The 288,358-nt window shown below is 37.3% G+C and overlaps 4 protein-coding genes across 8 annotated transcripts in view; 3 read left to right on the top strand and 1 right to left on the bottom strand.

The window, feature by feature from the left end:
* RNF180 (ring finger protein 180) overlaps positions 1–83,368 on the top strand; it is an 86,057-nt gene extending 2,689 nt beyond the window's left edge. For 2 of the 3 annotated variants that reach the window (XM_030968971.1, XM_030968972.1), the window contains exons 2-7: positions 2,557–2,695; positions 4,832–4,927; positions 15,112–16,053; positions 59,854–60,079; positions 64,708–64,833; positions 80,952–83,368. In XM_030968971.1, coding sequence (XP_030824831.1) covers positions 2,594–2,695; positions 4,832–4,927; positions 15,112–16,053; positions 59,854–60,079; positions 64,708–64,833; positions 80,952–81,154 — 1,695 coding nt within the window. In that variant the 5' untranslated portion in view covers positions 2,557–2,593 and the 3' untranslated portion in view covers positions 81,155–83,368. The remainder of the gene's footprint in view (positions 1–2,556; positions 2,696–4,831; positions 4,928–15,111; positions 16,054–59,853; positions 60,080–64,707; positions 64,834–80,951) is intronic. The other variant, XM_030968973.1, reaches the window with a different exon arrangement.
* Positions 83,369–112,976: 29,608 nt separating this feature from the next.
* On the top strand, positions 112,977–149,225 carry RGS7BP (regulator of G protein signaling 7 binding protein). Of its 2 annotated transcripts, XM_030969177.1 has the most exons (7): positions 112,977–113,662; positions 116,363–116,529; positions 135,702–135,832; positions 143,374–143,521; positions 144,255–144,285; positions 144,779–144,849; positions 146,351–146,867. In XM_030969177.1, the coding sequence occupies exons 1-6, from the start codon at positions 113,504–113,506 to the stop codon at positions 144,809–144,811; spliced, it is 669 nt and encodes a 222-aa protein (XP_030825037.1). In that variant the 5' UTR covers positions 112,977–113,503; the 3' UTR covers positions 144,812–144,849; positions 146,351–146,867. The 2 variants fall into 2 exon arrangements, with proteins under 2 accessions (XP_030825037.1, XP_030825036.1); XM_030969176.1 differs by lacking the exon at positions 144,255–144,285 and having other exon boundaries at positions 146,351–149,225.
* A 4,374-nt stretch (positions 149,226–153,599) lies between these two features.
* SREK1IP1 (SREK1 interacting protein 1) lies at positions 153,600–163,234 on the bottom strand. The gene is made up of 5 exons (XM_030969412.1): positions 163,157–163,234; positions 160,667–160,714; positions 159,111–159,251; positions 156,826–156,904; positions 153,600–154,510 (listed from the first exon to the last, which is right to left on the bottom strand). The coding sequence occupies exons 1-5, from the start codon at positions 163,167–163,169 to the stop codon at positions 154,321–154,323; spliced, it is 471 nt and encodes a 156-aa protein (XP_030825272.1). The 5' UTR covers positions 163,170–163,234; the 3' UTR covers positions 153,600–154,320.
* A 106-nt stretch (positions 163,235–163,340) lies between these two features.
* Positions 163,341–263,628, top strand: CWC27 (CWC27 spliceosome associated cyclophilin). 2 transcript variants are annotated; one of them, XM_030969527.1, is made up of 14 exons: positions 163,341–163,617; positions 164,299–164,395; positions 165,926–166,038; positions 167,262–167,405; positions 168,135–168,233; positions 168,393–168,496; positions 169,469–169,538; positions 171,949–172,028; positions 174,302–174,335; positions 178,176–178,351; positions 229,532–229,629; positions 238,844–238,953; positions 241,740–241,843; positions 244,326–246,629. In XM_030969527.1, coding segments are annotated over exons 1-14 (1,272 nt in total). In that variant the 5' UTR covers positions 163,341–163,575; the 3' UTR covers positions 244,327–246,629. The 2 variants fall into 2 exon arrangements, with proteins under 2 accessions (XP_030825387.1, XP_030825386.1); XM_030969526.1 differs by lacking the exon at positions 244,326–246,629 and adding an exon at positions 258,954–263,628 and having other exon boundaries at positions 163,343–163,617.
* The last annotated feature ends 24,730 nt before the right edge of the window (positions 263,629–288,358 follow it).

Genomic DNA, 288,358 nt, shown 5'->3' with positions numbered 1-288,358 from the left:
TATTTTATATACCTACTTACTTTTTAAATACTCCTAGGCCAGAAGAACACTTCAGCCTGCTGTACTGTAATATTTAAAAAAGTATCCACTTGACTTAGATTTTTTCCATATAGTTCACTATCAGCACTCTTGGTTAGACAAAACAACAAAATACAACCATGCTATGTGTGTCATTACACACATACTATGCACTCCATTTCTCTTATGTAAGTGTAATTTTAAATAAAAGGTATATGCTGAACTAAGAAGAACCTCTCAAAGTGTGTAACTAACTAAACAAAATAAATAATTAAAAGATGTTTTATTTTGCAGTAAAGCTTGGAAGATGTTATAGAGATGAGGAGGATGTTTACATCAGTCCAAATGCCAGTGAGATCCTTAGAGAGCCTTTGTTTGCGTGACTTGAACCGTGGCTTTTAAATAGAGAAGGTGCATTTATTCATCAGTCATTTATCTGATTGTTGAGAGGCAAAAACCCCAAGTGGCAAAAACTCCAAGTGGTTTTTGCCCTGCTCCGGTCAGCTGCTTCATTTGAAGTTCAAAAGCAGTTCAAAAGATAGCAAGACATCCTCTTCTCTAAGGGGAATAGAATGTATATAGAGACTTAAATATATCATTTGGATAAAAAAAATACAGCATAAAAAGTGATGCAAGGTATGTATCACCTCATATTAAGAAGGTATTTGAGTAGATAAGGATATGGCTGTACCTAAAAAGAATGTCTGAGCTAGCTGTATGCAAAATACCTTTCAGTCAATCCTGGTTGATCTTACATTTGATCCTCACACTGTAAAATCAAATTCATTCTAGAAGTGTGTTGTGAATTTGTGAAGAATAAATTCATTAGAACAGCTTTAAAGTGTTTGAATGATATAAAGGAGTTCATAACTGATAATCATTCTCTTGATACCCTGTGGTGCCTAGTGTTATAACAGCCAAGGGATACAAATTACTTCTAAAAATTTTAAGAGAATGAAAATAATTCATAGACCGGTTTATTATTTTATATGTTACATTCTGAAATGTGTCTGATACAGAAAGTAGCAACACTGACAAAGGTAGGTTAGTAAAAGCTAAGTTTTAGTTAAGTAAAAAGTTGAAGTTCTGCTTAAGTCAAAGTGTTTGAATCATTCCATTTTTGTCAGGAACAAGACAGGTTACTAGTATAAGTTTTTAGCTTTTATGTAATTGTCACTTGCATGATTATTTGCTTATCTGTCCTAAGATTTGTTAATGGACCCTAAATAAAAATTCATTTTAACTGTGATATTGCAAGAAAATATTTAATGTTTACCTTAATTTCACTTCTTAAGCTGAGAGTGGATCCATCTGATTGTTAGAAACTGCACATATACTCAGTCTACTATATGTATACATGTTTCTGCTTGCCCTTGTCAGACCATATTTCAGACCTTTAGTTTTGTAGAAAAGTAAAAAATGTGATGAATGAAGACCTCAGATGTAAATAAAAGATAATAAGTAACCTCTCTGTGTGTTTCATTGTCTTTAATTAAATCAGAAAACAAGGCAGAAAAAGGAAAGGTAGAAATAGGGAAAATGCAAAAGTCTGTATGTTTCAATAAGGCAAACTGCTCTTCAGACAGCCTTTTGTGGAGACCTCAAAGTTTCCTTAGTTAGTGAAAACTAAAAAAAATTAAATGTTAAAATAGGTCAAAAATTAGATGTTTAGACTCTGAAACTTTTTACACTGATCTTTAGTTTTATAGTCCAGCATGCCCATCAGTGAGTGCTGTGCACTTCAGCACTTGGAGTAGGCCTAACTCTACTATAGGGCTTGAGTTGCTATGTAGATGAAAAAGATTTTCTTATTTTTTTCCATGTAGCTAGCACAAGGGGGTAAAAACATAAGTACTTTGAAAGAAAAGTTGGAGGGTCTTTGGAGAAAACATGACAAAAAGGGAAGACTTTGGATGAAGCTAGAGAAGACCAGAGAGACAATCAGGATGCAGCAAGACCCAAAAAGAGAAAAATAGAATCTTGGTCTTGTCCTTCTGGTGTCTTAATGTAGTCCTTGAAAAATGGTTGCACCAGTAGTGCTTATCCTTGCACACAGAATAATTTAAGGGAGCACGCCTCCAGGGGCATGTTGAGAAAGGAATCAGTCATCTATAGTTTTATGTTGGCATTCATTATTGTTATCTGGCATTATATGTATGTGTGTTTATTTCTTGCTTAGGGTAGCAATGACTTATTGCTGTGGACATATTCCATAAAAACTGGAGTTCTCTTATCTTTTGTCCAAATATTGGACGAGCTTTTTGTTTGGTTGATTGGTCAGTTTTGTTTTATTTTATTTTGGTTTTAATTGTCTTTTGTTGTTGCTATTTAGTTCTTTTTGCAACCTGGAAATAAAACCAGCTGTTTCACGTTACTATTAAAAACATCTAGATGGCATGCTATATAAGATCAGAGTATGTTTGTAAGTAAAGTATTAGTCTCCACTACAGTGGTGAGAGTATTTATGGACTTCAAGGTCTCAAGAGAAAACTGGTGTTTCGACAGGTGACCAAATTGTATGTTTTCTGGTCTTTACAGGTCAGCATACAGAGCTGCAAAATCCCAAGTTGACATAATGAACAACCAAGAGGCTGGTGTTCTGTGTTGCTGGAGATGTAGAAAATATGTAGCAAATTCTGTTTTTCTTGCAAAATGTAGTGGGGAAAAAACATCCAAAGTAAGTATAGCTTCTTCTGAGGGAGTTTGTAAGTTCTTCTGGTGCCATTTATTTTACATGAAGGAGAAGTATTAGACTTAGCCTCACTTTGTACTTAATCTCTTGTATGTAGTAAAGTAGAGAGTTCTGTAGAGAGTAGTGGAGGAAGTAATTTTAGTGAATCCAAGTAGGCAGTGATCACCTTCATGTTCTGCCACATGCAGGCTGGTGCTCATGAACACTTGGCTACTAGCCTGTATAGAGCACTACCATTTCTAATATAAAAATGGGGCTTGGTTTTGATGGTTTTAAAGCAGTCTTTTTTTTTTGTTTGTTTTAATATCTCTTAATGGACAACTCTTTGTGTATAAGGTGTATTTTGAAGACTGGTTCTAATTTCCACTGTGGTAGTTAACTGTGTGTAAAATATCCCTACATCAGAAAATTTTGCTCTTCATTTTTTAAATATGGGCCATAGTCTGTGCACAAAAATAGCTCAGAAGATTAGTCTGCCCTGAGCAGGGTTATACCCTGCTCAGTAATTCATATTATTTTTATTAAAATAAACAGAAGGATAATTAAAACAAAACCATGATAAAGTATTTCCTACTGTTTTATAATGGTAGCTACTAATCATAAAGAGCTAGGGTCTTTCCAAATGTGCCAAAAAGGCTTACAACCTCTTGAATCAAAGTTAAAAAGCAAATAGAAGAGAAGGTGGTGATGTTTTTTATTAATGTGTTAGTAATGCAATAACATTCTTTTGCACACTAGAGAGGGGTACAGCCAATAGATGTAGCAACAAAGTTAGTTTTTAAGATCATGATAGTATTATCAATAAACCCCATTCTAATCACTCTGCTTACAGAGCTTGAAGTTTTAGAATAATTTTCTCACTTAATATTTGATGGTTCTCTTGTGCGTGGTTTGAAGTGATTTTTTTGGGGGGGATGTGGAAATTCCATCTCCTTCTATGGAAAAAAAATGTACTGAAAATAAAAAGATACCTTTGTCCAAGCTCCCTGTGGTGGAGCTTTTAGTTGTGAGTGGAGATTCACCCATCATTGCACATGCCTGAGGTAGTTTCTTCTCCATTTATGTAGATAACAAATAAAAAAGTGTAATTTAACTCTGTATCTAAAGAGGTTGGGAGAGAAAGACAGTACTAGGATGAGAAGAATAGTGTTTTCAGCATGTTTTCACAGACGATTTTGAGACCTTCACACAAAGACATAACTGAATAACGAATGAAAAAAAATGTGGAGCAAATTTTAAAACAAATGTTGAAGTTTAAGAACGCAGTCTAAGCATAGTCTAATAATTAAATGCATATTGAAGTGCAGGTGATTTTCACAGATAGAATAAAAAGCCAGCATAGACATGATAAATGGATCTGTCTTCTGTCAGTACTTGGAAATTTTTTTAAAGCTTCCATCTTCTGTCTGTAGCCCCACTTCTAATTTTCAGCAGAATTAAATTTTTACTTCAATGACTGTAATAACATGGGCGTTGACAACTTTCCTTATTCATAAATTTTAACAGCAGATTTTAGGACTTTCTCACCAGAGTTTCCTTATAATTTTAGCCATCCCTGTAACACTTATTTAGTAAGGCAATTGTTTTTATTTTAGTATCAATTAGTGAAATGCTACAGGTTTTTAGATTTCTTTTCACTTGATCACATTATTGCTGTAAAAACTCTAAAGTTGATAAGATTACCTGGTTACTCTGTTAGTTATTCTAAAAAGAATAAGAAAATTAATTATACTCATTGCATTTGTGCATTGCTGATCACAGTCTTTATGTAAATTATAGCTTATATTTTTCTGTCTTTTCTGAAAAATGCCAGCTCACAGTGGTTCTAAAATCAATTTCCAGATATTCTTGGAAGGCCTGCAACTGCATACTTTCTGTTCTTTCAAACAAAACAAAACCACCTCCAGACGCCTACATTTCCACAGGAGTTTGCCCAATATTCTTAGATTCAGGAATAGAGAATTACTGATAATATCTGATTTTTAGCTTAAAGAAGCATATCATATTTGAGATTTATTATTTGTTAATGTTTACTGGTTTTGGGGAGCTGTCTTCTGGCTATATTCAAAGAAAAAAAGCTTACATAAATTTTGAGTAACAATGCAATTTTTATATTAACAGATATCACAACCTTCAGCTGCTGCTCAGAATTCTTGCAATGTATGGCATGTGAGCTTAGAAGCCATTCCAGAGTGGGTGAAATGTGTCATTGAAAAGGTAGATTTTTTTTTTCTTCATTACTCAGCATGTAAAATAATTAAGGGGAACAAATTTCAAGGACACTATTCTGGCAAGGTCCATGTATGTTACAGAGACCTTATAACTGAGAGAATTCTTCCCAGGAACTTCTATCGTTACCATTTACCATTACCGCTTTTTTCCTCTCTTAAATGTTGTTCAATTTTGTTTTGCTTTTTAATATATGCAGAAGTGCTACAAGTGATAAGTTATGTTTCCTACTCTTTAACAGATGAATGTGTTTACGGCTGTCCAAATAATTGCCATGGGCATCTCTGCGTGTTTGTCAATGCTTAATATTATATTTATTACCTGGGCTTTGGGGTTTTCTTTGTTTTTAGCATCATATCTTGCAGTACTGACATATAGGCTGACAGTGACAACAGGATGCATGTTTCCCCATAAAAGTGGACTCCAGATTTGTTAAGAGATCAGTTTTTGGAAATGATGTGTTTTATACTTAAGTCTTTTATACTTAATGTGCTCTTATGTCATATGAATATAAAGTAGATACTTTTCTGCAAATTCAAAGGTCTGATGACAAGCCAGTGTCACTGCTTTTGAGTATTAACTGCCCATTTGTAAATTACAAACCATCTCATAAATTTCCTGTTGCACTGACTGCTTCAGTTGGTATTTTCTCTAAGTTTTTGTAGATCTAGAAGTTAATGTTGTGGCACAGATACCAATAAGCAGAAGCAGTGGAGTTTTTGCCTCATTGATTTTTTTTTAGTGAATCTTTGATTTTGATAAGTAAATTTTATTTGCATTCCTTAGACTTCTCCTCAGACTTCAGTGTAAAATTTTGCTGTATTTTAAGTAATTTCTGCTCTAAGCAAACCTATACTGAAAATAATGCACAAAGAGAAAAAAAATTGTTAGGAGTGTAGAACTAAGCATACAGAAATTTAGAAAAACTTCATCTTCCTTCTTTGTATTGCTCTATGTGGGATTTTTCTGTTAAACATTAATTTAACTTTTTTAAATTAATGATCTCTTCTACTTCAATGAATTAAACTGAATAGTTATGTTCAGAAACGCTAATCTTGGAGGTGTGTTTGAAAATTACAGTTCATGAGCTGAGTTATAGTATGAGTCACTTTACAATATCGCCTAACCATGAATCTTTGATAAGAAGGCAGGGTTTTTTGAGGTTTTTTTGCCTCTTAAATTATTTCAGTATAATTGAATTCAATATTGATAGTATTGATTCTTTTCAATTTAGCTTTTAAATTATTATTTTGCACCTTTAGCTTTTGCATTTGAAAACCTGGAGGGTCAAACTGGGGTCCGAGGAAATACAAAACCCATTGAATGCTTGATGCATTTGCTTAAGGCTGCAGAGGAGCAATTGTCCTCTGGTGGAAAAAGCAGACAATGCAATTCTCTGTGTACACCTTTGACAACTTTGTGTTCGTTGTGTCACTTAATATCCTTGGAACTCTTTCCTCATTCACTTTGTCTCCTCTGGCAAGATCCTATGTTTTTATGGGTAAGTGCGGGGGGGTGCAGGGTGTTAAACAATTCTGACTTACCTACAGATCCTCCTGAGCTCTGAATAATTTTGTGATCATGTGTTATTTTCTCCTGTATGACTCCTGAATCAAAGGCTAAATCATTTTGCATAAGCACAAAGTCTATTTGCAGGCTGTAAAAACCCACTGCTTCCCAGGCAGTTCTTTTTTGCCATCTGTCCCTGTTCTTAACCAGTCTTCTTGGATTTCATGTACATATTAGTATAGTTAATCTTCAATAATTATAAATATGTAGCTAGTGCTGCTAGTGACATTTATTGACCTGGATTTTCTGTTACCCATCACTTATCGCTTGCTTCAGTTTCTTTTTCTAACCATTTCCATTTTTTCCTCTGTATGCTGTCCATCACTAAATCTGTGTACCCTCAGCTCCGTTTCAGATCTTGCTGATTTTCCCCCTACCACCTCCTCCACTAGTAGGCTGTTACTTCTTTTACTGAGTCAGTGCTTCCACACTCCATTGCCAAACTCATGCTAAATCAGTCCCAGGCTCCTTGGTACTACACCTCATCTCCCAGTCTCTGTGCACGTGGGGCGTGGAGGTGTCCTTTTTCCTCCTGTGTCTTGCGTGTCCACTTTTTCCAGGCTTCTGGCCTTCTTAATTTTTGTGAATCACTCCACCTCTCCTTTTGAAGATTGGATGCTATTCCATCCCAGAGAGACCCAGTAAAGTCACGAGAAAGTGCTTTTCTCTTAATTTTAGTGTCTAGCTGTGGCGAAAATATATCGGCGGGAGAAATGCGGCATTCGATACGAACTATCAGCAAGACTCGAACTTTATTGATAGGCATACATATTTATATTGGTGTTAATGAAGCTAATGCATATTGCAAAGGCGAGCTCACAATTGGTTAGTTGCTTATCAGTCAACTACGCCTACTTCTGCATTCTTATGGCTATTCTATTGAAACTTTTCTTCATATTCTGGCTCAAGCCTCTCTCCCACATCCTAATGTTGCACCAAGGGCACAGTGTCCTTTGCTTTATATGGACACTGACTGCTGACTCTTATACTTGTCTATCTCTTGCTTATTCATTGGTATCCTGTCGACATGGCCTTTCTCAGCTAACCAACTGTCCACAAAATCCTCTACAGTTCCCCCGTTTTTCTGTTGAACAAGCATGGTCTGATTAAATGCAGCAGATACCATTTTTTGCACCATGTTCTGTAAGCATATGCAAAAACACGGCAAAATTACATGATTAACAAAGCTACAATGCCTACTGTAATGCCAACCTTAACAACAGAACGTAACCATGATCCTAGGCCTAAAGATTTGAGCCATCCATCAATACCGAGGCCTGATTCCACTTGTAAATTTCCAGCTAACCGTCACAGCTCAGAGAGCTGAGAGTGGACAGACTGTGCATGGTCAGAAAGGTTCATACAGCACATACCCTCAAATTCTTCACAGCCATGGCCTTGTGCTAGTAAAAGAAAATCAATTGCAGCTCTTTTCTGAAGTGTTGCATGATGAATAGAATCGACATCAAGCAAAAGGCTAGAAATTGCCAAAGAGGTGGCATTTGTTTGCTTAGCAAGCCAGCATCCCAATTTGTTTAGGGTGGCATGAGCACCTGCAGCTGCCACTCCTGGAGTCAAAAAAGATGCTGCAACTATAGCCTCTGGGGACCAAAACCTCACATCATCTTTGCAATCAGCAGTAAATGCATGAGTCATTCTTTTACTTCAATGACGGCGGTGGCTCATATTTAGTATCATGGACATATTGGGTGTGAGTAGAGACAGCCGTCCAATTGTACATGGCCCCCCACGCAGCATCGATGGGACACCGGCCCAAGCACGGTCCCCACAAATTAAAAAGTAACCTACTGGCAATTGAACAGGGTCATTTGATGAGATTGACACTGTCTTTGTAGTATAATTGCACCAGGCTGTTGCATTACGGTAAATAGCCATGCTAGAAGTTACAGTAGTAGAATGATTCTTGGCTGGAAGCTGGCTTCTATGATTAAAATTAAGACATGCATCTGCCATCACTGAACCTAACAGCTCTAATTCTTGGGGTTCCTGCGGTGCTAAGGGAAAGTAGGAAACCCATTGATCCCAGCTGTCTACACTTGCTTTAGCATTGTTGGTCTTGCAGGTGGGTACATTTGAAGGACATGGCCAGGGATCTGCTGGTAGCCCAACCAAACAGGTTGTAAATGGGTTACCGGGAGAAGATAATGACAGGCAAATAGCCTCCTGGTTAGTTAAGTTTGCCAGGGTGACCCAAATATTAGTTTTGGGCTGAGGTGGGAGCCATGCTTGATGGGCTTTCACTCCTCCGGCAGCATCTGCACTGTCCATGGAGAGAATGAAAATTAGTAAAACAGCAGCATAAGTCTGGCACATCACCTTGACTTTTCCAGACGCTGCTCTGAACCACTCAGACATGTTTCTAAGGATATTTTTTCTTTCCTTTCCTCTTATTCCTCCTTGGCCTGCCCAGATTTAATCTCTTTAGGTCCCTTATACAGTCTTGCAATGCCTGGTTTGGATCTTGATCTCTTAAAATTGGACCTATTAGAGTTGTCTGCGATAGAGGAAAATTTGGACCACACTTAGACTGTAAAATACACGACCGAGATTGCCCTAAAATGTATTCAATTAAGTGCTGGAATTCCCACCTATACCATGCAAGAATTTTCTGTTCTGGTGATTCATACAACTGTAACCCTTGGCAACCGGGTAACCCTGTAAAGGTTTGAAGATCTCTTTGCCAGGAGTTAATCTGCCAATAAAATCTACAACTCTGGCACCACGATTCAGGTATATGAGACTGGTGTACCCATTTAGTTTGTTGACAACCCCCGCAAAAAAGCAATATCCATGCAGCACAGTGTCTATGTTGACATTTGATACAAGCTAAATTCTTAAGCCCTCTAAATTCATATGCAGAAAGCACCGAACGCAAGCTTAATATACCATTGAAAGATCTGCACTGATCAACTGCTCGATCAATGGCATAACTACATTGTCCTTTCAATTTAAGTAATATTGGTCGAAGGATGATCAACAGCTTCGTCTCCACTCGCCGACGGTCTTCCTCGCTCAGCCGACGAGGGTCCTGTTCCATTTAACACAGCTGCTCGGGTCCACTTAGCAGGTACCCGCAAGGATCCTGTAGGGGTAGAAACACAAAGATATCCGCGGCCCCAGTATAACACTTAGCAGGGCCTTGCCATTGTCCTGTTTTGGGATCTCTGTATCTTACCCATACGTCTTGTTTCACACAATCTTTTTCCTGTACATAGTGTCGAATTACAGCAGGAACTTTACTTTCCCCAAATACACACAAATGATTTAAAACAAACAGACATCTTAACAATCTTTCTTGTGGCTTCTGATATGGATAACAGAAAAAAGGATGCTTTCTCAGCTTAATTGTCCTCTGTAGCTGTATAAACAGCTCATGCAACCTCCTATTTTGAACCTCTTTTATAGAGGCATCTTCTATTCGTTCACACACTCCTGCAACATACAAAGAATCTGTCACTATGTTAAGAGGCCTAGAAAAATGCATCATGGCCCAAACAACAGCCAACAATTCCATAGTTTGTAAAGTATCCAACTCCGAAGCCTGGAGAATCTGATGATGCCATTGTCCCTTTTCCTGCCAAGTTACAGCAGCAGTTCTGGATTTCCTTCCTGCATCCGTATAGGCTGTTATAGCATCCGACAGGGGTTTCTGTGATCTTTTTGGGCATTGAATCCAACCCCACTGCCCTATCCAGTTTAATGGTATATTGGGAATATCATCAGTGGCAATCACACTTCCGGCTCCCAACAATGCCTCTTGTAATTCCATACTGTTTATCAGGTACCAGGTCAATGTATCTTTCTTCATTGGTATCCGTATCTGATCAGGTTCCTTTCCCGTAACCTGTACCATCCGTTCACGACCCTTCTTAATCAAATCAGCCAAAATTTTGATTTTTTGAAGAAGGGTTTTATGCTGTTGAAGTGGAGGAGATATCCATTCCAAGGCCCACACCTCCCCCGTTTTTCTGTTTTGCTGAGTAAGTGCACCCAATAAAAATTTAGTTCCACACCAAACTGTTAGCTGTATAGGGAGGTTAAGTGGTAAGGTAAAGGCAAATCTCCAAGTATCTTGAGGATGAAGAGCAATAGTAAAAAAACAGTCCTTAATGTCTATAATCAATAATGGCCAGTCTTTTGGCAACATAGCTGGGTTAGGTAAGCCTGGTTGTAAGGCTCCCATAGGTTCCATTTGTTCATTTACAGCCCATAAATCATGTAACAAACGATATTTCCCGGACTTCTTTTTAATAACAAAGATAGGAATATTCCAGGGACTAATAGAAAGCTGTAGATGTCCTTGTTTATACTGTTCTTGCACCAATAAATGTGCTTGCTCCAGACTTTCCCTTTTCAAAGGCCATTGTTTAACCCATACCGGTGTACTAGTTGTCCAGGTTAATGGGATTGGGAAAGTCCAAGCAATGGCCATTAACCCAAAGGGTGCTCATTTGTCAACACCACACCCATTTGAGCTAAAATGTCCCAACCAATAAGGCACTGCACAGTAGGGGGTAAAGGTACAATTGAAAAAACAGTCCATAAAGTTTTTCCATCAATAGTTACAGACAACATAGGTGACTTTCTTGCAAGTGTTAATCCTCCAACCCCGGTAACTGTCGCTGTGGTTGACTGTAATGGCCAGTTACGGGGCCAATAATCTGGACTAATAATGCTGGAATCTGCACCAGTGTCCAGTAATCCTTCCAAGGTTTGCTTTCCACCCTGGTAGTCTATTATTACAGTGCGCTTTGGCCAATCATTCAAATTCATTGTTAATAAAGCAAGTCTTCCAGTGGAACCAAAACCCCGTTCCCCCCTCGACTGTGATTGACAACGAGGTAATGATTTAGTCATTTGCTCCAATGGAACCAATTGTGCTATCCTTTGTCCTTTCTCGATTTGTACTGGTGGAAAAGGAGTATATACCATAACACAAACTTCCCCTGTAAAATCAGCGTCTGTTACTCCAGGTAAAACAAATAATCCCAGCATGGTAGCCGATGACCGTCCCAAAAGCAAAGCTCCCATAGGTTGTCCATCAATGATGATTGGCCCCTTTATTCCAGTTGGAACCTTTTCTGGCTGGGTGGTCATCAATGTCACAGCTACTGATGATGCCACGTCCATCCCGAGGCTCCCGGCGGTGGCTGGTTGAAAAGAGGCTGTGGCTGGTTGAAGAGACGTAGTGGCTGGTTGAAGGGAGGCTGGGCTGAGGCGTTGACAGCAGCTACTTGTGTCTGGGCACGGCGGCTGCCTGTTTTTGTAATCCTATTCCGAATTCCTTTATAGCCTCTACTAACATCGCTTGATTTCCTATGGGCATATTTGCCAATCGTTCTAATGCTTCCTCTATAGACCAATTAGCTCCAAAGGTATTTAATACATTCCTTGTAGCCTGATTACAATTTTGGAGTGCGCACTGTTTTAACAAAGCCCCCTTCATGTAATCAGGAACTCCTGCCCTTTCGATAGCAGCGGCTGCCTTATCTATAAAAGATCCAAATGACTCATCCCTTCCTTGTTTTATTCCCATGTAAGAAGGAATTCCTCCTGGCTCTTTGATCCTGTCTATAGCCAATCACACCAGGCGCATAGCCTCTCGACACTTATCGGGACCAATTAGCGCCTGCGCTTCTGTGTGAAGAAAAGGCCCTGTACCCATTAACTAGTCTAGGGTAATTCCGTGTAATGGGTCACCTGGCTGCCTCACCACCCCTACGCATTCCTGACAGAGCGCTTGCCAGTGTGCATTAAACAAAAGCTGCTGATGTTGAGTAAAGATAAGCTTCACTATTCCTCGACAATCAGCCGGCAGTAACACCTGAGTCCCCCAGATATAATCAAGCATTTGCTTCGTAGGCTCACTGGTCACTCCAAACTGACTAACTGTAGACCGTAACTGCGACAACAACTTCCAGTCTAGAGCAGTAATTGTTGCTTGCAAACCACCCCCTGCCAGCGGCGTATATATAACCGGACAGGCAACATCCATAGCAGCTGTTATAGCTTCTCTATCCCCCGAGTCCATGATTTCTTTTGCTACCGCTGCCCACGCCTCCCTTCTCTCCCTTGCAATGGCCCCCGCTAGGTCATTCCCTGCCCTAGAGGTCGGTTCATTAGGAGGAGGGGGAGAGTTTGGCCATGGCACAGGCGGTGCAGACGGTGCTGTTACAGCACCCGCGGGGGGGGAGCTGCTGCTTGAAGGAGGAGCCGCTGTTGGTGGTAAAATGACTGTAGATGTGGCAGGGGGCAGCGGGAAATCAGACCTATCCCCATAACCTTTATTCTTATCCTGTGCCATACTAGCTTGCTGTGCAGCCTTCTTTTCTGCCTGATACTGTAACAACTCATTATGCACAACTCGCCATAACTTTCCCATCTTTTTTGCTAATTTATCACCATCTAAAGCTGCATCCCACAATACATCCCCAAATTTACGCCACTCTATTAATTCATGCACTGTATGAGGATTTTGAAAAAATCCCTGTGCACACCCATACTCTAACAATGAAGGAAGCTCTTTCTGCAAATCTATGCCCTTAACCTGACGCTTTTTTAAAAAGCAAGTAAATAAATCATATGCTGCTTGCCTTTCTATTTCCATTTTTGATAAAGTCAGCGCGCTGTTGCAGCTTCACAAGGTCTCGGCAGCACGTATCGGCCAGGCTCTCCGGTGAGGTCACCCAGGGCACGGCACCTGTCGCTTTTTCAGCGGTGCTTATTTGCCGTCCTCGCTGCAAAGGACCCGAACTCCTACACCGATCCACCGTGGTTGCCGTTACAGGGATCACGGTCGGGGTCAACCATTTGTGGAGAAAACATATCGGCGGGAGAAATGCGGCATTCGATACGAACTATCAGCAAGACTCGAACTTTATTGATAGGCATACATATTTATATTGGTGTTAATGAAGCTAATGCATATTGCAAAGGCGAGCTCACAATTGGTTAGTTACTTATCAGTCAACTACGCCTACTTCTGCATTCTTACGGCTATTCTATTGAAACTTTTCTTCATATTCTGGCTCAAGCCTCTCTCCCACATCCTAATGTTGCACCAAGGGCACAGTGTCCTTTGCTTTATATGGACACTGACTGCTGACTCTTATACTTGTCTATCTCTTGCTTATTCATTGGTATCATGTCGACATGGCCTTTCTCAGCTAACCACCTGTCCACAAAATCCTCTACATCTAGCCCCTGCCATCTGGGAAATGGACTGTGGGGGACTTAAGAGTAAATCTCTGAAGAAGCTTAATTCTTCTTTGGGAATGGCCAGTGTACACATTGGTCAGTCTTATTAAACTGAGAGTGATTGTGCATGTTTACAAAATTCTCAAGAATTTGAAAGCCTGTGATTATATGTAAACTATTCTTTTTTCCCAAGTTAAAAAAACTCTCTGGATTTACATAGATTCTCATAGGTGCAATGAAAGACACATCTTTGATATTTTGTGTAATTTTAAGGTTTTAACCCACAAGGCAGGAATAAGTTTCGCAAGTAAGTGTTTTCAGAACTTTTAGCATTGTGTGTGAAAAATAGCTTTTTCCACACAAGTTGCTGGAGTTTTTTTCTGAAACTGCTAAATTGGTCTTTCTGACATTTTCTGTACCTTTCAGTAGGACAAGCAGCAGTTATGGATATAGCTATCCAAATCACCTTGAAGGACATTTGCAAGTGAAAGCAATGATTAAACTAGAAATGTTGTGCACCTTCTGTTCATAGTTCTTTAGACACTCAAGTGAGTTAAGTGTGACTGGAGTTGATAATGTTGTTTCTCATCTGGGCTTTGATCCTACAAACACTTGCATAACTTTAGCCCTCAACAGTACTGCTGACAAATGAATATAATTGCTGAAAATACTAATAGTTGTCTAAATATATAGGAGGACTAATAGCTGTATTAATATGTAGGCATTTATAGATCTTTGGTATGTGTTTTCTTTTGAAAAAGTGCCTTCAGGATTGAAAAGAATTCATAGAATTATAAATAATGAAAATAACTGTCTCCTTATATATAGAGTATTAAGGATTTGTCATGGTTTCTGCACAGAGATTATGTTGTAATGCTACATACTCCAAAATACAAATACCATTTTAAGCTTTTGTGGGGTAATCAAAGTGAAAAGCTATATTTTTTCGTAAGAAATCTTCTTCCACCTCACTTAGTATGCAAGAAGTGCATCAGCACTCAGAACACTCAGCTGAGAAGCTGTGCTTGCCAATGCCAGATTAATTTAGGAAATTGATTTCACTACTTTAAAGATCTAATGTTTTCATTAGTATTGCAGCACTATTCTGTCTGTGGAGAAATTTTAAACATATTTCAAAGCTCGTACATTTTACAATGTGTGTTTTAGTTTTCTTAGAATTTGTTATCCCTGCAGCAAGCCAAGCTTTGACCAGAACATTATTTATGGTGAATTTGCTTTCTGCTGTGAAGTGTCTTTTATTCTATTTGAAAAGCAAGAAGAAAATCCTTTTACTAAAGGAGAAAATAACTTCAGTAATTATGTCTTGCTCCTTTATTTTCAGTGAACATGTTGTGTGTTTTATTTTTTTCTCTTTTTGTCAATAGGCACAGTGGACAATTGGAAAACTGCACTGTCCATTCTGTGAGGCCTGCTTAGGGGGCTTTAACTTTGTTTGCAACAAAGAATGTTCCTGTGGACAGTTAGTAAATATACATTTCTTCAAAACTTGGACTGAGGATCAGCCACCTTTGTCTGTTAAATTGTCAAAATCATCACAGAAACATTTGCTTCTCAAAATTCAGTCTGGTTTTAACAAGGATACCTGCCATGAAATGGTAACTGCAACTTTGGAAATCATAAATCAAGGGCTTTCGTACACAGCTGGAAGTAATAATGGTGCTGGAAGATTAACAGAAGCACTTTGTCTAGAAGTAAGAGCTCCCAGATATGAGATAGAAAGTAAAAAACTTCCCTTAAAGACATTAAATCAAAAAAGAAATCTCCCTTCTTCCTATCCTATAAAAGATGCATGCACTGTAAAACCTTTTCACAGATCATGCAGCTTGGATTTAAATTTCAGAGAAAGACTTGTTTTTTCACCTGTGTTATATGAAACTTGCGGCATGGGAACGCTTTATCATGGCCAAAGTCAAAATTCACCTGCTTATGTACAAGGGAGCTTGCAATTAGAGGCCAGTAGAAAAGATGGTAGTTCTTTTCGGGATCTGTATAGTTCCAGGGCTGAGATACTACAAAACCAATTCCAAGTTACTTCTGTTACCACATTACTACACAGAGAGACTGAAAGTGAGTGTGATTTTGAAGTTACTGGACAATCTTCTGGGAGTGTCACTGCTGATGGGTCACCATTTGTGATGAATCTTTCTTCACCTACAAGGGCTGTAGAACACAAACAATACATCACACCTGGTGGTCTTGTGCAGCCTAAGAGTATCTCCTTCAACCAAAAGCTGAGTAAGAGAGAAAGAAACAAATCAAAAAGCCTGAGGAGAAAAAGAAGGCGAGAACAATGTCTGCTGAAGCAAGTAAGTGTTTAAAATTAATTATGCTACTTTTTTGGTATAGTTTGACTTGCTTTTAGAAATAGTTCAGATTTTTTTTATGTTGTCCTTTAATACTGGCTTAATGTGGAACTGTCTACAGTTCCTACCTGACCTGAAGTCAGGTATCAGGCAAGCAAAGATGTATGAACCCTTCCTACATGTAGTTTTTTTCTAATTCCATCATATCAGGTTTTCTTTCTGGGCAAAATCAAAACATGATGGATTTTCACCGGCCTTCTTATTGTTTTGTAATGTAATATTAATTTCAAGTGGGAAAAAACACAGTGAAATTTAATCTGTGGGATTAAAGAAAAACTAAAAATTTGAATCTTCTAAATGAGGAATCCTACCATGTCAGAATTTTCTAACTTTAAATTAATGGTGTTTTGAGTTAACTTTATAGTTAAGAATGTTTTAAATGCCTTTATTATTTCTTGTAAGATGTTGTTATTATTATATTATAAGAAAATATTTTTCTATGAGTAAAGAGTTCATTACTGTTATTTAAAATATTAGTCCTTAATAGGTAGATATTTTATCTGCAAATCTTACACAAACTGTTACATATTCTTATCAATTGTACAGTAATGGTTTCCTTCTTTAAGGCATGTAAAGCAGAACAGAATTAAAGACGATAGGCAGTCACAATTTTTGGTGGAAGGCTGGGAAGGAAAGCCAGTCATGAAATGACTAAAACAGTTTTGGTTTGCTCTCAAATTTAGTAGAATGACTAATGATAAATATGCTTTTAAAATAAAATTTCTCATCATAAATTTCCTGAAAAAAAAACAAAACTGTGTGGTAAGCAAGAGCAACCTTACTAACTAATCAGAGAAGTAGTATCTACTCAAGCAATTATTCCTCCTTTGGGTAGATTTGTCATTGTGAATTCAAGATTAAAGAGGGTGTCTCTCTCAATTAGATGTGAGAACCAGCTTGAAACTGTAATGGGTCTGGGAAATATTATGAGTCTTTTCAGTATGGTGTGCATATATTCTTTCTTCTTTAAGAAGGCTTTTTGTTTTGCTTTAAGACTTAAACTGCTATTGAGACCTTTTGAAAACTTGTTCTTGTAAAATACTTCTATAAAGCTGAGAATGTGGATGTCTTAATGTTGAATACTTGTTTTCTGATAAGCTTATAAAGATTCTTAGCTGTCCAGATCGTTAAAATGGCTTTAAAAATTCCAGATCTCGTTGTTTTGGTAAGTGAAATGATGATGCACAAGTACGATGTGTATTTTTCAATTTTATCATGTCACCTACAGTGTTTCCAGGCACTTTAATCTTTGCGGCTGCGCGGGCATCTGACCCCGGCTAGCGGCCACAAGTGTCCCGCAGCACACAGCCTGGTGGGGCCAGCCCCTTGCCTTCGATAGCACTAGCTCCGGAGAGACGGCTGGGGAAGTGGCTGGCTGCCAGGGACCTTCCCTGCGTCCAGGCAGGGAAAGGCGTCCCTGAGAGGGCTGAGAAAGGAGAGGCGCAGGGCAGCAACTAAGTAGCGAGGCAAAGAAACGGGAAGCAAGGCAGAAGCTCGCAGCAGGAACCGGGTTTATTTAGGGAAAGGGAACGACAGGTCGGGTAGGGAGTGCGAGCAACTGCCCCCCGCCCGCCCCTCGGAGGGGGCAGATAAAGGAACTCCGAGGGGAGGGGGAAGGTATAAACAACCAATGAGAACATAAGTACAACTGATAGACATGGCACGGCAGCAAATAGGAACATAACAAAGGAGTGGCTTCCCACCCTGCGCCAATCACCCTCAGCCCCTGATGGAAGATTCTAGGGACAGGGAGTGGGGAGAGGGTGATGGACAGGGGGGTCGCCGGGGCAACTGAGGAGGGGACAACTGATGGACAAAAGAATTGTTACAAAAAGGCGGGAGTAACCAAGGTGATAAGGTGAGTGGCAGTTGGCCCGCAGGGGGAAGAAGGGGGGAGGGAGGGGGAGCCTTGAATAAAAATCGCCATCTTAGGCGAATGATAAAACCTATAAAACTCAGTATAACTTTTACAGAACTGAACTAAACATTTACGAAAACTTCTTAAAACAAACTGCGCGCACCGCGACATCTCCCCCTTTTTTAAACTAAACGAAAAGAAAAAGAAACATGGGGGGGATGTGCGAACTTTAATTGCAAAAACAGTCTTTAAAGTCTATTCAATGTTTGCAGCTTCAGAGTCTTCATAATCGTCGGACTCTGCTTCGGCGGCAACAGTCTCTAGAGCAGGTGGTGGAGCTGGGCTTGGTGGTGGAGGCTGTGGCAGAGGGGCCATCTCCTCATACGCTGGCGGAGGTGGTAGATGGGAAAGAGGAGAGGCCAGGACCGCATTAACTTGTGGGTGATCAGTCAGTCTCTGCAATATGTTTTTCAGGCACCTCCAAATGACAGCTGCACTGATGAACACAATAATAAATATAACTAAAACATACAACAAGTCTTTAATAATGGAAATGGCCCAGCTGGACAGTCCGGACCCTGAAAAAAGCTGGTACAGCCAGTCCTGTGGCTCCTCTTTAATTCTTGAAACGTGGTCTTTCATTTCGTTGATTTTGGCCTGCGCATCCTGGGCCCTAGACTGCAGGTCGAAGCAGCAGAGGCCCCTGAACTCCCTGCACGAATGATGGTGCAGCAAAAGCAGGTAGTCCAGGGCCGCCCGATTTTGGAGGGTGGCCTGCCTGGTTATCTGCTCGTCTCGTAAGAGGTCACTTAGTGCGGCTGAGGTCAAATTGGCTTGTTTGGCCGCCCAACACTCTAGCTCGCCTAATTCACCCAGGGCCTTCGCGGCCGCAACCCAGGGCAACAACACGGACATTGCGATCCTTTTGGTTTTGGGCCAATGGGTAATTTCGGGATCGCAAGTCGAATCGAATGATTTTGCCTGTCTCTTTCGCCGAATCTCACCCTCTGTGGAGTTGTTTGTCTGCCAATTCAAAATTTCGGTGGTGTTGGGGGAAAACAAGGTCAGCCGCCCGAGGGTGCATGGGCCTCCGACGAGGCGAGCGGGGATGCCTTCCCAGGCTCGGTTGCCGCAGATTAGGAAAAATCCTTTGGGGAGGGCTCGAGGCATGCCATCTGTTGTGGAAAAGTGCCGAAAGGTGGAAAGAGCTCGGCACCACTTTTTAGCTGTGAATTCTTCTTTGTTTTGCTTCATATAGACTATATTTGGCCAATTTTCCGGGACTTGGGTGGGGGTGAACTGAAAACAAAAAGAGGCTTTTGCGGCTCCAAGCAAAGTAAATTTGAGGGGCTCATGGTCTAAAAATGGTAGTGAATGGAAAGGGGGGTTTTTCCAAATGCCTCCTGATATAGCAGCCGGGTTTAAAAAGAAGGGAAGGGCTTCAGGGAGGAGAGGGATCCCCACCAGGCAGGTCCCAAGCGGGTTGTCTGCTGCTCCGGTGTCTAGACAAATATCATCGCGGCCCAGGGATTGCGCCAGCAGCTTCCAGATGTTATGCGGAGGCTGCTGAATCGGCCACGGAGCCACAGTGGTCACCAAGATGGTCAGGGTGATGCTGGCCAGGGTCCGGGTGAAGGCGGGCATGGTTGCGCGGGTCTAAAAGCAAAACAAAACAAAGCGGATTAAAATCTAGGGCTTAGAGTGAGGGAGAGGTTTCGGAGGTGAGCGAGTAGAAGAAATCTGAAAGGAAAGTTGCTGGGTCAGGGCCAGGGAGGAAGGTCTCTGATTGGGAGGCTTCAGAAGGTGATGGCGGTCTGCAGAGCCTCCGCCTCCGCCGCCAGCTCGCCACTGCCACTTGTGGGACTGGACTTGGTGTCTTTTTTGCACGGGGGACATACGGGCGAACCCAGCGGGAAGGGACCCACTTGGGGCCTGAGGGGGGGGACACGCAAGCGTATCCCCGCCCCCAGGTCACAAGCTGAAATGGTCCCTCCTGGCGCCAGGTCTCCGGGTCCCTCACCAGAACAGGGGGCTTCTCCTTTAGCCGCAGGTCACCATGTCCCCCGAAATGCCGTACTATGGCCGGATTCAAATTGTCAAATGAACAATTGAGAAAATTTAACGTGTACAGCGCCCGAGATAGCTGGATCTGAGGGGACTCCATCTTCATCGCCGGTGTTAAGTGGCTTAGAACTCTTTTGAGGCTCTGATGGGTCCTCTCGATCACGGCTTGACCTGTGGGGAATAGGGGATGCCTGTTCGATGCTCTATTCCCCATCGCTGCAGGAAAACTCTAAGCTCGCTGGAGACATACGCGGGCCCATTATCAGTCTTGAGCCTCTTTGGGATGCCCAACACGGAGAAAGCCTGGATGAGATGTTTCTGGACATCCGAAGCTTTCTCCCCTGTGTGGGCAGAGGCGAAGACGGCGCTGGAAAAGGTGTCTACAGACACGTGAACATACTTGAGGCGGCCACCAAAGTTGTGGAACTTTGGTGACATCAGTCTGCCACACCTCGCAGCTTGAAAGTCCCCTGGGATTGGCGCCAGCAGGCAGCGATGGTGGCTGGCTCTGCTGACACTGGGGGCATGTTGCCACAATGGCCTTGGCCTGGTCACGCGTAAGGTCGAACTGGCGGACCAGACCAGGCGCATTTTGATGGAAGAGCTGGTGGCTTAACTTGGCTTGCTGGAACACGTCCGGGAGCGGGGCCATCTTGACCACTGCGGCCATGGCCCACTCGGGCTCAATCTCGGCAGGGGCCGCAAGGGCATCAGCTCTGCGGTTGCCCTCCGCGATGAACCCGGGCAGATCTGTGTGAGACCTGGTATGCATAACGTAGTACATCTGCTCTCTGTGGGAGATGAGATCAATGAGTTTTGAGAGCAGATTGTACAGGGCCGGATTTGGAACATCCTGCAGAACAGCTTGCTCAGCTCGGGCAACAACACCAGCTACGTAAGCCGAATCAGTGACCAAATTGAAGGGCCGGTCCTGGAATTTCTCGAATGCTCTGACGACAGCATCCAACTCAGCGACTTGAGGGGAACCCTCAACATAGTTAACATCCATCTCCCAACGCTGAGTCTGAGGATCTTTCCAAGTCATTACTGACTTGTGGGATCCTCCGGATGCGTCTGTAAAAACAGTCAGAGCATCGAGAGGAGCACGGCTCAAAATCTTTTTTGTGGAAAATTTGAAATGCAGATGGCTGTTGAACAGCGGGTGGGATGGCCGCCCAACATCAATCTGCCCGGTGTAGTTGGCGAGCGCAAATTGAAGAACCTCGCTTTCTGACAGGAGTTCATTTAACATTTTGGTTTTAAATTTGCCCGATTTAAGATCTAATGGAACGTGTATGCATCCAGAGTCTACACCTGCCAGCTCCCTGATCCGAAGGCGAGCCTTCCGGATCAGTTCTGCCACCAGCTCGTGTGGCTGGGTGATTCTCTTGGACCGGTGGCAGCTGAGGAACACCCACTCTATGATTAAGAGGGGGTCACTCGCGCCGGGGTCCTTGCCCTTTTCCTTGATGTTCTTCCGGGACAGGTCCCATTGATATATGAGACCGTGGAGGTGTGGCAGTCAGCCTAATATGATGAATTTGAAGGGCAGGCCCGGGATGTAGCGATGGGCCTGCCTTGCCTCAAGTAGCTCACCGATCTTTTCCAGCGATGCCTCGGCCTCTGGGGTGAGATCCCTAGGCGAACAGAGGCGCCTCTCCCCCCTTCCAATAATTTGAAGAGGGGGCCAGGTCCTCGGTGGTAATACCCAGCCAGGGTCTCACCCAGTTCAACGCCCCACACAGTTGATGGGCGTCCACCAGAGTGCTCACTTTTGGGTTGATCGCCAATTTTTGAGGAACAATGGTCCTCTTGCTGATTTCAAGGCCCAGGTATTTCCAGGGTGGCATCCGCTGAATCGTCTCGCTTTGGAGTTCGAACCCTGCAGCGACAAGACAATCCGTCACACAGGTGAGCACGTGGACCAACAGGCTGTCATCGCGGGCACAGATCAGCACGTCATCCATATAGTGATGGATGACGGCCTCACTGTATCGCTCGTGGATGGGAGCGAGCAGGGCAGCAACGTACCACTGGCAAATAATGGGGCTGCACTTCATTCCTTGTGGCAAAACCCGCCAGTGGTAGCATTTACCGGGAGCTTCACAGTTCAAAGCTGGCACCGTGAATGGAAACCGCAGGGCGTCATCCAGGTGTAGCGGAATTTGGAAAAAACAATCTTTCAAATCAATAATAGCCAAATTCCAATTTTGGGGGAGCATCGATGGGGAGGGCATCCCTGGTTGGAGGACACCCGTATCTTCGATGATTTCGTTAATTTTGAGGAGGTCGTGAAGAAGCCGCCACTTGCCAGATGCCTTGCGAATGACAAACACTGGGGAGTTCCATGCGGACATGGTCTCCACCAGGTTGCCTTTGCGGACTTGCTCCTCCACGAGCTCTGTGAACGCTTTCAATTTTTGTTTGTTCAGCGGCCACTGCTTCGTCGGATTTCCAATTGAGTTTCCAGGTGGCGCGCTCCTCAGCGACCGCTGCCCGAAAAACCGGGAGGGGGGCCGGAAGGTCAATTTTGGCTCCCCATTGTTCAAGGGTGTCTCTCCCCCAGAGAGGCTCTGAGTAGTTCAAAACAAACGGGCGAACATGCGCCAATTGCCCGTCTGGCCCCGTAATTTGAACGATGCTCTTGGATTGTTTTGCCAATTGAGACCCGCCTACACCTGTGATGCAGCCTCCCACGTTCTGCAGCTCCCAGTGTGACGGCCATTCCCGAGCGGGAATGATCGTCACGTCTGCACCTGTGTCTAACATCCCCCGGATGGAAATGGTGTCCCTCCCCTTGCTCATTTGACATTCGAGGCGGGGCTTCGAAGACCCCAGCCTCTGTGCCCAGGCCACGTGTGGGGTGTTATTGAGCTCCGCTTCCCTTTCTAGATGTTTCTTGGGAAGGGAGCTGCGTTGACCTGGGCAGTCAGGATCCCAGTCCCCTGTGAGGATGTCATCAATCTCTCGGACTGGGATCGCTTGGGCAATGATGGTTCCCTCGGGGAGGAACAATGGGGGACGGAGACACGACACAGTGAGAGTGAATCTGTACCTTTCAGAGGACACCAGAGCTGGGTATACTTGCAGATCTCGTGGTGTGTGCTTGGTGTCCCCCACGATGACAAACCGGTGGTCGAAACGGCTCCAGCTACCTGGGTGTTCGGGAGATACGGTGAGGAACCGAAAATCGGTGTTGGGCAGCCGGAGAGCCCTCGTCGTCACCAACCTGAAAGGTGAAGAGGTGGAAAAAGTGGTTAGTGACGGTTCTGCCGAGGGAACTGGGTCTTTGATATGATCCGTACAGAAAAGACATGAGACTTCGCAAAGGGAAGTCTCTGCTTCATTTAAGTCCAGTCCAGTGAGAGAGTCACATCGCACAAGTGGCAGTTCGCTCCACCCAGATGTTAAAGGCGGAGCAGGCGGCGGGCTTTCCCTTGCTCCTCTCCCCCTGCACTCTTTAGATGTGATTTGCCCGCCTGTACTTATGTCATGGCGCAGGGGGGCACTGCGCTCACTTATAGGTTTTTTTGCGTGGTGGTGGCTCCCCCTGGGGCTCCCCCTTTTTGCTGTTTCACCTCCATTCCTCTGAATTTATAGAATTGTTGCCGAAGGGGGCAGTCGGGCATCCAATGTCCTTGCTGGGCACACAGATGGCACGGCGTGTCCCGGGCAGGGGCTGACTTTGGTCCTCCGGCGGCGGCGACGTCGACTTCTTCCGGAAGGTCTGCGGCGGCGACTCGGCGTGATGGTGGTATTTTTGAGCCGCCGGCCCGCTGTGGGGTGGGAACCTTGCGGGCGCAGACCTCCAGAAGATCGCGCAGTGTCGGACGGGGACGCAGGGGCAGGCTCTGAATCGCCACCTTGCATGCTGGTGTGCAGTTCGGGGCGGCGATCAACCTGACCATCTGCGATTTGAACTCCTCGTCCCCGTCTTCATGCTGCACGGCCGCCTCGACACGGAGGACGAAATCGTCGAAGCTTTCATCAGCTCCCTGCCGGATGTCAGTCGCTGGGACTGCCAGTGTGCCTGAAATGATCTTGTAGAACTCCTCTGCAGCCGCCATGGCACTCAGGCCAAGGGCGTCTGCAGGGATGAGTTCCGCCGCTGTCTGCCCTTTGGCCCACTCCCCAATGCCACATAGATGTTCCATGGAGATCTCGTCTCCATTGCCATCCACGGCCAGGTTGGGATCCGCCCTGAGGCTGGGGAGAAGGTCTTCAACGGCCCTCTCCCAGCCAGCCTCCCATCTAGAGAACTGTGACTTTTTTAATAAACATTTGAAAATTTGTCGAATATCTATAGGTGCCAATTCTGTCTCTAGAAGGGAGGCTTCGAGTTGGCCCCGAAAGTATTCACTTTCGGCGCCAAACTCTTTCTGGGCTTTGCACAGATCCCTGATCACTGACCGTGGAATGGGCACCCACTGTACGTCCACACACCCCCGCCCTCGGGGTATTGCACCGGGGCCGCCGTGATGGTATTGGGCTGCTCGAGCCCCGGCATAAACACACTCACCCCCTCTGCTCCCGATTCCCCGGAACAAGATGGCAACCCGTGGGAACCGGAAGAGAGGGCGTGGGAACCGGAACTCGAGGGGAGGAGCTGGGAGGCACCGTGGGGAAAAAGGGGCGGGGTCCGATGGTGTGGGAACACCCGCCCAGGGGGAGGAGACGAGAGGTGTGGCATTGGGAGTGGGCGTTGCCCGGGGAGGGACTGGAGGAGGAGCGGTGGGAGGAGCAGTGGGTGGAGCGCAGGGTGGGACTGGGTGGTGGTACGGAGGAGGAGCGTCGGGAGAAGTGGCAGCTGGTGGCAGGAAGGGGTTGGGCTCGGGAAGGGAAGGAAAGGGTTAGAAGGGGGGGCGAAGAAGGGGTTTTGAGGAGGAGGGGGGGAAAGAAATGGGTTCTGGGGAAGAGAAAGGGGCTCCTGCCACGAGGTTCGAGGGTCCCCGCCATCTTGGGCTCCATGGGAGCCATCTTGTGAGGGGACCCTGAACCTAACTTTTGCATTCAACTTTGGGGACTTTAACACACGGAATCTGGGGGAGCGGGAAGAGGGGGGTGCGGGAGAGTCGGGAGGCGACAGGGCCCTTTGTCGCGCCCCACGGGGGGATTGGGGGTCCTGAGGAGGGCCCGGGCGATGACTTGGCTCCGGCTCCTTGTGGGCGAGTGATGCCCGCCTCAGGATCCCGGGTCTTTGAGGGGCAGCAGGAGAGGGATGAGGGTTAGGAGCAGGGGTAGGGACCGAACTGGGGACTGAACTCAAAACACAACTAGAACGATTCAACTGCCCGGAGTCCCTCTGTGAGGCTCCGGGAGTTCGGGGGCGTCCTCGCAGCTCTTTTGCTTGTTTAATTTTCACAGCTTTGATCAGCTGTGTCACCCAATGTAGGTGACGTGCCAATTTTAATCTTTTAGTTACATCGATACCCTCAGCCCTGGCCAGATCAGATAATTTACGGGCCATGCCTTCCCAAAAACAGAGGTCGCGGCAGTGGTCTGGGGTAAAATCACGGAACTGCGAGCAGACCCACCGAACTAGGCTTCGGATCTCCCGCTCTTTAACCGGGAGATCTGCACCAACTAATAATGAACTTGAAACAAGAACAGCTTCGCGTTGAGCTGCTGACAGGCGAGCACCCATGCCTGATGATGTTAAAGTGCAGCTCAGAAATCACACACCCGGGAAAGCAACTAAAACGGATAGATTGAACGCGAAAACGAAACAAACACAGTGGGAGGGGGGGTAAACGCGACAACGCTAACTAAAAACGAACAAAGGCAGGCGGGGAGAAGGATTAGGGAATCCCCGGGGGGACCCTCTATCGCCCGGACGAGGGGTCGCCCCGACGTCGCAGGGGGAACCGACGCCGGACGAAGGGTTCACCACCCCTGCTCCCGGGCCCAGGAACCCAGGGGTGGGACCAATAAAAGATAGGGGGAGAGAGAAGGGGGAAACACTCTTCACTCACCAAAACCGGGGGGGGGTAAGGGTCCGGGTGTGATGCCTCGCTATCGACCTGGCTCTGGGTGCCGAGCTGTCAGCAGGTCGGGATCCCCGGGAGCGCTACCCCAAGTGCCCTGGGGTCTGCTCCCACCGGGGTGCTGCCGCGCCCAGTGACGACGAGGTCGTCGCTCCGCGGGTCCGACGTAGTCCGAAAACAGGCAGGCGTCGCCTCACGTTGGGCGCCAGCAGCTGCGGCTGCGCGGGCGTCTGACCCCGGCTAGCGGCCACAAGTGTCCCGCAGCACACAGCCTGGTGGGGCCAGCCCCTTGCCTTCGACAGCACTAGCTCCGGAGAGACGGCTGGGGAAGTGGCTGGCTGCCAGGGACCTTCCCTGCGTCCAGGCAGGGAAAGGCATCCCTGAGAGGGCTGAGAAAGGAGAGGCACAGGGCAGCAACTAAGTAGCGAGGCAAAGAAACAGGAAGCAAGGCAGAAGCTCGCAGCAGGAACCGGGTTTATTTAGGGAAAGGGAACGACAGGTCGGGTAGGGAGTGCGAGCAACTGCCCCCCGCCCGCCCCTCGGAGGGGGCAGATAAAGGAACTCCGAGGGGAGGGGGAAGGCACAGACAACCAATGAGAACATGAGTACAAATAATAGACATGACACGGCAGCAAATGAGAACATAACAAAGGAGTGACTTCCCACCCTGCACCAATCACCCTCAGCCCCTGATGGAAGATTCTAGGGACAGGGAGTGGGGAGAGGGTGATGGACAGGGGGGTCGCCGGGGCAACTGAGGAGGGGACAACTGATGGACAAAAGAATTGTTACAAAAAGGCGGGAGTAACCAAGGTGATAAGGTGAGTGGCAGTTGGCCCGCAGGGGGAAGAAAGGGGGAGGGAGGGGGAGCCCTGAATAAAAATCGCCATCTTAGGCGAATGATAAAACCTATAAAACTCAGTATAACTTTTACAGAACTGAACTAAACATTTACGAAAACTTCTTAAAACAAACCGCGCGCACCGCGACAAATCCTTAGATGTTACTTTCAAGAATAAGACATTGTAGATATTTTCTGAATTTTTGATACTTAAGGAAGAAAGATACCTTCAGAATTTTTCTTGTTAATACATGCTTAACCTATTCCAACATTATTTTAGTTACATTTGTTAAGATCTGATTATTGGAGGGATGCGTCTAGCCAAATTAAGATGCAAACGAGACCATATGCTGAAGGCAATAGTATGAACTTCATCTAACAGTAAATGGGAGGTAGAAAGAGATAGAAAGAAATAGAAGAAGAGAGGAGGGGAGTGAAAAAGAGTGAGAGACAGATAAGTAAAAAGGTTATCACCAACCGTGGTTCCAGACATCATCCCAATGGTCCTCTTCTGGTCTTCTCAGTAGTGGCAGTCCAAGGTCACTCAAAATTTCTCCCCATGTGTACATTTTAGCAAACAAAGGAATCAATGCTCACTGCATACACAGTTCTGCCATTCTCTTGGTTAAATGATCTGCTTGTTTCTAATGCTGATTAGTCCCATGCTCAGTTTTCCTCTTCTTTTGAGTCAGTGGGCCATGGCCTCTTCCTTCTGACCTGAACCCAGTCAGAGCTGACTGTCAGCACAGTTGCTGAGCTGACTTTTCTTACACCGCCCTGTGGCTCAAACACTGGGTTCTAGGGACTTTTCCTCAGTTCATGGGTTGTCCATGGGGGTGATAGAGATAGGGAGCCCTACGAGAAAATACAGAAACAGCAGAAGCAATAACACAAGTAATCATACCATGTTCAATAGCTGTGCCAATCATTAAAAATACAAATCCAATTCCACTTATCAACCCAATCCTGATTAGGCACTGCCCCTACCAGTGATACACAAGGATCTGATTGTTGTTTAATTGGTAGTGGATGTGATGGATTCTGCAATACTGTGTCTGTTGGATGTAGGCCAACATTAGCTGTAGAATTACACAGGGTGTCTTGATTTTTAAATCTCATAGGCCAGTATCTCCAACAGATACATACATTATGTATTAAGATGGGTCAGTTGGCCTACTCTGAAGTAGATTTTCAGGTCACTTAGTACAGCTGATTACACAAGTGCACACTGGGAATAAGTGTGAATGGATTTTTTGGCAAGGTGTGCTTACATACTTCAAAATTTTTTAAATAAACACTTCGAAGTGTTCTCTTTCAACAATATCCGCATGTAGTTGAAAGAATTTTTTAGGTAATGTTCCTGTCCAGCTGAGTAATTCTATAAACCATGGAAAATTAACTTCTAGATTAGAACTTTCAGATTTAGTTATATTATGCTAGGTTGCTTTTTAATGGGGGGGGGGGGGTGATTTTTGTTTGTTTGCTTGCTTGTTTGTTTGTTGTTTCAGGGAGCTTGGTTGCTTGGTTACTTGGGGTTTTTTTGGTTTGTTGGTTTTTGTTTGGTTAGGGTTTTTTGGGGTTTTTGTTTTCTTTAATTTTTTTTCAGAGTGCAAATGGCCCTCGTTGCTGCCAGAGTAAATTGCACCCACAACTGAGAAGCGCATGTGGTGCAGAATGTACTAGAGTAACTATATTGATTAGCATAAATAAAATAAATTAGGTAAAGTTAAAATACTCTGTTAGGACAAACAATAAAAAGTCAGTGTACATCAGACATGTTTAACAGGGAATATAAGTACCATGATTGATAACATATTTGGTTCCAAAACTGGTCACAAGTAAAGTTGCTTAAGATCTGGTAAACAGCCTTTTTGTATTTTACCCATGCCCCTTTTTTGGTCCATGGCTGTCTGTCCTTCTGGTCTAGAAAGGTAATGTTCTATTTCCCATGGAACATTTTCTTTTGTTTTGTTAGGATTATTCAGCTCACTCATCAATATTTCTGAAAAATGTAGCCAAATCATCCTAAATCTAAAGCCTTCTGAGACAGAACTGGTTAATGCATATTTGTATGATTCCAAAAATTCATAAATTCTTCTGCCAACTCCCAGGCTAAATTTGATTTAGACAAAATTATACATTTATGAGACAAAAGTAAAAGCTCTTCCCACACCATTTTTTCCAGTAAAAGACAAAATAAACTTGGCAAAAAATCAAACTAACAACACATAAAATGGTTTGACTAATATATGGTCTCCCAACAAGTTCACTCACAATGAAAACACAAACAAATCACAAACATTAATAAGCTGATACTACAAGCAATTATGGTGGCAATTAAAAGTTTCATCAGTTTCGTGCAGCTTGGTGTCACATGTTGGCAGGTTTCTATAACAAGAAAAGTGAAAATTCAGACTACTACAGACAGATTATTGGGAGGATGAAAAATCCATCCAGTGTTGATTCAGAGGTCCTGTGTCTACCAGGGAATAAAGGCCCTAAAGGAAAAGTCATTATTGTATCTTCTTAGCTGACTTCTGCAAACTTTCTCATGTAAATCCACTGATTCACCCACTCTGAGCTGGTTCTTTTGATCTTCAGTTTGGGCAGGGAATGCTAGCACTCCTAGAAAAAGAAAGCAACACAAACTTCCTGGCAGATTACCCCTTAGAGTTTCTTAGAGTTTTAACTTCTATTTCATGAAGTATTTGGTGCACTCCTCTTGTGGTTCCCTCATCTTTTCATGGGGCATTCCTCCAATTTATTTCACATCTGGAGGAAATAAGACTGCTTGTAAAAATTTGAGAAGTGTCGAATTTGTGAATTAGGGAATGCTTTAATGGCTTAGCCCAGATTTCTTTTAGGATTAAGTTTAGCAGACTTCATTTTCTCATCCAGGAGCCATGAATTAACCTTATCAGTTTGGCAGATAACACTGGCTCTGTTTACTCCAGTGATTTTACCTCTTTGCCATCCTGAAAGTATACCCAGATTTTCAGTATCCCAATGAATTAATATTAATAGATTTCAGTCTTGCCTGATGTATGTCCAGGCTTTGATATCTTAGTAGATAATAAGGCATCATTTCAGTAGCTGTTTGCTGATCCTGGCAGTCATTTGTGGTTTCAATTTTAATTAAGCATCAACATGCTACTGCCTTGTCATCAGACGTCAGTGTTAACGTTAATGTTACATTTTGCTCTTTAGCAGAACAGCAGACCCATGCACTGTCTCCCAACTTCTCCACTGAACAAAATAATGTCGAGTTACAAGATCATGTTTTAGAGATGTTAGAGGTTCTACATCCTGCAGTTATTCCCCTAAGATTCTCCCTCTTTCTCATTCATATTCCAAAGTTCTGCCTGAAGCATTTGGGCATCATCATACTTGACAGCTAGCAATTTCTCTACTTGCATTCCTTTTTCATTTTCCTTATTTAACTGGAATTACTAGTCTTTCACCAAATCTCATAAGGATACCATTATTTCATCTTCATATTTTTGAATACCCAATAGCTCATTATGAGGAACCAATAACTTAATTTTCTTGCGTAAACCCCCCTGTCATGTAGGAGGGAAACTAACAAATTTTTCAAGGAAGGATAAAAAAGTACTTTTTTTGCACTGACAACCCTGGACAGCCATTTTTTCAAAAGTTCCCACAGGAGAAAACATACAGCCTTCCTCAGAGGAAAGCTGTGGCAAAGTTTCCAAGTGTTCGCAGGGAAGGAACCACACAACCCCCCCCTAGAGGGAACTGAACTATTGTCAAAGGCAATTCAGATCAGAGAACAGTATCCTGCTAACTATGACAAAATAATATTAAGACACCATTATGTGAGAAAAGCCTCTGCCCAAACTGAGGTGCAAATGAGACCATATGCTGAAGGCAATAGTATGAACTTCATCTAACAGTAAATGGGAGGTAGAAAGAGATAGAAAAAAATAGAAGAAGAGAGGAGAGGAGTGAAAAAGAGTGAGAGAGACAGATAAGTAAAAAGGTTACCACCAGCCGTGGTTCCAGACATCATCCCAATGGTCCTCTTCGAAAGAGATAGAAAGAAATAGAAGAAGAGAGGAGGGGAGTGAAAAAGAGTGAGAGACAGATAAGTAAAAAGGTTATCACCAACTGTGGTTCCAGACATCATCCCAATGGTCCTCTTCTGGTCTTCTCAGTAGTGGCAGTCCAAGGTCACTCAAAATTTCTCCCCATGTGTACATTTTAGCAAACAAAGGAATCAATGCTCACTGCATACACAGTTCTGCCATTCTCTTGGTTAAATGATCTGCTTGTTTCTAATGCTGATTGGTCCCATGCTCAGTTTTCCTCTTCTTTTGAGTCAGTGGGCCATGGCCTCTTCCTTCTGACCTGAACCCAGTCAGAGCTGACTGTCAGCACAGTTGCTGAGCTGACTTTCCTTGTGGATGCTTTGTGTTCATTATCAGTGCTCCCCCTGCTTATCTCTTCCTAGTCTGAGATAATTGGACACTATTACCACCTTTATCTTATCTCTAGTTCCTGTCATGTGACTTAACTTACTGTCCAAATTTCCAGGAAGTCACAAAGGCATGTCTAACAGTGGCAGGGAGGGTGGCAGGGGGACAGGGTGGTAACCAATGAAGAGTTGCCTTGTGGTGTTGGTTTGCCAGAATGAGCAAAGTCCTTTGGTGATCTTAACAGTATTTGAGGCAATTTTGATCTTTAAGTCTCTTACAATATTACATAGAAAATCATATACAGTTTATAAATGTTAGTTCTCATCAGTAAGCATAGTTTATAACATACAAAAATTTCAAAATTAGTATGTAAACTAAGTGATTGCTTTCAAGTAGTAGCTTTCAGAAGAAGATACTTTGGTTTGGGTTGATTATTTTATCCTTGGTGAGAGGTTGCAATCATGGCATGGAATATTTAAATGGGTCTACTTCTTAGACTGTGTCAAGCTGCACATGTGGCTAGTGCAGCTATGTTTCCTAGTGCTGAGGTATCTTCCCGGGAGAATGTTATTCTAGAAAGTCACATCTTCTGTACAGCCTGACATGTTGTAATGGTCCTCTGCCATGCACTCCATTTCATGGCCGCTTGCCTCTCATGTCAATCTGCTATGCTTTTTTTTTTTTTTTTTGGTGTTCTAGCAATCCTTGTAAAAATGTGGATTTTGTCACTCTGGTACTTCCAATAGAAAGCTGATCTGTGGTACTTTGTAACCATGATTTCTAACACACCCTGTGTGTTTAAGCAATCAGTAAAACTTCACGAAGAAAAAAACCATAAACCTCTGGCTGGATGGAGTGAAAAAGTTTTAATAAATGGCAGCGAGAAGTATGTAATTTAAGTACTCTTTTAAGAATTACTTTAATGCAGCCAAACCCTGATGTGAGGTAAGTATTTTCAAAGATGTCACAAAAGCACTGAGCATATCACTTTTATCTTTAATTTTCTGGAGAGCAGTCTAAGATAACAAACCTGTTCAGACTTTGGAATTTCTTTGTAAATGCAAGGGCTGCTTTATTTTGTAATAAGATAACTATCTGTCAAAGGTTTTCTTCTGTCTTGCAGAAAAGCAAAGTGCAGCCATAAACATTGTGTGGCAGCAGAATGTGCTCTGTTATTAAATTGAACACAGGAGCGATTCTGTTAGCTCCTGACCTGCACTTCCTCCAGAGGCTTGCAGTAATGCAGGTTCTGAGGTGTAGCAGGACTGAACTAGCTAGCTAACAGTAGAGGGACCCAAGCTTCCTCTCTCTGTTCTGCAAACGATGGCTCTTCATGCCTGTGCCGGGGATGCTTGCATTTCTAGTGTGTGTGTGCACATTTGTGTTCATGGGGGATTTTTAGGCTTCTGTTAAGATATGATTATGTGGTTAGCACGTGTTAATTATGTAAATTGTTATGGTATGATAATAGCTGCTTAAGTCTAGGAGTTGCCGATATTAGTAGTGATTCTTGTTATGGTTGCTGCAGCTAAGCAGATGAAGTACTTTTATGAATTCCATTTTGTGTGTATCTTATATGTTTACATTGTTTGCTAATGAGGAAGCTTGTATTAGTTTCTGGAAGATCTCAGAAAAATATGATTTGTGATTTCTCCAGATACATTGCATTTTTTCTCACAATTGTTTTACATAGAGGAAGGCTCTTAATCAGCTTCAAAACTGCAGTATCCTCTTGGAAGGGTTCCTGATTTGTAGGGAAAAATACTGGCAGTCTTGCTTCATTTCTTAATGACACTTCACTGGTTCTTTTGTATCTTTTTGAAAACATTGGTGTTTTATCTGACAAAGATGGCTAGCGGTCAGTTTCCAAAAAGTCAGTTTGCTTTTCATGCTCCCAGTGATAATCTAAACTCTGGACAAATAGGTGGGTGAGATAGAGTATTGTTTATCCACGTTCTCAGGTGTTGTTATCTTGCCCCACCGCCTTGAGTTTTCAAGTTCATACTGATACCTTCTATCATTTGAGAGTCTTGTAGTGAAAGCGCTAGACTTTCAAGGTTTAGCTTGTGACCAAAGGTATCTTCATCTATGTAAGTCTCTTGTTAATGAGCACAATAGTTTACAATTCTTTTTCTTGCACAGTCATGTTTTTATTGCAATTGTAAATCCTTCATGTGTCTAGTTATGCATTTATGTACTTGGATTTCGTTCACTCTTTCTGTGATGATGCTCATAACAAGATTTATTCTCACACTGCATATGGATCTCTCAGCTGGCTGCTCGGGGGCTAAAAACATACATGGAACAACTGCTGTTAGTTGTTGTATCATAGAAAGATAAGAAAAGTAAAACAAATTAACTGCAGACATCTGGTCAATTAGAGAAATTGCTGTCACAGCTAAACAAAGTAAAGCTAAGCAGCAGGCTAAGGGGAGTCAGCCACGGCAAGTGTGGGTAGCCTCAGCCCTGATGCCTTTCAAGGTCAGTGCTGAGCTAGTGATTGTTTTTACAGCAGCAGTACTGTGTTACAGGGCTATATGGCTACATGAAGTAGTGTCTTTTTTAACTTCCTGAATAGAGGGAATAAATTTCAGGCGTGGGTTGCTGCTGAGCCAAAGTTCCTCTTTGTTTTTGCTCTGGTTGTAACTATTGTTGCTGCATGACCTTAGTTATTAGCACATTCATTCTGTCACTGATTAGAACTGGATCATGAAGAAGGTATTAGAAATGATGGATCCGTGCCCAAATGCATGACATACCTTTGTAAAAGTGCAGTTGTGGTGTCTGTGGAAGTTGTATCTGAGTAAAAGAGCATGTAACAGCTACTGTTTTCTGAGGTGCACCTGAATCTCCTGTCTCAAGCATTTAAATGTCAACATTTTAGAGTTTTAATTACTTTTAGCTGCAGTCTTTTTATGCCATTATTTGTGGTTACAGCTTTTAAGGGTATTTTCTGACCTGACTTCTACTCTTTGACATGTCTTCTACACAGCTTGGTGTTAATAATAGCAAGTAGAATAGATAGTTTTGTGAATTTGCAGGAGGAACCTTTGCTTGCATTTCGTTATGAGTTGTGTTGTAAGCAACACTTGTGTTGGAAACAAGAGAAAATTGCTCAGGATGCTACTGGATAGAAACAATATATCAAGATTGTCTGTATGTATTTTAATATATTTTATTATCATCCTGAAGCTAGATTATTTAGACTAGAATATAGTGTAGCTGCACTGTCATAGTAGCTCTAATGAAGGCCAAAATGGCTGGCTGTGCTGTGAATTTATTCCTTAATTTAAATGAAATACAGGTTATTAAGCTGCTTGTCTATAAAACGCTTTTAGGATATATAGAATGATCACAGCAGAGTGGAATTCAAGAAGCTGTTATGCATTATGTGCCCATAGCGCAAAAGACAGAGGGAATCATCTGCTACTTGCTGTGCCAGACCAGCACTAGTGTTCAGAATGCTAAGATACAATAGTGTTCACTGACATATTTGTGCTTCTCTTGCGTCCTTAGTAATCTGTAGTTTTTCTGAAGAGGGACACAAAAAGTCTGCAAATGCAGCCACCTCTGCCTTAAGTAATAATGTATTTATAGTGCTACAACCCGAAGAGTCAATGCCTGGTAATGTCCATTCCACAAATAAGATCCTAATCCATCCTCCCAGGCACTGTATCTTGCTGAATGAAAACAACAAAAGAAACAGCCCATTGAAATTAATTACATATTTTATTGCTGTCTGTAAAAAAAAAAAAATAAAATAAAAAAACCCCCACAAAAACAAAACAAAAAAAAACCAAAACCAAACAAACAAAAAAAAAAAGAACCAAAAAACCACCAGTGTGTTTTTTCAATAGATGATCACAGAATCTTTGCTGCTGTTCCAAGACTCTATTGATTGCTATTCCAAGAAAATACTGATGATCAGCCTAGAACCATAGAAGTACTGTACGCTTTTTTCTTTTATGAACTGTAAGGTCTAGAAACTATTATTTAGTTTCTCTAGAAGCTTACAGGCAGCTTAGATCATAAGAATTTATGAAATTTACAGTCTCTCAGCTGAGAAGACAATGACCTGCTCAAGAGGTAGGTTGCAGTATTGTGCAGTTAGGTGAATCCCATAATTTCAGCAGGGATTCTTATTACATAGATAGAGTGAAGAGCACACTAAAATACAGTTACATAAGATGCTTTGTGGCAGATGAAAATCAAAGTTCAACAATGCTAGGAGCAATAATACAAGACTGCTTTCATATTACAATTTTTACTGTGTATAACCAGAAGAACAACATCAAATACACAATAAGAAAATAATTTTACAAAAACAAACCCCAAATTTTGTGCTCCTAGTTCTTCCTTTCTATGAATTGTTACTGACTCATTCTCAGTGACTAAGAGTTTGAGTAGGTTTTGTATTTCTGATTAGTTTTCAGGGTATTAAACTCTCTGAATACATACAACTGAAGTAAATTAAAGGTGGCTTGTATGGAAATTCGAGTGCAGGACTTGGTTCTCCAATTATTTAAAAAAAATTTTTTTAAAGAAAAAAATTCTTAACATCTGGGAAAATTAAAACTCTCTACTATTTCACAGAATCAGAATTATAGGATGGTTTGGATCAGAAGGGATCTTAAAGATAATCTCATTTTCACCCCTCTGCTCCTCTGTCTTCCTTCCAGTAGACCATGTTGCTCAAATCACATCCAGCCTGGCCCTGAACGCTTCTGGGGATAAGGAAACCACAGCTATTTCTTCATGCTTTATAGCAGTCAATGTGTCTATGAATGTTATTAATCCACAACCTCTCATTAACTTTAATGGTATTCCACTCCAAAGCATTTTTTTTCATCATCATCTCTTATGGGAGAAAATAGTGCTATCCAAAAATATTTTTTTTCTTTACATTTCTTTCATTATGCAGGCAATCACTGAGTAAAAGTCATTGTACACATCCAAAAGACATCATGCTAATAGAACAGATCAGATTTCATACAAACTGTTTCTCCAGTTGATAAGCAATCAGTGATTGTAGTAGGAAATGGCAAAGTTAAAGTAACAAATTGAAAGTAATTTTTATATATAGTACTGCAAAATACTGAAGAGGTATTATATGGTAACAGCATTTCAGAATTAAGGAAATAATTCAGAAGTAAGGAAAGTTAGCACCTATTTTTACAGCTAAAGAAGCTGGCAGTCTTTTGTGCATGAGAATGTCTTTGTAACATCCAAAAAACAAGTTTGTACCAAAAATTTAGATAAAACAAAATTTTCCTATGTTATGATGTAACACCCTTATGTCTGTAAAGCTGTGATGTCATTTTCTAAAGCTAGCTGTTGCCAAGATTTTGTTTGAAACACTGCTTTTTCTGATATCACATGATCATCTAATGCTTTATATCAACACCTAAATTATAATGATTTGTGATTCGCTAATGTTTTATATCAACACCTAAATTATAATGATTCCACATCAGAAGGGGATGATTTCCTTTATAGATGATTTAGCTAAACATGCGTCACATTTACTACAATTTAGAATTATGGGGGATAGAATGTGGGGGGGTTGTTTCTCTTTTAATTTGCATTCAAGAGTATATGTGCTTTATGTGAGAATGCTAGAAATTTCTCACTTCCCCTTATTAGTATTTGTAATCAAGTTTCTATTTTACCCTTCATTTGAGCATTAGGAGATAGGATGTATTGTTTCTAAAGGGTAGAGATTGGAGTATGAGCAAGAAGACATTTACACATATTGAAAATGAGGAAAGCAAATGTCCTGATTCATTAAAGATCTTCCCTTTTTGAAAATGCTACCAGTCTGAAGAAACTTATTCGTTGGATGAGGCTTTCTCCCTATAGTCTTTATACAAACAATCTTAAACTTTGACAAAAAGTTAATCAAATCTAAATATTTGTAGGTCAAAAAGTTGAAGATGTCTTATTTTCATATCCTGTATATCTCATTTTCTTCTGTCTAGAGTGTGAGGAGAGATTGCACTACTTAGACTAATCAATCTTGTATGATTAGTAGAACTATGTACAATCAAATAAATATTTGACATCATGAACACTCAACTAAATAAATAATTTGATGCTTCTCTCTAATGTAATGGCATTATTTCTTTCATTTGTATTTTGTTCAGTAGCTTTTAAAAGCTATTTTGAGTTTTGCTTTGGATTTAGACTTTTTGCTAAAGTGAACTGCTAATACAGATTCTGAAGCAAATTGAAAATAATTAGCTAGCAGCTTGGGAACTAAAATGGGATTTTACCTAAGGGAAACTGAGAGGAAGCAAATGATGAAGAGAGATGATTCTCACTTTCTTCCATAAATGCAAAAATTTTAAATGATATTTTGGTAAAAGATGTATAGAAATTGGTGAAATGACTAACAAAAAAAAAACTTAACAAACAAAAACAAACACACACACACACAAAATGTGTAAGAAACAAGAATTTTGGGTACTTTTTAAAAAGTAAAATTAGAAAATCAAAAGTAGATGTAATGTAGAATATCTCAGTTTCCATTTTCAGATTAAAATTAGTATGTGTCAGGAAGAGGAGAGCTAGAATTATAGTGCAACTCTGAAATGCTCTTTACTAGAAAATAAACCTCCATCTGTCTGCTTATCCCACTGTTTTTCTTGTCATACTAGTTTTCAAGCCAAGCAATTTACAGATTAAGAAAATAAGTAATGGAAATTATTTAATTAATAAGAAACAGAGGAAATAACATTCATTAAAACATCAAAAAGGTCAGACATGGTGAAGGAACTAAAATACATTAAATAGTGAGAGAAACCAGGCAATGTGGAGTGTTACATTGAGTAGGCTCCCTGGTTTGGAAAGAATAAGATGACTGTGGAGCATTCTGACTCTACTCCAATTGGATGTAGCAAAATGTTTGTTAAAAAAACAACAAACATATATGGATAGCATGAAACATTACACTTTAGATTCTTGGAAGAAGGTAAAAACTGTGTGCCAGTCATTTTTCTGGAAAAAAAATAAAAACTGTGGGCTGATCATTTGTATGGAAAAAATTTTACAATCTTCCTTTTTGTGTGTTTCCTCGATGTTTTCTGACCTCTTTTTTCATTCTAGCTACAATTTATCATTTGGTAAGTTTTATTCAGATAACTGCTAATATTTAGGAAATTAGATATACATGGGAGACTAATTGCTAATTGCTCTATGTAAAATGCTGCACAGGAGCTTTGTAATAGGGAAAGATATAAGTCATAAGGCAAGAATCTGTAGACATCAAGCCCCACTGCAGCAGACCAGTCAGCACTGGCACATCCAGAAGGAATATGTCCTCCTGCACAGGACCTGCTGTTCTTCAGTTAGATTAATTTTCTTTTATTCCTCTACTCTGATGCATATCAAATATGTGGTTTAGAGAACTTCTTGTTTGTTTTATTGACAGTATTGGAAAATAGGATTCTAGAATAGCAAAGAGAAAAAGACAGCATTGCATGTGGGCAATTGCGTATGGTTTTTATAATTTGCATTTTTCCAGAAAAACCCATGAAGTGGGTTTGGTGCTCCATATCACTTTCTACAGGACAGACAAGGCTGTAGAAAAATAACGTGGAGAGATTGTTTAAAGAGCAGACATGGACACACCTGGTAGTTCCTCTTGGCTGCATAACGACATGGCTTGTATTATTGAGTAGTCCTTCTTTTGAGGTGGGTCCAAAATCCAGACTGAATTGATTATGTCAATTATGGTAAAGAGAAGTACTGTTTTTGGTGTATTAGCAAACTGAATTTTGGGTTTATGCATTAGAAAAACTGAACAGAAAGAATTCTGATAGATAATCAATTATCTTCATCAGGGAACCGCCAAACTGAAAGGCAGAACACCATTCTTGCAGTTGCTGTGACAATATGCTGCTCTTTCCATCTGCAACACAGCACAACAGACTGATCTGGTTTCTAAAAGCTGTTTTATGAGGATATAAATAATGTATTAGAATTACTACTAGATTAATCTTTCTGGATTGAAATCTGTTAATCTATAGAATCCACATTTAGAACGGTATTAACCACCGTGGGGATGTGTGTGTTTTTGGATTCCTTTTGTTCTAAAAGTAACCCAGTTCCCTTTACCTTAAGTATAAATGTAACATTGATTAGTGCATGGAAACTGTTTTAATACAAATGTGTGCTCAGTACTGAATTTTTGGGATAAACATAGAAAGCACACAATATGTGACCCAACACAGTGGGGACAGAATGTTTTGAGGATGTCGTTGGCTTAACTTGAGCCACTATTAGTATAATATAATCTTACTTTATAATGGAAAGATGCAGTGGAATGCAGTTGCTCAGCCATAGTGCTAAGATGTGCTCCCAGTTGTTCTCTGCATTTTCTCTAGATTGAATTTATGTAAAACCTGTTAGAGGCAGCAGCAGTGAACATCTTATTGTCTCTAGCAGAACATTATATGATTCTCTGTTTCTCTTTATCTATACCACTATTTCATCAGTTACATCTACAGAAATACATTGTTCCCTTGCTTCTCATGTCAATTCTTGACAGATTTCATTTGGCATTTTGAATCTCAGTACATCCAGTGATCTGATTAAATGAGATTCACAGTATCTGTTTATCTGTCCTAAGTTTCTCTACCTAATATTCTACCTGTGTTCTTGGCAGCAGTTTGCCTTTCTTGTCCTTCCATATGCTGGACATGACGCCATATCAAAAGACTTCAGACCATTGCAGCTTTTTTGAATTTGCATGTGTTTTCTCAGCACTTTATCTTCAATTTCTTATTTGAACTTTAAAATACCTTCGGGTATTTTTCCACTTCTCTTCCATCAATCTTTTGTCATTTTTCAAATATGGCTGTGCATGTGCTGTGGGAGCAGACTTGCTGTACTTCTGTATGCAGTGTGCTTTTTATCATCATTTATTGTACGTAGCATTCAATTGTTCAAGTAATTCTTCAGGAAGAACAGACAGAAAATGGGATTTTGCGCATAGTGGAAGAAAACAATTCTTATACCTCAAAATGGATACCATAAGAAACTTTCTCAGTATTTTCCAACCATATACATGATGTATGGAATGTGAACTGTTGTATTTTAGTGCCATGTATAGAAACTCTGCAGCAAAACCCCTCAGCTAGTGAATTATGACCCAAACGTCACTCACATCATTGTCTGCACTCCTTTGTGTCCCATTCTAGTTTGCCAGCAGTCCTTTTTCTATGGAGAGGGAGCTGGCACAGAGAGAGCTGATTGGAAGTTCATTGACAAACTGCACCTCTAGAATCCAAGAGTGAGACTACTTAGCCTAAGAAATAAATTCAGGGTTTTTTTCTTTTGCTGTCTCCTGTCTCTTTCTTTAGCTCTCCTGCTATGATGCATGGGACTGCAGCTGAAGGTGGCGGAACAACAAAAGGTAGTGGAGCTTGAGTGCAAATGCATGTACCTTCCCTGCTTCTACTGTGCTTTGTTGTGAAGCTAGACTATAAAAAAATAAAAGGGGAATGGAGTGAAACAGAGCAAACTTACTGGGGGCTATGACTACTTACACCAGTGAAATCTAAGTAGAAAACAGGGTGGTGCCCATCAGTTTGCGCTTATGTTGAAGCTAGAGAAATAGACCAGGAACCTGTGGGTATATGTGGAACACAGGATGGAGAGTGTCTTTTATTCATTTAGCTCTGTCTTTTTACTTTTAAGAAAGAAGTTGAGACATATTAGTAAAAACCAAAGTAAAGCTATGCCATAGTTTGCGCAAGAACTTGACCTGTTTTTTCGTCTGATCTAGGGAATTTTTCTAAGGACACAACCCCTCTAATTTAGTGTAGAGTGTTTATGTTTATAAAATTTTTGTGGTTAGTGTCAAATTATTCCAGAACAAAACGGTGCTTTGTTTAAATTTTGTTTCACCAAAAATCTGTGCTAAAGTACAAACTTCTTATCAATGCCGGTAGCTCATCTTTCCTGATTTGGAGCCTGTTAGTGTGAGATGCATCTTTCATGACACATTGTCGTAGAAGCTCACTAAGAGTTCAAGGTCCCTGCTACTTTACAGAATAGTCCTTTTGACAACTTGCTAAGCAAGCTAGATTTTTGGCACAAGCAAGAATAAAAGTTATGATATTGTATTGTGCTGCATCATGTTCCCTTCTATGGGGCTCCTACTAGTGATTTTTTTAGACTGTCGGAACAACATGAGGCTGTCAGAATGGTGGATGGGCACAGGGTGTTTGTGACTGAACCAGAAATTTCCAGGAATTATGTTTTGTTTTTGTCAAGCATGAACATCAATGAAAGGTATATGACTCACCGTCCTGCTGATACACTATTGCAATTTAGTTTTATGAATTATATTCTGGGAAACTTGCACAGTTCTTTGGTCAAAATACCGACACAATCAGAGCCACATGGCAGAGCCAAAACATGCCAGTATCTGATGGCTTTTTTAGTTTAAATGATAGTGTGAGTAGGCAGCGTAGGTGGTGGTTTCAAGTTAAAGTGGATGAAAAGGAACCCACGTACAATTCCAGCCAGAACTGGCTGCTTCTCTTGTCTCATCTGACCCATGTTGTTCGGGTTCAGAGAGGAAAAACCTAAAATTAAGTATTTCTCCATTGCTTCTTCTGCCACATCAGATCCTGTTGGGTTTACTAGTTTGCTGTAGCCAGCATATTACTATAGTTGGAATGGTGTGATTGGAGGTAAACAAATGTTAGCTGGTAGATCAGCTAAGCTAGAACATGAAAATATGCTTATACTTTTGATTTTTTGCTGCTAATTTGTTCCATAGTCTACCAATCTTGATAGGAAATGTTCTTGTGTTAAAGTCTTGGTTGTTTAGAGTCATACTATTTCCTATCAGCTAATCGTCTTCACTTGCTGGATGTTTCTTATGATGGCTATAAAAATGTAATTATTCTCAGTGGAAGTGTATGAGACATTATCCAGAACTGTTTTGCTGTGAACAGAATTAAGGGCTAGAGTATTGTTATTGTGTATTGAAACATTTATAATGTGAATATGAAAGTGATCCAGCTTCTGTCTCTCTAAATTGTGAAAGTGAACTTTTGTATCTGCTTTTGAGATTTTCTAGCCTCACATATTTAATGTATTTAACAATCTATGCCTAAATCATATGGCATATACGGTGATACATTGCTTTGCTGTATGGTCAGGAAGTTTTTATTTTGCCTCTGTAGCGTTTCTATACTGCTATAGAAATGATAGGGATTACTGGGTGGGGATAGTGTTGAGAACGACTACTTTTTCTGCAACAGAGTCTAAAATATTATTTCAAAATTTAAAAACTATGAAAGTAAATTTCCTCCTATGTTATGTAAGAAATCTCATAATACCTGGGAGGTGGGGAGGAGGGATGGGGGGAGAGCTGGGATAGGGAGAACCAGTCTTGTGGAAAACTGTGTTGTTTCCAATTCAATTAAGATCAGTTTAAGCACCTGCGCACTACCATTTATGAAGGGAATTTATAAAAGATATTAATACAAGTATTTATTTTTTCATTTATGAAAGGACACATCTGAACCCCAAGTTCCAGCTGTCTGTTCCACTTCTGTAATGAAAAGTATTTAACAGTTAACACTTTAGGGAGCACTTCTTAGGCACTAAGAACAGCCTGCTCATCTAGTCATGCAATTGCCCTCTTTCCACAAGGAACTGAGGTTATTTTTGGGTTAAAAAATGGGTATGGTAACACAGCAAAAGTACAATACAAACTATGTATCTGGTGAATCCAGTGTTTCCTAAGATACTAAAATAGTTAGAGGGCATAAATTTTAATTTATACTTAATGATGCAAGAGCAATGAAAAGGAGCATCCTATGTAGCAGTTGTGCCTGGGTGACCTTCATGTTGGGTAACCAAAGTCTGAACTCTTAAGACTGAACTTAGCCCGCAGTTTATGCTAGGAAAGACAGTTTTTCACTCTTGTTTTTGGCTCCTTGCTTTGTACTAAATTTGGTTTGAGTGGACATGATTGTACATCATAAGCATATTAACTATAGAACTATAGAATTAACTACTCTCTGCAAGCATTTTTAAAACTGAATTGAAATTACAGAACTGACTGTATTTTTAACATTTGATAGCAGAAAAATTGCCCAGGCATTTTTCAGAAAACTTCAAGGCTTGAAGAGTCAGTCGCATTTTACTTTTATCGCTGTAGAAAATTTTTAGTGTCATGTCAGAATTTTGGAAAATTAAAAATATTCTCTGAAAAAGAGAGTGTTCTGGAAATCATAGAATCAGAATGGTTTGGTTTAGAAAAGACCTTAAAAGCCATCTGTTTCCCCTGCCATTGGCAGGGCACTTTCCGTTAGACCAGGTTGCTCAGAACCCTATCCAACTTGGCCTTGAACACTTCCAGGGATGGGACAGCTACAGCTTTTCTGGGCAACCTGTGCCAGTGCCTCACTTCCCCGCAGTAAACAATTTCTGCCAAATAGCTGATTTAAATCGACCCTCTTGTGTTTTATAGCCATTCCTCCTCATCCTGTCACAGTAAGCTCTTGTAAAAAGTCCCTCCCCATCTTTCTTGTAGGTCCCTTCAGGTCCTGGAAGGTGCTATGAGGTCTTCCTGGAGCCTTCTCTTCTCCAGGCTGAACAACTCCAGCTGTCTGAGACTCTCCTCAAAGGAGAGGTGCTCCAGCCGTCTGATCAACTTAGTGGCTCTGCTCTGAAGACCGCTAGTTAGTTCAGTGAGATTACAGCTGGAGAAGGTTTTTAGAGACTGGTGTGAGAGCAATGACATGCTATGGTGAGGCTGGAAGACCAGGGTATACCAAGTCAAATTTTAGTTTGAACTGATGCAAAACTAAGCATGTCACATTTTCCAGGCAGTATTTTCTTTGTGACTGCTGAGTACAGTGTAGGTACTTCATCAGAGCACTTGGAATACTTGGGGTATTTCAAGAGACAAAAATGATGAAAAACCCAAACATTGAATGATCATCTTACCCAGTTGAGAGAATTTTCTTTTGTATATATGTATGTATAGAGATATATGCCTGGTGCAGACCACAAAATCATCTCCAGTCTTGGAGATCATAATTTCATGTAGTATTTTTCTCCGATGCAGGAATGATACTACATTGATTTTGGTAATGTGGAGTAGTCTGAATTATTAATTTAGTTTCATTTTACAGGTAAAATAGTTTTTAATTGATTATGCTATAAACTACAATATATGCTTTCACTGAGCTGTTATCTGTATTTGAAAGTTTTAAATGAATATCTAATTTTGATATCATAAATCAGGATGCTCAAAACCAGTATAATCAAAACCTAAAAATAAATATTATCAGAAGTGTTTAAAAGGCTCTTATTCAGGCAATAGATTTTAAGTTCCAAGAGATTCATTGTTTGCTGAGTTACTGCTGTAAATATCTTTGGAATAAGTAATTTTATTTAAAGCTTTAATTGGCAAATAACCTTTGTCAATTGAGTAAAACAAATTCACACTTAACTGTCTAGGAGCACAGACAGTAGCTTCATATAAGGATAGTTTCTGATGGTAATGTACATTTGTTTTGCTGTACTGAAAACTGAAGTTAAAACAGCTGTACTCAAACTTGGAGAGCCTGTGTTCTGTGAGGAGTTTTCCTGGATTTTTATGCCTTGTAAAAATTGTTGTAATTTTTAACTGAAATGAGTCATAGTTCTTCTAAGAATCTTGTTAACCTTTGAATTCTTGAAAGAATTGCAGCTCTAGAACAAGGAACTATATCAGATAGCCATATGATGATTTTTACTATGTGTACAGCTGCACATTTTATAAAATAATATTTGAGAGTATTTTTTCCATGATAAAGTAACTTTCTCCATTACAAAATATTTTTCCATTATAGAGTAACTTCATTTGATACAAGTGGAGAGCTAAATTATGGTATTAGTTCTATAAATGAGTGTAAAGTGAAAAATGGGATGCCAGCATCTGTTTGATGTTAGTGTGTATACATTTTAAACTTCTGCGAGATTGTACTTTTGAAATACAGACCTAGAAAACTTTATCATTTAGATTGTCAGATTTTGTGCTTTTGTTGTAAACACAGAAAATTAAATGCTCTTCCTGGGAAAAATGAGAACAAAGTAATAATCTTTGTCAAGGGTGATGTCTGTGGTCCTTTCTTTTCAGAGTGTCATTGCTACCAAGGCAGTGATGTATTGTTTGCACTATTTGATTTAAATTTTTGCTTGTAGCACATTCAGGCACTCAGAAAGTCACCAGTCATTGGAAATCTACAACACCCAGAGACAAGGCAGGCATCATATTTTGGCATTAATTTATCAGATTCTGTGTTGATGTGTTATTTTTGCAATCTCAGGAGTATCTTAGTGAATAGATTTGGTGCCAGGAGGAACACAGGTTGATCTAGTGAAAGCAAGTATGTAATGCAGACCTAAGGACAAGTTCATAATCTCCTTTCCAATTTTATCTGTCATTGATTTCCTTCCTCTTAGTTTGAGGGGGCTTATGATAATGAGTTTTATAAAAATCACAGAAGTAAGATTTCACTGGGTTTTATTACATTATGGAATTGGTTTGGGCTTTTGACAAGATCTTTTTACATAATGTTTTAAAGCACTTAATATGAATTGGTCTCTACTAGCATTAAAAAATAACTGTTAAAACTCAAAGTTTACATACAGTAAACTAAGGAGCAACGAGAATGAACTGTGATTGAAGGCTGAAGAACTATTAAAAACTTGTGTACATCATTTAACCTAGTATTAGAATGGTTTCTTATTTTTATTGTGCAATTATTGTCGATCATTATGGAACAAGTGACTAGTTTGTTTGTTTTGTTTTGCTTGTTTGTTCTTTTGGGAGATTTTTGTTTGTTTGCTTTTTAATAAAATTATTTATGTATGTCTCTTTTTTCCTGTCAAGATACAGTCTTTGGAAGAATAATTAAACCCTCATATCTCTTCAGTTCCTTCAGGGCTGCGATATGCTGACCCCAACCAGCAGCCTAACACCCACCCAGCCAGCCCCTTGCTCACTCACCTCTCTTGCAAAGGCAAATAGGGGGTCCATTCTTGTGGGGGCACATGGAAGGAAGGTGAGAATGCTCACAGATCGAGATAGTGACAATTTAACAGGCAAGGTAAAAGCTCTGCGTGCAAGCAGAGCAAAAAGAGGAGTTTATTCACTCCTTTCTATCAGCAGTTAGATGTCCGGCTGCTTCCTAGGACTCAGGGATTCAGCACATGTAATGGTTGCTTGCACAGAGAAATACAACTGCAAACATTCACCCCTTCCTCCTCATCTCCCTGAACATGACACTCAGTGGTATGGGTCGCCTGTCTTGACTCTGTCAACTCCCAACCTCAAGCCGTCTCAGCCTGTTTGAAACGGGAAAGGAAGCATTCCAAGGAATGAAGCAATAGCCAAAACACAGGTGTGCTATCAGCACTATTTTGGCCACAAATACAAAGCACAGACAGATATGTATGCCATATATCTTTATACTATGTATGGGGAATTTTTTTTATTTCTGCATTTGGTTCGTTTTTTGGCACACCTTCCAGCTTTTCTCTGCATTTTCTTCCCAGCAGTCCCTCCAGTTCCTGAGTCTGTTTCATACACCATGTATCCACTAAGCGATCATGGTTAAATTACTAAAGTTGACATTGATGGACTTCAGAACTAAGACTGCACTCAGGCTTAAGCAGGACAGAGCTCGCATCACTGAGTTTTTCTTTCAGGTTGTCTCCGTGAGTTAAATTTTATTACTTTTGAAGGTTTATCTGAGTACTAAAACTTCTTTTTAGCAACAGAATGTTAGGTGCTAGAACATTTGAATTTGTCATGCACTCTAAGAATTTGTGCTGGTTGTACCCTTCACAAAGGCTTTATGTTACATCTTCTGCTTAAAGGCTTTAGCTTGTGTCCTTTAAGATCCAAAATTAAGTGCTACCCTTGCGTGGACTGCACTGTGAAAGTCATAAAATGAAAAGTTTGTAGATGAACAAGTTTAATTCTTTGTAAGATTGGCAGTGTAAAAGTGAGCTTTGTTGCTCCAATCATGCCCTGCTTTTGCCTGGAGAACTGACATAAATAATACATCTAAAAATGCTCACAGTTTGTCAGCTACAAACTTACATTAAGGAGGTGACCAACCCAGCACAATCAAATTAAAGAGCATTGGTTTGCTTTGTGTGCTTCACTGTATTGGGTCTTTTGTCTTTGCCTATTACGTTTCCTCGTTAGAAAATACTTTCTCTGTCCTGCTGAACTAGGACATAGCATGCTGCCCACATTAAGGAGATGAAAATTATTAGCTAACATCAGAAAGTTTCTAAGACCTTACTAGAGAGTCCTAGAAATTTGAGGAGGGCTGTTGGGTGAGGTCTGTCCTCTACCTCTGTCTGCTAGGATTATTTTTATAGTAACTCCATTTTTCCCCTCACTGTTATACTAGATGCAAAGTATGTAATGTCTTTGGTTAATGTCACTATGGATAATTAAAAATGAAACAATCTTTACTTAATATGTTAATGGTAGTGGCCATCTCTTGGATTTTTCAGAAAAGGGATAGATATTCTAATATCAAACTATAGTACAGTACTTTGCCACAAAAATAAATTACAGTTTATTTTACACCATGTAGAACAATAAGTCTGAAATAACCTTTCCTGGTATTTTTTTTCTTTTATATATTTTGAACTGTTCTTCACATGAAAACATTTTAAGTTGTGTGTTCTAGTTTCTTTGTGTTTCTACAAATTTCCAAACTCTTTTAGATCTTCTTGATATCAGTCTTGCAAGTATTTTTAGGATGTCAGCAGTGAAATTTTTGAGATGCCTTGTATTTTGATGATTAATAATTTTGCATGTTGGCTATCATAGCCAGATGCAAGTATTCATTATGTCATATATCTAAGTTGGGTCAAATATGTGAAGTATTGGGGCAGTGCATTCACTTTAGTAAATCCATGTATTTTGAGAATTTTAATGAATGTAGATAGGAATTTGTTGCATGAGTAATTAAGCTTTTTAGATAAGGTTTACCAGTGCTAAGCTAAATACAAAACACTTCATTTTAGACATGAGAATATGACCATGCTTATGATGATGATTATGAAAATGATTATGCTTATGGGGTTTTTTTCTGGTCTACTTTTTAAAAAGTTTTAACCCTCAAACAAGAATTTTGCCTTCATCTAAAGCAAATCATATTTTGTGGTAATGTTGTTGAAAGGCAAGTGGCAGCTACTTAGATTCAGTTTTCTGTTGGTGTGTTGCAACAACATTTGTAGTTGTATCCTAATTTTTGTAATGCAGGCAAAGAAATGTGAAATAGTAGATGTTCAGTTTGATTTTTCTGTTTCAGCAGCCTGCAATTCCAAAGAAAAGCTTTACAGACTCCAATTTTTATTCTGGGAGGGTGGATTTTCCTAATCAGTTTCTGAAAGACTTTGTGGGATTCTTCATTAGAAGAAAAATCTGCACTTGTAAACTGTTGCAAAGGGAAAAGATTGAAATCTTCAGAGGTCATTATTCAGACCCCTCAAGGCTTTTGTAGGAAGGCTCATGAGAAAGGATGGCACCCTAGAATTTAAAATGGCCTCACTGTCTTTGTAAATAACATCTGGGAAAAATGAAATAGGGTGCAATATCTTGCTTATAAAACAGAGAAAATTTATGCTTTGCATAAAATAGGGTGACAGTGGTTCAATAGCTGTTCAGGGAATGTAGTTTGCTCTTCATGAGATGAAGTGTTTATAGACATGTATATGAAATTACTAATAATTACAGAAAGATGCATGCATACAAAACTGTTCGCTTGTACTATGAAATAAAAAGTTAGCAATAATTTCTGCTCTGTTTATCAGACAGAAAAGATAACATCAGCTTAATTTAAGTATCTGGAAAGTGAATTTTATTCAGGTACCAGAATACTGACAGCTGACCCCTTTGAATCCATTAATGTTTAGCACTTTCAGATTGTGGCATCTAACAGTTACATTTGAGGGAAATAAGCTTTTGCTCAATTTGGATGACTTTGAATATGACCAAATAAAATACCAAGAAAAGAATGTATTGCTTATTGCTGACTGCTGCCGATACAGAACCACAGTTTACAATAATATTTCTGACAAAGTATCATAAAGATTAAGAGTTGAGGAGACAAGGATTAATCAAACTGAACATCTAGATATTATTTGTCAGAAAAAAACAATATATACAACATTTGGGCTGCACTTTATTACTGCAAGTCCACCTGGATTATTTTCTTCCATAGCTCAGGATAAAATTTCAGTGTCAGTCTCCAAGGTTTGCTTGAAAAGAAGAAACAAAAGGGACTTTTTTTTTTCCATTGCTGCATGAGAACATCTGAAACACTTTTGTATTTTGGTTGTTTATTGTTTTAATTTAGCATTGCAATGTCTACTACAGGAGGATTACAAACGGTAAGTTTTACTGAGTCAGATAATTATGTTATGAAAATGGAGATAAAGGTCTTGTTGTTGATGGCTCTTAATCTTAAATAATTTTTTACTTTTAAAAATGTTTTTTACAACTTTGAGAAAATCTCCAGAAAGGCAGTACAGCTTCTGTAAGAACTCAAACAGATTTTTACTTTTTTTAAGTTTGTAGTAATGGAAAATCTAATGTAATTTTTTTTTTTTTTTTCTAAGTAGAAACAGATACTTGTATATTTTGGGGATTTGTTTGTTTGCATTTTAAGGGAAAACTGTATATTAATTTTTCCAAGTCATATTGAACTGCATAAGAAGTGAATTAAATTATTTGATTCTGATGAATCTAGGATTATTCCATAGTCATCTCAGTAGGTATTAAAAAAAGCAACAGTGATGCAATCTGATAACCTTTACCTAAGTTTCTCATATATATTATTTTTTTAAACCCTTTATCTTAATTTTCCTTCAGAACAGTTGAATGCTGTACTCTAAACACTGTTTAGTGATGAATTCTATTTAAGTAATCAATATTTAAATTGATTTTTAAAAACTTAGCCAACACACTTTAAATAGGTGGCCCGATTGTTCTAAGGAAGATGATCACCCAGTTGCTCCAGCCAGATAAGGAAACTCTTTGAAAACTGGGACAGTCCTCTAATTGTCTAAATATAGCTTTAGGTTCCTAATTTTAGGGCAACTTATTTTAAAGCAGTTCATGTCACTGAGTGAATCTTCCTTTTAATGTGATACCTCACAAACTGTATACCTCAGTTGTGGAAACAGAGGGTGCTTGCAGATTCATAACTCTTAATTTTGGGGTGAATGGTGAGCTCAATCTAAGGCACACAATGGTCACCCACCCCAGAAAGAAGGATGTCACCTTCCACAGGTGTCCAAAAGAAGGCTCAGAGTTGATTGTACCATAATGCACATCCTGGTGAATAAAAATAAAAGAGTTAATTTATCTGGGTTAAATACCTCCTTTGGTCATAGTTGTTACGAATCCTAGCTAAAATCTCTTATATCTGATGAATAAAAGGGAAGAATTTTGTGACTTCTATCCCAGTCTTTTGGACTTTTTCCAGCCTGTGTTTGAAACATGTTATTATTGTATTAATAAAATTTGAGTGATCATGTAACCACCACAGCTGATGACTGAAAGGATGGTAATGGCTACATAATAATACTGAGGAATTTCTTTAAAAATCATTTGAAGACATTTTTGAAAAAACTTGTTCTGAGAGTTCAGTTCAGCAAACTCATCTTTCTGCTCAAAATGGTAAGAAGTCTTCTGCAACTAGCAGCCAAAAACTGTGTAACTCCCATTATGTTGATCTTTTGCTAATTGCTGGCAGACAAATCTTTGTACTTGCTGTAGACTTTATGAGTACAAAGAACCTTACCTTGGAGCAGGCAAATGCCAGGAGCAGTAAGACTGGTAAGAAATTAAAAATCTGTACATTTATCTTACTGTTTTGGAAAGCAGTATTCCACAAATGGAGTGACATTGAGTTATAAACAATTTATAAACACTGTTTAGAACAGGAGCAAACCTCCAAATCTGACCAACACGTTTCCATATTGCCTTCTCCACTTTCTGATGTATAGTGCTGGGGGAGAGACCTTTGTAAATTATAAGAGTTGGTATTCTTCACTAAGTGTCTGTTGTATGCTGTTACCTCAGATCATGTCGTGCATTGCTGTAATTTGCCTTAAATCTATACTGAATGACCAGAAACATTTCAAATGCATTCCTTCCTGTACTATACTTATGCAAAGCTGCCAAAATGTAGCAGCACTGTTCAAGATATACTTTTACAGACATTTTGTTATGAGCATTTTCCCTAAAAGTAACAGTGTATACTTTCACACAAATCCTAGAGAAAGAATTAAAAAATAAGCACTTGTCTGTTATTTCAGTGCTGTAAATGTTTTTGATAAAATTAAAAAAAAAGAAAGCAAAATATGGTTTTGCAGGTAAAAAATTAAACTAAAGCCAAAATATTTTCTGATTCTTCATCTCAGTTGTATGTTAACTGACAGGACTATATCTTTTTACCAGGAACCAGAACAACTGCATGTTTGTACTAGAGAGGAGTTGCACTCACTGTACTAGAGAGGTGGACTTCAGGCGTAGATAGCAACTGTTTTGCTCTAACTAACAAAAAACAATAATTTGTTTACTTCTTTGGGACTCTAATTTGACCTTCCAGCTCCAATATGTTTCTAAAACATATAACAACATCTGTAAAAAAAGAAAAGAAGTTGTTAAAAAAAGTTTTCTCTACAATTCACGCCAGAAGGGCCAACAGATCCTTTTATCTATCATTGAGGCATCATGTCAAGGTTCTGTGAGACTCACTGAAGTTTCTGCAGGTCTCCGGGAATGAATTTTCCTTCTCTTTGTTTGAAATAGTGGTTACAATAAAGATTAATAGTTGTTAATATTTGCTTTATTCTTAGATCTAGTGACAGTTATAGCTGTGTCTGGATGTTTATTTCTGGTGGAAGGCTTCATTTGTTACTTAACTATAAAACTGACATCATCTTCTTACATGCCTATATAAACTATGTATGTGTTTTATGAAATGCAAAATAAAAACAAAGATAAGCTTGTAACTTGGCACTAATTTCTTATATACTAGTTAAGGGTGATTATAAATATTAAAGTGTTTGTATGATTGTGGTACAAGAATTTTTGAGTAATATTTATTCCAGTGGCCCATCTCTCAATTATTATTTATAATTGAATTATTTTAATAGGAATAAAGCCTTATTATAAGCCTATAAATTAGTTTCAGGGATCTTCAAGATATTTTCATAAAAGCTGTGTTTAGAGATGTTCCTTAAATACAATTCTTCATAGAGAAATTTCCAAAAGGGTAATAATATGTAGAGCTGCCAGTTTAGATGTGTATTTCAAAAGCCTAAAGGCTGTTATTCCATAGAAGGAACTGCAGAGATTAATCAAATTGCGTAACAAAAAAGTGCTTTAAAATTTTCAAATCTGTCATAATAAGAAACTGAAGTATATTATATAAGATGCTTGGAAAGAAAGGGGACAAGTGCATAATACTTATGTACAGTGTCTGGCACAGGATATGGCCTGTTTCAACTTGATTAAAACAATGTGAATCAGCAATAAATTAAAATAGTCATTATTCTTTTTTTGATGAGGTATGGACACAAATGAAAAGTTACTAGATCATTTTCTTCCGCTTTATTTGTGTTTTTCTGAGGTCTTTTCCCCATTCTTCAACAAAATAAGCCTTTGTCTCCTGACAAAGTTAAAATATTTCATTGAGACAGATTGGTTAACTTGCTATGTCTCAGGCATTCTATAATTCTTTCCTTTTTTAAAGTACTCTAGTATATGTGTCCTCTCAGTAGTTTCCTTAGAAGCCTTAGTCTACAATGCACTTAATCACTCAAGATCATAGCATGTTTTGCATTGGAATCTATTTCCAACCCTTTTCCATGGACAGAGATGCCACTCACTAGATTGGATCACTCAGTACTTCATCTAACCTGTACTTGTTCTGGATGAACAACTCCAGTGCCTGAGGTAACTTCTAAATGAGGCTGAATAAAAAAACAAACAAAAAAACCCAAACAACCTCTCCCCCAAAAAAAAAAAACCTACAACAAAAATACAACCAAAATAAAACGTAAGTAAAAAAAATACCACTGTTAGCTTCTTAGCTCTAGAAAGAAATTTCTCTAGAAAAATAATGAACAAAATATCTCTCAATTGTTTCCCCTAGAGTAATTTATCAATCCCAAATGCAGCAGAGAGAGTCTGCATGAGCCAGCAGTGCAGTGCCCAAGACTATCCTGAGTGCATTAGGGAAAACATTGCCTTCCAGGTCGTGGAAGGTGATCCAGCCCCTTTACTCAGTCCTGGTGAGGCCTCACCTGGAGTGCTGTGTCCAGTTCTGGGCTCCTCAGGACAACAGAGACATGGGACTCCTGGAGTGGGTCCAGTAGAGGGTTACAAAGATGATTAAAGAGCTGGAGCATCTCTCTTACACGGAAGGGCTGGGGAACTGGTCCTGTTCAACCTCAAAGAGATGATTGAAAGGGAGTCTTACCAATGTACACAGGTGTCTGACAGGAGGGTGTCAATGGGATGGATCCAGGCTCTTCTCAGAAGTGCTGAGTAATGGGACAAGAGCTATGGCCAGGAACCGATGCACAAGAAGTTCCACCTGAACATGAGGAAGAGCTTCTTCACTGTGCAGGGGAGCAAGCACTGGAGCAGGTTGTCTGGAGAGGTTGTGAGTCTCCTTCACTGGAGACACCCAAGAACTGTCTGGACACAATTCTACTCCCTGCTAGAGCTGGTTGAAATGAACCACAGTGGTCCTTCCCAACCTGACTCATCCTGTGGTTCTATGATTCTGAATGGAGAACATGGCAATAGGTGGCTCCTCAGAGCTGCTTGGGCAGCTCCACTCTGCTTTGAAGTTTTTGGCTTGCCTTTGAGCTTTTCTGAATTGTTGCATGGTGAGAAATTTAAAGTGCGGGGAATTTAGACTCAGTTATTGATTTGTAAAGATGTTTAAGCCATGGGCATTGATCTCTCTACCCTATTATGATTTTTATGTTTCAAGATTAGTTCTGCCAAACACCGGAAAATATGTCCTTTTGTATTCATTATACCAGTCAACTGAAACAATGTTCAAAGGCATACTAACCCTGGCATACCTTATGGCCTGATTTGGAAGAACTTCTGATAGTATAGCTAGCAACATTTTTGAGTAGGATTTTTCTGCATTTTAATATTGGATTTATTTTTTTTCTGAGTTTACTTTTGAAATGCCATTAGAAGTCACTAATTTATTCTACAGAAATAAGTCTAGTTAAATTCCATTTGAAGCAAAAGAACACTTAAAAATTTTCTCATAATAACGACAGTCATTTCAGTCCCTGTACTCAATATACCTGTCAATTTTAAGACATTTTCAGGAAGCAATGTACCTGATGTAATAAGTCTTGTGCCAGTTCTGTTTGCAATTGTCTAATAGGTTCTAAAGCTATTGTGGGACAATGTAAAGCTACTGATATTTTTGTCTAGCAACAACCAAGACACATTTATTTCTCTTTGTTCTGTTTTTGTGTAAAACAGTATCAATATTCATTCTTTCCCACTTTTTCGGACCTGAGGTGTATGATTCCAATTCTGCATTCTAATTGAAGAGTTAAAGTCTGGTTTAGAGCTGAAAATCATTGTAGAGGCAGTTTTCTTTGCAAGATAATAATGTGAAATATATAACTGATTTTCCCTCAGTCATCATTCCTTTCAGCTGTGGACATTTTTGAGCTAACAACGCATTCTGAGTAGGTAATTTTAAAATGAATAGTTTTGCAGGTTGGTTTCTTTTTTCATAATGGGGCAACCTTGTCAAATGACATATGTGCCTTATTTGGTTTTGCCACTGTTTTGATCATACTTCCAGGTTTTACTCTGAACTTCCTTTTACTGATAGCATTCATACAAAATCTTTTCTTGTGTGTGTGACCGCTTGGTCTAGGTTCTTTCCTATGATTACAGGTAAACCATACATTAGATATTGTGTTGCATTAGATATCCAGTGATGCTTGTATTCTTTCTGAATGTGAAACTGAATCAACTACTTCCCTAGAGTCCAGTAGCAGAGACTTCTCACAAGCTCCAATATCCATATTTCATAGCTTCATACTCCTTCTCAACCACTGCTGTATTAGATTCCTTGTTCCTTAACATGCTTTATAGGCTTCTCAAGCAGAAGTTGATTCCTCTCTTTTCTTGTGTTAATATCTTTCAGATGTCCCACTATAGATGTCCCCCTATATAGGGGGTACTGTCAAAGCCATATTAGCAGTTCCCAATCAGTGTGGGAAGATGAAAGGCTCTTACCTTTCCTTCATTTCTTAGGAATAATAGTTTTGCTTTCAAGCCTTTTCTGTTATTATTTGACAATCTTTCACTGTCCTTGATGTTTATATGTACTTTCTCAATTTTGTTCATACTATAATCTTGTAAGAAAACCAACCTGGTTTATGCTTGTTAAGTTTTCATACACTAAGGCCCTGGCTCTAGTAATATATATAGGCACCACTTAACTGCAAACCAAAAAAATAATGACTTTTTAAATTTTTGTGCATTAGCTTCTTGCATAAGGAAGTTGCTCTGGTTTTAGCTCTGCAGTACTGAATAATGCCATGTGCCTACGTAGATCTTTCAAAAAGGGGCACAAAACTGTAGAAAAGACCTCTCTTCCACTAAGAAAATTAGTCCTAATTAGATCTTGTTTGCACATTAGAATAATTTTGATCTTTCTAGTTGCAGTTGGTTCTGAGATACCTCTGTCCATGCATCTTACCATGATTACAAACCTGTCTCAGAACCAACTGTTACCTGCGAGTCCTCAGCAGTTTTGCTTCTAGCTGTTTTAGTTACTTAATTGCCATTTGAAAGACATTTATCTTGAAGTCAGCTCCTCTGGACACAAGGTATATTTCTTTCCAAACACTTCTCATCAAAACCAGTTAGCAAAAGCTTTCTGTTCCCTGTATATTGTTTTTTGTGCTAGATTTTAATTATGTTTTTGACATTACATAAGATCATAGAGTCACTTAGGTTGGAAAAGACCTTTAAGATCAAGTTCAAACACTGAATTCAGCCCTGCCAAGCCCATGTGGCAGCGTTGGAGGGGATTTTCACAATGTATTAGTGTTTCCTGATTTCTGCTGAAGTCATCAGTCATGTAATTACCTGAAATTACTTTCCTCACTTTCTCTGCGAAGTTATTTGCCACTTTTTTCCCAAAGAAATGGTATTATGAAGTTTCCTTCATTCTAAAATTACTTAGCTGTAATCAATTCTGTTACCCTTTGCCATTCTGTTCTGGTGTGGGTTTTCTGTGTAGTAAGTGTAGAGACAGTCTGAGTTAAACAGTTTTACTGATAGTTGTAATACTCTAGTATTTAGTGTTGCCCTAAGAACCTTTCCTACATCATGGAGCTGGAAGTAATGGTCCCAAGCTGTTCCTGTCTGTGACTAGCTTCTGTGGCTGTTAGTGCAGCCAGACTTACGCTTCCTGCCTATCAGTACCCTAATTGCCCCTGTTGTAAATTTCAGAGTTTTCTGCAGCCCTGTCAAGTGGAGAAAATCAAACTAGAGCAGTAAGTTCTAAGGTAAGAGAAACACAGTTACTAACATTCATGGTTGTACAAGAGGTTGGACACAGTGCAATGCGTTTTTGGCACAGGAGCTCAGAATTTACAAGCACTCTTGCCGCGTAATATCCTAGAATGTGCAATGCAAAGGCTAAGGTAGAATGACAGGACAAGTGTTTGTCCAGAACTGAAAAATCCTGGCTAAATCTTCCTGTATTTTTAATGTGATCCACAGTATTGGATTGCATACTGTTAAGGATTTACTCACTATTTTGCAGAATTCAGTAACTCCCATAGAGACAGATACTCTTTGGGAGTAATGAGAAACACGGCAACCCAAACCATAAGTATAAGCCATAAATGTAATCTTCTCTGAGGCATCTCTAGAATCCCGTATCTACATAACCAAGTATTAACAATTGCCATTAACTTTTGGTACCAGTGTCAGGCAGTAGTGGTCTGTCATGGCCTATGAGTGTCAAAAGTAATGCATAATGTGTTGGATTGACCCTGGCTGTATTCCAGGCAGCCACCAAAGCTTCTCTATCACTTCCCACCACAGCTGCACAGGGGAGGCAAGGATTGGGAGTTTAGAGTAAGGAGGATGAGAGAAGAGTTTTGACATCAGCAGTGTCTTGATATGCTCCTATCTTGGTTTTTCGTGGTGGATCTCTTGGATATTGGAGTATATTGGGTTCTGTGATCTCTGAAAGAGAAAACCAGAAACTGAAAGAAAGAAGATGGATAGAAGAGACAGAGCATAGTAAATTTCTCCTGAGTGTCTCCCATAATGATTAAAAGATTGGTTGCTTCTTTAAGCCAATATCCTCATTCCAATCAGGATAGGGTAAATTTTTGCAGTAGTCAGGAGGGGGCATGGCTAAGCTCTTCAAGAATTATTCTATTCTACCTTGTGTCTTTGCTGGGGTCAGGGAAAGAGAGTCTCTTCCAAAGAGAAGGGCTTCCTTCCAGTTGAGTAAGTGAGGTGCAGGTTCTGAGCTGGAGGGAGTGTTGGATAACATTGGTTCCAAGCTGGAGGGAGCAGTCAGGTGGTGCTGGTTCTGAGCCAGAGGGAGCGGTGGGGTATTTATGTCAGGGTTTTCCACAGTGAACAATAGCCGTGTTTTTCCTTATACTCTCTGCCTTTAGTATTGTTTCTGTTACTGTTCATATTCTTATCTCACTGCCATTCCCAGTTTTTGTTCTTATCTCAGTCAGTGATCTTCACCTTTTGTGCCTCCCATTTTCCTCTCCAACCCTCCACAGAGGGGAGGGGTAGCAAGTTGAGTGGCACAGGGTTTGGAGAATCTCAGTGGGAGCACTAAATTGAAGAGTACCATTCCTAAATCATGACAGCCAAAAACCCAGGGTGCCATTAATACCAGATCTTCAGATTACTTGGAAAGGTTTAGTCATCTAACAGGAGCAAAGCCGGAACATGGCAATGCACACCAGCTGTTACATTCATATGGGATGAGCACCATTTGGGAAGCCCAGCTAAGTCTTCCTGCAAATATAGCAGTGCAAGGAAATTTGGAGCACATGTGCTGACAAAACCAAGCAGTTACTAAAGATGATAGGAGTTCCTGGACTTTCTACTCTAATGTTTATATTGTGCTTTGTAGTAATAAAGTTGTGGTTTGTTTTGAACTCATTCTTGCTGGAGCATGGCCTTCGCAAATTAATTTTCAAAGGCAGAACAATTCACAGCTTATTTTTAGAGATTTTTATTTTGATTTGCCTTTCTTGGCAAAGTAAAGGTATTTTCACACCTGAAGGATGGGACGCCATCCAGAGAAGCATGCACAAACTCAAAAAGTGTGTGTACAGGAATCTCTTGAGGGTTTAGTAAGACCAAGTGAAATGAGCAAGTCCTGATATCAGTACAAGCTGAGGCATGAAGGAATCAAGAGCAGCCCTGCCCAGAAGGATTTGGGGGTGCTGGTGGGTGAGAGGCTGGATATGCCCCAGCCATGGGCTCTCCCAGCCCAGAGAGCCACACGTGCCCTGGGCTGCATCCAGAGCAGTGTGGGCAGCAGGGCCAGGGAGGGGATTCTGCCCCTCTGCTCTGCTCTGCTGAGAGCCCACCTGCAGTGCTGCATCAGCTCTGGGCTCCCAGCACAGGAAGGATGTGGAACTGTTTGAGGAAGGTTCCATTGAGACCGCCAAAATAATTAGAGGAATGGAGTACCTCTCTTATAGCGAAAGACTGTGTATTTGGTTTGTTCAAAGTTTGTTTTTGTTTGTTGAGTATTTGGTTGGAAAAGAGAAGGCTTAAGGGTGACATAATTGTGGCCATTCAGTGCCTGAAGGGAGCGTACAAGAAGGATGGAGAGAGATTATTTACAAGGACATGTAGTGATAGAACAAGGACGCATTACTTCAGTCTGCAATAGGGTAAGTTTAGATTTGATATTAAGTAAAAAATTTTTTATTGTGAGGGTGGTGGGGCATTGGAACAGTTTGACCAGAGAAGTTATGGATGTGCCATTATTGGAAATGTTCAAGGCCAGGTTGGATGGAACTTTGATCAGCCTGGTCTCGAGAAAGGTGTCCTGCACATGTCAGGAGGGTAGGAACTAGATGATCTTTAAGGTCCCATTCAAGCCACACCATTCTATGTTTCTCCCTTTTTATAATGCAGATACATATAAACTGTAAAAATTAATTTTAAAAGAAGAAATCTGATCATAATACAGTCTGGCTTAGCCTTTTTGGTTTTGTTACTTTCTTCTTTTACTGCCTTGTGATTTTTTGTCTTTCCCAGAGGACTTTTTCTGACATTCCTGTTTTATGTTTCATCATCTTTTTAAAAGTAACCTGTATTAAATTTAGGAATATCACATATCTGTACTGTCTTCTTAACCATTACTGAAAATAATCTTCCGGACAATTGGTTTATCAAAAATAGTTATGAACTGAATGTGAAAATTTGTTCTCTTTTTCTTCTTGCAGCCTGCAAATGATAATCTGCATACAGATGATGAGCATGAACTCAGAGGAGATAAAGAAAGCTATCTCTGTGCTGTGTGCCTGGATGTTTATTTCAACCCTTACATGTGCTATCCATGCCACCATATCTTTTGTGAACCTTGCTTAAGGATGCTTGCCAAAGACAATCCAGCCAGCACTCCATGTCCACTGTGTCGCACTACAATTGCCAGAGTCTTTTTCCAAACAGGTATAGAAATGAAGGTTTTTGCACTTTTTATTTTTTCCAAATAAAAAATATTTGTACTTTTCCTTACGGTATGCATTCAGAGCAAATTTTGGTAATGTTAATCCACTGTGAGATTTTATTTCCATTTAACTCCTAAGAACATTCCATGCAGCTTCTCTTCAATGTCAAGAATCTATTCAGGACATGTACTTTTAAACTTTTTGTTTTAGAAATGAGATTTTGATTGCTTTCTTTTCTGGTAGATTTCTTTTGTTTCTTCTTCCTGAATAATAACAAGCTCCAAACATAATAAACATTTCTCAAACTATCCTACTGGAAAAGTATTTTCAAAATTGCTCACTTCATGACACACACAAAAAACTGCTCTTTTCACTTATGACATTAAATTTGGAGACAAGTAAAAATAAAGGCTGGGAGAACCCTTGATCATCTTCTTAAATTCTCCTGTCCTAGCCTCTTATACCCTCATCTCTAGTGTTCCTTACTCTTAACAGTAGGAAAATATGGTGGGTAGGGTGCTTGGTGTCAGATTGGGTATAGAAATAGAAGAGGGTAAGTAGTTCTGCAGATAGAATATTTGGAACAGCGTGAGTCAGTCTTTTATGTCCAAAGCTTATATGGTAGATTCAAGTGCCATTGATAAAATTGCACCATGTATCTGGAGTTAGGTCATTTACAGCACTTAAAACTGTGCATAGACAGTTCACAAAGTAATGGAAATGACTCAGCCATGCAGGAGTGTTTGTTTCATTTTAGATGCTACAGAGATCTTACAGATATCCTCTTTAAGCTGTTGTGAGTGCTGTGATGATGACAGGTTAGGGATGCAGACTGAAGTATGGTTTCACATCGATCAGCAGAGCTGCCCACCTTCTGGTTCTGGTTGTCCACAGACTGCTTTTGTACAGGCCTAACTTCGTATGATTTGATGCCAGGGCAGGTTAAGGAACTGACTGGGATAAAGAAGAACTTATTTGGGTGGGAAGGAAGCATTTTTCAGGTGAACCTATTGCCCCAAGATGATTCACTGAGCAGCTGCTGGTTGCCAGGGATAGAGACTGGCTATCCCTGCACTGATGCACTGCAGCAGAGAAAATGGGCGGAAAGCTGCAGCCTGAGCGCTCTCAACCCCTTGCCTGTCTGCTGTATAGAGATTTCAAGCTGTTCTCATTTCATTTCCCTAATGTTTGATGCTCCCTTCAATTTGATGTACAGATGAAGTGTGTTTCACTGATAGATAGTTAGGTTTTTCTAGAGCTATTTAAATTTTAAAAAACCAATTTAGCAGAGTTGCTGCAGAAAATTACCCCTGGGAGAGCACGAAAGGAGAATAAAGATGCTTTCTAAAATGTATTTGCAAAACTTTTCAACATGTTACAGTTTTCTAAGTGAAATATTACTAGAATTATTTATAGCCTTTGAGTACCTAACATACAATGTGTAAAAATGCCTGGTGGGAGGGAATGAAGAAGAAGGAGCCAGATTCTTCTGAGTGGTGCTCACTGTCAGTACAAGAGGCATTCGGCATGAATTCAAACACATGAGATCCCATCTGAACACAAGAAAGAGCTTTTTTATGTGTGAGGACATCAAGCAGTCTGATCAGAGAGGCTGTGGAACTCCCATCAAAACCCAGCTGGTTCTGGGCCCCTGTGCAGCTGACCCTGCCTGAACAGGTTGGACTAGCTGTTCTCAAGACATCCCATTCAACTTTACCCACTCTTAAAATATTAAATAGGTATGTAGCTCTTTTGAGGAAAAGGATTTATGTGCCTAAGGTGGACATAAGGTGTCATAGATTTGTAAATAGAGTCTACTATAAATAGTGGAACATAACAGTATATATGTTTTGTATTAATTACTTCACATGAGAGAAATCTGCAGCTATTTGTATATTGCCATTCAGTATATAGCAATATGTGCTTGACTTAGCAATATATTTAAAAATAGGTACAGTAATTTAGCTTTGTTTTATTATATATACTAAGGAAAAATATTTTGAAATTTTCCAGTGCACAGCATACTGAACAACTTTTTAATTAACTAAGGGGTATTGATGATGATATTGTATCCTCAGAGAAATTAGTAAAATCAGCACATTAAGAAGATGAATGGTGCCAGAGCAATGTAAAGCATAGTAATTTATTTTTATTCCACTCAGAAGAGTTATTAAGCATTTAAAAACTTATGCTGAAGTCGCTGCTACTATAGGTTTGTGCAGGCAGCAAAAGAAAGTTGCTTGTAGTCTTTACATACTTCTCTAATGCTGCAGCTGGGATGTCTTATTTCCCTCATTAATTTTCTTTGGATGCACTCTGCAGCTTTCCTTTTGTATGAGTACATATATTTTACACAGATATGTCAAAAAGAAATACATTTAAGGATATACTCAGAAGTTCACTTTTTAGTTTGTACAGTTTTGCAGACTGAACATAACTGCAACAGAAGGATGCATATAATGTGTCAAAAGAAAAGGGCTAAGAGGTCAATTATCCATCAGTTATGGAGAAAATCAGTGTTTAACTGGGATCTGCAAAGCCATATTTGACTCACAAAGGTAATTCCTCTGGCCAGTTGCCTTGGTCAGCTGAGCCTTTTTTACAGGATCCCTTAAGCATGAGTTCCAGATAGGTTGCTCTGATGGTGCTTACTATGTCCTCACATCTTTCTTAAAGGCTTTCTTAGAAACCCTTCTCCCATCAGGATAAACTCGCATCTGATCAGACAACAGCGTGCCCAGGATACACCTAAGAAAACAGCTCTTGAGCTGATTTGACCAAGTAACTTTCTAAGTTAGCAAGTATCTTTTAAATGCTTCACTTACAGGGGCAGAGTGATCTTCTGCACTTCCATTCATAAAAATTTGTGTTGTTTGCAAGAAGGGCCAGATCTGACACATGTGCAATAAATCCATCACTTTGGAGAAATGCAGATTGAGGGTAGTGGTTGTGCAATGGAGGTCCAAGCACGTGGCCGGGAAAGAGGGTCATGTACCTACAGAGGGACAGGTGACCTGGCCAGCCTGAGGGGATCGTTCATTGAAAGCCCAGCCAAGCAGGCTTCTAGAAGCCAGTAAGACTTGTCACTGCTGTCTTTTCTGAAAACAGGAATTAGATGCCTCACCAGAGGTTTCAGTATTTAGATTTGAATAAAATTGAAAGACTGTGTTGATTGCTGTGGTCTGTAGCAGGAAAATAAATTGTTCTCTGTGCTGTGAGAAGCAAGCAGAGTCTCATCAGAAGCCTGAGTCTGAATAGTACTTAATCCAAATATGTTTAGTAGCATATAAAGCTCTTCTATAAAAATTTAAAAAACACTAGTGAAAAATACACAGTTTGTTCATTTCACATTTTGGAGAGAAAAGGCCCTTTTTCCTTCAGCGACGCAAGTTTATATGTGCAGTAGCTCTATTTTCACATAACAAGATGGAGGATTTGAAGATTCTGTGCTCTTCATGTATTGTGTAGCTTCATTCCACCTGCATTGTGACATGGTGAAATAAAGGATAATTTTTAGAATCAAACTAGCATGGAGTTTTTACTTCAAATCTGTTAATGTCTTCATCTTACACAGAAGAAGCTACTGGAAGAAAAGGCATTTTTCTTATTTTTGGAGCCTGCTCACAAAAAGCTTAACTTTCTTAAATTTGCCAGAGAAAAAGATTTTATCCTTTCATAAAATATTTATTATTGGAAAAGCATGTTCCATTACATTGGACCACATGAAGTAATAAAAAAAGCCTTCTCAAAAATACTGTGAATGTCTTTTCTTACTTTGAAGGTACAGAAAGAATTATGATACCAGCTACTAGTAATATTTATCTGGAGCCATCTTGGTTTGGAGACACAAATTGATGAGCAGGGGGTTGAAGTTTTTCCTGTTAACTACTAGCTTAACAACCCTGTTTGTTATCAGTAGATCAATTCTATGGTAGGAAAATACTGTTGTTTTTAGTTTTCCATTGCATTGCTATGAATATCTTAGTTTGGCAGTTTTAAGTTGCAATCATGTAGATATTTCCCCAAATTAGGCCCTCAGAAGATGTTGATTTCTTGAGATTAGTACCTAATGCCAACTCCTGCAGTGTGTAATGAATCATCCTACAAATGTTTTCTTAAAAGCTTATAAAATAATTAATTAACAGGATTAATTAATTAACAGGATTAACTTTCTGTTAATCCAAAGTATTTTTTAAAATCTCAAAAAAATTTCAGGCTCTTCCCCTTCCTTTGTGTTACTGACTATTACTGAATGGTGATGCTAAACAAAAAGCTGAGAATTAATACCACAGTCATTTTTATGGATATAATTTTTATTAAGAGAGATCATCATAGTTTTGTAAGTTAAATAGTTTGATTTCTTAAATGCATAATTTTGCCAGAAATTATCATAATGACATCATCTTTTCTAATTTTTTTTCCAAAGAAACAGAATGTTTACAGCTTCCTCTTGCTATGTATGGAAATGTAAATGTGATTTTAAAAAATAGGTGTTATAATCAGAAGAAGAATTACACAGTAGATATGGCATTTTTATTTTGTATAAATTTATGCAAATGATTATGCTCATTATTATTATACTTTATTTAAGGCATTGATGTATGTATTCTTTCCCCTTAATTATTGTAGATCTGAATAACTCTACCAGATCTTTTTTCCCTATGGAATATTTGAATCTAAAAGAAAATTTTCAAAAATCCAGTTCTGCTAAATGGCCTCTACCAAGCTGCAAGAAAGCATTCAGAGTTTTTGAAGGTAAGATTTTTAATTTTTGCCTAAATGTCATTCAATCTCAAGTGTAATATTTGAAAGTAAGACTCTGATTAATACATGCCATCGGCAAACAGACGGATGATTCTTAAAGTAGAGATGAGTTTAATTCTCATGGGTGATTCATACACAGTGCTCTGAATCTAAAGATAAACTGCAAACTGTAAAAAGACAATTGTGCGTGTACCTTTTCATTTATTTTTGAATCTTTAATTCTGTGCACATTATCAGGATAATTTTATGTAGCTTCCTTCTTAGAAAAATGTCTGTCTGCATAGTGGAATAAAGAAAATTAGGAGAAAAGTTGCTAGTTCTGAGTGTGGTAAATAAAGACCTCTCAAAAAAAATCAGAAGAATCAGCCTTTTATAAAATAAGTCAAATAAAAATTTTGAATTATATATATTATTCCATATATAATTAATACAAGATAGAGTAAAGGGTATGGGTGTTTTCATTTCATTTTCTCTTTATTGTACGAAGAAAACTTAGGCCTCTTGTTGCTACTTTAACACTAAACATTTTCAGGATTAACTTATCATGAACTGAACAAATTTAAGTTAGACCACCTAAATGATGGATTCACTGTTTACCCATATTTGCCTGCTTTCAGTCTAATGGCCTTTCTTCACCAGGCCTCATGTAAATTTACTTGTAGTTACTTGTATATACTTTTCATAGTGCTGAGTCTAGCTAGCAGATATACTTTTCCTGTTTGTAAGAGCAGATGGCTTCTAAAAGTATGTGGAAAAAATAAAACAGGACTTGGATTTTATATTCCTTTTATAAGTCTACCCAGGCCTTTGTAAAGGTGAAATTTGAAAAATTCTGGAACTCCACTTATAAAAGCATGTCAAGTAATGTCACAATTTGATACTGATAACATCAAGAAATGTTCCTGGCTATCAAAAATAGCAGACTTGAGAAATTTGAGGACTCGTAATTATCTTTAGTATTACTCAGAGAAGAAACTATTGGCAGGACAAATGAGGATGACTATTTACTTTCTCTAACAGGAGTTAATACGGTATGAGTGTTAATGCTGGGCTTATTGGTTTATTTTAATATAAATTATGCATGTGACATAGTTCCTTTATGTTTTGTAGTCTTATACAAATTATGCCTTTCATAAATATCTTTCATAATGCTAAGCATTGTACAAAGCATAAATAAGTAGAAATAAAAGAAAGATCTGAAGACATCATAAAGTTTCAGTATTGTGCTGCCTGAAAATTTGCCAAAGGTAATTTTGAATGCTGGAATTATGTGTCTCCAAAGTATATCCTAAAAGTCCCACACTAAATGGGAACATGGTTAAATCTAGTTAATGAGACACACAAACCACAAACCTGTCTGAAACTTTGTCTTTGCATTTCTCAATAAGAGGATTGCTGCCATGTCTCTCTTCTGACTTTTTATTTCAATAAAAACTACTACAGGTTTGTGTGCTTTCAAAATGCAAATATATAGTATTTTCTTCCTGGACTGTTTATTTGGGCTTATATCTAAATTGTTTTTGGCAACACCTAAAGTTCTATATTTGGTTTCCATAATTGGTTTTGTTCACTGGCTCAGGACACTGCTTGAACTTAACAGGCATAAAATGCTGAGAATAGTGGCAGCAAAAGTCTTCTGACACCATATTAGATTCCATTGCAAAGGGAAACCCTGATACCACTGAGATCTGAAGGGATAAAGAGGGTACTTAGATTAATTTTCTTTTAATTAAGAACCTAATAGCCTAATAAGATGTCATAATTTCAGAAGTCAAATATAAAGAATGGGAAGAGGAATAGGGTGGGTACATGAGTAGAGTGACTGGAGTGAAAAGGGATGTCATTACAGTTCTTAGAAAGCAATGAAATCTTACAAATTTGAACATGAAAATAACCACCTCTATATAGGAGTGCACTGTCAAATACTGCAGTACAATACTGCATTGGCAAAGAAGAAATTCTGTAGCCGTGTTAGAAATGCATATGCTCTTTCACCTTCATATCCAGCAGGTCCAGTGTTCCTGGAGTATCTGGAAGCTCTTTTCATATTATTCCAGCTTTCATTGTGACGAAACCTCTTCCACAATATCATTTTAATACCACAGATGTAAAAATAGTAAACCTTAACCAGTAAATCACTCATTAGGCATGCTAGATAAAATCAGACCTCAGAACTAGATTGGGACATGAGGAGACAAAAATTGCTGTTATGAAGTTTAGATTATGTACAAAATTTATCAGGTTAACTAATTCTGACTTAATGAACATTGCAGGACTGCTAGATAAAATCAAGCATTTCTTCTTTTTCCTTACTTTTTTTCCTGAACTGATTCACTTAGCGAAATATATTTGGTAATCTACATGTGAGTCGTCTTTCATATGAGATTTTCCATGGGGAATGTAGAATTATCTTTAATAATACAAACAACCATAACTTTTCAGTTCTTATACAAAAAGAAAGAAACCTCAGTGCTGCAGCACTTTTGGGCTTCACACTGATGAAAATTGCTCCAGATTAGTTTGCCCTTGTATTGCACTGTATTTTTTTGCCAGTAAAATAATCAACAGAATTCCCACTTGTTTCATAAACATTGCTTATGGTATTGCTGTCTATATGGTGTTTGGTCAAGGATAACTTAATGATGAAATGGAAATGCCGTTCACGAAGGAAAGCAATTCTTCTTCTCCCATTCAGGTTTTTAATACATGGAAAAGTTAACAAACTAATTTTAAATATTTCCCTAAAATATCTTCTGTTTCATATGAGATAAACAAAGATATTATATTAGTTATTCTTTTGAGTATTGACTACTTTAAAAAATTGTAATTTCACAATAGAAATAACATCTCAGTTAATCATTTTCTTAAATAGATTTTTTAACAGATAAATAGTGTAGTTTGAACAGAAAAGTTAAATAGCAAACACACTCAATTGGATCTTATTATCATATATCGTAATTGAATAACTTAAATGTGGCCTTTGTATGCCATTAAAATGGAATTGCATTCTGTAAGAGCTGTACAGTCACAGGAAGTTCACCAACTAGGGGTAGGTCCCCAACAGTAATTTGATACAGAAATGTGAGCTAAAATAAGAGATTAGAATAATTTAAATTGCAAATATGATATTTAATTTGACAGTGACTTTGGTGCAATCAAGTGCAGAAATTAAAAATGACTGAGACATTTAGTACACTGTGCCTAAAAGTGTTATTTCTAAAGCTTTTTGCATAAATCTGAGATAGAAATACATTGCAGAGATAAAAGATAAAGTAGTCAGGATAATGATGATTGCATTGTAGATAGACGCTGGCTGCCTCCATGTAGAGTAAGGTTGTAGAAATGGCTCAAGAAAAGTAGAAGTAGATGCTCAGAACAGCAGAAAGGGATTATGGAACCTCTGAGTTACAGCCTTTGGTTACTATTTGGAATCATAATTATTCCTAGGCTAATAGGAATCCCCTCCATCTGTTAATGTTGCTGATGTTTTTATTTAAAACTTGGCAATTAAATTGAAAGTCTAGTTAAATATAGAATGTTTGTTTCTATCTTTTCAAACGTTTAATCGAGAAAACATTCCTCCAGTGTTGTATACGATGAAATCTGTGCGGATTCTTTCCTGATCTCATCTCTTTAGGTACTTAATAAAAATATTGACTTCTGCATCAGGATTGCAATAGAGTGTTTTCCAAGCCTACTAAAACCTGGTGGAAGTTACCACCACTTCAGTAGGTGACATCTGCTATGACCTTTTATGTAATCATTCTCTAGAGAAAATGGTGAACCATTTCCTTTAGAGAAAGCTTTTAATAATGCAAATTGGTACATTTCTTTGTATCTCTGTCTTTAAAATAGGAGTACAATACTAAACTTTGCTTTCTTGATTCAGGATTCTTATTATTGTAATTTCAGTTTGATAGGCAACAAAGGCAGGATGTTGGAAACAAAAAATGTACAAGTTTTAAGTTAATACTTCCTTGTTTAAAATAACTAAATAAAGTGATACTGGTTTTCAAGTTCAGATAACTGTGATCTACTGAGAAGAAACAAGACAGGTGTTACTGAAAACAGAAGGTGCAGCATTTAATTTTAGCTATAAAGACTAATGCTGGCAGAAGGCTCCCAGAATAATTCTTATTTTGGACTATTTTTCTCAAGTTCTTCTATTCCATCCCATCTGGGTGACCCAGAGCAGATGACTCAGGAACTCATCCAGATGGGTTTTGAATGTCTTTGGAGAGGGAGGCTATACAACCTCCCTGGGCAGCCTGTTCCAGTATTGTGCCACCTTCAACACAAAGTTCTTCCTCATGTTGAGCTGGAACTTCTTGTGTTTTAGTTCATGGCCATTGCTCTTTTCCCAGTCTCTGGAAACCACTGAACAGTCTGGCATCATCCTCTTGATGATGCCACCCACTTTTGGGATATTTATATAAGTTATTGATCTTCCCTCTCAGTCTTCTCTCTAGACTAAATGGGCCCAGCTCTCTCAGCCTCTCTTCACAAGATTCTTCAGTAGAGCTTGTCAAATCACAAAAAGTTATTTTGCACACATCTATTTGTCACAAAATGCATTTGCGATCCGCAGTCTTCACATAAAGTTAATTTTCTGCCTAAAAAAGACACACTTCACTGGAAAGTGTTGTCTCAGTATCTGTTAGGCTTATAATACACTAATACAGAAAAGACAGAATCCAAACCTGCAGGTTGAGTGTCTTAGGTCAGCTCCACCGATGGCCACTCTGTCATTTTACTGATTTGTCAGCACTTGGGCCCTTACTCTTGCACCCATTTTCCTTGTCCACAAGTTCTGTCAGCTCCTGCTGGTAAAAAATGCAAGACTGATTTCTTGATTCCAGAGTCCTCCTTGGGTCCCATGGAGCGGCTATGCTCTAAATAGCCTTTATGCTTCTCCTTCTCATCTTGCCAAGTAGAAGTCAGTCTGAAAGGAAAAGAAAATGGAAGGGAAGGTTTAAAATAAAAAGGTCATTGCTACAGAGAAATCTTAAGCTTCAGCTTCAGGGCTGCCACTTCCTTCCCTGTTACTTTGCCAAGTGTTAGAACTAAACATTGTGTATCAATGGCCTTGTTTATCTTTTAAGCTGTTTTGCAGAGGCTGTTCTTTAGGGACTCCTTCAGAGCCACATTCCATTGAAAAGGATGTTCCAGTCCTAAAGACTGCCTCCAGGACTAGCCTGTGTAGGAGAGTAATTTACTACTCAGAAATTATGGTTGCTGATTTGTCTCTATTGGTTCATCAATGCCCTGGAGGGAATCAAATTCTATCTAATTTGTATGTGTCATCAGGATTGCTTGTTTCCATTTAACCATGATACTATAAGACTGGTGTACCAGGAATATTGGTAGCTGTAATTATACAACACCAAGGGTTGTGCTAGAATGGCCATGGCAAAAAAGTATGCTGTAGCCTTTCCCCATTTGACATGTCCCTGAATGGATGTTAGATTGGCTGCTTAGGCAGCCAAGTGTTCATGCTGGTCAGTGAGACAAACTAAGAACATCTTGGACCTCCTATGGAGCCATGGCCCACAGCTGTACCAGAGACACCCAAATTAACTTGTAGGGGAGTTAGAGGTATCAGGGTTTTGACTCTACAGCTTGCAATTCCTAAAAACTTTTAAGATCCTTTTCTAAAGATGCTTGATAAAATATAGCTGTGCTCAGGATAACAGGGAAAGTCCTTGAAGCATTAATAGCCAGTTAAAAGATGCCAAACAAAGAATACAAATATATGATTAATTTTTCTCACTGAAGAGATATCATATGGGTCCTGTATGGGTCTAAATTACAGTTTGTATTATCCAGCATATTTTTACAAGATATGAAGATGTAAGATTTTTTTACAGTATGAAATATTTGAGATAATAAAAATTAAAACCAAGTGCAATCAGTGGCAGGAGATTGTCTCGGAATCTAGTGTTCTTCAGCAATGTTTTCATTGTTTTCTTTTCCTCACAAAACAAGGTAGTTAGCAGGAAGGGTACAGAAAAGACAAAAGAGAAAGTCAGTTTTAAATTGTTTCCTGATGAGGATTATGTAAATAGACTAGAATACTTCACACAAAGAAGTAGATTACTAAAAGAGGGGGGATGATTTTGGTAATTAAGATCACGAAAGGCATGACAGAAGTCTATGTGTGCTGCTGTTATTCACTGTCTGATAATAAAAGAAACAGAACTCTGCAAAAGAACTAAAAGACATTAAATAAAATTATAATTACCCCAAAGCATGGGTTCAAATAATGACAGATTCTTGTTCCTGTTAAACTCAAAGATACCACATTTGTCTGCAGTGATCATGGAAATGCAAGTGCCTGGGACTGAGAGGGAAAAGTGTTACAATATGCTTGCCTTGTTTTTACTTTTTTTCAATCCTGACCAATTCCTCATAGTCTGACTTGTCCAGGAAAGAATGATAGGGTAGGAAGACCCTTAGACTACTCAGCATGCCTGTTTTATAAGATGTTCTGCAGTTTGATAAAATAGTGTCTTTCATTATGATTTTATTTCAGCCATCATAAAAGGGTTCTATTTTGTTTATTTATTAAATAAGATCACATAAATATTTACTATTTGCTCTCTAGAGACAACTGAAAACAATACATAATCTTAGTAACCACATTGGGTAAACTTTGAATGATTAATTTTTTTAAGTGGTGGTCTTTCATTACAGAATTTGTTTAGAGCATAAAATATGTCTTGATTTTAATACTTATGTTTTGTGTAAAGTTCTGCTGTGATTAATTCAGGTTCAGATTGGTCTCTGTGAACAAGTGAAAGCAAAGATGCCCTTTTCCTTCACCAATGACGGGAAATAGCAAGTATTTTTTATGTGTTTTAGTGGAAGTGGAGAATAATCCTTGCCAACTATGCCAAGAAGAATAGGGAATAGGGAAAAATGGTTATATTATATTCTTAATTAGCTGTTACTGTTAGCTATAGCTGTTAACTATTATGTTTAATAAATTTTATGTTGTGCGTTCTTCCCCAGCGCTGAAATGCACTGCCTAGAGAGCAGAGTGTACTCAGAGTTACAGCTTAACTGATGTAAATACATCTTAACTTAAAAGTTAAGTTTGCCTGGTGTTCAGTCCATTTATTTGATACCTCACAGAAACTCTGTTTGCTATGAAAATATTAATTTTTTGTTGATAATAGATGGTAGATGTATCAGTTGGCTCCATCGCTGTCAATGAGTGGATAGGGAAGAAAGAAGGACAACCACATATAGTGTTTTTCCTGCCTAATATGCTGTGATTACTTCATACACCTGTACCAGTAGCAGATAACTCTGTACCCATTCCAAAGCTGGACATAAGCACAAATGCACTTTGATCCTGGAACATTTATTGGATAGAAACCTGACAAGATTTTTGGAAGAATGTGATGCTTGCACAGCATAATTGTAAAAAGCTAGGCAACATTTTTTAGGCATACAGAGTTGTGGAGACCCTTTAAAGTGAAAACAAAAGCTGACATTTTGATTTGATGAAGGACAAAAGAAGAACCATGAAAGCACTCAAGGTGTTGAGTGAGAATAATAGGCATGAAATGGTGATAACATTTTAATTAGTCCAGAGCCAGACTAGCCATACCTTCTTAAAGAAGCCAGAGATCTGCAAACAACAGAGGAAATTCAGGAGCTTTGGTGAATATACTTACTGAGTAGATAAAGCTGAATGTTTGAAATTGCATCAGAAAAAATCAGAGATAAAAAACATTACACAACTGAACAAGGATTAAAGGAAGGAATTTTTAACAGTTCATTCATAAGCATTTTCTTTTTATTTCAAATAACTTCTTTCTGGTTAACTTTTTAATAAACCTGCTTTGTGAAAATTTATTTTTAATTTTATGTTGAACAACTATGAAGGCTCTTCAGACAGCTTATTCTGTGAAGTCGTGGCTAACTTCCTAAAAACTGGTTAAGTACTGTCAGCATCAGAAAACTTTCAGTTCAGAAAAACTGTGCCAGCTTTCTAAAGATACAATCTTGTACTTTGGATTTTTCATTATCTGGAGGAACATATCTTTTATTTGCTCAGATGGGAAATAGAAATTTCGAACATTGACATTAGCTAAAGCTGAACATGCCTTTTTTAAAGACAGATGCACGGGTCCAGGAAAGGTCATTCACCAGTTTCTCCAGAGAAATTACGGGACTTGTGTTGCCAGATTTGCAAATGAGCTGAATTTTTTGTGTAAATGCACAGAGCCATGTCTTACAGAGGGGTGTGGTGAGGCACGCCTGTTATGGATGTTCCCTCTGATCTCTGGCAGCATACTGCCCCTGTCTTAGGAGAAGTAGGGACGATTCATTAATTTATTTTAAAGAAAGTATTTGCATTACTGTTATCTACTGTTATCACTAACACTGCCTTCAGCACTGAAAGGGTTTTAACAGTTGTTACAAAACTCTGCAAAGTTTTTTGTTAAATCATCATTAGTATTAAATATTGTGTTTTGAAGAATACAGCAATCATGCAGGTTACAAAATAAGAATCTAGAGAGAATTAAGCATCATGCCAAGTAGCCTTCACATCAAAGACAAGAAACAATATGACATATTTTTAATGCTATTCTATACTTATTCAGTCATCTCTTATTATATAATAAGTCTACCTATCAATATCAATAGTGTTTGCCTCTATATATTGTGTGGTAGCAGTCTGTACAAACAGAGCCTAAAGGGATGTAAGTACTTAGTGAGGGGAGAATGAAGCTAGAGGTAGCCAATGCCATTACAGCAACATGACGCAAGCAGGGGAAGGCTTTTGTGATGATAACTTATCAAGAGTTGCTGGCAGCTGAAATACAGTGTTTGGTCATCTGGGAAGATGACAAATACAACATGATGTACAGAAACATTCAGTAGTAAAATGTAGGAACAGCAGGAGAGAGATGAGTGATGTTGATGATGAGTAAGAGATTAGATAGAATGGAAGAGAAGCAGAAAGTAGATTAAAAATCAGATGAAAACTCATTGATTTAGAATATTCAGAATACTTTTAAAAATTATTTTTTCATATAGATTATTGATGTATATACCACAGAAGCAGAAGCAACCTCAAGTTGCTGTTTGAAATTCCCTGTTTTTTATTGTCTGCATTGTCATAGTAAAGAGAGAAATTGTCCACAAGTTAAATTCACTGTTAAAATACAATTTATTTACAAGCAAATGTGAACAAAAGTCATTACAACTCCCCCTCCTGAAGGCAAATGTATGAAAATTGCCATAACTGTAATTCGTATGTCATCAATATACATGTACAAGTCTCATCTTTAAAATCAAAGTAAGACATTTTATGGTCTAGAATGTATGCAACCTATGCATTTAGATCTGTATGACATACATGAGACCATGCAGCTTCATTCCTTGATATCAGTCCCCGGCTGTTACTTAATATTCTGACTGTTTGGTACTTTTTGTGTTATGATTTGCGGGAAGAAAGAAAAAACAAACAGGTAATTCACCTTGTTACTTAAAAAAAAAATATCTGCTTGCTGACTATCTTCCAAAATTCCTTCAAGTCTTCCAAAGTCAAGTGACTTTTACACTGAGATATGTGAATTAATTACTCCCATTTTAGTATGTATCCTAGCAGTTGAGCTAGCCAAGTGGCTTCTATTTGTGAGTATTGATAATTATAGAATAATCACAGGTTATTATGTTTTCTGTGATAATAATCACAGGCTGAGCATGTTTTCTAAGGTCATTATGCCCTCCTACAGTCCTCTCGTTTCTTGATTCTGTTATTTTAGGGAAAATAAACAGCCCAAGACAGATGTTATGAGTTCTATTTTTTCTTTGAATTTCTGAGAGGGACTGGGCACAGTAGCTATTGAATAATTCTCATAAAATTGGTAAATATATTTCTTATTTAATAAATTAGTGAGATACTTAGTTAAGCAGAATAACCAATGTAAAATGTGCATGCGTGCATTTAATGTGGCTTTATGGCTTTTGGCATTAATTTTCAAACTTACTCATTTTCTTTTCTCACAATCTGCTTATTTTTCACAATATAGAAGCTAACTTCATGGGTTCATAGTTTAATTTGTAAAAGCTGAATTATTTATCTATAAAACAGCAAGAAGTAACTGTCTTCAGACTTTTTATTTCTTTATTTGCTTAGTATTCTGAACATCATTGTTAACTGGTAAAGTGGAGCTATGTTTTTTTCTTAGAATTCAAACTAATAGTAGGAATGTGCTAAAAACTTCACTTATAAATAAGTCTCACTGAAATCTGACGAGCTGTATTTGAATGCAAGAAGATCTTATATTTATTTCCACTCTAGAGTAAAACCATCAAATTTGTCAAGTGAAAATAATTGTAATTGTGATGGAATGCAATTTACAGTATTTCACAGAGGAAAAAGTCCAAATGACTAGTTGTCACTCTGTCCTAAAGGCCTGAGAGATGTTATTTTAAGGATTGACCATAAATGATCCAAAGAAATGCTAAATTCAAGTATGGCTTTTATGTATTGATTTGTAATTAATAACCTTAAATTACGGGTTTATTTTGTTTACACACCTCTGAAGAAAAACTCTGAGATTAGCTACCAAAAAATGTATTTATAATTTTGAAAATAATATGGGAAGTTAGAGCTCTGTGAAGTAAATATTTTTAAGAACTGTTATTGCCATTGGAACATCTATTAATTGTTTTGGTTGGGGTTTTTTATCCTATTTTGTATATTTCTGGTTCATTTTGTTATATTCTCTTCTCAGATCCACAAAGGGTTTATAAAGTTTTAAGAGAGGGGATATTATTCTGAAATGTAAATCCCAATAGTTTTGGTAATACCAGACAGCAAGAAGCATTATTTGGCTGGTGCTTGATTCTGTAGGACTGAAGTTTTTACAAGCCTTTTGTTTTGACAAATGATAGGTACATCACTGACACTTCCATATTTTGGGATTTCTGCATAGTTTTGTCTGTAGCATGTTGTTCTTATTTTAATGTTAAATGCCTTACGAAAGTCACAAGGCAGATATCTAGCTGTAACAGTGGTTCCCAGCTCTGCCTTATAGAGTGTCCCTTATGGAATCAAGTCTTGTGTCCCATATGAAAGGCATAGCATTTTCAGATTTTCATAGTAACTGATTGCTTATCTAGACTCTTTCAAATATGGGTCTTTGACACCTTAAAAACGCAGTTTCTGTGTGTTCCTCACTAAATTGCCTGCATGCAACTGATGTATTCATGTGCAGAGGCTGTCTGTATCATATGCACAGTGAGTTCAATAAATCACATTTTAAGCATGCACAAATTACTGCTTAAATACATTTTACCTCTCTGAAACTGCAATAGAATTTAACACTTAAACCAAAAGCCCAGCAAAAGTCTATAATTGGTAAGACAGACAACGTAGTGAAAGTAAAAATGGTTTCAGGAAAGGAAAGTACATTTTTACACCTTAAGTACATTTTACATCCAGGTTTTCTAGAGCCCAACATCTGTCAGAAAGTAGGACATGTATTTTGGGAATGGAAAAGGAGAGATGTTTAAGCTATCATGTAAGTTTAGTCATGGGTATAAGGTGCTGGCAGCCAGCAAGAGACTACAGATAATATCAGAAGGGCAAGAGGAGTGAAATGTGCAAGGAGAGCAGATAGAAAGTGAGCGGAAGGTAAGAGCAGGATAGTGAGGGAGGTTTGGAAAGATGATTTTGCTGTGGAAAAGGCCTTGGAAGATGATAGCAGAAGTTTTAACATAGGTAAGCTGAAGGTTCTGGTATGCATCCTGGAGAAAGAAAAGTTTGTCATTTGATATATCTCTCTCTAGATAAAAAGACTTCTGAGACAACAGGTGTGTGTGGACCTGAAATACTGAGGCAAGAGGATGGTGAGGTTCAAGCTTTTCATGCAGAAGTGGATCTCTGGATCTGAGAAGAATGGTGGTTTCATTGAATGGCCTTAGTTTGGGGAAGGAACTGGATATTTTGGGAACTTAAGTTTCAGTGGAGAGCTTGAGACTGAAAGCTTGGGGCATGAGATGAGAAGTTAATGGGACATACTTGCAGTCATTCACACAGAATAAGTGCTGCTCTGATAAGCCTTTCTAGCAATATATGATTTTTCTTTCTTGGAAATACAAATTTCACAGCTCATCTTAACTAGCAAATCTCGCAATTTAGCTATTATGTTAGCATAATCAGAATATAATGCCTCTTGATGTGTGTATGGGAGAAAGCTGGCATTTATGCAAGAAGTTTGGGATGATACCTCATTTGTCAAAGCATGAAAGCAACATAAAAACACCTGTATACTTGAAAAATTATAGAATACTTGGAAATTTTGTTCTTTTCCTCCATGCTGTCATCAAGTCTGCAGGTGAGAACAAATTGGTAGACTCAGTGGTGGGACTGCTATTCAGAGAGGACAAGAAGTTGGAGAAACGCAGATACTGCATCAGACAAAGACCCTTTTGCGAGGTGCCGAAAAAGAAAAACAGACCCAAGTAGGAGATGGAAAATACAGTGTAAAAGAGCAGGTAGCAAGTCAAACTGAGACCTTGTCAGAATGACACAGTGGTCTGTGTAGTTCAGAACATTCAGTTGTGATTTGGGAAAGTGATACATATACAGCTGGTAAAATTTATAGTGATATTAAATTGTTCACTTCACTAATGACAGTAAATATGAACTTGACAACTAACAGTTCTTTTGATCTGTGACCTAGATATAGCAACAGAACACATTTTCATCAGGCCTACAGAGAACAGCAAAGTTAAGGACAGATTGATAGACTCAGCACAGGGCTACTATTCAGAGATACCTTGACATGCTGTAGAAATGTTCTGGAAGGACTCTGAAATTCAACAAGGACAAATGCTGAGACCAGCACCTGGGAAGGAAGAGCCCTTGGCAATGGGACAGGTTGTGCACTGAAAGTCTGAGGACAGATCTCTGGAAAGAGCCTGGGCATCCTGGTGGAGGGCAAGCTGTGGGTGAGCTGGAAGTGTGCCCTAGCAGTGAAGAAGGCCAGCAGCATCCTGGACTTTGTGAACAGGAGTATGATGTATGAAAACCTGTAGATGAAGCTTTTATCCCCTACTACCCAACTCACCACATGTAAAATCCTGCAGTTTTGCCTTCCTCCCTTGTACAGAGAAGACAGCAGAAGACTGAAGCAGGTTTAGCAGAGTGACCCAGGTTTAGCTGGGATGCTCAGAGGCCTGGAGAACCTGACCTGGAAGGAGAGGCTGAAAGAACTGGCTTCTTCAGTCAGGGAAAGAGTAGGCTTTGGGGAGGATCTCCAGTCAGCCTTATCATACCTATAAGGAGACCACCAAGAGGACAGACCACCTGTTCACAATGGTGTGTGGCAAGAGGATGAGCATTAAGGCTTATGAAAAGTTCAGATTGCAAGGAAAACACTTTCACTATGAGGACAGTCAGGTATATACAGAGGCATTATGCATCTGCATAATGCATAATATTCACTGTAGTGTGCTGTAAATTTGCTATTGCCAATAAAAAAAGACATTTGGATAGTACTGGGATTAATTTTTTGAAAACATTTCATGCACAGCCACAGTAAAAAGGTAAGCAGGAAGCATAACAAAATGTTTTGTCGTTGTCTGGACTTGTGGTGATCCCACAACTCAAATTTTGCGCATAATTTTAGATGACATCATCTCAGAGAAAAATAAAGGAGGGTGAAGCATAATGTGGAAAGGATAGTGTGAAGTTTTGAAGCTTTTTCCATACAAAGGAAGTTCAAAAGTTCTTTTGTTTGGAAAACATATTAGAGAAAACAGATACTAGAGATCTGTAAAATTCTGAATGGCATGAAGATGTTGTAGGAAAGATTATTCACTGTCTCTCAGAGGCATTTTTGCATTAGCAATTATATCAGCTATAATAGAGCACAAAAATTGATGCTGTGAGGTCAGATGTTCACATTTGCATGTGAGGCAAGTTGCAATCCCAAGGGCTAAATGCCCATTAGTGGTTGAAGCATATTACTGGAACACTTCTGAGCTCTTAGAGCTCATCTTCTGTTTCAAGTTTTACCTGAAAGGAAAACAACTTATTTACTCAAAAACTACTCCACCAGGGGACACAAAGTGCAGTAAATGGAGTCAATGTGAGATCTGGTTCAAAAGCATGCAGAGACACATGCAGTGCTTTTTTAACACATTGTTCTGGAAACAGCTTCCAAAGATCTAGCTCACTAAGCTGCCAGGTGCTGCAAGGGCACATATGGGAAGGTCTCAGTCTGTACTTGCATTTTTTCTCACAGTCTTTCAATAGTTCTTCTCATCCACTGCAGAAAAAAGAGTGTGTGCCAAAATTATGTACTTTGGTATATCTGATAACCTCAGAACACTTGTTCATACATAATTTAATTTTACATAAACACTTTTAATGTAATTGGTTATTGTAGCTTGCATATTATTCATTTGGGAACATTTTTAGAGTAAAAGTTTCTATCTGGTACCTTCTCTTTTTGAGTTAAAAAAAAATAGGTCAATTTATAAAATTGGGAGGATATTTTAATTTTTTGTAGTTCTATTTTGTGCTTTGCTAGTACTTCATCAGAAGGTTGCAAAGTGCAACAGATGTACCTACTGATGCTTACTGAAAACCTTGCTGGTTTGCACACTTTGGTGCATATGAAAGTGTGATTTGCACACAACGTTGTTTTTGTTATCTAGTAGCAGGTTCCCATTAATAGTCTGCCAGACTCTGCCAGCACTGTGCATGCATATTCATGTGATTTCAGTAGAAGTTTTTGTTAAGAGTATAGCAACACAGGCATGTGCAAGAAAGTTAAATAAAATATATTTTATTAATGCCTTTGCAATAATTATTTGGGGATTGAAATTATGTATGTTAAGATTTTTTTTAAGAAGTAGAAAAATACATTAGAAGGTGTTTGGTGCTCCCTCAGGTCTTCTGTTTCATAATTCAAACCCCTACTCGATGTTGCTGTTCAGTTTTTGAGGAGCTCTACAGCTCTCAGCTTTTATCTGCAGACGGTTAAGAAATGTGGTTTACACTCTAGCTGGAAATACAAAAGGTATTTTTCTTGTCAGAATTTATTAAAGAATACAGCATACATCATAAAAATTGCTCATTACAGAAAAACAGAGGAAAAATCGAGAGTACAACTGTCCTTTATCAGAATGGGACAGATTTTCTGCCTTTGCACAACAGCTCCCAGGTTATTTTTGTGCCACAGCCTACTGTTTGACACAGCTGCACAGACTCTTCTCCAAACTCATGTCTTGACATAGGGAAGAGGTCTGCTTCCACAGTACCTCTCTTGCTACATGGAGAAGTCTGGGGGACAATGAAGAGGACAGACCTTTTGGCAGGACCTCACACTCAGGCCATCTTGGAGACACAGGATTTTTACTTCTACTTGACTTGTTTGCATCTGCCTATATATTTTTAAGGTGTTATCAGTGTACAAAGAGTGATTTTAAATTTTAATTTTAACCTGGTATGCATTATATTAAACATAATGAACATCATATTAAAGCAAGCACAATTCATTTAGAAGATTTATTTATTTTAATATATCTTTGAAAAAGAATCTCAGATTCTAGTAAAAAGGAATTCAAATATGTATCAGCTGTTGAACTATGTATGTACAGATCTGGATATTTTTGATTACTGAAGAATTCAGATGAGTAGAACCCATCTTAGGGAACCCATTTTAACTAATTACTGAAGAGATTCATTACAGTATATGGAGCCTTTCACTTCTAGATCACTCAGTCAAACTCAGTGAAAGAAGGCACCAAAAGAGAGATGTTTATAAATCTGGATAACATAAGCATTACTTTATTGTGGTAAAGAATTCCATATCCAAACAAACAAACATATTATTTTCTAGGCATGGAACACAGAGTTACTTTTTAAGGAACACCGTGTTACTTTTTAAATCCTTCAAAATCAATTCCAAAGATAGCTTCTTGTCCGACAAAGTGATGAAACTTAGCAGTGAGGTGTGAGATTTCCTGCTTCTATTTGTCTTTTTGATAACTGGAGGAAGGAGTGTTAACTTTTTTTGCTAGTCAATCTGTTTCCTTTTAAAAAGATTTTTATCTCCTCATCTGTTTTTCAGCAGGTTTTCGAAGGCGCTCAAATACTGTGACCAGGAGGCATTTCCCACATGCAGCTCACAGGATGGACTTCATGGACTTCGAGGATGATAGCCGTGGATGGCGGTTTGATATGGACTTGGTGATCATCTACATTTATTCAGTCAACTGGATAATAGGATTTATTGTTTTCTGTTTCCTTTGTTATTTCTTTTTCCCTCTTTAGGCTGTAGAAATAACAGTTAAGGAAAATTTGAGTCATGTGAACAGCAAAATTGTGAATAGAAAAATATTGAAAAAAGGTAAAATGTTCGCTACTGCATTTTTATTATTCAGAATTGGAATAGACTGCATCAAGCATGCTGTGAAGCTGTTTGTTACTTCTCCTATATGTGACAAAGTGCTTGAGTTTGGTTACAAATGTAATGTGAAATCCACATCATACTTCATTCAGTGGGAGTTTTGCCTTTGGGAAATTTTGATGGGAAAAGAATTTATCCCTAATTTATAAAATGATTACTCTGTAGAAGTACTCCCAGTTTTTAGGGGAGTACTGTGTACTACAAAAGAATGTAATCTTTTGGGTCATTTAGGGGTTTGACTCTGTGTTGACACATTTCACTAACTCACTGGTGCTTCAATTCCTCATACATAAAAGCAATAAAGATGCTTCCCATTTTTACTCAGATCTTTTGGGAGCAGGAGAAGTGCTGTAACATGCATTGTGTAGACATTCATCAGAGCTATTTCAGTGCCATGATCCAAATCCTGGAAAATTTTGACAACTGATAGACCTGTCAGCATTCCACTGTGATATTTTGAGCCTATTAACCAAAAAGAAAAATTACACTGCAGTGTGCTGCCAGTTCATCTTTTCAGCAAATATTATTTAAAAAGAATCAACTAACAACCGCAAGTTCCGCACAATAAGAGGACCATTTTTGTGCAGATTCCCAGTGTAGCACCATACCTTTTTTACCCATTCAGATGAGTGTATTTGGATCCAGCAAGACTAATGGAGGGCAAGCAGCAGGCCTGCTGGCTATGATGCTGTGAGACACTGACCCAAATAAATACTGGAGACAGAAGCATTCTCCAGTATAAGAAATCAGTATCATTATTAAATTGCTGTAAAAATTGAGGATACTTTTAAATATGGGCTCTCCAGGACTTTATGTCTTAAGGGACAGGACATAAGAGGGCACAGTATTGATTTGCACCTTTCTTGTGAAACTATTCTAAAGCACTTTATAGTTATTCTAAATAAAAATTGACGAGTTACAGTACCAAACTGCAGCCAGTTCAACAATATTCCAGACTTGCTATTTACACAGTATTTTCAAGTGGAAGAGCATCTAATAAATTATAGTACAAGATACCAGAAATGAATGTGGGAATCAGGTTCTGAAGAATGGCACAAGGAAGTTTAGGGCTTCACTTTTCAGGGAGGCACAAGGAAGTTTTTATTTCTAGTGGCATGACTCTTCAAAGTACACTGAACTTTCATCAAGAAAAGCATGTGAGTGTAGGTATATTGTCCTTCTAGTATCAGAATTTGTGTGGGAGACCTGTGGTTTTTCAGTAGGTGGTGTACTCCCCTGTTCTAGCAGAGAACAAGGAGAAATATGTTGTGGAAGGTGCCATCTGCCAAATGTGATGGAATGAAATCAGAGTTTTACTAAGAATGATCTTATATTCCTTTACTGGAGCAGCTCCAGCATGGTCAGCCTCTTATAGGCTATGAAGGGATCAGGAAAAGAAACTTTCACTTAATCTGAAAATCAGCAGTAAATCAACTACTAATATTTCATTTTCTAACAGGCTGCATAAAACAATCTTTTCAAGAACATATGAGTAGAATTAAAAATTACAAGTATAACTACACTGATTAGACTAAAAAATATGTTGTCTTTTTTAATATATGCAAATTTAAAGAGATGTAAGAACTGAAATTCACCATCACCACATACTCGTGGCTTTGACAAAAATACATTTTTGTAATAAGAACAATCCGCTCAGTTACTTTGTCTCTAAAAGTGACTGGCTTTATTATTAGTGACATTAAGCATAATGTTTTAAAAGCTTTAAGGCTGTAATAAAACATTTGGTGGAATTATTTTAAAAACTAGGGGGTATAAGTCATAGGCTCATGTTTGGCTACATGCAGATGTGTGGGTGTGTATGCTAAAATATTATCCATAAATTTAAACAGTTCTCTCATATATGCCAGGACTGCCATTCTAACTGCAATTTTTGTTTGCCTCTCTAAACTTCTGAAGTTACTGCTCATATGTCAGAAAAGGGAAGGACCAACTCCCTGTTAAGACAAAATTTCTTCTACCTTTTGATCTCAAAAAACGTAAAATAAAAAAATGTTATGAAAAATTACTTTAAGTGACATAGTCTAAAATTCCAGTAATAATATTATTTAAATTTTTTAACCAGGATGTCTGGTAAAGCAATACCAGCAATACCTTCAGTAAATATTCAAAAATATATTAAGACATAAGAAATGTAATATAGAAGCTAACTAGTTACATAAGAAAAAGTTACATCATTTTTAATAGCATGTTACCATGGCTTTATTTGAAAAAGGGCCACAAAGAAGAGTAAAAATACAATCTAATATTGGCTTCTTTTGTACATTTTCAACAAGAATTGATGAGTGAGAGAGACATTTTTCTATAGTTAGTAGGACTCACAATTTTGCAGGACATTTCTAATTGTTTAACTCTACCTTTCTTCAAGGCCTAAACTGTTTCTTGAGCAATATTGTTTTGTTCTATATGGATTGTTATTAATTCCACAGGAAGATTATTCTTGAATTATCAAAAATGTACATTATGAAGACTACTCCAACTCTGAGAGATGAATCCTCCATAAGAGGAAAACACCTAAGAGGCATAGAGTGGAGATGCACATTTTTTGTCATATATTGGGTTTTTTTGAGATACATACTTTTGTGAAAATGCAGAAACAGTTTAAAGGCTTGAATTTGGTTTTCCTTGAAGTCTGCTGTAAAATGCTGTCAATATCTCTTGGAGCAAGAGCAGGTCCTTCGTAGGCTATTTTCTGGTTAAATTGATCCTGATCAGAAAGCTTGTATTTCTTAATTACCATAGTATTAAAATGTTTACAATAAAATTTGAGTTGTTTTTAATATTTTGCAGTCATTTCACTAGATTTTGCTTGGTAGAACTATTTTCTTTCCTTCATTGTATTCTGTGATATCCCTTTTGTTTCTGCTTCGGGAGCAGCAAAGGTTTGCTGATTTTTTCACTACAGGGATTACCTTTTTAATATTAGGAGCCTTTTATTTGTTTAATTAATTTCCAGCATTTTTTGTCTGAAATAGTCTAGGGGCATGGTCTGGTTCTTAACATATTCTGATAATGAAGAATTCTCAGTACTGGCACTGTTAGTCAAGGCCATTTAGCTGTTGAAGACAGCAGAAATCCAGGACAAGACTTAGGTATCGCTTTTACAGGAAAAGGACCTTCATGCCTACTCAGAAGTGTGTGAGTTTTTTGTCAACCAGTGGATATGTGTGTAGCTCCCCTACCTGCCAAAGTTCAGTCATCTTGCTTCTCTTATGAGACAATTCTAAAAAAAAATCCCAGAAAATAGCTGCTCAGGGAGCAGCTGCTGTGAAGCACAACAGAGTTTTTCATGGCTTGTGCCTGCCTACAGAAGCTCAGATCCAAATGAAGCTTTTCCCAGTATTCTGCATACACACCTCGTGTTTTTATCACATGTCAACTGCCTCACTTAGTGATACTGAGATGGAAAAAAAGGAAAAACCAGTGTGATTTGGCATTTTTAGAGAAAATTATTGATGATAACATGAAAGTCTGGGAGTAAAATTATCTATTGTAGCTATCATCTGACAAATAACTGTCTTCATTGTGTGGAATGTTGCTTTTTGGATGTGTTTTCATGATCTTTTGTTCTTTGCTATCCTGACATCATTGTAACTATGAGATGTACACTCTCCTCTAGGGAATTCTAGGTCACAGATGAACAGAAAAGAAAGACAGAACATCAAGAGCATCTGCTGGTGTTCAGCCCCATACTCAGGCAGAGGCTGTGAGGAAAGATGCTTTGGATTGCTCTGGATATAGACAAAGACACCAAGCTATCCTTAGAGATGATTTTTATTTGCCAGAAAGTTCTAAGGCAGACAGTACTAGTATAAGGACTTAAGATCACAGTTTTCTGTCTCAAACACAGTTACCATAGAAGGACTTTGCCATGAGATAAGCACAGAATGGAGTGACAGAATGGCCTAACTCCAAGCCTGCAAGATCTAGCTAGCACATCCTGGGTAATCAGACAAAAATTCACACTGTGACAAAGTGTGTAAAGAATCTCCTGCTTGCATGCTTATCACTGGTCAAACAAAGATCCTGATCAAACAGTTATGGGACAACTGGCATCTGCAACCACCATGCCTCTGTGGATACCTGAAACTTGGGCTGTGAATTAAGACACCATGAGGAATACATGAGACAAGATAAAGATGTTGTCTGAGTGTTATCTCAGGCCTAGGGGGAAGTAAACAAAGCTGAAGAAGGATGTATCAGTGATAATGGCTGAATCTATGGGCCACAAGGAAAGCCACCAACTGTTCTGAAGTCAGCTCAGGCTGGGTAAAAGGTAATTCTGGCAGGCAGAGATCGTAGCCACCAACTCACAAGCCAGAGGAAGACTGAGCATGGGACTAATTAACATTAGAAGTGAGGGAATCCTTTAACCAATAGAATAAGAGAACTATGTAACCAATGACCATTAGTTCCTTTGCTTACAAAAATGTATACATAGTGAAAAGCTTTGAATGACCTCAGAATCCTACCACCAAGAGCCCTGGGTTAAGAAGGACCAAAAGGACACTTCTGGATCCATGGGTGGTGACTATCTTCTGCTCTCTCTCGCTTTCTTCTCACTTGCTCTCCCTCTCCCTCTCCCTATCCCTCTCGTTTTATTGTTAAATAAAATCCACATGGTCCCATTTGCACCTTAGTTCAGGCCAAGGCTTCTCTCAGTAATAGTGTCCTTAACAAACTGTGAGGTGGATTTAAAACTGGCTTGAAGAGCAAGCTCATAGTGCTCTGATTAGTGGCACAAAGTCTACCTGAAGGCAAGTAGCTAGTGGTGTAGCCCAGAGAACAAACCTGCATCCTATCCTGTTCATCATCTTCATTACTGACCTGGATTCTGGGGCACAGCATACCCTCAGCAAGCTGCAGAGGACAAAATAGGAAGAAGTGGATAGTACACCAGAGGGTTGTGCTGCTGTCCAGTGGAACTTTGACTGGCTGGAGAAATGGACTGACAGGAACATCATGCTGTTCAACAAGAGCAGTCTTGCACCTGGAAACAGCTCTCCCATGCCTCAATACATGCAGGAGGTAACCCAGCAGGAAAGCAGCTCTGCACTCCCAGAAAACCTGGGAGTTCTGGTAGACTTCAAATTGAATATGAGCCAGCAGTGCATCCTTGTGCCGCTCTGCTCAGCACTGAGGAGGCCATCTCTGGGGGGCTGTGTCCAGTTCAGGGCTGCTCTGTACAAAAGGGATGCAGAGTTATTAGTGAGATGCCAGCAAAGGACCACGAAAATTATTAAGGGAATGAAGTCTCTCTCATATGAGTAATTCTGTGAAGTCATCACACAAGAATTGACTAGTTGAGGGCTAGAATAAGTGAATTCCTCAATAAGGGGTAAATAAAACAGAAATGTCTGAGGAGGACATCATGTTTTCCCTTAAAACCAAAAAGCAGTACAATGCTAGAAAAACTTGGCCCACATTTTTATCCTTTTCTGTACTTTTCTGTACATATCTATCTAGAATTAATTACAATTTTCTCTTTGTTCACTGTTATCTTGATTCAATACCACCAATAACCAGTTCAATCTTTAAGGAGTTATTTTTCTTCCTACTGATTGAAATCTGTGGTTGTTGCAGTTCTCTGCAGTACTCAGAAGAGTACTAAGGAAAGAATCATAGGTTTAGTTATATTATTTCCATATTAGTAATCTTAGTGTCAGAAATTGATATGCCAACTTTATATCTAAACTTATTATTTAAATGTTCAAGTCTAAAATCTAATTTTTTACAGGTAAGGGTTTGAATTCAAATTTCAAACAGTGCTTCCTGGTTTTGTCTGCCTCAATTTGTCATTCCTAATATGAGACCTTACTTTTAAAGTGACCTGATGCAGAATTGAAGATCACATTTCTCCAAAATGGGTTCTTTAGGATTTCTAATGTTGGGATCTAAAGCTTTAAATATATGTGTTTATGATGGATTTCAGCAGTGATCTGGATCCCAGCAGAATAAATGAGAGTCATCACTGTAAAATCTAGTTTCTCTTATACAACTAAAATGGGATTTGTGTCTTACAAACATTTTGTATTACTGTAAAACATATTTTGATGGCATTTCTGGAGTTTTCAGAATTTCTCATGAAAGCAAGTTCAAATTTTATGTTTACTTATATTTGATTACTCTATGACTGAAACTAAACTGAGCCTCCAGAGTCTTAAATATATTAGGATTTCTTTGTTGCTGTGATATAACCCTGGAAAAAAATACTGTCTATAATAGTTTAGTAAAATTACTTAGTTAAAAGTAACTTAATAATCTATTTAATTTTATATCAAACATCTTCTTTGGTTGAAATATTTCTACATTTCTGATGAGGCACTAAAATGTAGACCTATTTGAAAGTACTTTCCACCATTACACTGTAGAAGTTTAATCATAAAATAATAATGTATAATTGAGGACATTCAACTTTTCACTTAATCATAATTTTTACAGGTTTTTTTATTGTTAAAAAGAAGTTCCTAAAAGAAGACCAAGGCTATGTATAACCCCATATTTTGGTTTTACTAAAATTATTTTATTACAGACAAATCCTACATGACAAACTTCATCTCTGATGAACACTGCAGAAAATGTCCTGACTAAGCCGACAAGTTTGATCAGAGGAACGCTTCTGGACGAGTCATCACACTGACACTGGGGGGAAAGAAAGCTCAGGGCTTGCTTCTCAAGGAAAGACTCTCATCAGGGCAGAGTTATGTAGGAGACCAAATAGATCTCCTTGTCCTTTGAGTGCTGTGTGGGGCACTCTCTAGTCTCCCCTGGTACTTCGGGGTCCTCAGCTGAGCAGGTGTCCTATAACAAGCTATACAGGGCATCTGACAGCACACACTGATTTTCCTTTTCTGCTACATTAAAAGATTCCCCAATATTCTCAGGTTTCTTAAGGTATTTAGGTTCACCTATGACTGCTGGAATCTATCCAAAGAAGGCAGTATGTACTGTTATTTTTCATTGTTTTCTGTCCCTTGGGGCTGCTCTTCTGTTTCAATCAGTTGGTTTTCCTAAGGCATGACATACCACTCTCCCAAAATTCTGAACTTATAACCAGGTGGGAATCTTAACCTGACTTATTCCACAGCCTTTAATGAAAGTTGTGGCATATATAAATGGAAGGAAAATATATATGCATGACAAAGAGGAACAAAACACCTTGTTGTACTAGATATAAATAAAACCTCAAGGTATTTTCAAAGGAACTTCTGGGTGCCTGTAAAAAAGATGCCAGGAGCCAGAGTATGGTTGGTTCTTGCAAGAAAGCAACCATGAAGGTGTAAAATAGCAGATAAGCAAAGAACAGCAAAGCAACTGCTTCCAGGGAGGTACTGGATATCTGGGTAGCAGTGCCAGATACTGGATGAATGCCCTTCAGCCTGGCTTAGAAAACTCAAGATCAGTGTTAACAGCACAAGATTATTTTACTGACCACTGCCTAGAAAACAACTGACTGTTCCCTCAGTTCTGTTTGAGGCTGGTAGGAACAGAAAAGTGGCTTATGAGCCTGTTTGCTTGTTGTGTCCGTGAAGATGAAACCCCTCAAGGTCTTGGCTCAGCCTGCCTAGACCTGACCTTCTTAAGGGCTCTTTACACATTGGTCATTAGTCAGGAAAGTATGCTGCTTCATTCAGGATTGTTCATGAGACATGGAAATGTTACTGAAAAGGCCCCACGGGACTGTTCGAAATTTAAAATCAATCTGTTAGTACTTCCTGTAATATTGTAGCAGCAGTCACTGTCCTGTGTGCACTTATCTATCTAGATTTTGAGTTTAAAAAATATTCCAGAACTCAATACTACAGATACCTCTCTGGTACTCAACAGTAATGCTGCCTTCCCTCAGCCACATTTTTTTATTGTCCACTTTACAATGTAATGAAAGACTCCTTCAGCTTCATGCCATTGACATCTCAATACTAATTTACAAATTAAATAAATTTATTTATTTAATCCCAGGATTTCTAGATCGATGATATACAAGTGATACAAATCATTATGCTACTGTATTAGTGATGGCTTATTTAAATTTGTACTTTTGTTTTAGGATGAGAAAACTGCAGTAATTATATTTTGACTTTTCAGTAGATGCCATTTTAACTTATTAAAAATCTATTTCATTTTCCATCAAACATTTTCAACATTTAGTTGAAGTATTTCCACATTTCCATTAAATCATTAAAATGTCAGGCAATAATCAATAAATCATTAAAATAATCAGGCAATAACTTAAAAATACTCCATATGCAATATTTTATCTTCAAACAAGACAATGAAGCAGAGAATGTAAATGCCACCAATAAAAGGATTATGATAAGTCATTTGATTCTGATGAAAACATTAAAAATTAATTATTTCAAATCCTTTTTACTCTGTCATTCCAAAAAAATAGTATTAAAATGCTAATCATGTAATATAGTCCACTGTTTCTGAGCTGGAGAATGAAATTCAGACTGTAGAGACAGGAAATCTCATGTAGCTTTACAGTATTACCTGTACAAAGTGAAGGATATTAGATATTGACAGAAAAAAATTAGCTGACCATCCTGGTAAATTAAAATGGAAATGTAATACTTTAAAAAATCCTATGCAATACCTATCTACCTAAAGTAACCCCTGGTTTGGGGGATAGTAACTCTTCATATAATCAGGCTGCTACCCAAGAAATAATGTTTACACTTACAATCGAAGTGTGAAAATAACTGAAATTCTCAAAAACCTGTCCTTAATCCATGCAGTATAAATCCTTGGGGAGATGCGTGATTCCAGAATTCATTACCAGTCAGAGCATGGCATCAAATGGTGCCTGCAAGACAACATGTTCCAATTAGAAACATATGAGGTAAGAATGTGTTTGCCTTGCAGATGGCTCTAGATGGCTAATGTATGCCTTTCAGCTGTCAGAAGTTAAACTAGTTCTAAAATAATTTGAATTAAATTTCAGTGGAGGAAGAATATGCTAATTTTCTTTTACATTTTATCAAGCAGAGAATGTGTGTAAGAAGTTAATGTTACAGTCAAATTTTATCCCTCTCTGGTTCCATCTTATAGAATTGGATTCCACCTTTTATCTTTTTTAGAACTTGGGAATTAAACATATACGTTAATAAAACAGCTCTATGGTTGCAGATTTTTCCAATGCATATACTGCAATTTCACATGAACAGCAATTGCAAGACCTACAAAATCATCTGATAGTTTTCTTTACACTCACCTAGGAATCAAGCCTCAAAAACTAATTTTTATTTGTCATGTAGGTTATGATTTAAATTCTAAACTACAAAAATTACATAATGGTATTAAACTGTCAAGCCATACTACTGTTTTATCTCTAATTCTGCTTAAGAGAGGAATCTAGTACAATGGTAACAATAGCATAAATGAAGATACCCTTCTCTTTCCCTGGGTATTTTTCCTGAATTGTTTTATTTTCAGAGAATTTGCAGGTCTGATTCTCATTATTTTAAATCTCTATTATCATGCAGAGTCTAGTAGAATGTTCAATGTGCAAATCACTTGGGGTTTCTCAAGTTAAAGGCACTCTTACAAACACTGGGAATATACAAATGCAAGTATTACAGTGTTAATATAACAGGTTAACACATTTTTTGGCAACAATAACAAAATAATCTTATTACCATAATTTAAATCAAAGGGCAGCCAAATTATATATGCATGACTTGTATAGATACTAACTAAATTCTTTATCTGCTTTAAAAAGCCCCACAACACACCCCTACCCTTGGGGTAGCATTTACTGCTTTACAAGAAGTTTAACATTAAAAGGCTTTCAGGAATGTCTGTGACCCACTGGCTGGAAGGACATTTCTGGAAGATTCCTATTAGCTTCCACATACTGCTTAGCTAAGTACCCTCATCAGGAAAAGGAGAGAATGTCTAAACTCTTAAATAGAGCAGAGAGCAAATTGCTTCAGGCAGCAAAATATAAATCACAATGTTATTTAGTAAACAGTGCTTCTGGCTTTTGCACCAGCTGGAAAGAAACTTGAGTTTATTTCATATCTCAGCTTTTTTACAAACACAAGTAGAACAATCCAAGAGCTATTACACAAAGTCAAGAAATATTTCCATTGTCAGTTAGCATCATCAGTAATTGGCAATGAGATCTTAGCAATCATACTTTTTTATTTAAAAGGATGTTAGTAAAGACTCTGGACTGTCTCTTTGAAAAACACTACCACAATCAGCATTATGTCAGAAAAACATTACAGCTGTTACATAGGATTAATACAAAAATTATATTTTTAATTTTATTGAAATTATTTGGGTTTTAAACATTAATAATTGACAGGTTTCATTATCAGGTAAGATTATCAGGTAACATTAATTAAAATGTAGTAATAGTGCTAAATTTTTTTAAATCTTCAAAATGCAACAACAACTTTGGGTAATTTTCTTCCTGAAAGGCAAAGCAGTGGGTTGAATGACTACACAGTAAACAAGTCACAGTAAAAGTACAAAATCAAGGACTTAAAAGAGAAAATATCAAGTCCTAGAAGAGAGTCTTCCAAAGAGATAAGGATGAAGTCCTGATTCAGCAATGAACATTGTCCATCAGCCCCTTCTTTTTAACCTACCGTGACAGACAAATCTACTCTCTCACTAGGCTATTTTATGTACTGCTGCAGCAGCCACGCTGCACCTGAAATTACTCTGCTTTTCCCACCTTTTGGTGCAGGAATCCTCATGTGGACTAGAGCCAGCATAACTGGCTGTGTGCTGTACCATTTGGCATTAGGAATCATACAGATGGCATGCAGCATGGTCAGGTGACAATGCAAACTGCCCATGGTCTGCCAGAATAGGCTCTGAGTTACTGTTTTAAAAGCGGATATTGAGTGTCTGGACTTACCCAAATATTTTTGGTTCACTCAGAGGAAGGAACAGTAATATAAAATTAATTAAGTCTATACTTTCCAAAGATCCTTGACACCTAATTGCCCTTAGAATAGCAGTGTCTGTGATGGATAATAATGCCTGTGTTAATCACAGATAACAATAATCTTTTTCTGCAGTTTAGTGGCCAGAGTGCTTCAGGAAAATGGGTTAAACATATCCTCCTTCAATGAAAACTTTCCTTGTCCACAGCAAATGCTCTAAGCACTAGATAAACATACAGGTATGTCAGGGAAAAACACTACTTTGTTTCATTGTCAAATGAAAGAAAGGCTCTGTATTGGTTGGACTATATGATCCTTAAGGGTTCCTTTTAGCTGCAATAATACTATCTCAACTTAAATTCTTTATTAAGTACACAAGATAGAGTTTCTAGGTTTCAGTTTCACTGAAATTTATTCTGTAAGTTAAATTCTTTAGTCAGGAATATATGAGAGAAGGGGAAGAGAGACAAATGCTGCTCTTGGATATGCCTTTCACATTCTAGAGGCTGTTTCCCCAAGTCATCAGACTACTGTTGTCATCTGTGTTGAAAAACTAGAAGATCTGAGTATATTGGTACCTTTTTAAATCATGATCCTTTATTAACTCAGCTCCTAGACAACAACTATTGTTTTACATCTTAGAAGAAACTTTCTAGTGTTCCAAAAGCAACAATTTGATGAGGCTACTTTCTGTGAAATCCTTTAAAAATTAAATAAATGCAGCTAAAACCACTGTCTATTTAAAATGTCTTCATATTTAATTAATGCAATAGTATATATGAATGTGCTTACTAGGTCTTTCTATAGTTGGTGTATGTTGTCAGAAGGTATAATTATAGTCCTGAGAATATCAAAACCAGAGTATATCAAATTAAAACGCTGCAGATTTTAAATTGTCATAAGGAAAAATATTGTGAGATGAGTGGATTGAGAGCAGCCCTGCCCAGAAGGATTTGGGGGTGCTGGTGGCTGAGAGGCTGCACATGCCCCAGCCATGGGCTCTCCCAGCCCAGAGAGCCACACGTGCCCTGGGCTGCATCCAGAGCAGTGTGGGCAGCAGGGCAGGGAGGGGATTCTGCCCCTCTGCTCTGCTCTGCTGAGAGCCCACCTGCAGTGCTGCATCAGCTCTGGGCTCCCAGCACAGGAAGGACATATGGACCTCCTGGAGGGAGTCCAGAGGAGGCCATAAAGATGATCAGAGGGATGGAGCGCCTCTCCTATGAGGAAAGACTGAGAGAGCTGGGCTGTTCAGCCTGGAGAAGAGGAAGATCCAGGGACATCTTACTGTGGCCTTTCAGTAGGATCATCTAAAAAAGCTGATGACGAACTGTTAAGTAGGGCCTGTTGTGACAGGACAAGGGATAGTGGTTTTAAATGGGGAAAGAGTACTCTACAGGAGGTGAAGCACAGGAACACATTGCCCAAAGAAACTGGGGGTGCCCCATCCCTGGAAGTGTTCAAGGCCAGGTTGGATGGAGCTTTGAGCAACTTGGTCTAATGGAAGGTGTCCCTGCCCATGGCAGGGGGGTGGAACAAGATGATCTTTAAGGTTCCTTCCAGCCCAAACCATTCCATTCTATCATTCTATGAGTTTTAACTAAAAGTTAATCTTCACTTTAACTTCTGCTTTTTTTCTAAGCATGCATTTCTTACATGCTAGGTATATACAGCCCCATTTTAAGATTTTGGACTGCAAATGCACATCTTGAAAGGTACTTCAGAAACACCATTAACATACCATGCTGTGAGCTGACTAGAGATCTCTGTACATGCTGAGTCTAATGTATAGAGTGGACATGAGCATTTAGTGCCCAGGAGCTTTTCAAAGTTCAGAAACTGCTGATACACAGACTCAAACCAGTACATATATGGTGCAAAGTGAATATGGTGATGAATTAGCTATTTAAATGAGCTATTTAAAGGAATGTGTGGACTATGTTAGCTTTGCCCAGGCTGTGAAGAGAATGACTTGCTGTAAGAGGATCAATAGGGAAAAGAAGGCCACTTTTATCATCCATCAAAAGATGCTTGTGCTAGGAGTGGGTACAGCAGGGGAAAAAAAAATATCACATTTTTTGCATTAGCTTCTTGAAGAGAAAAAAATGAGAATTGAGGCATTCACACAGCAGTACAGACATAAAGAGGCACAGCCAATAAACCTAAGGGAAGACAGCAAAAGAAAAGGTTTAGAGGGAAAATGAGGAGCTTCTGTTTCCCACTGAACTTTGAGACATCTACTTTAATCAGCAATTAATTCATTATTACATTATCTGGAGTTCTCAATTGCAAAATCCTAATAGTGTTTCCAGTTTTCTTTTGTAGCTTTGACCTGATTTCCTTCATCCTTTCTAAAAATAAAGCCATCTACTGCCAAAATAAGTTTTGAAACATTTACAGAAATCAGTTAAAAATTACTTCACCAAAATTACAAATAGACAATTTTAGCTTATATGAATGCTTTGAGACAGACTTTTTGGTGTTTTCAATCACCATTCATGTGACCATTCCCTTGGCTTACATAATTTAGACCTGTGAAAATGGTTTCAGCTGTCTTTGCTTTTCACACCCTTCCAAAGATCAAACGTGTGTATGTAACACATACTTATCACAGCATGTCAGGTGGAATATAGACTTCCCCATCCTGTTCTGGAAGAGATTAAAACATACTTGCTATTGCTTCTACTACTAAGTGATTTCTCTGTCTCTCTGTACAGCATACAGTACATTTTAAAACCATGCACCATATTCTGCATTTCCCTTCTAGGAAGCAAAACAATATCCTAAATAAGAGGCATCATTGCAAATTTGCAAGGTGAGACAAGTACTTTTTACACACTCTTTTGGGTACTGGGAAAATTGATCAAGACACAAGGTAGCCAGTATTAGAACATGACATATAAACTGTTCATTTAAGTTAAAAAATGTAGATGACAAGGAATAATGCCTTATTTCTTGAAACTAAATTTTTGACCGTTGATACTGAAATCAGCCAGATAGAAACTTTCTGACACAGTTTTGAGTATTAGAAAGCAGGCATTCTTTACTGCAGCCTAGTCACTCAGAAGATCCTTCCTCTAATTGAGTGTGCCAACTGTCAGGTGAAAATGTTTACCACATTTTTACCATTACAAATTACAAATAAGCTATCCCTGTTTATCTGATGTGTCTGTATCACTTTACTCACATAGTTGCATCCCTCATCGGAAATCCTTCTATGGTTCTTTGGGATCTGTCTTCAACGCCTGGTGTCCTTTTCAGGTGGCTGTTTATCAACCCCCCTTACTTCTGAGTAAGCACAATATAATTGTTTTTGTAAAACTTACTCCTTGTCAGCCTTGCAGAGCTGAGCTGGCATCCTGCTTACACTTTGAATGGGTTCTGTTTGCCTGAGTTACATTCTTTATCTATTTCTTCACAGCAGTGCTGTTCTACTGTCCTTATCGCTGTCTTTGACTAAACTTATGACCTATGTGACTTACGGACAATTGAAAGGATTTCATTCAGTGCCTTAAAGTGCCTGTATGTAAATTCCAAATTTTAGCTTTTTCTTTTGCGTGTCAAACTTGGGAGTTTGCCTTGACAAAGGCATAGTTCATTGGTATGAAAAAAAGAAGAATGTATTTAAGTCTGTAAGACTTATGAATAGGTGACAAAAGTCTCTTACAGAGAACAACTCTAAGTATTGCAGTCATCTAAAGAATTTCTTAAATCAATATTAATCCCTTCTTTTAAGTAAAAAGTGCTTGGAAAGAAACAACTTCATTCAACCATTAATAAACACCTAAGAAATCCCTTTATTGCTGTGTTTATGATGGTAAAGAATGAAATTGTACGTGGGATTATTTAGACCTCCCCAAGTGAGTTGGGCCTTAAAGTCCATGTATCCCACCTTAATCTCATGTATATCAAAGGTGGATGTGTTCTTCAAGAAACAGTAAGGTCATAGCTCCCTTTGAAACCTTTTTTTGCATTGAAATTATTTTAAATTAACTTCAACTTTTGCAACCATGGAAATCATGGTACAATAAAACTTCAGCCATTGGTGTCTGGAGGAGATAGAGCAGTAAATCTTTGCTCTCTGAAGATATTTATAGATTTTTATTAGAAGTTTTTGAGAGGCTAACAAAGAAATGGAGATAGATGGTGACAATGCTAGGATGTACCAGCAGACCTACATCCTGCAAGAAATTTCTGCCACAGATTTTTTTGTGAGGGTAAAGAGGCAAAATTTTCAGAAAGGTTTTGTTCCTTGGAAGCCTTATGTGCTGAATCCAAAGCCTCTGTATGTCTAATTCACATCCCTGCAAGGGGACTAGGATTTCAAAATAGAGTTTAACCTCCTTAAGAGTCTTTTCTATCTCCTCCATTTCCATATCTCTTCAGAACACATCTCTACATGCATGCAGGAATGGTTGCCCCAAAATGATCAACTGTGAAAAGCCTTTGAAGCTGATTTTATCTGAGGAATTATTACCATATTCATAACATAGCAGCTCTGTGGACTTAGAGTGTCAAGTACACAAAAGCTGTCACATATCTTTTCTGCCTTTTCTCAGCTACACTCTGAAAAAGTGTGTGAAGTTCTCATCGACTGGTGCCCAAATATTTTCTATTTTCTGTATTACATAGCTTTATTTGCTTTATTAAAATTCCCACGATTCTGGATGATTAAAAGATGACCATAAAACCCAAGTCTCTTAGAGAAATAAATAGTCACATTCTCATATATGACAATTGTGTAAAAGTACACATTTAAATGCCTATTTCAAAATTACTTTAAATTGTAAGGCTCTAAAAGCATTAGTAATAAAAGTATTCAATTTTTGATTTAGTTTTTTTTTTTTATTTATTCCTTTGAAAAGTAAGTTGAAATTGCTTGGGGCTACCTTCTTAAATAACTTCCAGATTGAACATGTACAATTTGCCTGCATATAAGATAGAGAGACTGTGACTACAAATAGCTATACTTGATTTGAATATGCAAAAATAGTACTTGCGTGTGTGAACTTTACTAGAAGGCAAGTAGGAGAGTTTTAAAAATAATGAATGTTTTTTAATCTTCTGCTGGATGAATACTTATTAAACTAAAGGCACACATAGGAGTGTCAGGAAATCAACAAATTTTAAAACTGATGGAAAAAAAAAGGAAAACATCAAATTATAATCCAATATATTGTCATGATTTAACACTCAATCATATTTTACTTGCTTCACAAGTACAAATAATAACAACAATAATTATAATTATAATAGTAATAAACATATCAAAATTTAATTAGCCAAATATTCCTTAATAACAAGTTGGTAGATGTTGCTCTCCTTCAAATGTAGTCTTTTACTGAGTCTCCCACAGTTCTATGTCCTGGTTCTGCATCTGGATGGAACTCAAATTCTATTCCTGCTACCTGAGGAAATCTGGAAGCTATGAAGTTTTCCTATCCACAAATACTAGATAGGAAAAAGGAATAAATCAAATTAATGAACCATTCAGAACAATAGTGTAAGAGCCAGACTCAGAGCAAAAAAAGACATTGCTCTTAAAATAAGACTAATCATTATACTTGCACCAAATATTCAATATTTTAAGGTTATTTGAAGCCGTAGCTGTTACCTTTTTTGCCAGCAGTCTGTAACTGATTATCTGTGTTAAGACACTACCAAATGGAAGGTGTCTACATTTTTATATTCCTATTATTTAGTAATAATGTTACAAATGTTTATTATAGGGAAGTAATAATCATATTTTGCAAAAGTGTAACACAAGTTTTGTGATACCATTGTCACTATGAAATCAAACTGTGTGAAATATTTTAAGTATCTAAGAAAGCTAATTTTATTATACACAGGTCAAACAGACTGGATGATTACAGACTTTCCATCAAGAGCTCAATATCTGTATAACACTTTTTAAAAACTTCCAATATTTTTCTTGACTGGATTTCCAACTCTTAGCAGGGGATCTAAAACAGTGAAGATAGCAAAAAGAATATACATTGTAAAATCTTTGGCAGGTTATACTCAGTTAAACAAAGGATATGTACAAAATCAAAACAGATAATTATGAAATTTCTAGTAAGATTGTTCTTCCATAAATACTTGGCTAAATAATACATTATCTTGTTGAAAGATATCAAGTCAACTGTAGTTTGAGGTTATCCTAAATGAGAGGCAGTGTGTATTAAAAAGCTGCTCAAGTAAGAGTGATGGGAGGAGTCAATACCACAAAGATGTATACACATATTCATGTGCAGTAAATAGCCTTAGAAAATTAGGCAAGCATCTTGAATTAATTACTTTTTTATTAAAAAACGTGTTGTTTGATTTTGTAAAATTTTGCACACCTGGGAACATGGACGAGCCAAATCTCAATCACAATTCCACAATAAAAATGGTATAAAGAGAGTAATTAGCTAAGAAGAAGAGGTAATTAGAGATAGAAATACCATAAAAAAATATTGTATATGAAGATTTGTTGATAATTTCAGTTTTTAAATAGTTTGGTAGCATTCTTGTTTCAAGCATGTTTGGCAATTACAATTGTCCTGCAGATTCAGTTCAAGCATAAAAAAATGTGGGAAACTTATTCTCAAATTGCTTCTTATTTGATTGAATAATGGAAATAATTGTGTAAATCTGTCTTTCAAGACCAGACCTAGGATTTTACCAAGATTTTTGTCTCATTACATTACTGCTGTACTTCTACCTAGCATAATTCTTAACTCTGACCGTATTTGTTGTACAGACAACATGTGCTTGATTTCTGCCTTATATGTGGTATTTTAAAATGAAAAAAATAAGAGAAAACAAGAAAAAAAACCAAAAAATCCAAGAACAAACAAACAAAAAACCCCCCACCAACAAAAAAAAACCAAAACAAAACAAAACAAAAAAAACCACATAGAGAATGTACAGAAAAGTAGATATTTAACTTATAAGACTCACCGAGACACGATAACCTATAAAGACCAATTTTTAAACTATTTATTGTAAGACTATGTGTTCATTTATGCACCAATATATTGTTGTACTTCAATAATAACCTGTAGCAGTTAGCATATGTGATTAGTTCATGTGTTAACATGCTGATATTTTCAGTATACATATTGATAGATAAAACATTAAGATTTAGTTTGGTGGGTTTTTTTTTTTGCTAATTTTAAATTCCTAATTTCTTCAGAGATTTCTTTTAATAGAACAGTATTTTAATGCTTCCTTTTGTGTTACAAGTCCCTGACTTCTGGATTTGCTCTTACTCAGATATTTTGGAAGAACTGCTCCAAACTACATCATTAAGACACATTTCTAAAGATAAATATTAATATATTCAGAAGATTTTAGATTTCTAAAAATGTTTTAAATGATGACCTGAAGTAGTCACTGCTATATCAGCATAAGCACCTTCTAGTATGATGCTGGCTATAGAATTTCCTAGACTGCTTTCTAGTCTCACAGTATTGATGACCATCTAGTTCTCTATCAGCTGAGCAAAGGACTACTTCTAAAAGATGATGAATAATAAGATTTTCAATATACATATTTACAGCAAACATTCCTTAATTGTAGAAATATTTTTTTAAAACTAGATTAATTTTGTAAGTTTCAATAGAAATACAAAACCATGAAAGATATGTATTATCTCTTTAGTCCCATAAATCTGAATAACCATACAAAGCATCATTAGTTTTGCCCTTAATTAGTGCCAACACTTCTGAAGCCACCTAGCTTATGCTCATGCTTTTAAGAAATTTAGCAAAACCAGCAAAGCCACAAAATATATCACTCAAGTTCAAGTTTATCTAAGCAGGGGAGAGTTCCAGTCTAGCATTTCTTTTTTGTATCCCATATACAAGATTTGCACATAATAATAGTAGACAGTAGAAGTGATGAAGACCTGCTGTAAGATGATAAACCCTAGGTATTTCCCCAAGAGTAAAAAATGAAGTTTTATCCATCATTGTACTTAGGAAGAAAGACTGATTGAATGGCAAGAGACAACTTGGAAGATGAATGAACTAGGGGAATGTTCTCATGCATGGAATCGGTTCTGACCTGCAAAGAGTATGTGGGATTTTACTTATGAGCTTTGAAAAGTCAAAATCATCCTTTTTTTGTTTCTTTGTTTCATGCTTCCTCTTCAAAAGGAATTCTTTTTTACCTAAAAAGATTCTAATTATGCTAATGGCTCCTATAGAGAAGACTGAAGAATTTAGACAGAACTTGAGAATATATGAAAACAGCTCATAGTCACATACATCAAATTAACAGATTGTAGCTTGGTGCTTAAATTCATTCTTGGAATCATCCTCACCCACGAGCATTTCCTGAGCAATTTTCTTAACTATTCTCCCAGTTAAAGGTTCAAAACAAACTCACCTGTGGTAAACAACAGAAACACTTCTGCAGGTTTAATATCAGGGACTGTTGACAACTTCACAATCAATCTAACAATCTCAAAGTTTTACTGTAATGCTTGGTGGTTTTTAGCATCCCTTGTGAGTACCAATGATCTAATTTAAATTGTCTTATGTTCTCCAGAGTCCCCTCTGAGACTATCTAATGTCTCTGAGAGATATAGTCTCTGTATAGAGCATTTGACATGCTAGTCCAGTATGTTTTAGGCACAGGTCTTATAGGACTGTACCTGTGGTAGACTGAATGGTATGAGTGCTGTATATCAGAGAAATTTGATTATTTTAAAGTAATGTTTTGTAAGAAGCATTTTATTCATAGTAAGAATGCACAATGAAACTCAAGAGCAATAACCACATAGGTAATTAAATATAAAGGTCTAGGAATTGGATTATGTGCTACTAATACATTATTATAAAAAAAAAGAAATCCTTATAAATGTTAACCTTTCAATTAGAAAGTTCCATCATCTATAAAACATAATGTTATTGAAAGCTGCATTCTTTTACTCTGCCAAATAACAGTCTCCAACTGTTTAATGAGTAACTGTCAAGAATAAATTTCCTCCTATTAATTCATATACTATTCATATAAATCCTATGCCATATAATTCAGATGATCTTATCAACAAATTATCTCAAGAAGTCAGCAAATAACAGATAGGGTACTGATTTTTTATTATCTGCTTTCATATATTATGCAGATAAAGTAATATTTTAGAATCAAACTGCATAAATTGCAAGATTTCTGAATCTCATTTTCATAGTTGAGCTTAAGACTAAGTTTGATGATGTGATGTTGCCTGGGCGATCACAAACTGTACGAAGTTTACCAAGGACCACGGACCAGATTCTGCACCTGGGATGAGGCAACACTGAATGTACAGACAGACTGGGGAATGAGAGGCTGGAGAGCAGTGCCAGGGAAAGGAGCCCTGGGCAAGGTGATGGCAAGCTGAACATGAGCCAGCAGTGCCCTGGCAGCCAGGAGAGCCACCCATGTCCTGTGGGGCATCAGGGACAGCATCACCAGCCAGGCAAGGGAGGGGATTGTCCTGCTCTGCTCTGCACTGGGGCAGCCTCACCTCGAGTGCTGGGGGCACTTCTGGGTGCTCCAGTGTAAGAAGGACAGTACTGCAGAGTGTCCAGTGAGGGCATGGAGGGGTGAAGGGCCTGAGGGGAAGCAGGATGAGGAATGGCTGAGGTCACTTGGTCTGTTCAGCCTGGAGAAGACTGAGGGAGACACCATTGCAGTTGCAACTTCCTCATGAGGGGAAGAGGAGGGGCAGGCACTGATCTCTTATCTCTGGCAAGCAGTGACAGGACCTGAGGGAATGTCATCAAGCTGTGTCAGGGGAGGTTTAGGTTAGATATCAGGAAAAAGTTCTTCATCCAGGGGATGTTCAGGCAGTGGAACAGGCTCCTTGGGGAAGTGGTCACATCAACAAACCTGCCAGAACTTCAGAAGCATTTGGCAAGCCTCTCAGGCATGATCACACAAGGTGTGATTTTTGGGGTTGTTTTGTGTAGGGTCAGGAGCTGGACTCAGTGATCATTATGAGATCTTGTGGGCCCCTTTCAGCTCAGGATATTCTATGATTCTATGGTTTTTAAGGGTAATCAATTCATAGAACCACTAGTGTAATATTCCATTAATAATTACACTGAAAAAAATACATAAATAATTGACTACATTCCTCTGTGGTCCAAGTTTACTGAAGTAAGTCAAGTTGTATTAGGAGAAAGTATAAATCTCATTCCAAGATAGACAGGTAAACTAATTCAAAAATTCCTGCTAAAAATAAATGTAAACTGCCTTAAAAAAGCAGGAGAATCCCAGGACCATAATGTTAACACAGTATAGTTAACTGCAACTAGAATAATATAGAATATAGGAGTACTTAGAGCTTCCCACCACCTAAATTCATGCTCATTCACCTTCAAGATGTGAAGGTCAAGATATAGATCTTGTAAAACTCTACATCCAAGAATATGGAGCTGCTTTGTGGCCCAGTATTCATAGAATCATAAAATGGGCTGAGTTGGAAGGGATCCATCAGGATAATTGAGTCCAGCTCCTGGCCCTGGAAACCCCAAGAGTCACACCTGTGCCTGGCAGTGTTGTTGAAGCACTTCTTGAACTGTCAGGCTTGATGCTGTAACCACTTCCCTGGGGAGCCTGTCCCAGTATAATTGACATGGACTTTTGTGTTTCACAACTCTAAAGGTTGGTTTACTTATATATGTCATTGCCAAACAAACTAAGTTGTGCTTTATCATTTCCTGAATTACTGCATTGCTATTCTCAACAGCCAGTTCTGTTGGTTACTATTTGTCACATTCTCATTTGTGAATCTGAACACTTTCTGGCTACAACTGAAGCAAAGTCTGTTACAACTAAGACTTAATTACTCTGTTTATTAAAAAGTATTTCTGTACAAAAGTACACTTTATATGGTTTGCTTGTTAATTTCAAAGAAGATTATAGGCCAAAGCAAAAATCTTACATAGATTCAAATGGTCTTGGATTTATGTCTTCCCTGAAGTAATTGTTCCTGAGAACTGGAAGTGCTACCAAGATGCTGCTGCTGTACAAATTGTATGCTTGTCCTGCTGGGACAAGGGCTATTTTGAGAGACCACTAGTTAAAAACAGTATCTTTTCTACCCATCATGTGAAATAATTAGGCTGAATTGACACAGAAAATACCATAGACTGTATTAAAGGTAAGAATATAAGGTTATGTTTGAGACCACTTATGAAAGCCACAGATGAAACCACACACCTGGAATAAACCAACAAACCACAAGTAATATGAAATTCAACTAAGATTTCCTTACTGAAGACAGCAAATGGGAAGTACATCTGCAGGAACCATGTGATGTTGCTACACATAAAGCTGATGAATTTAAGCAATCTCCTCTAAAACCAGTAAGTGCATTCAGGGAATCTAAAACCAGTAAGTAGATTCAGAGAATAAAACTTTTTATATCTATTGCAAGTCTACAAGAAAAACAACAACAACAACAACAACAACAACAAAAACCCACCAGGGCCATTTGTCATACTCTTCATGCTGCTTATCTATACTTGTAGCATCCTTTTGATTGATGTTTTGGTAAAGATTTCATTTGGCATTTTCTCAAAATAACTGAAAATATTTACAAACAAAACAGATGAGCAATGTTTAGAACAATACATTCTCTTTCAAATGTCAATAGCAGGTGTTCTATAAATAGAAAGGGAAGGTAAAATAGAAAAAGGCTACAGGCAAAATATGAATTTGCTCTTTTTCTGCAGGGCTTTACCTACACCATGATGGATAACTTCTACCAAAGTGCAGTAACTTGAACATTTCCTTACAAGATTTCACAACTTCAAGATGGTATCTTCAACTTGTCAGGATCACAATGAATTCTCAGCTGAGTTCCAGCAACTGTCCTTTCACATTTGTGCCATCTAAATTAATAAATAAATTCCCAATACCACCATCTGGGCAACATAGAAAACACTGAACACTGAGAGCTGGACTCTCAGCAGGCATCCGCTGAGCCCCACTCACATTAGCCTGTGTTAAGAGTAACCTACTGATTACATATGGAGCTGTTGTTTGAGCTATTTTTTCCTCCCTTAACTGTAGCTCTCCCCAAAGACAAGGTGAAGAAATAATATATAGGCAAATATTAATCTATATTATATAGATCCTACATATATGTAGCATATATTTCAATGGATTTCTCCAGTCCCCTGTGGTTATGTGTGGTGAACAAAGACAGGACTAGGACTAGGATTCTAGTCCCATAAGTCTGTCATGTAGTGTAGTCTGGGTTTATATATGAATTTTTAATGTAATTTTTAAAGTTCACTTGTATAATAAATCTTCCTCTCTCATCATAAGTTTTAGCCTGTGTAGGGTAAGCTTTGAATTTTGCTCATACTTGGAGGTGTGATGTGCTAACCTTAAAACTATAGTTTCACTTGTTATATAAAAGAACAAAATACAAAACTGTTCATTGATCACATAGAAAAAACAAATATAAGTATGGAAAACATAGAAATGAGTGAGAAACAAAACCAGAAAAATAAGTACAAAACATTTAATGGAAGGATAATGCAAGAATACAAGAAAAAACAGAAGATGAGAACAGGCCAATTAAAAATATATTACATAAACTGTGAAGAACATAAAGCAAAGAAACAAAAGGACAACGTTAAAAAGAACAGACAAAAAAGACAAAACAAAGAAAATGCAAGTCCATAAAATAATATCGGAACCAAGCACTTAATTCTTTGCTTCTATACAGTAATTCAGTCCTATATTTTTAGAATATTCATACATTCTCACATCTTTAGCTCTTTACTGACAGCACAACAGCCTCATTCAGGATTTTAAAAACAAATTTCAAGAAAAGCATGTGCTATATGTTTCTGAGCCACTTCAGGTCCTCCTATATGCTATGTCCTTTTCCCAATCTAAGGAAGACTCATTCAAGCTTAAGGTGCTTTGTTTTTTCTTTTTTCTCCTTTGAAATATGTTGTCAGAAATATTGGTCTTAGTGAGTATGTCTCCCTAAGCTCTACCTCGTCTGAATTCATACTTGTGTTTAATAACTTCTTGATTCTTACAGGGATATTTAATTCATTATCATACAAAGCTCAATGAAGAATTATTAGAAAGTGTTCTCTTTGTTTCCATCACCTGCAAAGAAGAAAGGAGGAGGAGGAATTAGAGGAGAAAGAAGTTGCCAGGCAAAGCTTTCATCCACATGTTTCTCAGTTTCCAAGAAATGCACCAGCCACCACAAATAGAAGGACACTTTTCTCATTACAAATTTCTCCACATCTCAATAACCAACCACCAAGATAAATCCAGAAGACTACACCAGCAAACCAGCACACCACAATAATGATTAACAACTTTTCTACATAGGTAAAGGGATAAAATATAAGCAATCTTCAACTGAGTAAAGTTTGGAGACTTGTGCATATAATGAAGCAACAAAACTGGAAATTCTGGAGAGTATTTTCTGAGAAGCCACCATTTCACAATACTAATATATAGTGGGGGGGGCATAGAGGGAATCTCTCATTTGCTTTCATATGGATGATATGTATGGTTTGGGTTTGTTTGTTTTGGATTGGGTGGGTTTGTTGTTGTTGGTTTGGGGGTTTTTGGTTGGTTGGCTGGGGTTGAGTTTTTTAAAATTTTATTTCATTTTCATATTCTATTTTCCTGAAATTCCCTAGTTTATTCAGTTCTAGTTTTTCTTAAAATTCTCCCTGCTTCAAGTGAATGTCATAGGAATAACACCAGGCAACGCCATGATTGGCCCTCAAAGTTTTTCTTCATTTTTGAAAGAATAATGTAATATCTAAAAGTTAGGCAAACAACAAAGAAAGGTCCCCGTTACTGTCCTTGTCTGTCACAATGCACAGCCAGATTCTCAGAAATACACAACGTTCATCAAGAACAATTACAGGTTTTGCTCCGCGTGCTGAAAACTTTATCCGTGAATTAAAAAATGTCTATTCTGTATGTTGATGGCCTTAATGAAAGAAGATTGATGACTGATTAAGGACAAATACAACAAAAGCATTTGGAAATATGTATTCTCATCAAGAAAGTCTTGATTTCAGGACAGTTACTTAGAACAAGGCCAAAAATCTTGTAAGGCAGAGTAAGAGCTCAGCTTTCCCCTGTGGAATCCCCACTGGTCATTTGATTCAATCCAAACTGCTTTTTCATGTAAAAATGAACTATGCTGTACTTACCATGTACCAAAAGTAGATTAAGTCATGGTGGTGTGCCATAAAGACACCTACATGGAAACAGCATAATTTCCCATGAGATCTAAGCTTTCATTTAAAGAAATTATGAAAATATGGTTATTAAAATAAATCTTTCAAATGGGAATTTAACCTGCAGTGTAACAGTCCAGATGATAGTTCTTAACAGGATCTGATCCATTTCTGCTCATTTCAATAACACATTAATTTCAAAGGCAAGTAATGAGCACTAAAAAACCTCTTCCACCAGGTAACAAATATGACAGAATAACAGAAATTGATGTAAAATATTAGTTTGTAGGGCTACAAAATCTTTAACATGTAGCTAGTGAATAGTTATTAGAGAGAGCAGAGGAGTAGAGATACGAACTGGACCATAAAGGCCGTTTCACAAGGCCAAATACAGATGGCAAGCAGAAGAGATTTCAGAGCACTGCTGCTTCCAATGAGTTGACTTATTTTGAGTTGTAGTCTCATCTTCACATAACACAAATAGAAATTTGTCAAAATTACTAAGCCTGAGTGTCCAGTCTGATTTGGTGTCCAGACTTTCATTAGGACACTTGCTCTGAGATATGCATACATTTGGATTATTCCCTGTAACAGCACAATTCTTGTGCTGTATTTACATTAGATATAGTAGCAAAGTTTTACTATTCTTGACTTGCCTTTGTTAACTGAAAATATTCGTCCTTTTCTAAATGTTATTTGACTTTTGCTTTTAAAAATCTTGAAAGAGAACAGTAAAAATTTTATACAACTACTATTTACTTAAAAAATGTAAACACGTAGCCCACCAGCAAGATTCCTCTTGTGGGCACAGGTTATGCTGCATGTTGTTCCATTCCAGAGCTCAGGGACTGCGTGACTAGGAGGCAGGGCAGACAGTGGCAAAACCATTTCTTACACTGAATAAACCAGAGATTTTGTACAGGCCTTTTATTTCTAGTAACTTCTACGAAATAGCCATGGACATGACAATGAGCACAAATTTTGCCATCTCTTCCACTTTTATAAAGTACAGGACTTTTTATAATGTTTCTGAAGATGCAGTAGAGGGCCTCTGTATTGATCCAGGCTTTTTTCTTGTAGACATAAGCAAGAAGAAAAGTACTTGGGTCTGGGATTTATACTCTCAGATTCTCAAAACACCCTACTTAGTTTTTTGAATTAAGTATATGTTCCCTAATTGCATAAATTACTGCAGTTTATACACTTAATATAAAAACACAAACTGCACATATTTCTCTTATTGCATCTATCAAGCACTCTCTAGACCACTATATACCAAACATTGCATTTTCTAAGTAGTAGAGCACTGATACATCTAAAGACTTTAATTACTTAAACATCCATTTGTCTAAAGCTCTATTCTCTTAGTCTCCCTCTAACAGCTTCTCCATTGTGTTTTCTTTTTCATAGCTCTTTCTATTCTTCTTTAATAACAGTAATCTTTCACTTTGAGTTTAATCTTCACCAGTCGATTAATAATGTACAGATTCATTGTAAGACTTTATTAAAATATTTTATTCTGCAGTCTTTTATTAAATTGTCATGAGAGTTGTGACTCTTAAGGGATTTTAATAATATTATTAAACTTAGCTTTTAATTGTTAGTTCTTACACATATCTTTTAATAATTTTGGGCTTTGTGTATTATGACACTAAAGATATTTTTTCTTGGTTTTTTTACAGACTTTTACAAGAAGATTAATCAGTGATCTCTTTTATCTTCCATTTCTTGAGTGGCTTTGTTTTATGTCAAATTTTCTATGATAATAAAAGAATAGGTAATTAAGGCAAAATTGTATTAATTTATTGCATTGTCTACACTATTTATAGTCATTCTCTATTGCATTGACTACACCAGAGCTAAAAGTAAATAATTTTCTTTCTTAATTTCATAATGAGAAACTCAACCTCTTTCATTTCAGAAATAATTCTTCCTTTCTGCAGTTTGAAGATTTTGCTAATGTTTGGGTTTTTAGGGAAGGCTTTTTTTCCCCCTCTTAATAAGAGAAGTGGTGATGGCCTTAACATTATGTTATTAATGATACTGTGGTTTTAAAAAAATATAGAGGTGAAAGCAAAGGGTATCTGGTTCTATGGGCCATTTTCTTAGACTTCCTTGTAATTAAATCCCTATATTGTGCTGGGCAAATGCAGATAAATTTGAAAAATTTAGTTAGCTACCTTCCTGAGTGTTCCCACAGATATTTTCCCACAGACTGTTCCCACAGTGTAAGCTCATGCTGGAATTACATATGTATATATATGTGTTAAAGAACTAGAGAAGACGGGAACATATCGTGGATTATCTCATTTAGAATTTCTTTAATTCTCTGGTTTAAAGAATGCAATAGTTATTAAGTACCAAATATCTTACCATAATAATTTCTAGAATCCTCAAGGCATGACTTAAATATTACGAACAATCTTTTGCAACACTTATAGAGAAGGCAAGTAAAGCAGATCTAGCCATTTTTACATTTTTGCTAGCTTAAGCATGTTGTTTCATGCATTCCTAACCAAGAGCAACCTGCCTGTAGTGGGCTGACAGCTAGTCTCCCTGGTGATTACATTTTTAAAAATTTGACAGCAAGCAAAGTAAGCCTTTTCCTCAGCATCTCTGCTGCTAATACACTGCATGGACATAAGCTTCCTAAGTGAACTTAGAAATTATTGAGACTTCTAAGACTACAGAACTTAGGAAAGCATTCCTGTCTTCTTCACAAGTTTAACTGACAGACTGCCTGTGCTTGTGGAATTGACTGACTATAAATTTATCAACACAAATATGTTTCTTTGATTTGAAGGGTATCTATATAAATTGTTTTAAGATTCAAAATGCACCTGTAGTCAAAAAACACTCACTTCTAAAGGAACTGAATATTATATTTTTCTGTATCTTGCTATTAAAGTAGTACATACTGAAAATACACTATTGTTTGTAATCTTTGCTACAAAATAATTTGACTTGGTAAGCATTGCACTGAGCCCAGGCTGAAGAGAAAGAGTGCTGGGAGCTGTCTCTGCTGGAGGACCTCTGAAGTCAGGAAGACTGACACTTTGGATACATAAAAGTCTTTATGGAGTAAGTATGGAATAGTCCCTCTTGTGGCACTCCTTTCCCTTACTCCCCAGTCTTATGAAATTATTTATAAAAACAAAATGGCCATTAAAGTGGTGATTTTCAAATGCATTATTATATATTATTACATTTTTATTTGTGATAGTTAAACAGTTTTACTCCATAGGAAGCTGGTGCAAAAATCAAGTTCTTTATCTCCAGACACTGATCTCACCCCACACTTTCAGGGTATAAATCTGTGCACTGTCTTAAATCTGTCTTTAGAAAGACAGAATTTCTTTTAAAATATAAATTTCATAGAAATGTAGAGCAGTGTATATTTTTTTGTTTTCATTTTCAATTTAACTCTAAAACTTATAGTTTATTTTTCTGTCTTATGAAGATCATGCAGAAACACTTTCTCTTTTTTCTTCAGTATCTGCTTCTTGGTTTCCTCTTCTCTCCATGTATCTGTATCAAGAGAAATGGCCTTTTTTCCTCCTAAATTTTACATATCTCTTTCCCTTTTTTTTCCCCTACAAGGATGTCTCCTCACATTTCTCAGAAATTGTCTCTCTTTCATAACTTATCTAGTCCATTACATTCTACACTCTCTTGAGAAATAGCATCAGAAGCCAACAACCAGAGCAATAAATGGACAAAGATTACAACAAAATGGAACAAGATAAACCCACAAGTTAAAAAAAAAAAAAAAAAAAAAAAAACTTTAATCTCAGTTGATGTTTTGGAATTACCATACAGGCTAGGCAGAGGAAAGCCCACATACACACTTTTGGTTCATTATGAGTTATAGAGCTGCAAAGAATTTGACTATAACAGGCCATGCACTTTCTGAACTTACTTCAAGGTCACCTGCCTGTGGTCTTGAGTGGATGCCATAGGAGGGGGCAACAAGCCCCTGCTTCCTGCAATCCATTAAACATCAGGAGATTAAGCTAGAGCAAGGAATAGGTGACAGAAACACTAGTTCAGACAAGAAGAAATAATCTCTTCAAGAAAGTTTTCAACATACGTGCATCTGCTTTCAAGAGAGAGCATTTGTTTCCTGGTGATATACATTTTCAAACCTTGCTGTTTCTTGTTGCTTCCACTGCCTACCCTGCAACAGCCTTTGGTGGCTTAGCTTGGAGCTCTTTCCCCCATCCTCATTCCTGGGATGTCTACAAAAATCATTGTTTCTTATGCATCCCAGACTGAGTTGATACTTGTCATTCAGGTACCTGTCACTCATACGTTTCTCCAACATAATCCTGGGTTATGCTGATGAAGTGTCATCAAATTCACTACATTCCAGAGGTCAGCCAGAACAATTATGAAAACATGAAGTCATACAAATTACAGAATTACCATATCCACTTCCAAATGTGGACATATTGAATACACCATGTGAAGTGAAATAAGTCACTAAAACTTCAAAACTGTTCCAGATGCCGGCTGACAGACAAAATTCAGCTGTGACTCAGCTTTATACAGGGCAGATATATCACCAGGAACTAAATTCTAATCTTTCTTAAAAGCCAGTGGGACTTTGGTGCTGATTTCAAGGGACCAGAGATTCAGCCAAGACAGGTAACGTAAAAGTAAATATGCTGGACTCTTTGATAGATTTATTGTTGTTGTTGTTTGGTTTAGTATTAGCATTTTTTCATTACTGCTATTGCAGTAGCTCTTAATAAGACTAGAAATAGACTGAAAAAATACTGCAACATTTGACTAAAATGATCCTTAAGCAACAAATAAAACACTAGCACTGGTATAGCATAGTGTTGTATTTAATTTCCCTTTACAAATTTTTTTTAACCTGTATAGATGTGTTCATTTTGCTTTTTAGCAGTATTAAAAATATTTTTCTTGTCATTAGGAAATGTCATTTCTCTATATTGTAGCTGTACGATGTTCTGGCCCAAAGCATAATTTCATACATTTGCTTCCTATAAAAGAATTAAATTAACTATGGGAAAAAAAAGTGATGTCCTTAAAACTATCAAACTGCAAGTTTTTCTGCACAGAATGCTGAAAATCTAGTATTATGTTTACAAAAGTAAAGTTACAATTACAAGGTCATTTTAGCTTTAACTAAGCTGATGACAGCACTTGCAAGTGCTGCAAATCCATCCTTACAACCACATAAGCCTACATTTTTGTGAAAATAGTAGGAGAAGTCTAAAAAGAGTTTGAATGTAGATTCATAGGCCATATCCAAATTAAAGTGGATATTAGGTTGTCTGTGTTACAGTATTGTTCAGTACAGCCTGAAAAGAGCTTCTCAAGCTGCCAGAGTGCCATTGATGCCATATTGAAGCTCCCTGGCAAGATGGAGGTTACTCTGTGTGATGTGTTTAATGTTGCTTTGGATTCAAGAACATTACCAAAACACAAAAAAGCTCTTATTCAGCAGCCTGAATTAATACAATTATACCAAAAGAGAGCTAAACAGCCATAGCTCCCTGGGTACAGAAAGGAACAGGACCAGCAGAAGCTGAAGTTGGCTCAGGCCATAGCTCGTGCTGGGGCAGTGCAGTCCCCAGGAGCCCCCGGGGAAGGGGGCTGCAGGCACAGAAGGGGCACAGCCCCATAGCCCTCTGCACGGCAGGGGCTGTGCCCACAGCCTGGGAGCACTGTGAGCATCAGCCTGGTGAACTGCAACTGCACTGCGCTCCAGGTGCACAGAGTTTCTCCACTCAATTATTATTTAATCTTTCCTGCAAGTAACAAATACAATCTTGTTGCATCACAAACACCAAACTTTTTGTTAGAGCCCCAAAATATGAAGTTTTTTTACAGACAGAAAGTCATAGTATCGTAGAATCTGCTGAGTTGGAAGGAACCTATCAGGACCACTGAATCTGCTCCTGGACCTGTGCAGGACACTCCAATAATCCCACCATATGAATTGGAGTGTAGTCCAAACACTTTTTGAACTCTGTCAGGCTTGGCGCTGTTACACTTCCCTGGCAAGCCTGTTCCAGTGTTCACCACCCCCTGGGTGAAAAATTTTCTGATATCCAACCCAAACCCCCCCTGACTCAGCCTCATGCCATTTCCTCAAATCCTGGCACTGGTTGTGAGAGCGATGGGATTGGCACCCACCCCTTTGCTTCCCCTCATGAGGATGTTGAAGACCACAGTGAGGTCTCCCCTCAGTGTCTTCTTCTCCAGGCTGAACAAACCAGTGACCTCAGCTGCTCCTCATAAAGCTTCCCCTCCAGATCCTCCACCATCTTCGTGTCCCTCGTTGGGACACTATCTAACATTTGACTAAATTTGGTAAATATTGAGCAGCGAACCAAGTCTTTTTTTAAAAGAAAAGCGACGCTTAAGTACGCCTCTTGAAGACCAGTATAAGCTTCCGCAAACGCGGGACGGGCGGCGCCCTACAATCCCGGGCCGGCCTCCGGCGGCTCCCACCGGAGCGGGGGCGCCTCCCCGGGCCCGGCCGGGCGCGGCGCTGACCCGGCCCCCCTCACGGCGAGGGCGGGCTCGGGGCGCGGCGGGCGCGGGCGCGGCGCTCCCACCCCGCGGGGGGCGGTGCTGCTGACGGCGCCAGCCCCTCCGGACCGTCCGCACCGCTCCCGGCGGGCGTCCGGTGACACGCGGCGGGTCGGGTTTCCCCGCTGGGAGCACCGGGCAGTGCATGGGCGCTCTTCCCCAGCGGGCACGGTCGCGCTCCCCCTAATCCCCCCGCCGGCTGCGCGAAGGAGGACGACGGAGCATGCCACCGGCGGGGCGGTTCCGCGGGGACTGACATGCAGCTGAAGGAGGGCAGGCGCCAACCCCTCCGCCTCCCCCGCGGTAGCGGAGGCGATGCTGCAGGGCGCTCCTCGGGCTCTCCCGCAGCCGCCAGGCTATCCCCCACAGCAGCCGCGCTCGCTGCCGTGAGCGGCGCGGCTTCGGCCCGGCCGAGGCGACGAGCGGCGCGGGCCCGCACTCGTGCCCGGGGCGGCGGCGGCGGCGGCGGGGAAGGCGCTGTCCGCGCCCGCGGGCGGCTCCGCGCGGCGGATGCGTGTGCATGAGCGCTGCACCGAGCGGGCGCAGGAAGCGCCCCCGCTCCGCCGCCTCCATCTTCCAGGGCAGCAGGACCTCGCCGCACGGCCGCGACAGCGAACGCCGGGGCAGCGGCTCCGATAGCGCCTACCAGATCCAGAGAACCCTGGACGACTGTAAGATGGTGGGTACCCCGGACGGGCTGGCCGTAGTTTTTTACCTTTTCCGAGCTCTCCCGGCGCAGGCAGAGGTGTCGTTCCTCCCGCCACCTTGGCTATTCCCATCACGTGCAGTTGCACTGTTTTTTAAACCGCAGTCCCCGCCGGGGTGCTGCCCTGCGCCCCAACTCGCCGCGCTTCCAAAGCGGAGCCGGGAGGTTCGAGGAGACCTGCGGGAGCCGGCTGCGGGACAGGGAGCGGAGCCGGGCGCCTGGATAGTCCTCGGGAGCAGGAGTCGTCGCCCCAGTACACACGCCGCAAAGCAGCTGGAGTTGCTTTTTTGGTAGATCCGTCCAAATCTGTACCCAGGCTTAGGCGCACTGAAGCCTAAATGGGTAAATAGTTGCCTCCAGTGAATCACTGCTTGCTGTCTTGTGCAGCAACGGCATGTTTGCCCTAATATGCGTCTAAAAAGGAGACACAGAATTAGAGGCCCTGAAATTCTGTTCCTGATATATATGGTACCTGTTACCAGTCTTCTCAGAGTAGCTGGTTGCAGTTGTGAAACCTCAGGTGAAACACCTGTGTCTGTGTTATTTATGGACTGTCACATTCTGGTATGAGATTTTTCCTCAGTCATGTTCAAAATGCTTGGATTCTGACACTTTCCTCCAAATCAGCACTGTATGCCCCCTTTCAGGCTCCCTGAGCTACAGTCAGCCTGACACTGGGCCCCCAAATTACTCCTCTAGCTAGTGACAGATGTAAAAAAGAAATGAAGTCACTGCTCCTTTTCTGGGCAAATCTGTACCTGGCTAAAGCTCTGTCCAGTGGCAATGGAGCTGCTACTTCTGCTGGATTCTGCTGGATTCTGGCAATTTTTTTTTCCTCTGGTGCTGAAAAACGTGCTGGCAGATTATCCGCTCTGATGCTTCAAGATTGGGAGCAATTCCCAGTGCATGGAGGAACAAAAGCTGCCACAGTAGCTCTATAAATATACCCAACAAGTGGATCTTAGTAGGTTCTGCCTGTTTTCTTATTCTCAACAGCATAATGTGGTTAATTGCAGAGAAGTTTTTAGAATTGACTGATTAGAAAAAAAGTATGTTTTATAGATGGACTATCAAGTTGTGATAGGATTTGGGAGATAAAACCAGTGTGGTTTTTTCCCTTGTTCTGTGTCTTGATTCAGCAACATATGTGTGGTTTTGTTTTCCTGGGCAGTGCTAAGGTGGCTGGATGAGTCTGTTTAAACAAGGGATGTCAGGTGAGAACTGGCAAAATGGGTCTGGTGCAACCAGTTACCAGTTGCAGGATGCGACATTTTTCTTCATATTGCAGAATAATCACACTATGACACAACACAGTACAATTTTTTTCCTCTCCATTGCCTTCATGCATTCTCTTAAGCTACAGAATGATAAAATTTGAGGACTTGTTTTGCAAATATTGTGCCTAGGGCTTTGTTTGGTGTGTGCTTTTGGGTTTGTTTGGGATCTGGGTGTGGGAGGGTGCAGATGTATTGAAATGCACTTGGGTTGACTTGCTGCTCCTGAAGCAGAGGAACCTATTTGCTATTCTTAAAATGAAATTTCAGAAAGCATGGTCAAAACTATTTTTGATTCCAGTTCTCAGCTCTTTGCAATGGAATGCATCAAGGGTATGAATATAATACTGCAGAAATGACTCGTTTATTTCCTGAGCATGAGAATTTGAGGATTTGGCTTTAAAAAGTTGGTAGCTCTGATAGACTCTAGGTTCTCAGTATGTTTTTATGTTGGGGTATGTTGAACTTCTGGTGGTAATGATGACTGCAGAATTATGAGCAATTACTCTTGTCTGTTTTTATATAGTTTGGAATTGAGGTCAAAACACAGATAAATAAATATTCTGTTCTATTACTCTAATCCTTCCACCCCCGCTACCATGTGGAGCAAATGGTCTTATATGTATTCTTTCAGAAGACAGCAAATGCTTCATTTCTTTAAAATATCATTCCATGTACGTGATCAGTGGAACTAAACAATAATGGTCTTTCCATCACGCTAAAATTATCCATTTATCCAATAAGATCTGTATGTATCTGCTGGATATTGGATTTCTGTACAGGTTATAGTGTTTATTTACTGATTTGGTTTTTTTTCCCACATTCACTTTAGAAAAGGTGCTTTCTGGAATTTTAACAGGAAAGTGCCTATCCGGTACATCTTCTCAGTCAGTAACAGCAGATGAGTTTTAAGTCAGAAATCTGGGTTGAAGGAAAGTGACAGAACAGAAATTACAAAATAAATTAGCAAAATTGCCAATTTAAAAGCAAATGCTACATTCCAGTCTCTGAACATGCTGTTAATCAGGAAGCAGGAGAAGCAAAGGCAGTAATTTCTGGAGATATTTTCGCCTTTCATGATAGCAAAAAATAACCTCATGCTACTAGTAAAGCAGATGTTTTTTTGTCTGCTTAATATTTAATACTAATAACTCAAACACTTTCAGATATTAAAAGCAGAAACACTACTTTCCTCCAGATGAACATTTATAGCTCACAGAAGAAGCAGCTGCCACCGAGGCTCTAGTTGTTTACTGAATCGTATGCTCTTGATCCTGTGTGCTATGAAATTGTGAGAAGCAGGAACAAGCCCTAGATTGGGCATGTTTTTAAAAAACTGAATTGTTTTTACCAGTGTAGTTAAAAATTCTCATGCATGTAAATTGTTTTTGTTTTTCAGCTTGTCCAGGAGTTCAATACCCAGGTGGCTCTCTATCGGGAGCTGGTCATTTCTATTGGGGATGTCTCAGTCACCTGTCCTTCTCTGCATGCAGAATTGCACAAAACTCGAACCCGAGGATGTGAGATGGCCTATCAGGCTCATCAAAAACTAGCAGCAATTTCTGGGTAGGAGGCAACTTATCTTTAATTAAAGCCGTATTCATGTGCAAATCTTTGTTAAGTACTACATAATGCTTTGCCTGAGAGTTTCCATTAACTTATCTTTCTGTTTTAGGTGTAGGGGTGTATGACCACAAATTTTGCAGAATGTCTACATCCTTACAATAGTACAATTTTGGATCAAATCCTGGTCCCCTCACCAAGAACATATCCTTCTAATTTTGCTGGATGCTTTTATGTGAGACAAACAGGATTTTACTGCTTATCACTACAGATCAAAGGGGAACTCACACCCTTCAAGGGTGAAGTAGCAATAGCTTTCTGTCCAGTCTTTCATACCTTATTGAATAGTTAAGAGACAACTAGCTCAGTTCAACTAGAGACTCAACAAAACTAAACCAAAATTAGGTGCAAACCAAGTGAGTGTAATACAAAAACTACTCTGAGAACTTGTGTTTACCTTCTACATGTTTTTAAACCCTTGTTTGTGTTGAAATAAGAATGAAAGCTTTGCCTGCATATCATGTTTTAATTTATTCTTTGGTATTATGTACATTCCTTTCCATGGTGACAGAATGTATTATCACATACTCGAGACTATGCCTCAGTGCAAGATCAACCAGCATAAATAGCTGTTTCCTTAAAAATGGGAATTCGTGCAGCTAATTCCATGTGGGTTCTTCACAGTATGGTGACTGGGGCATTTGTATTTATCATGTACCCCCTGAGTCATGTCTTTCTGATTACACTTTGTCAGAACTCTTTGCATCTGTCTTATCTACCATAAGCTATTTTGCACCACTAGAAAAAGAAAACACCTTTTTTTGTAGCTCTGCCTAATCCCCATTGAATTTCTTTTCATCGCTGTAATATATAAAGAAGTCTGTTATAGGCGTGGTATATAAGGGGAGCTCAAACTAACAAACCAAATAGAAGAGGATACTTGTTGGATATTTTAGTAGAATTTCACCATTTTCAAGTAAGACTTTGTGCAAAGTCACTTAAGTTGGTTTTGTGACCTCTGATTTGTTTCTCAAACAAATTGCATGCTTTTAAAATACTAAAGTCAGTGGGAACTTTTAAAAAAACAGCAATGACAGTACATTGAAAATGTGAAAACAAACAGTAGTGAAATTTATCTTTTTTGCTTTCAGACTCAAAAGAAAAAGTAGTATGAAGCAAAATAATACATTTGAATAGCTGAACTTATTTTGTAACTTTTAAATATTTTTTCCCTCTAAAGAAAACAATTGGTGCATGCTCATTTAGAAAGTACATGGGTTTTTTAAGCAATCATTTCGCAGCTGGAAGTCTGTCATATGCACAAAGATGTCCTGAAGGTTGTGCAGCTGCCGCGAGATTGACATTTGGCTAATCTAAAACTGTTTTAAATAACTCTGATAGTAGTGTGATATCCATAACAACTGGTAGGTGTTAGAAACTATCTGGAAATTACTGGTTTGGTTTGACACACATTTTACAGGATATGCTTTGCATCCCCACCCTTCTATAGCTGAGGAAAGCCATATGAGACATTAACTTTTTTTATGTATTTGTGAGGAAAAGTGGAAAATGGAAGATTAAAAGAAAGCAAAAAAGAAATAGAAGGAGAGGAGTAATATATAGTCGTAGAGCTTTAGTCTTCATTTCGGCAAAAAGACTGATAAAAATATGTATGAAATAGGATCTGGAATAGGAATCTAATTGGATAGGAAGAAGAAGTATCAGGAAGAAAAATGCTTAGGGACAGGAATGCATTAAATCATCCTTAGTATTAGTCAGGAGGGTAGCGTGCTGCTCAGAAACCACTCTTACTCAGCATATGGGATGAAGGCTTACTTAGTTCAAAATGCACAGCACTGCACTGGGTAACATGACAAGTTCTGTCTTCCAAAACTTATTAAAGAAAATGTGTTGCTTTTCCACCCAGAAATAGTAATAGCGAGTAGCTGTTTATGTTACCAGACTATAACATTTCACGAGGAAACAGCATTCTATTAATTAAGGCCATCAGTAATGTTCAGTTAGTCTCTAAGTGATCTACCTGAGGTGTTGCATGGCACTCTTACTTTTGAGAAGTCTGCGTCACTGTCTTAAGAGAATACTAAGTTTATCTTGTTTGTGCTGTTTTCCTTGGAAAATTAGCAGACACCTTTAATGTTATGCTGTTCCTCTTTGAATATATCAGGATTTTACAGAATCATGGAATTGTTAGGGTTAGAAGGACCTCTGGCGATCATCTGGAAATCACCTAGTCCAGCTCCTGTTGGCACTAGTGCCTGTGAGACTCTTAAATGCACACCTGACTTGGACAATTAGAAGAATTCCCTTTTGTAATTCACTTGTCCTACAAGACTAAGCAAGGTAACAAATAGGAAAGATGCAAAGACTTGGAAAGAAAACAAAAGCAAATCCTCTGTGGTGGAGAAGGGAGCTCTGGGAAGAAATCTGGAAATTATGGAAAGGGAAGGAAATGCTGAAGTGGAGATAATGCATTAGAAACTGAGCAGGATAGAAGTCATGAGGACCAAAAAAATACATTGGTCATGGACATATCAGTTCTGGAATATTAGACAGACATCAGAGCAGGACAGCGATGTAATGTGAACAAGAAGAGAAGGCTGCAAGTGTACCTGTAGAAAAAGGCTACGCTGATATGCCAACAAAAGCAGATTCAGCTGTAGAATCAGAGGAAGTGAAAGTCATGCTTATGTTTTAAAAACTGAGAGAAAGAAAGACAAAGGAGATGATGAAAAAAAGATGAAGTAGCAAGGAAACATAAAACGTTATAAAGTCCACACTGAATTAGACCATATCACCCCATCTAGCTCAAACCTGACAGCTGCTGGTAGCAGTGATTTCATTAAAAAATAAGCAAGGATACAAAAAACAGGTTGTACATAGAACGATGGCTTCTCTCGGCAGCACTCAGTAAGTAAAGGCTGCATGTGAACAATCTGTATCTGACAAATGTGATTTCTCTAAACATTAAGATCTTTTACTCAAAAAATGCTGAGATTGAATAAGGACATCTTTACACTGTGATGTATTTAAAAACCTATTTACTAAAAAAATATTACTGAAAAACAAAATTTCAAATTATGTCTCCAACTTAATAGGGCCTCATAGATATTACATCTTCTTCTTTACTTGCTCTGATATTTTTTCTTATACAAGTAGTGAGATGTTAGCAGAGGGGAATAAAGATTAGAAATAAAAATAATCTAAATTGAAATATCCTAATTCTAATTAATGTTCCTTTAGGAATGCAAGTCAAAGTAAACCCTCCTTTCAATGTTGGTTTTCTTAGGACTTTAGGTCAATGCCTGCTCTTACACTAAAAGTTATTAGAGATTTTTAATGAGCTGCCTTCTGAAGAAGGTGAGTAAGATTCAATCCTTCCATCACACTTTCTTCTGTATAATGTAGCAGAAATTAAAAATCTCCAAGTCTTTACATTGTTCATCCTTATAGTATTAGTTGTCATGGTCAAAACTGGAGAAAGTACAGCAACAAGAAAATGAGTCAGCATGATTTTTTCCAAAGAAAAAGAACGGAAAAAATATTTGTAACAGTAAGAAGATGAGGGGAAAAAGATGTGAATCTCTGGTATGGAAGGGAGTCTGCTTTATGGAATGATAGAGTGGTGATCTTTTAGAGTTCATCAGATGGGGTTTCATCAGCTGGTTTTATAAGTGGTGTCCACTGAGTCTGGAATGTTAACAGAGAGTTAGCTCAGAACTGTATTTTAAGATACAGGTCTGCACAACTGTGCACACGCTTTTGTAAATGTCCTTACATATTTTCAAGCACTTGATATGCTTACATAATGTGTGCACTTGGCACACTGAGACCAGAACTGGCAGTGTCTCTGTGACAGTCTGATATATATATGTTGGCAGTGGCTTTTTTTGCATGAAATAAAACTTGTGTGAGGAGCTCACGGGTGCATGGCAATGTACATCTGTGTGAGCATAGCTCTAGAAGTGATTTTTCTCTCTTTTTCTGACTGATGTTGCAAAGTCCAAAATCTAAGGAGGAATAAACCTACTCTCTACACTAGTACGTGCCGGGGCATCAGCTTTGCAGGAGAGGATCTTGGGGGTTCTGGTGAACATCAGGTTGAACATGAGCCAGTGCTGTGCCCTTGTGCAAAGAGGGCCAGCAGCCTCCTATGCTGCTTTAGGAAATGTTGCCAGAAGGTTGATGGAGTTCATAATTCCTTTCTACTCAGGGCTGTTGAGGCCATATCTGGAATACTAGGTCCAGCACTGGGCTCCCTAGTAGAAAGGAGGAAGGGACATCCAAATCAGGTCTAATCAACTACCGTAAAGATGGTTAGGCAACATCCCACGTACAAAGCAAGGCTGCTAGACCTGGGATTGTTTAGCTTGGAGAAGAGAAGGCTGGGAGAGGGATATTATCCATATGCATAAAAACTACCTCCTGGAACAGTGTGAAGAAGATGCAGTCAGACTGTTCTCAGTGTTACACAGTGGTAGGACATCAGGTAAAAATTGAAATACAAAGAAAAATTGATTTAAAATTTTAAACTCCTTTTTTTTCCTGTGAGGCAGGTAGAATATTGGAACAGGTGCAGTGAGAGGTTCTGGAGGCTCTGTCCTTTGAAATACTGAGAATTCAACTGGTCATGGTCCTCCATAACCCTCTGTAGCTGGCATTGCTTTGAGTAGGAGGCTTGGGCCAAATTAGTTCTAGGTGTCCCTTCTAGCCTGTGATGAAGTCATCATAGATCTCCTTGGGAAAATTCAAAGAAAGTTTCCTTGTTTGACACCCATGTGCATCTGTTACTTTTATTAAATAGTTGTTAATTTTAAGTTCCCCTAAGTTCATGAAAGGTTGAGAAAGTCAGCTAAAAATCACATCCTGATTGCAATCATTTGCACAAAAAGACTATCATAGGCTTGCTTTAAGTTTTTAATTTTATGTAATTTCTACTTTTGTTTTCCTTTGCCATCTACAGTAGGAATTCTCATGTTTTCAATAAGCACCAAATGGTAATTTTCTCAGAGCTAATTAATATTAGATTGTTTCTTAAAGCTGTTTTAAAACATTCTGCTGACACCCAATTGTGGCCAATTTTTTAATTGAACTGTCTGAATTTTCCCTGAATTACAACCCCACAAAATTATTATCTGCGTTCTAAAGGACACAAACAAAAAAGATTGCCTCAAATATTTTACACATTAGGTGAGAAGAATACTGCAGACCTATAAGTTATGAAAGCTGTAATCAGATAGGCATAAGAGAAATAATTTTAACTGTTTAACTATGTTAAATAAAGCTCTACTGGCAGTCAGTATTAGCTGAGCAGAAACAAAGCACAGAAACACTTAGCTCAACAGGGAAGAATTTTTATAATCGTGATTCAAAACCAACTTTATACCAGCAGTTAAAGCAACAAACCAGAGGTCTGCCCCAGCTAGATAGTGATGGAGCAGCATTTGTGGAGATCTCTGTCCTTCTTAGACATCTTTGCAGTCACTGCTGTGGTACTCCTGTCAGTGTATGTATCAGAGATGGGGAGAGTGATAATGTCGATCATGGGGTTCTGAATCACAGGCGCTGCTGGCTGTACTCAGCTCTGGGTTGGAGTTGTTAGCATTGTTTCAACTGCCAGATGGAAAGTTAAGAAAAAAGGTAAGTGCTTCACAGAGATTGCACCAGAATGTGACCTGATTAAAGTATAGTTAAATATCAAAAATAGCGTTATGATATGTAAGAAAACAAGGAAAGTAGTCAATATTCACTGCAAGAATCAGTAATGTTACACATTATAGTACCAGTAGCTTAATGCCCTCTGAAGGTTTTGTGATTTCTTGCTAAAATGTTGCAGATGTTTTAAATTGTAACAGCTTGAAGTTGTGACCTTAAAAATCCTGTCAAGTAAAAAATACTGAGATCCTCCACTTCAGAAAACTCTTGGAAATTTTCTTACATGCTTAAAATTTTCTTGTAGTTTTGAGCATATCAGATTCTAGAAGCAAATTATTACAGTGTTTATTCCACTTTGTTTGGCTGGCATATATTTACTGATTTGTACATCCTGAAGTGATTGCAAATGTAGTACTGTGTATCAGAAACTACACCTGATCCAGTGACTCAAATCCTGTTTTGACTAATGGGAGTTCCTATGCATGGGAATGGGAATGTTTTGACAAACAAGCTCAGATGTGGTTAGTTTAATGTACCCCTTAAGGACCATGAAGTACATGATAGTGCAGTAGGTATACCATAGCTTACTCTTTTCACAAGAGGGTAAGATGGACATGTATTGTACTGAATAGATTCCTTGTCAAAAAATTTCTCTGATTATATAATCCGCATGCTTCTAAAATGATGGAAAAGGAGAGCAAAAAGATAAAACTATTTTCTGTGGAATTGAGTTAAGGTACCTTTGCTTATTAAGAATAAAATATATTTACTCAATTTAAATGCAAGTTGAAAATGAAGTTGTTTAAGTCAGGCACCTGAAGTTCAGAAAGCAAGTAATGGAAGAAAAACAAGGTTATTTACTAAGGCTAGAACTCTCAAAATAGCTGACCTCTATAGACCGACATTTTCTTTGTACCTCTGGCTTTGGAGGAGCTTTAATAGGTGTTTGGGACTTGAAGATCCAAGGTATTAATATCTCCCTTTATAGATCTGTCTTTCATAACTGCAGGCCAGATTTAGTAAAGGGCAAGCAGACCTAAAAGTGGATTTATTACTCTATTATTTTTCTGTGTTCAGAACAGCATTTTGAAAATTCTGGAAGTTCTACATCTGCAGTAACACAGCATAAGTTAGTTTTGACAAAGTAGAAGAGCTTATGGCAACCTGCTTAATGATAAACCTCACCAGCAGTCAGAAGGACAGCATTCTTGCTTGTGCAGGATCTGACAAGATTGTTCCCAGAGGTGCTGGCAGAGCATCCTCAGAGTCTGACAACTTTGGGCCCGTCACAAAACGCAGTGGCCCCTGTCACTTCCTTTTAGCCAAAGCTGAAGGTGAGTCAAACTTAATTTCTAGACCACTTGCACCTGTGTAGCAGAAAAGGCATGAAAGTGAGAAAAGGGGAAAGTGAGTGCTAAAAGTAGAATGGACATTGTCAGTCAGTTATTTACCCCTTTCTTCAATCTGACACTCAATTAACACATTCACAGCCCTTTCCAGTGCAGTGCTGCCACTGCTGAGACACTCCAGGACTGCTGGGTAAGCCAGACAGGTAAGCCAGCTGCTTGCATGATGGGTCCCTCTAATAGCATGGAAGTCGTGTCCCAGCCCAGCAGCCAGGGAGGCTGCCCATGCTTGAGGATACAGCTATAAATAGCAGTATTCTCCCTGGGAAACAAAGCAGTATAGCTTTTCCTCTGTGACATGACCTGAAGCTGTGAGGTAGTTGTGGAGAATTAGGGGGCACATTGCCATTGTCTAACCCAGTGGAAAGAGTATTTTGCATGAGGAATCAAAATGATATTGAGGTCTGCTCTGTACTTGGGCTTCAAGCAGTGCCATTGCACATAAACACTGAAAACCACTAGGGAACTTCTTTTGTGGTATTCTAATCCTTGCTCCCATATTTTTTCCTATGTTTTAAGCAGATTAAACACATAAAGACACAGGGAAACAGATAATCAGAACTCAGGTAAATTCATAGTATTTTATATCTTCAACCTGGCAAACTGTACATTCACCTGCACAGTACCTTGGCCTAGGATCAGAGTATCCTGCAGATTTAAGGTGGTTTCCCTTCCATTTTAACATACCCTCTGCATTAATCACTCCCATTGTGGGTTCCTGGAAAGAAATACCAAAAACTAAGATATTACTGTAATTCACGTCCTTCAATGGACCGTTCTCTGCTGTACATGAACAGCATTCCACTACAGTTAGATTTTAGAAGGGTTATTTTTCAAACTCTAACTCATTAATAATGGAGTATTCCAGTTATAGGTAAGACTATCGGTAGCAATGGTTGAAATAACCAACCTGTTTCACATTCGTATTCTGAGGTATACAAACCTTTATATGAGAAATTTGGGTACTGAATTACATTGGCAGGGTCTCTTTAGAAATGCTGCAGAATCAGAGCTGATCTTTTGCAGAAAATTTGGTTTCTCTGCCAGCAGCCTCTAACTTTGTGCCCTTCTCTTGCCCTCTTTTGTCCTTTCAGAAGATCTGCTCTCATTGTTGAACATAAAAAGCTTTTCACACCTTTGCTTTGCAAGTGATTTTCTCAGGGAGTAATCAGCTAGAGGATCCAGCAGTTAGGTACATCTCTAGAAACAGGAACTATGGGAATTTTGAAAAGCCCACAGAACTTAAGTGTGGGCTCTGTTTTGACAGTTGCTGTTGCCTCTGCCTCACTCCAGATTTTCTCACGACCTTTCCTCCTTTGTCATTCTGTTTTTTTCAGTGTGTGTTGCTTTTTTTCTTCATAGCCTGTCTCCAAATAGTAATGAAATGAACATCTGATGTGCTACTGTCACATTAACTATTTGGGAACTTCTCATGGCTGTCTTGAATGTACATATAAGAAGCCCCCTGGAATCCAATGATCTTTAGATCTGTGGCATTACTGTAGTAAACATGGCTAACAAAAATAATAAAATTTTCAAACTCCTATGTTTTGGGAAAAGTCTGGAAAATCTCATTCAACCTCTCAGTGATGTTTCAGATTAATCACTTATTAAATAGGTGTACCAGTACTTACTATCTCTGAAAAATACTTATAATTTTACAGCATATTTGAGTCTTTCAAGGAAAAGCATTGTTTTCAAATCATCTGTTTTATTATTGCTATAGTGTATGTAGATATTACATTTTTATCATTGTTTTCATAATTAATTTCTTCTGAAATTGATTTTTAAATGTCAATTTGCTGGAGAATTCTAAGCCCTAACATGTAAAAGCACATAGCAACTCCTGCTGCTACATCTTGTCATGTCATTTCACAAGTGGAATCAGTTAATAAGCTCTTCTTGAGCAAAAACCAGAGTGTTACTAATTTATGTCATGAAATAGCGCTTCACAAGGGGATCTAGAGATAAATTTTAGAAGGTATTTGAAGATAGAAGTGTAGCTGATTGTGAGCCTTTCAAGTGATGCTAATTTCTATGCCCACAAAAATTAGGAGTACCAGAGAAGCCTGCATGGTTCAAAATTAATGTTAGACCAATCTAAAAAACTTTTTTCATTGCAGTATTTCTGAAAAAAATAATATACGCTACATACCTATCTTCACAATGTGAATGAAAGTTGCACTTGTGCTAATCTGTAACCAAGATGGCCAAGAGGAGTGCCTTTGTTGTCCCCACTAGGCCCACTGCTTTGAGACGTGTTTCAATAGCATATTTCATTGTTTTCTCTTCCGTAGGTTTCTAACGAAACACAGCTAAAGCTAAAAATTTAGTGATGAGTTTTAAGTGCTTCTTTCCTGATCATTTTCCTAAATACTATTCAATTAAGAAATCCCACATGGCTGCAATTTTGGGTGATAGACACTTTGCCTATCTTTGTTCTTGGCTTAATATTGTTCTCAGAAATATTTTCTGATTCTCACTGAATCTGATAAAGCCAGACGATGTTGACAATATGTTTATATATCTTAAGAGAAATGAAAATATGATATAGTGGAGTTATGCATTAGAAAGGCTTCAGCAGGAGCTCTCAGAATTCCACATATACTGGGATTTTGCTTCTGATTTCTTGCCTCCTTTTTTGTAAGTCTTGGACTGAGAATTGCCGGTTAATGGAAATGCTTTTACTAATGTTCAGTATTTCTCAACATTCTGGAACATTGCTCTTTAGTTAGAAGGAACCATTTGATTCAGTGCCCCTCACTGAAATCAGCCAACGACGTTGCCAAGTTAATTGTGCAGGGCCATGCAGTTAAGAGCATGTCCTTCTCACAATCTGTGTTTGATCAATCTCTTTCAAGTGCTGCACTTCCTGTCTAGTCAACTAGAAAAAACTTTACCCTTACTGTGAGCTGCCTGGTACATGGAGGCTTGCTCTAGTGAGAGTACCAAACAGTAGCTACGCTTAACAGCATCATCAGTACCTTGCAAGATCAGTCTCCAGCCATGGGAGATACCAGTTCTGTCAGGCTTCCACTGGAAAAATTCCAACCAGTTTCAACAAGGTGTACAAAATCTGTTGTAATTTTTCCAATTGCTTTATCACTCTGTTTCTGAACAATTAATTAAATAATTGAATCTGGGCATTAAGATCTTGTCTTGATGCAGCATTAAATGAAGCATTCCAGTCTTACCAGTTAAATGCTGTTTAAATTCATGTTTTAAAGTTAAAATATGCTGAAGTGTTGGCTGTTATTGGATAGAATTTTCTCCTTGATAGATATAATTATAGATTTACATTTACATTTTCCATATAATTTTTAACTATCAGAGAAATAATATACTACATTATTTGTACATTAAAATAGGAGGTCTTCTTTTCTTTTATATTCCATTTTTTATCTTACTGTTCTTATCTTTCATAAGAATGCTTCCATCATGAACATTTCCTGGCAGCAGATCTGGCGTAAGAATTCAAACACTGACATATTAAATTCTGTGCTCAAAGTTGTTGACAGAACTGCTTTCCCATTTCAAAAGAAAACAAGTTTGCATTTATTGTGTGAGCAAAGAGAAGCTGACACTTCATATCTCTGTCTATCATGGCAAGAGAGATCATTGCAAATGTACTGCTGGTAACCTTGGCAGCGTGGCAAATGGCTGAGTGGCAAAATATTTTAAAGTGCCATGTTTATACAGCAGCTTCCAATTATTTCCAACAGTTCTGGAGTTGTTATTGTGGTGAAACAGCACTATCCACCCATATGTGTTTATGAGCCCTCCCAAAAAAAGCCCCGACACCAACAAAGTAGTGTTTGGTACTTGGGAATATTATGACAACTGCAACCACAGTGTGTAAGACTGAGAACAGGGTGAGTCGGTGTGCTGAAGAAGCACTCCCTTCATGCAGAGTGAAGAGTCTCAGTGCACCAAAGTTGTGGGCATTCCAAAGTCTGGGCATATAATTTAGCTGCAGACCTACCCAAAGTAGTGTGTGTATAGCATTTTGTAATCAATTTTGGATCATTCAAGACTCAGAAACAAGAAGTATGTCTGTGCAGCTGCTAATATACAATACTGAATGCCTAAAGAAAGACTTCATGGAGAAATCCTTGTTTCCCAAGCAGAAAAAAGGGCTTTTCAGAGAGGGAAAAAACCAAAAGTAACACCAGTTCACAAAGTCAAGTGAAGACCAAAGCAGGATTAAAAATCTAAATGAAAAAATTGCAAAGTTCTTTTTGCTAGAATACTGCTTCCTGAACACATTTTATCAACAGATGGTTTTAAAAATTTCTTTCTCCATATATGAATTTAAATTCAGGAAGCTAATCTATTTCTTTTTTCTTTCTATTTCCCTGTATTTTTTTTCTTCTTTTTGACACATTCAAGTTTTCTCAGTCTCTCAGCTGTGATTTCTAACTACTCTTACAGATTTGATCTGTGAAGTATCTGGTGGAGCTGTGTGAGATTCTACTGATTCTATAACACAATTTCTTTTTCACTTGGAATACTTCTATATGGAGGTATTTGAATTTTTCTTTAAAGAATTTGAGTATTTCTTAAAAAAAAGATGAAAAATACTCCAAGGTATAAGCATGATATATTCAGGCACTCCTAGCAGCATTTGATACATAAAAAATCCCGAACACCAGCTTATTCTGAGCAACCTGGAAATATCTACTGTAGGCACTGTTTTCCTTCCAGTTGAGAATTGTAGCAGTCATGGTATTGGTCTATTTGACCAGCAGACAGAAAAAAAGGATTATGAAAATGTATAGATTTTTTCAATAGTTGTTAATGCAATATAGCTCTTACCAAATCACAGTGAAACTTAAAGAACATCCTTCTTTCGGTTTAAATAGTTAATTAGGTGGTTTGTAATATTTTTCAGGAAAAGCAAATGCATTATTCCTTGCCTCTTCTCATTTTAACATATCTTCACAACCATTCCAGTTTTCTCATTTTGAAATATGGAAAACTAAAAATCCAAGTTACAAACAGAAAACAGGCATCCAAATTACTCTAATGCTTTATGGAATGCCTTTTGGAAAAATATGTTGAAATTTGTATTCAAAGAAGGTACTAAGAACAAAAGTAAAATGACAAAAGGAAGTGTCACAAATCTAGGAATCATCTGGTTTAGTGTCCTGAGAATGGTCAACAGCAGATGGCATCACTTGCCTGCAGCAGAGTTCTTTCTTCATCCAGGATGTTTCTAGCCCATTGTGACCTGGATATCCTACAGCATCAAATGCCTGAAGCACCTAACTCTCCTTCAGGCTCTCTGGAAAGTTTGACCCTGTTTGTCCACACAGATCAGAACCAATTTCATAAATGACCTCACATCAGATACTAGTTTTCATAAAATTCTTGTACAACTGTTAATCAAAGGAACTGGATGGGAGTGTAGGTATGAATCCATATATATTTTGCAGACTTTTGAAAGGTAGAGTTTATAAATCATTCATTAACAAACAGTGAGTGATTTAGAGACATTTTAAATAACACAGCAGCTTAACTAAAGTCAAAGGGCAAATCCATGGGCAGCATGACTATCAGCTGCCTGCAGGGAATTTAAAAGAGGCTGGGCTTGAGCCTGTTGGACAGCACAAACTTATCTGTGCTTTCTCTACATTTTTATCAAATTCATTTGAGAACAACTTGTTGATGCTGACAAGGCAGTGTTCTGAATAGGAATTTCCTAGATAAGCTTACAAGTTATTGCATATACAGCTAATGTCACTGTCTCCTTCTTGGTTAGCACAGATCTTTTCTGGAAGGTCGGTGTAATGGTTTTGATTTATGTGTTCTTCGGTATTATATAATTTGAGGCTGTGGAATGTCTTTTTTTTGTTCAACTGAGGCTAAAGCTAACAAGGCTGACTTGAGAGCCCACCCAAAGTTTTCTTTCATCTAACTGGACACCACCTTCTCAACAGGTTGTCTGATAACCTGCCGAAAAAGGCCCTGTTCAGCTCATATTTGACTAGTGCAGAAGTCTCCTCGATTTGTCTAAAGTAGAAGCAAGGGTCAGACAGCTGAAGGAAGGAACAATGGGGTTAGGGTATGCTGTCAAGCCATGTGTTTGGGTTTTTTTTTTTAAATGTTATGAGAACTCAAAAGTGTAACTGAAGACACACATACAATTTCATTTGGAATTCCGAGTACTTAAAAATATCCTGCTAGGGATTTTAAGCTTAACTTATCTTATTTTGAGACAACAGCCAAACTCACACCCAGTTGCTTGCTCACTCACTCCTCAGCAGAATATGACAGGAAGAAGAGAAAGATTAGGTGGAAATAAAGATAGGCACATCGACTGTCTGTAGAGCAGGCTTGACTTGGGAAATATTATCCGCATTTATTGCCAATTAAAATTAAAATAATTACTAATTTAAGTAATGGGAAGAGGAAAGAAACGTCAAGCTAGCACCTCTTCTGCCTGGCTTCCATGCTAAACTTCACTCCAGACTCCTCTACCCACCCCCGCCCTCCTGAGTTATGTAGGTGGGGTGGGAATATGGGGTTACAGTCCATAACCAATCTGCTTTGTTTCTCCTTCCTCCTCACAAGTCTCTTCAGCTGTAGTGTGGGCTTCTCCACAAGCAGTAGTCCTGTCAGAAAAATCTGCTCTAGCATAGGTTCTCCACAGGTGGCAGTTCCTTCAGGAACATCCATCTGCTCTGCTGTGCTCCGTGGGCTGCAGAGAAGATCTGCTCTGGCATGGAGAGCCTCCTCCTTTCTCTTACCCTGATATTCCCTCTCTTGTTTCTTACTCCTTTTTTTCCCCCTCACTCCTTCTCCCTGTGGCTGTTTTTGCCCTTTTTGAAAATAAGTTTTTTGCTCCACAGATAGGTTCAGCTGTGTCCTGCCAAGGATCCTTTGCAGAGCTGCAGGAACTGGCTGTGTCTAGCACAGGGAAGACCCTCACCTCATCCCACAATGGGCACCCTGTTGCCACCATCACTAGCAGAACATTGCAACTGCATCCAACACATCTAGTGTTACCTAGAGTGGAGTTTACATGGAATCTCTTGTTTCAGTGCTGTTTTACTCATGTACTGAGTGATTTATGATTGGGTTTGTCCTCCAGTGGAATAGTTTGGATAGTGTTCTGGTAATTTGCATATTGCCCTTGCTTGAGTTAGTTCAGCCATTGAAACTGACTTCTGAGGAAAGAAGTCTAAAAAATTCTGGTCTCTGATTCTGATCATTTCAAACCTTTTTCTTTTTTTTTAATGTTGTATCTAAATTGTTCTAGCATGGAAATATCTAAAATGTTATCAACCTGGGAGTTAGCAATGTGTGTCTAAAATATGAGCCACTGCATTGTGGTTTTGTTGTGCTGGTTGTATCACATACTCAGATTGACTCTATCAGCCTTATCAGAGTTACTGGAGATTTACACTGTTCCAACAAAACTAAACCTGATCATGTCTTCTGTTACTGCGAGCACTGTTGTAACTGCTTCAAAACAACAATCTGATTTTACAAGAACAGTACTGCAGTCATTTATGGGTCTGCTAGGAAGAACAAGCCATGCTTTTTTCCTGGCTGGACTGGGTGGGGAATAGCAATTGTATCACAGTATTGCATAAGTAGAGAACAACAAACCAACACATGGCGCTGAAGCTGACAGCAGTTTGTGTACATTTTTTTAAAAATAACCCCAGCAAATGGGAGGAACACAAATAAGAACATTTTCCCAGGAACTGCTTAGAAAAAAACACCATTGTTGGACAACTTCTCTACCTATATTCAAAATGAATTCACCAGTCTTTTGTTGCCTTCAAAGATGTATGGGTACATGATAAAGAAATAATCAATCTGAGATACAAAAGCAGGGACAGGTTTAGTAGGCTGTTGAACCTGAGCTGTAATCAGAGGGGCTTCTGGTACTTGGTATATAAGGGGATTAAGTGGTATCTCCTTCGCAGTATTTGTCACACTTTGTATCCAAACAGAAGCACATGTCTGAGGTAAGTTTGGTTTTCTTCTTTTTCATCCTTCTACTGCTTTATATTAATAAACTACGGTATTTCAGACTTTAACTTAAAATACAATTTACAGGGTAATATTTGTGGACAATGATTTTTCACTACTCATCAAGCCAACTTACATTATTTTTCAAGGGAAGCACATATATACAGCATTAGACACAATTTGATGATTTAATTTTCACTTCTGACTGGACAAATGTTTGTTTTCCTTTCGCTTTGAAGACTGACAGACTTCATTATATGTCTAGATATTTTTTTTGGCTTATAGTATTTTGGAACTATTAATACTTTTATTTGGAGTTAAGCATATAATTTGTCAAAGCAATGCTTTTATAAAAAGGTTTACCAGACCCTTCATATATCTTAGCTGCTCTTTTAACCAGAGATAGTACATCTGTCTATATTTTTTATGTTGTTGATATTTAAAGTAACATGCTGTTCTGTTGTAAATGTGTGACTAAAAGTCTCAAGTTCAACCATAATAATTTTTCAGTTTTAGTAGTCTTATGTTTTGCTTAATTTCACTTAAATTTCATGAATTTTAGTGCAGCTGTGAATGTTGGGCACCTGTGGAAATTCAGGAAAATCTCAAGGTCTTTCTCAGTTGTAACCAACATTTTGGCAGTACAGTAAAATGATCTGTCAACTATTTTGGAGGGAAAATAATTTTTAAATGAATCTTTACTCTTTTCCTTTGCATTTAAGGAGGAGCATTTTAATATTTTCTTCTTTGAGTTCTAAAATAATTACCAAAATAACTTCATTTACCTCTCTTAATGCTAGTGGGTACTATATGTTTGGTGTAAGAGCTCCCTCTATAGGTTTTATTTTAAATCTCAGTTTAGGAAAGTGGAAAGAAGATTCCACTTATTCTCAGTGCTTTATAAACATACTCAGTTGAACAACATTACATGATTTTTAAACGGCAGGATTTTATGGAAAGAAATCCATAGATTTTACCAATGGTTAAAGTATGAGAATGTAATAATCTATTAGAGATTTTATAGACTTACTTTTCTTTTTACAAAAAAATTATACTTCTAATAGCAGCCTGATAAACTGCATAACTTAAGCTGTTGTTTTATGTAGGAGTAACACAGCATTTTCACTTTTGTAACCACAGTTTATACCGTCAACAATGAGTTGCTGGTCTGTGTTTCCTGGGCAGGTGCTCAGTGCTGTGCTAGCTCTCATACATCCACGTGCACATAAGCTATTATGTTATAGCTCTGTTACAAACACAGTTTAGCACAGCATTGTATAAGATCATGTTATATGAGGTTTCTCTTGAATAACTTAAGTGGTCTTATTACAAATGAGCTGGACTAACTGACCGGCTGGCTTGAGGGAGAATATTAGAAGTTTGCATTAACTTTCCTTTGTAGATAAATATTGATTTGGTGTATAACTATTAAATAATAGTTAATAATAGTTAATCGTAAACATATCGTAACAAACATTCTGAAATTTATGTCTGTACTAGTTCCCTATTCAGCATTTCTCATGGCATGGCATTGTACACACAGAAAAATTGATAATGCTTTAAAAGGAAATGTTAAGCCCTGTACACAAAATTCAGGGATTATAAAATCTTCATTGGCATTCATATCAGAGCATTTGGCTTTCAGAGATGAAAGTGAGGCCTATATATATACATAGAAGCAAATTGTTTGCTTGCAAACTAATGGAATTATTGTGGTCATTATTACAACTAAACACTAATTAAATAGTTTGAGACAATTAGTGAGGATATTGGGCTGGAAATTATTCTCATTGTATAAACTCTATATAATATTTTTCTTGGATATCACTGCTGTTACTCTGGATTTGCAAATGAGAGAAGAATTTTGCCCGTAGTCTAGTTAGAAATGTTCTGTATTCTTGAGAAAACAATTATGGATTGGAACATGCATATATTATTGATGTTTCTAGTTCTTAACTCTCATACTGTTCATAAATGGAGTTTGCAAATAAAAACCACACTAGATTTATGACAGCAAAAAAAGTCAATTAAAATGTCTATTACTATGCTTTTGAATACTCTTCCAACTTATTTGTAGATAGGAAGCCACTAATAAATCTGAATTGGCTCATGAGTCAAACATCTTATTTATAATTGCCACCTTCCCAGTCTTCACAATTAAAAATTCTGTCACTAAGAGCAATAATGTTTAAAAGTTTTCACATTTTTGCTTTATAGGAATTTACCAGCTGCATAAGGAAAATACTGTTTCCTGATACCTGTGTGCAGACCCTGAAATATTTTTGTCAGTGACAGCTAGAAAGGAACATTGTAAATTATAAATAAACATTGCAAACAATATTCCTGTAGTAGCCATGACTTCCGAGAGGGTCTGAGGACTGCTAACTATCTGAAATAGTGCAGAGAAAAATAGAACAATATTTTTGTTTTATCTAAATCTACTACAAGGAAATTACCTTGTCACAATGTAGTGTCTAATTCTCTTAGGAACAGACTTGTAGTTAAATAATTCTAGTGCTCAGGAGGGCTAGACAGATTCAGCTTTTCTTGCATGAAAAAGAGGAGTAGAACTGTATCTCCCAATCAAAAGAGCTCTCATAATTGAACAGAAAAAGCTAATTATTACCATCTCTGGTGGCTTAAATTTTTTGCAGGCCCCACTTTGCACAAGAATATGTATGGGCAAATCCCCTTCAGGTGGAATAGACAAGCCAATGGCTTCAGGGCAGAAGAAACCTTGGTCACAGAGAAGTGTTCAGACATCTAGGAAACTTAAGCAGAAATTGAATAGGCCTATGTGTCTATTGGTGGAGCTTCAGGACTTAGGTATTGCGTGAAATAAGCAGTAAGTTTGAAGACCTAAATTTTGGACGTACATTCTAAATATGGAAAGTAAATTGAACTCTAAAGTTTTTTCCTTTAAAGGAAGTAACTATGTGCTCATTGAGAAAAGGGCTGAAACAATAAGTGATGCACACATTGTGGGGTGGGAAGCAGAATTGTGGTTGAACCCTTTTTCTTCTGTACCAGAGCTTTATTCTGTATTTATGATAAGATGCAGAAAGTATCATGCATGATAATTTTTCAACAAATCGAGACTTCAGTAGTGGAAGAGTAGATGTTGCTTAAGGGAAATAAAAGTATTACAGTCTAGCCAAAATAAATAAAGCTGCTAGGATGGGCAGGTTTATTACCATAAGTTTGGTGTAGCTCCTGTAGTAATAGACCACAGCAATTGTAACTTACGCTCCAGTAATTTCCTGCCTCTGATGACATCTGCTTTGTAACGGATTGGCAGGTGGAACCAATCATCCTTTGTCTCTTCCAATTCCAGAATATTTTCTCTTCAATCTTTAGTGTGTTCTGGGGTGGTTTTTTTCTTTTTTAGCTTAATTTTTCTCTTGTTTAAGCATTGTACTGTTTTCCACTTCTGTGATTCCAGCCTAAAAAAGTGATACTTAATGTCTTATTTTACAACCAGGCATGAGAATTGGGTCCTGAAATGGAGGTGTAGGATTTCAATTTTAGTTTTCAATATTGTTGCTACTTCCTTGAAAAAAGTCTTGTGCATCCCATTCTCCTCACAGTGCAATATCACATCACTACTTTAAATATGGGGGAAAAAAGTTCAGGCAGAATGTATAGAATGAGTAGGCTGAAACTGACTTGTTTCTATTGAGAATGTCTTCAAAGTAGGATTGATCATGCTTGATACAGGACTTGTAATCTGAACAGGGACTGTTAAAGTGGCCTAGTAATCTCCTGCATCTGTGTCAAGACCAAGGCATGACAAAAGAAGGCTTCAGTCTCACAGAAAATACTTATCCAAAGCATTTAAAGAGAAAATGTCTCAGTCACTTATTTACCCATTTTCTAAAAACACACAGAGGAGATAATAGCAACATGCAGTCTTGCCAAAGGCAGCTCAAGTTCAGCTATGTTAAGCCTAGTTTTATAGTTCTAGTGAATTGTTTGTAAATACTGTTAGGTAGAAAAAGCGTAATAGTTTGTGAAGCAGATTCTGATGCCTTTGCAACAGTAAGGAAGTGGATTTTATGACCCTCACACCCTTCTAGTCTCATTCCTAACTACATTTTTCTCTTTTTATTTCAGTCCAGAAGATGGTGAAATCCATCCTGAAATCTGTAGACTATATATCCAGTTGCAATGTTGCTTAGAAATGTACACAACAGAAATGCTAAAGTCCATATGTCTGCTAGGATCGCTGCAGTTTCATCGGAAAGGTACTGGATTGCACAAATACCCAGATGGTTGTTTTAGAAAAAGAACAGTCTTTTGGGGCTTGTCTGGATATTCATAAAAGACAAAACACTGTCCTGGTATTGGATGGGGTGGAGTTAATTTTCTTTGTAGTAGCCATTATGGAGTGATGTTTTGGATTTACACTGGAAGCAGAATTGATAATACAGGGATTTAGTTTTAGTCATTGCTAAACCCACAAGAGGTCAAGAGCCTTTTTGCTCCTCACCCTACCCCACCAGCAAGGTTGCTGAGGGAGCCCAGGGAGTTGTGAGAGGACACAACCAGGACAGCTGATTCCAGCTGACACAAGGGATATCCCACACCATATAGCATCATGCCTCGCATATAAGGAAGGGGAAGATGAAGGAAAGTGAAGACATCAAAGTGATGGCATTTGTCTTCCCAAGTCATCATGAAATAGCCTTGTTTTTCCTGGGCATCGCTGAACACCTCTCTGCCCTTTGGGAGAGGTGAATAAATTCCTTGCATGGCTTTTGGTTTACTTATTAAAACTGTCTGTACCTCAACCCAGAAGTTTGCTCACTTTCACCTGTTCAGTAGCCTCCCTCATCCCGCCAGGGCTGAGCAAGTGTAGGGCTTCATTGATGTCTGAGGTTAAATCACAACAAGCACCAAACTGTAAAATGAATTATATATATATCTATAGGTAGGTCCTATAGGTATCTATAGGAACCTATCTATAGATTCATCATCATTCTTGCAGACGTGTGTCTTATCAGGTATGTATCACTATTGTCCTCACCATTTGAAAGTCTGATTCTTTTTTAAAAAGAGTAGTTCCTTAAGTTTCAGCTGTCATTAGTCAGATGAGTGGGCAAAGCAAGTAGTGTTGTTAGACATATTTGTCAGGCAAGATACGTTATTAATAATGTTGCTGTTACTATTAGTTTTCTTATCTCACTGCTGCTTACCTCTTATTGCTGCCTATCTCTTACTGGTTCCATTATCTGAACATGTGATCGTCACCTTTCATGCCTCCAATTCTCAACTCCAGCCTGCCCCAACAGAAAGAGGAAGAGGAGAGAGAGAGTGGCCTGTGGTTTAGAAGAATGTCAGTCATAGCACTAAATTGGGGAGTATCATTCCTAAAACACTACCATAGCAAAAAGTAGATAAATATGGTTCAAAACATGCCCACTTTTATAAAAACAAATACTAGACTTGGAACTGAAAGGAGATGTCCTCAATTCAGTGAAAATGCATCTCTCAAGTATACATTTCATACTTGATTAGGTGCCTACTGAAAGGAAGATGTAGAAATGCTGATAATTTACTGTATAGTTTACTTAGTAACCTCATTGCTCAGTGATGACACAGGCTGATTAGGGCTGTATCTGTGCTGATTGTAACTCCTCTTTCCTCAGATAATATCTCATCAATAAAAAACTAGGTAAAGCAAGGAAAAATTCTATAATGAACTGTAATAAAGATCTTGTAATGAACCTGTTGCAATTTCTGTCATGCTAAAAGATCCTGTAGTGTACTTTTCATATCTACCTGTAGAATACTGCTAAAGCCAGGGATATTTTTATTATGAAAGTAAGAATGGGAAATTTGTAAATGCTTAACTGTGGTTCTCAATTATTTTTTCATGTCAAAAATTAGTCTATAAAATAGGAACAGGGAGAATTAGGAGAGCCATTGTCGAACAAGATAATAGTAGCTGTCGAAATGAGTCATTGCTTTTAAGACAGATTGTACTGCATTTCCTAGTATTGGCAACAGTTGTCAAACCATCTGCTGTACTGCTGAAAGTAAATAGCTTAAAGTGACCTGAGTAGCTCTGAAATGTCTTGTCTCTCCCTTTTACTTCTAGATGGAATTTACATTAATAACTTAAGCTAAACATCAAACTATTCAATGTCTAAAGTTGGATTAGAGGAGTTACATCTTAGTTCCTACCTTGCAGTAGGTTAACTTTGATAGACATCAGTTTCTCAACTCACCACAGAGATCATCATGGTAGTTATTCTGGCCCTACCAAATAGTGATTTTTGTCCTTGCCAGACAGAGTGTTTAGAGATAAATACAGTAACTTGGCTCCAAGCTTCTGTGACATTTTTGAAAAAATACATAGTAGGCAAAAACTATATGATGACAGGGATTCAAATAATTTGAATACCCAATAGACAATAGCTTTTTGTATTAAATACTTAGTATTGGCAACACCTAGAAGTATTGCAAGGGCATCATGCAATGATGGAAATTCGAGTCCTGTGTTAATTATTTTTTCACCATGAAGGTAGCTGCATGCTAGACAGGCACCCAGAGGGGCCGTGAAATATCCATTCTTGGGGATACTGGTAACTCAGATAGTCCTGAGCAGTCTGATGCAAGCTAGCCCTGCTTTCAGTGGGATGTTCCACTAAATGACTTTGCAACTTATTTATTCTATGTTCTGACAGAACATACAGTTTTCAAAGGAGCATTCTGAACCCATACTTTTTGTTGATTTCTTTACTTACTGAGAATGATACTTTAATGTATGCAAAGTGCATAAATTTATCTCTAGGAAGGAAAGAGACAATAACTTCACCATTATAACATGTATTGTGATGCTGCTGTGTTTTTTGTTTCTCCATTTGTTTAGTTTTTCACAGTTTTTTATCTGAGTGACCATATAAAAAAGTTTCTTGTGTACAAAGAGTACTGCCCTTAACCTTTGTTTAACCCATAAGTGAGCATGTCTGGTGTTCTTGTTCTGTCTTGAAACTAATTTCTGTGGGTAATATTTTCCACATGGATGTAGTATTTCCCTTCTCTAGCCTTCTTACTTGCCAGACAATTTGTATGTTAGGTTTTTAAACCTCCCATGAGATTTCACCAATGTTCTTACTCAGGACACAGCAGGAATTCAAGTAGAATGACGTGCAGACTGTTCTCAGCAACCTGTGGCTTATAAATAATAACGTAGGTATTGGTATCAAATAAGCTACAGAACTGATAAAACTAAGGCAGTTTGCTGATGCTGATGTTCTTTTCCTAAGAGAAACTCAGCCAGCACAAAAAAAAGATGTCTTACTAGGAAAGATACTCTCTTAAGGAAACACCACATAAAAATTTGAAGGTCTGAGCTCAGGGTCTGTTGACTGTCTTTCACAGCACATATCTTCTCATATCTTCTTATCTTTCTTTCCAGCTGAACAAATATTCCTTTTTTTGCTGTAGAGATATATATAAATCTTCCTGTACAGAAATTTCTTGCATGGTTACAGTGTTTTAGAATAAATTACTGCTGTTATAGAACTGCTGCTAGAAAAGGCAGATAGTCTGTTATTTCTTTGAGATGTAATGGCCACAATGGGGCCAAAAGCCATAAATATTTGCAACTGTGTTATGCAGTAAGTAAACTGAGGTAAGTGCTCTTCAATAATTCTTTTTTTGTAAGATACCTACACTACAAAAGCCCAGTGTTGAGAATATATAATGATTCAACAGTTCAGCATTCAGAAAGTTTGCAAAGAGCACAAGGAATCATGCCTAAGTATCTTTAATTCAAGTGTTTTGTAGTTACTAAGGCTACCTGATCATTTATTCTATTACTCCTCCTTTTCATAAGGCCAGGAGATCTGGCTAACTAATACTCATATAAGTACTTACGTGGGCCTACATCTTTCTTTTATCCTAATTTTTAGTGTCATATGTTGTTGCACATCATGAAGAAAAAGTACCAGTTATTGAGATGTATGAGTCCCACCTGACATATATAAACAGGTGAGGGCAGAATGATACCAGCACTAACCAAAGTACCGGTACCTGTATAGTCATGCAAAAAAGGCAAAAATTGAGTCTTACAGGAAAATCAAGCATGCATACTACTTGTGTTTCATGTAAGAAATTCATATAGTTAATTATTGTATTTCCAGTGTGTGTTTTGTGATAAAAATATGTATTTCCTTAAAATAGTAGCTAAAAGTGATGGCTTATTTTACGAACTACAAAAATAAACCCTCGGTTCAGTGGAGAGATTTTTTGCTTTTTGGCTTTGTTTAAATGACATGCTTCTTAGAGTTTTGAAGGGGAAAGGAAGCATTATTTAATGGTTGTCCTACAATCTCAGTGTTCTATTTAAAGACTGGTAGATATGTATTATTACTTACACATATCACTTATGCAAGAGGGATAAGATGCAGGAGTGCAGAAGGGCACACAGGTATGGAGAAACAAAATCAAGAGACACCCATTCTTACATGCACCCTATGAAAAAGTGAAGGAATGAGACAAGAACAGCCATGGAAGGAGGGTAACACAACTTTCATCATAAAATAATTGTTCCTATTGCATTTTCTTTAATAATAGTATTTCCAGTGAGACAGTCTCCAAGTTCTGCAGGTCCTGAGTGTAAATGAAGAATTAAATTCCTCAGGCTGTTAGCCATATTTGTCAAATACCTTTTTTACTTCCTGCACAATTCTTTCCTATTCCCCTTTCTAGGTTTTCCTGCTTATGCACTTTAGCTGTGATATTATAGCTTGTGTATTTATCCTTAATTGCCAGGTTAGAAACCTGATGTAAACACTGCTCTCTTTTTGAGAGAGGGGGTCTCTCAGCTTTGTTAGTCTGGTATGCCACCCAAAAATCTCAAGTTCCTCTGCAGTGAAATATAACTAGCACTGAGGGACTTTTTTTTTTTGTATTTTCTTTTTTTTTCATTCATCACAGTTCTGTGAGAATTAGGTGATGACTAAGAGTAGGTGCCTAGGGTTACATGAAGGAAGCAAACACAGAGATCACCACAGAAGCAATAAGGGGCACAACAGGTAAGACACATAAAACCAGATGATGCATGTAACCTTACTGAACTGACAATTTTTTGCCCACTTATTTATCCGTACTCAAGTTTGATCCTCAGCATTATTTACTAAATTGATTTAATTTCATTCAGAAGCATTTCCTGCTTCTTGCAGTAAAAAAACCCCAAACTGAATTACTGATGAGAAAAGAAAGAATATATCATTGCAACTAAAATTACTAAAAATCTTTCCACTGACTACATTGAAAGTAAAATTAAGGGTTCATACGAATTTTTTGAAGTATCTATGACAGAAGATATCCTTACCCAGTGACTGTAAGGATGAAAAGATTAGAAGCTTTTGTTTCCCTATAGGCTGTGACCAGGGTAGAAATGTTATGCCTGAGTCATACATTATTCAAGCAAAGCCTTTATTATTAGCTGACTCTTTAACTGCTTTCAAGAGACTGAACAAATGATCTGAAGTTCAAGAAAGGCTTCATGAATTGCTCACAATACAACAGAATTACTGGTAAAGAGCTTTTTCCAGGTGAAAAGAGATCTGTGTAGTTCATTCTGCCAAATCTGCAAGAGCTTGTCTTTGTGCTGATGAAAAGAACATTACCGTCTCTGCTTCTGTTATCAAGCTGAGAAAAAGAACCTTTACTATTATTTCATCTAGTGCTGTTACTGTTTCCATTGAAACACCTTTCACATCCCTGAAGGATGCATCTCTCCAGCATGTCACCAAAGGTCAGGTCAGAGTTCCACCATAACACTTAAAGATAATGGAACTAATCCACTAATACCATGTTTCATGAGTAATGCCTTGTGATATCAGTGGCACATAAGATGGTTTACCTGAAACCTTTTTAGTGAAAAAGTAATATGTGAGATATTGGTAACATTATGTTGTGTTATGGGCTTCTTGTGATGGGAAAAAATAATAAAGCTTTATGACTGAACAATGAAAACTGTAGCATACAAATCACCTTAAAATAACAGCATAAGCCGCAATTAAGGACAAGAAAAATTTGAAAGTTAAACCTATAGGGTGATACAGAGTATAAAACATGTAATCTGTGAAGCAGGCTTAGTGTGCTATTCCACAAGCAATTGAATAATCTTTCAGCATAACAGCTTGTAACCAACAGAAAAGTTTTGGTCTCTTTCTCTCTGTCTCCTCTCTCTTATAATGCCTTTACTTGTTCATTTCCACTGCTTTTGGAAAAGGAGTAATATGATCATCCTTCTCTGGAACATGCTCCTGGACATGTAGGGTTTTTGACTGACCTCACATAAACAACTTAATCAGAAAACATCACATTTTATTTTTCCTTTTGTTGGGGTAATCTATCATTTCAATGGCTAAAGTGGATTACAGAAGGATTTGACAAAGCATAAGTTGGCAGTGGATGCCAGTAAACAGCAAAGAAGGGACACAAGAGATTCTTTCATGGAGGCTAAATTTGTTATGGTCATGTCATGCACTCTTTAGGATTCATTTGGGTAACTGTGGGCTTCCTATTGGATTTGAAGAGCATTAAAACATAAACAAGTCTCCTCTGTAGCATAAGCAGCATCTAGTTTGAGACACGTGGCTAAGAATAACTGTTCTTCTTTCTTTTTTTCAAGGAAATAATTTACCAGAATGCAACTATTTAGATAACTTACCCAAAAATGTTGTCTTATGATCCATGAAGTTCTGTATTTTAAAGAACAAGTTTAGCTCCCTGATAGCAGGGATATGCATTTGTGATGTGGAAGAGCAGTATGCCATGGTCTGCAGTTTTGGTCTCTAGTGTCCCAGAAAAATGGCCTGAATGACCACAGCCCTATTAGCTGTTCTCATTCTTCATATACTTTGTCAAACCTTACAGGAATTACTCAGATTTGTACTGATATCAAAACTTTTCCAATTGCAAACATTGTGAAATGAAAAAACATTTTCTATGCAACTTTTTGTACTACTGGTTTAAATGTTGACAGTGTCTGGGATGCTGCACTCCAGTGTGAATTTTCTTCTGTATTTGGTGCCAGAATTGTACTTGCCACTACAGAAAACGAATGCTGTCAGGTAGTCCAAAGGAGATTTGCCGGTTTACCAAAATAATCTTCTGATGGTTAACTTTCTTGAATGCTCCATTATCATGATCCAGTCCTTTATCCCATTCTCTTCCTCATAAAAGCCCTGGAAGATCTGTCATGAAGCACCCCCCTTCAATTGCAACACTATATTTAATTTTTATACAGGGAGCATGGATTAGGTGGGTGTCAACACAGAAATTCAGAATGTAATGCATTTGGGCTGTGGGTGGTGGCAGCTTTATATTGCTGTTAAATCATAAAGTACAAAATTTCACATTTTTGTCTTTGGTCTTCCCTCAGTATTGCTGTAGTACTTGGAGACATGGATTGCAGTGTTCTTTAGTGTCAGAATTTTGAAGTTGTTTCTAGAGTGTGTGTTGTAGCTTCCTCACTTATTTTGTTCTGTTTTGTTTTCTGGCTGTTATTTTGTGTTCCATGAGAGCCACTGGAATTTAACTGAACCCTTTTAAATTGGTAAGAGTAACATATGGCAGCACTGATTTCTAGTTTGGCGTGGTCTGCTCTGCTTCTGAACAGTTCTTACTCCGAGTTTGCATCTAAGCAGTCTTTTTCTCCATTTGTATTGTGCAAAGTCAAGTTCAAAGCATCAATTAGATAATTTGAGTATCTGTATTAATCAATAAATAATAGGCATACATGTTTTGTTTAAATATTTTAAAGGAAAAGAACCTTGTGGCCCACCCAAGATCTTAGATACTAAAGTGGAGGAGAGTTCTGAAGTACCTATTTTAGAAGACACATCATTATCACCAACAGATATTCAACAGCATCTATGGCAGGTTTCCACAGATATTGAAAACACTGAAAGGTATGTATAGTACTTCATTCCTAAACAAACAAATTTCTTTCTAGGATTTTTTTTAATTTGACAGCCAGTGTTGCTACTATGAAAATTGTAAGTAAATTAAATAACCTGTTAACTTCTCTGATACATTTAACAGAGTTTTTGATTTTGTGAAATACGCCTGAAATATGCCAGACTCCAGTTATGCATTTCAAAATCAAAACCACAGAATCTAATTAATTTCAGTTAGTTCCACCCATAGTTTTAAATTTGGAAGTTTTCGGAGGGGAAGGGGAATGTTGCAGCGGTATTATCTTACTCTCTTAACTATGCAGTTGAAAGGCAAAAATGAGACCCTTTACTAGAGAATAATCCTGATGGCCAACATTTCTGTGCAAAAAGTCCTATTTTGAGGCTTTGTATACTACGTTGCAGCTGAGATTTGAATTGTTAACATGCTCATTTGCGTAAAGCCAAGTTCTGTTCTACTGGGCCATAGTGTGGAGAATAAACAGTGCAATTTTTTACTAATCATGCTGCTGCATTTCTGAGAACCATTTTATGTGTAGAAGAATGAAGCAAGACCATATTGGATTTAAATCCTGAAAGCATTAAGACTTTACCAGCCTGTAGGTCTGCCATCTATGTGCACAATGGAAACCTTGGAAATTTCTGGCCTCTTTCAAAAAATATCAAAATGTGATTTGCTTTTGGAGATGAGGTGTTGTTATCATATTTTCCATCATCTGCCTTCCAGAAAATCTAATGCCAGAGTCCTCCTGACGCAGGTGAGAATGATAGCCCTGTTCCTAAAATTTTCATTTAATGTGCAGTGTTAAGTATCAAGGGTTAGTTGCATATGTTATAATTTTCTTCTGAACAGTGAAACACATTCATGGCACAAGCTACAAAATGCTGATAAGGGGTATGAAGATGATATTAGTACTAGCTAATATTAATTTTAAGACATATTGTGTATTTTGCCTCTAGGGTCACATTGTGCCCCCAGAGGCTTTTAATGTTAAATACTCAAGTGCCAGAGTAGGTCATAAATTTGAACTAGGAAGTTAGTATCAGACTTTCATAAAAGTGCTCCCCTATTAATTTCATTGCTCTTTCTTTTAGTACACATCTTCTGAGACATGTATGTAAACCAAATGCTTCCTCAACAGATTTTTGTATTTATTGCTCCATTGTTTTTGCATATAAAACTGTAAGCCGCACCCTGTGCAGTGTCCAATTGTTGTTCCATTGTATCTTTTTAAACTGTTGTATCCACAGAGATATGAGAGAAATGAAAAACCTTTTAAGTAAACTCAGGGAGACTATGCCTTTACCATTGAAAAATCAAGGTAAGTTATGAATTTTCTTTATTTAATACAAATTAAGATAATTTAAGGGTTTCCCTTCCTTTATATACAAAAAAATCTAGGGTCCTTTTATGGAAACTACAAAAAGAAAAATCTAGGCAAAATCTCTTCCCTGCTGATTCAGTGGAGCCAGAATCTAATACGTGATCTTTGGCCTCTTGAGTTTCACATGAGATATTCTGGAATTTATAGATACAATATCTGTAGATAAAATAATAGACTTTTCCTGGTGATACAAAGGCAGGAGCAGAACTACTTCACAGTGTCTGGAGTCCTTCTTTCTCAAAGGTAATGAAGGTGCAAATTGCACAGACTACGACAGGGATCCTTGGATCCTTCTGAGTGATGAGGTTTGCTTCACCCCCACAAGGCTTGTAGCTTCTGTGACCTGACATTGACTTTCTGTAGAAAAGCTACTTGCCCTGAGTCTGCCACCAGGCTGCTTTTCCCACAGACAGCTATCAGGCACCCCATAGAAATGCACAGGTGGGCAGGGTCTCCATCCTATGCATGTATTTGGCAATGGGTCTTCATTTTGTTGGCATGTTAAATACTACACATCTACAGGCACACTCTATTTGTTTGTGAGAACAGCATTAAGATAATAATTCTTCATTTTGATTTCTTCTTGATAATGGGTGTTCTTTAAATGTGGTGCAGTCTTTGCACAGTGGCAGCCAATGAAATGTACTGAATGTGTCCTAGATCTTATCCAAAGTAACTAAGCAGCCTGGCATTCATCATAATACGCTAAGAGATGAATATAGAATGATTGTATTCATTATTCAAGTAAGATTTCACGGCAGGATAGCTTGATTGAAAACTATGTTGAAAGGTAAAAGGGAATCACTTGTGATACAGATGTACAATTGTAAAGACTGGAAGAGTGATGAAAGGTCCAGGCTTAGTCTAGAAGAAGAGTGTGCTGGAAATAAGGAAGGTAAAGACAAATTGGGGGCATATAAACCATAGAGAAATCTGAATTCAGAACAGAGATAAAGGCATACAGAATTCTTCTTTGTTGCCTGGTGGCAACCCTGTCCTTCAACAATGACCAGAAAATCACTGCCCCTGTGCAGCAGGATAGGAAGCATCCCAGAGTTTTAAAACTCGGAGATATGCCCCAGGATCAGGTAATCATCATTATAATGGAGATCCTGTTAATTAGCATTGTAAGACTCTCAAATGCAAAATTCAGGTTATTATTATCTCTGTGCTCTATGGGATCTATTGCAGAAAGGGTTGTCAAGCATTGGAATGAATGCCCAGGGAGGTGGTGGAGATATTCAGGAAAGGACTGGACCTGGCACTTAGTGCCGTGTTCTGGAGATGTGGTGCTGATCAGTTACAGGTTGGACTCAATCTTAGACACATAAATGATTCTGTGATCGTGTAGGTGCTGCTAGGACACGTAAATGATAAAATCTCTTTTCTGTGCATATGTGTACATGCTTGTATTAAAACGTAGGGTTTTTCATCACAGATGATAGCAGCCTCCTAAACTTGACTCCCTACCCACTGGTAAGAAGACGGAAGCGAAGATTCTTTGGATTGTGTTGTCTTGTCTCAAGTTAGAAGATTAGGCACAGAAGCACCAAGGAAACCATGACTTTGATTAAACCACTACTATTTGACCACTGAAAAGATGAAAGTCGCTAATATTGATTATAAAGTATATTTTCAACACTAGGCTATTCATTTTTGTCTTCTGCTCCATCCCCCTTTTCAAATAAGAGTTTCAATACTTTCAAATTATGGTGATCAAAAATGGCTGTGGAATAGATCTAGCATATTTAAAACTTTTTAAAGTATGTTTTGCATGCTTACTTTCAATCACTCAAAGACACATTAATTATGATTCATATATAATTTTAGAGGGTTTTTTTCATTGTTTGAGCTGCAGCTAAAGTTTGTGTGTAGTACAGTACTCTTACTAGTATCATATTAAAATCATACTCTAACAGTCTTTAAGCATAGGAGAAGAACATTTGATCATTCTCTCACAGTCTTTAAGCATAGGAAACTATTTAAGAGCAAAACTATTAAAGTTCTAAGACATTCAAACAATATTGTAACAGAGTTTGTACAAAATCTCTAGTTGCTTTTTTTGTGCTCTCATTCATATTTAGTCTTCCACTGTATCTCAACTTCAAAGCTTTATAGAAAAATATCTTAATTTATGATAAAAAAAACATATATGAAAATAGGTAGGACTTGTAAATACAGAGAAATCATAATATCTATAAACTGTACAATGCTTAGAAACAACAAATTTCTTTTTCAGGCAATAGTATATCCTCAAGCTTTTGAAAAAAGTAAATAATTTATTAAAAGAAGGTGTATTAAAATAAACAGTGTAAAACACAATGCCAACCCATTTTGTTGCCAGTAGAATTCAAAGCATGGTGTCTGCATATCAAGTATTGATCTTATAAGGCATGCCAAAATTATCGCAGACTGTAAGATACTAAACGTTTTACATTGTTAATAAAGTTTTTTATTTAAATCAAATGTTGTCTTGTTTCTAGTTGTATTGCCAGACTATGTAGTTTTTTCTAATTTTGTTGTCAGAGTACTACACAAATTTGTGACAATATTTCCATTTCAACAAGGATATTTACAAAGAGAGATATAAAAAATATGCATGACTAAATTCTTTAAATAGCACCCAAAAAGGTAACTTCGGTGTGTTTGAAGATTTCAGGTCATGAACTATACTTAAGCATATATATTCCTAAGCCTCTGAAATGGGGAGATTCCTATAGACACAAAACTTGTGCTTGTGAGAGCAAACATTTTTAAGAAGAATGGAATTGAAGTCCACAGCACAAGTTTTTTCCGAGTTAATTCCTTAAAGTTTTCTGCACATTTCTCATGAACCTTGTGCTCACTAATCAGAGCTGTTGTCCTTAACATTTAGCACTGGCATGTTTTCATGAGAAGTCTCAAAGCAGTAGACTCACTCTATGATTCTATCTCCACAGATAGATACACTAGATTTTGCAACTGCTAAAACTTTGGAAAACAACTCCTGGTGTCTAATAGCTATCAAAAATACTGTCTGCAAAACTGATCAGTAGCTACAATTAAACGATTAATTTTTTTTCAGCATAAGTGAAAGACATTTATGCCAAAAAAAGTGTATGAATTCAAGACTGAATGTACAGTGATGCCATGAGAAAGAAAGGGGGAAAGAAAATTTCATAGATTTCTTTAAAGGTTCTGGTTTTTAGTACACACAGAGAATCAGATGGGCAGATAAAGCAGTGACCTTGTCTAATTCATTACCTGCCCATATATCATCACAAGGAATTTCTTGTGCCAAGTTACATGACAGCTCATATCTCTGTGTTTTAACCACAGATATTGCAATGGAATATACATTACTGACACAAATGTGTAAACATCTTAATATTACCAAGCTCTTGACATCAGTCATATCACAGAGAGTTCCTTAACTTCAGTGGGAAGTATCACATTCTGGGATAGACTTGAACATGTTCTCTTCAAAGCCCTTTAAGATTGCAGTATATTGAAGTGTACAGTGATATGTGTCCTTGTACCTTTCATTATTCTGGAAACTTTGGCAGTGTTTCTTCTTCCTCAGCTAAAGACTGCAAAAATCACAGTCTTTGTTCATTTTGAAGCCTTTCTATAATTCTAAGCAATCTAGCATCTTACCTGAAGCTTTTTGTATTGCTGCTAATCCTAATTAGAGACATGCTGTAATTCCCAAGCTTTATAGCCACTTAAGGAATATTGGTGCTCAAGGGTGAATAGAAGTTCTCTTAACATCTAGTGACATGAATCAAGTCCTGGTAAGTATCTGAATTGAAGAGGTGTCAAGGGATAAAAATTGGTTTACTTAGGAATGCAGTGGATTATCTTTTACTACTTCAAAAGGAAATAAGAAAACTTTTTAAGCCAACATGATATTGGTAAAAGAAAGATAAAAGTTAATGATATTACTACATTTTAGTTTAATGGAATACAGCAATGTAGGATCAAAGCTTAAAAGCTCCCTCAACGAAATTATATACAAATTATTTAGAGATTATTTAGAACTATTATTTACTTTCCAAGTACTTTGAAATACTTCACTTTAAACTCCTAAAGGTGTGGAAACAAGCAATTCAGAGAGAATACTGAGGAAAGCAGCACTTGCTTTCTAAATCCTTCTTGGAGTTTGAACTTTTTAGTTGAAAGCGTTATGAGTTAAAGGCACCATAATTATTTTGCAGGGCAGGAAGCAAGTAAAAATTCCTCTTCCCACCAAATATGTCAAGTTTCACCAACTTTTTTATTTTACTAAAACTTTGTGCAGCTCCAGCTTTTCAAATTCTTTATAGCCACCTTCCACTGATAGCACACATTTTTCACAGATATTTCATGTGAAAAAAATACCTTTTTTTCATGTGAAAATAAATATTTCATTTGTTATAAATTACCAATCTAAGAAATCAAATATCTATGTACACTGTAAAGTCTACATTTTTCAGAGCAGAATCAAAATGTGTAAGCTTACAGCAGTAGACAGTACGCTAACACATGTGGCAGGTTGCATGTTAATTTACCGGAAATGAGAACTTACCATGCAAAATCGGCATGTTAATTTACATAATAGATCCAATGTGTAGATCCAATAGATCCATAATGTGTATCCAATACAATTCAGAAAATCTGTGTCAGAGAATGGGAGAAATACAATAACCAACTTCTATCCCATCTGAGGAATAAATATACAGTGGTGCATTAAATGCCTATTGGTCTCACATCCATGTAATGGTGAAATTCCTTATTACCTCTGTAAGATATCATACCTATTGTCCAGCTTCATGGACAAAAGGCAAGAGAAGCTAAATACATCTGCTTCTGCTTGTACTTGGCCATAAGTTACTCCTGTCAATGAGGAGACTTGTAGCATTATCTTGGGAAGCTTCTGGTTCTGTTTAAGTTCTAGGACCTGCAAGGCACTGACTGACATGCAGGAAGAGTTACCCTTTACCAAGGGTACAGTCAACCTTTAGCACGATCAACGTTTTCTGCTTAAAAAAGAACTGAGCTGGGCTAAATATAGGTGGGCAGGACATATTTTCTAGGGATCATGGTGTGGCAAAGGCTGTAATAATGACTTTTAAATGTTCTACAGCTGAATAATTAATCTCAAACCCAAAACTGTTTTCCCTGAGATTCTATTTTCTTGTAGAAGTTCTACAAAAATAGCCCCAGCCATGTTTGAAGAGGTGTACCTTTATTCTTTAACTGATGGTTGTACCCTCTAATGTGGTGTTTGGTTTTTTTTCAACTTAGGCTATTCCCAGCATATGCATAATCTGCTGTCCAGATCTAGCCTCATGTTGCCAGTCTTAGCTATTTTCCACCCTGAACTCACTTGGCTTTGAACTACCAGTCTCCATCTCACTAGTACTTTGAGCTTTTACCTTATTTTGTGTCATCTGTAAAATTTCTTGGGAGTGGTATTTCTCTCACTTCCATTTTTTTAAAATGTATTAAGTTCCAGTAGTAATGGGAATTCTAGTGTCCAAGAGAGCCCCTGTTTCTATTTGTCCAGTCTGTTGATGTCTAATGCAAGCCATATCTTCATTTGACCTTCATATGTACTCAGGTCCCTCTTCCAGAAGTTATTTCCAGCTCTTCTGGGACTGCAGTTCTTTGACGAAAACAAATTTCTACCAATTTTCAGCCTAAATCTACTCCTGGACAATTAATAACATATACAATGTGTTTCTCCCAGGTCAACTTTATTCTTTGTTAAAATTCTCTGATGGTCAAAATTCTGCCATGATATTTTATAAACTGTTATGCTAGGTTAGAGCCTCAGGAAAATACACAGTACAGACAAATAAGGATTAATCACTCCTTCACAGTACACTTTCTCAGTGGGACAAATATTTAGCTTACGTAGAAAACTAAACCACATCTTCAGTACATCTTGCTGAAGTTTAAATGAACTCTACAAACAGCCTTTTTCAGATTTCTCTCCTTTATTACTATTATTTAAACTATAATGTTGCTCTTCTAGATAAACCTGTTCTTCTGGTCTTCTTTCTCAAATAATTTTCCCTTTTTTTCTCCCCTAATCTCTTTTGTTTCTTTACTCTTGTGCCTCTTTTGTTTTCTGCTACCACAACCTCATTTCATGTTCTTCTTTATTACCTAAATTAATCTTCATAGACTGTTATATAGAATTTCTTGTGAACAGTATAAATGTGCTGGCATTTTTAGTACAAAAGCATTTTTGACATATTTTTCTCTATTCACCCTTATTATTACTTATTGTGATTTGCATCTTAGAATTTCTGTTAATGCCTTTCTCAGGTACTACTGCCGTGGGGCAGAGGCGTTGTAGTAAGAGGCACCAAGTGTGTGTTTGCCCAAGACAGTCTGTGATGTGTGGTAATTTTCACAAGGTAAGATAAGTTGGCTGCCCAAGACATGGCAATGTCAGTAAAACCTTTTAGCAGCTTCAACACTGGCTCTACTGTGGAGACTTCAGAGCACAACTGAATCATCAGTTCAGTGAAAAAGTTTGGCATGTGTGACATTCTGTTTTGCATACACAGAGATTGTGTCCTTTTTTGAATGGGGAGAGATGACGTGAGGAATTGCAAAAGATGATCTTCTAAAAATACATCCCAGGAGTTCCTAGAACTGATTGTTACATGAAACAGATAACAAGCACCATGTCAGATTCATTACTCATGACACTTCTCAGAGGGGCCTGCAGCTATGACATTCTTTCCTGCTGTCAACTACAAAAGCACTGAGTAAATACAGAGTTCAATATGCATTATCTCAGCAGCTTAAAGAACAAGCCTGTAAATGTTATTAGTCCATTCCAAGTTCACAGCTAGATGCTGCAATTTTTTCTATCCATAATTGCGTTACTGCAATTCTGAGCTATGATTCTTCACTATGACTTATTTTTGAAAGGAAAAAGAAGCCAAAACCTTACAGTTATAAAGCTGCATAATAATACTGCATCACAAAGAATTTATATTTGTTTTCGTTCTAGCACTTGAGTACCTATGGCTAAGACTTTTTGTTTGTCCATCATTTATGCTCGCTTGCAGAGTGCACAAGAACCAACACATACCATTGAAGAGACAACAGAAGAAGTATCTGACTAAACTGCAGGAAATATTCAGGAAAGTGTCCTGTAAACACAAGCTGATGCTACCAAATGACTAAATCTTAAAGTAATATTCCTACAAATGTCAATGGTAGTAGAGCTTGTAGTGGTAACACCATTGCCTTTTTGTCCAAAGGGGATCTTTATTTGAAGGCCTTCAGAAGCAGTTATGGAAAGGTGTCCACAAAAAGCCCACTCCACCCCACACGGGTGAGTACATTTTTATAGGTTTTAAGAAATTAGCATAATTGATAAAAAGCACCAATTAGGAGGACAAGTGGTGACGCAACTCCCCCCAGGTCAAGCCCCTTCTCTGGAGCCCCCCTTCAGCACTAGTTTTACTTTTTTCCATGAGAATGTATCTCAAAGAGTTGGTCTCAGCCTTGGTTCACAGGAAGAACCAAGATAGTACCTTGCACCTGTCAGGGCTTGGAGCTCTGGAGTTTGTTTTATCTTTCTGCTTAGAGAAGGGCCATGGAGAACTGCTGGGAAAACTAGCTACTAACACAATAGGTGACAGCGTTACCAATATATGTGTGAAGAATACAGAGAACATATAAAAGGAAAAAAAAGGGAAAACCCAAATGGCATGAACACAGGAAAAGAATATTAAATTGCAATCAGTGATGTACACGCTGCTGTCCTCACACTACAAAATTATGCCAGTAGCAGGTAAAAGACTTGAGAAGTTTATGAAGATGGCAAGTATATTGTTAAAATGCCTCTAAAGACCATGAAAACTACTAAGGGTGGAAGTGTAGTTTTGGCAAAATTTAAAGAGAAAAATATTCTTGAATTGTTGTTCAATGGTCCTCATCTGATAAGTATTAAAAATAGGGTAATACCTGTTATACAAAATTATTTGTGTTCAAAGGAGCTTTCAATTATTCTAGGTACATTGAAGAAATGTATGTACTCTAAACTGTGAAAGAGACTGAAGGGTTTTCCTTGGAGTCTCACAAGTCGCAGAGAATGGTGAAGCTGTAATTTTTGTGTTGTGACTGGGTATTTCCTTTGGCTATTTGTGAAAAAAGAGCTTCCTTCAGTTTTGATTCAGCTGTTCCAGGTCTTGGTGCATTTTACAGCACAGTTTGTTTCCCAGCTTAGCAGCTCAATTGCCAATGTGCACATTTTTCTTCCACTACCTGGGAAAGATGACTGAAGGAAACACCAAGTATCTGCTTTTGTTTCCTGTGCCTATTGCCAGAGACTGATTTGCATTTCAGAGTTTACTGTAAGGCAAGTTGTTGACTCTTCACTACTCTATGCATTTGGCATGCCCAAACCACATACTACTCACATGCTTTATTCTTGTCTTTCTTTCTGGAAATAGGCATTTCATTCTATATCTGAAATAAGCTGACAGGGAATGGCACTCCTTTGTACTGGCATCGCCTTTGTATTGCAAGAGCTTTGGAGGCTGTAGAGTAGCAAGGATGCAGTCACTACTCGGGGCCTGTACAACAGCAGGAGAGCAGGAGTTATGCCAGGGTTAGCTTTCAAAAATCTGATTCATGCAAAGTGAAGCTAATAACAACTGACATGAACGAAGAAATAGTTTATCACCAGAAGTCTTGTTTTGATATGCAAACCTTTACATTTATGTCGAAGATGAAATGGCCCTAACATTTTGTAAAAGAACAAAACCCAAGGAAAAAGGACTTTAAAAATTGATAGCTTTTGCTTGCTTCTGTTTATTTTCAGCTTGGTTATAGTGATCCTGCCAAAATAATGTGTAATTATGTTTCACAGTCACTAGATCAATTTTAGAAGATAATTTTGAAGGATTAATCTTTTTTAGCTTCTCATTGCTCATTCTTCCCCTCTCAGGACCTGAACACTGATTCATATTTGCACTTACTGATTAATGTATATAAACAGAAACTGTTGTGTAAAACATACATTTATTTAAAGGATAATAGAAAATCTTACTTGAATTTACAAATTTGATGTAACCATTCTGACATTAAGCATATTTCAGTCCATATCTTTCTAAACAAAAGCTTGTGAACTGAAATTTACCACATCCTACTGTAACAGATTTCAAACACAATCCCAACTGAATTAAAAATAAGAGTGAAGAAGTAGCTGCATGGTTTAGTATTAATAAACCTGAAATAGCAAAGCAGGTTTTTTTCATATAATGGTCCATCTAATAATCTGATGCACTGATGTATGCTAATAGATTTCTCAAAAAAAATATATCCCATTTTTAAACAGCATTGCAAAGCATAAATAAACTTGCTATGAAAGGAAAATCATCTTCTCTGCAGAAGCGAAAGCAAAAATAGACCACCATGTCAGTCACTACTCGAACTGTCTGAACTGTTAGAAGATGAACTTTTTTCCTTTCGTCTCTTCTTTTTCTCCTTTTTATGATGCTTTCCTTTCTTTGATTTATGCTTTTTCCCCTTTTCCTTTTCTTTTTTGTGTGATTTTTGTTTTTTTGACTTTGGCTCATCCTCTTCTGCTGAACTTGATGAGGAAGATCTAGTAAAAAAAAAATGCAGATCAATATGTGTAATTAAAGGAAAATGACACAATAATAATTTAAGGTGTCAGCATGTTTGTAATGTCACAAATTGAATTTGGTGTAGAATTTGTACAGTAGCATCCACTGGAAAGCTTATGATATCTGAGTCTATATGTTTAACTTAAATGATTACTTTTCTAATACAACTTTCATGCCAGAAAAGCAGTATGTTTATAACGCAGATAAAAAAATAATGGAATAGGCGAGTTGTGTGTGTTTTTAGTTTTTGAGAAAAGATCAAGAGTACAGACCATCAAAAAATAAAGTATGACAACAAGGTAGAGCTTCTGTTTTTTAAATACCACATGATCAGTAACATTGCTAATTAATGCCTTCAGATATATGTCTCTGATGCAAGAATCTAAGAGAAATTGTTATGAAAAATTTTTATGTTCTTGCAGCTCATACTATTGGTCTCTAACCAGCAGTGATGAGTGATTACATACATAAATAAACTATGAGGATGATAAGTCATTAAATATTCATGAATACTAAAGAGGGGAGTTTTATGCTATTGTTTACTTGATTAACTATTACTTGAATGTAAAGAAAACTGTTATAGATAACTATGTAGTTGTTGGCTTTCACTATTATATATGGGCTTTTGCAAATTACTTTGATATTGTACAGTTTGTAATCTCTTTTTAACTGCTTTTTATATAGTATAATTTGTCAACCTTTTATGGGCAATACCCTAATCCCTGTGTAGATTGTATACTTCAGTGTGACAGATATATGTTATAGTTTAAGCTTTCATAAAATATTAAAATAGAGGCTATGTGCTGTATATTATAACATTGACTTTTGCAGAAGTAATTGTACTTGTGAAATAGTAATTAATGCCTTTATTTTTTTAACTAATTGACAATGGTGAAATAGCTAATATTAATTGAAAATACTTGTAAAAATGGCCAAAACGTCTGTATGTTAAGATAACATTGAAAAGAACCAGGCAAATAACACTGGAAAAGCAAGGAGAAATCTACCACTGACCCTGTGACTATCAGTAGCTGTCAAACCACAGACCAGGAGGCTTTATGAGAAAATAAAATACAAGACTCTCAAAGTCATATCTGCACTGTGGCACATACTCTAAGAAGATGCGGCCAGGAGTTGAACTAAGCTAAATAATTCCGGGAGCATGTAAACTCAAAGGAATGTTTAATCTTCATGAATATGCATTTGACCAATGCAATGAAAAAGTATGTAAGAAAAGTTGTTATCGTTAACCACATGCATCTGGCTACGGCTGTGCACCCAGCACTGTTACTTTTGCTTTATCCCTTATTAAACTTTTAAAAATTTTAAAGAGTAAAACTCATTTCTCACAAAACCAGCAACCAGATTGACTCTTTTCTACTTCTTCACAAGTGTAAGGGCTGTCTTCAAAAGTGAAAGTTGAAGCTACACAATGTAAATAAGGGAAAGGAAAAATGCAAATACAACAGGTATTAAATCCTGTTTCTTTGTTTTGGAAGGACATCTTCTTGTGGTCTCCATATACATTTTACAGTTTATACCTTCCAGTGTAGTTCCTGGCATATTGTCTTATCAGTTGTCTTAAGGACAAAACATTAGTTTCATCTATAGTCTCACTTTTAAAAAAGCAAAAAAAAAACTCAAAAAACCAAGTCAGTCCACAGGCCAGAACTCAGATCCACAATACATTGGGGTATTATGACATTTTCCTCTGAAAGTGGTGTAACACTGTTTTTAGGCTTCTATGTTAACAGGTACACTAAAACTCAACACCTGTTCAATATTACAGAAGTTTCCCTTTTGATAATGGCAAGATACAGCACATGTGTGTGCCTGCAGGTATGCTTACACATGCATGTCTGCACACAAAGAACCCTACAGTCCCTGAATTTCAGAGAGCCTTCTCCACCCTGGCTAGGCTGGGGATCAACCCCACAATCCTCCTGACTTGTTCTTTTCCCATCTCAGCTTGCCTAGAGTTGGACAGTCAGGGGCAGTTCTGCTTTCTCTGATCTGCAGGCCTGCAGCTTGCTAGAGCTTTCAAGACTCCTATGATCCTAACTGCACAGCAGAAAGCCTGTGACTCCACCACTGATCTGAGAACATTTACCTTACCATTATTTTACCATTACCTTACCATTAGTCAGTTCTCACTGGAAAACAGAAAACCTTTCAAATGGAAAACTTGCAGATAATGTTGCATCAATAGAAGCAGTATTTCCTGAGAAAACACAAGTATCAAAAATATTTCTAAAGCTGTGTTTTGAAATGAAAAGAGGTGTGTGAAGGTTACCTTTTCCTTGATCTTTTTAATTTTGTTTTCTCTTTGCTTTTTCTTTTTTGTTTCTTTTTTTCTTCCTCTTCATTTAGATCTATAGGTAGAAAGTTAAAGTTTACAAAACACTTGTCTGAATTAAGATCAGCATTAAAAAGTAGCTTCAATGGCAATGTCAAGTTACTACAAAATTCTTGTTAAAAGGCTTTCTTTTCCTTTCCCTAAATTCTGGTTTGTATAGCAATTTCAGTAATATATTGCAGTAGCAGCAGGACTTTTATACACAACTTACATTGTATTGACATTGATCTATGCACTAAGAATGAAGGAAGGCCTGTAAATGTAGCAAAAAGACCTTTTCGTATACATTTATACCGGATTCAGGTTTTCTTATCTGTTCTTTATCACAGAAAGGGTGATAAAGTACTGGAATGGTCTGTCCAGGGAGGTGGTAAAGTCCCCATCCCTGCATGTGTTGAAGAAAAGACTGGATGTGGCACTCAGTGCCATGGTTTAGTTCAGGTGTCAGGGCATGGGGTTGGGCTCAATGATCTTGAAGGTCTCTTCCAACCTAGTCATTCTGTGATTCTTCTGTATTTTAACAGTTTTAACATTTAACATACATGTCAAAGTCTGAAAACTAGAACAAATAAAATAGTATTCTGTTAGGTTTCCCTGAGTTACTTCCACACATCCCTATTTCATGCTTCACAAACAGCAATGCCATAAGTGAGACACATTTGAGTTAACTGTCAATGTACTGCCTACAGAAACCAGCAAAAGAGTCTCCCCTCATCTGGTTGTGTCTGCCCCCTGCCCTAATGCTCTGCAGTGTGGTATCATGATTTCACGTTTCACTTACAAGCAATGTTTTTATGACATTGATGAAATTTCTGACCTTAGATTTTTATATACCAGTTCAAAAAGTACTTTTGAACTCTCCAAAAGCAAATCCACCACATAAATACACATTCAGCTAGCAGGAAAATACTGCTTTTACAACTTATCCTTAAAAAAAGATAGCCATTTTTGAGTATTTAATTTTATTCCTATGACCCTTTCCATAAAGTCTGAATGCTGGTGCAGTTATTCCTTTGCTACAACAAATTATTGGTCTGTATGTTATAGAGTGGAACTTGAAATAATTTAGTATGACATAATAGAGCAAATTATGTTTGGAGCAATGTAAAAACATGAATGATAATGGGTGAACAAGAAGTATTTTTTAAAGAAAATAGTGCAAAATCTTGAGAAGATGAGAAAATGGCAAAATTCCACCTGGGTAAGTGACAGATACACATCTCCTTACAATATAAACAGCAGCCACAATTTGTAAAAGAACATATAATAAACCAGAAAGATTAGAAGATCAAGTAAGCAGCTATTTTTCCTGCAGATAACCATCTTCAATAAGCTTAGGACTGAAAAAACCCAACCTTTACATTCAAAAGTACCTAGTAAGAGGTAGAGTATTTTTTCCAAAGAGATTTATTCCAAGAAAGTACCATTGCAGTACCAATTCAGCACTCTTGATAAACAGCCCATCCATTTCTTTTGAAGTGTAAAACTAACTATAGGGTTCTATCTGCCCCTTTTCCTTTCTAAATAGCATCTTCCGTAGGAAATAAACGTCAGCACATATGAGAGCAAAAGAACAAAACATAATGAAAAGCAGAAGGGCAGAGGAGAAGAATGTTCATTCATTTAAAACACGCTGAGGTGAAACTCTCCTTTCTTACGTAGGTGCACAACCTCTTTGGAGTCCAAATTCAAATGAACTCAAGTATCTGATAAACAATTCATCTATTCGCACTCTGACAAGGAGTTGATACTCAGATATACAAATATAGAACAGTACTTCTCAAAATATGAATGACTGAATTACAGTCTACTAGCTGTTTCAGTCAAAATCCTACTTCGAAACTGGAAAGAAATTCGGGTGCCATATTTCTCAGTAGTTAGAAGATGTTTAAACTACATGTCATAATCAAAAGATTAACTCAGAACACCCATGTTATTTTCTTCTAAGCAGCTTCTTTGTAAAAGATCAATTAATCTCTTGTATTTAGTAGCCCCTTTTGAGATATTATAAACAGGTACATTAATAACTTCCTACAGAAGGAATTAATCATAATACTAAAAGAGTGTGGGTGTATCAAACCTCTGAAGTCTAAACACATAAAGTAAAAGACCTATTTTTAAATCACAGGCTAAAACAAGTAAAAGTAGTTATCAGAAAGGATAAAATGAGAGTCCCTGCATGTCAGAAGACTATTATCCAAAACCCACAAAAAACACCTTACTCTTTTTTTCACGCATGGCTTGTAATCTCTGCAGTTCCTCTTCCTCGCTGTCCTCACTGCTAGTGCTGCTAACGTCTAAAACAATATCTCTTTGAGGATCTACTCGGAGGAAGTTTCGACATTCAAATGTCAGATGACCAGCTGAACAAAATAAATATACAGAAAGAAAAATTACATTTTACCAAAAAAACATCAAAAACATTGATTTTTGTATTATTCAGTTTTGAGAAGTAAAAGGCAAAAAGGTAGGCTGTGATCTGTGAAAGGGACAGGAGAAAGCTCACTTTGAAAAACTGCAAGAATTTCATGGGTTGCGCAATGCTGTTCTACTCAATAGTGCTTTATGGCCTCTCTCCTATTCTGCTAATTTGAAGATTTTCTTCAAGTTTAGGTTCTTTTTTTTTACGGTCTTAGGTATTTCTGAAGAGATTACCTAAAACTACAGGAAGTGTTGCATTGCTTAACTCCCTCTAGTGAAATTGTAGTATCCTACTTGCTTATGAGACATAATCTTTAACAGCCAGCATTTAATACTGACTAAACTAATGCCTGACCCATATTTTTAATTTTCTAAGTTACATCTTGATAATCATGACCAGCTAGAAACCTTGTGCTGAATTTACCCACAGAAACAAAAAAAAAAAAGTGAAATTTTAAAAAAAGGAAGATATGGTTTGGGAGATGCAGAAATTCGTGTAGTAATTGAAATAAGCTCATGTTCTTAGTAAGGATGATGACAAACTACCTACACCTTCAAGAGAGAGATTTTAGGAACACATAAACATGGATCATGTGATATGACTACAAGTTTCCTTTGCTTTCAGAAAGCTTCTGTTACTTGCTGCATGTAGAAAAAAAGTACTAAATCTATATTTATATCCACTGTTCTTTGAAAGAACAGATACACAAAGCAAGTAATTGACAAAATTTGTTACAAAAGCCTGAAGTGAAAGAATGAAGAAAATTTTTTTCCTGTTACCCAACGTAACACTCATATAAAAAACCCAAACAGCTTAACTCACTGTGCTCAAAGTTCAAGACAATTCAGTACAAAACAGTGTCTGTTCCTCCACTGTTCTAAAAATAAGAGTCAGTGATTAAAAATTTGAAATCTTCACTAAGACCTGTCTCCATTAATCAGGAAAGTAGCCACAGACATTTACAATCAGTGTCTAATCCAAAGCATGAGCTAAATGCCAACTGCAGAACCTGTAAGCAATAAAGGTAACTATATTCTTGAAATATACAACGCACAAAATAATATTTTCTTAGAATAAAAGATTATTTAAAAGATTTTAAACTATTTTTTCTGGTCAATTAGATTGGACTTAACTTCAACTGAAATACCTGCCTCTTTGCAGTCAGATAGAAGAAGCACAAGTGCTCATCTCAGAATATATCAAGGTGCTTTCAATTCAAAGTTTCTCAAGTAATTGCACTGAAATGTAGTATGTATGAATATAATAGCATAATTTTTTGGTGAGACACTCAAAGAGCATTGACAAGCATGAGAAACCAGAGAACAAACATGAAATAATAGAAGAAAGATAACTTACGGTAGCCACACTTCTTGCATCCAGCTCTGATATTATCCTTATTTCCACCTGAAAGAGAAAATTTCACCATTAGGTGTTGCTGTGGAGAACCTTCAAGTGTCTTTCAAATGTGGCTTGATAATGTCAGTACATAGCCAGAAGTGATTACACCTCACGAGTATCAAGTAACCCAAGATCTCTTTTAAAAACTGCATTTCTAAGGCTACTTTTCTGTGCAGTGACCTACCAGAATACACTTGACTAATTTAAACTGCTAGAGATCATTTGGTCTTACAAAATTTATTGCCATATCCTAATTTGATTTATTGTGACCTTTCCACTTGTTTAGCTACAGTATGAACACAGTAACAGACATCTAACATTCCAGTGACCTGTAGCACACAACAAAAATTCTAGCAGTGTAAGGATGTTGACAGGCATTCACTGGAAACTCTGAAGTTATATTTAAATAACAAGAACTGACTTTACAAGGCAATTAAAAAGACCAAACCAAATCAAAAATCAACCCCTGAAAATAAAGAAGGAAATTTAAAAGTCAACAAACTGTTAAATTATTCTGAATTCAGACAACATGACCAAACACAAAAAATGCAAGAAAGCAAATGTGTAAGAAAGCGAAGACAGTAACAGAAAAGTTTGGATTCTAAGCAGGAAGAAGGATCTTAATAATGCAAATTTTAGGTATTGAAAGTGTGTGATTCTCCCATGTGAGACAACAGTTAAGTTAAACAGACACAGTAGGACACAATGCAGGAGAAGCACCAGGGATTTGCCCCACCCCCCAACAGATCAATCTTAATTTTAATCATTTAAGCCATTGGTAATGAAAGTGACAACTGAATTCCCAAAATCAAAAGATGCCATTCTATGTCCCAGCCGAATACAGCAGAAACACCCCAGCACCTTAAGCAGTCATACACTATCAGAAACTGAGTACATCGGTCCCATTAATTTAAACTATGCCTTACTGAATCAAGCACTGTCTTCAGAAAATTCTGCTCAAAATAACAGAAACCTTCAAACCCCAAGCTGAAAAAACTGCCTTGTAAACTTGGACAACTCAGATGTATGCCTTAAAGAGCGTTGGAAAGCCAAGCAACAAAGATCCATACATTCCATTGTAACGGATTATTTTCTGCAGATCCCAAACCCTTAGTATTACACATCCCCTTCAAGGTCAGCAGTGTTCAGGTCCCTGTTTTGTGACTACCTTTAGAAGGCCACCCATGAGTGAGATAAGGAGATAGGGAACATAGAAGAAAGAGTCACAAAATAAAAAACAGAAGCATACGTGTAACTTGCAATGTCACATCCAAAAAACACTCAAACCGGCATTTGCTCATTCACTACTCCTTGGCACTAGAAAACAAGATCACCCAAGCCACCTACTTTGTCCCAATTCTCTGAAATATTTCTGAGTCAACCTCTACCTCACTGCATAGTTGACCCACAGGTAAAGAAAGATTTGGTATTCCAGCCAAGGGACGTCAGTACAGTCATGTGCACACTACAGAAATCTCCTGTGTAAGTCAGGATCTCCAAAAGAGACACCCAGCAGATAACAAGAATGCGAATACTGTTGCCAAATATTCCTACCAAATTCCTAGGACTGAAATTTTGTTATTGTTTTTGGCTTTAAATAATAATGTTAGAAGCAGGGGTTTAGACTAGATGAAATTTTAGCAGACTAAAAGCAAACTCGTTGCAAGAAGCTTCCTTTCTCACTCCTTCTTACCTCATCTTAATTGTCAAGACAATAAGTGGCACAAAACTAAGGACTTCATTCGTTCAGTGGAGCATAAGACTGAAAAGAAAACCTTTGGAAACCTTTGAATGCAAACACGTCTTCCTCAAAACGTCCTTCTAGAATGGGAACAAGCATATGAAAGCCTTCGTTTCATCAGAGAAGCAGATCACCGAAGCTCAGGCCTGTTCAGCCTCTCTCGAGCCACTCACTCCGGGTTTTTCAGGGCAAGAAAACACTACGGAGCAATGGCGATCGCGTTCACCTGGCAAATCGTGCAGGTGTTTCTGCCTACCCTGACTCACAAGCCCAACCTACTGGGACACAAGCACTAACCCAGAGCCGCAGCGGAGAGGAAAAGCCAAGTCTGACAACCACCTAACCTCAGAGGAGGCGATGAGAACGCAGCGCTGGGTCACCCAAGAGCTCGGGGAGGTCTCCGGAGCCCCAAGAGTACTCGCCCGCAGCGCCGCCCCTGCACGGCCCCGGCCCCGGCCCCATTCCCATCCCCTTTCCCATCTCCATCCCCATTCCCATTCCTATCTTCATCTCCCTGCCGCTGCCCCCGGCAGCGCGGCCCGGAGCAGCGCCCGCCGCCCCCCGCACGCTTCCCCGTGCCGCGCACAGCCGCGCGCCCTCCCCGCGATATTGTCCCACTTGTCCACCGCCTCGCCGCTCGCTCCCGTCCACAGGCTGCCGGGCGGAGCCGGCCGGCGCTGCCCCAGCCCCGGGCGGGCGCCCCTCACCCGGCAGCGCCATCCCGCCGCTCTCTCCGGACTGCACCGGCCCGCACGCGCAGCGACGCCTCTCCCCGCCGGAAGGCTTTGCCCGGCGCACTCCTGGACCGTACCACTCCCAGGGAAGGCAGGGGGCCTCAGCACCTCTAGGGCGGGAGCCACGGTGGGAGACCACAGATGTGTGGAGAAGCCTGCGGGTCCTTCCCAAGCCACGCTCTTTCTCAGTGAGTATCGGAGAGCCTCCGGCCGAGGACTCATTCCTTCATCCTTTCTTCCGGCTTGTGCAACTTCATCCCCCCCTTCTCCGAGCTGCATACGGGCGCCCAAGATGGCGGGCGGCTCGGGGTGGTAGGAAGTGTTGGAGGGGAAGGGGGTCTCGCGTCGGTGTCTGGGGAGGACTCACCGGCCGGGCCGGTCTTTTCCTCACCATGAGCAACATCTACATCCAGGAGCCGCCCACCAACGGAAAGGTGAGGCTGCCAGGGTGAAATCCTGTAGAAGTTGTGTATTGTTGGGTTATGGGGGGACAGGCGAGAGGAACACATGGTGATTGGGGGTGGGGAGGTCGTTGTTCCTGTGGTGGATTGGTTTGGTTAAAGTTACTTCTTTGACGCTGCTGGAGTCAAAGCATGAGGCGTGATGCGTGGTGTCTGGAGACATAAAACAGAGCAGTCCTCGGAGCGTTTAATTTAATTTCCTCTATTCCCGATTATATCTTATCTCTTTAATTTTGTTATGGTCTCTCATTGAATGTAATGATGTTCCTTGTAAGAGCGATACCTTTGGATATTTATGGGTGGTTTTTTTCCCATGTTGTTTCGTTATAGAAATGATAAAGGATATCTTAAGTTTCTATAAAGCATCAGCCACGTTATGTTATGTTATGTTTTATGTTATGTTATGTTATCAGCCATGTTATGTTATGTGTATTATTTACAGCCATATTATACATTTTTGTTATACGTATTGGTTCATAGCTGTATCTCAGGTTCTGGAAATGTTAGAACTAACAGTAGCTACCTGACACACTTAAATGTATACCACTCTTACAAATATAACAAATTCAGATTTATTTTTTTAGGCAGTTATACTTTTTGATCAGTTACTAAGTTACAATAAAATTGAGGCAGCATTTATCTGTATGCTTCTAGGTTTTGCTGAGAACTACAGCAGGAGAGATAGATATAGAATTATGGTCAAAAGAAGCACCAAAAGCATGCAGAAATTTCATCCAGCTATGTATGGAAGGTAATGACTGAATGGGATGGGAGTTGTTGAAATTAATTTCTATGCCATCTTTGGTCCCTTTCTGTAAAATAATTTCTGTAAAATTGTGGTTTGACTTTAGTATGTCAATAAATTTATTTCTGTTTAGGAATTATTAATAACACTCGGACAATGCTTTTCCAAGGTTACCAATGAAGCTGGTGGAGAAAACAAAAAATTTTGGATGATTTTCTCAATTTAAGCTGATGACATAGGATGGAAATACTGTTTTTCAGAATCTTAAGAGGCTTACTTCCAACAAATATCTACAAAGTATAAAAATTTCAGTGTGTGCATGAAATGACAGTATGCAATATTGGACATTCTCCAAAATTCTCATTTCTGCATCACAATTTACACTACCATTTCTTTTTTTTTTCCATGACTGCTCCTAATGTTTCAGTTACTGTATTTTTTTGTTGATAAAAGCTCTGTAAAACTTTTCACTGAAGTAGAGGATACCAGAATGAGAAGATCCCTACTGAGAAAACTGGAACAAAAATCTGTGAACGATTTGATGCCTTTTTCTAAGTGGTGTTATTCTCCCGTTTAAGCATTTGTAGAATTGTGAAGAGTTCTTTTAGCCTTCATCTGTTAAACAAAAATAGCAGTCTAGGCTTTGTGCCTCCAGCACAGATCCAGGCTGTTTTGTACAGTCTCTTTTCCGTAATGTTGAGACTTTTTGCAATGGTAAAGGAATTCCTTAGTCCATGATAAAGGTTCATGTATATTCGGTGGGCTTTATTTGCTTTCTGATTTTTTTTAATTGCTGCATAGCACCTTATGCTTGGTAATACATTTAAGTATTTCTCATTAGTATCCCAGTGTATGACCATCCACAACTGTGTCTAGTTATGCTGCAACGTTTGCACATTCTACTTTGTTTTGCAGCATGCTTCAGATTTTTTTTATTATTATTGTATCAACCGGGGGTTTGGTTCAGGTAAAGTTTTGTTTTCGTTCCTTTTGTTTTCTTATGATCTTGTAACCTCTATCAGATAAATAGATAGATAAAAGAAGATAGCTTAGAGAGCAAAATGTACCACATATTTCATTCTGCAAACATTATTGGTTTAGGTACAGTATAGGTGATGAAAAGTGTTCTGTGCTGGTGAGTGATAGTGCAAATCATCTGGGTATTGATAATGTTGCATGTGAGATCTCATCCAGGATAGAGCACAGTATTTCTAGTTCTCCTTTTAAATTGGTGTATTTTGATAGTGTCATTACAGTAATAAAAACTTAAAAGCTGAAAATACTGTAGTTCTTCAAGTTCTTCAGTGATGGGCAGGATTTTTTGCAAAAGAAACATCTGACACCAGAGGATGTGATTTCATAAGTCTGTGGAGAACAGAAGGGAACCAAATAGAAGCCAACAGCGGAATTTAGTTACAGTATTTGCTTTCTGGAACTTCAGTCTCTGGACATCTCTGCATGACTTATGTGAAGGTTTGGGTTTGAGACTACTTACATGTATTTAATATCTTATTAATTTTTTTTCTTTTTTTTTAGAGTATTACAATAACACAATATTTCACAGAGTAGTGCCTGGCTTTATTGTGCAAGGGGGTGACCCTACTGGTACTGGATCAGGGGGAGAGTCAGTCTATGGAGCTCCTTTCAAGGTGTGTATCTATAACTTACGCATTAATTTGTTTGGTATTCTCTACCCATTGTTCTTCCTACCAAGTTCTGAAAAATTAAATCTTATATGAAATGCATACATGTGCAGTAGTTGCCTTCATGTGCTGCTTTAGTGTGTTTGAATATGCTCCTCTAAATTGAGAGTTCTTAGATCTAGCTATGCTGGTATAATGATAAACCTGTGGGCTCAGCAGCTGTGTTCTGTTCTGCCTGTTTTATTTCAGGTGGGGCAGGCACCTTTAATTTGTGACTAAAGCTGCAAGCCTGTTTCTGGCCCTTCCATCTTCTTGCTGCTAGACTTTTAAATCTAGCATAAGCCTGAAGTTTGTGAGAGGGAATGGTACCTGAGGAGAGAACAAAGAAAAAATTACCAATACTGCGGTAGCACTGCTACTTCAAAGTATCTCAGTATACTCAGTATCTCATTGCTGCTTCTGGTATCTCAGTATTGCAGTGTTTAGCATTGTGATATTACAGTGGTATTCTTCATGTTCTCCTTGCTTTGAAAGGAGTCCTATATTGTCTTCCTAATTCCAGAAAATGTTCTTCCTATGCATTTTTGCATTACTCTCCTATTACAAGCTGTTATTGTGCTTTTAGTAACTTTCCATGAATTAGGATTTCATTTTTTGCATAAATACAGTGATTGTTGTCAAGGATAGTATTTTTGCAAGAAGTGTATAAAATGCAGTTACTTTTTAAGATGTTTTTTATTTTCTTAGTATTAGGGGGATAACAAATGCAAATAAAAACAATGAATAACAATTGATTTTTAGGCAATGAATGAAAAAAAATAAAATTAACAAGACAGAACTTTGAATTTTTTAATTAGAAATGTGTCTTTCTGTTACTGATATTTCGGTTTCTAACTTTTTGTTTGGTGTTTGTTTGTAGTGTGTTTATGGTTTCTTTTGGAGATTGTTCATTTGTTTGCATCATTATAGGCACTAGAGATTAGAAATACTGACTAAAAATAATTTTTGCTACTCATAGTAGGAACTTGTAAATATAATTCTGGCACTGAGTTTCAAAATACTTGGAATTTGTTCCTGCCTGAATTCAAAAGACAATTAGCAGCATTTTTTTCTGTGTGTGCATGTTGATGTAAGTAATCTCACTCCTATCTCCTATCATGCTGCAGGTAAAGGAGTGAAAAGATGGTTTTATACTGAAGTTGTTCTCTTTTCTGTCCTGCCTTTACCAGGATGAGTTCCACTCACGATTGCGATTTAATCGAAGAGGACTTGTTGCTATGGCCAATGCTGGGCCCCATGATAACGGGAGTCAGTTTTTCTTTACTTTGGGTCGTGCAGATGAGCTTAACAACAAGCACACAATCTTTGGAAAGGTCTGTTACATGAATTGGAGTCCTCATTTAAGTCTGACAGAAGCTGCTACAAGTTTCTGTGAAGGCCAGTTCGATATTGTTTGCTGCTATGTGCATTTGAAATTTATTTCAGTGCTTTCTATGCTCTCTCCATTCTCTTTGTTTCTTGTATCTTGCAGAAATGTGTCTGTGGGTTGTTCCTGTTATTATCTATTTCGCTGTTGTTATTCTTCTAAATTGTATTTGCATGTTGTGCTGCCTTTAAATAATCTTATTTGTATTATTATGGCTCTATTATTTATCAGTTCATCTAATACTAATGACATGTTAGAAAATTCCGTTTAGAATTAATTCAATTCTAATTACCCAAGAAGAGTCGGGAAGATGAAAAACATGAGACGAATTTGCCACTCTCATGATTTTCTTAAAATAAAGCAAATATTTTCTTATTTCAGTGGTTTTTATTTTCCTGTTTCATAGCTTACAGTAATTCTTCAACATCTTCATCTTCCTACATTCTCAAAACTACCTGTATTCCTTCAACTCTTGCTATTAAGTTCAAAAACGCAAACTTTTGTACATTGTACTTGCTATCTTTTAGAAGTCTTACATGCTTACGATATTTGCTATAGCACTTGTACTTACAAAATTTTTTACATAATAATTGCCTTGTATTTTGCAGAATAAATAACACAAATTACAGTCACGCAAATTACAGAACTTTCAAGCCTTTCTTTGTAAATTTGCCAGGTTACAGGGGATACGATATATAACATGTTGCGCCTGGCTGAAGTAGAAGTTGACAAGGAAGAGAGACCTCTCAGTCCACACAAAATAAGAAGTAGTGAGGTGGGTATGTTCTGTTTTGAAATGGGACATTCTAAAATTCTTTTGTGCATAGTGTTCAGAAAATTTGGTTTGTCCTTTTGCATATTGTTTTAAAATATTGAGTTACTTAATGACAAAATAATTACTAAAGATGTGTTTAAAATACTTTTTTTAAAACAGGTTTTGTTTAATCCTTTTGATGACATTATCCCACGACCAAACAGAAAACTGAAGAAAGACAAACCAGAAGAAGAAACTAAAAAGTTCAAAGTAAAAGGCACAAAGTAAATATATGCAACAGAAAGGGTGGTTCATTTTCTTTCACGTTTAATTTGTAGCTTGGCAGGTTTTTACTTCCATTTCTGCCTTTGAAGCACTTCCTTGTTTCTGGGGGGTGGGATGATGCAAATCTAGTTTCTCTGACTGAAATGTTACTGTGCATCTGCTGAGCTGTAACTATTTCATGCATGGTGATAGTTTGTTGAAAGTAATAGAAGGTAGTTTATCTTTCCTGTGTCCCTCAGTGTGCCGTCATCTGAGACGACGCTGCAGGTAAAACCTACTGGTAGGAGTAGCTGGGTCACAGCTCAATTGTTTATGATTTTTTGAACTTATTTTATCAGATACCATTTCTGCCCTGCTGAAGTACTTAGCAAGAGGCAGGCATTTTGACATGGGAAATTTTATTTTCTGTGAATGAAAATTCACAAACATGCAATGAAAAGTAATAGGAGCTCTAAAGTGGGCATGTAGTCAGTTCTGCTGCATAAAAATAGAACAAGTTGCAACTGACTGGTTCCAGCAGTGTGAACAATTAACTCTTGAAAAAAAAATCATAGCTCATAATTTTTTTAATTGCATTCCATGAATGTGTACACATTTGATACATTTCTGAGGTGTCATATCTTGAAAATCTTGTGTTTTGAATGCTGCTCTGTTGAGAAAAAATACAACAGAACTGTCAGCATTCAAGAATCTGGGAAAGCTAGTCAAGACAGGATTTCTTAGATTGTGTCTTAACTGATGCTTTGCTATCCTTGTTTTATTTCAGGAGTATAATAAAACATGCTTTTCTGAATATTTGTGATTTTTTGCAAAGCAAGATGCAGTAGTTGGTTGGAATTGGTACATTTAGCAGGACAAAAAGCTTTTTAAAAAGGTCATGTACAGCATGAAAATAATGTATTTAAAGATAATGGAATGTTACTAAGACAATATTTAAAATTTTACTAGAAATTTTCTTTTTTCTCTTAAAGAAACTTTAACCTGCTTTCCTTTGGGGAAGAAGCTGAAGAGGAAGAGGAAGAAGTCAGTAGAGTTAGTCAGGTATTGTACCAAATTATCATTATTTGTCTTTTCAACCAAATTACCTTTTCTGCATGTTCATGGAAAGCTTTAAAGTTTTTATTCTTCTTATGTTTGCATTTTGAACAATAATAATAGCAGTTGCTTCAGTTTTTAGGATTCTGCTGTTACAGAATTTTGCAAAAACAGAAATTTTCTTGATTTTGAAGGTAACTTCAGTTACTGCATGGAATTTTTACATTACCGTGTACAAAGTTTCATAGTATAAATCTATGTCTGCTGTTTAAAAGTCATGGAAGCAATTGGTACTTTATTCCTTTTCAAGTACCTTTTTTGTGATTGCAATAATATAGTAAAATACTTGAATACTGAGGATCACCTTATGCATTTCCAAGGCATGCTTACCTCCATTTTCTTACATATATTCATCCATCTGTGAGCAAAATAAAGTGTGGTTATTGTGGAGAAAATAGCCCATTATTGTAATTTAATAATGCACCATAGTGAAATGTTCACATTCTAGGATTGCACAGATAATCTTTGGTCTAACTTTTCCTTCTGTGAGCTGGCACTTAAATAAGGCTAGTTTAAAATTTTCTTAAATAAATTTCTGATTTCATTTCTACTGCTGACCAAGTTGTTTGATAGATTCCTAGGCTTTCTACAGTACCTCCCTGCTTCAGTTAGTGATCAGACTACGTGGTCCTGCATCCTGTAGCACATAAGTGAAAAAACAGTAGTTAGTCCTCAGAAGTTAGCTAAAATACAAAAGGAAGACAGTGAATAATGTTGGACAATATTATAGTGATATGGTATCAGTCAGAACGACAGTAGAGATTTATTACAACAGCAGCTTTAACTATTTTTCTTTTTTTTTTTCAACTTACCAGTCAGACAGAATTTACTTGTTTGCCTTAATATGCTCATCTACTGTTTTCCTCTTGCTATTTATCTGGCTTATAATACTGGGTTTGACTCAGTTGCTTGGACTTCCTTTCTTTTCGTGCCAAATACTTGTTTTCAGTTTAAAATTGTCTAAATAGAGTGCTTCTTTCATGATAAGCCTAGTTCCAGTGTTTTAATGCTCTCTTTCAGCTCAGCCTCAAAATCTCATCTCTTTGTCCTGACTAAATTCTGTATTAATTGTAGCTAGATAAGTAACCGTAACAACTCTTTATGAAGAATGTATCTTCATTCTTTGTAACAGAATAAAACGTTCTTTTTGATACCTCATTGTTTGTTCATAATAGGTCTAGATCAGTTTCTCTGTAGTTCTGGTCATTATCTTAATCTGTTTAAGTTGAAGTACATGAATATCAGCACTAACTTGCTTTCTCGGGTTTTGATAAGAAAAAATGGAAGGTTAAAGTTGTTATTGAGGTCCTTTGACACCTGCAGACTTAGAATCCTATGAACTTTTTGTGGGTGCTAGGTGCAGTAAGTCTTGCTTGTTTAAGAAGGGCAGAGAAGTTCTGGGTGAAACCCCTCAAGCAAGGCCATCAAGGCTATTAGTGCAGTCAGGGATTTGGCTGTAGGGCCCCTATTGGTTGTTGGTCAGTGTTAGCCTTCAGTGTCCAAACTGCTTATTGTCTGTACCTGTTTGGAGCACTGTGCCATGCACAGCCCCACCACCACCCCACCACCCCTTCCTTAATGAAGGAATTATCTTTTCATGCTGCTGAATGTGTTAGTCTTTGTTTTCTACATAATAAAAAACGGCAGTTGCGTTTAAATGAGTAAGTCCACATGTCTAATATGTTCCCAAAAGCGTTAGACAATGCATCTGCAATGGGGGCATTCACAGTACAGGTCACAATACAGACTGTTCCTGTCACAGAGATTTTCAGTCTTGATTTTTCTCTGAAAATTAAGAATATTTTTTCACATTAGCATGTAGAATGCTTTCTAACTGCAGTCTTTCTACCTGAAGACCTTTGTGTTAGATTTGTTTGACTCCTTGTGTCAGTAAATTATTCTTAAATTATGTGTTCCAAATTGATGTATAGCAGTTTATTAATTTCTTTTTTTTTCCTTAGGGATCTAATTAGTGTAATTAATAAGTACTGTTTTGTATGTGGTGGTTCTTTCAGTTGTCATGTGTCATTATTGGAAAGTTAAGTTCTTACCCCTTTATTCACTCAAGTGTATATGTGTTAGACCTACCGTCTTTATGATGTGTAAAGATTGTACATGACTAAACAATATCTTTTTTTTCCTCTCTCTCTGTCCTTTAAAACTAAGTGCATTGCTATTGCAAAAATAAATCTGTGGAGTCAGTTTGATGTTTCTCTTTCTTCTGTTCTTAAAAGTGTTTATGTTTACTGGATAGGCTAAAGCTAAAAAGAAACAAGTTATGTTTTTCTTACCATAATCCTTTTTCACTATCTAGCCTCTTAAACTGAAATGAATAATAACTTTTTTCTTTTAACAGAGCATGAAGGGAAAAAGTAAAAGTAGTCATGATCTCCTGAAGGATGATCCACATCTTAGCTCAGTTCCTGCTGTCAAAAGGTTAGTACATGATTTCCAATTTCTAGAAGAGATCTACTTTCAATATATTATACCCAATTTTCCACATGTATACTCATGAGAAATGTCAATTCACATACTCTTTAAAAAATTAAGAGTGCCAGTGCTAGATCAGACCAAATATTTATCTAACCCACTAAGCTGTCACCACCACTGGCCCTCAGTGGATGCCCAGTAAAGAGTGAAAGCAGTGGAAATGTAAAGTTTATCTGAGTAGTTGCTCAGCTTCCTCTCAGCTTTCACCTCAGAGGACTGTCAGAGTTTGATGTGGCTCCTCTATTTAGTAACCTTTAATAGAGCTCTCCTCAAAGTGTGTATTAAGTTTCTTGTAACATTGTTTCAGTTCACACCGTCCTCTTCACTACTGGAAGAAGTATCTCCCCTTTTTGTTCTGAACCTGGATGCTACTAGTGGCATTTCATAAGTTCTGACTCTCATTCTGGAAGAGACAGTGAGCTGACAGCCCCTTTTATACCTCTCTTTACCACAGTCTTTTCTTAGACAGTCTCTTTCGTAGCCTAAACTTTTAAAGATACCTAAATTTTCTTCATGTTGAAGATGTTCTTTGCTGTGATTATTCTAGAAGGTTACTTTTCCCAACCCTGTAACCCTGCTTATGCTTGAAAATATCTTTTTTTTTTTCCAAATCTAAAGAACAAACAAAATATCAGGTTAATCCTAAATCTCTATGCTTGAATAAACTCGGTTTTCTTATCTATCTATTTTTAGTACTTTATAAATTCTGATTTTTAACCACAGTTGAGTTATAAAGTGAGAAAATTCCATGAAAATATGTTAACTCCGAGAATTTGCTTATCTTAGAATCCTAGATTAGTTGGTTTGAAAGGAACCATTAAAATTTATCACATTCAGCCCCCTTGTAGTGAGCAGGGACATCTTCAGCTAGATCAGGTTGTGCAGAACCCCATTCAGCCTGGCCTTGAATGTTTCCAGGGGTGGAGCATTTACCACCTGTCTGGGCAGCCTGCTCACCAGTATCTCACCATCCACATCATAAAAAACATCTTCCTTATGTTTAGTCTGAATTTACCCCCTTCTAGTTTAAAACCACTGCTCCTTGTTCTTTCACAACGGGCCCTGCTAAAAAGTCTGTCCCCATCTTACAGACCCATGTTAAGTATGAAAAGGCTGCATGCTATGAGGTGTCCCTGGAGTCTTCCCTTCTCCAGGCTGAGCAATTGTGTCTTTCCCGTTGGAGAGGTGATCATCCCCATGGCTCTCCTCTGGAGTCCCTCTGTCAGGTCCCTTCCTGTGCTGGGAGCCCAGAGCTGATGCAGCACTGCAGGTGGGGTCTCAGCAGAGCAGAGGGGCAAAATCCCCTCCCTGGCCCTGCTGCTCACACTGCTCTGGATGCAGCCCAGGGCATCCTGGATGGCTTTCTGGTTTCAAGTGTACATCGTCAGCTCATGTCCAGCTTTTCATCCACCAGCACCCCCAGGTCCTCCTGGCTGGGCTGCTCTCAGTCCATTTGTCCCCTGTCTGTATTGATATCAGCAATTGCCCTGACCCAGCTGCAGCGCTTTATTAAATAATGTCATTGGTTGCAACATTGACTGCAACACATCTAGAGTTTCTTTAGTGATCTTGATTACTTGTTGATTGCTTTGAGCACACTTCAAAGCCTTGACTTCTGAGACTTACTTAATATTCCTTGGTTTTTCTGTAGCAAAACTTCTTTTTTTTAAATGTGGGCTAAAATAGTTCAAGGGCCCTTATTATTAGTTTGTGAGAATTAACAGTGGGTGTGTTAGCCTTAGTGTGTTCAGATATATTTCGTTTTTAATTCACCAAGCTGTAGCTGTATAAGGAATTTAAATCTTGATTTTAAGTTTCAGTATCAGTAAAATGCATCTTCCAAAATATAAACAAGTTGCAATGAAATGCTACTAATTGAATAACTACTAATAAATGAGATCAAAAACATCTCAACTGAGTTTTGTTGGTTTTAACTGTACATATTAGTGTTTTGCTTGAATAGCTCAAGATATGGTTAGGATTTCTCCATTGGTTGAATGCTCTTGTTTTTAAGCTTTTTTAATTAGAAAAGATTGTGATAGTCAAATGATAGAAAATAATATTAATACTTTTGAGATAAATGCAAGGATGATACAAAGTAGTAAGTTTACTAAAATTTCAGGTGGCTAACAATTTTTTATTTAAGAAATGTTGGGTTTTAAATAATACTTTGAATCTCCTCTGGCACCTCAAAGTAGTTCCTTTTCTTTTTCTTTTAGTGAAGTGGCAAATGAAGAAAAGGATTTGAGTGAGGCAAGTATTATTTTTTTTTACTAATAATTCTTTGTTTTTTACTGCGGGCAGATAAGATTTCCTTTGGGGAGCAAATGTTACTTTAGAGATCTTTAAGAAGTAGCTCAAGTCAGATTTCTGGCAAAAGTGTGAAGGCTCTCAGGTTTGGGTATTGTATTTCAGTTAATAGATTAGTTATATAGGAATATGTGATGTGGGTTGGGTACCATGGGGTGACAAACCACCAGAGTGATAAAAACCCTGAAATTGCTTCTTAAAAAATAAATAAAATCAAGTTTGACATGAATAATTACATAATTGCAATGTTTGAGGATAAGTCTGCATGCGAGTCAGAGTCCTGTTTGAAAGTTTTCTTCAAGAGAACAAAAACTCAGTGAATTATTAAATTGTAGCAGTGAAATTGTATTGTTGAAGACTGTCACCTCTGAAAGACTTGGGATTTGAATAGTCAAACAGTAACATTCAACTAAATACAGAGGCAGTTTAAGTACAAGAAAGTTGATGTACACGGTGAAGGTGAGCATAAGCTTGTTACCTGAAATATGTCTCTGTCTCCAACCATATATCATGGGAGTACCCCTTTGAATTGCTGTTGAGATAAGGTTGTAATATATGACTAGGACTGTAATCTCCCATTGATCTAATTGAATCCTGGAAAGTATTGTTTTCTATATCTGTCCATCATGCACAAGTATTAACTATACTGTGTGTTGACACAGTGGAAGTAAAGGAAGAGCGCAGTCTGTTACAGTCACATGCCTAAAAAAGATCTGCTTACATGCTTTTTCCTTTTTTCATAAGGCATAGTATGAGTTCAGGCTTTTTCATTCTTCTCCTTTGTAATTCCTGCTGTATGCAGGAGCATTTTAGTGTTAGAAGGGTTTGGAGAATGCTATTTAATTAGTAATTCTTCAGATATTCAAATATGCCTTTCTTAAGCAAACTGGATTTGGGGTGTGTAGAACATGGATTTATTAGGTTAAAGAATAAAAATTTAAATAAACATACCTAATTAAGCCAAAGTTAGAAATATGAAGGCTTTTTCTCATTTTTTCCTGGGGAGGTGTTCTCTTTAGATTTCATTACATTTAAGATTTCAGCTAAGATGTAGCACTTCAGGCAGTTACCTGGGTCTTGTGAAGTGGTACTATTTTTTTATGATCTCTTGGAGTTATTTTAGTTAACACATCACAGGATCACTTTTGCATTTACACAGCTGAAACGTGTTGGTAGTTTTATAGCCAAACCTGGGAGCAAATAATTCTTCCAGATCTTCGTACTTCCCCCAGCGTACAAGCCCATAGCATGTAAGAGAAACTCTTGTTAGTATTCCCTAAGCACCTAGCCTTGCTGTTCATGCTATTAAATACCATCCTGTTTCTGTTACTGCAGTCCTCAAATCTATACATTTAATTCTTTGAGAGAGCCTTTGTATTAGCAGTACCTCATAGCTATTTGTTAGGATTCTTTTTGTGCCCAAGTCATTAATGAAAACATTATATGAAATCTATTAACAATTTTTTTCTCACCAGTGACATTTCTTTTCTGCACAATTTCCTTTCCTCTCCCTATTTGTCTGTCAGTTGCTGAACAGTAAGTTTCATGCAGTACTGTGTGTAGATAAAATGAGTTATCCACCCCTCAGTTCAATAATCTCCTTCAACAGGAAAATCATATTACATATAGTAGCCAGTAGTCATTCTGTCACAAAATGTCTCATTACCATTTTTATTTTCATATTAAGGAGGAGAATAGGACAACTCCACCCAGCTAATAACAGCAGTTAGAAGTAGTACAACTTTCAGGCAAGCAGTTCTGCATTTCAGTGTCACATGGAGAACAATTATCAGCCAACAGAACAGCCACTTCCCTTTTGAGGTGCCATGCAGTTCAGTCTGGATTGTTGACTCTATTGTTAGATCTGTTTGTTGATATCAGATGGACTTATGAGAGAGAGAGGGACTGAAGGAGGAGACTGGGTAGGAGAAAGGAGTAGAGCTGCAGGAGGGAAAGCAGTTGAAGAGGAAGGGCATATCCTATTTTCTCAGTGTTTTTCTAGAAGAAAAATGGTGAAATACTTTGCAAACTGAGGCTGATGGGTCGTTTGGGAAGTAGGGGATTTAGCCAAGTGGGACAAGTTAAACCATTTTGTCTCTCCATTTTTAAACCCTCTTCCTGTTACTCAGATGTCTGCAATTTTTAACTAGCTTACTACTTAGCAAATGCCATTTGTCTAATGTTGTACATTTTTATTCCAGAAGTTCTGTCCAATTAATTGTGTGTCACTGTAATGCTTTTACCTAAGCCCTAGTCAAATCTCCACCAGGAGCCTGTCTTTATCCTTGACTGTTAAAGACTTCGAACACAGTCCTGTCACTTTTTTTTTTTTGGACCTCCCCCTGCTATTGAGGTCTGTAGTCACCCATCTCTCTGACAATTTATCATGTAAGCAAATCTTCTACAAAGTCTCATTATCTCCTCTGTCAAACAGTATCTTTCTGGTAAATTAAGGGAAATGCTGATCCTGTTCCAGTTTGTCTTCTCCTATTAAAAAGGAACAGACAAAACTCCCCCAACAACTTTTCTGTCTTTTCATTGGCAAAATATTCAGCTGTTTTACTGTGCTAAATATTCAGAGATTTCTTTCTTATTTCTCACTGGTCTTGTCTTGCCTAAATCTCAAATCTAAGCATAGTAGTCTAAAGATTCCTAAACAGTGACTCCACTACAACTTCTGAAATCTAATTCTTGATTTTTCTCTTCTATTCCCAAACTTTACCTCTTGCTGCTTTTATTCTTCTTATTCTCTCTTTCTCCATGTTTATGGGCATGGTCTTCATGCTACTCTTCCTCCTACCTGTGTGTAACACCCAGGACATGTACATGTTCTTCCTTCCCAAGTGCTTATGTTCTGGCAGTCGCCTGGATACAGTGAAGTCCACTGGATTGCTATTTCTAAGTGTCCTTTCTGTCTTTGGCTAAAATTAGAATCACGTGGCATCTTACGCTTTCCTTTTGCTGATGAGCATCACACCAAAGTAAATGTGAAAAGATACACCATGTCATCTTCAAGCTGTCATTCTTCAGTTAAGGTTCATATAGACTTCCTTCTTCAACGAAGGAAATAGTCAGACTTAGATCCCTTGGTCTAGTCAGGCCATTTGTTCATTCTCCAACTATTTCTCCCTTCAAATGTCTTTGATCCAAGGTGCTTTATCCCCTTTTGCCTACCTGTGCTAGGTATGGAGGCCTGAGGCCTCTCCTTTGACCTCTGTAGCAAGCTGCAATGATCAATTCCACAGGTTTTCACAGCTTATGATGATGATCAATTCATTAAGCTTGTAACAATTTCACAGTTATAATCAATTCGTATTTGTAAATTCCCTAATGGGATCTGATGGGCTAACCTCTTCTATCCCATCCTGACTGTAGTATAGCCATGTGGTAGGGAGTTGTTTCTTTCAGTGGAAAATGAAAGATGGTACCATCATGTCTTGATACAATTGAGACAATGGTATTGTCTCAATCAAATTTTTGATTCATGAACAATGGTACAGGTAATATCAGACTGCTGTGGTGTCATCTATAGACCTGTAGGAGTTAATAGTCTAGAATAGACTGGTTTAATTTTTTAGCCCTTACAGATAAGAAGTAATTTGTGTATGGAAAAGAAACTGTCATGTTTGTAAATTTTTGTTACCTCGACATAAATAAGGATATATTTGTTTGAAGTTTGCTTTTTTCTCGGAAGAGGTTATATTTGTAAGAAAAAGATTTCCATATTTGTCATTCTGTACTGAAAAAGATCTGAAGTAGTTTTATCATTTTAAATCAATAAAGGATGAAGAGGAACAGGATGAAGATGCTGATAGTGTAGAAGATGAAGCTGCTAGTAATGAGAGATTTCAAACAAAGGAACGCATTGCCAAGAAACTGAAAATTGATACAAGTGAAAACACTAAACAGCAACTTCAAGAGGAAGAAACCAAGACAGAAAGGAAAACAACTAGTCGCAGGTAAGGATTGTGTTGTTTGGTATGTGTTTTTCTTTAGATTGCTTACAGTTTTAAGATTTTCATAATTTATTGATTCCTTGTATGGGAGTTTTATTTTTCCCTGTGAGTTAGAAATAAAGCGTCTTTGTATGTATTTGTCAGTCTTTACTTTGTCTTTCTTCTCAGTTGTAAGATTGAGTTTAGCAGTTCTTTACCTGTGATAACACACAGTAGTAACACATAGTAGCCATCCACCCCTGAGACTCACAGAAAGGAGAGTCATCCAGTGAAGTCTGGTATAACACAGTACTCACCCTGCAGTATACCAGCCTTCCAACACTGCAGCAGTCTGTTTTTCTCTACATCTGTTTTTCTCTACAGACATAAAAGCATGGATTCCTGTCATGTAATTTAGTTATGCCAGTGTTTGTGAACATCCCTTCCAACTCATATGATCCTTCTTCTCACCACTTTTCATATTGATCATGATGTCACATGTCCTGAACTACTTCTTTTGTCAGTTGGGGCCACCTGTCCTGGCTTTGCCTTCTCATACCTCCCAGGCACTCCAGTTCTCCTGCTTCCAGTACAAAAATCAACAGTCTTTGGCTCTCTATATAGCAGCTCTGTGTTCAACACAAGTCCAAAGCGCATCCTCATGCTGGCTTCTGCAGAGAAAATTAACTCTACCTCAGCTGAAACCAGCATGAAATTCTGGTTCTGGAGCCCTGGTTTTCTATTTTTCAATTTTCCTTTCTCTCAGTAAGAGCAGTACATATTAGTACATATAGCATAAATGGCAGTACATAAAATAGAGTATCATGATTTTATGGCTATGTTAGACATAACTAGGTATTTTTTTAAAGAACATGTATGAAACATCTTGTAAAACAGACTCCCTGACTTTCCTTTCTGTTGTCTTAAAAGTTGTGATGTGTGTTGCTTTGGGAATTGGCGGCTGTAGTATTGCTGCTGTAGACAGATGGTCCCCAGGAAGTAGAAATCAATGAGTATGATGGATAACTTCAATCCCAAAATCTGGTTACTAGTCCTGTGGTTCAGATTGACACAATGTTAAGCTTCTGAGAGTCAGTGAATTGTTCTTGGTTGGGGAGAATAAACAATTACAGTTTAGCATTAGATAGCCATATTCAGTAGTGGAGGCAAGGACTTAAAATTTTGAAGGTCTTTAAGAAAAGCTCTCTCTGAAAAAGAACCTTGAACTATGTGGCAGCCAAATAACTTCTTTACAGCAGCAAAGGGCTTTGGAATCTGTACATGTTTACTGCCTACCTATTTGTCCAGCTACCTGTGCACCAATCTTTTTAATTGTCCCTGGGGTTTTATTAGAATGGCTGCTAGAAACAAAATTGACTAAGGTGTAATAGCAAGTTTGTAGCATGAAGAGAATACAAGGCAAGAGGGTACCCATAGGAATGAGGTACAAAAGGCCCAAGCTTGCATCATATTATAGCTTATTTTAAGAGACATTTGTGTAGTCAGTCTGTAACCTGCTGGCTCTGCATGTGGTCGGTCAGTGTGCTCTGTGGTTATTCTGTTCTTTCAGGGAGGCAGTAGTAATAGTATTAAGGCCAAATGGGTTATCTTAACTCAGAAGAGGGTTTTATTGGTTGCCTTTTTAGCAGTTGGGAGCCAGAGCCTTAGGAAATACTGCTTAGTATCACAAGTAACATAAATTTCTAGACTTACTGTTTTCCAAATAATTGCAGTCCTCTGGCATGAAAATCACAGGCACGATATTGTTTGTTATAAATAATGTGTTTTTACATTTGAGGTCTGTTTAGATAAAGTAAGATAAACAATATCAAGTTTCATTGTCTGAAATAGTGACTATTTTCTCAGTGTACTGGTAATGTTTAATAATATACACGTGGGCGTTCACCACCTGCTGTACTCAAAGCCTGTGTTTATCAGAGGCAGAGATGTGGGAGGTGTAAATATCAAACAAAAAGTTGGATGGACTATCCGTAGCTTGAGGGTAATGTCTACTGACGTATCATAGGGTGAAGAAACTTCTGATATCTATCAAAATTTCTTCTCATCAGATACTTAAGTGTGCTAGTAGAATAATAGAACTTCTAACAACATTTGTTTCAGAGTACCGTTTTTAACATGCATGACGTCATCTGCAAAACTGTATTCATTTGTATCAGTTTCTTTTAATCCAAATGCATTTGTAAGGTCTGTTTTAGAGAAGCAGTAAGTAAACAATAGATACTTTCTCAAATTCATGGTACTGGAGATCCAATACCACTTTTAAATGCAACCATACTTGAAGTGCTCAAATGGTGAGGTTAATTTCAGTCATTTCAGTATGTGTTTTAACCTCTTATGTATATTTTTAAAATAGCTTTTTTTTGACAACTTTGTATTAGATAAGGAAACTTGAGAAAAAGAGCCTCCCAGTCATTCTGGCAAGTTGTTAGAGAAGTTCTGTTGGTCTGGGGTTTTTTAGAAAGCTTAAACCTAAACTTCACACTGTAAAACAGCTGCTTACATATAGGAATGTTTAGAGATAGAAGAAGTGTTTGCCATCATTGCGTAAGTAATAAAATTTCTCAGCATTGCATTGAGTTTGTAAAATGGCAGTGGCTTGAGATGACCATCTGAAGGCTTCAGAGTAAATAGCCCTCTTGTAGTCTGGTAATTAAAAATATTTCTTATACATTTCTTTTCATCCTGTAGGTGGAGCTCGAGTGCTACACATTTCTGCTTACTAGCTTTAAAAATTTTCCGTGCTTATTGTTTACAAGACATGCAGTATGGGGTGAAATACAGTGAACTGTACAGTTTTGCACTGGATAATCAAGTTCAATTGCATCCTTTTAATATATGTGGTATTAAATGGCAATACGAAATAACTGCTTAAAATAGCTAAACTATTGAGGAAAAGAAGCTGACTTTATGAGTAGTTCAAATTAAATTTGAATTTAATTTGGCATTTCCTCTTGTATATTTTCTCTTAATAATCCTATAATTTGCAGTTGAGCTAAGTAATCACATTTATTTTGTTTTACAAACTATTACCATCCCAAGGAGATGAATAGTAGTAAATACTACTACTACTATTAACTGTTTTAATAGTTATTAAAGTATTTTATAGTAGCTCTATTGGCACTCCTTTGCATTCCTGTTATTTTCTTATATCCATTTGCTTCTCATGGGTAAAATAAATCATATGTGAAGCTTTACATATTTTCTGTGCATATATAAGTAATTAGTTCCTTCATCCTTAAAGCAGAAACATGTAACAGTTTTTAAGATGTACTTCCTCAGGCTTAGTTTTTTATTGAAAGACAACATGATATTACTTGGACAAAAACTTACACCCCCACAGTCCTGTCACCTAGACACAATCATAATAAAAATAGTTAATAATGCTGGGCAGGGCTTCAAGTTCATGCTAAATCCAGTTCAGACCATACAGTAAAAATTGAATATTGTCAGGACACCTCAACATTTTCTTGGCATCGACATGAATAAACATTGCCACACTGAGCATGCGAATTTGCTTTTCTAAAATGCTCATATAGTACTGTGGTGTGGAAAAGCCAAAGGTAATTTTACATGATCACATGGAAATCTTTTTTAAAAGATCTTGAAATCAAAATTTTTCTCTTTATAAATCTGCAGTTGTTATAAATTGAGTTAGGTACTTTGTATTTGTAAATTAATAATTTATGTTGAAATATCTTGTTTTAAATGTATTTATTGTGTGATTGTTTCCTTGTGCTTATAATACAAGCATTACACAGTGAAAAATAGTAAAAATGTGTATTTGTATGTTTCTACTTATTTTATATGTTTCTACTTATTTAAACTTAATCTAGTATCTCATCTTGTGTTTAGCAACTACTTTTCTGTTAATGTTGGCTGTTAATAATATAATAAAATGATGCAAATACCATATATTTAGAGCTACTTACTTTGGAATGTTAAGTTTTATCTGTTTCTATATTAACAGATATGTTTCTTCACAAAACTACTATTTTAAATTTAATAACTGTACTTCTAATCCTACTAGCATTTTCTTCAACTAAGGGTAACTTACTATCAGGCTTTGTCAATTTAGAAAATAGACATTATATGTTAGTAAAACTGGCTTTTGAGGTTCTGAATAGAAACTCTTTTTGCAACTCTCTGAACTCTTTGACTTCAAACTTCACTGTACCTAGAGAACTGCTGCTGTTTTCGTACAGCAAATTCAGGTATTCTTTTAAGTGTTTTAAGCCGAAGGAGACAATTAGATAAACTGTGTATCTCATGCCATAATTTACTGCCAGTTACCCTTGTATTGAACTCACTGTTTGGCTACAGCTGAACTGGAAAGGCATTCAAACATAATTTTTTTAGATATCAAGAGAGCATAGTTTGCTCCATAGTCAGTGAGTGTATTCTCTTCCAGTACTTAGATACATGATTCCTAATGGTACCTCTTCCAGTTTTACATTTTAACTTGTCTGGGTTCAGCTTGTAGCCACTGAATTACTTTTTGCCGTGCCTTTTTCTGAAGTTCGCTTCAGCAGGCTGTATTTTCTTACTTCAACCACTTAAATTCTAATTGAGTCCTTTCAATACGCTGTAGACATTGAGTTCTTTCTGGCCTTCACAGTAAGAAATTTTTTTCTAGTCTTCAAATTACTTTATGGTTTCGGTTCTTTACCATCTCCAATTTTTCAACATTCTTTAAATCTCTTTCATCATTAATCTCTTATTAGCTTTAATAATGCTGTATGCAGAGAGCAGCAACTTTTTTTTTACATCAGCCCTTCATACAGATATTCAACTGCTATCACTTTTGTTGCTTGGGGTTTCCAGTTTCTTTTCAGTCATTGCTCTCTGAGAATTAGTTTGTCATTTTCTCTGTTTTTTAGTTCCTAGATTTTGGCAATTAGATCTTCAACTTTTGTTTTATTCAGCAAGCCCAGGTTGCCTAGCAGTTCTGATATGACAATTTGCTACTGTGACAGTTTGTACAATTCACTACTAATGGATTTAGTAGAGTTCCCTGGAGTGAATAGGTATATTTCTACTCAGTGCTTATGTGCCTCTGACAACTATTTTAAGAAATAACTTCATAATCTATTTCTTGAAGATGGTCTTCTGGCCTGTTTTGTGTTGCTATTTTTTTTAAGACTTCCTTACATGTATGTACTGGGAAGCACATTTTCAGCTTTTTTGGATTGATTGTAAAATTAGCCAAGTTAGCAACCAGTCAGGAACTTATGCTTAGTTCTGCTAAGAAACTCCCTGATAGCATTGTGTCAAAATTTATATGCTACTCTGAAACATAAATTTCCCCTCTTTCGATTTTTTCTCAAAATGAAGCTCATTGTACTCTGAAGTTTAACAATGCCAAGTGCAAGGTGCTGCGCCTTGGTCAGAGCAATTCAAAGCACAAACACAGAGTGAGCATCAAATGGATTGAGGGCTGACCTGAGGAGAAAACTTGAGGGTATTGGCTGGCAAGAAACTTTACATGAGCTGCAAGCATGCATTTGCAGCCCAGGAAACTAACTGGGCTGCTTCAAAAGTATGACCAGCCAGGCAAGGGAGGTAAAACCTGCATGAAAGATGGGGATAAACTTTTTAGCAGGGTCTTTTACAATAAGAATAAGAGGCAATGGTTTTGGTTTTTTTCCAAAAAAGAAAGGGTTGATTTAGATTAGATTTAACAGATGTTTTTTACAATGATGGTGGTGAAATGCTGAACTGGCTGCCCAGAAAGGTGGTGGATGCTCCACCATGCAGTTTGTTCAAGGTCTGGCAGAGCAGAGCTCTGAGCAACCTGATCTAGCTGCAGATGTCCCTGCACATTGTAGGGGCCTGGAGGCAATAACTGTTAACCATCCCTTCCAACCCAAACCATTCTAAGATTCTTCCTCTTGAATCTCCTTCCAACCCAAACCATTCCATGGTTCACTATCTCTTGCTAAGGCTAATGCTTGTGTTTCATGAGGAAATTGTAAATACTTTTATTTTATTAAAAATCATTAATTATGTATTTCAGAAAAGGCTTGTTCACTCTGTGTTTAATACACTCCATTTGTATGGATGTTCTTTTAAAACTAGGAGCCATCATTAGTAATAAACTGGCAAAACATCTTGTGTTGTTCAATTTTAACTTAATTTGAAGCAGGCCATTTTGACACTAAAATGTGTCCAAAGCTTTAAACAATTTTAAGCAATTTATATTTAAGTGGATAAATTTCAACTTCATGCAAAAGTAGCTGTTTAATCACATATTGAAATAATTTTAAATAATATTGAATAAAATTCTTACCAGTATTTCTGTAAGAGTGCAAAAGCTCCTATAATGATGAATTTCAAGAGAGCAAATAAGCAAGTCCTATTTCAATTCAGGGTATTGAAATGTTTCTCTTAAATCATAACTTTCAGTGGCCTTTATTACACTAAACATATTTAGGATTGTTCTAAGTGTTCTACTTGTTGTCCTTCAGCAGTTAATATATTTCCATTTCTGTTCTTTCACTCTTGGTTTGAATTGTTGTTTGAAAAGCTTCTTGGAGAAGTACTTGGCATTGAAATGTACTGATACATATAGAGAACAGTATGGCAGTATATTAGTCTTTCTGTTGTTCTGTATCTTGATTGAACTGTTTCCAAGCAGAATTTTATAAGGTTAGTTATTTGCATTAGATACAGTACGTCAAGAACACTAGGTTTTTCTTAGTTCATCATATTAGACAATTTTTCTTGTTCATCATAAATTGTTGAGAAGGTATTAGTTAAAGCATGCAAACTTGGCTGTAAGGACCTGACAAGATTGTAGGAGATAATGCAAGTAGTACCTTACCTATGTATTTTCAGTGTGTACCAGGACAGTGCTCTTTCACTAGAGAAGCACTTTATGGAAATCTGAGCAGGACTCAGCCTCAGTAAAGGGGTAGAATTTGGATTATTACTGAAAGTAATTCCATTATTTATGAATTGACTTTACAGCATAAGCACAGGGAAAGCACCTGCCAGTTGTCAAGATCAACACATTTTCCAGGCATTATGCTGTAGTTAAAGGTGCTCCAACATACAATCCTTGCCTCACATGCCAAACTCAGCTTGTACTCAGAGCACAAGTGAGGCTTTACCTTTGAAGAGTTTTGGAGATTATGTCAGAAATTAAGTAGACAAAATGACACATGCCTCCAGTGGTTTTCAGATAGGACTCTCCTGAATTCTAAATACATTTAAAATTGTTTTACCAAAGGGTGTAACTTGTGTTAACACTGTCTTGTGTTTTATAGCCACAGCAATGATATGCAGACATGCATAAGCTGAAGCTACCTTCACAGGAGAAAAGAAAACCTTTTTTTTTCTCCTGTGGCGCTAAGAAGAAGTACAGACACTAACTGGTGGGAATTCATTGGCTAGGTATCAAAAACAGTGGGAATTGAAAGTAACCTGAAAAAGGAACTTATTTTTTATGTATTCTTTTAAAACCCAGTTTTGAGTGTGTTAATACAATAGCAGTACTAAGTTTCTGCCTTTCAGAAGGTATAAATACTTCCACATATTTGTAATTTATAAACTGAACTTTGTTTCTGTTCGGGAGTTCTTTGGCATCTGTGAAGATATCTTTATACACCAGATCCCCAGGAAAAGAATGTTAGATACTTTTATGGTGCTTTGCTTGATATTGACTATGGCAAATATTAAACTAGAAAATCACACACACACACACAAATTCACTACAGATGTAAAGAGAAAAAAGGAAGAGACTTTGTTTTATATACTTCAGGTGTCTGAAAGAAGGGAAATGTTTTCAAAGTATTTTGGTTTGGTACTGATATCCTAATTTTGTAATTATATCTTATACAGTCACCCACAGGTCCTGCATTCTTACAGTCATACTTACCTACTTGTCAGATGTTTATTTTGATGGGATTCTACATTAATTCATGTGTATTTTGTATGCTTTGAGTGACTTGTATTATATAAATTCAATAAGGATTTGAAATGAAATTGCTAATTTGTAAATTACCATTTATCCACAGTCATATGAAAATGCTCACTTTTGCAAATGTTTACATGACTCAATGATCGCAGTAAAACTATTAATGTAAACAAAAATTCGTAAATAAGCCTCACAACCAATGAAGTTCCGTTGGACTGGAATTTGATGATAATTTTATGGTATGAGGATGAAGGAGAGAAAAGAATATTTTGGTGAAAACAACAGAAAACCCTTGGGATTGAGTGACTTTTTCTTTTTAAGACTGTCTCAAGAGATTGTTGTCTTCTGTTCCTGTCCACTTGGCCTGGTTTTCTTGCCAATTTTAGTACAACTAGAGTATTCTACTTGCTTGTGGCATTCTCTGTAGAATAGATTGCTTACACAATCTCAGTACATCAAATTCTAAAAAGTCAGCTACAAAAACCAAGGCCAGAAGTAAGCTGTCATAGACAAGAGACTTCTAAGCAAGTTTTAGTGGTATAGAAGGTGGTTATGACCTTCTGTCCACAGTATACTGTATAAAAGACATCAGTCTTACAGTGGAATGGGAGCAGCCTCTTGCTGGGACTAGAACCTTGAATGACATTTACTCTTGTTTTAATCTTTATATGTTTTATCAAGTCATTTTGTTATTAGTTTTTTTCTCATCTTCTACACTAATCTCATAGTATGAATGCTTTAAAAGTGTATTTAATTTATATTTTCTTTTGCTTTATATATTTCTTTTCCTCAGTGCATGAGGGATCACTTCAGTCTATTTTTTTGTAAGGATAGTAATAATATTTGGTTTATTTAAGTGTAATGTTTCATATTTTTCTTTAATATATTCCTAAGTCATTTTTCAACTGATGATAGTGTCTGTAATTGTTTAAGAAGCTGTAAACAATTACCTACTTTTCCTGTAATAAAAATTAGTTTTGAAGTTACCTGCAAGTTTAAGAATCTAGTGTTTCTTTCAATCTGCATTTTTATATTTTATTCAAGAAATTCAGTATTTTGGACACATATTACTGACACACAGAAAAAAAAAGATTACTCCAGAATTGTTTTCAGCAATACTGAAATTATATTCTGAATAAGCCTATTTTCTTAGTGCTAAGGATTGCACGATTCACTTATTCTTTTCAAAATAATGTAAATTTTTCTCCCTTATTACGTTAATAATATTCATTGTAAAGACAAAATAATCCCAGACACACTCTTTGTAGAGTTAATGATTGGCAGTAACTTAAAAGCAGACTATACTATATTAAACACAAACCCAGATTGTTTGGGCACAAAAACCAGAATCCCAGCACTGAGATTTTTCTTGGCTAAGCATCAAAGCCTGTTAATAGGTAGAGTGTTAGGCTGGGACAAAGACGGGATTGTTACTGTGGTATATTTCATCCTGCTGCTACTTGGCAAGACTCAGTGTATTTTTAGGTGAAGTTTGTGTGTGCATTTTTCAGTCACCTGGAAAAAAGGATGCGTATATGACCCGTGAAAATGCAGTTAGCATAATGGGAGGTGAGAACGTGTAATCCTTATTATACAGTGAATTGTTAGCACTATATAGTGGGCAAGATACCATTTCAAAGAGTTGGAGAGTTCTCAGTTGTTTAGCTGCACATGTGATTTTTTTATTCTTGTAACATAACAAGATGGATTTAGCAGTGGTATAGCCATGTACTTTTTAATTGCTAAATGTTCATGCTCCATTTCCTTTCTTTATTTCAACAGAGTTGAGTAGCATGGGAAGAGACTTTTTGAGGGTTTTCTTTCTATGGTAGGATATATTTTCTATAAATATGAGTGGTATATCTTAAAGTGGCACTGAAGTGAAGGATGACTGGAGTATGTTCAAACAGTTTCTTTAAACATCACGTTTGCTGTGTAACTGTAGACATTCAATCCATATTACAATTCAGTATTTTTATTATTTGTACATGCCTTTCTACAGAGCCAAGCAGGTAATAAGTATTTTTAATATAGTGTCAAAGAAGTGATGTTGATTACTGGATTCTGGTTACAGGTTTATAATGAGTAATGGTTTGTAAATAAAAAGAAAATAATTAAATTATTACCTAAAAAGTTGTGTTACATTTCTGATAATTAGTAATTATAGTAGTTGATAATTTGATAATAGTGAAACAAAATAAATTACAAAACTTTCTGAACTGAATCACAGAATGGGTAAGGTTGGAGGGGTTGAATAAAATCTGAATCAACATGAATAAAGGAAACCCAACTTGAATCCTTATAAGGGTATATCTGCTTCTAATGAGAAGAAGCTGTTTATCTTATGAAAGTGGAAAACATCCAAAAAGCCTGAACCTTGACAGGATAAGGTAGAAAAGGCTGCTATGATCATTTCATCCAGTGATTTACCTAATAGAGCACGCAAGCCTCCTAAATTATTTTAATCTCATTCTTATCTTTTGGTGGAAAAAAAATCCCATTTTAATGTAAAGAATATACCCCACAAAATTTTTTTTTGGTAATTGCCTTTCTTATTAAGTAAAGAAAAATGCTACTGCTTTTCAGTCTTTTTTGCTCCTCTTGGACCCTTTTTCACCCATCTGCTGGCCTTCTATTAACATATCTTTATTTGCAAATTCTACCAAATTTCTCTTGGACTTTGGTGCATCAGGTAGATTAAGCATTAATCTTCTTTTGTGGCATTTTACAGTTTTCCCCAGCTTTCGTTATGTGTCAGCTTCATCAAATACTATGCTGTGGTTTTTTTCTTCACACAAGATAGTTTGATAGTCTGTCTTTTCTTTGTGTCCGCAAGTAGTAGAAATATTTTTTTTTATTAATCTAAGTTACAGTTCTGTTATTTTTGCTGAAAAACACTTTATCACTCTGAGGCATATAATTATTGGAGTTATATTTTCTCATTGTAAAGAATAACACTACTGTTTCCCCTTCTTCTTTCACCCCCTGGTTCTCTAAATTTTTCCCCCCATTTTATTCACAACCAGTGTTCCTCATGGCACAAAGAAAAAAGCCTTCTAAAAACACTTGGAAGCAAACTGCATGACCATGTTGCTTCGTTTTTTCCTCTGATGCTTATTTTTACTTGCTTTTCTTTCTGTTTTTGGATAATTCAAGAAAACAGAAAAATATGTCATTCTCAGATATCATATCGGCCTTTCTCTGATATATGAACAGAAAGAGCTATTGAATCTTTTTTTTTCTTTTCTACATTTTAAGTACTTTTCTTTTTTGGGGTGGGGGGGTTTAATCCCTAACATAAAACAACAGTAATAATGTAGGGTGGTTTCTGTATATGCTCAGATATGAATGTCTGTATATCTTCAGCTGTGTCTGTTGTAAATAAATGGACAATGATTGCTAAACCATCAGTTTTCTACATAAAAATATTTTTACCCTGTGAAATAAAATCTGAGGGTAAGTTAAAACTTTTTTTTTTCCTATGTGGTCCTGTTTTTTGATTCAGGCCTGTGGCAGCAAATTATGAGTACCCATCTTTACCCTTTATTCCCTACAGTTGTTTATTCTTTGTATTTTCCTGGACCTTAAGTATAAAATTGATGACACTGGTAAAATCAAAGTATAAAGCCAAATATCATGTGTTCATGGCATCTTTTTAAGTAAAATTTTGATTATAAAGTAATGGGGGGAGTTTGTATTTAAGTATGTTAAAAGCTGTAAATATGTGTGTCTGTGAAGGAACACCCAACAGAAAACTGATCTGGTGAATTCATGTAGCTTCTCCTTATTCTACTGGAGATTACTGTTGTCTTAAACTCAAAATACCTTTACTAATAATTGGACCAGGTATTACTAGTTTCTGTAGAGCATGGCATTTTGTAGAGTCTGCCTTTTTTACCAAGAAGGTCTAAGATGTTTGGACTAACACTACAGAATGGCTGTTACTCTGAGGGTTATTGGGATATTATAGCATCTGGCATGAGGAAATAACTCTGGTAATACAAGTAGCACTGTTAATGGCAGTGGGACTAGCAGTTCAAAATACACAATTTCATGGAGCTGGCTATAGCTTGTGAATTTTCATTTTACAGTTTGCTCCTTTCACTGACATGTTTTCTAGGTCTCCTGGGTCTCAGGGCTCTGAGATTAGTGGCACTGCCCCTTCATTTTCCAGCAAATTAGGGAATGCTTTGAGGCATCGGACAGATAGGGATCATAAAAGTGAGCAGAAGAGAATAATGTAAAATGCTGTTATGCTGTATTATTCTTGTCTGCTCATTTCTAGCTAAGGGATATTACAAAAGAAGGACATATTGCTGCACAAGTTAATGAGAAGTCAGTCTGACTTTTAGTGGATTTTCTGCATTACTAAAGAAATGGGGCTTAACTGTCTGCAAAAAGAACTCAGCTTTAAAAGTTGTATAAACCATGTTACTTCAGTGTAGAATGGAAATCTTAAAATCACGCCCAGCCTGTCAGATAACGTGTGAAGACACACTGTGTGTTCTTGCACACGTTCTTAGAGTGGGGTTGACTTTTTTGGACTACATGATGGTGTGTGAAGTCAGTGTGGCTTATTGGGTCCTGCAAAATCTAGGCTGCACCCAGCAATATCTCCATAGTGTCTTTAAACCTCCAGAATGTGGAATGTACTGAGACATACTCACCTGGGAGAAGTGGGGTGGAAAGGTAATTAACAAAACCAACCAACCAACAAAATGAACGCGTTATTAAAAAAAAGCAACCAAAAAAACAAAAACCCACAATAAACACAACAATGTAATTCTTACCACCATTTCCATTAGTTCACATTTTGGCTCATTGTGCACCTGAAAATCTGTGATCCTCTCAGTAAAAAGGTTAATGCACATTGTTTGACAACTTCCCAAGCTAGGGAACAGCAAAGCATACCATAGTCACAGTTGAATAATTTCATAATAAAATCACTTTTTAATGAGAAGTGTATCAGCAGTACAGGCCTTTTGAAGTTCTTAAGTTTGGCTGATAAGCAGCCATACTGAGCTCATTGATGGAAAAGCATTATTTGCTGAACGAGCCTCATGCTTAAGACTGGAAGTCATTGTTACGTCATTTCTTGGTTAATTGGCTGCACCTGTGATTTGTTAACAGCTCTAATCCAGTGGTCTCTGAACCACGTGTGGAAAGGTCAGCAGGAGAGAGTCTGGTGCGCTGTGAAGCATTGTTAGAGGTAATCTTAGTTTGACAACCTGTCATGCCTGTTAAGTCCAGATTGTCACTTTTCAGCTCATGATGTGAGCTTCTCAAAATGAGAATGCTGCAGAGAACTGGAAAATGAAGTCTGTTGTTCTTTTCCTGCAAGGCAATGCTTAGTTAAGAACACGGGGATTTTTTTAAGAAGTATTAATTTGTAGGTTTCTCTTTTGTAATGAAAAATTATTTACAATTTTGTTCTTATTTGAGTAAGTTTACCTAACTGAAACATCTCTTGTAACATTCTTTATTAAATAGAAATAATCTTGCTAGAAGTTATGATACCAGAGAACCATAAAATTGTAGGGTAAGTTGGAAAGGACATAAAAAGGTCACCTAATCTGACACTCCTGCAGTTAACAGGGATATCTTCCACCATATTATTTTGCTCAGAGCCCTGACCAGCTTGACCTTGAATGAACCCCAGGGATGGGATATCCACCACTTTTCTGGGCAATCTGTTTCAGTGTTTCACTGCACCTATTGTAAAAAATGTCTTCCTTACATCTAGTCTGAAGCTGCACTGTTTTAGCTTAAATCCATAACCCCTATCCCAACAGGTCCTGCTGTAAAAAGACTATCTCCATCTTTTTGCTAGAACCCCTTAGATACTGAAAGGCTGTAATAAGGTTACCCCAGAGCCTTCTCTTCTCTAGGCTGAATAACCTCAACTCTTTAAGCATTTTTTCATTGGATAGATGTTCCAATCCTCTGATCATTTTCATGGGTCTCTTCTGGATCTGCTCCAGCAGGTCCCTGTCCTTCCTGTGCTGGGAGCCCAGAGCTGATGCAGCACTGCAGGTGGGCTCTCAGTAGAGCAGAGGGGCAGAATCCCCTCCCTGGCCCTGCTGCCCACACTGCTCTGGATGCAGCCAAGGACATGGTTGATTGTTTGGGGTGCAATTCCACGTTGTTGGGTCAGGCCCATAATTTTATCCAGGAAATCTCCAAGTTGTTCTTACTAGAACTGTTCTTATGACACCTTGCAGCACAGGAATCATGTGTGGTTTTTTTAGGGAAGGTATAAGTTGGTAGGATTTTCATGATTGAATTAACATTTGAATATTGATTGTGAGATCTCAACATCTAGTTTGGAAATTGTGAGTTGTATATGGGTTGGAGAGTATTTCTGAATGCATGTGGATTAAATACTAACCTAGTACAGTGTTTATATTTCATTATTTCCCAAATAATTCCTCAAGAAATAGTAGTGACTTTATGTATAGCATGTTATTGTCACAGACATGGCATTATGACAGTACTCTCGTTTTAAGTATGCGTGTACTGTAATTCACTGTAGATTAAGTATTTATGCCACTTCTGCTGTGGTAGGAGATACGGTCCAAGCTAATTTTATGACTATATTTTCCCCCTATAAGATAGCATTCTCAAACAAGTGGGTTGTGTGGCTGTTTCAGTGATTAGAACGCAAAATGGAAAAAACTCTTATTGTGAATTGAGGTCAGCAGTTGCATAGTCACCACCAGAAAAATAGGATGGACTTAATATGTTCAGCTTATTCTGAACTGCAATTTCGTATTTTTATTTTTTTAATTTTTGTTTTTAATGCTTATTATCTGTGAAACACTCAAATTGACAGCTTCTTCAAGACTTACTTGAGATATTAATTGCAATATACTTTGGAGTATTTTGTCAAAATGTGCTATTTTTATAATGAAAATATTATGGAGGCTTCAGATTATTTCATAGATATGAAATGAGAGGCACTAATTTTTTTCTTACAATTCAACACTAAGCAATTTAGTGCTCATTCACGGTAGCCTAAGACAAAAAGTTACCAAGTTATTTTTTAGGTAAGTTCATGTTGTTAGCTATTTTGATTACAAAATAAAGTATCTGAAACTAGCTATTTTGTTAAAATATCCAAAGAAAAACAGATCACTTCAGCCATCTAAAATGTGAAATTGTTTATCAGCATTATATGTTTCATCAAAGAAGTGGTTTTTTCTCATCTAAAAAATAAGTGCTTAAATGAAAAATAAACCTTTAGTCTACTTAAAATAGCTGTATTTCTTAGGTTATGATATCCCTCCTATTTCATAGTGAGGATAGTATCTTCACAATAATTATTTTTAGTGGAAAAAGTCATTTAATTAAATTTGACAATAATTTTTAATTTGTTTAAAAGCATAAAAATTGACTTTAAAACTCATTTTTATTTTTAAAAACAAGTGCATGATTCAGTGAAATCAAAGCTGTTGTATTTTTTAATAACACCCTCTGCCCAGAAAAAAGAGCTGTTGGCTGGTGGAATGTTAACAGATTTTGGGGCATTATGAAAGCACTGTCATATATCCTTCCTATGTAACAGAATGTAAGCCTCTTTGAAAAAAATTACTTATGCCTACAAAGAAAACAGTATTTATATTGCTTTTTGTATTAATCAAAATTCAGTTAAAAGTGTTATTATCTGTTATAAACTGATTTTTGTTTGGCAAAACTTTAACAAAAATTCTCCAAATAATATGACCATCCTTAATCAGAGACAATTTTTTAATCACATAATCTTTATTCCTCTCCAGGTAAGTTACAGGGGCTGTCCCTCAAATCCTGTCTGTAATTTGTATGGTTAGAAGTTTCTCCTGTGAAACTTCCAGTGGACAGACAAAAATAAATAGCTTAACTTGTTCAAAGGCATAAAAATACTTCTATTTTGCATCTGCAGAATTTTGTCTGCAGCCTGTCCATGGCAGATATATTATTATAAGGTTATCGCAAGGCTTTAGTGTTGTAGTTGTAGCCATTTTCTCATGGTAAGTTCAAGGATTAAGCAGATCTTTTCAAAACTGTGTCATCAGTAAGGTGGTAGAATATTGGTGAGGGAAAAATGCATTCATGGGCGTCTGTTTTAATTCAAGCATTTCCTCCACAAATTTACTGCCCAGTAACCTTTAGGCTCATTGTTGTTTTTTTTTCATTGACTGATGAAATGATAGTTGGAGGCTGTTGGCAGAAAAGGATGGTTTTGAATGGTGGCTATTGTTCTGTTAACATTAGACCCTCTGGCTAGAGGATCAGCAAGAATGCCTGCTAAGATTAAGTGACAATGTCATCTCCTGTTCATGGAAATAACTTGCTGATAAACTATGACAGTACAAAAAGCCCTAAGGACGGGGGTGGGATAAGCTGTATTAAACTTCATGTATTGCTCAGCAGAATTCTCACTTAGCTAGCCAATTTGTCCACTAGTATCTATTGGGAAGTAGGAATAAACCTTACTTGTTTGTACTGTTTTGATAATTCTTGAAACAATTACAATTCATGAGGTTCTATTTCTGTTTCTCCCTGATTTCGTGTTACTTTTTTGATAGTAGAACATCCAAGGCATTATCCAGTCGTTAGAAGGAGTTACAGAATGTCTATTAAATAAATGTATTTCCAGTGCTCTTAGTGAAATTTGTATCTTAAAGGGCTAAATCATATGTTCGTATTTCACACCTGCATATCTTTGAGTGTTTCTTACATTCAGGCTAACTGTGGATACGCACTTGTGCCATAATTGTTTGATCAGGCTCTGCTAGCCTACTCCAAAAGATACTCAATTTTATTAAAATGCACTTGTGAGAAGTATTATTTGTGATTCATATAATGCTATACAAACGCATGCTTCAAAATACCTTAGATTTAAAATGTTCTGTCATTCTTGAAATATTTTAATGTGTACAGAAGTTTGGAATTCTCAAAGAGAATTCTAAATTCATCTTTATAGTATTTCATCTTTACAGTAATGTGTACTTTTAGAAATTTTATAACAGATGTTGAAACTGTTAATTTAGAATTACAGAATTGTTGAGGTTGGGAACTAGCAAGTCTCACATAAGCCTGACACTCCCAAGTCCTCAACTAAACCATGTCCCTAAGTACCAGTTCTATATACCTTTCTTGTCCATAAATATAGTGATGTGCAACAGCACAGTGTAAATAGTGAAATTCTTAGGAAGTAATATTTTAATGCAGTTTTTAAAGAGATATCTCTATGATTCATATGTGTTTGAAGAAGATATTATGAGAAATTTCACTTTATTTCTTCCTTTTTTCTGTCTCCAGTGATGATTTTTATCAAGTGTATGAGGTTATCCCTTACTATCAGATCCAAACAATGCAAGTCGTTATCTGTGTAAGTGGAATGAAATTATCTGTTTTAGAGCAGTTGCAGATGAATGTGTTTTAGAGCTTCCATGGTTCCAAATATTCTGGATAACTTACCATATTACCAGAATATCACAACTCAGTCTTAAAGTAGGATTGCATACATTTATTTTATTAAATAAGAAGAATTGTTCAGATTTTTACCTGAAGGTTCAAGTAACTTTTTGTGGTTACTCTTACTCTAGTAAAATATTTTTTCTGGCTTAAGGTAAGCTCCTTGAAACTTATTTGGGCCTTATCAATTTTTTAATTATTATTTCATTTTCTGAAAATTTGGTGCATCCTCTTGGGGAATATACTTTGTTATAATAGCGGTCAATTGCAGGCTAAGTCTGTTCCATGCATAATCTTTTAATTCCCTTTAGCTGTGCAGAAGGAAGCTTTTGATGCACTCTTGCTTTGATTTTTAAGACTAATCTGAAATACTATTTGGAATACTGTTTTCTCATTTATGTTACCAAATGTCATCACCCATTCCTTCTTTGCCCAAAGATGGACTATCCTATGGACCAAAGCTGAACACAGGATTTGAGGTGTGGCCTCAGCAGTGCCCAGCAAAGGGGGACAATCCCTGCCCTGGCCCTGCTGGCCGCACCATTGCTGATCCAGGCCAGGATGCCATTGGCCTTCTTGGCCACCTGGGCACAGCCTGGCTCATGTCCAGCTGCTGTCACCAGCACCCCCAGGTCCTTTGCAGCCACTCTGCCCCAGCCTGTGGAGCTGCCTGGGGTTGGTGTGACCCAAGGGCAGGACCCAGCACTGGGCCTTGTTGAGCCTCACACCATTGGCCTCAGCCATAATCCAGCCAGTCCAGATCCCTCTGCAGAGCCTTCCTGCCCTGCAGCAGATCAGTAACTCATGCAGCTCGGTCTTGTCAGCAGGTTTACTGAGGGTACGCTGGATAGAATCATAGAGTTGTTTTGGTTAGGAAAGACTTTTAAGATCATTGGATCAAGCTGTAGAGTTAACACTGCCACATCCACCACTAAGCCATGTCCTAAGTGTGGGACACACATCTACTCCCAGTGTAAAGGAGCGTAAGTCCTATAAGGAGCAGCTTAGGGAACTGGGGTGTTTTAGCCTGGTAGGAAAGGAGGCTCAGGGGAGACTTTATTGCTCTCTACAACCACCTGAAAGGAGGTTGTAGTGAGGTGGGTAGCAGTCTTTTATCCCACATAACCAGAACAGAACAAGAGCAGATGGCCTCAAATTGCACCAGGAGTGGTGTAGCCTAGTTATTAGAAAAAATTCCTTCTCCAATACAATTGTCAACCACTGGGATCAAACTGCCCTGGGTAGAGTCATTGTCCTGAAGATATTTTTAAGATACATGTGGTGTGGGGCTTGGGGACATGGGTTAGTGCTGAGCTTGGCATTCGCTGGGTTAACAGTTGAACTCAATGATCTTGAAGGTCTACTGTAACCTAAAAAATTCTAGAATTTTATTATCTGCTCAGAGAATCTCTCAAAAACTGCAATTATGGGTGCTCTAGCCTGTTTTCCACAAATCTGTGGGTTCTTACATTGGCAGATGACAAGGCGAAGACTTAAGAAAACCTTTGCTTATCAGCTGAGATTCTTCATATCATCTGCAAAGGGCTGGGTCTGTAATTTTAAGCTTTGCTAAATAATCCATGGTGTCCACCAGTCAAAATTTTTGTCATAGCAGGCTCCATTCCTCTCTAGGACAAAAGATCTGGTGTCATACCATTCTGTACTAGACAAGAGATTTGGTCCTATTGTTTCCAAGTCCTTTTCTCCCTTTTCTAAATATGCTCCTTTGTGCTTTCTTTTCATGCTTAATTTCAGTCATGGTGATTTTAGTTTACTGTTTGAAGCCTTATATTTGCTAGGAAAAGAAAAAACTTGTATTTAAAATGAGTACTTAAATGGAATTCTGAAGGACTGTTGTTACAGGTAGGTGTTAGGGAACTCTCCTATGTCGAAGTTTTAGCTTCTGGTGTTCATATTTCATAGTACAACAATTTGTTTCATATCTTAAGTATTTTTCTATAGTCTGTCCTTTTTCCCATAGATTAGCCCAGAAATATATATTTTGTGGTACCACTGATGTAAAGAGTGAAAAAGATCTTATTATTGCATTCTTAGGAATCTGCAGTTAAAGGAAATAGGTGTTCTGTTGTTCAAGAAGTGCTTGGACAACACTGTTGGGCACATACTGTAATATTTGGGGTTGTCCCATGCAAGGCCAGGAGTTGGGACTTTGATAATCCTTGTGGATTCCTTCCAGCTCAGGATACTCTATGATTCTCTGATACAGCTGACAGGAATCTATATTTCATGAATTAGAAAATAGAGGATTTTTTTTTTAAAGAAACCTTTTTCACTATTAAAATGAAGATGTAAAAGATATCCAGTTACAGGACTTCCTAGTACCACAAAGTCATTAACATTAAGTAATAATCACATGGTTGTTTTTTTCTCTCAATATTGTGGCTGTATGCTAAACAGTATGTTCTCTCATTATGGGTAGACAGATAGCAAACCCAGCAAATGCCATAAACTAGCTTCGTGATTGAGTATTTAAAGCATGACTAAAAAACTGAAAAATAGAGAGGTGACCAAATTTCTTAGCAAAAATTAAAATTTATTTGGTAGTTCCAAATAATAATTAGCAGGTCTGCAGGATTAATTTACCAATCTCTTTTCAATCATTCTCTTACCCTGATAACCCCAGCTCCTGCTTTTGCATTTTTACTGCTTACCATGCACTCATCAGAGTAACACTGACTTCACTTGCCTGTAAGAAAGTTAGCTTAGCAAAAGCCATTAGAAGTATGGCTGCCTTAACTAGATCCCATGGTAGATGAAGGAAAAGCAATTTAGGTGGGAGCAGTAGTGCAATACCTTTTGTTTTCAGTGTCCGCTGACTATTAAAACAGCTGGGCTGTTAATGAGAACTTCATCTATGTGTGCTGCTAAATCTCAAATACTTTCTGTAGAATATCAGTGTTATTTTCCAGCTATCCAAATGTATTGTAACACATTCAGTATTTTCCTATATTTTGATCTTTTCCTTTCCATTAAATTATTTCATTTGTTAGCTACAGGTAGAGTTGTTACTTAATTGTGAATTAAAAATATGGACTGTTGTAATGGTAGAAAATATTCTTTGCAAAAATATGAAATCATATGATTTATGTAGAATTGGTACTATTGCAGCAGTCACCCTGGAAAAGAAAATCCAAGTGCACAGGAACCCCAAACTCAAGATCATATGTACAGTTTTCTCTCCCTTTATGTCTACCAGTCCTGTAGTAGTAAGATATAATAGTGTTTCCTGAGAACGGCAAGAGACTTCAGTGCCTCAATGGAAGGAAAGTGTATGTGTGAATAATATGTCTCAATCATTTGAAAAATTATGTCCTTATTGGCCTTAGAATTTGAGGTGCATACTTGTAAGGATCTGGCTTCTTATATTCTTTTCCAACATGTTGTCAATAACAGTTTTCTATCCCAATATGAATGAAAGAGTGCATCAGTCACACTTATACAGTCAATGTTTTACCACTTCTTCCACTAGTACCAGTCTCTCAATAATGAAGAGAATAGCCTAATCCAGAACAGCACATTTCTTCCTACTATTTCCTTGGGAACTTACATGATGAATTCAAATACATGATCAGACTTTTTCTCTTCTTCAAATGTCTTTTCAAGGGCTTAGATGGTATTATTTCTTAGATGGTATTATTTACATTGTTATGTTGAGGTAAAATCAACATAAATTGAAAAAGAGCAACTTTTCTTAAGTTGATTTGCCTCTCTCCCTGAAAGTTTTTGAAGGAAAGCTAGAGAAATTACTGCTTATTTTTAAGTTGTGTTTTCTTTTCTGTGGCATATGTACTGCTGTAGCAATTTGCCACTGTGAGATCTTGTTATTCTGTTTTTCAAATCTGCATGGTTCACTTCTCTCCTAGTTTTTTCTCTTTCTTATTCAATTTTTCTGCCTGATCTACTTTGATGTCATGTTGAGCATTATCCCAAATTAGGTTGGATTTTTTTTCTTTCTAAATTAGGTTGGATTTTTTTTCTTTCTTGTGTCCTCTCCAGTTGGTGATAAGTTGCTATCCATTGCTTGGACTGATTTGAGATTTTAAATGTATGCCACCATAAATTCAAAATATTTCCAGTGTTTTGAATACATGCTTTATTTTTTTTTATAGCAGGAATTTTAAAACCTCATTTGTTTCATACTACTTTCTTGCAAAATATACCAAAATGGAATTCATGTGCACCCAATGCTCTTTTCAGGCTTTAAGTGATTCTAACTTTATAAAACAGGAAAAAAATTCCATAGTGTGAAATAAACCATATAATGCACTCTAACTCAATCTCTGTGGAAGAGTCTAGGGTTACATAAAGTGTTTGCCAGCCCATCACTAAAACTGCATTTTTGTCATGGCTGTCATAAGAGTGATGTATTCCATGATTTTCATGTTTTTTAAAAAATATCTATGACTTTTGACATTGTGGGTTTTTGCATGTGTGTGGGAGGATGTGATGCTAAATAGTTTGAACCATTTACAGTGAGAACTTTCCGAGCTGCCAAGTTAAGCTTTGAGCTCCATGGGAAGCAAGTGGAGAACAGGAGCTCAGCAGCAGTTCTGCAGTGACACACAGGATTAGGCATGTGAACTCTCTGTGAGAACTTTTGCTTCTTCCAGAGGTAGATAGGCATCCGCTTCCTCAGGAGGGTGCGGATTTTTGTTGCTTAGAAAGGTCAATACCTATACTTATACAGTGATTGCTGTTTGAGATCATGCTGTGGTTCTCAGAGCAAACTTCACTCTGCGTTTTGAGGGGTTTTTTTCCTTTTTTGGTGGAGTAGAGTACTTGAGCATCTTGGTGTTACAAAACATGGCTTTTGACAATTTGCACTGCACTGCTGTAGTCTTTAACTTCATCTCATGCTCTTAGCTTTTAAAAAATATCCAAGAAAGAACTCCATGGTTGTTGATTATAGACAATTGAATCAATTTCAGTAAATGCTGTTTTGTGTTTTCCTTTGAAAATACAATAAATTAGAATAGCAAAATAATTCCGTTTGTGCCTTTAGTGGTTCCTCAATTTGACTGAGACTAGGGTTTGCAAATAAGTTAAGGGACATAACTTAAAACTGCATCGGATTAAATAACAACTTAGAAATTCAATCTATTTTTACCTTAAATGCCTCTGTATTTTCCACTTGTCTGTATACATGTTACAGTGCTTCATAATTTGGTACCTAACAGATATTTGGATGACAGATTGACTTTCAAAAGGAAGCAAAAAATAACAGGCAACTGAATTTTGTACAACAGATTTGTCTTGTATCAAGGGAAGTATTTGACATTCATGTATGAATGTGTTAAATGCTGTTTACTGATGATAACCTGTGGTACTTCATGATCTGTGTCAATTGATCTAAGCTTATGATTGAAAAGAGGTGCAAAACCAATTATGTTTAATCAAATATTTCAGCCCATACATACTTTCTCTCAATGAAAGGGTCTGTTTTGGGGTTTTTGTCTGTCTAGGTAAATTGAGTTTTGCAGTTTTACAGCAGAGTACAGCGACCTTAGATGAGGCAAGCTCCTACTTAATAGACCCAAAATACTGAGGCTTTGTGTACTTTAGAGATGTCCAGCAGTCCTCTTTGTCTCAGAGGTATGAGTACACACAGGAATATTTCTTCCATCAAGTACATCAGATTTGTGCAGAAGAGTACAGAAGGAGTTTTATCTCTTTATTAAAAAGATTGTATGAGTTTTCTAAAAAAAATTCTACTATGCATTTATAAAATGTGTAGGTCATGAATAAGATGTAACCATTTGATCCTTCATAGATTACACAGAACCTGGAAGAGACTGGGAGGAGAATATTTCCTTGTAGGTCTGCATGTTTCTGACATTAACTCAAGTAACCGTGGTGTTTATTAAATTTGTCTGAATACTTGAGCTTAAATAGTCTAATAGTATTCAAGCTTTGGAAAGTACAGCATATTCAAAGAATTTTCACCATGTTTTCCTTTTGAATTTTTTGTAGATAAATATCCAAAATTACAATGTTAGTGCAAACCATGCTCTCTCTATGTGAGTTAGTAAATCCTGCTTGATTCACCTTCATACTAATGACTGTCTGAAGAGATAGTATGTGATGGAAACTTTGATCAGATATCTATCATTTGCTCTTTTCTTTTTATATAAAAGTCTGTGTTCTGTTTTATAAATCTTAGTTAATTTTGGGCACTATAGATTTTTGAATGCTTGGCAAGGAGGTATGTTTATTTTGGCTAAAGATATGGAAACATGAATATTTCCTTTTTCCCGTCATATAAACTAGTAATGGAAAAAAGAAGGGATTTTGGACCTATTAGATCATCTAGTCTGACCTTCATTATACCATGGTTTGTCCCACTTACCCGTTTCATAAGCCCAGTAATCCATGTTTTTTGAAGGCAGAAGTTGTGCCTTCAGAACATGTTCAGAATGTGATTTGAAGAAGTGGGTATCATGATATGAAAACAAGAAAATGTGGAGAATACAATTCTTCTTTTGGCGGTTTCTGGTAGTGAGTGGGTATACCTTCTGTGAAACATTTGTGCCCAATCTGCATCTACATCTTTTTGCTTTTCTCTGCTAATGTTAGTCCTCATGTCTTGGTATTATTTCCTCTTTGTACATTTATACTGTCTGTCTTCTTAATTGTTTTTTCTTGGAAAGACAGAATAGACAGAGTTGTACTCTTTGAAGTTCCGGATAACTGGAAAAAGGTTTCTTTAAAAAGGGGAACTGGAAGACCCAAGGAAGTACAGAGCAGCCAGTTTAACCTTTGGCCAGGCAAGATCATGGAGCAGATTCTCTTGGAAACTCTGCTAAGGCACATAGAAATGAAGGGGTGTTTAATAACAGCCAACATGGCTTCACTAATGGCAAATTGTGCCTGATAGATCTGATGACCTTCTGTCTGGGATGACAGCATCAGTGGATGAGGCAGAGCTACTGACATCTGCTCCTGGTCTTTAAAAAGTGTTTGACACTGTCCCACACAACATCCTTGTCTCTAAATTGGACAGACATGGATTTGAGGGATGGACCACTGGATGGATAAAGACCTGGCTGGATGGCCAGTCACAAGGAGTTGTGGTCAAGGGTTCATGGTCCATGTGGAGACCAGTGAGGAGTGGTGTCCCTCCGGGGTCAGCATGGGGGCCGATACTGCTCAACATCTTTGTCAGGGGCATGGACAGGGGGATCAAGGGCACCCTCAGCGAGGTCAGTGACAGCACCAGGCTGTGTGGGACAGTCGACACAGCTGGAGGGAAGGGATGGCATCCAGAGGGACCTGGACAGGCTTGAGAGCTGGGCCAGTGCAAACCTCATGAGGGTCAACAAAGCAAAGTGCGAGGTCCTACAGCTGGGTCACAGCAATCCCAGACACTGCAACTGCTTGGGCAGAGAAGTGATTGAGAGCAGGCCTGCAGTGAAAGATTTGGGGTGATGGTAGATAAGAAACTCAACATTAACCAGTTCAGAAAGCCAAGGAAATCCTGGACTGCATCAAAAGGAGCATGGCCAGCAGGCAAGGGAGGAGATCCTGCCCCTCTGCTCTGATGAGACCCTAGCTGGAGTGCTGGGGAGCATTCAGCTCTGGTGCCACCAAAATAAGGACAAGGAACTGCTGGAGCAAGTGGAGAGGAGGCCATGAAGCTGATAAGAGGACTGAAACACCTTCCCTGTGAAGACAGGCTGAGAAAGTTGTGGTTGTTGGGCTTGGAGAAGAGAATCTTGTGTGGGGACCTCATAGCAACCTTCCAGTATCTGAAAGAGGCCGCGAAGTGGTGAAACAGGTTGCCCAGGGAGATTTTGGTTGCCCCAACACTGGCAGTGTTCAAGGCCAGGCTGGCCAAGGCCTTGCGCAGCCCGGTCTAGTGAGAGTTGTCCCTTTCCGTGGCAGGAGTGGTTGGGACTAGATGGTTAAGGTTCATTTCAACCCCTTAGCGCTTCATGTTTCTTTGATTCTTTATACCAAGTATTTTCTTCAGTAGCTGAGTAATTTTTTGGCTCTTTTCTATGTTGCCTATGATGTTGCACTTCTTAACTAACTATTTGCCATACAAATATTTTATAATTGAAAATCTATCACTTACTTTTTACAAAATACCCTTTCTTCCCTTCTCATTTTTTTCTTGTATTTATTAGTTTGTTGATACCAAGGGAATTGGCCAGTAGAATTGCTGGGTAATCCTAAATCACTTTGCAAAGATTGACATATTGTTAGTCTTCTAATATTCATATGATAAATCAAAAGACAAGGAAACAGAGTGTCACTCAACTAATCCTTTTGAAAATTTAAATAGAAGTTGACTGATTAAAATGTATTTATGATTCCATTAGTTGAGTTATAGCAACTTCCTTTACAACGGATGGACTGAAAAATTGTGCACCATTTTTGTGTAGCACGAGTCTGGTTTTTGCCAAACACAGAAAAGTATTTTTTTATTTGTATGTTTGTATCCCTCATTGTACATAGTGGTTTTCAATTAGAGTTGCTGCATTCAGTTTCCCAGTGAACCAGTCTGGGGCTCCTACCAATGTTATCCTTTTTATGTGTTGCGGAATTGTGATTTGGGGCCAACTAACTTACGTCGTTAGGATTTTCAAATGCAATCACAATCTCTTTGCATTCTAGTATTCTCAATTTTGTAATAATTGTACAATCTTTCTATAATTTTTATCAGTGTTGGAGAACCAGCTCAGATATCACACTATATACACATGCTTGTGAGCCAATTTGCTCTTATTTTCTCTTTTATTTTCGTTTGTGATCATTGGTCTCTTGGCAGTTGTTCTCAATTCAAAACCAACTAACTTTAGTCTCATAATGAAGTCTGAAATACTTTGTGTTGGATGCAATATCAGTCATTAAAAGGTCATGTAGTACTCCTTAAGCTATTTTCATCAGAACTTCCACTATAATTTCTGATTTTTCTCTCAGTGCCTTATTAACAGATAATTCTAGAGTATTCTATTTTTTCATTTGGGGTTTTCTTTTGTAGACAACATCTCTAAATATGCTGTTTTCAGGGTGTTCAGGTTTTTTCATTATCAGGCTGGTCTGCAGGCCTGGAAGGCTCTTCAGCTTCAAAAGTATGTTTAAATAATTCCACTTTCTTGACTTGCTTTTACTCTACACTATCTTTTTAACTAGAATTCTAGTTACATATTTCCTCCTAGGGTTTTCAACACTCTGTATGTATTGATCTTGTAGGTTTCAGTAAGGTCAATTATATCTGTTAGCCAGTAGTACCAATTAGTTTCATATCACATAATACGTGGAATATTCCTACTAGATCATTCCTACTAGAAATTAGGACATTGCAGTAAATTAATGTAATCTAAATGCAGAAGGGATATATTAGGTCATCTAGTCTGTCATCTCATCACAGGGGGATTACACTCTTTCATATTCTTTAAAATCTTGTTGAGAGCAAAATGTTCCAAGTGATGGTACTTCCAGCATGTCTCTCAATTATTCCACATACAAACATGTTTTCCAGCAGCAAAATACCTTTGTGTGTTTGTGTCTGTATGTTTTTCTTACTGAATTACTAAGTAACTGAACTTTGGGGTACTAGCAATTGTCTTGGTCAAGCAGAACTGTTTCAGCAATGTATTTCTGGTTTTGCTAGTTTTGTGTCTTGTTCTTTCAAATGGCAGTGCCTTTTCCTAAAATCCAGCTTGTATGGATGCTTAACAGGGATCTTTTGTGCAATTCTGATATCTTTTTCTATTTTTATAAGGACTGCCCAGGAAGTGAGTTCATGTGTCTCAGCCCTCTATATTTTCCTCTAGAATGTTGAACCATTCTGATTTCATTTTCTCATTCGCTGTTGAACCACTATTCTTCATAGGGTACTGACTTTTTTCATTAATGTTGTAATCATGATCTTGGAAAAGTGGAACAGGGTCATCTGAAAAACCATTTCATTAAAAAGTTGGGATCTTAATGGGTTATGGCTCTGTTTAGTATTTTTTTTAATCCCTCTGTGTGTGTGGATAGAAATTGTTTGACATAGCTATCTTTGTAATGTTTTTCCTCAGACTTCTCCCTGAAATCAAGCAGTAATTCCTTCATTTAATTGTTGATCTGAATGTTTTCATATACATAAAATACTTTAACAATTACTTCTTTTGTTGTTATTAAAATTATTGTGGATTAATCAGGAATGGTTCAGTGCAAACACTTGACATCATGTTATGAGAAGTTACATAGTTGGCCAGTATCTGTTTCTCTGCTTTGGTGCTAGCTGTTGACTCTGCTTAAAGTTGGCAGTTTCTGTCCATGGTCTATGACTGCCTTATACACTGACAGCAAGTAAAAAAATCGCGACAGTACAACTGTAGTAGTGTGAGTTCTAAAACTTAGAACAAGATTCACAATTGGTTTAAATATTTAGTCCGCTTAAGTGGGAGTAGGTAATGGCTCTATTTTCCTTTTATTGTAAATGTTGATATTTTTTTCTGCATGCAGTGCATACAGTTCTCCTTTTGGTGGAGACATAGCATGCTCTGCAGGCATTTCAGTGGAAGGTAAAAGCTGCTGACTCATTGAATTCAAAAGGCTACACACTGGGTTGTGTGGTAAGAGGAGAGGCTTGTTAAGGCTGAAACTGGAGACAGACAAAACACTGTCCAGGTCTTAGAACTTCTTACGAAATACATAAACACGTAGCACAGAATGGAGGTGAGAGGAGTTTGGAGGTATCTTAAGGAAGTGAAGTTAGAGGAAAAGGATGCATTTTAAGGAAAACTCACTATGTGTGCTGGAAATGTCTTTTATATGCCCCCCCAAGCAGATGAAAGGGTGCTTTTCTCTTTTCATGAATTGAGACTAAAACATAACATCACTACTCCGCTGGAGACTCCTGTGGGACAGGTGTGGTCAGAAAAAGACTGCTAACACTGTCTGAAGAGTCTGAGTGAGCTATGTCTTGAGGCAGTTCACATTCACTGTTTTGTCACATGTTTTTGCACTCATTTACAGACCAGCATTTTTATAAAGCTTAGCTTGCTATGTTTTAGGTTATTGACTTGAAGCTCTTTGCATGTAATTCCTGCTCATCTATATTGAAAAATAGCATGAAAAAGCTGCATGATATTAAGTTAATCTAACAGTCATGAAAAGGAACATGGGCAAGCCAGAAGTTTCCAGTTACAGGAAAAACATAAGAGCAAGTTATTTCTTTCACTGTTTCTATTCTTGAAAATACTAAATATGTAATACCAGTTCAGTTTAGTCTAGGTTTTAGTTTTTGAGTTCAAAACAGAAAAGACACAAAGTAGTAAAACTCATCTTCAAGTGGTATCATGAATTGGGAATTTTTCAAGAACAAATATAGGACGCCTATACCCACCCAAAATTAAAACAATACAAAACCCACCCAAACAAAGGCCTGAAACATGAGTAAAAATGCATGTGTAGTGATAATCTCAAAATACTTTATGGAATCTGTGCATCTTCAATATTAAAAACTATTCAGTTAAGAAGTAGTTTAATGAATTGTTACTTTTGTCCTTTATTTCCCTGGGCCTATCACTTAATATGTGCATCTTTGCAGGCTTTGGATATATATGAGAGATTGTATAGGCTCTTTTTATTCTCCTGGCTACTAACCTGCCTGATGAGATATCAAGCTGTTAGCTAACTATTGCAACTGATAGTTTCACAAACAAAATTATTACTGCATTTAACAACATAGCAAGTGGGTCTCTACTGCTACTGCAACTTAGACATATTCTGTATGTATTTACCCATCTCTAAAATGTAGTGTCTTCATTCTTAAAAATAATCTTTAGTAGTCCACTGTGCAGATTTTTTCAAAAATCATGGGTTTTTCCCCCTCAAGTAGATTAATTTTTTCTCCTAAAAACTCCTAATGCCATTCCTTACCTGCATAAGCCAGTTTGGTTTGCACTGTCATGGAATGCAAGATTGCTGGTTGTCCCAGAAGTAACTTCATCCAGACTAACACCATAAGCTGTATTCAGTTATTGTTCCAACATTAACTTTTTAAAATGTGATGTAGACCCTGAATTTGGTCCCTGAAATATCCTTTCAGGATGTGCATTTGAACTGCAGGATTGGGGTTTTTTCCATTTACATTATCTACTCTCTATAAATAAGTCTTTTTATTCATTTAGTTATTGTATTCATCTTTAAAGGCATTTGGCAATTAAAACTGGAGAGGAAAAGTTAATTTTGTATATGTGTATAAATAAATCCAACCTGATGGTTAGATTATGCTTACTTTTAACAAAATAAGCGTGTAAAAATTGTAAATGGTTCTTCTTTCTTTGCTGCCAGTTGATGGTGTTACCTGTTTGGAAGATGGTCTCTTGATAATGATTTTTTAAATTATGCTTAATATTCCTGCTCATTTTGAAGCACTCATCAAAGTTGTTTTTTAAAAAGAAAATTAATTTATTCTCTGTTGATAGCCTTGAGGATTATTGACAGTGAGGGTATCAATACCCTCAGTGAGGATATGTAACTGTATTTTATGCCATTTCAAGCTGGATCCTGTGTTAGCATGGAAAGGATACGGTCTTTGCCAGTGTATTTCAAAGCTATAGGCAATCAGAGATTTGGGGTCGGGGCATTGATGCAACATGCAAATACAGAGTCCAAAATCACAAGGTTGTGTTTAGAAATTAATGTAGTTCTTTTCTTCTTCTTAACTGTTTTGGTAAGTGGAAGAAGGGAAAGACAGTGGGAAAAATAAGAGGACAGAAGGGGCTATTGGCTGACATCTGCTTACACGTGGTATCAGTTGGGGGTTTGTGGATATTATGGTGGAGGATGAGTAACACAGGAGGCTTTTGAGGGTGAAGTTTTAGTTTCTATCTGGATTTTATCACAGAATTTCAATCTAGACAAAAGGGACAGGAAAACAGAAAGCAAAGGAGTGTATGGGGAAGGAGCTGAGAAGCATTCGTGTACAAAGCTAGGCTGTTAGGGGAATGCAGCAGCTTACCTTTTTACACCACAGCAGATGCATGAAAGGCAGTTGCCTGAATTCTTTTTCCTTGTCTGTAACAAATGCAAATTTTCCTATTCCTTGTGCCCATAGAGTATGATTGGAGTCAAAACATACAATCTTACACAGTTGTGTGAGATTGATTCTCCTGTTGGACAAATGTAATCAACAGAGGACATGTGGTGTTGGCAAATTCAATTTACTGAATGCCAGGGTAGCATTTTGAGCTAGTTGTTTCTATTGCTATACCCAAGGCAGACTCTGTATGTTTCAGTAACACCAATTAGCACATTCTTGTGATAATTTTGCTAAAAATAGCAAAAACTGACATTATTCTTTCTTATGTTGCCTTTTCTAATGCAAAGGTAGACAAAACTTAAATCATCACTTAGGGTCAATTTCATTTTGTGCTTCTTTTTCTTCTCTCAAATTTAATAAATTTCTCTTATACTTCTGTAATTTCAAGGTATCTGTCCTCTCCAGAAGCAGCAAATTCCATTCCCTTAAAAATACAATTGTAATTTTCTGTTTTAAGGAGGCATCTTTGAAACTTAGGTTTAAAAACTACATATTCACTTGTCTCTTCTTTCCTAAATGCTCTAGAATGTATTTCTGGAGAGTTGTGAACTGCTGTATTTCTGCAGTCTACTTAGCCTGAAGGTAATGCCTCACCATATACTGCCAGGGGTGTGGATGCAGTTACTACTTAGGCCTCTTTCCAAATGGATTAATTTTCTGGTTTGTTGTGTTTTTTGATAGATCTGATGCTGTATATTAGTGGTATTTATATGACATCTGTTACTGGCTAAGCCCTCACTACATTGCTTTTCTTTCTAGAGAAACTTAAAACCACAATTTTTATAGCAGCGTTTATTCTCTGTTAGTATGAAATTCCTTGTGTAGAAAATGCTGAATATCATGAGGAAAATTGTGATTAAAAGACTACTTCTTTTTCTAATGCTGTACTTTGTGAAATGTAGCTAAGTAAATATTCCTCTATAAGAAATATTTATTAATTTTGCCCTATCTACTTGGGCAATTTTACTGCTTTCTTATGAATGTTAAAGAAATTACTTTCATTTGTCATAGGGTTCTTACATAGCTGCTTAGTGTCAAGGGTGGGTAGGAAGGGCAGACATGAAGCTTGGAAGGTGAAAGACATGGCTGTACTTTCCTAAGACTCACTTCTTATGCTGCTGGTTTCAATCTTTGGCGTACTTTAAACTAGTGGTGGAAAAACTTGTTGTTAATGAATTAACACTTCTCTTTGACTTTCAAAGTAGTTTAAGCAAAGGTATTGACAAGCGTATACATAGTATGGTTTTTCAGTATGTCATATACCAGTCAGAAATGTTAAATGAATCCATTCTCTTTTTTTTTCTTATGTTTTATACCAGATCAAAAATTGTGGAATAATGTATCATTTGAAGGTTGCGGCATTCTTTGTAACAAGTGCCTAATCTTCTGCAAGAATGACAGCGCAAATACACAAAAGACAGTATTTGGCAATAGTTCAGATAAGGATGGATTGTTAAAAGGCTAAAGAGGATGGTAGAACAGTCTGAAAAGAAAAATAACTGTTGAAAGGCAGGGAAAACTGTTGTGAGAGTATCTCCTGGAAAACTCATGAGCCGTGAGCCAAAACTGATGTCAAACACATTAATGTCTCCTTATGATGAATAACCAAGTATCAAGGACTTGTGTACCTAAAATAAATGCTAGCAGTGGATTTACTGGATATTTAATTTTTCATGTATTTTTGAGTTTTAAGTTTTCATGTCAGAAATCATCTAGTTGGTGTTTTTCTTATCTGCTAACACAGTGAAGCAGAAGAGTTCAGTGGATTCTTGTAGTTGCAGTGACACAGAAGAGAAGCTGTTAAGGACAAGACAAATCAATGGTAATCTTGTGAAGGAAAAAGGATAGTTCTTTCCCTGCTTCCAAACTACACAAAGTTATGTTAAGTACTTGAAAGTGAAAAAGTGCGTGAAAGAGCTGACTAGCTGCCAGCCTACTGGAGGTTTCATTATCAGGAAAAAATAGATTAGCCTGCAAAAGAAGCTGTGAACAAGCTTTAAAAAAATGCCCTGAGAGTAGGTGGAGGCAATGTGCACAAATGATGTATTTATGTAGCTCTGAGACATAAACACATGAGCGCAGCAGCTTCCATATAAATATGGAGTTCAGTTTTTCTTTATTTGCAATGTGCAATTTTTAAATAGAATGTACTTTAAAAATGTTCTGAACATGTAATTAATAGTTCCATGTTTTCATGGTTTAGGGAACACTTTGATCATGCTATGCCTACAGAAATCCAATAAACTGTTGCTGGTTTTTAAGGGCTTGTGTTATTTACCACAGTTTAAAAAAAAAACCTGCTTGCCAGGTTTTAACTTGTTGATTTCCTATTAATGTTTTGTTGTATAGTAATTGCTTCAGTGGATCACTTTAAAAAGATATTGGCTGTTATTGAAATCCTGTGTTGAGAAAGATTCTGAAGTAGGGAAATTCTTTAGAAAGTAATGAGTTACAAGAAAGTTTCTTAATGTATTACTTGCTTTGCTATTAAAGCTTTGTTTAGCTGAGTTTGGTTTTGCTAATTGTGAAGTGTTCTGCCATATATGTCAGTTGTAGAAATCAATATTTATCTTCTCTATATTTTGTTTTTGTAAGACTATTTTAAACAAAAATGTGCAATGGTTCATCACTGCTTGATCATTTCTGAGACTAGATATGCAAGGGAGATTATTTTATACAGAGTACTTAAAATAATTTATAATATTTTGCAGGATAAACATTTATGGGCCTGTAGTCTATTTATTAATACATTATTACTTCATAATACAATGGACGCTAACTGTTTTCCTCAGCTAAATTATGTGAAATATGAACAGCAGCCTTGTCTTGCAAGTCAGAATTTTAAGGATGTGATGGTATAAATACTAAATTCACTTGGGAGTATGTGTTGGAAGGCATTTATATAAAATATTAATCAGCTACTCACAAAGTACGAGACTTACAAGATATGTAATTCCGCTTTGGTGCTGGATTTGTCTTCCAATGGCCACAACCCCCAAAAATTGTAGAATTGTGGATTATGAAATTTCTGGTTTTGCTCACTAGAAACATTAATTGATTAGGATCTTGAAAATAGCTGTCTAGGTATTTCTTTACAAATTACTTTTTTTTTTACTGTACCTACTAAAGGATAAGGAAACTTTAAAAGAAGCCAGTTATCCATTTTAATTTTTTAATGCATTTTGAGTACTAAACAGAGGATCTATTTCTGAAGTATCCATGCTACTTTCATTATTTCTTGAATTCCATTCAGTTTAGAAATACAACTGGATATAGTCTCAACCAAGTGCCTTCTGGCTTGGCTTACAAAAAGCTTAAAGTTGAATTGACATGGTGCTGCAAGATCAATTGCCTTGGGAAGCTGTAATTGGCTTTTTAATTTAATGTTAAGCTAATATGCTTTATTTTGTATTTGAGACTGCCTGAGTGTATATACAGTTATAACTGGTCAGTGGACACAAGGTCATCTCTAAAGCTTTAGTGTCTACTCATGTCTGAGGATGTACAATAGCATATTTCTTATGGGAGTTTTCAAACAGAAAAGTTCCAAGATGCTGAAAGGAAGGGAGAATCAGAATATTTGAACTGGATATCAGAAATATTTTCCAAATTATGAAACAAAAGGAAATGATTGTTTGAGATATTTATACTAAGAGTACCAAAAAGTGGTGCATGTCTCACAGGAAAGAGGAAGCAGATAAACTAAGTAACCTAGTAGATCTTCTGCATTTTCTTCATCCAGCTTTAAAAATAATTTGCTACAAATTTTGAACTATCCCTTTTTAGCTGTTCCAAGAATCAGTTTAACATTTGTCATGTCATTTTTGCAGTGGAACTTCAGCCAGGACTGGTATGACCATTATATTAATTCCACAAATTTTTTTAAAGAGAACTGTGAATATAGCCACAATGCTGTCTTTAGTTCTGTTTGCATTGTCTGTGGGTTTCATGCTACTATATGGTTCTTCCTGTTGACTTAACTGCACTTTTAACTATCTTCCCTAGATTTTTTTCTTGCACTTTTCAAAACAGTGTTCATTTCTGCCCATATTTTTATTTTTAAGCCTGTTAATGCATTTCTGGTTTCTTACTGCAGATAAGAATTATTTAGTGTCTGCAGATTTTTATTAACACACTGTTTACTGTCTGATTTGTAATTTAGCCAAGTCAGTTTACACAAAATAACTAGGGAAGAAATACAGAATTATGAAAACTACCAACAAATTCACAACACAAATGATCACTGAAAGGTAAGATTTATGGCACTGAATGAATGATGACTGTTTAAAAATCAAAAGAGCAAGAGCAAATATTTCTGAATAATCTGGTTACATATAACATGGTTATCTTGTGTATGTTGCATCAATATAACTGCAGCTCAATCATTATGTGAAATGAAACACTTTTTACATGAATAGTATTTAGTCTGAGCTTAAATGTAATTCCACTTTTGTGGAAGTGCAGTGCATCTGTATTAGCAGACACACAATGATTAAAAAAAAAATCTGCTAGCAGATGGTGTTCAACAAAGAGTACTATTGTTTCAGTATGAGATGCTTCAAATGTTCTGGGCATTTAGCCCAGACAGAGCCATTTTTCCTATAGTATGTGATCAGGCAATAACAAAAAGAATGAAAATAGAGGTGTCAGTCCATATAAAAATATTTTTATAACTTAATATATCTAACAAGTCAGTGGCAATTATTAAACCAAGTTAAATTAACAAAACTGATCAGATCATTCTTTTTACATTTTCATGTCTCTCCAAACAGTTATTTGGCATTCTACCTTCTAGGAAAAATGAGTTTGGAAAGTTAAGCTACCTGCTGGTACTGTTTAAATGCCCACAGATAGCATAACTCAAGCTGCCTGGTGCCTGAAAGTGAGTGTTGGGGCAATCAACAGGAACAATAAAAATCTGTTCAAACAGAAAATCCACAAATCCCAAGGATTTGGAGCCTCCCTGTGGATTTTCCACAAATTTTGCTGTTTTCAGCAGAATCTAAGCTTTTATTTTAAGGTGAACTGCAAAGCTGAAAAGAAAATCGAGTTAATAAAATATGTGCTGAATCCCCTGCTCTCCTTTTGCAGCCTCCTAACCGAGGCTGTGTGCCACATGTGTCTCAAGTTTTTCTTTTTCTAAAAAAAAGCATCAACATACTCAGTGTTTAAATATCATCTAATACTTACTTGTTGACCTCAATAACAAACCTTATCTCAATAATCTATTAACACTGAAGAAGTTCTTAAATCCATTATTTTGTTTTCTTCAACTGACATGTCTGTCATCCCTCAATTTAGTCTCACTTTCTTTTTTCTTCATTTAACCCTTTAGAATATGAACTTTTGAGCATACAGCTGTAACCTTCTATTTATAAGGATATTACAGATATAAAATACTTTTAGAATAAAATGTGGTACAGCTGACTTGAATGAGGATTGACTGCTGATATTAGTTTGGAAGCATTTTCCCAAGTATTTCTAGATTTAAATTGTAAAAATCAGATGGACTCTCACAAAAAATTTGAAATATGGTAACTTAAGTGACATGGGAGTGTTTTATATGAAGCATTTCAATTGACATTCCTCACTTGAGAATATTTATTCATAATCTTTAGTAGTTCAGTAAAAATAGGAACAGGATTTTGCTGACTAATCAGCAAATGAAAACCAGTTCCCAAAATGCTAATAATGATAAAAGAGAAGTAACTAATACTCTAATACTATATTATAATACTATATAGTATACTGTACTATATGTACTCTACGTATTATAGTACTATACATTACAATTTGAAGTAAAAACCCCTAAATATGTATTATTTTTTATGTTGTTATGCATAGACTTCATGATAGAAAGGAATTTTTTTAATATAAGGAAAAAGTAACATTGAGGATCACGAGACCCACTATCTGTGTCCAGTGATCCCTAATTGTTTTAGTACTGATTAACAGGTGTGGTGAAGAAATTAAACATGAGACGAAAAGTAAAAAGAATATTGATAACTTTTTTACCTTATGTTGTTGTAGAAAGACTACTTCTTGGCATAATGTTTTTATCTTTTTCTTTATTGACCGTCAACAAATGTTCTTTGCCAGTAATTTAAGTAAGAAAATGTCAAAGAAAGGGGCATCCTTTGATTTCGAAGTGCAGATACCATTATTATTTTAACTGTCTACCTAACTTTTTAAGCACTGATTTTTGTTGGTTTATTAGTAGACTTTACTATTTTTAGGTGCATTCTGATTCTAAATACCAAGCAGCTTAGAGATAGTGCACTATTTAGTGCTAAGATGTTGGGACAAATAGACTCCTGGAAATTCTAAGACTTTTTAATGAAACAGAGTTTGGCCTTAATGTTTCTGTACTTAATTAAAACCCGTGTTGCAAGCTTTGTTATGATGCCACAAGCCTGTTTTGTTTCCAAAGTAGAGATGAACCAGTTTCTAACTTTTTGTTCCTTAATCAAAAAGAGCGCTCTCTAGAGCAGGTGATAGAAATATTTCTGTGTGTTACAGCTGGTTTTCTTGTCTGTTTAATGGAACTTCTATACCAAGAATAATTTGCATTACTCCATAGAGCGTAAAACACGGTATGGTTAAAGTATATGTTATACCATGTAGTATATTATTTAAACAATAGTAAAGCAGTTGCATGTTTATTAAATCAAGTACTATATTTACAATTTTAAAATATTACTTATGTGACAACATGTTCATATGTGACAGATAAATGCCCTCTACAGCCCTCTACTGATCAAATTAATGTCAGTGGTGGTGTTAATATGAGAATCAAACTGTTCTTGTGATATGAGCTGTGAAAATGTTACCTATGTCAGCTTAAATATAAAATTTGGTCAGCTGTTTTATAATAAATTCAACTAGTAAGGACAAAAACTTAATTGACTGAAGCCTAAAAAGATTAAACTTGCAGGATATTTCCTAATTGAAGCAGTTACATATGGTATAAAATGCATTCTAAGTAGCACCTTAGAAATGTTCCAATATAAGGTTAGTTTTCCTTGTATACTTACAGCTTGTTGTTTGGAAATGTTTCAGCCTCAACATTTTAAGCTTATGCAATTAATAGATGTGTCCATTTGGTTGTTTTTTGGTTGTTTTTTTTGGTTTTGGGGTTTTTTTTTCGTTTTATTTCATTTTGAGATAGGTGTAATACATCAACCTGTACCTATAATAACCCAGTAGAACTATTTATATATAAAGCAGTATATAAAACCAAAGAATTGGAGACTGCACTTGCAATACAAATAATTGACATGGTTGTATATGCCAATTATCTCTAGTTATTTAGTTATCACCAAATTGCTATGGCTACTAGAATAAAGCATCCTGTTGAACATCCTTAAATTGGCTTGGTACAGATAATGTTCATTATTAGTCAATTAAAAATCTTTTCAATCACACCTGAGTGTGGGTTGATATCTGACGTAGACATCTATTGCAACATAATTCTTCAGGTCCAGTTTCAGATCTACTGAAAAAATAAAATGTCTTTGCTACTTGAATTCATTTTTGAGATATGCTTTAGCTCAATTTAGAAATTATTTTCATTCAGCCTAAAGAGCTATCAAAATGTTTTTTCTGGCTCACATATAGTCCATGCTTAATTGGTGTACAGGTGTGGGATAATAATGTAAGAGGCATTTTGGAGCCATTCATTTTTCACATGAGCAGAGAAGGGGTAATGGGAAGAGATTAGAAATTAAACTACTTCATAAGAATGTGAAATCCACCTTGAGTAGGAAGCAGATCAGCTCAAATATTCCTCTGTAAAATAACCTAGAGCTGAGATGGTGCTTGTAGGACTCTGAAATAATGGACCTTACTTTTGGTTATTCAGAGACTTCACCGTTTATAATAATTGTTATAGAAATGGTCACTTTAATTTTATAATGTTTTTGTAGTAGTCTTACTACAATGGGGTTTTTTTCACTGGTTTTTGTGACTCGTATAGTTGAAATTAAAAAACTAATATACAGAACATACTATGCACTGAAATACATGCTTTGATAACACTGTGGGGAAACTGGGATAATTTTTCTGATTGTGTATACATTGGTGTAATTAATTCAGTAATCTTTAGGCTTTCTTCAGATAACTCTTATATCAGATGTGGCATGATGGTTGAGCATTAAGTATTCAATATGGAGGAAGTTTCCACAGGTCATAAATACTGAGGCAGGCTTTGGTTGCATTTCAAAATTAATCTGTTGGTTATTGATCTACTTCCTTGTTTGACTACTGATGCATTACATAAAATTAGAAAGCTTTTGCTTTCTGTTTTACCACCACATATCTCACAGTTGTTGCATAAAATAGGAGGATGATCTTTCTTGGAGCTGCAAAAAAACTTAGTTTCCCTCCATTCAGAAACAGAAAATGGCAAATCATTTTCTGTGAGGAATATTTTTACATGAGCAGTATTTAATTCCTAAAATCCATTAAAAAATAAATACATTTATGAACTTTAAAACATGGAGCTCTCCAGTATGGCAGATATCACTCCATGGTTGTGTGTTACTAAGTTAAGATAATAAGTGTCAGGTTTTAGAAACCATAACTGATTTAAGAATAAATTATGCCAAATTAGATCAAAGATCTGTTTAACCAAATGTCCTGTCTCTCATGGTGGACAGAAGCAGCATAGTGCTACAGTACTACTGGGCAGCTTTTCCTTTTTCCAACAATGTGAAGTTCAACACTTATTTAGTCAGGAAGTTCATTTGGCCTTTTCTGTTTAATCTTCTGTGGTATATTTTTCTTCTGTGACTAGACCTAGCTGCTTTGAACCTGTTCATGGTTTTGATCTGTTTGGTATCTTGTGGTAATACATTCCTCAACTTAATTGTCAGGAGTGTGGACAATATTTCCTTTTATTTCTTTTAAATATGCTGGTTTGCCGTTTCATTTTATACCCACAAGTCCTTGTCATATGAAAAATAGCAAATAGCACCTGTATCTTACATTCTGTTGAAGATATTTTTATCCTCTCTTTGTTTGGATGTATTTTTTAGGCTCATTTAGATCTCCACTTATATTGTAATTCACCTTCCACACAAAATATCTGTAGCCAGAATCGCTAATCACATCCTGTCTCTAATGTCTGAAATCTGATTTATGAACAAACTTTGACATGAGGATCTCTTCTTTTATGGGACAGCCAGAAGGACCTGATGGCCCATTCTCACCAAAATCCCAGCTGAAACTGATCTTCTCCTTCTGTCAGCTTATTTAGATAGAGAAGGTCATAAAATCAAGGCAGGGGGGTTTTAAATGGTCGTCTTAACCAGCTTGTGTTCTGATACAGAAGCAGGAGTAGCCTGAGCTAACCATGCTTGACTAATGAATGAGCTACATAATTTTTCGAGAGACAGAGAATTCACAATATATTACTTGCTTATTTTGATTGCATTCTGTTGTGCAAGTCAGGAGCATAATTCTCTGAAGTGCTCTGTTTACTGTGTATGTCTCTGTTTTCTGCCTTAAATAGGAGAAGGGAAACAAGGAGCAGGATACCATTACCAGAGCATCTTATCCAGCCTGTACCTAGCAATCTCTGTCTTCAGGAGTTCCTCAGAAGAAGTATGATGTAAATTGTTTTGACAGTGGAAATCCTGGCTTTTGACTTTCCCATAGTGTCCTACATCTCTACCCTGTCACATCATGTACATGTGGTTCCTTCATGTGACAAAAGAGGGCTTGGGAAAAGCAGTTGCTGCAGCTAGGTTCTTTTCTTGCTGCCACAAAAATTCTTTCCAGTCTGCTCTCTCTTGTCTGGATCAGAGGAGCCCCTAGAAGAGGGGGCAGCCAGGGAGGATCCCTAGGCTGGATGAATCACACTGTTGGATCCTTTAAGGCTCAAATAGTACTATTGGAAGAAGGAGGGAGTTTTTGTTTTGAGTGAGGCTCAGTGTTTCTTTCTAGACTTGAAACATTCTGCAGACAGTCTTTAAACTGACATTAAGTTGATGACATTTTTATGGACAAAAAAAGCAATTTTATGTAAAGTTGACATTTGGGAAAAATTAAATTATTTTCTCTTCAGATATCTACTCATTTCAAGTCTTAGTAAAAAAAGTAGTAAAAAAATCTGTAGTTGCTTGTGGAGGAATACATTAGGTAGATTCTGTAGGATGTTTAGCTGATCTTTCAGACATTTCAGCATTGATCCTGGGAGCACCTCAAGACATACTTAGTTTCAAGCCTTTTTGACATTATTAGAACTACTAGCTACTGTGTACTCAGAGTTCCCAGTTGTAGTCTGCAGTAGCAAATCATTTTAACATGGTTTGTGTTTTTTAAAATACCAGTTATATAGAGACTGCAGAGCAGATTCACTCAGAAATAATGTTGACATTTTGTAATGGAGAAGAATGTTAAAATCTATAAATGTCTAGCTCTATGAAAGATTTTTGGCAAAATTCTTTTTTTAATATGGTTCTTCAATGTAATTACAAATAAAATTTGTTTATTTAACATTGCTTCTATTACAGAATTTACTATTTTGTATTGACAGATAATATGGAGATCAGAAAATAACTCTGTATATCTGTAGTGACTATATTTTACAGTGTCTGATAGGTTTTTATGAAAGCCATTTGGTGATCTCATCAGCAACAAGTCTATTATTTCATTACTATCAGATTCAGTGGGTTTGTGATTAAATCAGCAGAATGGAGAACATGAAGGGAGTGCTGTTCACTTTGCAATCATTTCCATCTGTTAAAAATTTTTGTCAGATGTTGGGAAACAGCAGGCAAAACTCAGAGCAAGTGTTTTATCCAATTTCCAAGAAATGGTGATATGTAATTAGCATATATTATGTTCTTAGTTTAATCTATCCAGTTAGATGTTTTAAATAACCTATGGTATACCAGCATTACTAGAATATATAGAAAGATATTTCCATCATCTCTCATATTATATTCTTTTGAAGACTCTGATGCTGATACAAATATCTTGGTGCTTAGTAATCATGAGCACTGATGACACTTCACATAAAATGGAGAGTCAGAATGAGACTTGTAGAGAAAAATTTCCATTTGGCATATGCTGTGGTCTGAAATGTCTTTGTCTCCATTGATGATGTAGGAATCTGCAAGTAGAATTGTCTGGCCTGTGGCCTCAGAGAATTGGGAAAGGAATCCATCAGTAGTGCCTGTAAGCTGATTTGTAATTAGGTGGTCCCAAAGCATAGAGTATTCTATTTCTTTTGAAATTAATTTTTAGCACTAACTGTTCTAAATAGATGTTCCTGGTTTTCATGTAAATGTCAGACATACTTTTAATAATGTGAAGATTTTTTACCCCAAAGAAACTGTGGTCTCATCTGAAAAATGAAAAATATTTTATCTTTTCTGAATTACTGAGTGTCTCCTTGCCTAGATATTAAAAGTTTGCAGTAAGTTGTGGTTTTACTACACTTTTTCATGTTTCCTCTGTCTCATCTTCTGCAATGAGTAATTCCTTTTTTCTTTATCTTCAGGTCAGGGGTGATTTTTCAGGATGGGAATAATCTTGGTCATCTTTTCTGGAGTTTCCTGTATTACTGTGTTGGCAATTTTGGCATAGGATATTCTGTTTCATTTATAGTATTCCAAATGGAGTAATATTGGCTGTCTCTTGTAGAGCCGCTATAATAGTTCTTGATTTATTCTCCTCAATAAATGTGCATTTTCTGTTACTGTTTTCCACAACAGATTGGTAGAGTTCTTCATTGTGCTGTTACTAGTTAAGTTCATATGCTTTTTTCATGAACCTGTTCTGTTACTTTAGAGTAACAGTCCTTGTAAAGAGTAGATGGACTTCACTCAGTGGGATATTCTTCAGTTTTGTAACATAATTTTATTAGAGTTTGTGAGAACCTGCTTGTTCCATTTTCCTGAGGTAAAACCATGAGAAATCACCATATTTTATCTGGAATTAGCTGAATTCCTGATTTTGGATCTTCTATAAATGTATTTCACTCCATTTTTTCAGAGTATTTAACCTGAAGTATTTAGTTATACTGAAATAAACAATGTAACTGCTTATTCTTGTCTTAGTCTAGCTAATTTTTTTCACTCTGTGCTTTATTTTCAATCCACTTTTCACCCCTTTCTCTCTCTTTAAAAGGCACATTGTATAGGCTTTTTGGATATATAAAGCTGTTCATCTTGTTGTCCATGACTTTGTTCATCCACACCTTCATCAGTATGTTTGAATGAAATTACTGGATTAGCGAGAAAATTTAGAGACTCACTGTTCAAGCTGAATTTTACTTGAGTGAAGTAAAGTTGAGTACTTGATTAGTTACTTCAAACAGAAGCTGTCACAATGTCCACTGTGCTGTCCTTGGTCATCCCTTTGTTCTAGAGATGCAATGTTTGTTGCTATCTGGTCATCTGGTACAACATTGGTTTTAAGGTGAGTTAGTGAAACAGTAATTTCTGAGTTCGTTTCTGAAGATGTACTCTGGAACTTTATCACACTTAAAGTTGGTTGAAATTTACCCTTCTGACGCCTCTCTCTCTGTTTTTTGTTTCATCTTTATATCCATATCAGATCAAGTTCTTGGAGAGTTACTTCCTAGAATCTTCTTTTGAGGAAGCTGACACAAATCAATCATTTATCCGATCAGCAGTGATTTTATTTTACTTTATTCCCTTTAATCCCATGTGACCTGGTGACCTCTGGCTTCTTTTAGTTTTCTTGTTTTAATTAATTCAATCATTTTAGCATTAAACTTTCAGCTGTTTCCTCTTTAAAACTCATCTTTGCCCCTTTAATACACTTTCTAACATAAGACCTTTTGCAATCTATTCTGACAGCTCTAACTTCAGGTTTAGAGAGGCAAAATTCTTCTAAAAATTGTTTTACTGCTTGCTAGTCACACTAATTAATTGCTGCTCTTTCTGGCCCATTTTTTTGTGAGTTTTGCATTGCAAGTAATAGTTTTGGGATTTTTTTTGTGTACACCCTTGCTACTTCTAAAGGGTTTATTACCTTTATCTAAGATATTAGAACCTGCTTGACTTTTCTGGTGAAACCACACTTCTAAGATTTCATATCAAGTTTCAGATTTGGTTTGCTTCCATAAGATAGTAGAACAATATAAGACAATGATCTAGTATGAAAACAAGAATATTAAAGGTGCTTATTAGTGACTAATAGAAAAAACATGTTGAATTGGTTTACTAAAAAAATTCTTATAAATTGACCAGCCTATAGGTATTTCCTGAGCCATGGTAGGCTTTTTCTCTAGGCTAAATATTCATGATAAAATTTATTTGGGATTGACCTGGAGGAGATGGTTAAAATTAAAGAGAGGGAAATACATAAGAAGAACAAGAACTGCAAAATAAGCAAGAAGTTGGTCAAAAGAGAACATAAAGGATGTTGAAAGGTGTTGTTTTGGGTCAAATTTAAAGCTAGTTCTAATTCCAGGTTTTTCAGTAATACTTTAAATACTAAAAAAAAAACCCACCACAGTTTGTTAACAGAAGCTTGTAAATACTATAAAGTTGGAAGGTAATGTTAATGAGACAGGAATATCCTAGTGCAAAATCATATGATCTCAAAAGCTTGAATGATAGAAATAGGGTGAAATTTAAGAGTCGTAGAATCATAATAAGGAACAAAACCAGAAGTTCCTCCTACAGCCCATCATTCAGAAGTGACAGAGTAAGAGGAAACCTAATTGCAACAGTTCTGTTGGGTTGCAGTGAGGTGTGTTATTGAAAAATAAAAACCAAACTGCAAACCTACTTCTATCAAGCATTAAGCTAGGCATCTGCAATCCAGAGAAATATAGCATTGGTCTGGATGAGAGATGCTGTTGGTCTCCACTTTTTCTTGTTTGGTTTAACAGTTGTTAACTATCTTGCGGTAAGCAAAGTTAGGTTTCCGTCTTAAACTGAGAAAACTTAGTCTCCTATCCGTTCCAGGATCTGCTGTGAACATAGAAGGTCCAGATAGTGCATAAAATCAGCCTTAATATATGATATGTGGTATATGATATATGCTTCTATACATACCCTAATGCCTACCTCTGCATTTTCTGGCAGTGTAACTGGTGACTGAACAATGTAAGCAAAGAAAGTTTATAGTGAAAGCTAATACCTTCTATTAAGCAAACTGTGGAAGAAAAATAAACTAGCTGAAGAAGAGCTCGTGTGCCCTGAAACCTGTGGGGGTTTCTCCTTCTACATCTGTGTTAGTAACCATAATAAAATATATTGCCTCTGCTTTGGTATCTTTTTTGCGCAGGTTTGTACTGCATGTTCAGCTTATGGGCTCTGTTGTTTGCTGAGTTTCTCCCAGTAGAGTAAAATGGTAACATTCTTCATCAGTTTCAGTTGTGAGAATTCACTGCACAGTATTGGGACTGCTGACATACCACATAGCTTACAGTTCGGTATGTATAATTAAAACAGAGTGCCAGTTTTCTGAAGTGTTAGTGATGTGATGCACCTATTTACACTCAGGTTTATGGTAGTGAAAAGACAGTAACACATAGTCTTTAATAAACATGCCAGTCCGTTTAGATTTCATCGTTGAAATCTTTCCTGGGTAAAATATATAAATACTGGTGATTCATGCATAAATTAATTCAGTGCAGAAGTTAACATTTTCTTTCTAAAACACAGAATTGCAATACTAATTGCAAACTGTAACAGCTACTGCTAAAGTCAAACTCAACATTAACTGTCAGCCTTACTCTTAACACAGGTGGCCATACAGGACCCAGCAGCTGTATTAAAATGTTTCATCTACAGTTTTCCAATGTCAAGACTGCTGGATATGGCTGCCACCATTTTTATATCATCATCTTATTTGAGATACAGTTGCAATACACCATTTGCAGAAAACAGACAGATATATGTCTGACTTCTACAGCAAAACCAGGCTGGCAAAGAGAAAAGTGCATATTCCAAATCCATAATTTTTATTCTAATACTTACAGTTGTAAAATTCTTGCAGTACCAGAGATGAACAGTAATGCAATCCAGACAAAAATAAGATTCTTGAACCCTATAAAAGTCTTAGATGTACATGCCAAATGGGGAATTTGCTATCCATTCCAAGAATTGCATGTTCACAGATACCCCAAGGAGCAGAAGGGGGAATATCAGAAAAGGCTTCAAAACTGACAGTGTAGAGCAGAACGTTCACCTTGATTCTTCCACACATTCTGCAAGTTGCGCAAATATGACATTTTATATTGTTTTGTTTTATCATTGGGATTCTGTATTTAAAATACTATTACTGTTTTAACTTAGAATTTGAACTCTCAAACAGAATATTGTGCATTTTTCAAGACTGCCTAGCAGAAAACAAAGCTATTATCTGAACAGAGATTTCTGTTTTCTTTCTCATTGCCTCTGCTATTATTAAGGTGCCTGCTTGTCAGTTCTAGAATAACCTTTCCATGTAAATCATGAGTGTTCAAAATTATCATTAATAAATACAAGAATGAGGACATGAAATGTGCTTTTAATGGAATTAATACGTTTGGGGAAAGATGTGTCTGCCTGTAATAGGAGGGGATTGAATCCAGGACTTCCTTCCAGGCTATTAGTTTACATGATGAAAGGATAATATTGTACTATAGCTTGGTTTTTATTTGGTTTATCTAAACTGAATTAAAATCATCTCTTCTGCTATGAAATTAACATGAGCAATGTTGAAGCACGTCAGTCGTAATTTTATTTTATTAAGGTGTTATAGGATTCTGCTTGTGTAAAAATTAAACTTATGTAATAATCTTAACATACTTTTATTATTTATAACATTCTAGAATTGCTTTTAAAATTAATAAGAGTATTTTAGATTGTTTTCTTTGTTCTGATATGATTACTTGGAACAACACTTCCTAATAATGTTACCATCTAAGGATAACCAGTTAATAATTTTCTTTTGATGTTGCTGAATGAGAAGACAGCAAAAGCAAATGGAAGGAAATTGTCTTTAAAAAAATATAAGCAATATAATTATAATAGTGAACTAGAAGAAGGGAAAATAACATACTATGCCATCAAAAATAATAATTTAATCATTACTACACCACTTCCCTGAATTAATTCTTGTTTCAACCGTGATTTGCATTCTAGAAAAACTTCAGGCCCAGTGATAAAGATGCCATGATTTTTCTATTGTTTAGTCTCTGAATAGTTTCTCCATTATAAATTTACATTTATCTCAGTAAATGCTCCAACTGTGAGTGATCTGTCTTGTTTTGCCACCACCTAAATATTTCGGTTTTGAAAGACTGTGGTCTTGTTTCATATTGGTTGTACCAGCATCAGGGAATGACTGTGTGCTAGGGTTACCTCAAGGAGGTTGAGCCTCTCTAGGGTCTTTCATGGAGTTTAGAGGTGGAGTAGTGAATGCTACAAATTGTAGGGAAGTTTAGACTGGAGTTGGGGTAAAATTGGAAATGCATAAAATGCAAAGTTTTCCAGCACTTTGTGATTGGAATACAGCATCAAATGAATCTTAGCATCTTCTGAGATTTGTCATCACTAGATGGGAATAGCTGAATTCATTTTGAATATATGCAGCCTTTTTTTTTCCTAAATGACAGTGGAAAAACATACTGTGTCCCTCTAGGTCTTATATGTCTATATATAATATATTTTTGATTTGTTAGAGACTTGGTATGATTAAATAAATACAGGCAGTTATGGTTTATATACATGCGTGCAGAAGCCTACAAGTACAGAGAGGCTTATATGTGTATGTAGAGAAGGAGGAATGGTTTTGGACTTGTGCAGAGCAAGTATGGTCATATGGTCACTTACACCAAAGTCACAATTACTGTTTATTTCTGTAATCAGTTCTCTTTTCCTTTGCCAAAGTGAAGTCAAATACAGCGCTTCTCTTTCTTGAATAAATTTACTTTGTAAATTCAGAAGACCCTTAATTACTTTCAGGAAAACATCTTCAGTACATGGCACTCAGAAACAATTTTATCCATTTAACCTAAAATATTTGGCTGAATTTCCAGCTGATTTCATTTCTTATTAACTGAATATTATTCTGATCTAAAAGACAAAAGAAAAATAATATCTATTTATATTAGAAAGTTGAGGCTTGGAATATAAGCTATTAAGAAGATAACAGCGGAAAATAACCTCCATCTCTCTGGGGGCCATGCTGGTTTGATACAGGCCAGGACACAGCTGGCTTTCTGGGCTTAGAGTGCACACTGATGGGTCATGTTCATGTTCTCATCCATGAGCACCTCCCAGTCCTTCTCAGTAGGGCTGTTCTCAAACGTTTCCTCCCTCATCTTTTAAGATTAAACATTTTCAGATAACAGGGTTAGCTAACTTAAGTGTAAGAACTTCAGTGAGAATATAATGCTTTCTGGTTTACTAATGTTAATTTTAATAAAAGTTAGAAAGCTAGAAGAATTCAAAGAACAGAACTACTATTTCATCATGATAGGTATGATACAGAGAAATGAAGGAAAGTTAGCCTTCCTTCTCTCCTAACCAGGTATAATAGGTTTTGTACACTCTTCAGAAGAAAAAGAAGTTACCAAAGTTAAAATTATTGCAAGTTAGTGTGATTTTGTAGGTAGTAGATAACTGGAGGCAGGGAATTACATGATACAGGTTCAGAAAATGTTGACTCTTTGATTTAGAGAAATAACTGAACTTCTGCAATGTTTATAGTACAGGTAGGTTTGTATCAAGCATTTATTTGAAAGCCAGTGACATTCTTATTTTTATTTTTCAGAAATCCTCATTAGAAATTAACAGAGTACATGTCAACAGAATATTACGAATAATTTGAATTTAATACCTAAGTTGGCACAATACAATAAAAACATCCTTGTAATATAACTAAATGCTATGTTTTATAGCTGAAAATCAAAAATGCAGATTGTAGCTGCAGGACAGTACAACAGCTGAATGACATTTGGAAAGAAATCACCAAGAAGAGGTGAATTGAGAGTCATTGTGGAAAATGAGTGCTCGGTGCAGTGTTGACCTTATGCTCCTTCTTGAGTTAGGAACAGAGTGCACCACCAGCAGAGAATTGCAGGAAAGCTGAAACCCATCAGAATATCTGATTCCAAATTCCATCTTGAGAAGGACTAAGGAAATACTGCAGGGAGTTCTGGATTAGACAGATGTGATTAAAGTGAATATTAGGAGAACATTCTTTTAAAAAGAGCTCTTTTAAAACAGTATGGATTAATCTGCTAAAGAGAAGCCAGAGTGGTGACCATAATTAACAATGTAGAGTTGTTGTTTCTTGATTGTGCGTTCAGAATAGTTTACTAGGAAAGTTGATGCCGTTGCCATACCTGGTGTAACTAGATTTCAGCACAAAGTTACCTAAGTACTCATAGCTCTTAACATGTGGAGTTCTTATCAGTTCATTGTTCATAGTCCTATCAAACCGAGGCACTGCTGAACCAGAAATTCAAATGGGGTATCACTATAAATTTTGTAAAATCATTTTATTTTTAATCATTTTATTGTTCTGAGTAGAATCTGAAAATTCTGGTGTTACGAACCATTTGGCTAGATTTTTTTCAGTCTTCTGCAGAGGAAGGTTACATCTGCTCTGGGAGTATCTCTGCATATAGAGAGTAGAAGTTTCCAGGCTGCAGAAACTTGGAAAAAGAGGAAGAAGCAGGAAGCAAGAGGAAGAGGAGAGCCTGCTGTAGCTGTGGAATCAAGGGAGCAATGAGACAAGGATAGAGCAGAGAGGTGTGCTTTTATAGCAACAGAAACTTCCAGGAATAGCAGGCACTTAGATAATTGATTACAAAGTAACAGCTATGTTATGTGAAACCTGAATGCAAATTTAGTGCGTGCAAGCACCTAGGCACCAAAGATGAAATGATTGCCTTTCTCACCAACCTGATTTGGCAAAGTCACCTAGAAATAAAAAAGTATGCTAAGTGTGGAGTCTGTAAAGAGCCAAGTATCAGAGTTGTTTATTGACCTAGTACTGATCATAGAAAGGTCTTGAATAAATGTTTTGGAGTTAGACTTTCTGTGTTCAGTACAAAAACCTCTTTCTACTGGGGAAAAAGAGGATGTGGGGGGGCTGCATAATAGTCACTAGCTAGTTCATTGTTCATGCTGCAACAGTGTTTAGCTAAATAAGTGGGTCCCCCTTACAGAAAACTTCTGATGTGCTAGACTCTGTTATTCGCAAGCGCCATTTGTAACCCACTCTCTCTGTGTTTCTGCCACTGTCTGTCACTCTAAATATTTTAAACATATAACCTTTTATTGATGTGTGTTGTTCCTGCTGTGCAACTTCAATAAGAAAATGTTGCAGTATACTGTAATAGTATTGTCATGCAGCTTTTTACAGTTTTACCCCAATTTATAGAAAAGCAATGGAGATACTTGGATCAAAAATCTCTATCTCTTTTTCCGCTATTACTTTCTTTTCAGGTAGAAAAGTAGAACTGTAGTTTTTTGTAAAAGCTGTTAATCTTGCTTAGTGCAGCTTCTGCCATGCTGTTGAAAATAAAGACCTCCTGATGTGGTTGGCTGAATAACTTTACAGTGATAGTCTTCCTTGCTTGTGTTTTTTGCAAGTGCTTTTTGCATGGGCTTTTCTGTATTTGTGCATACATACAAATGACAATGAAAATCAAAAGTAGTCATCACCCAACAGTTTCAAGTCTTCTGCTTAGAAAAGGGTGTAGTCTGTAGAGGTATTACAGATGAAAATTAAGGTGCATAAAACAAGTGCGGGGGGAAAATGCTTGCATGTCACATTCCTGCATTGTAATAATTTCTGCAGCTCGCTGATTGTGAGGAAATTTAAATCAACCAGAACCTAATTTAAAGCTAAAAAAATTTTAAAGTGCAAAATACAAATTCTAACATCAGAAAAATTTGAATTATTTGTCAGTTCTTTTCCAGAGCTAACCATTAGATGGTTGTAAATTGGCATGACATGAAATAAAATTTAAATTCAATTTACAGAAGAGCTTTTTTTGCATTGAGGGACGTTAAGAAGTAGTTGCCTGGAGACTTTTTGAAGTCTCCATTTTTGGATATTCAAAACCTGACTGGACAGTGCACTCAGCATCCTCCTGTATTGGGCCCTCAACTGAACAAGGAACCTGGACTGTCTGATCTTCAGAGGTCCCTTAAAAATTGTGATTCTATGAAGAAAAAGATTTCATTTGGTATTGGCATAATGATTTGAAAATTTTAGTTTCTTTTTTCTAGTGTTATCCCATTAGGTATTTGTAGAACGAAATTAATTTTCATATCTAATAGCATATGCTTACATACATTTCATGTCTTTGTCACTGAACAACTTGCTTGCAACTTCCATTGCTTGTCCAGCCAAAAAATCCAGGAAAAATACCAAGATTTATTACTTAAGCAAACTAAATTTTATAACACATGCAATATTTATTTGGTAGTACCTCTGTTTCAGATTTCATGTGCTTCTCATGGCTAATTAGAATGTTAAAATTCAAATAAGGATTCTTTGTTCTATTATTCATTTCCTTAACATATTTCTAATGGGGTCTTAATGTAAGATGTCTGTTAATGTTCTTTTGTTATCACTGCTAATGAAAATATGGACTTTCTGAGGTCCTAAGTGATTTTTAAGCCATGTTCTTAGCATCAGTGAGTCTGTACCTTCCCTTTGTTTGTATCAAAAATCTACTGCCCATTAACTTTGATTCTGTTTCTTCTGAGTAGTTGTATGTCTCAGAAGATTATATTGCTGTTAATGTTTCTCTTTGCAGTGAGGAACTACGGAAGGAAGTCCGACAGCTGAAACGAGAACTGCTGGAAGCAAAGCACAAAAAAGAAGAAAGAGCTTTAAGACCTAAAGAGAAAGAAGGTAAGAGGTTTTGTGTAGATCTCCAGTTAACATTCTAGTTTTAAAGGTTTTTTTGGTTTTGTGTTTTATAAATGTACATAAATGTGGACTATTGTTGAAATGTAGATTTTTTTTCTTTCCCTAGCGATGGTAGTAATGATGCCAGTATGTAAGGAAGTTGTATAGATAGCATTTGTTCTCAAATCAGGTAGTATTTCTCCTTCTAAGTGTTCATTAGTTACATCCATACTGTGACCTCTTGACTTGCAAGGTCTTTTTGACTTTCTGACTTGGAAAGGTTCTTAAATGCAGATGGTGACTTCAAATTTCATGTATCGTAAGACACTGGTGGAACTCAAATTCACAAAGTCACTACCATATTTATTTTCCTTAAACCTTGACAAAATGGCATCTTCAGCTGCCCTCTTCTTTGTCAGACAGTTTTTATATTCTGTTTCTTTTTAAATGTGAATAAATAGCTATGTTTTTAATAGTATGTAAAGTGCATATTTTAGTCCAGAAGGATGAAACACTCTTTATTAGCCAAACTGAAGAAACAAAAAAGTGTCTTTAAACACTGTTGGGTTGTGAGACACACTTTTAGAGTGGATTCTTAGTTCAGTTCTCAGTACCATAGAAATATGAAAGAAAATATAAAAATATTTTTTTCAAAATTCGGATAACACACAATTTGCAAGAATGGTATAAAATATAACATAACTTTTAGAAAATTTGTGGACTCTCTTGAATAACAGGTGAGCTTGATCAGCATTTTGACAAAGTAAAAAAACACATTATCATGAATTTGTATATGAAATTTGACACCAAATGTTAAGAATTGCTGACTGAAAATGTTCTAGTAATGACTAGAATATAAGCTCTCACTGGCAAAATAATGAGTGCTGTCACTAGCCATGTAAAAAAACAACTGTGAGTAAACCTATAGCAAAGGTAAAGTGTACTCCTTTTGAACGTATATGATGAATTATCTTGAATAGTGCCATGTACGGCAGTTCTTACACTATTGCTTAAACTTATCCCTGTTCTGGTGCCAGTCAGTGGACTTTGTTATTTGAGGAAATTCACCTTTACAATGACAGAATAAAGTAATACTTGGGCAATAGTTACTACTATGGTACAGTTTGGAAGGATACCTTCCATTCAATCAAAGGGAGCTTATATACCAGGGTTGGTGCGGGGGCTTCTATTTTCTTTGAAATAAATAGCAGGCAGGACATAAATCAGTTGAAAATCTGCAGGTAGACACCTAGTGGTACAAATAATCTTGAATAATCTTGGCTTTCCTTTTTGTGATAGGAAGGGGTGTGTTCCAATACCTGTTGAGAAAGATGGATGGCAGGAAAGAACCTATTGACCTAGTCAGTGGAGTACCTAACTAAAAATCTTTAAAATAAACATGTTCTAAAATTTAATGCAAAATTAAAAGGATGTTAAATGAGATGCAAGTAGTAAAGGATAAAATTATTAATGAAAATGTAGTGAAAGAGTTCAGGTTTGTACTAGAAAATGAACTGAACATGAATTTACACTCTGATGTGGCTGTCACTGTGTGGTTTTTGCTACAAAATGCAGTACCCATAAAAGTGTGGTTGTACTTTTGCACTCAGTTCCAAGTATTGTACCACCAAAAAGGATAATGAACAATTCAATTAAAATGGAAAAAACCACCCAAAACTAGCAGAACACTATTTGGACAAGTTTATTAGAAGATACTTGAAGATATGTGTAATTTATGTAGGGAGGGGGATGGAAGGGTGAAATCTCAAAGGAATGAAGCATACCTTTATTGTGAAAAAGAATTTACAACTGAGGACTAATAGACTTTAGAAAGATTTTATCTTTAATATAATGAACTCTAACAGAAGTGTTGTACCAAATAAGTAATTTTGCCCCAAAGTTAAAGCACTTAGTCATTTTATATTTATTGGCCTGAATTTTTATCAGTATAGTAGAGCCATCAACATGGAAGACAGTCTGCTAAACATACAATAGTTTACCTGTTCCACATTATTTTACATATGAGAAATTGTACATATTTTAAAAATACTTCTACCTGGAAGTTGATGTTTAAGTAGCAGTCGATTTCTCCATTGCTCTCTGCCTATCCTCTTGGGGAGTTTGGGATGGGGAGTGAGTTGTCGTACTGTATCTGCATGTGTGCCTGTGCAGATGGTGCAGACACTTACATTGTGTCTGCCTATGCTTTAAACTGGCTGCATTAGGAAAAAATATTAGTTCACAGGCTATGTAACCACATTAGTGTGATTCGGTGCTTGATTAATAAACACTACATCACAGCCAGAACTTGCAGCCATAGTGGGAGAATTTCACTGAAGATCACAGAACGGTGAGAATAAGGCTTGGGTCATAATGGACAAGATTGAGTCTTGTTCTGAGAGGATGCTAAGGAGGGGTCAGCAGCATGAAACATCCATTTTAAGTTTACTGCACAGATCTTTATTAGTATTGGCATCACATTTAGTATCACTTCTTCAAATTGTTCATATTATATTTATCTAATATTTTTCTTTATTTGGAGATTAGATTAACTAAGAAAGACTGGAGAGTGAAAATTTAAGTGTTTACATTGTTTCAAGAGGTCAGAGAAAAAAAATAATTCCCTCCGTACATGTTTGATTATAACCAGTCTTCCAATCTGTGAATAGTATTGTTGACTATGCCAGACTGCTGTCAAGACCTTACTTTAAATAAAATGTTTTTCTTTTATGTGACATTTGTTGTAGTGGTGCCAGAAATCACATGAAACACTATCATTTGAGTGCTGAATTAGTTCAACATTTTGAAGTACTTGATCAAATATTCAAAAAAGATCTTTCTGAATTTTCAAAGTTCTGTAGAGTAAACCTGGGAATGTACTTCAGTGAAATCTGCTTCAGACAAACAGCATCTGCCCAGTTAATTATATGTTGGTTTAAAACAGTAGAAATATTTAGGAAGTAATATTTTAGTTTTTCTTGTTAGAACATTTTTGTAAATGGACAAATAATCTGTAGACTATGAAATTTAATTGTCATACATGAGAAAACAGAAAAGCTGTAAAATACTGTCTGAATATGGAAACCTTGCAACTAATGTGAAAACCAGCATTCAAGGATAAGAATTCTACTGAGGCATCTAGTGCTGAGGCATTTTCTGTTTGTTTTTTATTGTGATACGGTAATCAAATTAATAAAATGTTTAGAAAATTCTCAAAATCAAATGTTCCAGTGTAACATTATGTTTTATTTCTGTTTTATTTTAAAGTCTGGGTAATGTCAGGGGCATTCAAAGAATTAAGCCCTGTCTTATATGGAAAGATACTTTCTTGAAGTCTGGGACTTTAACAGGGTCTTGGACCCTTCAGAACACTCTGAAAATAACAAAATCTGAATTTTGATGGTTTGGGAACTTTGCAGCATAAATGCATTAAGTATGGAGATTTTTTTTCAGTATATACAGTAGAGCTGCATTGTATCAAAGTATTCATTGTCATCTTTGTAAAACTTTGTTTTCTCCAACTGTTCACAGTTTTTTTTACATTTAATCTCCTAATACCCAGCATCCCTGTGCAGTCCCCTTCCTGCTAAAGTGAATACTTTTTTCTGTTTGTCTGCAGAAGAAAAGAGGACAAAACCTCACTGTAAACCAGCTTTGATTTTAGTAATAATCTTAAGCATGTACTCAAAATCCACCAACATTTGAAAATTAACTGTATTTTAGACTAGGACCATGTGCCTACCAAAGTTCAGAAAGCATTTACTAGAAACTTGCAGTTCATGCTGTTTTGCAAATCTGCTCTGGTCTTCCAGATAAGTGTTTTGAACCTCTAGGAATTACTTGTAAGATTTTTGTGTTTGAGTTCGCTAAATGATCTAGTTTCCTTGTTCTAGAACTGTTGCTTTGGTCATTGGAGCAAACTGAAAATCTAGTAATCAGTCCAACCATGGAAGCTCATTCTGTAAGAGAATCTATTCAATTGTTCACAGTTGCTAAATATTTCCTGAGTCTTACCTAACTTCTTGGCAAACAGTGCCTCTTTAGAATCTTAGGCTGGCCAGAGCTATAGCAACATTAACTGAACAGTTGTTAAAGGTGCAAAGAAAACCTAAGTAGAAAACATAAGTAGAACTAGTCCTAAGCAAAAATATACAGGAGAGTATGTTACTAATTCTCTCAAGCATAAAATTATTTCATATTGTTTTTCTGGTATATTAATTTTTACACTACTTTACACTGAACTGTATTTTAGGTTTCAGATACATAATATTTAAAGCTGTAATATTTTTTTTCCTAATTCTGGAAGAAGTGAGTTGTTTGTTTTTGTTATTAATTATCCAAAGTGTCTCCAAGTTCTGTATTTGTAACTTCTGATAGGAATTCTATTTTAATTCCTGAAATATTATGGCATATTGGAATTTCTTTTATAATTTGTGAGGATTTTATTTGGTTTGGAGCAAAAACAACTTCTCTTTTTAAGATTTCAGTCTCAGTAAGATTTTTTAAATGACTACTGCATACCCTTACAATTCCAAAAGAATGCAATATAAACTGAATATTGATACGCTGGAAGTGGAATATACTGAAGTAATACAGGAATGTGTTTTAGGTCTCTTATTGTAATTCACCAAAACATTCAATCATCATTACTTTCTCTTCAAACAAGAAGTTTTTGAGGTTTTTTGACCCTTTGGTATTTAGTCTAGCTATGCCATGCGATTTTTTGGAATTTCTGTCCAGTAGGTATTTTATCACATGAAATGTGTCAAAGGAGGTGCTAAAGAATACATTTTGGATACTGAGGAAAATTTATGGGCCCACCACATTTCAAACATACACAAACCCTGCTAAATAAACTGGGATGCATCTTTATATGTTGCATCTTTGTACATTCTTCTTGTTATCTTACCTCAGTTCTGCATAACGTCATGATTAGATATGAAAATTTCATTACAATAGTTAATGGGATTGCTTTAGCATATCCAGAATGTTTTGTAATGTTAAATATTTAAGTGTGTGTAAATATCTTCATGCTAGCTGTATCTCATCAAAGAAAAATCATAAGTCTTCCATTGATCCTTTTCAATGCTATAGTATCTTGCTTTTTTATGGTTACATTAAATCTTCAGAATCAGGATGTTTTTCTCTGTCACAATATGGGTTTTTTTCTACCCTTCATGTGTGTTTCTGGTAATACTGTCACGAAACCAAATTTGCTTCATTTTCCAACAAGTGTTTTATGTGCAGCTTCATTGTCTCTTTCTTAAAAGGAAATAAAATCTGTGGAGTTTCATACAGATTCAAAGTACAAGAACAGTAATTACTACAGTGTGGTTTGCTTAAAAGAGTTTGTACTGTGGAAAATTGCATGAATACTCTCAGGCGTGCATTTGTGTCAAATTGTACCTTATCTGTGCCACAATTGGTGGACTTGTTATGGCAAAGTTACACTACCTGCAGTGCTAGGAATGGAGCCCAGTCTTCAAGAGCAGTATCAATGTGAGCATAAGCAGTGATCATGCTGTTCTGATCTACCATAGGCAGCTGAATTAGAATTCATATTTCTTGGTTTCATTCAGTGGAGGAAAAAATTGCAGTTTTGAAAACAGAACACTTCTGATACATCTTCTGTTGAGTGTTTGTTGTGTTGTTAAATGTACCAGATGCTTTAGGAATTAAGCTTAACATTACCAAGCTTTATTTTCTGCTTCACTTCTTAGTAGGAATTGATCATTCCTAAACCATCCACTTGTTTCAGTTCAATGCCCTTGGATCAAGATTTGCCTTTGTTATACTTTCTCCATTTGGTAGTTAAAAATGGACATCATTTGAACTGTTCCTTTTTTAAGTGAGCAAAATAAGGTCTTTTGTATTTTTTAAAATCAGTATCTTCCTTTCTGCTTTAAAGACTTCCGAATTTCCTCCTTAGTTTCAGACTATCACTGTAAACCATGTCCCAAACCCAAAGTTTTAGGTTAGATTCCATCAACATGTTGGTATGTACTAGCCATAATTTCAGGATAGAAGAATCTGTCAGAAAGAAATTATTTTGATACAGTAAGATGAAGACTTTCTTGGTGGTAACAAGCTAGCTCACATAAACAGCTAATTACTTATGAATTCTTTTGAATGTATGATGAAATGTATTTTCAAAGGGAACGTGATCTGTTTTCTTTTTTTTTCCCCTCACCTTCCTTCCTGATGGAATATATACAACAGCTTGTTCAAACTAAAGAAGAAATTCCTTGCTTCATGCTATTTACACTTCGTGGTGAGATCCTCCTAGGGAACAAGATTCCTGTAACTTAAATTATCTTCTGCATCTTGTGATACCTAAATTGGATTTAATTGTTCTTTTACTTCTGTGTATCCATGCCATTTTTCATTAATTTTTGTCTGAATAAATCATCTTAAATTAAGGAGATTAGTATCAAAGTCACGATCCTTGTACTTTTGCTGAATGAGCAAGCTGGACCTAAATTTGTCAAGCTTGATATAAATGTCAAGTCCATCATACAGTGCTATTGTTCCTCTTATTTTCAATTCAGCTGCAATAGACTTGCTGGGAATCTGGGTTGCAAAGATATGAAGTAGTAGACAGCAACCTATTCTTACATTTAAAAATATTTCTTCCACCAAGTCTCTCTCTTCTGGACTTTTTTCCTTGCTTGCTAGTTACCAGTCAGACATAAAGTAGTTTTGTCAAATAATTCCTGCTTATCAAAAACTGAATATATAATCTATATTAAAAAGCACTCTGTAGTTTTGTAATCATTGGAATTTTCAAGTTTTAAAATGTTAATAACCAATTGGTTTAGGGGTTCTTGAAAGTCCTTCCTGTTTTGTTGCTTGGTTTAAATGGTGTATGATAGGTTGCAGGACTTCATGAAGAAATACGAGCATGTTTCAAAGTAATTTTAATGAAAGTTGGAAAACTATGTGTACAAGGGCACAGCTCTTTTGGTTGAGTCACTCTGAAGTTAGTTCAAGTGGATCTGATTATCTTTTGTCTGAGTTATGAAAAGGCTTTCCTAGGAGGCAGAGAGCATAAGTTGAGGAGTAGAAAGCCTCTGACAGGCAAAGACCCAAGAAACAATAATACCAAAAGAAGGCTTTAACTGAAATTTAAATTACTTGTATTAACAGTAAGTGGCACATAGGAGTGTGGTAAAAAACCACAAACACACAGCTTCAGGGGAATTTTACCCTTTTTGTATAAGAATTGTATTTGAACTGCACTATATTAAACTTAATTTTAGTCAAAAGATCTATATGACTAAAGACCACATCTTTAAATTCAGAATATGTATATCAGAGAGTGGATTTAAGGTTTAAATGTTTGTGGCCAGTTTGTGACTGGCATTTTCAAATATCTTCAAGAGTGCTCTTTTCAGATCTTTTGCTTATCATAGATGGGCAATTATATTCATCATGGGGTAAATGTGATTCCATTCAAAGCACTCATTTAGCTAAATGTCACCTGAAAGGTTGTTTTTTATAAGGAAGCAGATGGTTTTGTGCTTCAAATTATTTATCATGGGGCTATAAAAGTTAGTAAAAGGAGGTATTATATTGTTTCGAGGTAGTCAACATTTTGGATACATGCATTTATGCTAAAACGAATGCATTATTTTGGCAAGGGGTTGGTCTTGAATTGAGAACAAGATTTTTAATTAGTAGAAGAAAATTACATAAAAGGGGGAAATACTGAGCTTTTAAATTATATGTGGTAGTTTTTTTGTGAATTTCTGTTCTCCTCAGTTCATCTGATATTATGCTGCATAAGATTTTATGGCAGATTTTATTTCATTCAGGCAGCTGTTTAATCATCCCTAAATGTGTGTGTGTGTGTGTGCATTTATCTATTTTGGTCATTCTGGGAGATGGATTTTTCTTTCTTTGTCTTGCTGGTACCTGTCATACTCTGTTCATTATTATATCCAACTGGAAAACAGCAAAAAAAAAATAGCTCTGAATGGCATTAAGTATGTTTGATTATTTTCCCTGGTACATTTTCAATACAATGTAGAAAGTGTTTAAATGTTGTTCAAATGCAATGTAGAAATTAAGATAAAAAGGAAATAAGATATTTTATTTGTAGAAATATGTAAACAATTATTTTATATGTAGATATATAATTACAAATTTATTTTATTTTATTACAAACAGCTGTGTTCATAGAAAACTTGAGTTGCAAGAGAAATTTAGTTTGGAATCAGAAACTTTTTCTGTATAGCTGTCAGCAGTCATCTAAAAAACCTGATAACAACAATTTCATTTAGATTTACAGTTCACCAGGCCATATATCCTGAAATTTCTTGAAACAATTTTCTCCAAAAATGTTTTCATTTGCAAATGTTCATCATTTGCAATGAACATCCAGGAGGTTTTTTCTTCTGTTTGTTACCAGGAATAACAATTATGTAAATATGAGTACATAAATTTTAAGTATACTAAATAAATATGTACCATGTCTTAATACTGTTCAAGAAGAAGAAAATGATGTGAAAGTATGGTGTTGATCAATTTTCCAGTTCAGTTTTTGTCCCATTAAACTACTAATGAATAATTTATTCATTAATAATTTAATGGGACAGTGAATACTCCGCAGACACTGTTAAAAAAAGACAAAGTAGCTCTTGACTCATCCATATATCACTTTATAAGAAATAGTTTTATTCCTGAAGAGTTATATAAAAAAGAGCTTATTCCTGATTAACAGCATGGACTCTGTTAAGAATTTAAATGTTACTGAGTTTTTTCCGTATTGCAAAATCAAGGACTTGATTTGTGGCTACTTCAGCCTACAAAAGAGGAAAACTGTGACATTTTCTATAAATTGTATTTGTTTACTTTTGAACAAATAGTCACAGAATATTAATACACATAACATTTCAACTGCTACAAGATCTTCAGAAATCGAGGTCATCTGGTTAAAGGAATTTCAACAGTTTTCATCACAGGTTTTATTTCTGTTATCCTGCTTTCCCTGGCTCCATAGTAAAATATAATTGAAACAAAAATCTTTTGACTCGTTCTCTGCCCATTGCAGTGTTGTGTTTTTCATTTCAGCAAGTAGCAAATCATTCTACTGCTGAGAAAGCAGTACAACTGAAATGTTTTATGGGAGTGTTTTGCTTGGTATTTTATCTCCAAAAAGACACTAAATCATGAAACCAAACTAAATTTGTTTAACCAAATATGTTTCCTTGTTCAGAGGAGGAACCTGCTCCAAACAGTGTTGTTGAAGAATACCTTCAGGAGAAGAGAAAATATGAAGACAAGCGAAAGCAGCAGCCAAAGAAAGGAGTTTCCCGTGAAGATCAGGTAGTAGCTTGATAGCCTGGGCAACAAAAAAACAGAAAATTACTTATGTTCATTTTTGAATATGTTTATCTCTTCATTTGTATAAAAGCAGAGTTTAAAAATCTGACATTTCATTTTCTATTAAAAGAAAGTTATTATTTATAAAACTAGGTATTTTTATTACCCAGGTAGACAGGTAAATGAATGTTCAATGTGTGTTTGAAAGGGCTCCAAGTTTAGTTGCTAATATCTTCTGAAAGGAAATGCTAGTCATGAAGAGGTGTCCTTGATTACATTTTTAAGAATTTGCATTTCTTCACCTTATGCTTTCCTTGCTATAAGATAACACTGGGACAGAAGTTTACATATTGGCATTTGGTTTTTAACATTTTAAATTACTGTTTAAAAATATTAAATTCATCAATACTTCTTGTTGTGAAATGAAAGAAATGGTTTATAAGCACTGTAAAAGGAGACACTGTTTTAAATACAATTAAAATTATTATTTAAAATTACTTAGAATGTCTTTAGGCTCTAGTAAGCAAATATGAGCAAAGTAAGGTTTTCCTTGCAAAGGCATTTGTTTTTTCTAGAATAGGAAAGTCTGAAATGGTTAAATATATGAAACTAGCTATGAAATGGAAATACTATCAACGTAAAATCTGTGCTGTACATCAAACACATTGTTTGTAAGTGCATGTCAGTTCAGCTACAAAGATGTTCCTGTTCACATGTTGAATTTAGAAGAGATTGGAAACTTGAGACTTAGTAACTTCAAAGCAGCATTTGGCAAACCTTTATATATGTAGCAAGCTGATTTAGCCCTAAACTAAGAAGTTTATGGAAACTTTGTATATTCAAAATCCCATTATCTTTGAATCAAAGAGTAGTAAAGCTCTGTTGGCAGTGTGGATCAAGGGACTTAAAACCATGTCTAATGAATTTATATCAGCCCTGTCCTGGACATCACCGGAAAACAAGATGAGATTATAGGGATATGTATTCTAAGAGATCTTAATTTTTATTTATGTAACTCTGCTGGCAACAATTCAACAATAATTAATCAAGTTCTTTGTAATCCATTTCACTTGTGGAGAACCTCTTCTTGTCTCACACCCCTTGTAACTTATCCTACAGTACAATACCATTTTCCATCCTCAGTGCAATAATTAAGGAAGAGGGAGAAAAGGTATCTTTCCCTAAAACACTAGGGCTGTTGCCCTCCTATTCAGCAAGGGTCAAATTATAAAGTTATTCAAAGCACAGTATAGCATTTAGTGACTCACTGCAAAAAATGGCCTACATAGATATTTCAGAATTATTTCTGTCATCAGGTCTATTCACAGGAATGCTGTCAACAGAGAAAATTAGACAAGACACAAGGAATGTGGCTTTTTTTGGTCACAGTTTCATATTAAAAGGGTCAGTTTAAGTTTGTTTCCTTCTGATGACCTCAGCAAAGATTTGCTGTCTCAGGTGTTGCAAGTACAGTGTTTGTTTACAATAGTATGGAAAGCTATTGAACTAGACTGATTTGCAAGCCCAAATATCCTCAAAACTTTCCTCTTTCTCACCTTAAACAGAAGAATAGACAAAAAATAAAGAAAGTAAATGCAAAAAAAGTCCTCCAAAATCTGCCCTTGGCAGTGCTAAAATATGTTTTTGAAAGAATTCAAAAGCCAGGAAACTCCTCAAGTTAAGATTGCTCCCAGAAGGAAATTTGATTCCAGTGAACACTTCTGGTATTTCCTATTTCTGTTTTCTATTCTTGTTTAGTTTTTATTCTTTTAAATTTGAAAAACTTGACCAAACAAAACTACATAGCCATACAGAGGTGTTTTACAACATAGGTTGCCAACCTATCACCTACAAATCAAATGTAGGCTGCCACATAAATTCAGTTAGGCACTTACTCCCTGATGCTTTCTTTTCAGGAATGTCTCAAATATAAAAAAAAAAAAAAAAAAAAAAAAAAAACCATCAAAAACTATGGGCTGTGCAAATTATTCATAAGCTCTTTGCCTTTTTTTGAAGAGCCCCCCCCACCATCACAAGGCTCTGACATATGACTTGTGTAATCAAACTCCCATTTGAGATGATCAGAAACAAGAACTATGGTATGACCTTCAGGTGTCATCTGAGATTTGGTGGCTTCATTGTCCCTGAAAGATCAGGCAATGTCCATTTGAGAATAAAACAGCAGATTTAAATGAGTATGAGCTATATATATGCAGCATAAGAACCTGTATCTGCAGAATTATTTAAGCTGGTTCTTTTTTTTAGAGAAAAACATTGAGTTTTTTCAATGTCCACACATAATTTAAAAGATCATCAACAGAAAGTATGTAAGTATCAGTTAAACTGGGTCTTCAAGGCTTGAATGGTTTGTAATTTATACAGTAGATTACTTTAAAAGAGGACAGTAGCATGTCCAAAAAGTAAAATTCACTGTCGACAGTGTTATTTAATCAGCTGTTTTATTCTCTAGGTAGCTACAAGTATTTGTTCCTTAAATATTCCTTTTTATTTCACTAGATGGTGAGAGAAGTGCTTTTTCACACCTGACAGGCTTTTCTTGTTGCCTCAGCATTGCCTGCCCACTCACTCACTCAGGGCTTTCCTTGCAGTCCCACTCTCGCACCTGCCATCACCTCTTGCTCTCTCACTTGCCTCTCTAAAGTGTTTCTTCCAAATTCATATGAAACATCATTCTCATTGTACTTTTCCTCAAAATAATAAAAATGTTGTATATGCCTGTTGGTGTGTAGAAATATACAGTTTCTCTAAAACCATGTGTTTAATTTCAGACACTGGCATTATTAGACCGATTTAAAACAAAGTTAACCCAGGCAATTGAAGAAACTCCTGAAAATGAGCTGTCCGAACCTGACATAGATAATGACGAGGGATGGTGAGTTTTTTTTCCTTCAGATTTCTGTGATTACCAATACAAATCCTTCTGTACTAACATAGTCACACTGGTATGCATAAATTTGAGAAGCAGAAAACACCAAATGTGAAGGCAGCTGCTCCATTAGGAGTCAGCTAAAAGGTACTGGTTTAGCACTCTGAAAAATACATCATGAGACCAGATGATATTTAGCATTCTGTAGTTTTAAATCTTTCTAAAACTGTGTGTTGAGCGTGGTAAGTATTTGTAAATTATGGATGAGATTAAGATAGTCTGACTCATCTGAAGTGTAGGTTGACCCCAAGGCAATAGGATATTACTGAAGTTGATAAAGCACTGCAGAAGTTACTGACTTAATGCCTCCCAGTCAAGGACTCAGTTTGTACCCTGTTGTCTCATATTCATCTTTGATACAAACTACCCACCTTAGGTAGTCAAGGGGATAAAAATAAATATGATTTGAAGTGTGATCTTGAAGCTCTAGGCTGCATGCAGTTAAATGCTCATAAAAGTAGGCATAATGCAAAAATGCATAAAATACCTGGAAAAAAGAAAAGAAATCCTAGCAAAAAAGTTTTGTAAGGATCTGTCCATCTCCATTTATAAGGCAAACACTACAGCTGGTCCAACAAAATAGGCTGTCTCTGCCTACAGTTTTTTTTCATAGTTGTGCACATAAGCTGTTTGGGCTACAGCAAAATTACCAACAAAATAGAAACTTTAACAAAGTTCCTGGCAAATGTTTTAAGACAACCAGTATTTCTATATATGAGATGATTTAAAATTATTTTGTTGCCTCTTCAAACAGTGTTTTCTTCCTTCATTACGTCTTTTCCTACCTCAGGCTCTTTGAGCGTGAGAGATAATATGCAATATAAATTTCAAGATCCTTGGATTTCACTGATATTTTGAGATCCTTCTGAGCTACCAAAGCACTTTTAAGTCCTCCAAGAATTATAGAGCAGTTATTTCATTTGGAAGGGGCCTGCAACCATCATCTGTCCAGCTGCCTGACAGCTTCAGGGCTGACCAAAAGCTCTGTTGTTAAGGGCATTGTCCAATTGCCTCTTGAACACTGACAGGCTGGGGGCATTGATCTCCTTTCTAGGAAGCCTGATCCAGTGTTTGACTACCCTCTTTAGAAATACTTCCAAATATCTGGTCTAAACCTCCCATATCCACTACATGATTCTTTTATCTGGCCTTTTAATGAACATTTTATGAACTTGATTTTCACGTCAAATATTTTCTTGTCACAGTAAGTTGACCAGTCTTTTAAATAGAGTTCAATAGAGTTTTTATAGAGTTCAAACATATCTTTCCTATTTCTTTCTGAGTAACTACTGATACTTAAATCATCAGCAATGCTATCCACTGTTAGTCCTACTGAATTAAGAAGATAATTTATGAATATGTTATGAAGTTATATTTTTGTTCAGAAACAGTACTACATTCAGAATTGCACTAAAAATACTTAAAATTATATGAAACTACATAATAGATTAATAATTAATATCATTAATTTTGCAGCTCAGCAGTAAGTGTTCATGTTAACTTTACAGACAGATGAGGCAGTCTGTTTTCAAATAATTGACTTTGAGGCCAAGCAAATTGTAAAATGTATGTTGCACACGTTGGCTATAGGCAACGTTAAAAAAGCAATAAAATCTTCTGAAAGCTATTAATTATTATGTGAAGCACTTGGAAAACTAAATTGCATATTTTAGATTAAGTGTTTGCATTTTCAGTACCTTTATTGTATAGGAATATTTGAGCTAACTATAGTGACTTTACATTTTAAAATTCTTTCTTAATTTGGATCTACTTCTCAAAAGACAGTAACTTCACTTTATCTGATTTTTATGAAATACAATTAGTGTATGGCATATGCATATATGGTACACACACAAACAACGTGCTTCCTCCAGACCATTTGGTAGGTCATGGTTGCTGTTTTTATGGGAAGGGAAAGCCTGCCAGTATGCTTTGCTCTACTGTCAGGGTATGTTATCTGAAGTAAAATGATTGCCTCTAAGACATTTTTATGTATCCATGAGTGGCCACACATTGAGGTATAATTTTCATTCTCTGTCAAGATAGAAACCATTACCAATTTGTTATGTTTTCTTTTGTTTGGCAAACTTCTCTCTGCATATTTGGCTGAGCTGCTGTATTGGCATGGCACATAGCAGACGTTTGGGCACTTTTCAGCAGCATTCTACTTTTTATGCAATAAAAAAGGAAGAAATATGACTCTATTGTAAACAGTGTGTATGGTGTTTGATAATTATTACCAGACTTTACTGTCTAAGAACACATCTGAGGAAATGTTGTGAGGAATGCTGAAGAGAAATGCATAAGACTAAGTTTTAATGTGGAATATCAGAATCTTTGCTGAGACATTTTATTGCAGCCTCTACTACTCTGTGAGAATGATTATTTGTATTTGTCTGCAGCAATCAAAATCCAATTTCCCTTACAGAATTCAAAAATACCATCATAAACATGGTATCTGCTCAAAGAAGGGATCAAAGAATAAAAATGCCTGACAATAAGTAAGTGGACACAATTTTACAGCATCTGGGTACCTTAGAAAGACATTCTTGATCTGAGTTCTTCCAACCATTATTTTCCTTCTGGCTTCATGTTGACAACTAGTACTTGTACTTTCCTCTTAATGATTTGTTAGATGTTCTCAGTACTATTTGATCACTAGTGGTTCATTATTTGCTTACAATCCAAGTAAGAAGGACTCAGATGCATTGCTATATTCTTTTTTCTTAAAGATTGTATAAAGTGCTGCAGAGGTAGGTAGAGATTATCTGTCAGAACTCAGTTACATTCTTGGCTTAGAATCTTAACCAAGAAGACTTTTCCCAAAAATGTAGGTGAAGCGAATCATGTGGCAGTGAGGTGTCATTTGCTTAGAGACTATTATGGAAACCAAATATGTCACAACAGAAGACCCAACTGGAATCTACTTGATACTTGCCACTTTGATTACTTGATAGGCCTGAATTTGAATGAGAAAATACTGCACAGGCTACACTTATTCAGAACTCTGCTGCTACTCATCTTGCGTAGGACTTACTGTAACACATATAGTTGCATGCATGTGATACTCATTCCGATAGTACTGACACTTCAGAGTTCTGATGATAATAACTAATAGTTGCAGTTGTAGTCAAACACAGCTTTCATTCCAGAAGGATGTTACAGCAACTGCAGATAATGAAACTAATGATGGAGATCCTGTGAACGTGACAAAATATTTTTCATAGAGAGAATCCAGCAATGGGATAAAAAAAAATTCTGATGCAGTCAAGGGCATTCAAAAATTGTTTTACTTAATCTGTGCAAAATATTCCTCTTCAAATAGGATAAGAGTGATACTTAGTACTGTAAAACACCCTTCGATCAAGTAATTCTGAGAGTTCCAAGTGCTTCTTTCAAGATGTGAAATCTGAGACTAGATACAGCACTCAGCTAAGTCTGTCTGTGTTGAGTGGAAGGATTACTTTTTTTGTTGCTGTTTTTCATACCTGGTTTTCATTCCTTTCTAAGCCACAAATCCTTTCCTATTGAATGGCAGCTGAGTTCTGTCCTGTACCCATACTGTTGATCACTCTTATTGGAATTTAGCCATTGCTCTTTTTAAATTGTATCCCACTTTTCATACTGCTACTCTTTTTTGCCAAAATCACATGAATTCTGAATACTCCAATAAACATTCAAAACTTCATATTATACATATGTTCTGTAATTATATTCTTCACCAGTATAGTCATAGGTGGAAATGAACTAACCAACCATTACCATATTAAGGTTTTCACTTTGACATTAAACTATGGCTGTCTACTCCTAAGAACAGGGGTCTCCAGCTGAATTTTTAGGAATCTTACATGCTTGTGAAATGTAGGAAATATATCTACACTTTCCTATATGGAATATTGGTTTTTGTGGAAGGAAGAGATTCTCTGCTGTAAAAATACATGTCATGTCCTTAACAAAAATCTGGACTTAACTCTTCTCCCTCTGATCTTTTAAAACAAGTGGAGGCTTCCTGAAACTTCAAAATTTACTGGAATACTGAAGTCTATCTAGTGCTATGACAACTTTTGAGTTGGTGGAATTTTTTGTGGTAAGGAAGCCGCCACATTGCTTTTTGAAAACTCACCTGGTTGCCAAGTCAGTTTAGCATATATCTATGTAGGATCTCTATTATTTATACATTCTCACAGATAAAATGCACAAAAAGGTTCAGGAATCAACTTCAGTATTCCTCAACATTCTTGAACTTAAATCTTAATTGTCTGTGTCAAGTAACTGAAAAATCAAAATGATCATCACTGCATACCACTTAAATACCATACATTGCACACAAAACCAGTCAAGTTTACAGAACTTTATAATACACGGAAGACACATAGGTTAGAAAATCATGATGGGTTATTTTTTGGATTGATTGAAAACACATCCCCATTCATTCACTGCTTGAGTCTTTATCAGTGACAGAGGCAGTGGGACCAAGTGCACCCTCAGTACATTTGCAGTGACAGGAGGCTGAGCAGTGCAGGTGGCGCTGCAGAAAGATGGGATGCCGTCCAGAGGCACCAAGACAGCCTTGAGAAGTAGGTTCTTGTGAACCTTGTAAAGTTCAAAAAGGCCAAGGTGATGCATCTGGGCCAGGACAATCCCAGACAAGGGCGCAGACTGGGGACAGCCCTGCCCAGAAGGGCTTGGGGGTGCTGGTGGGTGAGAGGCTGGACATGACCCAGCCATGGGCACTCCCAGCCCAGAGAGCCACACGTGCCCTGGGCTGCATCCAGAGCAGTGTGGGCAGCAGGGCCAGGGAGGGGATTCTGCCCCTCTGCTCTGCTCTGCTGAGACCCCACCTGCAGGGCTGCATCAGCTCTGGGCTCCCAGCACAGGAAGGACGGGGACTCTTGTGAGCTGGTCCAGAGAAGGAATGCAAAAATGATATCTGGAATAGCTGTCCTGTGAGAAAAGGCTGAGAGAGCTGGGTTTGTTCAGGCTAGGCAAGAGAAGGCTCTGGAGACCTTATTGTGGTAGATATTTCAGTAATTAAAGGGTGATTAAAAGAAGGAGAGAGAGTGACTTTTTACTTGGGCAGGTAGGGACAGGATGAGGGGTGATGATTTTAAATTGAGGATTTAAATTAGATGCTAGGAAGAAATTCTTTACTCAGAGGGTAGAGGCACTAGAAGAGGTTGCCCAGAGGGGTGGCAGTGGGGTTGGACTGGGTGACCTTTAAAGGTCCCTTTCAACCCACACCATTCCATGATTCTATAATATGAACATTGCATTGAGGCAATATTCTGTTCCTGCTTGAAAACTATTTCCATGCTGATAATCTGAGTTCTGATAAATACGGTTTTAATTGTTACTTCTTCAGTTTTGACTTCATGGAAGATGCCAGATTCATTCTGTTGGACCTTCAATATTCAGTGTAGAAACTGAAATATTAATATGTGAAAGTTGTTCTTTACCAGATGGACATGATTATGTGAAGTGCATTAAAATTGCTGCCACCAGGGAATCAGCCAAAATCTGTATCATCCTCAGTAGAAGGATTTGGTCTGTTATTATTCCCATCAGTTCACAAGTCAGGGCTGCAAGTAGACCCCCAGCTGATTTTAGAGTTTGTGTTACAGTGAAGCCCAGTAATTTTTCCTTCACTCTGCACCTGGCTAGAAATTTAGGATTTCTTCTTCAGGATTCAGATCTCATCACTGGCCTTTACCTGCTCTCAGTAATGCACTCTGCAGCCTTTCAGAATTTGACTGAGACTGCCAGCATGCTACATAGTTCATTTAATTAATAGTGCGTGATGCCAGTGCTTCATAACTGAACCACTGCAGTGTTTCCTGGGTGGAATGTAAGGTGTTACATGTGAAACATAAAACTTCTTAATCTTTAGAAGAGATCAGCTTTTTCCTTCCCTGTGGAGTTCTGTCACAGCTGTAACTAAGCAATAAATGTAAATAAGTCACTTAAGTTTTTTTTTAAGTATGTCTAGACTCTGAAACTTGGTTTTTCTTTTTATTTGAAATAACATAAATCCATTCAGCTTTCAGATATACTGTGGGACAAGAAAAATGAGCAAAATGGGAATTTGGAATGAGGTGGTAGTTTTTCACATGGCTTTTCAGTCTAAAATTCTTCTGATTACTAACCTTTGTTGTGTCTTTGTTGGTTAATTTGAGGTATAGGAAAAATAGACTTTTTTTGAAATCAAAATGAAAAAGTCAATACCTGAAAATACCTTCAAATTTGTACAAAAGGTGGTTGTGAAAACTGTGTGACAATCAAGGTCTTCTATTTTAAACAAAAAGATATTTCATGTCTTGCTTAATGGATGGCTTCATGTCCATATTGTGTAATTACTAGTGTTGTCCTCTAAGTTATTTGTAAAAAACTATTGACCTCTAAGTTATTTGTAAAAAACCCCCTGTAAGATAATGAGGATTAAAACCAGTTCAAATGAATGTAATGACATGCATACTTTAAAGGCACTGTTGAAATCTCATGTGTCTTAGAAAGCTTTTAAACATACCTTCTTCTTGGTCATAAAATATCTTGATCTGCACAGTGATGCTTTACATAGATCAGATCACCTGATTTTAGCAGAAATTGAAGGAAATAGGTCTGGTTTTATTAATTTATTGGTTCTGTAGACAAAAAACTCACAGAAGTTCAGTGCTAATCATTTAAAGTACAGCCTGGCTTACATGAGTCAAATACTGTAATCTGTTCACAATTCTGAATTTCAGAAAACTGTCACTGGGGCCACTAAAATATTGTGGGACCATTGGGTGCTAATGCTGAGTTCTTTTTGCCAGGACAATAATTGCAATTTGAGTATATAATTTTTTACCCAGTTTGTAGAGATAGTTTCATTTTTTGTTAGAACAAACAGAAAATAAATCTGTATATTAAATGAAGGTATTCTCTATCCACCATCAACAGTTGTGTCCTCTATCTTCTTTAAGAAATATTTTTGTTCATAATACAAGGAAGTTTCCTTTCAGAAGATTTATGATTGCTTTCATGAAAAATATGGCACAATTAGGAGTGGAAACACACAATATTTTACTTACCTTGTATTCTCACAGTAAAAGGTTTTGTAACAGAGCAATTTGGGTCTTAAAACAGTATCAAGGCATCACTTTTCAATGTCTGTTGTAGAGTATAGGCTAGAATTGGTTTGGGCTGGGGTATTTTTTAGTTAAAATAGTAATTTTAGAATCTGTAAATGCTGAAGTTAGCCAGACTGTTTTTATATTACAAGATTTAATTCTAATAAGAACTAAATCACAATGCACACTGTTAGTGTTTAATCCATATACATTTGGTAATGTGTTCCATTTTTTATTTCCAGGATTTCCTATTTACTGCAGCATATACTATTGAAATTTTCAGAGTGAAGTTCTTCAGGATAGACACCTAAAATATTGGTTATATTTCTTTTATAAACCTTGTTTAATATACATTTTGTAAAATGCAGATTTTTCTTTCCTACAAAACCTCAAATTTAGGGTTATAAAATAAAGCTTCCTCAAGATTAGCACCAGTCTTTGCAGCTTCAGTTGCAGAAGCTTAACTGACAAACACAGAAAACCCCTGAAAACTAAGCTGCAGTCTGTTTTACATGCTGATGCTAGCTTGGGGAATGACAGAAAAAGTGCTGCTGTAATTTATGCCAGTGAGGCACAAAGATGGATTAAAGCCATGTTTGCTCCCCTCCTCCCATCCAGACTTGAGCCAGCGTTCCTTCACTAGTCTGGAAAAACTGGCTCTATATTAGGTCTCTCCTGCTAAGGCCATTGATTTACTCAACTACATTTTTTAACAGTTGACAAAATACTTACTTGATTGTTACAAAGGATAAATGAATGCCAGAGGTCTGTATTAGAAACACATTGGAAAGAGAGGTTTCTTTTCTGTTTGGCAAAAAAATAAGCGTTTGTTTGGGTTTTAGTACTGCCACTAACCTTTAAAGGAAGAAAAAAAATTCCTTCTGCTGTAAATCTTTCTTTTTTTCCTCCAGTTTTGTCTCCACCTTCACCCCTGTACTTCTAGAATGTGGTCAGACCTTGCTTGATTTGTAAATGCCACCCCCTACCCCACTGCTTCAGTCAGTAATTCAAATTAATAAATTGTTCTTCTGCTGACGTTGTATATTGATTGCCTGTAGCTGTTCAGCATGTCTGAGAAACTCAGAGCATTTAAAGTGGCAGTTTTTGCTTGTTTATTTTTTGCTAATTCCCTGTATCTGAGCTTATTTGGACTAGGCCTGTGAATTTTGACTACTGTTTGACTTAAATTCAGAGATGATCCATGCTTCAGTTAAGGGATATCTAGTGTTAGATTTACTGTCTGGAAATCTGATCTTTTTTATTGCCAGAAAATCTAGTGAAGAATGAAGAAATAATCTTCTAAATCTTATTAGCCTGGCTTAAGCTTCCTGCTTATTTACACACCTTTCCAAGCACCCCAACTTCATCGCATTGAATGACAAATCTAAGAAGTAAGGATTTTGATATATTCAGAATGAGAGAGGGAAGGGCAAAAGAAAAGGGAGAGTGTTCAGAGAAATCTGAATGTTTTGAAAATCTGAGTATTTTTGTGCTAGAAATACTCTCCTCTCCTTTCTTTTCACTTCAGCTCTGTGCTGTGTTGATACAATAATGCCTAACTGCTTGCATTAACTTGGGGTGGTGATTTGCTGACTGACTTCAGAGTATCAGATGTTGCACAAGCTATTGCCAGAGACAGGATGCTAGAATGGATGGATCACTGGTCTGTTCCGCCATGGTGGCTCCCATGTCCTTGTAGTAAACACTACCTAGAGCTTTTCTGTACTGGTGTGCTGTCTGGAATTCGCATTTTACTCTTCCATGCCAGTCTACTCTACCAGGAGCAGTTGTCTATTTAAAGCATCCATCTTATCACATCAAAGTACTTAACATTTTTGTGAAGGGGTCAAGGATGTAGCGTAAATATATTATACATATTAATTGTTATAGAACAGAAGCAATATCAAGATAGCATAGGATAACTCAAGATAGGATAATTGAATTTCATTCAGAAAAATATTTATTGCTTGAAAAAAGTAAGTCGTAGTTTAACATAGCTCTCCTGATACTATGAAAAGTCATCACATTTTCCTACAGTTTATTACAAATAAGGTGAGCTTTTTCATAGTTAAGGTGATTTCCCCTTCTCTTAGAAGGTTACTTACAGTTAAATATTCTTTCAAGAGAAAAAGATTTTTAGTACTATCTTGAGCAATCTAAGGATACAATACTATATTAGTCTTCACCAAGATTAGGTTTCTTTGTTGTTAGCTTTGCAAAACTGGTATCTTTGGTGTTCCTTTTAAGCTGGAGGTCCCATGGTTAGTGAAACTATTAGTTTCTTTTTCTAATTTTGGCAGTGATTATTTTGTAATAAAACTAAGCATATTACAGTTTAAATAAACTATCTCAGAAAGTATTATATTAGAAATATCTGCAGAAGTTCTGTTCTCATCATTTAACTCTATAGGCCAACACAAAGAGCAGTTATAAGCAATTAATTCTTCAGTCTGTGGAGGATCCAAAACTTGCTGGTTATTCTGAAGAGGTTAAGCCAATTTTCAATCCTCCAGTAACTGTAATATACAAAATCAAAGGACTAGTTAAAGTTACCAGAAGTGTATGGGCTGACTTTGTATAATATTTTTAAATGATGTTTTTAAAGCATGTTTTCATCTTTTACTTGCTTAACACTGGGGACATTCTTGCTTTGTGCAAGAGCAGCAGTAATACCTCCATTGTTGTCGTGGCTTAACGCAGCCGTCAGCCAAGCCCCAGGCAGCTGCTCGCTCACTGCCCCACCAGCAGGGTGAATCGGAAGGGTGAAACCTGAAAAACTCGTGGGTTGAGATACACACTGTTTAACAGGGAAAGCAAAAGCCCCACACACAGGCAGAGTGAAACAAGGAATTAATTCCCCACTTCCCCTGGGCAGGCAGGTGTTCAGCTATCTCCAGGACAGCAGGGCCCCATTCTGCATGACAGCAGGGAAGACAAACGCCATCACTACAAACATCTCCCTTTCCTTCTTCTTCCCCCCATTTTATTTACTGAGCTTGATGCCACATGGTCTGGAATATCCCTTTAGTCAGCTGGGGTCACCTGTCCTGGCTGTGTCTCCTCCCAGCCTCCCAGGCACCCCCAATCCCCTCCCAGACCACCAGTGCAGTAGGAGAAGCAGAAAAGGCCTTGGCTCTGTGTGAGCCCTGCTCAGCAATAACAAAAACATCGCGATATCATCGATCCTGTGTTCAGCACAAATCTAAAGCACAGCCCCACATCAGCCACTGTGAAGAAAGCTAACTCTACCCCCATCAAAATCAGCACAAACAGCTGAAAGCTAAAATATTGAAAACTATAATAGACTCTTCTGGGTCTTGCAATTAACCTCAGGAGAGTGCAGGGTGAGGCGGTGTTTATAGCAATAGTAAAATTTTAAATTTCTGTGTAAAATCTGTCATAATCACTAACATAGATTAGTAGGAACTGCTTATAAAGTAGTAAGTGTTTTATATGAATACTTAACGTTTGCAACATGGTGCATAGCTGTATTTATAACTATTTTCTCACTACTCTTCTAGGCATTTTTTAGCATTTAAAACTTTCATGGAATAACTAATTCTTTGGATTTTGCTAGATCGGAATAGCAAATTGTATTTCTCTTTTTAAATATCAAGTCAATTAACATGAAAAATACAGGGCGTTATGAAAGCATTAAAAAAGGGTGCTAGATATCCCATGATTAGGAAGGGAGATGAGGAAAAAGAAACAAGGAATGTGGAATGATGAAAACAAGTACTGAAAAAAAGAAAGAGTGAAATCTCTAAGTGGTAAAAATCACAGCAGAAACTTAGGACAAGACATTATTCCTAGAAAGTATTGTGTGAATCAGTCTCTTCTCCCAGTTAACAAGTGATAGGGCAAGAGCCTTAAGGTGTGCCAGGGGAGGTTTAGATTGGATATTGGGGGAAGTTTTCTTTACCACAAAGGTTGTCAGGCATAGGAACAGGCTGCCCAGGGAAGTGGCTCCATCCCTGGAGGTATTTAAAAGGCATGTAGATGTGGCACTTCAGGACATAGTTTAGTGGGCTTGGCAGTGCTGGATCAACGGTCAAATTTTTTGATCCAAAAGGTCCTTCCCAACTTCAGTGTTTCTATGGTTCTCTGATTATTAACTTGCTTAAAGTGAAATCACACCTGGTTTGGCAAACTAGGCATGCTGGAAATGTGTGATGCAGTGTAAGGCTTAAATACCAAGAGCTACAAAGGGATACAGGCTTTTGTAGGTAATTTAGCACAGCTCCAGTATTATGAGTTGATGAGACAAACAATACTTAAGGAAATTGTTTTCTGAAACACCTTTTTTGAGACAGAAGTGGCTGTGTGAAACAGTGATAATTAAAGAGATTAATCCATCTTTGAGACTGGGTCTATCATGATACTTAATATATTAACCTGCACTGCTGTAAGAATTAAAAACTACTTCGATTACTTGGTAAAAAATTGTTTTTCTTTCTATTTTCTTTTAATGATAAAGGAGAGAAACTTGGATTACAAAACTACTTTGCATGGAAAGAGAGATGATGGGTTATGTTACACAAGAAGGAAAACAAATTTGGATGTTGAGATAGGGCAAATAGAAGCTACAAAATTTGCTTACAAGAGTTGTGTGACACAGCACTTAGTGATAGTTGCAGATTTCATTACAGACACAAACATACTCCCTCTCTTCTGCTGCATTGTGTTTACAAAACTATTTGTAAAGCTCTTGGACACACTTTTGCAAGGAATAATGACAGCAGTCTGATCCAAGAGGCTTATTTTGCTTGTAGCAACTCAATTCAAAACATTTTTTAAAAAATGGAAAAAGATTAGATGTTTGTAATGTATTTCCTTCTTCAAAATTCCCTTTGTTTTATGGCCTTGACATTCTTTTTGCCTTTTTCATAGTCTTGTTGTCTTGCCTTGATTCAAAATTCATACTTCTTTTTAATTGTCATTTTAAAATTTTCTTCACTTGATTTACATTTTGATAAGTCTTTCTCTTTTTGTTTCTCATTCGTATTTTTTTTAGTCTTTCCCTTCCTCAGTTTTTTTTGTAGTCTCTTAACTGTCTCTTGGTCTTTCTCAAATGTCTCTCTTCTTCCTGTGCCACCCACTACTCTGCTGGGAGCAGAGAGGCTGCCAGTGAGTTCATTCTTCCAGAAAAGCCTATTTTTTTTTTCCTTGGGAGAGAGATCTCCTTTGCTTTGATCTGTGGATTCTCATCTGTTTTCTCATCTGTTCACTTGAATTACTTTTCTGTCCACTGCCTAGGTATCTTGAGGATGGTGGAAGAAAAGTGCTAGAATGTTTCCTAGATTAATGATTTTTGCTTACACTTCAATATTTACTGTATTTGAAGGAAAATTAGCATTAAGTAGAGTATAATTTACAGAAAGCGGTAGTGCTTGAGTACCTGTCATTGTTTTGGTTTTAAATATGGGATGCATTGTGAAATTGAGAAAATAGGAAGGCTGTTACTTGCAGTCAGTGTTCAACTCAGAAACAAATGGTACTGCTAGTAATTGTGGTTCATATTGGTCCCATTTTTTTAGACAGCCTATACAATACAACTGAATTTCTTGACACAGATACTTAATCCTTCTGCATTCATTTTAGGCAACCTGATGAAAAGAGCCAATAACTATCATAAAACACAGCCATAATGTTCAAAATTATGATACTCTACATTTTATAGCAACATGATTAGTTGCTTTATTTATTTTTTATGCATTTAGTGTAAAAAGGAGTATGGCACCAACTGCAATTTTTTATGCAGGCACCTCCAAAGTGCAGGCACCTGTTTAAGAATTTACTGCTGCTCTGCCAGAAGCTACTACCCTTACAACAGAGTTGACAGGATGTAACTTTTGCTCACACTTGTTGATGATTTACTGTTTAAAATGCTGATGTAGTTGAGTGCAGGATAATGTCCCAGATTTTCCTCCAGGCACCAGGAAGTTTGCTCTGCAGGGCCATCTGTGCAAGGAAAGTCAAAGGGGGCAGTAGGCAGGTGGTAGCAAGCAACAGCTATATCAGTTTGAAAAACAAGTGTGGTCTTAGGCAATACAGCTTTGCACTTTCATTTCACTTAGTATAAACATCACTGATGCATGAGTGTACCTGGAGGTTTCAGCTTTATCCGTAGAGCAAAGGCATAGTGCTTCCTTACTCTTGCCAAGATTCAAAATTACTCAGTTCACTGATTGCCGCTTCAGTTTCTCCCAAAAGGACTTCTGGAAAGGCCAAAGCTTTTGGACCACAGGACTTCTTTTTATGCTACACTTAACATGACTACCAGCTGTCAGCAGCTGGCATATGGTTCAGATCCAGTGCATGGCTCACACATCTCAAAAGCAGAGAGGTTACAGTGTATCATATCTTTTCTTACAAGTACGGTCTAACTAGAGTAGTTCAAAAGAGCCTGATCTGTTCACTGACCTCAAAATATCACTAGGCCACAAGAGTATCATTGTACCTTTGAAATCCCGTGCTGTCTCTGAAACTGTCTTAAATTAATTTGTGTATTTCAATCTAAAGTTTTAAGACATTCCATTTTTGGAATACAGAAGAGAGCCAACTACTGAGTGTTGTTTAGGAACATGAAAGGAAAGAAACGCAGAGCAGCTTCCCCCCATTACATGGGATAGGACCACGGTCAACTTGTAAGATGCTGTCATCTGGTCAGGGTAAAAATCAACCTCTTCACCAATAAATCTGTGCAAAGATTGCTCGTTCATTTCTGTTAAGATGATGAGCATCTTAACAGAAATCTTGTGATTGTGTCTTCTATTTAGGAAAAACAACAACTTGCATAACTACCAGAGTACTTCAAACCCAGAGTAATCAGTTTTGGCAAGCGATTTTATTTTACGACCTTTTAGCAAAAAAACTGAGCTGCAAAATTGAGGGTTTTTTTTCTTTTGAGTTTTGCTTGGTAGAACTGACTACTTCTTATCCTTTAAATTTTGAAGAAAAGTGGACTTTAAAATTGAATATCTGTTTTATATAAAATGAGCTGTCAACAATCAGTGATAAGCAGAAGTTAGTGGGTTCCTGAAGACCAGAGGCACAGAGATAAAGTTACTGTTTCAGCACAGTGACTGCAGAAACATGACTGGGCAGCCAGCTCCTCGCTGCACCCAGGAGCATGCAGAAGGGAAGAGAGTTATAAATTGAACAAGGAAAAGTCTTATGAAACTTGTATTTGTGGAACTACGCCCTAACTCTGCACTCGGAAAATTATGCAAAGGCAAACTTCAGTTAGAGGAACTTGAGTAAGATTAATTTAAATTCAAATGCTTAATATAGAAATAATTATTAAATGCTTCCTATGTTCCTTTAAAAAAATTAATTGCTTTTGAAGAACAGTATTCACTGTGATTCACCATTCATATAGGTGCAGAACAGGTCTACTTGGGAAGATGAGTGACTTGCAAAAATAAATTTAAGGTCACAGAAGGAAAATATTTCTTAAAATCTCCACTGCAGCATGTGTTTATTTTGCTTTACCTCTGAGATGCTGCATCTAAAATTGATTCTGGGAATATCAAAAAGTTTCTTAATATTGGCTTATTTTTAATCACAGCTGGGAGTGTCTTAGTGGAAAGTTATGAATAAGAGTCAGAGACTATGACTTCTTTCAGGTCTTGGGGAGAAGTAAATATTGCTTAGTCTGAATCTACTGCATGTAATTTGCAAATTACTTGGGGCACTGTATGGCCTGATCCAAGAATTAGAGATGCATTTAATTTTAATTCCTGTTAGTTGTATCCTTCAGGTTATGTCGTGTGCTATAGTATTCTTGGAAAACCTGAGTTCATGAAAGGACTAAGTGTGACTACACTTCTACTTACACTCCCATAACACACTTTAAAACCATGCACCGAGGAATGACTCCATCTCTTAGGCCTGTACTTTATTCATACTAGGACAGAGGGATTTGATATGTGTACTCATCTTTAATAAGTTGAGAAGAATATGACAAATGCAGAAAGCATGTTAGCTAAAATAAATTACTTCAGTCCCTCCACTGTGAGACAATGTTTTTATAATTAAACTACAAATATGCACCCATGAGTCACTTTGATGGTACATTATGTTATTCTGAATTGTAGAGATGACTAAATAAACAAGTTTGGGTGTTAGTAGTGTGGACAGGGTTATAAACTACCTAAGTTTCTTACACTGGAAACAACTCTTTAAGTATTTATGAAACACATATGTCAAGAATCAGTTGTGATGAAAATTCTCAATTTTTGTTTTTAGGAATTTTCTAAGCATTCAAGCAGCTCACATATGGTCTATAGCTTTGATTTTTTTCTGGTTTCTTTAATAGTACTGTATTGTAATCTACAATAACTGAGCTGCTTCTCCCTCCCTTTCTTTATGTATGGAGATTTGCACTAAAGCTCTTTGAAAACTGTTTAGTTCAGAATGTTGTACATGTTGCAAGAGACCAATTAAGCAGTGCTTCATTGGCCACAAAACTTTCCTTTTGAAACTTGCTTGTTTTCCTGGATTTTCTGTCGTGTAGACTGTTACAAAGACATGCTATAGAGATTGATATGCTTAGATTCAGATCAGTATAGTTCTTAAGTTTTCCTATCGAAGTCAAAGACATTTTTGAAATCGATCACACAGAATCCAAAGGTTAAGTGTGGGTTTTGCCTAGATATATGAGTTTGCCCTGAAAAAATAATTTACCATGTCTCTGGGCAACCTGTTCTAGTGTTTCACCACCCTTGTCTTAAAAATGTCTTCCTGATATCATCTTAATATGGGCTCTTTTGGTTTAAAAGCTTTACCCTTTGTCCTGTAAATACAGGTCTTACTAAAGGATCTGTCGCCATCAGTCCTAGTAAGTCCTGTTGTGTACTGCAATAAGATCTCCTGAGAGCCTTCTCTTCTCCAGGCTGAACAGTCCCAACTCTCAGCCTGTCCTCACAGGAGTGCTGCTCCATCCCTCTGATCATCTTGGTGGCCTCCTCTGGATGTGTTCCAACAGGTCCATATGTCCTTCCTGTGCTGGGAGCCCAGAGCTGATGCAGCCCTGCAGGTGGGGTCTCAGCAGAGCAGAGCAGAGGGGCAGAATCCCCTCCCTGGCCCTGCTGCCCACACTGCTCTGGATGCAGCCCAGGACACGTGTGGCTCTCTGGGCTGGGAGTGCCCATGGCTGGCTCATGTCCAGCCTCTCACCCACCAGCACCTGTAAGTTCCTCTTGGCAGAGCTGCTTCAATCCTTTCCTCTTCCAGCATGTGTTGTTATCAGCAGCTGCCCAGCTGTAAGATCTAGTACCTGGCCTTGTTGAACCTCCTGAGGTTCACATGCACCACTTTTCCATTATGTAACAGAGATGTTTTCAGATTACTGGAAATTTGCTGAAGTTAGGAAATATCTAATGAACAGTAGGAAAAACATTGAATTGAACAAGGCATTTGTTTAGTCTGGTGTTCTGAGAATTAAAAAGCATGATCTGAACCAAGTTAATGTGAAGCAGCAGGACATGAAGCATTCCCCTTTTGATCTTCTGTGTACCTACTTCAAGCATTTTCCATGTAAACTCTTCCCCACTTTTGTAAAACCCTCCACCCTGGTGAAAGGTGTCTAAAGTGACTAATAGGAAAACTTGAGAAACACTCCCTGGTGCTGGGAAAAATTTGCCGTATATGTTGGAAGGTAGGCTAAATAGAAAAATACAAGAAAACAGAATTTAGTATGTGTAATAAAATCCAGAGAAAACTCTATCTGTATTTAGCTGTATTTTTCAAAAGAAGTCTTTACAAAATTATCACCTTACAATATAAGGGTCTTTAAGAAATTAAAAAAACAAACCCACCAACAAAAGAAACCCAGGTCAGTTCTTTTTTGCTATGACCAAAAATAAATCAGAAGTCTTACCATGAATATCATAATTACAAATTGTAGCTTCCATTCTTTCACTGAGATGGAGTTTGGTTTTTTGTAGGATGTCACATGTGCTTCAGTTTGAAGACAGAAGCAGAAAGGTGAAAGATGCAAGCATGCAGGATGAAGATACTTTTGAGATCTATGATCCACGGAATCCTGTAACTAAGAGGAGAAGAGAAGAAAGCAAGAAGATAATGAGAGAAAAAAAGGAAAGGAGATAAAAGGAGTGTAAAGTTAGCCAGAGCTGCTTTGGAAAGTGACTGCAATAAAGCACTGGCTCTTTTGTAAGCTGATCCTAAAAATACCACGGGACAAGTGTGAAAAGGAATCTCTCAAGAACCTGTTGTGCAGTTTTGAAGCAGAGCTATCATCTGTTTCTTAAGTTGTACGGTCAAGTGCTCTCACTGCATTCATTATCCAATCTCTCTAAAGGTTTTTAGAATTATGTATTTAATAAAAAACTGACTTGACTTTTGTCTATGTTTTAATTACAGTAGTCAAAATCTTTGTTTAATCAAAATATGGTAACCAAAAAGTTTCCAACATAATGAATGGGAATTTGTCTAAGTGAGGGTCAGGTTAGAACATGGAAACCCCATCTGCAGGCTTTTAAGATTTTTTAAAAGTAAAATTTTCATTATTTCTGTTGTTCTCTAAAAGACAGGTAAACCTTTACCTGCCTGAACCATTCTGACACAGAATTAAGATGATGCAGTACTTTTCAGAATGGTCACAGCTTTCGTGAAACAAGCTAAGTTTGTTTGAGAATCTGGCTATTGCTTCCTTCTTTTGAAATACGCATTCCAGTACAGATCCCATCTTGGGAAGCTGGTATAATACATTTTAGATGTGTTATTTCACTATCCATACCACATGAATAAAAAAAGAGAATCTGGATATGCTGTAATCGTTGCTTAAACCACTAGATGCAATACCAGAAAGATCCCTTTTGTAGAATTTTCACTGTAAAGTGGCAGGTAATGAAGATTGGTTTGTTAATTAGTACAGTATAGAAACAAATGAAATATGATCAGTCTCATTAAAAACATAACCCTGCTTTAAACAATTACTCTGTCATCTAAAATTGAACTCAATTGAGTTCAAGCTTCCAGTTTATAGACTACAACCCTGGATGTTAATATTTTTATAGATAAACAGGAATTTTCATTGCTCCTTTACAGTGATTCTGGTGCCACAGGAACATGAATTATCCAAATAGCCACTAACTAAAGAAGAGAGAACAAGGTCATTAAAGAGTGCCACCAGAGAGTGTTTTTGCTGATGTTGTTTTTAGAACAAGTTCAGTAAGGTATGGTGTCCTTATCAAGCTGCCACTGCCAAATTTCTTGATAGGGTTTGAGGTGTGAGGTACATAAACCTGCATTGGTGGGTTAATATGGCCCAAATATCAGAGGTTAGATTAATACAGACTATTGCTTAAATGCACAGTGCAACCTTTGAGATAAGGAGAAAACTTGGAGGTGTGAAGTGAGATCCTGTATAAAGCTGTCATTATCCTCCTCTTAGGCTGAGTGAATTATACTGTGTCATGGTGTAAAGAAGTTAAGAGGGGTTACATTCCTTAACATGGCCATTCACAAACTAGTGAGTCAAAGGTTTTTAATCATTAAGTCATTTCTGTCGGGCTGCTGCTGGCAAAGTGAAGAACATCTAATGTCACATGCTGTTACCTCTATTCATTGCTTTGTTTGTGAAGAAGATTTTAAATCAGTCATTACAGGAAATGAGGATATCAAACCCCCATTCTGGTGGAGATGGGAAGGAGGCAAAGGTGGTGAACATGGGGAAAAGTGAGGAGTAGATCTGAAAAAAACCTTGAGAATCAAATTCCAGGACAGTTATTGCCCCTGGAATAAAAAAATGTTCAAATAATGTATTTTTCCTGCAAGCTAAAGTAGGATGCATGAGTCAATAAATGGACAAGCTGACTAACACCCTTCTTAGCTGAATATTTTTGCCAACTACCTGCATCAGCTCTGAGTAAGCCGTAACAGATGATTCCCAGTTTTAAGCACTAGAGAAGCCCAAAAAGGAAACTCAGCTTGAGGTTTAGGACTCTGCTCAGTTGGAAGAGGTTTGAAAATTCTGGACCTTGCACAGGACTGGTAACTTGACAAGAACAAGAGAGTAACTATGTTGACAATGTTGACATTTTCTTGTTAAGTGTGCATTGAAAGATTATCACAACTAGTCAACTGAGAAATTGATGAAGTTGACTAGAAATGGGCTAAGGTGTCTAAATTTTATTCATTTCACTGAAGCAGAAGTAGTTCTGTATTTCATTTAGGAGACATTTGGAGCAAAGTTAACAAAAGCTTATGTCAGAAGTACATTTTCATAAAAGTCAGGTAAAGTCAACACCAAGGAGTAAGAACCTCACAGAAAGAAGTTTAAATGATGACACTTGTCTGAAACAAGTAGTTTGCAGTGTCACAGGTAACTCCCTGTTATTCTGCCAGTAACAATCCTGCCAGTTCCCCATGCTCCAGACTAGCAGAATCATTTTAACTCAAACCTATTTCATTCATCATGTGGCATTGCTGTAATTACATAAAATGTTGAGTGGTACAGCATTGCAGTGTTCTTTTTATAGACTGTGAAATGTGTGTGCTCAGAATTACACCTTTTATTTGTCAATTCTGAAAATCAAGTGGGAAATACAATGTGGGCCAGTGTCTCCCTCTCTGTGAAAGTCATATTGAGCTAGGTTAGTGGCTGAAAACTGAAGGAACAGTTGGTTTTGTGACTGAAGAAAGAATTTGTTCTATGGTAATGAGATTTTTGAATGATTATATTTTCTTAAATCTTTATTAAGCATCTCCCATGTTCCACCCTTATGGCCACCACCTCACCTGCCTGTATAAACATGAACATAATCTCTACATAGTTGTGACATACAGCTAGGCACATTTGTCTATGCACTACCAATAAAAAAAGTAGTGTCTTAATAGCTGCTTGTGAAGCTTTACTTCATAAAAATGCTAATTATGAGCACAGATTGCCCAGCTTGAAGATGCAAACCACAGTGCTGATATGTAGTAATTTCTGTAGACAAGTCAGGGTTTAAAATTGCTGGATATGCTCTACTTCCCCACCATCACCACCTGCATTTTTGAATACTCATTACATCAAGCTAAAAATCATATAAGCCCAGGCTATGACTGAATTTTGATCTACCAAAGGTCTACCAGTATTTAGTGGCAGCTAAACTGCAATTTCAATACATCAGCTTTGCTACCAACATAGTGGGCCAGTGTTGGCAGATGTTCTGTGAGACAGTCCCTCCAGTCAAACCTGCCTTTCTTTTAATATAAACATTAATGGAGCCTTTCATTTAGCAAGAGGGAATGTGACTTTCATAGCTGAAAAGAAGGAAAGGGTAGGGGAAAAGGTTTTCAACCTTGCAGATACCATTATGTTGGTAAAGTCAACATTTTCATTTCCAAACCAGCTGGGTTTTGAGTAGATAAGATTCTTCTAGGCCACATCTGCTAATTGCAAGATCCTTGAGAAGAGCTTAAAGGCTTGCCTCAAATGCTGTCAGTGATGCCAACAACTAGCACAATGTGCCCTTTTTGCTTTGGAGCTGAAAAAACCCTGAAGTACAACAGAGCCTGGTTTATTTCTGTCAAATAGCCACTATGCCTGGGCTGCTAGGGGTGTAATCTGCACTGCCACATTATGTGGCTTTCCCTTAGCTAATGGCTTCCAGCATGAGCAGATTTGGGAAGAGGTTTTTCCCATACTGTCTGCTTTCCCCAACAGAGTGTCTGAACTATAATGGTTAAAATAACTACACAGCGATGTTGTCTGCTTTCGTCTAGAGGACATCAAGTTTGCAAAAGACACAATTATGTTTTGGCAACATAAAAACTAGCTTCAGACAGAAAGGATAGCTCCAGACTCTGCCTCATTCTGGCAGAGACATGTGCATCTGTCATTACTTAAATGATGACAGATTTGGGCTGTTAGAAGAAGAGGGGACTTCCTACCTGTGTGTTCTCAGTAAAATATGTAGGTATTTGCTTACATCTTTCACTGTAACAAAGAATGAGCTGATCATATAGTGGCTATAAAGTTCCTGATGACATACATACAGCACAGAGAATGTAAACTGGAAAGTTTTTGAATGCATCTGATCATCCCTTGGTAGCACATTCTTGCCCTGTTGATATAGCAAGTACCAGCAGTTGGCTACTCCCCAGTTGAGTGCCATAAAGTGATTCCCTTTGGTTATCCTGGGCAGATGTGCCATATTCCAGCTTGATAATCACAAATTCCTCATTCAAACTGACACCTTGTACCCACAGAGGGGTTCTCTGAAGGGTAGGTGGTGCACAGCCTGTCAGAGCCCTGTACACCTTAGCTGCTGTCACAACAAAATATTCCTCTGAATTAATTTTCAAAGTACTTTTTCTTGGCAGGATTTCACTTCCACTTCAGTATCCATCACAGATGGGGTTTTCCATTTGATTTTTCACTTCTTTTTGTTTTTTAAAAACCTGCTCACACAGCACAAGTTTCATTTATAAGTCATAGATTAGAAGAGTGTGTTTAAAAAGCTACTGCACACTTGGGCACGTCTTTCTTATGTATCTCACACAAACACATAAGAATTGGTTTCTGCCTCCACAGGCTTCATCACCACTTCCCTCATCATCATGCCTTCCCTGTCAGCCTCTATTACCAAGGTCCAGACAAAGAATTTATGTCCTCCCCCTCCTCAACCTTTCAATTGTTTTTGCATTTGTAGCTAGCCTCTGCCCCATTGTCTTCTCCAGCTCTCTTTATGTTTCCTGGCTTCTCAGTGCTCTGCTGAAGAATCTGTAAACCACCAGATAAGTCACACACAAGAGCTGAAGCTGCATTTTATTTTATTATGTGCCTGTGTAGATTCTGTACATACTAGAAATGCAAAAAACATGAAGCCAGAGCTTCAGAGAGTAGGCTTGAAATTTAAACTTTTTTTTAATGTTTTTAACACTTCCTCTATATCTTTTCCTTTTAAAATTATTATTCCTGAAACCAAAATAGCATTGTACCCGCTCTGGCCACAGAATGAGGATCTGCTGATTGTAACCTACAATTGTTGTCTGGTACTGCTTCAAAGCAGTACAAAAGCCTAAAAGCTACTATTTTTGGAAAAAAAATCAAGGTCTTTTTTAAAACACAAATTGGTCGGTACTAATAACCTTCTACTCTTAAAGCACTGTTTTTAAAAAGCACAAGGACCCTGCCTTAACAACTCTAAATTTACAGACATGAAAGAGGACTACAGACAACAGGACAGCATCTTCTGGGAAAAAAAATCCTAAACATCAACACATCAGGAAAAAAAAATTGCATTTTTAAGACTAATTCACCAAATCTAAATGAAAAAAAAGTGCTTTATAGGGAAGGTAGGTGGGAAATCTACACTTCTTAACCTAGACAATCCCATGGAAGAGAAAACAAGTCCTGATATGAACAGGGTCATATACTTTTACTGTGGTTCTTGTTTCTACTTTATGAAATGCACTGGCTTTGGAACACAGCATGATATGATGGTCATATTTGTACGTCAGTGGGTATTACACACTTGAATGTCCAGTCTGATATTCATAAGGTTATTTAAGCTGAACACTTGCCCTTTGTGATTTGTTTGTAGTAGTAAAAGGGCACAGTTACAGAATGGCCCTAGGATAGCCTTTAGTTTTGGCAGCTTTGTTTGGCAGCAATGAAGCATTGAAAGCTGAACCTCTTTATATTGAACACAGTCTGGAAGATCACATTTTTGCAGCCACTATTGAAACTTGGTTCCAAAATCACATATGTTCTTCTTCAGAAGTAACTTCTGAGTCAAGCAGATTTTAATACAACATTGCATTCAAAGGATATTTCCTTTACCTGCTTGAACAGAGACTCTCTACAGACTTGGGAAGCATGGTCTGACCTGTATAATGAGGTATTGCATCCTTACATTTAAAAATTTACTTCACTGGAACAGCAGAAAATAACTGTCAGTATGTGGTCAGTTATTTTAAAAAAGATTTCCATTACAGCTACAGTATGCTCTCCCTTACATTTACAGAATATACAAACCAAAGAGTTTACACATTAAACACATAAATTATTTCAAAAGTCAGGGCATGAGTTGGTCCTGAGTGTTCAAGTAGACTTGGCAGGATGGTATAATAAGTATGAACATCTGGATAACGATTCAGGGGCATGAGCTGGTAAATGAGGCCATTAACTACAATACCTAACCCTGCCCTACAGATTAGGAAGACAGTTTTTAGGATGATTGACCCTTGAATGGAAACAGAAATATGCATCTTGTGCAAGATATTTTTATCTAGGACACCCAAACAACTAAGTTATCCCAAATGACAACAAAAAAGCATTTGAAAGAGCTGTAAATGGGGAGGAAAAAATAATTCTGACCCAACTATTCCAGATATATTTATACTGTAGTCAAAAGATTTTCCTCACAGTGTTTCATATCATTTTATTTCACAAAGACAAAAATCATCAGACAGGAAAACCACAGTAAGCAATGTTTGCCTTTGCCAAACAAAGAATTTACATAAAAGTTTTCAAATAGATTAAAAAACCCAAAAGACTCAGCCCAGCTTTCTTCAGCTTTTAAATCTGATGCACATTACTGTTTTTTGTTTAATTTCAGGTGGTTTCACTGCTACAAGATGAGACCTCATATACCAGAGAGACCAAAATATACTACCTCACTGTCATATAATTTAGGCTCAGTCATACCTCAGACAATATTTTTACAAGGTCACTTTGCAAAAGTATGTCTAGCCTATCCAAATGACAATATTATTTATGCCAAAGGTTTTGCTTTACAGATGGAAGTATTCCAACCACTGTTTAATAGGCTGTATGGAGAGGCTAAGAAAACATCATTTGTTGCACACACAGCTTAAGTATACAATATAGAACTAAAGTGTACAGACTGATCATTGGCAACATGGGCTAAAACTGGCTTCAGTGAAAAAAGCCACAAAAGCAATGAGCTTCTGACTTTTCCTCTCTGATATTATTTTTGGAATTCCTGAGCTTAACCAGAAATATGAATGCACAAGTGAGAAATAGATGTGAATTCAGTAGCTACCTGGATATTAAAAATGCAAAAAAGATATTTTTCAAAAGGGACTTTGTAACACAGACATATGACTTCACAAGCAGACAGGACAGCACATTCTCAGCTGCAGTCTCAGAACAGGCATAGGAGAGTAATGACAGGAACTCCAATAAAAAGCTTTTTAAAAGTACTGAGGTGAAGACAATACAGTCTTCAAAGCCAAAGTAATTAGTACCAGGACCAAGTGTTTCTGAAGGCAATTAGAGTAAAACAAGCATGTTTTTTCTCAAGCTCTATTCTTAGAAAACAATTTTCATCCATCAACTTTACTTCTAGTCGATTTGTAACAGTTTTTCTGGCAAACTCTAATTCTTTGGGGGCTGAAACTTGTTGATGTTGCTGCTGACTAAAATCATTGTGAAAATTGCTAAGATTAAAAAATCCACACCAGACGAGCACTAACATATACACCAGAACATAATAGCATGTGAAAATCAGCTGGCACCCAAACAATTTCAGCATATCAGACTCATTAGGAAAGTGTAATTACGATTTGGAGGAACAGAAGCACAATTGGAGACTCCAAGGGCTGAGGAGGGAGCTGGAAAGGTACTGTATCTGTGTAAGGATCTTAGCCAGGCAACCACGGTACACAGGCCACTGCATAATATTCTGTAATAGTTCTGCTTTCAGTATGCTAAATTAATGTTTGTTTATCCTACAAACCTGTGGAGTAGCTGCCATTCTTCCTCTGTTAAATTAAGTCCATGTTTTCTGACAGCACCAAAACATGCAGAGATCTGGGAGTTTTACCATATGATACAAACTACAGCAGGGTAAGAAACCTTTTGTGTTGTTTAATTTTGAGAATACTTCTTGTAGACTGGTGGTCAAAGCAGCAACATTACCGAGACTGGCAGCAGACAGTGGAGTGTTGCTCTTTCTGTTCTGGCCATTCTGATCCTTTGGTCTGGTCTGTATTTCACAAATATAAGTTGGTCTTTCAGTTTTCAGACCACAGGTTTAGTTCAGGTTCCAGACAGGAGGGGGAGAAGAAAGAACTTCCACAGTGACAAAGTGTTTGCTATTTCTACAATGTGGCTTTTGGAGTAGTTGTCCCTTGTGACCACAGAAAGCCACAAACATTCAGAGCCATTTGAGTAAGCCAATACAGTATCACACAGCTATGGACAGACAACATTTGGCTTCTGGACACCCTGTGTGGAAATGTAGTTTTAGAAGAAAAATATGTTAAACTCTTGGTTAGAGGGCAAATCCAAAGATATCTCACACAAAGAAAGATTCAGTGCCTCAAGTTATCTATTGATTTCTACCTTGAATAACTAAAGTACACATTTATAAACAGTATGAATGCACCTAAAAAGAGAGTTTGGAGGCTGAAGTGCTATTTATTCACAAACTAGTGAACAGATTACTGTGCACTATTGCACACTAATTATTGCACTACAGAAATATAGGCAATATTAGGAAGGGAGAATACAGGCTGCAATGCTAATAAGGGGAAAAAATATGCTATTATACAAATGCCAAACAGGACCCAACAAAAATCTAGAGTCCTTTAACAGCAGTGAATTAATCAAGAGTGTTTAGTACCAAAGCTACACCAACACCTCATGGAGCTGCATATGAAACAAATATTCCTGAAACTTCTCTTTTTGTGCTTTTTTGTCTCTCTGCTTACATATAGCATCCTATTTCTAGTGAGTTTCCAAATAATAATAACATAGCCACTAAACATCATTTCAAGTCAGAACAGAAAATATATAATCAGATATACTTCCATAATTTAAGAGAGAGGTTTGTCTAACCTCCCTCAATACTCTACACTTTTTTTTAGTGCATGAATATTCTTGTCTTCAGAAATATTTTTCTAAAATCTTACCTAAATCTCTCTTGCTTAGCACAACCCGTAACTTCTTGTACCAGTCTGAATGAATAACCTTTTCTGCTCTGCAGCAATATTTTATGTAAAATATTGAAAGATTTATCATGTCCTTTTTCTCCTCTAAAATAAACATTCCCAAAATTTTAGTTCTCTCCCTAACAGTCATGTTTTGTATATCTCTAAATCATCCCTACTAATCTTGTCTGGCTTTTCTCCCAGCTGGTCTACATTTTTCTTTACCTGTGTTACCTAAAGAAAGGTGGAAACAGCAATCTCACCAAAGTCTGATTTGTGCTAAAAACAGAGGAATGAATCTTAACACACAACACCCCTGTCTGTACATCCAAGAATGGGCTTTTCTTTCTCCTCCATTTGCATGGGTTTTTAAATGATATTCAGCTCTGAACCTTTATAATTCTCAAATTCTTTGCTATTAACCTACTGATTAGCAGGTTGGGTCTTTTTAAATTGTAGCAATTGATTATTCCCAGGAGTGGTGTTTGGTATTCATCCATATTGAACTGCACTCTGTTCTTTTGGTGTGTTTTATCAAATAGTTGCAATCATTATGAATTTGTCTTGTTCTCAACATGCTTGGAAGGCCTTCTAGCTGTGGTTTTGCCAACTCAATACTTCACAGATTGCTTATCAGAATGACATGTGAGACAGGTCAAACCATCACATGATCAAACTTCATTACTCCTCTACTATATGCAAGTCCTATTACCCTACAGTAGACTTCAATTTGGCGATAAAAGTAAATTTATGCTCTCAAAACTAAGGTTAATTTCATAATGTTCTGAAGAATTATATGAGGAAGGAAAAAACCTACTCCTTGGAAGGAAAATAAATTCTGAGATGCAATTTATCCTTAATATTATATAGATTATGTAAGATAAGAAATGCTTTTCATACTTGACTAAATCCAGCAGCAACAAACCAAGCTAATACAGAGCTGAGACTTAAAGCCTGATTATCCAGTCAGTTACAGGCATTTCTCTTCCCCAGGTGTGTCATGAACAATAGTAATAAAACACCTGGCTGCAAACAGCAGGAATTAGTATACCTCACACCTCAAGTCCTTTAAACTGTCTGGATGAAAGTGTGGAAATGAATAAAAAGGCAGCTCTGGGTCAGAACAGAATGATGTGAAGGAGGTAAACACTCCTGAGCTTTCTTAGTCTTTCATGTTAGCAAAGGTATGGAACTCCTTCTGAAAAAAAGGAATCTGTAGAGGATTCTTCCTTGTGTTGACATAGCAAATTGTGTCATGTATACACAGTAACTAAAACAATTTCATTTCTTGTAAGTCCTCATATGAATAGTTTCAATTCCTCTTACCAAGGTAGAAAGTGAAAAGGAAAATAATTAAAGTGTCAGAATAACTATTCTTATCTGTCATTTGATAACTGATTGCCATGTCTGCACAAGGAAAGAGAAGTGCCTCCAGCCATTGTTCTTAGATGGATTTCACATGGTTTTTTACACTTTAGTCAAGCGTACTCCCACTGAAAGGAAGCCCACAGGCTGCAGAGAAGGAAGATAAGGGAGACGCTAAGTGTGTGAAATACTTAGTGGTGACTGTGAATGTAAAACAGCATTTCACATTTATGAAAGCCAAATGTACATAGGATGCTTTCTAAACATATCCCCGACCTTGAATGTGAAAATAGAATTTATTTTTATTTTAGTCAGTGGTCAGGCTGATGGTGAATCTCTCCTCTTTTATCTTTTGAAATATTGGACACATAATCAGAAAACATCTTTTATCTGAATTGTTGTAACTATCCAGATGCAAATATATTTGTTCTGTGTAGTGCAGTCTTTGCTATAACTAGCCCTTGATTCTGGCACCTTTTTCTGCACATTAGTGAGACTTTAGATAGCTTGATTTGGCCATCTTCTCAGAATCAAATGGTATGTTTTTGTGAATGGGACCTGCTAGTTCAGCAAACAAAGTCTAAGGAAAACAGTATCTGTTGTCTTGAAAAGTCTGTTGAACTGGGAAGCAACTGCCTCTCCATGTTCCTGCTGGTATAGCAGTACAGTTTAGGGGATTAGGATTTCCATACAATGCTTTAATCCTGGGAATTAATAGAACAACTTGTTACAAGTAAAGAATAGTGACAGTTGTTTCTGAGAGATATTGGACATATAATGTGATTATTCAATGTAGCCTTCATGTTCTGCTGTTGATGCCTTCTGTAGAACTATCCCTTCTCATCCTCAAAATTTTGACCCTTCTTAAATAAGACATTTCTTGAACAGAGCCACTGCTTTCCTCAGACCCAAATATGATATCATCTGAATAAATGAGCACTGCTGCATTTCTTCAACAAGTCTTTTTCTGTGGGCATTACCTAATCAGAACAGATGTGGCTGTTGCAAGAGTAGTTTGTGCCTTAGAACTCCAAATTTTTGTTCCCCGGACAATAAGAAACAGCTGGCCAAACAACAGTCAGAGATATATCTCCTGCAAAAGGCACACCAGTATCATTTTTTTGAAATGAGATGATTTTTAGCATGACAAACAGGACTGAAACCTTTCACTGTAGGATTATCAGAAAAAAAAGTCTTTTCAGGTCTAAAGAGAAAGATTAAATATTCATGTTTTCATAACTGAATGAAAGCAGTCCTACATCAGGGTTGAGCTGGATTAATATTATATTGCCAGCCCTCCCAAGCAGAACTTAGAACCTGTCAGGCAAATCACAGCCATATCAAGTGCTGCAGTCTGGGTTGTACTTCTGAGGAGCATGTTGCAGAAGCTCAGTCTGTCTTAGCTGGAAACACCTGCATGCTGCTTCAGACACAGGGCTAACTTATCTCCTGTGTCCACTGGCACCTCGTTTATGCTGTGATGCTGTCCCTTGAAAAAACAATTGTTTTCCTGTTAGAGAAAAGCACAGGATGTCAGAGGTAAAGAGCACTACCTCTTTATGCACTGGTTGCATCAAAACAGTTGCTTCTCTTTTACCTAACATATTTTTACTTACTTGATATTAGAAGTTACTGTTACCAAGAAGCTGTGTTTGTTTTGGGGTTTCATTTTTGGCCAAAATCTGTCTTGGAAGAGGACCAAACAGAAAAACATTTATTAAAGCTTCCATCTTATTGCATGGGTTTTACTAATATGACATTTTACTCTTTACCAAGTATTTTTCCATAGCACCCATGACAAATTTCTCTTAAGCTGTAGGGAGGCAGAAGACAGACAGGGACAATGACATTTGAAAGCAGTTTAACTCACCTCCAAAATAATACAGCTGCAGTCTCTTGCTTCACTGGCCCATGTTCACTAACAAAACTGAAATTAAGTGCTTGAAGACAGCACTTCATTCCCCTAAAATCCAACAGAGTATATCCCTGTTTAGTACTTGGACCCTGATTGCATTTTGCATGCAGGTAGAACTAGGGGAAGTTTTAGGTATTGATTACTGAGCTGGTATTTCAAGATCAACTCTCAAACTCTGGATTTTGGTTTTCGACTAGCTAGAGACCTAAAACCCATTCTGAAGTACTTGAGAGTTTTGAAACTGATATAGTCTTGAAAGCTCTAAACTTTTTTTTTCTAAGGAGAAAAAAAAAAGAGAGAAAGAAAGAAAAAGAAAGAACTATCATCATGCATTTTGTAATGTTTAGCAGTAGTCTTCTGAATTCTCATTCACCAGAATTCTGGAAATATCTTTCTGGAGCAAATGGAGTTGTTGTGACCCAAATGCAGCACCCAGAAGTTTGCCCTACTGAACCTCATAAAAATTTTTCTCCATCTCTGTGGAAGCCAGTGTAGGAAGGGCATGGGCCTGTAGAACAGTGTCCAGAGGAGAGCCACTAAGTTAATCACAGCACATGGAGAGACTTGGGGTTGTTTAGCCTGGAGAAGGGAAGGGTGCTTGGAGAGCTCATATCACCTTCTAGTACCTGAAGGGAACCTACAAGGAGGAAGGAGAGAGACTTCTTACAAGGGCAGGTAGTGACAGGACAATCTAAGGAGTGTAGATTAGATGTTAGGAAAAAATTCCTTACTGTGAGGGTGGTGAGGCACTGGAACCATCTGCCCAGAGAAGTGGTAGATACCCTGTCCCTGGAGCCAGGCCGGATGGGGATCTGAGCAATCTGGCCTAGGAAAAGGTCTCCCTGCCCATGGCAGGTGGGTTGGAAGAAGATGATTTTAAGATCCCTTTCAATCCAAACCATTCTGTGATTCTATGATTCTAAATCCATTTGATGCACAAAATAGATTGAATGTGAATACCATTAAAAGAGATTCAGGCGGATTTTCTTCATTCATGAACAATCTGAAGGGCATCATCATATATCTTTGGAGGTTGCAGAAAGAAAAGTCTCTGGGCTGATTACAGCTTTTTTCTCCTTCACCACAGTCAACATATTATGGCATGATCACAGAGTTAGTCCTCAGTATTGCACAAAAATTAATTATGAACTGCAAGGTAAGGCATATGAATGTTTTCTCTCTGAAAGTGAAAGAAAAGCTTGTTTCATAAAATAAAAACATATTTAAAAGCTAATGGGACAGAAAAATCCAACTAAGACCTCATTCAATCCATTCTCACCTAAATCAACCTTACAGCTAAAAAATATATTGTTGCTGTTGAAAAGTTTTTCTCTCTCTCCATCTTCTTAGAACCTGTTGAATGGAAAGTCAGCTCCCCTCCAAGGAGTCACTGAGGAAATAATTTCATTGTTAGCCTGTAAACTTAATTACTACATGAAATTTAAAAAAAAAATTACTGTGTGAAATAAGTTGTAGTCATTCTTTCAAAATAATTGTCATCATACTCTCTATTCTGGAGTCATTACTGGACTTCTTTATAGAATAAAAGATCTATTTAGAATTATGTGTTGTAAAAGAAAAGGAAAAATTACCAGGGGATAAAACTCAAATAGATTACCAAGCTCAATTTCTCTCTCATTTACTCTTTCTTCTTTTATTTTTTAGGGTTTCTCTAAAAGTTCCTTTCTCCAAGGTCTTCCTTATTTTCAAATAGGTTTCCTCTACTTCTTTCGGCCACCTTCAATCATTTACCATTAGTCCTGGTGAACCATGGAGTTTCCAGTTGACTGGAAATTAGTATGTATGATGCCAATCTACAAGAGTGGCTGGAAGGCAGATGCAGGGAACTACAGGCCTGTCAGCCTGACTTCAGTGCCAGGGAAGGTTATGGAGCAGATTATCTTGCAGCAGATGACCATGCAGCTCATGCCAGTTGGGGGATCAGGCCCAGCCAGCACAGATTTGTGAAATGCAGGTCTTGTCAAATGCAGGTCAAATCTGATCCCTTTTCTATGGCAGTGTGACACACTTAGTGGATGAAAGAAGCCTGTGATGTTGTCTGCTTGGACTTTACTAAAGCCCTTGATGCTGTCTCCCCCCGCATTCCCCTGGAGAAACCGGCTGCTCGTGGCTTGGACAGGTGCACAGATCATGGGTTAAAAACTGTCTGGATGGCTGGGCCTGGAGTGTGGTGAATGGAGTTACCTCCAGCTGGTGGCCAGTCACATATGCTGGTACCCGGAGCTCAGTACTGGAACCAGCACTGTGTAATAGCTCTGGGTAACTGCTGATCAGGTCCTGGATGACACCAAGCTGGGTGGGAGTGCTGATCTGCTGGAGAGCAGGGGGGCTCTGCAGAGGGACCTGGGCAGGCTGGATCATGGCTGAGGCCAATGGTGTGAGGCTCAACAAGGCCAGTGCTGGGTCCTGCCCTTGGGTCACAACCACCCCAGGCAGCTCCACAGGCTGGGGCAGAGTGGCTGCAAAGGACCTGGGGGTGCTGGTGACAGCAGCTGAACATGAGCCAGGGTGTGCCCAGGTGGCCAAGAAGGCCAATGGCATCCTGGCCTGGATCAGCAATGGTGTGGCCAGCAGGGCCAGGGCAGGGATTGTCCCCCTGTGCTGGGCACTGCTGAGGCCACACCTCCAGTGCTGTGTCCAGCTCTGGGCCCTCACTGCAGGAAAGGCACTGAGGGGCTGAAGAGAGTCCAGAGGAGGGCAATGGAGCTGGGGCAGGGTCTGGAGCACAAGCGCTGTGAGGAGCAGCTGAGGGAGCTGGGGGTGTCTATCCTGGAGAAAAGGAGCCTCAGGAGAGATCTCTTTGTTGTCTACAACTGCCTAAAAGGAGGGCGTAGAAAGATGAGGTCTGTCCCTTTTCCCAACTAACAAGTGATAAAACAAGCACCACTTTGTCTTATGAGCTCAGACTAGGTAGAGTTTAGTCACAAACACTGAGAGAAAGGTCACCTTTTATGGGATCATCTAAAATCCTTCACCATCCATCCAAAATAAAGGACTTCTACAGCTTCCCTAGTGGATTTGGGCAATGGCAGATGTCTCAAAAAGGACATAGAGCACAAACAAGGACCATTAGCAATATATATGAAGTTAAAGATGCCCCTTTCAGACAAAACTTATTATGGAAGTACAACAAATCTGTTAGAACCCAAAGTTCTTTTGGTTTTTAAACTAGGAATCTCAAATCAAGATCTCCAGATCAGTGAAGCCCATTCATTATCACAGTCTCCAGAGTGACATAAATAAGACCCGTTTGGGGGAGGGAGAAATTCTTTTGAACAATACCAAACAACAACAAGAACAGACAACAGCAAAGAAGACATTACTTCCTGTCTCTTGGTGCTTCTGCAGATTCTTTCAACAAGTAGCTACTCCTTCCCTCCATGTGCAGGAGCCACATGCAGTGACTTCACCCAGTCTTTCCTGGATTAATATGTAATCTCCTGGACTATATAACTTTTACCAAAAAAATAGCCATAGAGGCTGGAATAGCAATAAATAAATGTAATAGCAAAATAAATTTAATAACACTAAAAAGCAATAAATAAATGTGGATGCTAAACATTTATGAAAGGGAATGTTTTACTGAGAGTATCTGGAAATCAAATAACTTTTTTCCTTCTGCAAATGGCAGATCATAGTTTGATAGATTTCAGAAGGAAAGGGCAAGTATAACTAAACCTTTACAATTCCTACTTTTACATTACATACTTTTTCATTACATTACATTACTTTTACTTTTTTCATTTTCATATGCTGAATAGGACCTGATTGTTCAGTCTGAGTTCACATTTCCTAATCTCCTGTGCAATTCCTTTGGATTCAGACATTTACACTCAGCCAATATTCATTCCATTCCCCCTCTCACAGTAAGGTGTTAGCACACACACAAAAAACAGCTGCAAACAACTTAAACCAAACACACCACACATCAACTTTAGACCATGCAGTGGGAACTTTGAAAACTGCAAGCAATTTGACTGTCTGTTTGTTTGGATAGTGACAGGACCAATAGGCTTTTTGGTTTTTAGTTCTACGCAATCAGTAAAAAGAGATTTGAATCACTTGGCAAGGAAATAGAGTTATTGAAATAGCTATAGGTAAAATCATATAGATCCACATTTAGTTACATGAACAGTGCTTTTTTGTGTGTCATTTTGCCAAAAACATGCATAATAATTATAAAATAACATAAAATTCTGCAAAAAAAAGCAGAATCAACAAGGAAGAAAGGGAGTAGGCTGTCAGAAATTCATGTTTCCCAGAGAAGAAATTAATAAGACATATGGGATAAAACCAAAGTAATTGTAACATATAATTACTTAAGACAGTTCATAAACGGAAAAACTACTAAGAAAGAATAGCAAAAAACAAAAAAAAAAACCCAACCAAGCAAACAAAAAAACTAACCACAACAAAACAAAACCCCAAAACCAAACCAGACCAAACTAAAAAAAAAAAAAGAATCCCCAAAACCACAACAAAAACAAAGGCATGCAATCAAAAGAGAAAAAAGAGAAAGAAATTATATGGGAGGATATAGGAGGAACACTAGCTGATCAAAGAAGGAAACTAGTGATAGATGGTCAATATGTTGCAGGTGTACTTTTTTTTTTCTTGACAGTCCACACATAATGAAAGAAGAAAGCATCCTAGGGACTGAGGTATGTTTTCTTAGGCTTGGGAAGTGAATTGTTGAAAAGCTTTACCCTCATCATAAAGCAGATAAGAAGGCAATTAGAACTCCTGAAAGCCAACAAAGCGCTAGAGCCAGATGACTTAAATACCCAGCGGAAGAGAGGACAACTGTGAACCTTATAGAAAAGATTTATGGCAGGTTACTGAGAACAGGGTATTACAAAAGGGCCAGAGAAAGTATTGATGCAATTACCACACTCAATAGAGGAAGGAAGGAAGGAGCCAGAGAACAAATGCATTGAGCTGTAGACACAGATAGGAAAGGCTCATGAGAAAAGATAAAAAATTTCTGTGACACTGATACGAGATATGGAAATAAGGAGAAAGGGAAGACAGGAAACTCATAATTTCAAAACTTGTTTTTTGTTTCTTTCGCTGCTCACCTTTAATACTGATCACCTAGCAGTAGAAAAGGGGACAACCAGTAAAGGCCATTTATCTGTGTTTAAGGCAAGAAGATATCCTATATCTGTATTTGTGCTGATTGTCACAGGGCAGTTTTAGTTGAAGATAAAGCACCTATCACAGACATCTGCATCAGTCAGTGCATCATGAATGTGTGCACTCCAGTGGCAGGCTCCAACCTCATAGAAGCAGAAGTTAATTGAATAGCCCTGAAGATACATCTGTTCACTTGAGAGAAATTTCAGAAGTGCTACAAGCCATGAAGACAAGCGCTCAGAGATTACAGAGCAGCAGCAGAATACCACTGAAAGACATGTGACTCACAGCTCAATGTTGGAGGGACACTTTCAGAAGTGTCTTTAATAAGTAAGCACTTTTATAAATGCAAACACCATAATTTACATGGTCAAAGTGAGATAAAAGGGGGAAAAAAAAAAGAGATTAATTTCTTTAAGGTCAAAAGACTAAAAGCAGTAAGTGGATGTGTGCAATCCCTCCCCTTTCTCTCCCAAAGCACTCCACAAAATAATTCCTCTAAATTACACTGTTAGTTTACTCTGGAGGACATTAGTTTGTATTTTTAATTTGTACTTTCTATTTACAAAAATTTACTAGCTTCAGTAATTTAAGAATATCTATGATCAGAAGGTCAGAAATACGTACTTACAGTTCTCTATTTGTGCACTTAGACTCTTGTGTACAAAATTTGATCTGCCAAATTTAAAAATACTCCAAACATCAATTTTCTTGCCACAGTGTGATTTGGCACATGGAGCTGAGATTCAGGTAGTCAATTAGTCCCCTGACTTTGAAGATCTTCTTTCTTACCACTTCCCATTACTGGTGGAGAAAAGCACTAAAAACCATGGAAGATATTTTTTCAAAAGAGAGGTATGAGCATTTTTAACAAGCTACAGCTTAGAAAAGCATAGCCATAATCACAAGAAGAGGTAGAGCCACAAAACAGCCTTTATACTTAAATAAAGGCCTTCACCCTTCTTATCAGCAAGCCTGCACACACTCTTGTCCAGACTGTCACACAATTTATCTTTTGTGGAAGGGGAAAGAGTTTCTATGGGAAGTGGTGTTAAAAGACTGGCACACTTCATCAGTATGCAACAATTAAAGAAATAGCACTATTTTTAGTTTCAGTGAGATGTTTAGTTCATTCAGTAGCACTTCTAACTGCCCTAATCGCCATGTCAGCTTCTTGTTATGGACAGCATTTCTGATCATCAGAAAACTAACATGAGCTTAAAATACATTACATCATAGAATCATAGAGTGGTTTTGGTTTGGAAGGGACCTTAAAAGTCAGGAGGACTCTATGGTTCTATGACAGAGATGCCACCAACTAGGCCAGATTAATCAAAGCCCCATGCCGCCTGCTCTTTGATAACAGCAGTGATGAGAAAGAGCTGGATTCACTAAGGAAAAGAAAACCAAAAGCAAAGAAATATTTACCATGCAACAGAAAATGCCTGTACAAGCACCAGAAAATTGGAATCTGGAATCACTTTTTTTTTGTCTTCCAAAAATGCGTAAAGTATTTGAGTACTAAATCTGTGTACCAAGATCACAGCAAAAGCTTCATGCAAGGTCGTAAACCAATTAACACACGAATTCAGAACTGTATTTACCATAGGATAGCAAAAGCACATTTGGGAAAAAAGATGAAGCACACTGAACTAGGAAAGTCTATTTATAATTCTAATGTGTAAGAACAGTCCTGGAAGTTCAATACCACTAATTTTTAAATGTAAAAATTGTGAGAAGAGAAACAATAAAAATAGCCATCTTAGCATCTGCAGTATTTTAAAAGGCCAGCTCTATGTAGCACCATTCTGAATTGTCATCATCTGTCACTTAATACCTGTGTATTCTAAACTACACAGTTTACCTCACTGGAAACTAAGAACCTATGGACTGCCTTTCCACTCTTTATTTCTACTATTTTCTTACAGCCTTTGAAAACATTGGTTGAGCAAAGAAAATAACACAGCTATGTTTCAAGTATTACACAGCCATAGGGACCATTTGCTAGTTATATACAATAAGATCAAAAACAAATAAGAGCTGTGATGCTTTTTGATTCAACACAGAATAGCTTCTAACTCCACTTTTGACACACTTGCTCTGCCTAGACTACTTTTTGGGGTTTCTTTTTTGTTTGTTGGTTGGTAGGTTGTTTTCGCATTTTTGTTGTTGTTGTTTTTACCTTATATTTTTATTCTTCATTTTAGCAGGTCAGACCATATCATCTTGGATAGCCTCAGGGGCCTCTCAGCAATCAATGGATGCACAGAGTATGAAGGTTGAAAAAGCAACTGCAGGTGCAAACTATGCTATCTCTGATCACATATGGTGCACTGTAATCATCCATTTCTTAAGGCTTCAAAAACTCCAAGCTGACCTTGTGCTTTATAAATCATGCCACTTTTACAGAACTATCCCCTCCAGCCTTTAACTGAATTGTTTTGCATAAACATGCATCAAATTTTATTCTTCCTTTTCAAGCTTCCAAAGGGCATGGCTTACTCCAGAGGGGAAAAAAGCTAAGAGAAACTTGGAAGATAGTTTAAAATCCCCCAAACACTCAGATACTATATTCTAGCTAGTCAAAACCCACAAAAATCAATGCTTATCCTCAGGACTCATCCCTCTTAAAACAGTTTCTGACATTATTTAAATTCAGAGTAAGTTTTGCAAGAACATTCAGCTCACAAATACATTTTAAAAAGATAGGTTTTTCATTCATAATCTTATTTAATTAGCGCAAGCACAGGAAAATGGTTTAAGGATGACCTTCAGGTAAATAAAGAGAAGTATTTTTTGTTACTATCAGTACAAGGGGAAGTCAATGTATTAAGCTCATAAGGAGGCCCAAGACTTGCTTCCATTTAGATACCCATAGAAACCTTGTTCCTCAAGCCTCCCTACCTATATCTGTAAATAACCAAAGTTGCTAAGAAACTAACTTAGATTTAGGTATGTATCTAAATGCATTCCACTTTAGCTGCACTAAGCAGGGATGGACTAGGTTAATCCTTAATTTCAGAATAGAGATGTTGACTTTTTCTCACTTGTTGGTATATGCACTCAGGCCTGACACAAAGGAAATATCATCATCTCCTACCCTGTGATTCCAACCTGACAGTGGAACAAGGCATGGACTCTGCAGTGTTATTGCAAAGACCTTTATTGATTCCAAGCACTTATATTTATACTTTCCAAAGCTGTGATAAGATGCTCCACTTAACGCTCAGTGGTAACGTGTTATTGTGCTTGAGTGTGAACTGAGTGTGCTGTGGTTACACTGCATACACAAACAAGATGAGGTGTTCCATCTTCTTGGATGCAGTTCATGCCACGTGATCAGCTTCAAAGTTGTTGCTGCACAGGCTTTAGCAAATCAGCTGTGCTGTTCATGTTGTTAAACTCATTCTGCTCCTCAACAGTAACCAGTGTCCCAGATGTGCAAATCAGGGTGCATGCACTTATGTCTGTCCTGAGGCTTAGAATCCATACTTTACCTATGCTTTTTCTCTTTTTTTTTCTTTCCCAAACACCAACCTATGGAATACCTTAAACAAGGGGTGAAGGCATGTGCCGCTAAGGGAGATATCCCATTACTCTGATACAACATGCTCTTGTGAATCTAGCCATTACATATTCTTGGAAATTCCCCCCATAGTATTTGTTTACATGGCATTTTGCAGGCAGGCACATGAAAATTCCACCTAAACAGAGCCAGCAGGACATGTGCCAGCTCTGAATGAAAAGCCATACTGTGCATTTAGCACATTATTGAGCCTCAAATGATAAACTCCACTCAGCAGTAAGCAACTTTAAATCCTGCCATTATTTGACTTTTTACTGTTAAACTACAAAAAAACACCAAGGATACCTGCTTGCAATATATTAAATAGCAAGATTAAGAATTTTCCTCTATAACACTACCCCAGAACTTATGCTAATGCTAGTAATAAAAGACTAGCTTGTATTTTGTATCCCTATCTGTGAGAGGTAAAGACACATACCTTGACAATTTTTCGGGTTTTTGTAAGACAGTAATGCAATCTGAGACCTTGGGAGGAGCAGCCTCTGCAGGCAAGCAGGCCATACTTAATGTTCCAGTCAAAATGATCTAGCTGTTTCCGAGGCAAAAAAAAAAGGTTAAAAAAAAAATGGAGAGCTTAAAAAAAACATGGTCTTAGTGAAAATACTCAGACTTCCCTGTTCCCTCACCAACTAGATTTATGAAAACCACTGTCAAAACATCCAAGATCCACATAGAGGACAGCAACCTATTATTGCTGCCAATTTCTTGCTTACTTCAAAGGGCTTGCTTTGATGGGCCGAAAATTTCAGTCTATTTTAAATGAAAAAAGCATCTTGGAGAAAGCAGTATGATTTTCAAAATCAATCATTCAAGAGTAACAAAGATATGAAACTAAGACCTACTTATGCAACATTAATTCAGCCACCTGTTTATGTATGCTCAGACCAGATCTAATAGGAAGGGAGCTGAAAGAACATAGCTCTTCTACAAAGGCACTTCTCAAAGCCAAGGCTAATAATATTCTCTGCAGAATTACTACCATTCAGAAAGTTACTTAAAACCATCCTGTCTAATTTCAGATCAGAAATAGCAATAATTTTTGTGTGCTTTTGAAATTCTCAGTTTTCTTGTTTGAAAAGTAGGTTTCAGTTCACAAAGCAATTATACACATATTTAGAAACAACTCCCAAATCGTCAGTCCAACTTTCCTCTCACAACAGTGTAACATTCTGTATATATTTTAGCAGCAGGACAGTCATTAAAATTTCTGCTCACTGTTGGGAGCCTGAAACTTGCCCGGGAGTTCTTCTAGTTCAAGGCAGGTAGGAGTTGTGAACAAGCCACAAGCACAAGTGATGTTCAATTGTGTTTGTGCTTGTATTAGTAAGAGAGGAGGCTGAATCTGAGCAAAACCTCAGGGCAAGTTCAGTATTACGTGTATCATTTTATATCCAAGGCAGAATTTGGGAGGACTGAGTCTCAGTCTTGACGTGAAGTACGAAAGTCTTCACCAAATGAAACGAAAAAATCCTTTGGGAGTTCATCTAAGTTAACGTTGTAACTATGGAGTTAATCCTGAGGTTGGGTAAATAGCTATTTACTTACTTGTCTAACACTTGTGTAAATGTTGATTCCAGCCTAAGAGACTAAACACCACCGCATTCCTTTCCTGTGAACGTGGCAATTCCTTAAACTGAGGGAAGTAACAGCATTTCAGCAGGGAGAGCCTGAACCTCAGGACACTCCCTGTGAGTCTGCAATCCTCCCTCCCTTCATCTGTCCATGATGTTATGTTGCATACTTTAATGATCACAAAACAATTTTTCATTAATGACCTCTGCCCCATTCTGTATGTTTGAGACTTGGAGGGTGAATCAAGGCTGCACATGAAGTACAAAAGGCTGTCTTCTGAAAGCACTCTGCTTGGCCAAAAACACTGGTAGAAATATTTGAACAAAGCCAGAACTGCAGAAAGAAGAGTCTGGTTTCATACTCAAGGCTGATGAGTGATAATCTGGAGCATTTTTCTCTCGACCTGTACCTGCATAACACTTTTCATTTTAGTAAATGCTATACAATGCCATACAATGCTACATGGGAGACAAGAAAGAAAGAAATAAACAAAAAATAAAAAACAGAAAAAGATTATTCCAACACTTTGGAAACTGGACACCCAAAGTGAGTTATAGCATTGAATTGCAGGATTAAGTTCTGATCTATTAAATTGTGAAATATGGAATCTATTAACCTATTTACAGTGTTTTGAAAATATTAGCAATACCTGACTATTATTTAATAATGCTTAGGTACCATTGTGTCAATTTCCTTAAGAAACAATCAGAAAGTTAATGAAACTATTTGCTTAGCATAATTTTTAAAAGCACAGGAAATATGGTCAGGTTTAGATGCTGATTTGCTTCTTACTTCATCAACAGTTATAGTATCAGAAATTGCAGAGCAAATAAAGCTACAGAATGTATTTGACCCTATGTGCAAAATACATTGCATTAAGGACCTGTTTAAAAATGCTGAGGTTTTTTAACAACAAAAGCCAGAACTCCATACAGTTTTCCTGTTAGCACTGTCAGCCTGGATAGTAATTATTAAATTTCAAAAGCAGAAATACAACAGTAATTCTGTGGAATTATTATTATTATTTTTTATACATTACTATTTTTATACCTTATTATTTTTATAGTGTCATCAACAAATAAAGTGTTAGAGGAAGATAAAATAGAGGCCATTTTCTCTTATTTTGTGCAAAGCTTTTGAATCTCTAAAATACCTAATATGCCCCTTGCTGTCTTAAACACAAAAAATTACATTTACATTTTTCCATCTTTAGAACTTCATTAATGAAATAGCTCACACTAAGAAAATAATAGTCATAGACCTGTTTATTTTCTCAGGTTTCACAGGAGAAGTCTTTACAACTTTTTAAAATGTAAAACTGTTTAGAAAATTAATGTCAAATAGAAGGACCTCAGCAGTCTGCATTAAAGCTCATTTTTCAGGACAGAAAGTACATTCCTTCTCTGTGGTCTGTAAAATATAAAGAACTTTATTACAAAAGTTAACAATTAATTACTAGGTCAAATAAAGATTTTATTCCTTTTTCCTCTTTCTTTGTTATAAACTGCCTTCAGCCAATACTGGTTTGACCACAAACCTTCAGGCTACATATGATCTAAAATCATTGCAAAACACTGAACAATTAGATAGTGACTTTTCTCCTCTTCACAGACAAATTGTTGGTTTCCTACATGGATTAATCTTAAAATTAGCTCTTTTGTTTCTTCTCCTGCTTACTTTACACTTCATACCATTCTTGATTTTTTTTTTTATTGCTACAGTCCTCAGTGAAAAAAGGGAAGTATTGCACACATTTTTTAAAAAGGTGAATGGGATCCTGGAAACCACTGACCTGTCAGCCTTATCTTGCCACTGTTTCTCTCTCTAAATTGGAGAGAAATGGATTTGATGGGTGGACAGTTAGATGGACAAGCTGGATGGCGACCTGCAGAGAATATTGGTCCACAGTCCAGATGAAGATCAGTGGTGACTGGTGTCCCTCAGGGGTCTACAATGGGACCACTACTGTTTGATATCTTTGCTAATGGCATAGATGAAGAGACCAAATGCAGTCTCAGCAAGTTTGGAGATGACACCAACCTGAGTGATGTGACTGACACACCTGAGTGATGGGATTTCATCCAGAGTGACACGGACAAGCTAAAGGAGTGGATCCCCATGAACCTCAGGAAGCTCAGCAAGACCAAGTGCTGCGAGGTTTTTCACCTGGGCTGGGGCAACCCCCAGTATCAATACAGGCTGGGGGATGATCAGATTGATTGTTTGCTTAGGTTGAAGTACAGGTTAGTTCTTCAATTCTGTTGGTGTAAGAAACTAGTACAAAGGATCCCTGACTAAGGTATCATCTCTCAATTTTGCATGCTTTGATAATCACTTTTAATCACAGGACTGTGTTTATCCTTAGATGTCTGTTCAAGGAGGTAAATATCTGCCTAATAGGGTTGTAATGAACTCCATTTTTCTTCCCTCCCCTTCCTCAAAAACTACATGTCTAAGTCTGACAATGGCCTGTCTCCCTTCCTCAAGGTTTAAGAAGGAAACATTGTAAATAAGGAGATGTAATTTCTAATTCTGAATGTAGAAAGCTGTGTTTAAGTGCTTCTTAAATGGTAGCTTTCTACATGTTGGTAACATCAGCAACATTTCTGATTTAGCTTATGGTGAACAGTTCTAAAATATATGATAGTTTGATATTTGATAATTAATAGTATGATAGAAAGGTCATTTACATATGTCTAGTTCCAAAATATGCCTTGTTTTATAATACAAAGTAGTATGTTACAGAAATATTCATCTTGGTTCAAGGTAAACAAAAAGTGCAACATAGTATCTGCATATATGAGTTGAAAGGTAAAGAGAAATAAAATCAAAATAATTTGATCAAATTTTAGTCTCTTGTTTACAAGTTGAGTAATAATGTTGCTACTTCTAGTACTGTTCCTTAGCATATCTGCAGAGCTTGTTTCTCCCTAAACTAGAAGCCAAAGATAAAAAGACACAAGGCTCGCACAGATTTTCAGAAATTAAATCCCACCTAAATTTTTGTAACATGTTTCTTATTAACTCACTACCAAGGCTACAGCTGTTGATCAAAGGCTGTACAAAACCCCATTACAGGCTCGTAGATGGAACACAGAAGTAGAACATTTGATAGGCCTGTAATCATTTAGGTGGAGGCCCAATTAATCTGTTCCCAGGAATCACATCAAAACAGATTTCATCCTGCCACTTTTTTATGACACTGCAGCTGAAGACACACCTTTGTCTAGTTTTCACAGCTCTGAAATAAAAATTTTATTTCCAATTTAAACTAAAAAAAATTATCAGAAGCTTATTAAGAATGCAGATATTCCCTTCATTAAGAATGCTCGAGGAATATCTTGTTTTTCGGTCTGCCATATCTGATCATGAAAAGTTGTATCAAACACCCTATGAGACTACTCCTTACATACAAGGTCCTCCCCTGCCACTTAATTTTCTCCATTTTTCAGGAGGGACCAGATACGACCATTCCTCAGGAGCCCTTGATCTGGCTTCTTGTATGCAAATGGGCATTGAGTGATCTGCTGGCCCCTCTGATGGGCTAGGCAGCCTCCCCCTCCTGCCATTGTCTCTTCTGAGCTCCTTTTTGGTGTTTTGTCACATATCCTGCCACTTGGATTTAGAAATAAAGAAATATGAAAATAATTTGAAAAATATATTAATTTTTAAGGATGCTCTTCAATTGCAGGATATCTAGAAAATTACTACCTATAACTTAAGCATTCTTACAGTCTCAAGCTGTAATGATGCTGACAGTTACAAAAGCACAGTTGGAAAACAGGAAGTAAAGTGAAGATAAAGTAGTACTTAAAAAATGAAGGTACATCTGGGTTTGCACCTTTCTCTTTCTTCTCTCATACTATGTCTGCTTTGCTCAGCTGATCTTAAGAGACTTATATTTTGATCACACTCTGAGCTGTGTTTTTCCTAGGCTTGTCTTAGCTTCATCTTTTCAGAAAGTTTCTGCCTGTTTCAATATCATATAGCAAGTGACAGATATGTGATGATAAGTAGCATTAGATGGGATAAGTATGCATTCTGAGTGTGGATTTCAAGTGAAACTTCACTTGAACAGAGAGTCTGATTAGAGCTAAGTGTTTAATTTTTTTATAGATCTCACAAGTACTGGGGCAAAGAGTAGGGACCTCAACTTCTACTGCTTTTAGAATAAGACAGTAGCACACTATAAATTCAGTAAATATAACACTGAAGGATTTTTGGCTTCATCTTAGTAGAGAAGCCAATGAACACATTATAAACAAAGAGGGAAATTTCACTTTACTGTCTTTGATCTAAAATTCCCTGCAATAAGGAAAAGAAGACACAATTTTTCTTTTCTAACTAACATAGCATAAGTTTGACCACTAGCAATGTCTTTTTATTAAGATTACTAGATTTCTCTTTCATAACACCCTGTTTCTCAAGTGATCAGCAACTCAGCAAGACAGCAACTTTAGACATTTCATTGTTTTTTTACCATCTGGGTTTGCAGCATCTATAATTCTTTGAACATGAGAATACAACAACTGTGATTAAACCTAGCAATATTTAAGCTACTGCTCTTTCAATTTATTAACAGCTCTTTGAAAAAAATAGGATCTGTGTGAAAGCAGAGTATTAATAGAGTTTCTGCTTCTCTGTCTGTCCCAACAGGGCCCAAAATAGCTAATCACATAAGTGGAGGATCTAACTCTCCTAGAATAACAAAGTTCAGTGATGACCATTAGAATAGCCTCTTAATGTGCACACTTGCCACAGCACTGTTTGATTTCAAAACAAAGGCTCAGTCAGAATTACTTAATTTTCTGAAAGGACCATCAGACCTGGTTAGTCAGGCCAAGTCTCTACTTATTCCTGCTCTGCTAATGTCTGCATGATCTACAACCTCTGAAAGGCAGATTTTCACCTGCTTACCACATACCAAATGCTTGCTGCCTCTCACAGTGATGTGAGATGACTCTAGGATGAGTGATGCCTCTATCATTGATGAGACCTGCTTGTCAAACTGCAAAGAACATCAGTAAAACTGCATTAGCTACCTGAAAGCCAAGACTGCCTCAGCTCTAAGTCATTGTAGCCCCAAAGAGTTATTTGCTTAAAGTTTGGCAGCAGTGAAATTCTTCTGACTTCAGGGTCAGTTATGGGCTCCCAGTATTATGGCATCAGACCAAGCCTATTTTACTGCCTGTTTGTTTTAAGCAGATATCTAAAAAACAAGTAACTTGCTAGGGAAATATGTTAATCTCCATCAATAATAAAGAACTTTTTCTTCTAAGCTTCAAAAGGGATTACAAACAGCAACCGTCCTGTATATCTTACCTAATATTGAATTCCCACGGGGTAAGAGATTAACTGTTAAAATTATATACATAATATTAAAATTATTAAATACATAGCTATAAATAGAGAGAGAAAGCATAAATTATAGGACTCCACAACAGCGTGGACAGCCTGGGATCTGCTTTTGTATCTTCCTAATTTTTCTCATGCGAATAAAACAGAATGTCTAGACTTGACTAAATGTGATCATTGCTCCTCACAAATCCCCATAACCTAAATGGGCTTGCTTTTTCCAGCTCCAAGTCAGGCATCCCCTGTGAAATCCAGGCATCTGTATGGACCACTTTATCACTTCAAGAAATCAGCTCATGATAGCACCACAAAAACCTCTTGAAAAAGTTTTGGGAGCAACTTTCTCTTCACTAGAACTCTATGCTCAAACCTCAAGTCACAGGTACACCATCAAGAGTTTTAGCTTTCCTTCAGACAGAATTGCTCCAACAGCAATGCCAGAAACACCCTTCCAAACCTCAAAGGAAACATCAAAGAACACATCAACAACCTCCTGTGACCTCCCCCTTGGAAGCCTCCCAACAGAGACAGGCACCCAAAGGCAGTTTTGAGAGGAAATGGAAGAGTGCGAATAAACCCAGTTTACAGCCTGACAGCTACTTTTATCAGTTTTAGAAAGTGCCTGAGGTTACCTAGGACAGATGGTTTCTCAAAACTCTCAGCAAAAGGTTCACAAATGGTTTCCAAACTTTTTCAAACCTGTCTATATTTCCGGTGCCCAGCTGGACTATGACTGATGTTCTACTTTTGTTGCACAAGAATTTTGGAATCTCTGATTTGCAAATGTGCAAATAATTGACTCTGTCTGTGTGCAGTCTTATGTGTATATGGCCTTTTAGACAGCTGCAATGACAGAACCACACCAGGCAGTAACACGTCAGAGAGACTATTAGAGTACAACATCTGAAGAGTTTGTAAATTAGTCATGGGACTGCATCTCACTGTATCATCAGTTCACTTCCCATATGCTTTTTGGCTTAGCCACAAAATTAGTATCTCAGAGCTCCATTAAACAGGAACAACAATTTTGTTCCAAAACTTTTCCAGTCAATTTAATCCAAGCATCAGTTTAGCAAATGCATTCCCTCTTTTCTGTGGTATCGCTGCCCTGTGTCTGTCTCTGCTGGCTTCTATACATAAGGAACATGGCGCAAGAGTAAGAATTACGGCTTGCCTGGAGCAAGTTCTTAAATAATGTAAAAGAGGATATGTTGTGGGTTACGCAGAACAGAAAAATGAGCTCAGTATTGACAGAGACATCCTAAAGCTTCATTAGGGTTGAGATTTGTTTTTTTCTTTGACAGAAAGTACAGTCCAGTGGTGAGCATGACAACAGAAAGGAAAAAACTCAGTCCAGATACAAGAACAGACAGTCAAGTTTGTGACAAAGTCTAAAGTCATTGATCCGACCTTGAGAAATATCAGGTAGCTCAAAGCACAGGATAGGTAAATGAGCATTTAAAATGAGCTCATTCTGAGATGAGTAGTTC

The sequence above is a fragment of the Camarhynchus parvulus genome, chromosome Z, assembly GCF_901933205.1.
Source record: "Camarhynchus parvulus chromosome Z, STF_HiC, whole genome shotgun sequence".
Lineage (NCBI taxonomy): Eukaryota > Metazoa > Chordata > Aves > Passeriformes > Thraupidae > Camarhynchus > Camarhynchus parvulus.
This window is presented reverse-complemented; position numbering and strand designations above follow the sequence as displayed.

Coding starts and splice junctions, on each gene's coding strand:
- RGS7BP (XM_030969176.1), top strand. CDS start 113,504: ATGAGCGCTGCACCGAGCGGGCGCAGGAAGCGCCCCCGCTCCGCCGCC. Junction 116,530..135,701: donor AAACTAGCAGCAATTTCTGG/GTAGGAGGCAAC, acceptor TTTTTATTTCAG/TCCAGAAGATGGTGAAATCC. Junction 143,522..144,778: donor GATATTGAAAACACTGAAAG/GTATGTATAGTA, acceptor TTGTATCCACAG/AGATATGAGAGAAATGAAAA.
- SREK1IP1 (XM_030969412.1), bottom strand. Junction 159,252..160,666: donor ATGCAAGAAGTGTGGCTACC/GTAAGTTATCTT, acceptor TATTTTGTTCAG/CTGGTCATCTGACATTTGAA. Junction 154,511..156,825: donor TTAAAAAGATCAAGGAAAAG/GTAACCTTCACA, acceptor TTTTTTTACTAG/ATCTTCCTCATCAAGTTCAG.
- CWC27 (XM_030969526.1), top strand. CDS start 163,576: ATGAGCAACATCTACATCCAGGAGCCGCCCACCAACGGAAAG. Junction 167,406..168,134: donor AGCACACAATCTTTGGAAAG/GTCTGTTACATG, acceptor TAAATTTGCCAG/GTTACAGGGGATACGATATA. Junction 168,234..168,392: donor ACAAAATAAGAAGTAGTGAG/GTGGGTATGTTC, acceptor TTTTTAAAACAG/GTTTTGTTTAATCCTTTTGA.